The 288,358-nt window shown below is 38.6% G+C and overlaps 10 protein-coding genes across 14 annotated transcripts; 8 read left to right on the plus strand and 2 right to left on the minus strand.

Annotated features, from left to right (window-relative positions):
• Nucleotides 1–8,035: 8,035 nt before the first annotated feature.
• Nucleotides 8,036–17,924, plus strand: MS4A3 (membrane spanning 4-domains A3). Its single transcript, XM_074337168.1, is given in 7 exon segments — nt 8,036–8,194; nt 9,961–10,056; nt 10,058–10,102; nt 12,707–12,768; nt 15,100–15,250; nt 16,552–16,618; nt 16,621–17,924. Coding segments are annotated over 7 exon segments (630 nt in total). The 3' UTR covers nt 16,671–17,924.
• Nucleotides 17,925–26,556: 8,632 nt separating this feature from the next.
• Nucleotides 26,557–36,286, plus strand: MS4A2 (membrane spanning 4-domains A2). The gene is made up of 7 exons (XM_019753993.2): nt 26,557–27,071; nt 28,141–28,264; nt 28,730–28,864; nt 30,447–30,503; nt 31,029–31,184; nt 31,532–31,627; nt 32,498–36,286. The coding sequence occupies exons 1-7, from the start codon at nt 27,010–27,012 to the stop codon at nt 32,594–32,596; spliced, it is 729 nt and encodes a 242-aa protein (XP_019609552.2). The 5' UTR covers nt 26,557–27,009; the 3' UTR covers nt 32,597–36,286.
• Nucleotides 36,287–40,567: 4,281 nt separating this feature from the next.
• LOC109459497 (membrane-spanning 4-domains subfamily A member 6A) lies at nt 40,568–58,639 on the minus strand. Of its 2 annotated transcripts, XM_074336437.1 has the most exons (7): nt 58,481–58,639; nt 56,962–57,112; nt 55,419–55,553; nt 53,353–53,409; nt 43,913–44,128; nt 41,620–41,721; nt 40,568–40,809 (listed from the first exon to the last, which is right to left on the minus strand). In XM_074336437.1, exons 2-7 carry the CDS (start codon nt 57,103–57,105, stop codon nt 40,714–40,716), a joined length of 750 nt encoding a protein of 249 aa, XP_074192538.1. In that variant the 5' UTR covers nt 57,106–57,112; nt 58,481–58,639; the 3' UTR covers nt 40,568–40,713. The 2 variants fall into 2 exon arrangements, with proteins under 2 accessions (XP_074192538.1, XP_074192539.1); XM_074336438.1 differs by lacking the exon at nt 41,620–41,721 and having other exon boundaries at nt 58,481–58,621.
• Nucleotides 58,640–66,765: 8,126 nt separating this feature from the next.
• LOC109459486 (membrane-spanning 4-domains subfamily A member 4A) lies at nt 66,766–103,037 on the minus strand. Of its 2 annotated transcripts, none has more exons than XM_074336439.1 (7): nt 102,927–103,037; nt 79,050–79,206; nt 77,832–77,969; nt 76,859–76,915; nt 75,485–75,643; nt 69,587–69,688; nt 66,766–67,691 (listed from the first exon to the last, which is right to left on the minus strand). In XM_074336439.1, the coding sequence occupies exons 2-7, from the start codon at nt 79,188–79,190 to the stop codon at nt 67,572–67,574; spliced, it is 717 nt and encodes a 238-aa protein (XP_074192540.1). In that variant the 5' UTR covers nt 79,191–79,206; nt 102,927–103,037; the 3' UTR covers nt 66,766–67,571. The 2 variants fall into 2 exon arrangements, with proteins under 2 accessions (XP_074192540.1, XP_019609541.2); XM_019753982.2 differs by lacking the exon at nt 102,927–103,037 and adding an exon at nt 91,733–91,920.
• A 6,515-nt stretch (nt 103,038–109,552) lies between these two features.
• MS4A7 (membrane spanning 4-domains A7) lies at nt 109,553–122,595 on the plus strand. Its single transcript, XM_019754086.2, is given in 8 exon segments — nt 109,553–109,735; nt 113,818–113,965; nt 114,640–114,774; nt 116,244–116,300; nt 118,131–118,337; nt 120,995–121,093; nt 122,034–122,082; nt 122,085–122,595. Coding segments are annotated over 7 exon segments (705 nt in total). The 5' UTR covers nt 109,553–109,735; nt 113,818–113,830; the 3' UTR covers nt 122,108–122,595.
• Nucleotides 122,596–122,727: 132 nt separating this feature from the next.
• On the plus strand, nt 122,728–147,221 carry MS4A14 (membrane spanning 4-domains A14). Of its 2 annotated transcripts, XM_074336440.1 has the most exons (6): nt 122,728–127,779; nt 129,192–129,320; nt 132,131–132,181; nt 134,947–135,096; nt 137,838–137,936; nt 144,799–147,221. In XM_074336440.1, exons 1-6 carry the CDS (start codon nt 127,642–127,644, stop codon nt 146,998–147,000), a joined length of 2,769 nt encoding a protein of 922 aa, XP_074192541.1. In that variant the 5' UTR covers nt 122,728–127,641; the 3' UTR covers nt 147,001–147,221. The 2 variants fall into 2 exon arrangements, with proteins under 2 accessions (XP_074192541.1, XP_019609568.2); XM_019754009.2 differs by lacking the exon at nt 137,838–137,936.
• Nucleotides 147,222–152,487: 5,266 nt separating this feature from the next.
• MS4A5 (membrane spanning 4-domains A5) lies at nt 152,488–173,549 on the plus strand. Its single transcript, XM_019753999.2, has 5 exons — nt 152,488–152,640; nt 158,519–158,647; nt 161,078–161,134; nt 162,099–162,251; nt 173,439–173,549. Exons 1-5 carry the CDS (start codon nt 152,488–152,490, stop codon nt 173,547–173,549), a joined length of 603 nt encoding a protein of 200 aa, XP_019609558.1.
• A 5,928-nt stretch (nt 173,550–179,477) lies between these two features.
• Nucleotides 179,478–191,450, plus strand: MS4A1 (membrane spanning 4-domains A1). Its single transcript, XM_019753984.2, has 7 exons — nt 179,478–179,616; nt 185,462–185,639; nt 186,079–186,198; nt 187,399–187,455; nt 189,009–189,245; nt 189,998–190,099; nt 190,982–191,450. The coding sequence occupies exons 2-7, from the start codon at nt 185,478–185,480 to the stop codon at nt 191,198–191,200; spliced, it is 897 nt and encodes a 298-aa protein (XP_019609543.2). The 5' UTR covers nt 179,478–179,616; nt 185,462–185,477; the 3' UTR covers nt 191,201–191,450.
• A 14,942-nt stretch (nt 191,451–206,392) lies between these two features.
• Nucleotides 206,393–219,886, plus strand: MS4A12 (membrane spanning 4-domains A12). Of its 2 annotated transcripts, XM_019754000.2 has the most exons (7): nt 206,393–206,469; nt 209,058–209,330; nt 212,912–213,049; nt 213,645–213,701; nt 215,354–215,470; nt 219,170–219,280; nt 219,483–219,886. In XM_019754000.2, the coding sequence occupies exons 2-7, from the start codon at nt 209,064–209,066 to the stop codon at nt 219,591–219,593; spliced, it is 801 nt and encodes a 266-aa protein (XP_019609559.2). In that variant the 5' UTR covers nt 206,393–206,469; nt 209,058–209,063; the 3' UTR covers nt 219,594–219,886. The 2 variants fall into 2 exon arrangements, with proteins under 2 accessions (XP_019609559.2, XP_074192542.1); XM_074336441.1 differs by lacking the exon at nt 212,912–213,049.
• A 13,845-nt stretch (nt 219,887–233,731) lies between these two features.
• MS4A13 (membrane spanning 4-domains A13) lies at nt 233,732–245,115 on the plus strand. The gene is made up of 6 exons (XM_074337094.1): nt 233,732–233,746; nt 234,461–234,601; nt 238,049–238,105; nt 239,073–239,192; nt 243,007–243,106; nt 244,715–245,115. The coding sequence occupies exons 1-6, from the start codon at nt 233,732–233,734 to the stop codon at nt 244,810–244,812; spliced, it is 531 nt and encodes a 176-aa protein (XP_074193195.1). The 3' UTR covers nt 244,813–245,115.
• The last annotated feature ends 43,243 nt before the right edge of the window (nt 245,116–288,358 follow it).

A 288,358-nucleotide genomic window follows, 5' to 3' on the forward strand; every position in this document is an offset into this window, starting at 1 on the left:
TTTCTTTTTGGGGTTCTTTCAACAGTCTCCATAGGATGTACTTCTTCTATGTTCTGGGCTGTGGTCGAATTGACTCTACTTGGCCATGCTCACTTTTTGCATTCTGATGGAGTGTCTCTGGGACTTGGCTGTCCTGCAACCAAAATAACTGAGAAGGGATATGAGTTTAAGTATCTCGTCACCGAGTGTGGGATTCAGAAGGAGGTAAGAACTGTGACCATTTCAGATAATAAACTAATCTCCTGATCTTAATGCAGTGGCACTGTGCTTAGGGCCAGTGCGAGATAGGTGCAGCCAAGGCCATAGATGGAGAACCTGCTCATTTCTATGATACCTGAGTTTGGTACTTTTAGGATAAAAAGACCAATGGAACCCAGGAATTGACCTTGAAGAGCCCATGACCCATTAGGGGAGACTATATGATGTATATATTATTATGACTTTACAAGCACTTGTAAATCTTCTGTACTCCTATATCTTCTAAAATCTAGAAACACTAGAAAGAAGGTATTGTTTCCAATTTTCATATTAAGTAACTGAGGCAAAAAAGGCTAACAATTTACCACAGGTCATGCAGCTGTCCAACAGAAGAAGCACTGAAACTTAGATATTGGTAGAGATTGACATTCTTCCTTTGAAGAAGAGGCAATGGGATTTCAGATTGTTTATGTTTCTGCTATTGAATTGTATGAGTTCTTAATATATTTTGGATATTAACCCATTATCAGACATATGATTTGCAAATATTTGCTTCCAGTCAGTTGGTTGCCTTTTCATTGTGTCAATAACTTCCTTTGCTGTGCAGAAGCTTTTTTGTTTGAGGTCATCCCACTTCTTTATTTTAGCTTTTGTTGCCTTTGCTTTTGGCGTCAAATCCAAAAAATCATCGCTAAGAACAACGTCAAGAAGCTTACTGCCTATATTTTCTTATAGGAGATTTGGTCTTATATTCAAGTCTTTGATCCATTTTGAGTTAATTTTGTGTATGGTGTAAGATAGTGGTCCAGTTTCATTCTCTTGCATGTGGTTGTCAACTTTCCCAGCACCATTCATTTCTCCATTATATATTCTTGGCTCCTTTGTTGTAAATTAATTGACCATATACTATGGGTTTATTTTGGGCTGTCTCTATTCTGTTCCATTGATCTGTATGTCACTTTGCAAGTATTTTATTAAAGAATTTTGTGTCTGCATTCATAAGGTGTATTGGTCTGTGTAGTTCTTTTTGTTATGTCTTTGGTTTTGGTATCAAGGTAATACTGCCTTCATAGAATGAGTAATGTTCCATCTTCTAGTTCTTGGAAGAGTTTGTGAAGCATTGGTATTAATTTTTTAAATGTTTGGTAGAATTCAGCAGTGAAGACTTCTGGACCTGGGTTTTTCTTTGTGGGTAGTGTTTAATTATTAATTCAATTTCTTTACTTGTTATAGGTCAGTTCAGATTGAGCACACTCTGAGTCAAGTCAAATAAAGACCAGTATTTCAGAAAACCTGCCAGACAGCTCAAATAATAACAAATCTCTGGAGATGGGGCTTTTGGAGAGTTCCAAACTATTCTATTCCCTTTGGGTTTGCAAGACTGTTGGTTTTTGTGGCTACTGTGGAGCTGGGGAGATGGGAATTGGTACAGAGCAAGTTAAAATGTCACAAAGCTCATTGTTCTCACTGAAATTTCATGATTTTTCTTGAATACATGCTCCTTGGATTGTTGCAAGCCTGTGGGGATAGAGTCCCAGAGAGCAGTTTCCAGGCTCTCGGCCTCACATGGAAAGGTGCTGGCTCGGGTAGTAGATGACCGTCAGCTGTGGCTAGTTGGCCGTCAGCTGTAAGCAGTTAGCCAGTTAGCCACTGATATAACTGCCACAGCTGCATTGGTTGGTCAGTCGGTCAGTAGGTTGGTTGGCAGGCAGAGAAGAGGACAGCAGGTTGCAGGTCATGTGGATCCTGCCTCTAGTGAGACTATAGTGCCTACAGTGAGACTATAGTGGCATGTCATGCGGGAGACCCTGCTCGCTGCGCCATTTGTCATGCGGGGCGGCCTGCGGGGTCTCTGCTCCCGCTCCCCATACAAGAACGCAGGATATGGTGAGGCCAAAAAGGAACACCCACGGAGCCAAAGGTAGGGGAGTCATACCATTATATTCTCTCTGGCGGCACTATACTCTCACTGGAGACTGGATCCACACTGTCCGCAAACCGCCATCCACGCTTGCCAGCCCAGCCGCCATCTTCTTGGAAAAATGGAAACTTGGAATTACTATCAAGAATTTTGTTGGAAAAATAATTTTTTTGTACCAAAAAATAATTGATATAGATCTTTTTTTAGGTATCTGATCCCTAAAAAAACCCTAATTCAGTGAAGGTCCTGTTTCAGTGAAGATGTGATTTTAGATATTATTCATTCAGGATATGGCTTATTAATTTAATGTTAACTGTTAGATGCTTTATATTACCCACTTAAATTTTATTTTCTGTCCTATATAATAAATTCAGCAGCAATATGTTCTCAATGACGTTAGTTTGAGCTATTTGACGTGAACCTCCAAAATAAATATTTTTTAGTAAGAATTAAAAAAGAGAGGTATATAAATGTGCCAGAAACTAAAATTTGTGCAGAAATTAAAATTTGATATATTAACTCCCAGGAAAGACAAAGTCCTTTTATGTGAAGCACTCTAACTTGTGTGTGCTCTCCTAATTAAACAGTAAAGTTGGGTCCTAAAAATAACTTAATGTATATCATATTTGAATAATTATTGCAGAAGAAATTAAATTTACATTCTAGAATTTAAGAACCACTCTCTTAACTGAAATTTGATGTCAGGCTTTCCTTTGTCCCTGATGTGATTCTTCTGTACTTGAAATAATTGACTAATGGGGGTCAAGCATAGCCTCATCCTGCCACTTACAAGTAATTCATTAGATGATCATTTTATCACCTACTTGTGCCACCTTCTTTTCACTCAAGAGGGAGTCTGTCCATGTAATACACCAGAAAATCACTTCTGGCTTGGAGGAGATTTCTTATATAAGTTATGATAATTAAATGATGGTATTAATTATTCAGTACATTTCGGATGAATGTACATTTCAGATGCTATGTGCCTCTGGAAATGGATTTTGCCAAGATATTTGTCATTACATTTTTAAAAATGCTGTCTTATCATTTTCAATAAAATGCTGCTTATGGCTGTTTACTAGTCAAACAAAGAACTTAAACGTTGTCATAACGGGCATCTGCCTTTGCAGTTAATACACTAAGAGGTGACACTTCTGTATGGCTTAATGTGCGAGTATGTCAAGCAATACTACCAGCATGTTGTGACAACTTATTTAATCCTAATAACCCACAGAGTTATGTATTACTATTTGTGTAAAGGTCTTAGTTGCTAAGACCATTACAGGCATTCTGTCATTTAATCTTTGCACTATTCTCGAAGGTGGGTACGATGAGTTTAAATTGACAAATGCGATAACTGAAGTCTTAGGGTTTAAGTTATTTCCTTGCAGAGCTCTTTCTGCAAGTCTAAATTAAAAACTAGTATGTTGAATGGATAGCTCTTATTTTTCACTTCCTCATATTTCTTCCCCTCTTTCTTTTAAGGTACTTTCTGTCCTTTTCTTCTTCAGTATTCCATTTGCAATGGCTCTGGCTAAAATGAGGCAAGAGAATCATCTCTTACCACATCCTCCAGCTATTTCTTCATGGCTTCTGTTTAGGTTTTTTCTGTCCTCGGCCCCTTCTTCAGAGCCTCTGCTCCAGGCTCAGGTCCCAGCCCTGGCTGCAGAGAGCCAGTGCAGTGAGTTTTCCTGGCTGCTGGGCCCCTGCTCACTTTGTACTCAGTGCCCCAGAGTTCACAGTCTCCCCTCCCCAAGTTGTGCTTCGGTCATGGTATCTGGCCCTCTCTTTTCCTGTGGCCAAGTCCCCACGTATGCTCCAGTTTCCAAAACTGGGCCCTCACCCAGTGTGTTGTGAACATTTCTTCTTTCTCAGGCCCTGCCCCGTGCCCTTCTAAAGGACTGTCATTTGAATCTTCAGGTGTTCTATATTTCCTTACTCTCTCTGTCTCTCGGCTCTGATCTGCCCACCAACTATTTCAGGACACATATTTATTTAGAATGATTATATAATTTATCATCTAAACTGGTACACTTTTAAAAGTGAGAGGAGGCGTTATTAAAATCACACTGGGGCAGCAGGCACACCTCTGATTCACTCGACCCAGAACCTAAGTTTTGCACACAGCTTGCCCAGTCACTGTGTGATGTTGGGAAAGCTGGTTAAGATTTCAATGCCACAGTTTTTTCTTCTGTGGAATCAGGTTAATAGTTGTCCCTATGTCTTGGGTTATTGTGAGGATGAAATGAGTTAATACGTGGAAAGCATTTAAAATGGTGACTGGGACATAGTAAGCAGTCAATGAATTTAAGCTACTATTTGCATCATTTTCATATCTATGATATTGGCAGATTAATTAACCTCTCCACGCTGGTGAGAATTGAGTGTGATAACAGGTGACCTCCTCTGTCCTCCAGACATTATGCTTGCTATCTGACTTTGTCTTCTCTCTATGCCAATAACTGTTCTTCCTCCATTCCAGCGCCCTTTCCTACCCCGCTACCCATATTTTCTGCTTCTATTTCTTGTTCCAACAATATGCTAAGGCAATGTCTCAAAGCCAGAAGACAGTTTCTCCTGGCACCAGTTTTCTAATCAACACTGCACCTTCAGGAAAGCACAGTGAAAGCCGAGAAGCCTCAGACACACATGTAGTTAGCACACTCGTCAGTCCCCCCACAAAACATTTTCACTGACCCCTCTAAAGTGTTGCATAAGGCAATGATACGTTAAGCCTGAGTTAGAGGCTGCCCTTTTCTGGAAAAGACACTGTAGCAATCATTACCGTCTCCTGCTCACAACAAGAGGGCTTGAGAGGAAAGACGTCTGTCAAGTTCTGAAGCCCCCAAGGTAAACCCTACAGAGTCCCTCGCCCCTTTCTTTATTGTCTCTTAAAGGTGTCACCCAAGTGGGCAACTGAGGATGTCTGCAAAGTTTTCTGCTCGGTTGCTTGTAGGGATATGGAACATCGAGCTAGAAGGATAGTTTCCTTTAAAATTTGATTATTACTCTGGTGCCGTGGTAAAAAATGTTAGGTATAATTATGTAGTTATGCATTTGGAGAAATGTAGGTGTGGGCTCACATACACGCAGATGTATACCCCTTAGGTATATTAAATCCTGCACTCATATTAAATGGCGGCCAGCTCTGGTCATGAGGGATGGTCTGGACATTCCTGAGGTAGGGGATTTGGTGAGTGAGTTTCTGTATAAACTCAGGGGGACAGTATAGGGTAATGATACTCCAGAGGCAGCCAGTTTCTGATCCCTAGCTCCTCAAATTGCTGGCTACGTGGCCTTGGGCAAGTTCCTTAACTCCTCTGATGCTCAGCTTCCTCATCTGTAAAATGGAGATCATAGCAGTCTTACCTTTTCTTACGGGTGTGGTGAGAACTAGATTAGTTAACGTGAGTAAAACACTTAGAACAATGCCTGACATGCACTAAAAACTAGATAAGTGAACCTAACTGGTGGGTTCTTAGGAAATCTACATTTTATCCATTAAAAAAAAAGCTAAGCTATAGAACATCGTTTATTTTACCTGAAGGCTAACAATTCTCCCTGATATTTAGTTTTTTTTAAACTCAAGTTAAATAATGTGGTTAGAATAGATTTCCTCCGTCCGGGACTGCTCTGGAATTTTTCAGCGTGAGAGGTTCCAATCCTTGCCAATGTATTTTTCATTATCATCCATCTGGAAGTCACGGCGACATCAGGCCAGACCAAAAATTCACTGATACATTAAACGTGGTAGCCGAATGTCCACCATATGACAGATACCGAGCCAGGCACTGGAGTTCCTACGGTGACAAGACAGGGAGGTACAAATAAGTACCAGTCAATTGAGACTGGTAAGCAGAATGAGAAGGGAGGCAGAGGGGATTCTGAGAGTCACTGAACGGGGTGCGTCATCCATTAAAGTATCATGTGTGGCTGAGGGTCAGTCTGGAAAAAGAGCGGAAATAATCCAAGTGGAGTCTGAGAAGTATGTTTCAGGAGGAGGGGCGTAGCACTGAGAAAAGTTCAAGACGTTTGAGCTCTTGACACATGGGAAGTCTGAAAGAAATACAGAAGGCTGGACTGAGCTGTGAGATAGCGAGGGGTGAGGAAGGAAGCTGGAGAAGCAGTCAAGTAACCTCTGACTATGAAGGAGCCGTGCTCCCCACCTTACATACATTTTAGTGTATTTGATACTTCAGCTAAAATATATACATAGTTCCCAGCAGATATAGTTTAAGGCTGGGCTTTGCAAGATGATGTTTAACATAGATGGGCGAAGGATTTAAAGACGATTTTCTGCTGCTGGCCATTCTTATTATTATACATCTAATACAGAATACATCGGGCATTCAGTAAAATAGGGCTTGTTGTGAACTGTTTTGATCTTCCCTTATTCCTAGACTCTGTGCCCAGAATTGAGTATGGGAGGTACGAGCTCCTGTCGTTTTACATTCACCGGTGCTTAAACAGAGCCTTTACCTTAATGCAGGCATGAAAATCAGTGTTGGTAGGAAACTTTTGGGAGGCGTAAAATAGCAATTACCAATATGATAAAGTTAGAATGGGTTCTGACCTTCACCTCTTTAGTGCCTCGATGATTGAATAAGCGTGACATATACCCCCTACAATAAAGAACCAGAAAGGTAAACATTTTCCTGAAAGGAAGTGACATGGGTTTATTTTGACAGAAATGAGTAACGCTATTAGGAAATTGGATCTGCCATGTAATTTCCAGAGAAAAGTGGAAATTAAGATACTATTCTAAACTCAAAGTCAATAGTTTTGACAGAATTCATCAGTGCTTCATGGGTTTGTGGTTAATCTCACAAAATCCACTTCATCAGTGGTAAAAGCATTTTGTAATTATTTTGTCTTGAAGGACACTGCATACCAGGAAGTTACATTGTTCAAGATTAAACATACTGTGTATATTTTAGGGATATGTATTTTTTTGCTATAATGAGTGAGTAGTTTGGTGGCTCTATATACAATACTTTAAGTCCTTTTTGACACAAGGCAGAGTATAAGTTAAAAGTCACAGTTACCAGCTCTTTACTAGATTAGGGACTTCATACATTACCAAAGTTTCCCCTTGCAGTGTTAATATGAAATTAAGAGTGTTTTCATTTTACAGATGTGAAAACTGCGGTTTCCACTACTAGATCATACGACTAATAAGTGGACATACTTGGGTTTGAACTTGGCTCTCTCATAGTGCTTAAACTCTTTCCACTGCTATACTGCTAAGCAGAAAGGTATCTTCCATATAGTACTCTATAGGATAATGATTTTTCAAAATGTCAAACCTTAAAGTAGAAGGTCTCTGTTAGAATATGAGCTGTGTAAATTTGGGTAAATTGGTCAACCTGTCTATGCCTCAATTTTCTCATTTTTAGAATGGGAATAATATTGCAACACAGAGTTGTTGGGAGGATTAACTATATTAACACATGCACAGCAATTAGACAGTGCCTGGCACATAGCAGTAAGTACTCAATAAATGATACCTATTACTGTTACTGGAATGTGACTAAAGCCATCTTTCTCACATAAGAGATCACTGCTCAATGAAACCATATGTCTGGTTGTCCAGGATTGATTTGAAGACAGGCAGGGACTATATAATATATAAGTGCATGTAAAAATGAGAAAGGAATTGCTCCTTACTGTTCCAAAGTGAAGTACCCATGTCTACTACAATGATTTAATGATGTCTACTGCTCCAAGACAAAATGGCACTAGACAATGTAAAAAACTCTGTTATTCTGCCCTCCTGCCCCATTCATGGAAATTCATTTTGATGTATGACCAGAATCGAACTTTTCTATTACACACAAAAATATTATTAGCTAGTGGTAAAAGGGAAAACATAAAGCTTTAGGGGCTCTTTCCTATTACAGCAATTACCAATCCTATATGGCTTCCCAAGAAGTAGTTAATACAGAGCTGGGCACAGCCTCAGCAGGTGGTACCCCAGGAAGCCGGGTGGAACCAGAGGTGGCGAATAATTCTGTTTACCAACTCACTGATAGATCACAAAATTACCAGAAAGAGGAACTACAAGCTCTTGGGTAAGTCAGCCTTATTTTAGAAATTGCCTTAAGATGAAAGAAAATATTAATAACTATCACATGGAAAACCTTATTCATGCTCATATGGAGGAATTTCTGAGTTATTCAACATGCCATCAATAGCATTGCTCCTTTAATAAAAGACTGCTGCATATTTTAGACCTGGGAATAGAATGGCAGAGGCAGGCCGGCCCGGTGGCTCAGGTGGTTGGAGCGCAGTGCTCCTAACACGGAGGTCATGGGTTCGATTCCCACCTAGTGAGCTGCACCCTCTCCAGCTAAGATTGTGGACAATGGGTCTCCCTGGAGCTATGCTGCCGTGAGCAGCAGGAGGTTAGTGTGAGCTGCCGGGGGCAGCAGCCACGGGCTCGCGAGAGCCGCCATGAGCTGCTGTGAGCCGCCAACCGACAATTGGAGACGAACTGCCTCAACCAGGGAAAAGAAAAAAAGAAATGTAGAGGCATAATCTCATGATAGAAACATCCTATCAACATTGAACAGTGGACTCCAGTCTGACCATCTATATCAAGAGGCTGAATTCTATGAACTCATGTTCTGTATTTTAAATTTAAAAATTGGATTGAGGGAAAGATTGAGTAAAATGTTGCTTAATGCCTATCTGCCCTCATCATATTATGACCCCAAAACATGCAGAGAAGATAGTTCGACTCAATTTATGTTATCAGTTATCTCTTTTACTCTTCTGCTACTTCCTTTGTTTTTTATTATACATATGTATGTCTTTTTTTGACCTTTTAAATATTTATTAAATCTATAGGGATGACATTGGTTAGTAAAATTATATAGGTTTCAAGTGTACATTTCTATAATACACCATTTACATATTGTATTGTGTGTTCACCACTCAGAGTCAGTTCTCCTTCCATCACCATAGATTTGACCAACTTTTCACTCTTCTATCACTCTCCCTCCCCCTTACCCTCTGGTAACCGCTAAACCGGTGTCTGTGTCTATGAGTTTTTGTTTCTTTGTTTGCTTGTCTTGTTTCTTTGTTGCTTTCAGTTTTATATCCCACATATGAGTGAAGTCTAAGATTTTTTAGGTCTGACTTATTTCACTTAGCATGATAATCTCAACATCCATCCACATTGTCGCAAATGGCAGTATTTCATCTTTCCTTATGGCCGAGTAATATTCCATTGTGTATATGTACCACATCTTCTTTATCCAATCTATTGAAGGACATTTCCATGTCTTTGCCACCGTGAATAATGCTGCGGTGAACACAGTGGTACACATATGTTTACAAGTAAATCTTTTCAGATTTTCTGGGTAGATACCCAGAAGAGGGATTGCTGGGTCATCTGGTAATCCTATCCTTAATTTTTTGAGGAATCGCAATACTGTTTTCTCTAGTGTCTGTACCAATTTATATTCCCACTAGCAGTGTATGAAGGCTCTTTTTCTCCACAACATCTCCAACATTTTTTATTACTTGTCTTGTTGATGATAGCCATTCTAACAGCTTATTGTGGTTTTGATTTGTATTCCCTAATAGCTAGTGAAGTTGAGCATTTTCCCGTATATCTGTTGTTCTGCCACTTTCAAAAAGTGTTTGCGAGATTGAACAGAAGTAGGGAAGAAGGTAAAGATGTAGGGTTGCCAATGGAAGTGGTGGGAGTCAGTTCTCCTTCCATCACCATATATTTGACCTCCTGATATCTCCTTTCTGAGGAAAATTTAAACGGTCTCTTCTCAGTATACACCAGTATATGACCATTCTGCTTTTTTTTCTTTTCCTTCTTACAGGCCATCCAGATCCTGAATGGAGCAATAATTCTGGCTCTGGGAGTTTTTCTGGGTTCCTTACAAACCTTATCCCATCTCTTCAGGCACTTCTTTTTTTCTTTTTACCTTCTACACAGGCTATCTGATATGGGGTGCTGTATTTGTGAGTATTCAAATACGCTGACCATAGATCATTTCTTAGATACCATGGCTAGCAATGTGTTTGATTATTGAAGTATTGTTCTTAGGTAATTTGAAGGTTGCATGCTGTAGGTTTGATTTGTAATTCTTGACACAAACAAGTTTTAAAAACAAAAACATCTTTCTTTCTGATTAAAAGAAATTACATTTGCTGAGAACAATTTAAGTCCCAAACATTAGTTTACTACCCATGTATTCAATTTGTGGATACTAATAAAATTGAATGAAAAATGAGTATTGATGAATTGGCTTGTGTAGTACATCCAGAGAGTCCTGGTTTGGGAGATAAGAAATTTACCTGCTGATTACTGTCTGAAAATCAGAAGAGTGATATCCCCTGTTTGGGTCAAAATATAACCAGTGAAAATAAGCTAGGTGATTTTTTAAAATCTGGGTGATTTAAAAATTTATTTATTCAGCTTTGTCATTTGATTATCACTTACCAGATGGTTTTTTTGGTTTTGCTTGTTTGTTTTGCTTGTTTGTTCCGGTGCTAGAACCTTGAGAATTTATACATGTTCAGTCTTTGAGTAAACATGAAAACAAAAATGCTACCATAAAATCTAAGATGGGAAAGTTTAGTTGAAAATAGTGAATAGAACCTGTAATTGGCAAATGAAAAAGAAAGAAATGTATAACAAGTCTTGGGCTCTTAATTTATTCATGTTTTTATTTTTTGAAAATCACTGACCTTCTGATCTCCTTTAAAAAGAAATTGCTTATAATTTGGCTAAAATTTATTGGCCCAAATCGGATCTCATATTCTGACAAAAGATTATCTGCTATTTCTGGATACAGTTCAAAATGTGTAATTTGGATTTTATATTTCTGAAAATTTTAGATAGTTAATATCATTTTGATGGAATAGTTAGAATCTGAATTTTTCGAGAAAAGCCAGGGTACACATTTGTTTTGCATAATGAATTCTGGTTACCTGAATGGAAATTTTCCGTATTGTAGAAAAAAGAATAATAAAATGTTTAAATTACTCAACCAGAAAAGAATTTTCTTTTCCCAAAAAATGAGGTCAGTTTATCAAAAGAGAGAAGAAGAAGAAGAAGAAGAAGAAGAAGAAGAAGAAGAAGAAGAAGAAGAAGAAGAAGAAGAAGAAGAAGAAGAAGAAAGAAGAAAGAAAGAGCCAGAGTTGCACTCTTTTAGCATCAACACTAAGATACAAATCTGACCATTGGATTCCCATTGCTAGAAGCTTCTTTCTGGCGCTGTCTCACCTACAGAGCAGAGTCTAAGGTCCACAACATGGCACAAAACCCTTCAGATCTGGCCTTACCTTCAACTAAGCCCTCGTCTCGCTCCCCTTCCCTCTGTATACATGCCCTGCTGTATATATCGACTGTGTGATTCCTTCCCTTCTCCAGTCTTTTTCTTGTTCATCCTTATCAACTATGTGACTTTGGAAACTCTCACCCTTCAGTTTCTTCACTAGGAAGGTAGAAATAATATGAGGACCTTCTCTTTGGGTCACTGTGAAATTAAATGGAAAAATGTGTATAAAAACCTTAGCGATTGTTAATAATTTGAGTGCTTTCTGCGTGCTTGGCACATATATAACCCTGACTATGTGTTGTTATATTTCATTTTATCCCCACGTAGCTATAAGGTAAGTAATATTAACATGGGGACATGCACCTCTCTATTTTACAGAAAAATAAACTGAATCAAAGAAGGGTTTGATAATTATTCTAAGGTTACAGAATGAACATGAGCTGAAGATGGGATCAGAACACTGAGCATACGCTCTTAAGCACAAAGCTGCAGTGACTCAGGAGGTTCCTGTGATAACCGCTGCGTTATTTGAAATAGAATTCAAAGCCTGTTCCTTCATGTTTGGCCAGAATTCAATAATTGAACTGTAGGTAGCAAGCCTTTGCTCTGCATGATTTTGGCAACTTTCCCCTCAGACCATAGGAGTGGTAAACCATTGGTAAATGGTTGTGAGATTTGAGGTAAAAAATACAATGAGGTTTTGAGAAAACCATGAACATGTGGAGAATTCAATTTATCAAAAGTAGAGTCATGGAAACAATAGCATAGCAAAATAATAATTTAAAAAGTAGTGGATACATCAATATAGACACTCAAATATTTGTAAAAGATTTTTTAGAACATCTAGTCCAATAAATCAAACCCTTATCTGAAGCTTGGGTAAGAATGTGAGAATGATATTACATATATATACACATGTGTATGTAAATAAATATTATTTACATTTAAAATAAATATAAGCATAAAGGTAATTACATTGCAGTAAATATCTATATCTATATATTTATTTTATGTTTTTAAAGTATGCACACCCACATAAACCTGTAAAAAGCCAGACTTAAAACAAAATGAAAATATTATAAATTTACTCAAAATTTAAACTAATTTAAAATTTTATTCATATAACATGATGAGCAACATCAAGTATAATTTTGTGTTCTGGACGTGAATTTTAAAAAGTTTTTTTGTCACTTGCTAGATATTTGCTAATCATGGGAGGAACTAGAAAAACTAGTTGAGGCTTAATATTTTTTTATCTGATTCATTTCCTCTTTTCAAACAGTTTATTAGTTCAGGATCCATATCTGTTGCAGCTGGGAGAAAAACCCACAAGAACATCGGTAAGTAGCAGTTCTTCTTCCTCTTTCCCTATGGCCACAGGAGTAGAAATGTTCTCCATTAATAGTAGGAGAGTAGAGGTTGGTAAATCCAGCAGAGACACTGGGTCTCTTTAATGCACAAGAAAATTAATTTTCTTAAGGCATTCACATAGTAGATCATCAGAAAATCATACAGATTGTGAATATGATTAGTGGGATGGTTAATGAGTATTTGATGAATCTGAAGCTTAGAAAAACCTTCTTGATTTTTGTGTATTGTTAAATTTGAGCAATTCTAATTATTTTGAGTATAAACTCTCCCACCACAACTGAAAGCCAAAAATTTTATTCCTTTGATGAGCTATTAAACAATTACTAGGTCTTTATTATATGTTCTAACTAAATCATCTACCTATTTATATTACTTTCTTAGTCCATTCACTCTCCCTCCTTCCTAGATGGCTATTTGTCCTTTATATTTTCTCCTCAAACACCAACCCTTTTTCTCTCATCTTTACTTTCTGGTGATGACCTTGCTTCCTATATTCTGAGAAACTAAAGCCATCAGCATTTCCAGACCCACACTATAATATCTACCTCATTGACCAGATCCATACCAGTATATTTTTTTCATTCTTTCCTCTTACCATCAGTGACCTCTGTGATTTTCTTCAAAGCCAGTACCCCTACTTGAATCCTTGATTTTGTTCCTTTTTTCCCCACACTCCAATTCTCTTTCTACTAGATCTTTTTAATTGGCCTATAAGCATCCACTTACCGCTCTTGAAAGAAAAATATCTCAACCTTGTTTTCTCCTGCTAGCCACAAGCACAATTTGTCCCTTTCTAGCTAAACTCCTTAAAGGAATTCTCTGTACTTTGGCTCCAATTCCTATCTAACCCGTTTAAATTAAACCCACTCCAATAAGGCTTTATTTTCTTTCCCGTCACACCTCTGTAACTGCTCTCCATAAGCTCACTGGAGACTTCTACAACGGTAGGACAAAGGTCAATTCTCAATCGCCATTGAACTCGACCCATGAGCAACATTTAGCACACAGTTCATCACTCACTCCTTCCAATGATTTCTTCACTTGCTTCCAAGGGCACCTTGATTGATTGGCTGGTTTTCCTCCTATGTTTTTAGTTTCTCCTTTTCAATCTCCTTTCCTAGTTCCTTTTCTTCTCTTCTACCTTTTAATGTTGGGGTATCCCGAAGCTGAATTCTTTGTCACCTGCTCTACTCACTCCTTTGGCAATCTCATTCATCCTCATGGCTTTGAATGACATCTGTATGCCCACAACTCTGAAATTAATACTTCTAGCCTAGATCTCTCTTCTGAGCACAAGACTGCTCCATATCTGATCGCATCTACTTAGAGTTCCAAAGGTCCAAAACTCAACTCCTAATCTTCCTCCAAAAACCTTCTCCATCCACTGTCCCCCTCATGTCAGTGGATGGGAACTGGATCCGTCCTTCCCGATTTCCAGGTCCCAATCCTTAGAATTATCCCTTATTCTTCTTTCTTGAACAATCTTGAATCTAATTTGTCAGCAAATCCTGTTGACCCTACGTTCAAGCTATATCTAATTTTGACCATTTCTCATCTTTCTACTGATAACACCTCATCTAATCTACCATCGCTCTCTTAATCAGCTCCTTCCTTCCAAACTTGGCCCTATCTAAACTAGTCTCACTTGAGTGTTCCCTTTAAAAAAAAAAAAAAAAAAAGAAATCTAATTGTCTTTCCCCTTTGCACATAGTGTTCTAAAGTACCTGTTTTTCTCAGAGTAAGAACCAAAATCTTTTCCATGACCTGAAGGTCCCTCCCTACCTGATCTGCTATCTGGTCACTCCCTTTCTTCTTTTCCAGACATTGTTTACATTTGGTCACTCCCCCTCCAACCACCTTGCCAGCCTTGCTTCCCTAGAATGTACCTGGGACTCTCTAGCCTCAGGGCTTAGAACTGAGTGTTTCCTTGACTAGAGGACATCCCTTCAGATATCCTCAAAGCTACCTCCCTCAGCTCTTCAATGCCTCTCCCTATTTAATATCATAAACCTCCACTCCTCTCTCTGGATTTCCACATCTTCTTTACTCCACTCTGTTATCCCATAGCACTTAATTTCTTTTAAAAATACTATATAATTTACCTATTAGTATACTTGGTTGTTTTCTTTATCATTGCTTGTAGAATGTAAGCTCCACAAGGGTGGGGACCTTTGTATCTTTGTTCATTTAGTTTACCCAGCATCTAGGATATTGCTGGTTGTGTAAACAACATTCAATTGATGTTTATTTAAATGAATTGTGCTGCCTATATTAATTGAAAATCATTGCTTTTTAGATGCAAAGCAGCTTCGGGATGAACATTGCCAGTGCTACAATTGCACTAGTGGGGTTTATTTTTCTATCAATAAATTTAGCAGTTAACAGCCTGTCATTCAAGAGCTGTCAGTCTTCATCGTTACCGGACTTATGCATTTACACGGGTGCCGCATCAAACGTATGTTTTAAAACATTATGATTCATTATAAAATATTTCAAACAACCTAAAGTATACAGAAAAATAATATACCAGTTACCATTCTGCCTTGATTTGAATCTCAGCTCAGCCATTTATTGGCACTGCAATGAAGGGCAAATTAGGTAACCTCTGCATTTCAATTTTCTCATCTTTAAAGTGAGAATAGTAACAGTATCAATCTCACATGGTTGGTACAAGGACTAAATAAGTTAATATTTGATAAGCCATTAAAACAGTGTATAGAACACTGTTGCATTATTATCCATATTACTACCACCACTGTTATTAAAATCCTCAGAGAGATTAAATTAAGAACTTTTTTTTCATTCCCCATCTTGCTTCCTAAAACTTAATTGGGAGCCTAATAATTTTCTTTGTGGTCTGGGATTTTCAAATAATGACTTATTGAAAATTTGGATGATTTCAATTTTGAATTTATTTGAGTATGATATTTTCAAAGGAAAAGATCTTTAATAACCTTTCCAAATAAGTATTTTTTCGTTTGTGTTTAGGCATTCTCCCTTTTCTGAGGTCAACTTAGAAATTAATATTTTCCTTCAAATCCATCCATTTCCCCTTGATGATATGAACTATTATTTCCTAACTTACTCCTAATTCTCCTCTTTACTGATGCTACTCATGGACGTTAGAGACCTCGTTTTTCTTCATTATATTTCTTCATTATATTTTATTGATCTCAGTTTATATGTATATATTATATTTTTCTGTGGATTTTGTGTTATTTTCCCTCCAGAGCAATTTTGTATTTGCTTCTTCTAGGTGCCTCAGTAATAAAAAAAGTAATTTTTTATTTAATATTTTAGCTCAGTGTTTTAGTTTTTAGAAATAGTGTAAAATGCCTGAACCTATAGGAAGTACAACTAATGAAATGGTTGAGGGGTCATTTTTGGTGCATTTTTAAAAAACTGCCTACTCACCTTCTTAGTTTGCTCCTCTTCCAGCTGGTAGATGGTAGTGATGGTGTCAGAATTTTGCCTCTGCAACTTCTTTCCCCCATGACTACTTCCCATCCCTTGATACAGAAATACAATGTATCTCTCTTTCCAGGAAAAATATTTCCATGCTTTTAGATTGATATTGGGTCTCTTAGAGAGTGTTGGTGTGTGACTGTGTATTAAACCTAATTTATGGTTTACGCATTTCCATTTTATGGGAGGGAAATGTTGTAGTTTGGTTTCCTGCTAACATTTTTTTTCCTCTGAATGTTTCTACTGAGTTTGATGTGAGCTATCAAACTCAGTAGGTATCATATCCCCTAGGACCTTGTGTCTCTAATGCTAATCCTTACCTTGCTGGAATTGTGCCTAACCATCTCCATCTCAGCCATGGGTGCAAAGCAAACTGCTGTCATTCAGGAGAGGTAGGTTTGTTTCCATGACTACTGATTCACATGGTTTGCAACCTCCCTCTAGGGTTTGAGGTTGTCTCTGACTCTTGAAATTGGAAAGAGACTTCTGTGTGATAATAATCTGTGGGGTTCTTGGAGTTACAGATGGTTGAATGTTAGAGATGGAATAAAGCCTGGAAAAGAATTCTGGTGTAAATGCAAGAGGAAACAGTGTTATTTCATACCTAAGAGCACACATTTTTTATACAGATAGAATTAAGGTATTATTTTCTTGTAACTTGTCCCTTTTTAGTTGTATACGCAGGGGGAAAAAATCACAAATTGCTTCTAGATTTTTGGTATCTTAACTGTGATATGAAAACGTTTTTGTTTATTTCTGATGTTTGTTGTAAGGACTATGTACATAACACCTTAGCACAGCGATAATCAGTGAGGGACTATTATTGGTGATGATCATGATGAGAACAGGAAGGGATAGGAGAGGGAAGGGATGAGGCTATTCTTGGAGATTGATGTTTTATTTTGCAGGTAATTTCCTCACCTCCCTATTCTGTGGAGTCAGGAGCACATCCTCCTTAAAGTAGGTCTGAGAGCAAAGAAATTCAACCCCGAATCTCCATGAGTTAGAGCTCCATTCCAGAACTCAAGAGAACACGAGGCTGTGAAACATATTCCTGCTATCATGGCACCAGTCATGAGAAGCTTGGACATTCGCTCAATCCTTGCTGTGCTAACTATAAATCCCATTTGTGTGTCCTGGTACTGAAGGACAAACATCCTTCTTGAGGTGTTCTTGGCCTCGTACCTTCTATGACCACCACGCCAAAGTTGTTCCCAGAAATCGGTTCTTTTTCTTCTTACCCATCTACTCCATTGCTTTACAAGGTAGTATAAAGGAGGCAGGGAGAATAATCTTTACCTCATGCATTCTCTCTAAAATCCAACAGTCATCCAGCCAATGAGAAGAAAAATGAGTCAGATTTTTGTTCTTTGCAGAAAAACGTTTCTTGATTTTAGCTGACCTCAGCATTGCAAAAACTGTCAAATAAAAAAAAAGATCATTATCGTTATCATTAAGACAAATTTTAACTATATTTGAGGTGGGAGGGTCAAGCCTCAAGATTTTATTTCAATCAGCTGCTGAGGTTCATTTACACCTGGTACAGAAATAATGGTTTAGGTCAGGGACATTGAGAGCAAGATCAACACTTATTCTTCAAGCAAGGTGATGAAGTGTAAAACAAACAAAACAAAGAATAGGGCTTTAAAATCCCACAGATATGGGGGCAGACAATTAGCTCAGTTGGTTAGAGCGCGGAACTCTTAACAACAAGGTTGCCGGTTCAGTCCCCACATGGACCACTGTGAGCTGCACCCTCCACAACTAGATTGAAACAGCTATGTGACTTGGAGCTGATGGGTCCTGGAAAAAACATGCTTAAAATAAATAAAAGTTTAAAATCCCACAGATATGGGTTCAAATTCTGATACTGTCACTGATTGCCTGTGTGAATTTGAGCAAGTTACTTAACCTCCCTGACCTATTTTTCCTTATTGGTAGTATCAATTATCTCAACAGTTGTTATGAGGGTTAAACAAAAGTAAAGCAAACTTGGAACAGCATCACAACTACTTGACAACGAACTTGCTGTCATTGTTGGTTTGTTGGGATTGTTGAGGCTGAGGTTGGATTGTGGTCAGATGTGCACAAACCCTCACACTTCCACTCTGGCTCCTCCTATACCCTCCAACGACTTCAGTGGCTCCCTTTTAAGGTGGCAGTTGGACGCTGGAGCTGTGCCTGGTTCCTGATTTATAAATCTACTGCTGAAGTACTTGTATATCTGATTTATAAACTAATTTTCCTCTCTTGATACTGAACTGAGTCGTCTACACTGTCTTTAGTTTACACACACACGTTACTCTTAGCTCCTTGTTTACCATATTTGCAAAGATTCTCCCACACTTTTTACTAATTCTTGCCTCTCTTCTTCAGAATACGTATATGTATATACAAATTATTTCTGTTTTAATACATTCAATGGTCATTTAGAGAGTACCTACTATGTGCCACGTGCTTTGTTAGGAGTTTGGCCTACAGTAGAGACTGACCCACAGTCCCTGCTCTGCAGTTGCTCATAGTGGAACATACTGAGCCACAGAAACATATAACTACAACCTGGAGCAACAAGGGCCATAATAGGGAGAGATTACGAATCTTGGGAAGCACGTAGGAAGAATTTCTAACCCAGGTTAGGGGCCACGTCAGTGGCAATCTTTCAGAAGATTTTTCTTCTAGACTGAAGTCTTAAAGAAGACAGGGAGTTAGCATGATGAAGGGGAAGAGACAGAAGGAGATCCATGCAAAAGACTCTAACGAGGGAGAACTTAGGGTATTCAGGGGACAGACAAGAGAGTGTAGTGTATCTAACTTTGATGTGTGAGGGGCAGATGGCGAGGTATAATTTGGAGAGAGAACTGTAGACATTAGAGGAGATGGTAAGAGAAGCAACTCTGAGTCTTAAGAGGCAATTGAAAATTTATGCAGTGGTGTTGAATGGGCTTTTATTGGCTTGTGAGAGTTGATTTTAAATTTTCAGGGAGCACAAGTCAATTTTGGGAATTTGAAATTGGCTGTAGTGGGAGGGTTTATACCACAGAGATTGGCAAAAGCCAAAGTTCACATTCCCACCCCACCCCCAACCCACCTACTCCACCCCATTCCACCCCACCCCCACCCTCCAACCTAGGAACGTGCTGGTAAGTACTAAACTGACTTTCCAACATGTTTTGTAACATTTTCAGATTTACAGGAGAGTTGTAAAGATAGTATAGTGTTCTCATATAGACTATTCATCTTCCCCTAATACTAACGTCTTACAAACATAGTCCATTTATCAAAACTGTGGAATTATCATTCGTGCAACATTAACTAAACCACAGATTTTATTAGAGTCTCACTAGTTTTTCCATTAATGCCCAGTTTTGTTCCAGGATTCAATCCAGGATACCACGTTGTACTTAGTTGTCATGTTTCCTTAGTCTCTTATCACTTACGATGGTTTCTTAGACTACCCTTATTTTTCATGACTTTGACATTTTTGAAAAGCATTGTTTGGTTCTTTGGTAGATTGTCCCCTTAGTTTGGGTTTGTTTGATATTATCCCATGATTAGACCAGCTTTGTGGGTTTTCAGGAAGAATTCCATACAGATAAAGTGATCTTATCACATCCTATCAGGACACCTGGTGCACTCATGATATCAGCATGACATCATTGGTGAGATTAACCATGATTTCTTGATTAAGGGTGTGTCTGCCAGGGGTGTCCTCTGTAAAGTTACTATTTTCTCTTTTCAATTCTCTATTCATTAGAAGTGAGTTCATAACTTCAGTCCGCATTCAAGGGGAGGAGATACGAGCTCCACTTCCTGGAGAAAAGAAGATAAAAACAAATGTGGACCTGTGTTAAAGCCACCACAGTAATAAATATTTTGAGGCTAAGCAAGTACCCTATTTCTCCTTAAAGTTTCACCCCTTAATTTTAACATTCATGTGTAGAATTGGCCTGCAGTAATTACTACTGTGATGTTCGAAAGATGATTTTCCATTTTCCTCATTTCTTCTTCATTGAGTTTTTGAAGTCTTCTTTTAAAAAAGATTTGTCCCTTCTCTCTCATTATTTAGTTACTAAATCATCCATTCATATCAGTATGGACTCATAAACATTTACATTACTCTTGGGATATGACAAATATTTATTTTGTTGCTCAAATTTTTTCCATCTTTGGCCATTGAGAGCTGAGTTGGCTCCTCTGTAGTTTTCACATGCCCTAACCCTCCCTTGCCGTTTTTAGCACTTTCTTATTTCCCAGAACAGTAAGGTACTCCAGGCTCATTCACTGTTGCAGACCTAGAATTTTAATTTCTACAGAGAGCCCTGATTTCTTCTTTTTCTTTCTTTCTTTTGAACTATATTTAGAAAGCCCCACAGGATTCATTCTACCACTCACCTCTCCCATCATGCTTATTTATAACCCATTTCCTGAATGTAAGAAACCTGGTAACAATTGTCCAAATTTTATTTACTTGTCTGTTTAATTTTAGTGTACATGAAAGTTGTTCCAGAATTGCTAACCAGTATTCTTGTAAGAAATAAATTTACCTACTAGTGTGTGGCATTTATTATACGTACAGTTCTTTTTTATCTTTAGCCTTAAGGCACACTGTCAAAGGGTGGCTTTTCAGTTACTTAGGTCAGCTGCTTTTAACCCCTGCCTCTTTCAGGAACATTTCCACGCATTTTGTAATATGGTTTAATTCACTTTTCACAGTTCATATTTCATCCTGGTTGATTTTTTTCTTCTTTCTTTCTTCTCCTCTTCTTCCTCCTCCTCCTCCTCCTTCTTCAGGAAAAAAAGGATACAGGGGAATTGTTTTCTTACAGGGAGCCACATTCTGCCCTTCACTATTTTTTGTGATATAAAGTACATGATCCTTAGTTTAGAATCCCTCTGACAAAGCATTCCCTTCTGTCACTCTTTATAGAAACAGTGTGGCACAGTGAGAGTCACACAGCTTTACAGTAATAAAACCTAAGCTCACAAAGGAAGGAGATTAACATTTATTGAATATGTACTATGCCTCAGGCTCTTTGTTAGGTGTGTTGCATTTAATATCCAGTTTAATTTGACCCTCAGAATACCATTAAGATTTGATAAAAAGTCAGGAGAGGTTGGAGGAAGGAGTTAAGATTGACTTTGAAGCCATGAGTTTTCACTCTGTGCTAGTTACATGTTTATCTTATTTAATCATAACAACCCTTACAAGTAGGCATTATGACTCCCATTTTAAAGGGAAGATCAGAGACAGAGAAAGAAAGAAATTTACTCATAATCATATAATCATACAGTTAATAATGTATAGGTTCATATTCAATTTGGATCTGAATACAATAAAACTCAAAATTTTTAAATGATTATTTTATAGGTTGCAAAGTGATTCTACTTATCTTTTCTCCACTGAGGTTTGCAAAAATCCTTCAGTCAAGCCCAGGTTTTATTTGAGGTAGGCTGGGGCCAGGGCAGTAGTGCACAGTGTGTCTCAGAGTGGTTGGAGAAAAAACTGATGGTTAGGGCCGGCCCGGTGGCTCAGGCGGTTAGAGCTCCGTGCTCCTAACTCCGAAGGCTGTCGGTTGGATTCCCACATGGGCCAGTGGGCTCTCAACCACAAGGTTGCCGGTTCAACAACTCGAGTCACGCAAGGGATGGTGGGCTCCGCCCCCTGCAACTAACAACAGCAACTGGACCTGGAGCTGAGCTGCGCCCTCCACAACTAAGATTAAAAGGACAACTTGACTTGGAGAAAAGTTCTGGAAGTACACACTGTTCCCCAGTAAAATCCTGTTCCCCTTCCCCAATAATAAATAAATAAATAAATAAAATAAACTGTTAAAGCTTAAAAAAAAAACAACCAAAACCATTGTATAAAAAAACAACACTGATGGTTGCTAGATGGGAGGGGGTTAGGGGATCGGGGAGAAGGTGAAGGGATTAGAAAGTACAAATTGGTAGTCACAAAATAGTCATGAGAATGTGAAATACAGTATGGGGAATATAATCAATAATGTTGTAAAGACTATGGGTATATAGGGTATCAGGTAGGTACTGGACTTACGGGGCGGGGGTCACTTCATAAATTGTATAGATGCCTGACCACTGTGCTGTACTCCTGAAGCTGATGTAGAGTAATATTGAATGTCAACAATAATTATATATCTATAGATCTATATAGATTATATATAATATATAGATAGATAGGTAGATAGAGATAAGATATAGATATATTCACAGGATGTAAAGTACAACATAGGGAATATAGTCAATGGTATTGTAATAGCTATATATGATGTCAGAGGGGTAGTAGACTTGGGGGGTGTTATCACTTTGTGAGGGGTTAAATGTTTTGTGCACTTGAAACTAATATAAAAAATTAAATTAAAAAAATACATGGAAAAAATTTTAGAACAAAGTACACAGGACTGTTCTAGTTTGAATATGGCTACTGACAGTCCAGTAAAATGAATGTATGGGATTTACATTAAATCTTAGCGTCATGTATTTCTTACCTCTAGGGATTAAAATAAATTATAAAAGTTTCCAGAGATAAAAATACATGACACATACAAATATTTGGAATTAAAAGTTACATTGGATTCTGAAAACAAACTCTAGATGCTAGAAGAAAATAGAGTGAATGAGTATTTTCCAGTTCAAACTCCACACCCCTCTAGAATTCAATTAATACAACGATATAAAAAAGTAGATGTTCAGAAGAGAAAAGTCTCAAAAACTAGAATCTCCCAGATACCCTTTTTCAGCACGTTTTTGGAGAATTTGTTCTGCCAACATGTAGTAATACACTAAGAAAGAGAAAAATGGGGGATCAAGGATATAGGGAATTCAACATAAAACAGGGCAATGGGAAGTCCCAGGGTGATAGCTGTGTGGCATGCTCAGAAGCAACTGGTTTAGACTGAAACATGAGGTGACACAGGTGACTCCAGAAAAACTATGTGATGCATCATTCTTTGCAATGTGAGGAAAGATTGACAGGCAATTTATACAACGCTTGTAAGGTATTGGAGGAAAAAATTATGTTTTCAAAAATAAGCCAGTAAAGAATAGGAAATTATTAAAAGTTTGGTATAATGCTGAAAATAGTAAAAACGGATTTAAGCAAACATTCAAATGTAGTTGTATTAGGAGGATGGTTGAAAGGAAGATTGGGTTAAAGAAAATTAACATGCTCATCATCCATAATAGGGACAGAACAGCTGATGTCTGCACCTTGTGTATGATTCTGAGTGTCTCAGAATTCTCCACATTAAGCACATGTTCTTGGTTGCAAGAGAACAAATATATTCCACACTTCTAATTTGCCCTGGGAACAGTGTCATTTTGGGAGCTAGAAGGGGTGTGAGCAGATAAAGAATTAACACATACAGGACCTCAGTGCTTGGTGGTTAAGTGGCCCAGAGGATGCAACCGATAAACTCCAATTTCAGAAAGGGTTCACAGAAATGTTAAGTACCTGGGTAGTCTATGTAAATTTTTCTCTTTGCATTTCTGAAGTCAAGTAAATGAAGAGACAAAAGTTTCCAAGTTTGAACTCAGTGCTAGGCATTTTACAACCAGCCATTTTGTTCTGTGAACGCTATTTTTTCATTTCCTTCATTTTTATTGCTAAATTTCTAAAGGAACATTGAGAGCTTGGTATCAGTCTGAGTCTCCCTTGGTCTTGGGCTCTTAATCATATTTATGTAACCCATACTTGACTCTGGGCTGACAGAAAGTTAGAGCGAGAATTTCCTTTGGGAGTATCAGAAAATACCCCTTAATAGATAGCACACTTCCAATGTGTAACATGCAAATTAATGCATACTTATTTTAAGGAATTTGAGCATTCAGTTTGAGAAAACAATTGTTCAGGTGAGATCTGAAAGCAAATTTCTTTTGAGTTTGGGAAAATAGATATAACAGAGAAGAACCTTTGCTTGTCAAAGAGGAAGCCAGGTTGCGCGAGGGCTGGTGGTGGTTGATGAAAACTTGTGCGTGTTGCCAGAAGGCGGAAATATATGTGGTAGGGGAGAAATGTTAGCTCAATTATCTCTTACTTCCAGGCAGACACATGATTAAAACTCATCTTGATAATTTTGCCCCCACCAAAAAAAAATTAATAATAATTTTGTCATATGTTTCAACTATTGTGAAAGATGAAAGAGCATGGCTGTAAGCACCCACATCGTGGACACGGAAGATGATACATATCTCGGAAGGGAGTAGGAAGAAGATGCTGGTGAAAACTGAGATCTGAAACAATTTGGAGGCTTATGGTTTGCATTTTTCAAGATGCTGTTGAAAATTCTCACAAAAGAGCTTCATGTCCAAACACCGAAGACCATCCTCCATCTGTTTCCTGTCTAAATCTCAAGACTAATTTCTAATCATTTGCTGCACATGTAATGAACTATTATATACTCCCAGTTAACAGGGTAAACAGGCATTTCTTCAACTCTTTCCCCAGCAGAGGTTGCTGTAATTTCATTGAGGGAGAGCAAGGAATGAAATCACCTGAGGCTATGATTTTAAGTCCTGGCTCAAACATTCTTTTTCCTGGGAATCTCTTCCTTGAATTCTACATACCCCTTATCAGGTAGAATTGATAGGTCCTCTGGTATGTTCCAGCAGCCTCTGACATCTTGGTATTTTTATATCATTTATCTTTGGTCTATGCTGCTGGATTTTGAGCTGGACAAGGGCTGGGATCACGGTTGAGGGAACAGAGTCCCAGAGAACAGTTTCCAGGCTCTCGGCCTCAAATGGAAAGGTGTTGGCTCGGGTGGTGGTTGGACATCAGCTGTAGCCAGTTAGCCAATTAGCCACTAGTATAGCTGTTGTGGCTATGTTGGTTGGTTGGTTGGGTGGTAGGCAGAAAAACGGATGGCAGATTGCAGATCGTATGTATCCTACTTCCCGTGTTTGTCTCGCCCAGCCGCTAGCCAGACTGGGGTATAGGAAGACCCCTTGTTGGGGTACTGACAGATATTTGCTCCCTGTGTCTCCAACCCAGCCGCCAGCGAGAATATAGTAATATGACTCCCCTATCTAAGGCTCCGTGGGTGTTCCTTTTTGGCCTCACCATATCCTGCGTTCTTGTGTGGGGAGCGGGAGCTGAGACCCCCCCATGCCACCCTGCATGACAATGGCACGTGGGTTAATAAATTTTGTTATGAAAGGGATGTTAATGCATCTTTTAGTGTCTGTTCATACAATTATCTTTGTTTCCTGGAGAACAAGGAGAGACTTTATCACGTCCCAGAGAGACAGTCCAGAGGATTAAAGGTATAATTTGTCATATCTTCCAGTTTAATGAAGAGCCATTCAAGGTCATTATATAATTAAGTTGAAATAAAAGTGTCCCAAATCTGTGAATCTCACCTGTATCTTCCCTTGCTATGGTCCAGCTAGTTGTGCATTTAGAATGAACACATTAGGTTAGCTCTAACCCTAATTGAAGCTTACTGCTCGGCCCAATACTTCTGAGAGCTACTCACAGGAATTGCCATCAAGTTCATGCCCCTCACTGTTTCCACTGTCCCATCATCACCATCAAAGTCAAAGGGTTAGAAAATGTAGGAGAAGGAGGAGTGGGAGGGGGCCCATAGTACCTACAGGGAAGGCTCTGAATAGCTTTGATTAACTGCCTCCAGCCAGGTATCTGGTTTTACAACAACAGGTGACAAGAGGTGGTTTGGAGCAAGATAAGTGTCTGAGTCAATGGACCTCCACCCAGCTTAGGAGGTCACGCACTCCCGTGGAAGAGCATGCACCACCTTTTTCTGCCCAATCAATGTGTAATTCTCTCACTCCAGACAGCAAACTATAAGCTCTTGGGAATAAGACCCCCCCCCTCCTTTCCCCTCCTCTCTCCCACCTTGGCTAGACCAATTCTCTTTCCTGAGAATGTATCACTAATAAACGCTGCTTGCATATTAATCAGCTCTGACCTTCGACTCTTCTGTGCGTAGGCAAGAAGAACCGAGACTCCCAGAACAAAAGCAGCAGACAATCTAAAGTCTTCGCAGACAATGGAGTGTCTAGTGTGAAAACTTCTCAGCTTTCACAGTCTATCAGGAAAGGTTCACAGCAGTTAGAACTCGGCCTATCCAGTTTCTGAGACCATGTGCTGCAAAGAGCCATACAAATAAAGAGTGTCCAAAAGAGAAGAGAGAGAAAGACAGTAATATTGAAGTCAGAGCGAACGCAGAGATGCAGACGATAAGACACACTCCTACTTGCAAACAGTGCTTCAGCCTTAGCTTACATGTGAAGCCCAGTATGCCTGCAACTGGGAAGACAGGCTTTTCAAAGGTACATACAGTTGGAGAACTTCTGGCACAGAAATGGCTGAATTGCAACACAAGTAGAGAAGGCTCCAGAAGAGAAGGACATCTCTTTCTGTTTTGCAGTTTTTTCCTTACCTTCTCAATCTCCATTAAATGGTTTCATTTTTAGCTTCTGTCAATTCTGCTGGTCTCCAGCAGAATTAGTCTCCTGGAGTCTCAAATTCCCTCATTTCACACTAGTCCCTATTCAGTAGGGACTCGATTTTGGTCTTCATTGTAACAACCCCAGCTGATCTTAATCAGCCGGTAAACTTATCTGTCTGACAAATGTCTTAAGTATGGAGATAGTCATCAATGTCCTGAGCCGGGCCTCTTAACTGCCCACCCAGAGCACCCCTGGGAGGAAACCCACTAAGGCTGGTCAACAATATTCTTCATCACTGGATAGCTCGCTTAATGAAAAATGGACACAGAAAGTAGAGGCAGAGCAGGTCTTGCTCTCCCATCCCCTCAAGAACCATCCAAGTAAGTACCAGCTATTTTTTTTTCCTATTCGCAGTCACTTAGTGGGCCATAGATGGTCACAGTGCTGGGGAGACGTCAATTCATGGACCCAGGCATGGACTCATCTGGTTTCATTAAAATACCCACTATAAGGGAGCTATTTGCTCTACTTCCCCAGTAGGTCTCTGGTTTATGGGGAGGAAGGGTTTTATTCAGCTTGTGAACTGGAAATAACTTAATTTTTCTAATGAAAGAGGCTCAGATTCTGAGTATGAGGTAGGGAGTTCATACTATCCACAGAGATCTTTTGCCTTTCTGTCTGATGTGTGTTAAAGGACAGAAGCTATTAAAAATGACCTTGGGATTCTTCCAATTTAGTCTTTGTGAACCTTAAGCTGCGGGATCTGGCTCCACTGTTTAGAGGAGAAATGTTCTTGGAGTAAAGTCCGTGATAGAGGTGGATAATTTAGTTTTCATTTGAATACCCAAAATGACCACATGTTAAGATTTTCCTTTTAAAAGTTTTAGGAGAGGCTTAAGACAGAGTTTTGGGAATCAATATCAGATTGAATATCATTGCAAAATGTTAAGTATATTCCAAATGTTTAGAAAGGACAGCATTTCCAGTTAACCACCTCTGAAGATGAAAATAGGAATAGAGATTCAAGTAACCTGTCAAAGCCATTCCTTTGTGCATACGAAATTGGGTGTGTCATTAAAATACATTTTAGATACATTTTTATGTTAAAAGGACTGAGAGATGCATAGGTAAATGTGTTTGATTGTTTTTATTTTCACTCATGCGCTTAAATCAATGGGAAGGAACTTGGATTAATTCATATATCAATCCTGAATTAAGAATAAGACTTGACACAGTTTTTGTCCCATTTTGTCTCCTCTAATCACTGATTAGATAGTGATCTTAGCCAGTTACTTGGACCCTCTGAGTCTCAATTTTTCATTCATTGCAATGAAAATTTTAATTATAGGATTGTTTTGAAAAAATAAACTCCCCTTTCTGTGAGTTCAGGACATTGCACAGGAAGTTAGAGAATTTTCTCACGACTGAATTTCTGTTTAAACTTCACAGTGTATCTGAAATTGAACTTTCAGAAGCACCTTTCCATGATAGCGCCCTGTTGGAGAAGCCTGCCCCACCCCCACCGCCCCAAACATGGCGGACATTTTTGAAGAGAGAGCTGGAATTCCTGGGGGTAAGTGGGCCTCCTCCAACCTCAATTAAAGCAAGGACTGGCTCTAGGAAAGAATACTTGGTTGCATTACCACTGGGTAAAGAGAAGCATTTTCTCATGAAGACTAGGATAAGAGTGACAAGATATGCCAACCCTTGTCAGTTGCTGGTGGGTTAATGTAGTATCTTGTTGTGAAGGATTTATAATTTTTATCTTCACTTGGATGGAAAGGACAATTATTGATGTCCACCATGATTATCTAAGTAAACACACGTGAGAAATGTATTGGTTACTCCTACATTAAGTCAGTCTGTATCAATTCTTAGAGTGGCCAGAGAATACTGGAAAATAATGCAATTTAATCCTGTCTCAGGACTGCCTAAGACACCAAGGCAGTTTCTCATGTTTGGCCTCAATTATAAGGAAATTGATGCAATTTTAGGAAAATATCTTTTCATTTCACAAAAGTTATGCATTTTTCTACAGGTAACACAAATTCTAATTGGGTTGATATGTCTTTGTTTTGGAACATTTGTCTTCTCCATGCTCAAGATTTCAGAATTTGAGAGAGATTTATTTTCATCATTTAAAGCAGGCTTCCCATTCTGGGGAGCACTACTTGTGAGTATATATCTATAATTGTCTGTGAAATAATACTGTACATATTAGCTTTTCTCTAATTTAGATTAGATCTAACCAACTGTTTATGTTCAGTATTCAGAATGTATATATATATATATATATATATAATTATATTTATATTATATGTATTTGTACATACTTATTTGTATAAAAATATATTTGCAGTTTATAAAATACTTTGAGTTAAACACATTAACACATTTTTATCAGATGAGAAACCTGACATTATAAAAGCTAAATGAATTGCTCAAGGGACATTTAGCCAATATAACTAGAACCTAAACTTTCAGAATCCAATTCCAGAAAAAAAATGTCCCTAACACTGTTCATCAATAACATTATTTGAGTGAAGGGAGGAAAAAGAGATTACTGAGGTGAGGAGAAGAAGGTCAAAGGCATTTAATGAACTTCTACTATGCCCTAGAAACCTTTTCCAGAGGCTTTCTCATTGTATCTCTTTTAATTATTATACTGTTTAGAGACTAGATGACTGAATGAGATTACAAAGATATATAGCTTTATTGAGGTATAATTGACATACACTAAATTGCACATATTTAAGGTATGCAATTTGATAAATTTTGACATGTGAAAACATTACCACATCAATATAATAAACATATCAATCACCTCCAAAAGTTTCCTTATGCACCTTGGTAGTTCTGTCTTCCCAGCCTCAAGCAATCGCCGTTCTGCTTTCTGTCACTATAGATTAGTTCACCTTTTCTAGAGTTTTATGTAAATGGAGTTACACAACCTGTTCTCTCTACTGTCCGGCTTCCTTCACTCAGCATATTTATTTTCAATTAATCCATGTTATTTTTTTGTATCTACACGTCATTCACAGGATGTATTTTAACTCTAACAAATATCACATTGGTTTGGCACTCTGCTAAATACTTAGGACCAGAGCACTTGTTCAGAATTCTCCTTGAATCTTGTCAATTTTTAATTTGAAAATTTTCTATCTTTTCATTCCCCACTTAGCTTATTAGTGTCTCTCAACGCATCATACAATCTGAATCTTTGAAATTGTTTTGAATTTATGCTATTGATTTCTGTTTTCACCATGTACATTTTCATAATTACTACATGTCTATACTGATACATGTCAGACTCTGGAGATATACATGCCACAAACACATGCTTCTTGCTCAAAGGAACTGACAGTCTAACACACAGGGTGCACATACAAATAATTACAGTGAGAGTAGTGTTAGAACAGAATCATGCCCCAGCTATTGTTGGACCTTGCTACCCAGGGCCTGTCAGGGTCAGCATCACCTGGGGAGCCTGGGAGAAATGAGGAATCTCAAGCCCCATCCAGGACCTAGTGAGTAAGAATCTGCATTTTAGCAAGACCCTCACATAGTTCATATGTACATTTAATTTTGAGAAACATGCTGTAGGCAGTAAGAATAAGAAAACAGTGAGCTCAAGGGGGACATGAAAGGATGGCTTTACAGAGTACCCACAACTTTACCTTATATTTGGAAGAGGAGGTGAAAGGGACATAGAGAAAAGCAGAGACTCACTGTGCTTCCCTCCCCCTTTTGGACAGTTTACGATTTCCGGAGTTTTGTCAATTATGACTGAAAAGAAAGATGCAACATATCTGGTGAGTTGCAAGTCTTTGTTCATCCTTGAGAAGGTAAGAAAGGTCAAATTTAGGAGTCTTTAAGGAGCCATGTCATTATCTCTTATATTATAAAATAAGGTGATATGTGATTTTTTTCCCAATCTATTTTGTGTTAAATATAACCATTAACATATAATCATTGAAATATCAATTGTGTGTTTTAAAAACAAGAAAGTGTAATTACCTTGACACTTGTTTAAAAAATATTCTCACACCAGCCTTGTCCTTGTAAGTATAGACATATGATCAAATAAATGATTTGTTTCCAATTAAGGAGACTATGGAGGAGAGAGGTTGTGTGTCCATATGGGTCTTCATGAATGCAGTCCTAGCAAGACGCTTGTAAATCCTTATTAAACGAGTACATTTTCAAGATTTCCCCTTTTTAATCTCTATTTTGAGTAAGTGCAGAGTGTGCTGGGTACATCCAGGCCTGACACGCCAGGGGGTTAATTGAGTGCACGGGCAGTCACAGGACGGGGTCTAAGTGTTTTTTATCATCAGATGCGAGGAAGCCTGGGAGCCAGCTTGGTCAGCAGCATCGCTGCGGGAACAGGAATCGTTATTCTGGTCATCAACCTAAAGAGCTGCTTGGCGTATACCCACTTTTGCCAGAAAGATTATGAGGATGAATTCTGCGTAGCGGCTTGTTTTTCCATTGTATGTATTTCTTGTGGGAAAGCTAAGATTCTGGGTCCTAATCTAAGTAAGAAGCCCTCATCTCCTTTTCCATGAACACAGTCCTTTTTTGCAACCTCTGTCACATGATGTGGTCTTCTGTGGGTTCATGCACAGAGTTGCTGGCTGCCTCTCCCCACACCCCAGCCGAATTCTGCAAGGTTGGAGTCATCTGCCTTGAGTAACCATCTCCTGGTTTTCCCGTGCATGTGTCACTTTATAGAGACTGAGCCCGGGGGTGGGGGTGGGTGATGAAAACAGGAGCTGCTGTAAGGGGACTTACCTTGGGACTCTACTTGTCTTTTTGGTTGTTCTCGGTTGTTCAACAGGAAATTGTGGCGATGATTCTGTTTCTCACTATTCTGGGGTTTGGCGTCGCTGTGTTACTCACGCTCTACAGAGTTGGAGAATTATTCAAAGGAAAGGTAGGCAGAGGCCTGATACTAAATCCTGAATGACAGGCTAGAGAGGTTGAGCTTAATTGCTGAAACACATGGCCTAGATTTTCTGGAACATTTTATCCAGAAAATGATTTCACCAAGTTTCAGTTTTTTGGTTTTCAATTCGCATGTTTTAAACCACATTCCACTCATAAGTAGCACACATATCATAGGATGTCCCTGGGACAGAGGGTTAGGAAAACAGGACCTTCATCATTTCATGAAATGCAGATACTTTGAAATGTGTCGAGCATGACAGATGAATGTGCAGGTAGCATGTAATGGAACCACTCAGATATCTGGCCTTATTTTCTCTCCCAGAACAGCTCCCTTATATTTGTTCCTGTTCTCTCTTTTCTTGGCTTTCACCTTCCCACTTGCTCTGAAGCCTCAATTTTCTTTCCTCCCTAATTCACAAGTAGCACCTGCATTTCTACTTGCTTTACCCATCCATTACACCTTTGACATCCGAAAAAGAATTGCCAATAGCTGATGCACATATGCTTACTCACATCTTCCAGATGAAACTCATTCTCCCTCTGTTCACTTGCCTGAAGCATTCAAGTCTGGCTGCCTGTTTGGATCAGTTTCCTCCAAAGACCAATGAGACAGCAGATATACCAAAGTTCAGAAACATCTACCAACTTGTTATTGACTGGCATGATTTCTTTTGGTCCCACTTGGCCAGCCAATCTGGCTGGGTTTGTTGGAGGTGGAGGGAATAATTAGAGCATGATGGGAGACAGTGTGAGATTCGGAGAGACGAAAGGAAATGATGACCTGTGTCTCTTTAACAAGTCTTCTAATGGTAGAAAATTCTGGGTGATTGATATTCAATACTTTTTCCCTTACCAGATTCCAGAAGATGTTCTTTATGAAGAATTAAACATATATTCACCGATTTACAGTGAGTTGGAAGAAAGAGGGGAGACAGCTTCTCCCACTGATTCATAAGCATTGAGTGTTCAGAACATTCTCATTCATAGCAAATGGTCCAGTAAGCCAAGATATTTGTTGAAGGCCCTACTGGTAAAATCTCAGTTCTCTCTATGATCTGCCCATTGTACACTGTGATGCATTCATTCTCCAGACGGCAGCACTCTGTTCCTGTTGTTTCTGTAGACCTAAATGCTCCCCCCACCCCCATTTATACATACGATAGACTCCCGTTTCCCTTGTTTTCTTATTGCTATTTCACACCCATCTCTTCTGGGCAGTCAACATGTAGTAAGCATTTACTGTGTGCCTATAACTGTGCAAATAGGAAAAACAAGAGGGAGGCTGGTTGAGAGTTGAGTTAAACTTTAGCAGTTTGGTTTTCAACCGTTTTTAGAGTTCACAAGAACTACAGATGTGCATGATATATGTCCCCCTATTAGACTGTAAGCATCGTGAGGGCAAAATCCACTTAGCAAACATATCCTGAGAAACATTTAAGAGTTTGAAGTTTCCCACACTCGTCTCTTTCACATTATGTATCCCAGTATTTCACACATGGTGGGTGTTCAGAGTGTATTTGTGGAGTGGATGGGTATAGATTTAGGGAGGAGATCCCACCAGGTCAGGCCAGCAGTAGAATGGAAAAGGAGAAAGAAATGATTCTGAAGTGAATTTGGAAGCGATAAGGAGACCAAATTTGTAGCCGTAGAGTTAGGAGGATAGTCAGATGGAGATGTGAATAGACATTCTGCAAGCATGTATTAAATACTTTGTGGATCCATATCTGATTAGTAATGATGTTTCCTGCTTATGTTTGATTTTATTATATGGAGAAAACAACATGGTGTGTTAGAAGGGTCATTGGTCTTATAAACGCAGGGAGTCTGTATTGGAATCCCAGGCCTATTGCTTATTATTTGAGTGAGTTGTGGCTAATCACTTAACCATTTATTTAACCTGGGTTACCTCATCTGTAAAATTAAAATATTAGGAATAACTTACCTGCCAGCACTAAAGGTGTGTTGTGCAAACACACACACACACACACACACACACACACACACACACACACTGCTCTAAAAGAGAAAAATGTTATTATATAAATGATTTAATTCATATATATATGTAGATATATATGTATATGCAATCTCCAAATCTTATTAATTTCCAATGATATAAAATCTAGGTTCATTTTATACTTAAACTCTAAAGCCCCACTCTCTAATCCACTTGAACTTTCTCTTTGTTATGCTTTGTGCTTGACTACTTCACATCAGCACCCTGGCTTGAAATGTTCGGTCCCCTCTTCTGTGCTTGCTTGTTTCTTCTTTCTTTAATGCCTATTTTAAATCTCACCTCATTCTTTGAGATTTTCTAGTCAAGATTGCTCCTCTCTTGAGACGATGAATTTTTCAAACACACACACACACACACACACTCTTACACTATATATAACTTTCTAAATGCAAAATTTTACCTTCCCTCAGTGATCACACATTTTTTTGTGAATCTCATATGCAGAATCTCATAAAAATCTGTATATTGCCTAAATCATCAGCACATTCACTGACACAATATTGTTCAATAATGTTTGCAGACGGATGAATGGGCAATGGGGAGTTTAAGCTACTCGGTATCTGGTAAAAAGGAAACCATAAGTGGAAAGTTTATTTAAGGTGAAATTTGAAATGAAAAAAAGAATAAATTAATGAAGACCTGAGCTAAAATGAAATCAGTGGGAATGGATAGAAATAGTCATATCTAACACACAGAGAGAAAGACTAATTGGTCTTCTTGTTAATAAGCTGAATTAAAGGATAAACTTAGACAAGCAGTTGGTTGATTAACACATTAAATATTTGAGTCTAAGACCCGTGGAGAGCACCTGGAAATGTTGAAAGAAACGATGGGGAGTCAGAAATATGAATTGATAAGGGAAGAGACCAGAAAGACCTAAATCAGCTTTATATTATCAATTTTAGGAGACCAAAGAGAAATGCAACTGGAGAGGGTCTGATGGCATCCTCTGTAGAGTTCTGGTACAGCTGAAATGAGGTCACAGATTTAGTGTCATTATAAGAGAGCTCATTATTAAGTGAAGTATTAATTAACAGTCCAAGAGAATTATATTGAGATAAAAACGAAGCCAAGTTAACCTTCGCATGTCTATAATCAGAGGGAAAATAGAAGGGAAAAAAATCCAGGGTAAAAGATACAAGACTTATTCAGAAAAGTCCATTGTGAAAGAGTAGACAGAAGTAGAGAGCAATTAGACAAAGAGGAAAAATAACCCTCAGAGACAGGCTCTGCAGGCTTGAGAAGAGAAAATCTGTCGTGATAAATCAACTCCAGGTAAGGCGCGGAGACAGGCCATAGCAAATAGCAATGGTGAATGACTGGAAAAGGTGCAGAGAAATTAAAAGTGGTTATGGTGATGTGTAAATGAATAAAACATTTGCAGAGGCATTTAGAGAGAGAGAGAATGGGGGTATATGTGATGTGAGAAATGAGAGTAGACTGTGAATAGACAGCAGTGAAGAAAAATAAGCGAAATAATTTTGTTGCTGTTGATGTTCTTATTATTAAGAGAAGGAAAAAGGAGTTCAAATCTTTAGGTTTCAGTCCTGTGGAGGGACAGGAAAATCAGTTTTGGATATTATTCACAATTCATTAATAAAATAATTAATTGCATTTTATGTATTTAGGATGCCAAAATTAAAAAGTGATAAGTAGATGGTAATTTCCCCAGACTATAACCATGATCACGTAACTATACAGCAAATGAGTAAGTGACTTGGTGTGCCTATCTAATCTCAGGATCTCAGGCAGTCTATTTTCATTTTTCTGAAATAAAGTTTTGTTTCTCAAAATTTGACAGCAGAATGAAAATATGCCCTTTCACTGTGTAGCTTGCTAAGCTGTATCTCCATTGTTGAGCATCCATAGGTTTTAATCACATCACTTTCATGGCAGATGTACTCCCCTCCAAACACTAAAGCCTGGTCTACCAGGACCTCTAGAAATGGACCCAGTCTATCGTTACAATTGTATAATAGTGTACAACACTCTTTCATTCATTCAATTCATTTTTTCCCTAAAGAGCCCACTTTAATCAGGCCCCAGTTTAATTCTCTGATTTTCTGCCTTGGAGGAAAAACAAGCTTGACATCTAGTCCAAATGAGAAAGATTCCTACTGGCCGTAGCAGCAAAGTAGCAGTTTGGATAAGTGAAATTCACAGTCATACTAAAAACCCTCTTAATTCAGCTGTTCTCAAAAAGTTGGGTGGGTACACTGCAATTAAAGCAAAATTTTAAAAGTAAGTTTCTCTCCATTTATATTGTAACCACATTGTTGACTGTATATTTTCTATGTACACAACCCAATTTTTGTATCAAGACCATTCTGATAGTTGTTCTGCCCCTGCCTGTCTTTTATCACATGCCTATTTCAGGCATACACTGAGCACACAACTGGCATGCTCTTCACACATTCCTTGTTCCAAATTATCTTTCTAAGACTTTCAACTTAAAGCTCATCTTCTCCAAGAAGACTGCCTAATGCACACCTTTCATCCAGCCTTCATTCTTGCTTTATAGCCACTTTACCTCACGATGTAGTATATTAGCATTTATTGTTAGTCTACTTGTGATCTCCTTGATGTATCCTCAATCACTGCATTTGTGCAATAAATTGGAATCATTAAGGTTGGTTTCTTGTGTGTGTGTATGTGTGTGTGTGTGTGTGTGTGTGTGTGTGAGAGAGAGAGAGAGAGAGAGAGAGAGAGACTGATCAAGAATAATAGAATGAAAGCATTAATTCAATGATACAAAGGACCAAGAACCATTTCTGGAGTCCTCCATTTTATTAATGCTTTATCAAATGGCACATCTATAAATAACCCCACAGAGAGAAAAACAGGTGTAAGGACAATCGTCAGCCATCTCTTGTCGATAAATGATGGGATGAAGCTAAAATGACACTGGACTATGAGTCACATTTTACAAGTTGGTCCTGACTGTAATTTATTCGCTATGTGAACTTGGCACAGTCTTTTCCCTTTGTGATCTCAGGTTTTCCATCTGAAAATGAGCAGTTCAGAACAAAAGATTCCCACCTGATCTTTCTGTTTACACATCTTCCAAGTGATTGTTTATTTGCTCCTGATATAGAAACACGGAGTGTTAAGAGTGACAACAGCAACATGGTAGCATAAGACATTCCTCCTTTTTGTCTCCCATTTTAAACAATTAATTCTTCATCCATCCATGAACCAAAGTACCTCTATGTGGGCTGTGGGATTCAGAACCATACATCAAGGGACCCAGGAGGTGTCTTGCCTACCTGTGCAGTGGATAATAGGTAGACAGACCTCCACAGAGACTGTGGAATAAGCAGGAGCTTGTTAACTGGCCACAGCCCAATCCACCCCAGTAAGGGAAAACCAAGAGAGTGCTGACGTGGGCAGACACCCACAGATAAAAGAGACCTTGTAGAAATGCAGCCCTCTCAAAGAGATTCTAGCACTCAGTTTGAGAAAAACAAAACAAAACACAAGTTTAGGACACATTGGAGAGGGTACAAGGAACTTTGTCAGTGACATCCCATCTTTGAGGTGACACAACAGGGGGCTGAAATAGCCAGTGGCCACCTGTCCTTTGGGAAAGGGAGAGGAGAGTGACTCTGGGCCACCACAGCTGTGAGGGACACTACTGTAGAAGCCTGTTTTCTCCTGTAGCACCCTGAGTATGAAGGCAAGAGCTGAGGGTGGGAAGAGATCTCTCCATGACTTGGGGGTGGGAAGATTTTAAGAAAGAGATAGATAAAAATATTAAAGGCCTAAAGGAACATGGTTCCTGCTGATGGGTTTTAGGACTCTGGCAGGAAGCCCACCCACGAGCTGCTGGGAGAACTTCACCTGACATCTCCCACGTGGCATGTGGGCACCCCAACGCAGGTGCCAAACTCACACCTTCCCCACTCTGCGGCTGGGTCCTTCGGCATGCTCCTGAGTGTAACAGGGAGGGACCAGCCTCAGTAAACAGCGGAGAAACCACAAACTTGAGCCACCTTCTGAGAAAACAAAAGAGGTTTCCAGCAGCCAGCCTGGTGAGATGTGAGAACCAGAAAAGATATACAAGCTTAAGAATCTTGCCACAGGAAAGAGTAAGCAATGTGGAGCAGGTGTATCCATCTAATGTTGGAGAAAATATCAGACATAAGCAGCACCAACAAAAAATACCTCCCACTAGATATGGCAAAGAGATGTTAGGAGGTGTCTGTTGATTCAAATGTGAAAATAGTAAAACAAAATCAAAGGAACATGAAGAATCAAGACAACATATTGCCACCGTAAGATAAGAATAACCCTCCAGCTGAATTCAGAGACACAGAATTTTGAGATTTGGCTGATAAAGAATTCAAACCAGCTGTGTTGAGGAAACTCAATGAGCTACAAGAAAACGCAGAAATATAATTAATGAAATCCAGGAAAACAACTTATGAACCAAATGAGATATTTAATAAAGAGATAGAAATCCTAAAAAAGATCTGAATGGAAATTCTGGACCTGGAGAATTTAATGAACAAATAAAAAATGCAATAGAGAGCATTTATTACAGCACAATAGATCAAACAGAAGATGGGATCTGTGATCTAGAAGACAGGAAATTTGAAATAACTCAGTCCCAGGAAAACGAAGAAAAAATAGTAAAAGGAGCAAAGAAAGCCTACATGATTTATGGGACACCATGAAACATACAAATGTTAGAATAACTGGAGTTCCAGAAAGAGAAAGGGGGGAAGGAATGCAAAAAGTCTGTTTAAGAAAGTAATAGCAAAGAACTTCCCAAACCTGGGGAGAGACCTTTACATCGAAGTTCACAAAGATAATGAATCACCCTATAATCTCCCTGCAAAACAACCTTCTCCAAGACACATGATAATGAAACTGTCCAAAATCAAAGGCAAAGAGAGAATTTAATTATAGGATAATGATTTGTAACTCTTTTCCTACCAAATGTGATTCTAGTACATAGCACTGGCAGGGTATAAACTGCATCCAGAACCCTGGCACCAAAGGCATCTGGGAAGTATTGACTCCAGTCTTATAACCCCTTTTACTCAAAGTAGAATATGAAATGAGAAGGGCTCATCTGGTTTTCATAAAAAAACAAACAAACCCAACTTATATATTCAAGATAACTTCATTAAATGCTTGGTGCTAACCTATATACCCATTCCCTTCCCTCTAAAGGAATTTATATTCTCTTTTACCAGGAAGAAGAAAGTTTAAGTTGGAACAAGGTGCTAGGGTGAAAGCAGATGTCTGTCACCAGAGATGACGCTCCAGAACTAACACTGAAGGGTTAAGTATATGTGCAAGTAAACACTATAAGCTATAGGTACAAGATTGTCTTTCTTCCATGTCATTATGAAAATGTTCAACTATATTTATGGATCTATAGTGCTTTACGTAATGTCTGGCCCAAATTTTGCACCTGGGAGAGTAGACTTGCTCACTAAATATAAAATCTTTACTCTTTGTTATTTTTAAATGTTGTTTCTTTATGTTCTTCTCAATGATGGTGTTGGAGATAATTCCATTTCCTGTGTGGGAAAAGGTGACCTTGTAGATTATTTCAGAAAGAGGAACCTCTTTGCAAAACATTATCTTTTTTGGCTTTCTTCCTTTCCCAGTCATAGTGTGATAAGATATGACGTCTGACAATCACATTCACAAACTCATTCTAGAAAAAGTGCTACATATCTCATTGCTGGATATCACTGTGGTCACCTTCCATGTACTCCCCTTGGGAAGCTATGCACCGATGCCAGTGCCTAGCCCACCCTTCAAAGCAATTTTGGAACTCTTTCTGGAATGGCCATCAGAGCTGTCGTTGTATTACCCTTGATGTCCTGAATGTCATCAAAATGTCTTCTTTTCAACGTTTCCTTTATTTTTGGGTAAAGAAAGAAGTAATTGGGGGCCAGATCAGGTGAGTATGGAGGGTGTTCCAATACAGTTATTTTTTTACTGGCTAAAACTCCCTCACAGACAGTGCTGTGTGAGCTGGTGCATTGTCGTGATGCAAGAGCCATGAATTGTTGGTGAAAAGTTCAGGTCGTTTTTGTCTAACCTTTTCATGCAGGCTTTTCAGCACTTCCAAATAGTAAACTTGGATAACTGTTTGTCCAGTTGGTACAAATTCATAATGAATAATCCCTCATATCAAAAAAGCTTAGCAACATCATTGCAACAAGTTCGCAAACTTAATTGTCCGACCTCGTATAATGAGTATGTACTCTTTTTTTATTTGGCTTCTTTTACTCAGCAAACTTATTTTGATGGTCATCCATATTGTTGTGTGTACAGAGTAATATTCCATTGTGTGCGTGTGCCACAACTTCATCAAGTTGCCTATTAATGGGCATTTGTACTGGGGGGTTGGAGGATTGGAAGGGATGGGGGGGAGTTTGTAGGACTGAGCCCTTAACCTGTGGGATTTGGTGCTACCTCCAGGTAGATAGTGTCAGAATCCAGTTAATTTCTGGGTGGTGGGGAAAAAAACAAAAGCAAAAACAAAACCACACACACATCATAGTAATTAAATAGAGATTTCAGTTGGAAGCTAATTACTTACATAGGTTCTGAGACTTAATTATAGAGGGCTTGTTTGCATGCACTAATGAGTAAAATACATATGATGAAACACTAGTGTCTACTGTAAAAGAGTCTGAACACCACAATAAATCAGTTAACTGCTATTGGCAATAAAGGGGTACAAGAAAAAGTTGTCTGCTTTACTTCCCCATTATTTACTGAATCACCATTCTGCCTAGTTTTCTAGGAAATGTCTATTTGACCGATTTAATCAATGGTAACTTACAGTTCTGGGCTTTTGCTAAAGTCAATGTCTGGCAAATGGAGAGACGTCTCAGCCCCCACCCCATTGAACATATATATTCAATGGCAAGGAAACAAATATTGGTGTTTTTCATTTTTTTATTTTTTATGTTTATTACATAAAACTACATTTCAGGGAACTCCAACTTTGCTTTCTTCGGTTGGATTTCTTTGGTTGATTTTCATACATTATCATGAAGACCAAATTTCTGATGAATATTTTCCCCCTAAGAAGTCAATAGTTCTTCATATCCAGAGTCGAAAGTTGCCTTTGTGATCATGCCAGGTTTATTCTTATGACTCAGAGTCAGAAAACGCACACTCTAGAAGAAACAAAATATGTTAGTTTTTCAGGTTTCACTAGGATTCAGCTTAGTGCATATATTTATCTTGATGCCGTCTCCTTCAAACTTTATACATAGAACTCTCAGGTATTCCAGGATTGGTAAACCATGTTATTAAGTTCTTTAAATAACTGCTATTCATCAGCTTACTATTCATTCTACTTTCTATAATAAACTTTTGGATAGATCAAAAGTTTTTAATTCAGTTAAATAAAGCCATGGATCCTTGATGGTGGTAGGGTGGTATCCCATGGATTTGAGCCAATAATTTTTTAAAATATCTTTTAGGGAGGAAAAAATTAAAATGACAGAAAAGGAAAATCAGAGCAGTAAATAGGACATTTACTGAATCCAGCCATAGGTGCAAATGCCCTTTACCAAGTCAAGACTGTTAAAGACACTAGTGGCTGTGGCAAAAAGTGTTCCTGCCCGGAAGAGAGGCAAATGACATGTTCTAGTGACATGAGCACAGGCACAAACTCATAGCACAACGCTTGACAAATCATTTAACATCCCAGGTTTCTGCATTTACAAAACAGGAAGATCAAACCGGTTGATTTCTCAGATTCAACTATCTTCCCATGCAGTGAATCCTTAGCTGGTCAGCGACTGAATTGCAATCTGCTTTTGTTATCTAACTGTCATCCCTCACCATCAAACCACCTCCCATGTGTATCTCATGACCAGCAACTGATTGAGCCTTCTGCCACTCTTGCTGACATAGCTCAACACAACCCAGAAACAGAAATACAGCAGGCATGACTCAGGGAGGCCGGCAATCACACTCACATCAGGGAAGTCAGAGTGAGCCTGTTTCCACCAAATCCCAGCCACAAGCACAGCTAAGCACAGCTCCAGCACTGTACAAATCATCGTCATGGACAGCATTCCCTAAAATACAGGAAATACGAGATTGGTGATGCTTAAGTCACAGAAGCTTTCTTGCCTTGTTGGGAGGTGACTGTAGCCACAAAGATTGCCTCAATCACCAAAGAATGATTGAGGACACCATCAGGAAGAGAACACTGCTCCTTCCAAGCCTAATAATTGGCTCAATTTAATCCCTTTGCTCATTTATTTCCTTGAGAGGAACAGGAAAGCTGGGCAGTAACTCAGTCAACTCATGCGCTTTATAAACTTGTTTCTTACCTCTCTGAGACACAGCTAAATCTGACCATGCTGTTCACTCAGTGAAAAAGAAGACTGGTGAAATAACACCCAAGACTGAGAAGGCAAGCTCCCAATCTAGCTGCATCTCTACCGCTTAATACCATGTTTCCCAAAAATAAGACCTACCAGGACCATTAACTCTAATGCGTCTTTTGGAACAAAAATTAATATAAGACCCATTCTTATTTTACTATAAGACTGGGTCTTATATAATAATATAATATAATATAATATAATATAATATAATATAATATATATATATATATATATATATATATATATATATATATATATATAATATCACTGGGTCTTATATTGATTTTTGCTCCAAAAGACGTATTAGAACTGATTGTCTGGCTAGGTCTTATTTTCAGGGAAACACAGCAGCTGTGTCAGTGAGCCTGAACAAGTCTCTACTTCTCTAGCTTCCATTTCCTCATTTATCAAATGTGCATAATGATAATTCCTTCTCAGAGATTTGTGAAAATCAGTGAGGTTTTGACTATACAAGCCCTTTGTAAAATTCAATATTAACACCCTCTTTTATCTATTTGAACCCTTTGGGATGGGTTTCCTTAGCCTTTCTTGAATGAAGTAAAAGTTAGAATAATCAAGATAGTAAACTGCCATATTTGCTAACAACTCAAAACAACTCAACAAAGGTACTGTACCAAGAAGGTAAGTGCTACCATTTTTGTCCTGAGGCATCATTCATGCAGAACTGACCACTTGATAGAACAGAAGAGAAAACATGATTGCAGAAAACTCTAGTTTATTTATACACAATTAAAGAGGAAATATAACGTGTCTATATTACCTAGAAATTTTCCTAACAAGCAAGCTCAATATAATCTCTTTTATTTACAATGTAAAATTATACCATAATTAATTCATGCTTTACAACACAAATCCCTCCCAAACTTCTCTGCAAATTTTCCAAGGTGGAGTTGGCTTTGCCAGATGTTGGTTTCTATCAATTACTATCAACCTCATTTGCATGTACTTTTTAAATTATATCATTAACGTGGGGCCAACTTAACCAGCTCTGTTTTTATCTGGTCATCCTCCACTGTGTCCTTGTCTTAACTCACTTTTATGATTGCAGGACAATAAATATTCTGCATCCTCTTTATTTTTATGTCACCTGTTTTTTTCTTTAATGTGTTGCTGACCTATATATATGTCCCTTAATGTTCCAACTTAAGACACTTTGTTTCTGTTAGCCACATTTCATTGCTTTTCTTCCTCCAATAATGACAATCATTATTAGTTAACATCCTCCATCTTCCTATATTTTTAATTTAATAAATCCCGCCTCTGTATGTGGTAAGAAAAACAATAATGATGTCGCCTTTAGACCTGATCAATACCACTCATCAGTGTAACCAGTGGGAGGAGGAGAAGCCCTCACCTTCAAGTCCCGTATTTCCTATTCTCCATTTCTCAGCGCTGGGCCTGATGTCTGCTCAGAGCAAGTTAATACTCTACCCACCACACAAACATACCATATTTCCTTGTTGGCATTTCCTGATCACTTGGGTCTTTCTGTTATTTTGCCTTTTTAAATTCACTACTCCATGAACCAAGATTTTCAGTTTGACGAACTCATATTTTATGCCTCTAACAATAGAATCAGTTTGAGTAGTAAGAAACTCTAGCAACAATAAGTTTTAGTTTTTCATCATCAGTCTTATTTAACATTTACTCTTTAATTCTACTCTATTAGTGGGTAATCCCATAGCCTACCCCTTTTGTCTCAGTTATGTAGTTCCCTCTACTTTACACAGACTTGGCCTTCCCCCAGATACCCAAATCAGAAAGAATTAGAGAAATTTTCGAAAGAAGGGGTAACAAGAAGTCAAGTCTTTAAGAAACCTCATAAGATTGGAACATCCCATCTAAAAATACTTACAGCCAGAAGACTGATGATAATGGGGCAGGACCTGTAAGAGTCATCTGTGATAGAATCATAGTAGTAAAAACTATGGTGTTCCGATGATACATTCTCGTGGTTCAAGTAACACATCTGTAAGGCAGGACTCAAAGTGGCCATGTTGACAGAGAGAAGAAGGAAACCCACTAGAGCAGCTAGAATGCTCAGAATGTTTGCAGCCAGGCTGCTCTGAACCTGAAAGAGAAATGCTGAGTAAGTCTCACTCCTAACAAGCAACAAATGTCTCTTAACCCTCTTTGTCAATGCATTGCAAAAATGTGTACTCTCTGTGTCCCTTAAGAAGGTCTAAAATTGATAGACCTAAACCTGTATGTCTCCCCAGTGCCTAGCAACATTTCTGAATCTAGAAGGGAAAGCTTGGCTAAGTGAATGAATCAACAAAATGTTCTCCCTAGGCATGACTTCAGTAGGGTGGCAGAGACTATTGCTCTCCTAAATTCTTCTTCTTTTTTTTTTTTTTAAGATTTTTTTGGAGAAGGGGAACAGGACTTCATTGGGGAACAGTGTGTACTTTCAGGCCTTTTTTCCAAGTCAAGTTGTTGTCCTTTCAGTCTTAGTTGTGGAGGGCGCAGCTCAGCTCCAGGTCCAGTTGCTGTTTTTTCTAGCTACAGGGGGCACTGCCCACCATCCCCTGCAGGAGTCGAGGAATTGAACTGGCAACCCCGCGGTTCAGAGCCCGTGCTCCAACCAACCGAGCCATCTGCGAGGCAGCTCAGCTCAAGGTGCCGTGTTCAACCCCAGCCGCAGGGAGCCGAGCCCACCATCCCTTGTGGGACTCGAGGAGCCCAACCGGCAACCTTGTGGTTGAGAGCCCACTGGCCCATGTGGGAATCGAACCGGCAGCCTTCAAAGTCAGAAGCATGGAGCTCCAACCACCCGAGCCACCTGGCCGGCCCTCCTACATTCTTCACTCTGGAGGACAGCAAGGCTCTATAAGGCTATGCCTGCAAAATCCCCAAGAGAGTGTGGTCAAAGGCAGATGTGGTTTCTTGCTCCTCCAGCTCACTCAGAAACCCCTTATGGAAGCATCAGTCACACAGAGAAGGTAGGTGAAGCAACTCACTCTTCCTTGCACACAACCTCTCTTAAATACACACACACACACACACACACATACACACACACACACAAAGATGAGTACGGGGACATAGTTCTCAGTCTCAGGTGGGCCCTGTGTCTTGACAGCTCTGGTTGGCCATGTCCAGGGCCACATATAGATGGCTGTAGACAGAGTTATAGACTCAGAGGATGGTATATGTGAGTGACAACGTGAGGTAGAAGGAAGAGGTCTGGCCTGGATGTCAGAAAACCACGGTCACAGTACTAGCTTTGCCTTTGATGATCTCAGGTTTCTTGGGTACTCAGTTCCTCCATTTCCCACTCTGGGTCTCATTTCTTCACTTATGAAGTGAGGAGAATGAATAAACTAATCTCATAAATGGCTTTCCTTCTACCCCAACTCACAGAAGGGGGAATTAAGACCTTCTGTAGTTATAGACATGTGTGGTCCAGGGCACACCCAATAGCTATAAATTAGAACACTACCTAACCCTATTTAGACCCCTTTTCTTTTAGGGTCTCAGCAGTTGGAACTTTGGGGCACAGTAGAAGATAGACAGGGCATTTTACTCTTTCAAACCTTAACTCCCCAAGATAATGACTAAAGTACATGCTTCTGGGCCTCCTGATAGCCAGCAACAGTCATGATGCCTGGAGTATATATTTCCTAGAATAATGTAGATTTGTTCTGGGAAAACACATTTCTTCAACCTCAAAAACGGACTGCTATGATGTCTGACCACAGTAGAGTTCACTACAGCATAGATGATGCTGCTGAGTCAGAGCCTATGTAAGACCTCATCTTTGAGCTTCCTGCCATGTTCACTGTGCTTTGTTCTTCTCTAGAGTAAGAACCCCATATGATCCCCTGAAAACCTATAAACATTATTCTTGTATTGTACTACTTAATATGGTGGTCACTGGTCACATGGGCTTTTTAGATTTAAAGTAAACTAAACTAAAATTTAAAATTCACTTCCTCGATAGGACTAGCTACATTTCAATTTATCCATAGCCACACATGACTACTATATTGGAAAGCATGGATATTGCATTTTTATCATCATAGAAAGTTCTATTGGACTGCACTAATATAGTAGTGTGAGTCTAGGTGAAGTTTCCAAATAATCATCTCTAAATTTTGATAAAAGAAAGAGAGATATTCTCTAATTTCTCTAATTTCTTGATGCCTAAAGGAGATTTTTGTAGCCAAAACTTCCAAATTGAGTTTCTGTTCTACTGCATTATACGGCAATCTCACAGTGACCCTCCCAACACCAAATAACTTGAGGGATTTAGGACTGAGTAAAGATGTAGTGAACTTTTACTGATTAGAAATCTCCTGAGATGATGTCATAAAAACGGCGGCATGAGGTGAGCCTCATGAAATTGTCTCTGTAATTTACAACAAATTGAATAACTGTAACTCCACAAAGGACTCCCTGCACAGCAGACATGCAAGACTAAGAAGCGCACTATTGAAATCATCTAAAGGTGGGCAAATTGTGCGAGTGGGGGAGGAGGGAAGGGAGAATGGCAGAGACAGAGCCGCGCAGGCGAAGGACTCAGCTATAGCTTGGTGCTCTGAGCTTGCTACATTCCAGAACTACCACAGCTGTGGGAGAGGGAAGAACTCGGGCTTCTAGGGCTCTGCTTATGGCTCACAGGGCTGAGGGGACAGCATATAACACGGCTGAATCCAACGCTCATGGCAGAGACCTCGGAGCAAAGACTGAGGGAAGAAGGCTGAAAATGGTGCTTTAAGCCCTCACTACCGCAGAGAACGGAAGCCTTAGGCACTGAGATAGCCACCCACTCCCTACCTTCCTAGAGCTTGCCCCACCTCCACCTACCCAGTGCTAGAAGTGGAACAGTAGCTGTGTCAGATCAAAAGAACAGAATATTTGCAGTTCTGAGAACTGTGGTCCCCAGATACAGACTCGCAGCCCAACTAGTTCTGGCAAAGGAGAGGGAGATGTGGAAGCAGGACTGGCTGTGGTGGTGGTTGCTGCCATTGCTCTGGGCCACCTCTCACAACCCACCCCACCCCTGTCCTCGCCTATCTGGGCGGATCCCTGCAGGAATAAACAGAGCTGCTGAAACACACAGGCTCTGAATATGGTGCAGGAAGAGCTTTGGAACTTCAGAAGCTCTCCACATACCCCTATGGAGGAGACGCCCTTTGATCCAGGCGAATTGCTCACAGAGGAGAAGCCCACCTTCCAGGGAACTCCACCCCCATTATGTGAGAAACTGAAACAGTGCAGAGAAAATATAACACTACAGTGTGAGAGAGAATAAAAGGCTGTAGTCAGAGAGAAAATAAAACATTCTACCAACACCTACTGGAAAACAAAAGAAAGACCTCTTTCTATCAACCTGTTGCAGAACCCACCCCTGTAGATGTCTAGGAACAGAAATAATAAATCATTAATTGCCATGAATAACCAAGGTAACAAGACAGCTCAGGAAGAAAATGAAAACTCTTCAGAAAATGAACTTAACAACATGGAAATGTGTGAGTTAAACGACAGAGAATTGAATATTGCAGTTCTTAAAAATCTCAACGAGATGCAAGAAAACAGACAGGCAGTTTAATGAACTCAGAAACACAATCAAAGAACAAAATGAACATTTACCAAAGAGATTGAAATTTTTAAAAAGAAATAGAATTTCTGGAGATTAAGAACTCAATAAAAGAAATAAATAATGAAATAGCCAGCTTAGGTAGTAGAGTTGATCAGATGGAGGAAAAAATCAGTGACATCAAAGATAGAAATCTGGAAATGACACGATAGAAGAAGAAAGAGACTCGAGACTTAAAAGAAATGAAAGAACTCTACAAGAACTTTCTGACTCCATCAGAAAGAGCAATATAAGATATATAATGGGCATATGAGAAGGAGAAGAAAGAGAGAAGGGAACAGAGAGTATATTCAAACAAATAGTTAATGAGAATTTCCCAAACTTTGGAAAGAACTGGATCCTCGATCCAAGAAGCAAATACAACACCTAATGACCTCAACCCCAACAGGCCTTTTCCAAGGCACATTGTATTGAAGTTGTAAAAAATTAACGATGAAGAAAGAATCCTCAAGGCAGCCAGGGAAAAGAAGATGGTAACCTACAAAGGAAAGCCCATTAGATTATTATCAGATTTTTCAGCAGAAACTCTACAAGCCCAAAGGCAGTGGAATCAAATATTCAAACTATTGAGAGAAATTGTGAGCCAAGAATAATATACCCAGCAAAGATATCCTTTAGATATGAAGGAGGAATAAAGACCTTTCCAGACATACAGAAGCTGAGGGACTTTTCCAACACATGACCTGCACTAAAAGAAATACTGAAGGAGGCTATTTGACCAGCATAAATAGTGATAATTTGTGACAACCAAAACATAAAGGGGGTGGGGGAAGTAAAGGCCTGAACCGGAATATGGGAATGGAGAAAGTAAGCATGCTGAAGAAAATGGAATATGCTTAATATGAAACTTTCTTTTACATAAACTTAATGGTAACTGCTCAAAAAAAATCCAGAACTGAAATACATAACGTAAAAAAAGAAACAGAGGGAAAAATCATAGAATACCACCACTCAGAAATAATAGACAACAACAAAAAGGCAAAGAAACAATGGAGAGAGTCTTACCAGAAAGCCAAAGATAGAATGATAGGAAATCCTCACATATCAATAATCACCCTAAATGTAAATGGGCTGAACTCACCAATAAAAAGGCATAGAGTAGCAGATTGGATCAAAAAACTAAACCCAACCACACGCTGCCTCCAAGAGACACATCTCAGCTACAAGGACAAACATAGATTCAAAGCAAAAGGGTGGACAATGCAAGCAATTGGTATCCAGAGAAAATCGGGTGTAGCGATACTGATATCAGATGAAACAGACTTCAGGATAAAAAAGGTAACAAGAGACAAAGATGGACATTTCATGATGAAAAAAGAGACTATACAACAAGAAGACATAACAGTCATCAATATTTATGCCCCCAATAAGGGAGCACTGAAATATACCAAGAAATAACTAACAGAACTAAAGGGAGAAATTGACCAAAACACAATTATATAGGGTACCTAAATACATCATTGACAGCTATGGATAGATCATCCAAACAGAACATAAATAAAGAAATAGCAGTCCTAAATGACACATTAGATGAAATGGACATAATTGACATATATAGAGCACTTCATCCTAGAACACCAGACTATACATTTTTTTCTAGTGTACATGGAACATTCTCATGGATAGACAATATATTGGGACATAAAACTAGCCTCAGCAAATTTAAGAAGATTGAAATCATACCAAGCATATTCTCTGATCACAAGGCTTTGAAATTGGATATCAACTGCAAAAAGAAAGCAGGAAAAAACACAAATATGTGGAGATTAAACAACATACTTTTAAAGAACGAGCAGGTCACAGAAGAAATAAGAGGAGAGATCAAAAGATACATAGAAACAAACGTAAATAAAAATACATTCTGCCAAAATTTTTGGGATGCAGAGAAAGCAGTTTTAAGCGGGAAATTTATATCATTACAGGCCTATCTCAAGAAACAATAAAAATCCCAGATAAATAACTTCACGTTACAACTTAAAGAACTAGAAAAAGAAGAACAAATGAAACCCAAGATCAGCAGAAGGAAATAATAAAAATCAGAGCAGAACTCAATGAAACAGAGAATAAAAAGACAATAGAAAAATTAATGTGACAAAGAGCTGGTTCATTGAAAAGATTAATAAAATTGACAAACCCTTGGCCAGACTCATTAAGATAAAAAGAGAAAAGACACTAATAAACAAAATCAGAAATGAAAGAGGAGACGTTATCACCGAAATACATAGGATCATCCAAGAATACTATGAAGGAGTATATGCCACCAAATTCAATAACCTAGAAGAAATGGACAAGTTCTTAGAAACATATAGCCTTCCTAAGCTGAAACACGAAGAATTGGAAAACCTAAATAGACTGATCACCAGTAAGAAAATTGAATCAGTCATCCAAAACTTTCCCAAAAGCAAAAGTCTGGGACCAGATGACTGCACTCGTGAATTCTACCAAACCTTCAAAGAATATCTAATAACTGTGCTACTCAAACTCTTCCAAAAAGTTGAAAAAGAGACAGTACTCTCTAACTCATTTTATGAGGCCAACATTACTCTGATACCAAAACCTGGTAAGGATAACACACAAAAAAGAGAACTACAGACCAATATCTCTGATGAATACAGATGCAAAAATCCTAAACAAAATTCTAGCAAATCGAATGCAACAATGCATTAAAAAGAGTATTCATCATCACCAAGAGGGGTTCATCCCAGGGGCGTAAGAATGGTTCAACATATGCAAATCCATCAATGTGATACATCACATAAACAAAATACAGGACAAAAATTATATTATATCAATTGATGCAGAAAAAAGCTTTTGACAATACAACATCCATTTATGATTAAAACACTTAATAAAATAGGTATAGAAGGAAAATACTTTAACATAATAAGGCCATATATGACAAACCTTCAGCTAATATCATAATTAATGGTGAAAAACTGAAGCCCTTTGCTCTACATTCAGGATCATGTAGGGCTGTGCCCTATCACCTCTGCTTTTCAACTTAGTGTTGGAAGTCCTCGCCAGAGCAATCAGGCAAGAGAAAGAAATAAAAGGCATCCAAATTGGGAATGAAGAAGTTAAATTGTCACTTTTTGCAGATGACATGCTGCTATATATAGAAAACCCTAAAGACTCCACCAAAAAAACTATTAGAAACAATAAACGAATACCGTAAAGTTGCCAGCTACAAAATCAACATACAAAAGTCCATTGCATTCCTACATACTAACAATGAAATCTCAGAAAAAGAAATAAAAAACACTTCCTTTTGTAATTGTAATTGCAACAAAAAGAATATGATACCTAGGAATAAACTTAACCAAGGATGTAGAAGAACTATATGCTGAAAACTATAAGACATTTTTGAAAGAAATTGAAGACACAAAGAAATGGAAAGGCATGCCATGCTCATGGATTTTAAGAATCAACATAGTTAAAATGGCCGTATTACCCAAAGCTATTTACAGATTTAATGCAATCCCCATCAAAATCCCAATAGCATTTTTTAAAGAAATACAACAAAAAAATCATCAGATTTATGTGGAACCACAAAAGACCCCGAATAGTCAAAGCAATCCTAAGAAAAAAGAACAATGCTGGAGGTATCACACTCCCTGACTTTAGCATGTACTACAGGGCAAAAATAATCAAAACAGCATGGTATTGGCAGAAAAACAGATACACAGACCAATGGACTAGAACTGAGAATCCAGAAATAAACCCACATAAATATGGACAGATCATTTTTGACAAAGAAGCAAAAAACATACAATGGAGAAAAGACAGCCTCTTTAATAAATAGTGCTGGGGGAATTGGAAAGCCACATGCAAAAGAATGAAACTGGACTGCTATCTGGCACCGTGTACCAAAATTAATTCAAAATGGATCAAACCTAAACATAAGACTTGAAACAATAAACTGCATAGAAGAAAACATAGGTACTAAACTTATGGACCTTGGGTTCAAAGAGCATTTTATGAATTTAACTCTCAAGGCAAGGGAAGTAAAAGCTAAAATAAATGAATGGGACTATATCAAACTTAAAAGCTTCTGCGTAGCAAAAGAAACAATCAACAAAATAAAGAGGCAACCAACTGAATGGGAGAAGATTTTTGCAAAGAGTGCCTCCGATAAGGGGCCAATATCCAAAATATACAAGGAACTCATACAACTCAACAACACAAAAACAAACAACCCAATTGAAAAATGGGCAGAGGACCTGAAGAGACGTTTCTCCAAAGAGGACATACAAATGGCCAATTGACATATGAAAAAATGCTCAACATCACTAATCATCAGAGAAATGCAAACAAAAACCACAATGTGGTATCACCTCACCCCAGTTAGAATGTCTATCAACAAGACAAATAGTAACAAGTGTTGGAGAGGCTGTGGAGAAAAAGGAACCCTCATACACTGTTGGTGGGAATGCAGATTGGTGCAGCCGTTATGGAAGGCAGTGTGGAGGGTCCTCAAAAAATTAAGAATAGAATTACCTTATGACCCAGGAATTCCTCTCCTGTGTATCTACCCCCAAAATCTGAAAACATTTATCCATAAAGACATGTGTGCTCCAATGTTCATTGCAGCTTTATTTATGGTGGCCAAGACATGAAAACAACCAAAATGTCCTTCAATAGATGAATGCATAAAGAAGTTGTGGTATATATACACAATGGAATACTATTCAGCAGTAGGAAAAGATGAAATAGGAGCATTTGTGACAACATGGATGGATCTTGAAAGTATAATGCTAAGTGAAATAAGTCAGACAGAAAACGTAGAGAACCATGTGATTTCACTGATATGTAGTACATAAAACTGAAAACAACAAAAGAACAAGACAAACAAATGAAGAAACAAAAACTCATACACATAGACAATAGTGTAGGGGTTACCAGAGAGTAAGGGGGAGGGGGCTCTAGAAGAGAGTAAACGCAGTATAATATATGGTGATGGAAAGAGAACTGACTCTGGGGGGTGAACACACAATGTGAGATATAAATAATGTATTACAGAATTATACACCTGGAATGTATGTAACTTTATTAGCAATTGTCACCCCAATAAACTTTAATTAAAAAAAAAGAAATCTCCTATAATCCAGTTTTCCTCTCCCTGTCACTTCCATTTCTGGTTTTCCCTAGAAAGAGTTAAAAGCAGATAAAGTTATTTTCTTAGCCTATGCAAATGACTAATGATAACTTTCAGGACTCAAGAGTTCATATTTAAATCCAATAAAGTTATCACCTTTCAGATCAGATAGATAAAAAAATGAGAAATAATTCCTCACATGAACATTTTGACTAGGTTTTCTCAAGGGTTCTGACAGATATCTGGGCTTAAGTAGTGAATCCACAACAAATAGCTGTCTTTAAAACACTGTCAGCTTCTTTGTTATTGAAGATTTAAATCTGAAGGCCAGTTACCACCAAAGGGCATTATCAGGAGGCAGACTTTCTGTAAGAAACTCCCAGGCACTGATCTATGGTATAGTACGATACCCTGAATGAGGATTGTGATCTAGGGTACAGTGGTTTCAGGAATGTGTGCTGGACAGGGCCTATAGATGATCCAAGCTCCACTCCCAACTCAATCAAACATCCGTCCTGACTCTGCAAAGTAGAGAGATTGACCATGAAGAGTTCATTTTGATCCATTAAGTTGTGGGTTACATAGTTCTCATACTCACCAAAGACTTAGTTGACTTTTTCTCCGTGATGATTGACAGAGATCCAGAAATGACAAACTACCCAGAAAGGAGAGAAAATGATCAAGTAAGTGTCTATGTACAGATATAACAACAACATTATTATCGTGGTGTTTATGGAAAACTCCCATGGGAAAAGCCCTGGGGAACGAATAACTGAAGATACAAAGATCCCCTTAAATACACACATATTCAGAAAAGCATGAGAAAAAGCAGATATGAGTAGGAATCTATCCTGATAAACAAAATGAGGGCCTTAAAAGCCAGGAAATAAGGTTTTTCTTTAAATGAGAGAAGAAAGTTTTGAAGTTAGACATTATCTAGAGAAAAACAGAAAGCAATGGTATGGAAAAAGAAAAAAAATGGGGGAAGCTAACAGATATGGGAAGACAGGCATGTACATTTGAAGTTGGTGGTTCCCCAGGCTAAGGTAGAATGAAGACTGAGAACAGAGGAAGGATGAGATTGGCAGAAAACTTTACAGACTGTGTTCAGAAAATCAAAGATATTAATTTCTCTCTCTGGAGCATTACTAATCTAATAGATTTAGGATAGCTAAGGAACAAAAATCCCTTGACAATGCAGAAATGGGACCAAACAGTAAGACAAAAAAAGTTGTAGTTCCAGTAGTCCCAGAATTAAGTAACTTAGGTCTGCCTAAATAAATCCCAGGTCTTAAAAATTGGACAAGGTGCCTCTCCAAATGGGGACTGTGCTTAGTGGCTTGCTTACAAAGAGTAGAGAATAGAAAGAGGAGGGAGGAAATTAACTTTCTGGGGGGAAAAACCTGGAAGACACTATCTCAGCCACATGATCAAGATTAACTTCATTAGTGACAAATCATGTTGATAGCATCTCCTCTTCATAGGAACCGAAACATGAGAAAAATATCAAATGAACAAAAGTTTAGGAACATTCTACAAAAATCCTGGTCAGTGATGCTCAAATCCATCAACATCATCAGGGATGAGGAAAGCCTGAGAAAGTCTAGAGGAACTCTAAGGAGGCAGAATGACTGAATGTAATGTAATATATTTGATGGACTCTTGGAACACAAAAAAGACCTTTGGGGAAAACATGTGCAATCCGAACTTTAATTATTAAAAAGAGCAAAGTGAATTAGGTCAAGAAAAGGTAGACCTGTGGATGCATCACACAAAAAAACAAGTGTAGGGAAGGCAAATGATAGCTACTGAGTGGTGGGAGGCTGATAGAAAAATGATGAAAGAGAACCTTAATTGTGAGAAAGGTTTTGCCCACATCAATCTAGAAGAAAGTTGTTTTCTGAGAAAACAACCACTAACATCCCCTTGATACTATAGACTTGAAGCTGTTTCAGAGGAATTTCCAGGTTATCACTGAAGTATAGACATCTGCCCAGGATGCCCTGGGTGCCACTTAATGCAGCAAAAAGCATTTCAAAGTGCTTCTTTCTCCATGAGTCCCACGAATATGTGGTTTGCCCTGTAAGTGTGTGGTGTCTTTCACCAGTGTTCATTTTACTGTGTAGAAACCTCCTTCCCAACTTTATCCTACTTCACTGTGTCTTGTCTAAACCTGGAGAGAAGCCATTAGCTTCATTATAGCTCCAGATGATGAAGAGAAAAATAAGGTGATCGTCAAAAGAAATGGTTACTTGAGCCAGCTAAGAAGTAGATTTAAAATCAGGTGACTTCTGCCCTCCCACACCACTCAGTTCTTCCTTGGGCTACACATGGAAGAGAAGAAGTTCTTCCATTGACCCCTCACTCCTGGCAGACAGAAATGTAGCAAGGCAAAAAGCCTAGGCCAGGGGTGTCCCAACTGCGGCCCGCAATCCATTGTTAATTGGCCTGCAGCAAATTCCAAAAATATATTTAGTTTACTTAAGTAAACCAGGTGAGGCAATATGTACTTCACCTCGAGTGAGTGGCCCGGCTGTTTGTGTATTTTACCGCATATGGCCCTTGGTGAAAAACGTTGAAAAAGTTTGGACACCCCTGGCCTAGGCTATTGGCATCTTCCTCCCACCTTCCCCCCATCTTGCCCTCCTATAGATCTCAACTCACACACAAGGCTCCTAGGAATGGGTAAGCAGCTTGCAACAGGGTGGAAAACACTTGGGTGAATGGTGGACGGAATGAAGCAGATTTCAAAATGATTCCCAAACTCAACACCATCACCCCACACAGGATCTGGATGGTCTGTTGGGAGAAGAAGGGAGATGGAGGATTAAAATCAGCATTTATGAAGACAGGTCCTCTTCATCTCTCCTACCGTGCTCGTGCATTGTCCCCTTCTGTGGGATCCCAGCAAGGATACAGACACTGTAAAAGCTCTGGAGTGAAAACTCGGAAAAGGTGTTTGGGAGGAGACACTGTTGTGCCATAGAAAACCATTGTCTCGGGGCATCGGGTGGGTGTTCAGCAAGTCTTCCACTGTTTCTCCTCTCTCACCGTGTCTGGTCATGGTCCGTGTCCCAGCTTATGCCAAGTGCTCGACTCTCTTTTCCCCGGCTCTCTGATTTCATTGCTATTAACTCTCCTTTCTACGTCGTATGGGAACAGGGGACATCTGGAAGTCCTCACACCCTCTTGAGCACGGGCAGTGTGGAAGCCCCTCCTTACCTCCTCCAGACCCCACCAGACACAACAACATAGAACCTGACCACCTGGCCGGCTCTGTAACCTCCTCAGCCTGTGGCCCTATAGTCAAGGATCCTGAAGCTCTATCTTAAGAGGTCAAGGTGTCCTCCTTGACACCCACCCCGCATATCTACAGGTCTATTAACATTTACCAAGCAGTTTTCGAAACCTTCTGCTTTATGTGGCTCATGGTAACCTTCATTATTGTATATTTGGCACAAAACCATCTATCCCATCAGGTTCTGAAACCTGATCAAACAGGGTGCCTCACCTCAGATCATATAAGTGTAGAGATAATTTAGGGAGCAAAGCTCTGTATTTCCCTCCCAATCCTAGATATATCATTTCCTCTGCTCTTCCCTCTACTCCATAGAGTTTTGTTTTGTTTTTTAATAAATCATGCCTGAGAGGGGAGAAACAATCAGAAAGTAAATATCATCTCTGTTCTCAAATGAGAAGGAGAAAAGAGATGAAGGAAGTTTATTTTTCCTGTAATTTGCAGCAAGGGAAAAATTTCCTTCACAACATCAGTCAGATTTTCAAGTGTTCAATTGAACACATAGAAACAAATATATACAAAATATATAATTATTTACTACCATAGTTTTGTAAAAAATGTGTAGATGTATAGCTTTTTATATGCCAATTATACCTCAGTAAAGTGTTTTGTTGTTGTTTTTAAAGAAAATGTAGAGAACTACTCTATTGCAAAAATACAGAAACAACAAAAACTCAATTGCTTATATTTGGATTAGAGGAAAAAACATTTTTATTACCATCTTATGTGGAAAAGTTCTGTGGAAATTTCAAATGGCTTCCATTAGTCTTAGATCAATCTGGACCCCTCTGGCAAAACTTAAAAGTCTCCACACTCACTCAAAATGGACCTCCAGTCCCGAGACATAGATAGTTTCTTCCCTTTGTCCCTCACCCCTTCCCACTCCAATATATTCTGAATTGGGCTTACCCCCAAAACTTTAACTTCTGCCTTTAATTTCTTCAGGATATCCTGCCCCTGGTTGGTGGACTTGGGTTTCTCTGTCTGGGGCAAGTTGATTCTATTTGACGTGAGAACTACAACGGTTTCATTGGTCATTGGTTGTGATAACATGATGGTTCTGGAAGAGAAAATAAATTTAGAGCTCCTAGATCTGGATTCCCACAACTTTATATCAGTATTTGCTCATTAGTCCAGAGTTGACCTGTCCTTTAGGGAAGGAAACTGGTAGTATGGAGCTATAAAAACCAAGAAACATTGTTTTCATGAATACTTTTTCATAATACAAAAGGTGCCAAAAAAAAGTATACACATTTTAAGAAAGGCAAAAACTGGATTTGTAATACTCAATATGTACTGATAACAAAAGATGAATACAAGTCATGTGTATACATTTTTTTGGTGCTGCATTTTTTGGCACAGTGCATCCATCATAGATAATCCACATATCACAGGGAGGCAGCAGCATGAATCTTGACAGATCTCAATGTTCAGAGGCAAATGGTCACGCAAAACTTGCAATATGTAGAAATCTCTGTTTCCCTTAGATCCACCAACGGCTGAATTGCCATATATTCGGTGAATTTCCCCTCAAACTTTCCTACCAGTCATGAGCCAACATGAAAAGTATTCTATTCATCAACCTTTTCCTCTTCAGGTTCTGTACAGCTTATACTATCTATGGTCACATACTATTCTTTGGTCTAATAATAATAGCTCTATTATTAGCATTAATCCAATATTTTTATCATATTTTACTAGACATTATCCTGTAGTGCCTTCAATCTTTACAAAACCCTGTAAGTTAGTTAGTTAGTTAGCTAGTTAGTTAGTTAGTAGAACCATGCAATATTTAGGGAAACTCAGAATCAAAAGTTTATTATGAATGGACATAATACACACTTTGCATAAATGTGCGGCATAGAGTGAATGCTGAAGGAATATTTGCAGTTGTTACTCAGGGACGTTTGCACAACTGGGAAGCTGTAGAGCCAGAGGTAGACCCCAGCCACCTGGAACCTTTGCACAATCCACTAGATCATGCTCCCTCTTCCTCCTGTGTCAGAGTTTATTTTGCCTAGAGAAGCAGCACATGCGGTGGTAAGAGAACAAGACTTGGACCGTCACTTGCCAGCCTTAAGGACCAAGTTGCCTGTGGTATTAGTGGCCGGGCTCAGCTCGGGGCTCTTTTCACTGCACTGTTCTCGGCCCATGGACTGCTCCATCTCCATATGGATTTGAATATCTGAAGGGGCAAGATCTGGGCTGCCATTAATCACATGGCTGAGGTAAGGGACTCACCGAGATCACGCAGTTAGAAAACATCAGAAACAGTTACAACCAGATACTCTGTCCCTGTGCTCATTCTATTTTGAAGACACTCTAGTGTGTCTTAACTTGTCTTGAGCAACTTCAAATCAAATGTTCCCTCTGACTGAGTGACAGCAGGGGAGTGGGGAGTTGCAAAGTGTCTGTCAGCATTGCCTACCTGTGCCTGCGGACCTGCTCGTCTGTTCCAGCTGAGCTCTCAGAAATTCCCAGGAGGTTTTAACGCTGGGTTCTCATACGGGTCCTTTCAGAATGTCCTACTTGTTTTCATCTTCTGAAAGTCATCAGCTCTTTCTTAGTCTAGTATTTACAGCCACACAGGATGTGATACTTACAGAATGTAGATTTTTGAAATGTGCCCGCACTTCCCCTTTTTCTAAATCCCTGGCGTCTTCAGAAAAACCACAACTTGAACACACTAGTGATGGGGAGAACATGGAAGTCACGGAGCTCTGGGTGTGAATCGCTACCCCAACACTTCCTACCTCCATGTTGTTAGACAAGACTGTCCTCTTCCCCAAATCTCAATTTTCTAATCTGTTAAATAGGGGAACAATGTCAACACTGGAGATTGGTTACAAAGATTAGAAAAAATGTTTAAAGGCTTATACGCCAAGGACCTTTCAGCAATAGGTAACTAATAATAGTAGTACTGATAAATAATGTTCAATAATATAGTGCTAACCACAGTAATAATAATCGTAATAATGACTATACTGCTTCCAAGGAGCATTCAGTGGTATATAACTAACAATAGTAACAACAGAATGCAGAAAAAGGTATTTGTTACTTATACATACTTTTTTCTTTTTTCCAATTCCTCAGGCTCTGGGCAGGCTAAACACAGCCTTTCAGCCGCCTTTGCCTACTTGTTGCCCGCTACGGCCTTCCTTCTCTGGCCTCTCTCTTTCTCTAAGAAAAGATCTCTGTTCCCTGGAAAATTGGGCAGCTCTAGGGCAGTGGTGAAACTAGACGGGGGACATAGAAGGGGGAGAGTCAGCAGGACCTACACAAATGAACAAAGTCACATTTGGGATAGTTTTGTGAAACAGAGGGTTCCTGTGCCTCTTCGAGCCCTGAGATGGGCATTCTTTGGAAGCTGATTTTGATGTATGGGGCAAGGATGCCAGGGCCAGAGCCAGTCACAGCAGCTGAACAGCCCCATTCCACAAGCTTCCTCCTTTCCTTGGAGGGAATGACAGAAGGAACCCAGGAACACAGTCTGAATCCTCACTGTCACTTCAGGGGCGTGTGAGTTCTGCACATAACACCATAATTTAACTCTTCTGGTGAAGAAAGGCATTAAGAAATACCATTTAAAACGTTGGCTTAGTTCTCAGGACCAGAATGATACAGCTTTCTAAATGCAATCAATGCCCTTGTCTTAAATTCTAGAGATGTGTCTGAGGGAGGGAACAGACTCGCCCTGAAAGCTGTGGAAGAGCAACAAAAGAACCTCCACCTTTCTCTCTCTGGGTTCCTGGCACCCCTTCTCCTTTCCCAAAGTGCCTGCTGCTATTTTCCCATTGTGCCCTTATCACTATCCCAGCATCCAGTGAAACAGCGGGGTACAGCTTTCCTTCTGGACTTTGACAACGAAGGAGCCCAGCCTCTTAAGGGACAACCACAACCACGTTCTCTGTTGTCACACAGCAGCTTAGCCGATTGTCCCCCGTGTCTTTCCTTAAGGAAAGAAGAGTCTGTGAGACTGTGCATCTCTGGGACTGTATATTTCTCTCTATTTAGTCTCCAAAAGAGGGTTTGCAGCCAATGCCAAGATTGCACGTCATAAGATTCCCCACAGTGGGGGACAACTCAAGCCAGGCGGAACCACGTGGAGACCCCCGATGAGCTGCCTTAGAAAGATCTGGGAAGGGGCCTTGCCTCCCCTTCCCCCTGCCTGGGAAAAGCCACTGCTGACTCTGGCTTTCCCCTCTCACCTAATTGTGAGAAAAGCCTTTAGAGAGATAAGATTAAGCTCTCTCTGCTCAGCTCTGTAAAACAATTTCGACATGTGATATATGTCCCTTAAGGGAGTCGCATACCTCACCTCAATGACTTTCTGCTTCGGCTGTTTGGAGACCAACATAATTGGTTTGGGTTGTTTCTATAATGTGATAAATGAGTCTCACAGACCATGTCAGAAACACTGCTACTCCCTTGTATACTTACCAATAAAAACCTCCAGTCAGCTTGATTCTGGGCTCCAGTCTTTCATGATGGTGAGGCCCCTGGCCCTCTGAGATTTAACTGCATTAAGTCTTTGTTTCTTTCTTTCTTAAACACTTAACCCAAGTCACCCCTTCTCTCACCCTCACAGCCCATGTTGCCCTGGACGTGACATTTCTCTTCAGTGTCATTTGCCAATAAACCAAGTAAATCTATCAACTCAAGCAAGGGTTCCTTTTCCAGTCTGTTTTTCTCTGAGTACTATTATAATTTTACCTGAACTCAGAGAGGTTGCAAGGATTGTGCGAGACCAGATTTATTTTGCTTTGGTTGGGCTACATTTTCTATTTCTCTGTGTGCCTTGTGACCCTTTTGGTGAGATTTGGATGTTTGGAAAAAAGCCACCTCCTTCAGTCTCTACAGACTGGCTTTGTAAAGAGGAAGACCTGACCAATCAGCATCGTAGGAGATTCTCCTCAAACCTTTCCTGAGGGTACATCTTCTCTGGAGCCCATATGTTCTTCCCCTGGTGTCTGAGGTACTAGTCTCTCTGGTGTGGTAATAAGCTATGGTGCTTGCCTTTGTTCTCAGCAACCCCAAACTCACATCCAAACTATGCTGGTCCCATCAGCACATGGAGACAGGCAAGAAAGAAACAAATCCCTCCAGTAGCTCCTTGAAAAGCCAGAATGCTAACCATGCTCTCCATTCCTCCTTTCCTCCTGAGAAAGAAGCTGAAAGTTGGGCATTCTTTCCCCATCGCACCACGGGGCCAGGGTCGCCGAGCGGCTACAGTGGCTAAAACACCACACATTGTCCTACCTATTTTAATGCGTCTTGGCTTTGTGCTCACCTGAGGAGCTGCAACCTCTTAACTGGTTTCTGGAGGTCTCACAAAGGCAATTTCATCCACATATTGTTTGTTTGGTGTCTCCATGGGGGAACGGGGTCCTGGGGCTTCTTATTCAGCCATCTTGCTGATGCCCCTCAAGTTGATTTCCTGTAATAAGATCTTATTCTGCTAAGAGGTGGAAAGGCATCCCTTCTACTTGTGGCAGAGCCCTCAAAGCAGCTATTTCGGAATAATTTTGGTGTTCATCTAATAAAACAGGTCCTTGTTCCAAGGACCTCTACTTGGAAAGTGAGAAGGCCCAAATTATTTGGACCCCAAACGACTATCTGGGCCTTTGATTTTTAAGATAGATCTTATTTCTTGAGTACCATCTACACCTCAGCTTTCATCACCTACCTTCCTCTACCTCTCTCCTTCAGCATCAAAGTAATCTTCTTTAAGTCCCTGAGGACATGTTAGTCTCTTAATTATCATGATTACTCCTTCCATTTCATGTCCCCTCTTGTACCCTACACACTAGGAACTCTTGTCTTCTGATATTTCTTATTGAAGCACTTATCATAATCTCTTTAGTGGTACCTTGTTCTTTAGAGTTTTGGAAAACAAAAACTATCAACCAAAAGGCAAAGTCTTTTCTTTCCTCAATTTACATTTTCCTCTACTTCTCGTCTGTTTCCCTACCCTTAATTAATACATTATTTTAAGGAAAAACCTAAGGAAGTCCTCAATGCTTGGAATGAGAAAAATGTTTTATCTTGCAAGAATTTTAGCCTTACTCATACTCTGTGGACAAATCACTATTAGGCAACAGGAAGTATGTGTTAAAAATTCAGCCTGGCAACCTGCTCAGCCTTCAAGGGATTCGGAGAAGGAAGGGGTAGGGTTCAGCACAAGCTACGTATTGCATGACAGTGACGGAGCCTTCTCTTACGTAAATGAGAAGTTTCTTCCCATAATGGAGAAGAAAAGGGAAGTGTGACAGGAAGAAAGGGGAAAACATTGTTTTCAAACTGAGAATTGAGAAAATTGAAGTGTGCAGGATCTTTGTGAGCGAAAGAAATTAACAGCTAGAAACAGGCTTCTGGCTCTGATCTCTGAAGACATTTGGGTGTTTATAATATAATAAAACCTTGCTTGTTATATCTAAGTAATAGCCTCAGATCAATTGCTTTCTATTTCTGTCTCATATATATTGCTTGGTATTTTTGTTGAATGGTTGTATCTGAAAATATCTTGAAATATCTCTGTTCAAATCTGTGCCAACTGATAAAGAGGTAGCAGTTTTATGCTTTTGACAAGGTTGATTGCTCTCTGAATAAATCAACTTCTGCACTTAGCATCCCAGCTATTTGGGGAAATATTGACTTACCAGGAATATATAGGTGGTTTAAACTTTGCTATGTCAAACTAACACAAGATCTAGACTAATTCCCTCATAAATAAGAAATATTGATGCATTATTAGGATCAATTTATCTAAGAGCTCTTACTACAATTATGTCTTTTCAAGAAATGTACATTTGCTCCAGTCACGATGGCGGAGCAGGTAATTGCTCTGCTTACCTTCTATCATGACCATATCAAAATTACAACTAAACTGCAGAACAACCATCATTGAGAATCACCTGATGTCTAGATGAACTGAGCCCTACAATTAAGGATATACAGAAAAAGCCACCTCAAGACTGGTAGGAGGGGCAGAGTTGTGGAACCAGCTGGTTCAACACTCATGTGTGACCCATTAAAAATTGAGAGGGATATCTCAGCTGCAGAGGTCCCTCCCAGACAAGAGAGGCATCCCAGCCTATACCAGGCTTCCCAGCCCAGGGCTGGGGAGAGAAGTCTCCAAACCTCTGGTTGTGAAAATCAGTGGAGATTGTGGCTAAGTGAGATGAGGGTGGCTAGCAACCCAGGGGCTCCTCTTAAAGGGCCCACAAAAAAATCTACTCACCAATGGACTCACTCACTGTGAGCTCCATTGCTGGGACAGCGGCTTAAAAGGCACCAGGGGAAGAACTGAATTGTCTGGCTGCAGAGTGAGGGCTGGAGGGGCAGCAGTCTCCCAAATGGAGGAGCTGGCAGAAGACATTGTGTATTTGTTAAGTCTTCCCCACTCCCAGTGTACAGACCCTGGTGGCCACCATATCTGAGTCTGTAATTGAAAAATTAAAAAGGTGGGGGAAGGTAAAGGGGAATAAGGGGTTCAAATTTCCAGGTGTAAAACATAAGTCATGGGGATGTAATGTACAGCATAGAGAATATAATCAATAATATTGTGATAGCATAGTATGATGTCAGATGGTTGCTGGATTTATCCTGGTGATCGCTTCTTTAGGTATAAAAATGTTGGGGCCGGCCCGGTGGCTCAGGCGGTTAGAGCTCCATGCTCCTAACTCCGAAGGCTGCCAGTTCGATTCCCACATGGGCCAGTGGGCTCTCAACCACAAGGTTGCCGGTTCAACTCCTCGAGTCCCGCAGGGATGGTGGGCTCTGCCCCTGCAACTAAGATTGAACAGGGCACCTTGAGCTGAGCTACCTCCCGGATGGCTCAGATGGTTGGAGCGCGGGCTCACAACCACAAGGTTTCCGGTTCGACTCCCTCAAGGGATGGTGGGCTGTGCCCCCTGCAACTAGAAAACAGCAACTGGACCTGGAGCTGAGCTGCGCCCTCCACAACCAAGACTGAAAGGACAACAACTTGAAGCTGAATGGCACCCTCCACAACTAAGATTGAAGGGACAACAACTTGACTTGGAAAAAAGGCCTGGAAGTACACACTGTTCCCCAGTAAAGTCCTGTTCCCCTTCCCCCCCACAAAAAAAAAATGTTGAATAACTATGGTGTACACATGGAACTAATATAATATTGTATGTTATCTATATGTTAATAAAAATCTAAAAGTAAGAGATATACAACATTTAAGGCTTGATCTCAGAGTTTCTGAGAAACTATATACTGTATTATTATTAATAAATTTGGAGATATAATAATAGTATTGAGGTTATACAGGAGAATGTTATTCTTAGGAGATAAATCCTGAGTATTTAGGGACCAAGTATAATGAAGTCAAGCACTTACTTTCAAATGATTCAGCAATATATGCACATGTGTGTCTGTAAAATGGTTCCGACCACCAATTCCAGCCTGTGTGTGTTGCGGGGGCAGCATTCCCACACCACCTAGAAATTCTTGGATACCCGCATGCTGTCCTACAATTCAATTCAATTTTAATACCATCTACTTAGAGATAGCATCAGATTCCACAGGTTAAGGGCTCAGTCCAATAAGACTGCCCCCCACTTCAGATGCCAGTTGCAATTCCAGGTTGTCTCCTGTGCTTCTGAACAACTAGCTACAGATCAGAGCTTCCAAAAACTCTCTCCATGGGGTTCAATTAATTTGCTAAAGGACTCAGAGAAACATTTTATTTACGAGATTACCAGTTTATTATAAAAGGATATAACTCAGGAACAGTCAGATGGGAGATGCATAGGGCGAGGTAGGGGTAAAGGGCTCAGAGATCCACCATATGATCCAGCAATCCCACTCTGGGTATATATTCAAAGGAAATGAGATCACTATCTTTAAGATAGAGCTGCATTTTCCGTTTTCATTGCAGCATTATTCACAATAGCCAAGACATGGGAGCAACCTAAGTGTCCATCAATGGATAATGGATAAAGAAAGTGTGAATATACACATTCAGCCTTAAACAAAAGAAAATCCTGCCATTCACAACAGCATGGTTGAACCTAGAGGACCTTATCCTAAGTAAAATAAACCAGACAGAGAAAGACAAATGCTGTGTAGTCTCACTTATGTAGGGAACCTAAAAACATCAAACTGATAAAAGCAGAGAGTAGAATGGTTGTTGCCAGGGGCTGGGTGTGGGTGGGGCAAATATGGAGATGTTGGTCAAAGGCTATGAAGTTTCAGTTAAGCAGAATGAGTAAATTCTGGGGGCCAGCCCAGTGGCTCAGGCAGTTAGAGCTCCATGCTCCTAACTCCAAAGGTTGAGGGTTCGATTCCCACATGGGCCAGTGGGCTCTCAACCACAAGGTTGCCCGTACAACTCCTCGAGTCCTGCAAGGGATGGTGGGCTTTGCACCCTGCAACTAAGATTGAACATGGCCCCTTGAGCTGAGCTGCCGCTGAGCTCCCGGATGGCTCAGTTGGTTGGAGAGAGTCCTCTCAACCACAAGGTTGCCGGTTTGACTCCCGCAAGGGATGGTGGTCTGTGCCCCCTGCAACTAGAAAAATACCAACTGGACCTGGAGCTGAGCTGCGCCCTCCACAACTAAGACTGAAAGGACAACTTGACTTGGAAAAAGGGCCTGGAAGTACACACTGTTCCCCAATAAAATCTTAAAAAAAAAAAAAAGAAAAGATTGAGTAAATTCTGGAGATGCAATGTACAGCATGTTGACTATATTTAATACTATAGTATATACTTGAAATTTCCTAAGAGAGTTGATCTTAAGTTTCCTCACCAAAAAAATAAAAATAAAAATAAAAGATAATTATGTGCGGTGATGGATACGAGTATGTGGCAATCATTTTGAAGTATATACATATATCAAAACATTATATTGTACACCTTAAATACATATAATTTTTATTTGACTACTATACCTTAATAAAATTTAAAAATGTATAACAATTAAAACTTAAAAGAAAAATTCATAAAAATGCAATGATCTTTTTCTCCTATCATGATGAAAATATCAAAAGAACTTTCCTCAGAATGAACTTCCCTGGTGACTTTTTCTGATGTCACACATCCCACCCCTTACCGCCATCACCAGCCATCCTCTAGCCCATTAACTTGCTTTATCTTCCACATAGCTTCTGACAACATATGAAAATATTTTGATTGATTATTTATATGTTCAAGTATGTCTGCCCTAAAAGTTTAACCTACATGAGGGGAAGGACATCATCTCTTATTCACCACTATAATCTCGAATATGCTTAAAACAATACCTACCCAGCATAAGCACTTTATAAATATGTGTTGAATAAAGTGATAATAAATAGATATACATACAAACAGATATACAGGTATATATACATGCGTACATATTCATTTATGTGTATAAATTAGAACTTTTAAGGCTAAGTATGTGCCAATTAGAATAGCGGTTGCTCTACCTCTATCAGACCAAGTAATTACCACAGGTCTATGAGCCAGGTGATATTATCACTATTTTACTGAAGAGAAATACGAAGTACAGAAAAATTTTGTGGCACATTAATTGCCACACAGGTAGCAATTGAGAGAGAGACGGAATTTTTGAGATGAAATCCCAGGGTTGTCTGATTAAAAAGCCCAAATGCCTTACCACCATACTATATTTCCTGATATCAACACTTAGTCTCTTTCTACCACATCACATCTGCATGAGAAATAGGCAGTACATAAACTTAGTTTTTCTAATTTAATTTATTTTTGCTCTGTAACAAATCAAATGTATTTAATTAACATTTAGGAAATACCATGTATTGCACAATTACATGTATGGCACTGGATACACATTTGATTAGGAAGTAATCCTGCCCTGTAGGAAATGGAGGGAGGGAGAGAGAGAGAGAGAGAGAGAGAGAGAGAGAGAGAGAGAGAGAGAAAGGAAGAGGAGGAAGAGGAGGAAGGGGAAAAGAGGAGGGAAGGGATGAAGAGGAAGAAGAAAGTGAAGGGAGATAAATAGAAAATATAAGTTGAATCTAATCCATGATATTTTTACTTTATGTGTTCTTACGTTCAGATGATGATTTATGCACATAGAAGGACTGACTGTGCTATTCAAAGGTATTTTCTATGGGAGAAGGAAAGCAGGGAAAGGAAAGCAAGGGAAAAGCCATATATCTCAACTTTCTGAAGGTAAAAACACCCGCTCTCAGAAACTTAGGAAAAGAGTCAAACAAGTGGGAAGAGTATTGGCTAGGGAAGCAGCATTATATAGTCTGCCCGGAGGCCTCATTTCAGCAATGTCTTTTTGCCTTTATTCTGGAAAACCTTATTTTCTACCTTAATGTCCTTATATAAAGTCCTGAAGATGGACGAAAAACTTTCAAGTCTTATTGACTCAATAAATTTATTTATTTAATTTCTGCTACAGTTGATAAAGAGCCAGTAGAATGAGTGTTGGGGAAAATGAAAACATGATTCTGAAATGTGTGTGTATATATATATGGATTCTGGTGCCTTATCAAGTGGGGTTCTTGCATTACTCTCAGGATAGATTTTCAGAAACATTTTTCTCTTGATATGTTGGTGGCGTCAAATCTTTTGGAAATGGTGCAGGAGATGCTGCTTCTGCCATGGCAGGATTTGATGGCAGAATAAACACAACCTGTGAAATCAGAATGTCATAGGTTAGTCAACTAAATAACCTCAGGTTTTCTCTTTCCTGTCTACACAATGTCATGACTGTCAGAGCCGCTCCTTTCTTCTCTGAATTCAGTCTCAAGATCAATGTGCTGGCATTCTCAGGCATTCTTTAGATCAGGCTAGATCTAGGAAAAACATGCAGTGATCACTCTTGGTATGAGATGGCGAGAACTGTCGTTGTGGTCTTGCAAGTGGATTGATCTTACATGGGAATGATGGTGCCCAAGGTGTTATGGAAAAAAAAGAGCTCATCTTCCAACCCAGTTTGTTCATGCTGATGGCAACAGCATACCCAAATCACTGATTTGCTTGCCAGGACTAAAGCATTGCAAAAACCACACTGACCCAGACTGGCAGGGATCATCAGAAAATGAAGGAAAATGCTGGCCCTTCGTCTAAAAATCCAGTGTGATACGGAGTGTTGGTGGTGGTGGTGGAGGGTCAGGGCTGGATGGGAAAGCCAGGAAGAGGTAAAGACTTAGACACTAAATGCCTGAAAGCCATTGCTCTTTGGGATTTACACTCTCCAGCTCGGTAACTAGTGGGAGTAATGGGAGCAACATTTCCCAGCTCTGAAACTACTTTAGGAGCAGAAGGGAACAAAGGTCTTGATACTATGACATGAATGGTACTAAGGAGTTTGCTTCCTTGTCCAAATGCTTCACTTATTGAAAATAAAATGCTTCACTTAATTACAAAATGATTGGGAATTGCTGAGAAACTCTAGCTTCTAGGGTCTTATAATGCAAAAGTCCTCTAATAGAGTTACCATGGTTTGATCAACTTGTCTCCCGTGGAGGACTGTGGGAGTGGGGGAATGTGATGTCGCATGGGAGCCCTCAAAGAAAGTAAAGAGGCACAAAATGTTGGAGAAGAGCACCATAAAAATAATCTCATCAAACTATCATTATTTTATGATTTGGCTTTGGGTCAAGTGACTAATGAGCATGTCTTGGGGTTTTAATGTCCATTTTCTCACCCTGGAACCCTCAATTTTTGAAGACAGCTCTGTCTTTTTCTTCCTAGTTCCTCTTGGTCTTTTCTCTCTCCCCATTTCCCAATCCCATCTATGTGACATTCTTTCTGCTTAGCAGCCTGGAGGCTCTGCTGCAGTTCTCAGGGTAAGAGAGTGGGCAGGTGTGCACACACTGAGAGAGAAGTTTGAAACCCTGGCTTTCTTCAGTAGCCCCTGGAAGGTGGCTAATGGATAGTGGAGTAAAATATGGCACTCTCTGGGACTCTGTCCATTGTGAAGTGTTCTCCGATCTGGACTAAGTGCAGGGGGACGTTTGAGGGAGTAAGGATGGCGAAAAATAGCTTTTCTTTATCTGCTGTGGTAGGCAGAATTCTAAGATGACACCTGGTGACCCATGCCCCTACATGATTCCTTCCCCTTGAGTATGAGTGGGATCTATATATATATATATGATGGAATATCATTCCTGTGAGTAGGTTACTAAACAGTTGACTTTCAGTTTATAAAAAAAAGATATTATTCTGGATGAACTTGACCTAATCATGTGAACCCATTAAAGAGCTTTACAGCACCAGAGACTTTCACTCTCCTTCTGGTGTCAGAGTAGATGTCAGTTGTCATGAGTTCCACAGCTAAGAGGAAATGAATTCTGCCACATGAGCATACAAGAGGGCCAGAGGCCTCAGCTGACACCGTAACCCCAGCCAACTCTTGGAATAAGACCCTGAGTAGAGGAACCAGCTAAGCTGTCCCCAAACTCTTGATGCACGGAAATTAGGAGATAATAAATATGTGCTGTTTTAAGCCTCTAAGTTTGCGTAATTTATTACACAGCAACAGAAAACTAACATAGACATCTTCAAAGGAAGCCCGATACTCACCCCACCAGGATTACAGCACATAACTTTGCATCCAAAGGCAGAGAGGGACACAGCAATGCAGAACTCCAGCATACTTAAAATGAGCACAATAGTATCCATACCCTAGGAACAAATTCATATTAAGGAAATGTAAGGAATAGAGATGAGAAGTTCAAAACATTGACCACTGGGCCGGACCGGTGGCTCAAGCAGTTGGAGTTCTGTGCTACTAAGTCCGAAGGCTGCTGGTTCGATTCCCACATGGGCCAATGGGCTCTCAACCACAAGGTTGCCAGTTCAATTCCTGGAGTCCCGCAAGGGATGGTGGGCTCTGCCCCCTGCAACTATGATTGAACACGGCACCTTGAGCTGAGCTGCCTCCCCAATGGCTCAGTTGGTTGGAGCGCATCCTCTCAACCACAAGGTTACCGGTTCAACTCCCACAAGGGATGATGGGCTGTGCCCCCTGCAACTAGAAAACAGCAACTGGACCTGGAGCTGAGCTGCGCCCTCCACAACATTGCAAGGACAACAGCTTGACTTGCAAAAAAGTCCTGGAAGTACACTGTTCCCCAATAAAGTCCTGTTCCCCTTCCCCAATAAAAATCTTTTTTAAAAAAAATTGACCACTGATTACAGTGCCAAAACAGAATGAACATTGCCTAGAGGTCAGGAAAACTGGCTCCTAATTGCAGCCATACCTTTGTCCAATCCATGGCCGGCTGAATGATACTTATTCTTTCATTTTTTTCACTAATAAAATAATCATTTTCCCCACCCTCTACTTTACAGTGCTATTTTAGATAAATAATGTGAAAATGCTTTGAAAGGGGAAAGGACTCATAGGGTAATTATCAATTTAGTTCTTTCAAACACTAGAGATTTCATGTAGTTGACACAATAATAGGATCTTATATCTTAGTCATTGTAGGCAGAGTAATAATTGTAGGCAGAATAATAATAGACCAAAGAGGTCCACATCCTAATCTCCAGAGCCTGCGAATAAGTCAAGTTACGTGGCAAAGAAGAATTAACTTTGCAGATGGAATTAAGTTTGCTTATTAGCTGACCTTGAGATAGAGGGATTATCCTGGATTATTGGTGGGCTCCACATAATTACAGAATCCTTATACATGAAAGCAGGAAGCAGAAGAGTCAAAGTCCAAGAAATATTTGATGATGTTGTACTCTTTTCTTTGAATAAAGAAGATGGATGACAAGCCAAAGAAAGTAGGCCTCCTTTAGAAGCCAGTAAAGACAAGAAAATTGATTCTCCTTTATAACCTCCAAAAGGAAATATAGCTCTGCCAACACTTAGATTTTAATCCAGTGAGAACCATTCCAAACTTTTAACATCCAGAACTCTAAGATAATAGATTTATGTTGTCTTAAGTCACTAAGTTTGTAGCAACCCGTTACAGCAATAATAAGAAACTAATGAAACAATAGATACAAAGTTAGTTTGAATCCATCTCCCCAGAATCGGCTTTAGGTCTAACTTTTAGTCAAAACATGGTCAGATTTGAGAAACATTGGATAGTACTCTCATTCCTAAAAAATTGAATTAGATGACTAGGATTCTTTGATCTAAATATTCTCTTTTTCTCTCGATGGATAGTGACAGTACCTCGGCTGTGGAAAAGCCAATAGGTTAAGAGCTCAGAAATGAGTGACACAGACTCAAGTGGACCGTGAGAATATTTGCATTCACGGTTTATCTATTTATTTGTCTAGCCAACATATTCAGTAGCCACTATGTTTCAGGAATTGTTATAAGCACAGAAGATGGAGCAGCAAACAAAACAATTTCCCTAAGCTCAAGAATCTTACCATCTAGCAAGGCAGAACAGAGTTGACAAACTTTCTGTAAGGGGCCAGATAGCATGTTTTAGGTTTTGCAGGCCATAAGGTCTTTCTCACAAATACTCAACTCTGCTGTTGTAACACAAAAGCAGTCACAGACAATATATACACAAATGGGCATGACTGTGTTAAAAAAAACACAACAACTTTAGTGACAAAAAACAGATACACACACACACACACACACAGACACACACACACACACAATATAAGTTTGAACCATATGAAATCGTTGTCTTTCTAGATTAAGTAGAGTGGATCATTGGCAATTTCATATAGCTTTGCCTAATGATTCCAGGTAGTATGTGCTCTATCTTTCCTACAAAGGACTTACTTTTTTAAAAACTCTTTTTATAATTATATTCAAAAAACAAGTCCTTGGGTCTTTGTCCAGCTCTGCTTTCCACTATTTCCATCTTTTCCTCCTAAAAGGATTGGAGCTTCCTGAATATAGGGGCCAACCCTAGGACTGAACACAAAGTATGGGCTCACAGACCCACGGACTGACTGTGCAAGTGCCCAGGTAAGAATAGATGGGAAGCTTCAGATCCCAGGGAGGCCTTATGGACATCCTCTGCTATAAGGAAGGCAGAAAAAATGTTCACACAGTAGGAATTTGTGGCAGGCTCTGGAGAGAAGGTGAGGAAGACGAAGGCAGGGCTGTCTACATTATTTATAGGGCCTCTTATTTAAAAACGATTAAGTACCTCAAGATAGCAACAGCAGAGTAATAAACCAAGTCCAGGGCTCTTCTAACTAAAAAGCCCCGTGTGACTGCACAAGTGCCGTGCTCATGAAGCCAGCCCCCAGGAAGCTGGTAAATCCCACATTTTGTCCTTGTCGTGGTGCCATTAAAGTCTATCAGTGGAGAGAATTTCATAAACTGGAAGTAAGATTCTTCTTCAGGATAACCACACACAACAATATCAAATAATAGAAGAATTAAGGCAGGAAGTTACTGAATCTTATCTTGCGTTTGCCAATTTTGAGTGATTGGCAGGAAAAAAATTTCTTACTATAAGATCTGTTGGAAATCTCAATCTGGTCAAGATGGAAGAGTAGGTAAATGCTGTGCTTGCATCTTCTTACAACCACATCAAAATTACAGCTAAACTACAGAACAACTATTATTGAGTATCACCTGCAGTCTAGCTGAACAGAAGTCCTATAACTAAGGATATGCAGAAAAAGTTATACGGAGACTGGTAGGAGGGGCAGAGTTGCAGAACAGGCTGGTCCCACACCCATGTGTGGCAGTTGAAAATCAGGATGGATATCTCAGCTGTGAAGGTCCTCTCTGAGGAGTGAGGGGTCCCAGCCCCACACCAGGCTCCCCAGCCCAGGGTTCCAGTGCTGGGAAGAGAAGTCCCCAGAACTTCTTCTGGCTGTGAAAACCAACAGAGACTGTGGCTGAGTGAGACAGATGGCTGCTAGAGTCCCAGGCATTCCTCTTAATGTGCCCACATAAAAACTTACCCACTGACAGACTCATTTGCTCTGAGATCCATGCTGGGCAGCAGCTTGAAAGACACCAGGGACATAAGGGGAGTCACTGAATCGTTTGGTTCCAGGGTGAGGGCAGGAGGGGTAGCTTTCACTCAGACAGACAGAAGTGGTGGTAGAAGCCATTGTTCCTTACTTGAGCTCTACCCCCTCCAAGTGTGCAGATGCAGAGGGCCACCAGATCTGAGTCTCCATCAACCAGGCTAACAATGTTTGCTTTGCTCTGGTGATTCCCTGAGACTCTGTCCCACCAAACTTGAGGGCTCACCCAAGCTATTTTCAGTGGCTTTTCCACATAAAAGGCCTGTTTTGCCTCTTGCTATAGACTTTCCTAAAATCTCTCAAAGTTTCACAAAACACAAACAAGCACCATCTGGCGTCAGCATGTCCTATACCTCTTGCTGAGCAGCCCTGAGCTTGGCACTAGTGGCTAGTGGCAGCCAGCCTCAGTTCATCAATTAGACTATCAAGGAACCTCCAAATCCAGTGCAGGTGGCTGCCATCTGCAGATTGCTTTGTGGTTCATGCCAGGTGGCTTTGAGCAGGGGACAGGCTGTGGTTGAACTTGGCCTGTGGCGGGACACCTCCCAGGATGCACTGGGGCTGGCATGCCCAGTGGCTTCTGACTATGCTGGAGCATCACCCAGCCACCTGCAAGGATGACACACCCAAAGGGCAGACTGGGCAGGTACCAGAGACCTCCTAATGTAAATCCTGCTCTGTAAGGTCAGCCCCTGCACAACAGCTCTTCCATTGTAGTCAGGGCCAGTCCTCATAACCAGTCAGCCTGAGGGCCAATCCCTCCTATGATGTGCCAACAGCAATCAAGGCTCAACTACAATAGGAAGGCACACACAACCCACACGAGACATACCTTAGCACCTGGCTCTGGTGACCAGGGAGACTACATCACTGGGTCCCACAGGACACCTACTACATAAGGCCACTCTACTAAGACTGGGAGACATAGCAGTCCTGCCTAACACATAGAAATAAGCACAGGGAGGCAGCCAAAATGAGGAGATGAAGAAACATCTTCCAAATGAAAGAACAGAACAAACTCCAGAAAAGAACTAAACAAAATGGAGACAAACAATCTTCCAGATGCAGAATTTAAAACACTGGTTATAAGGATGCTCAATGATCTCAGGGAGAACGTCAACAAAGGGATAGGAAACATAAAAATGGAGATTAGAAAAACATAAGAAAGAATCAGTCAGAAATGAAGACTACAATAACTGAAATAAAGAATATATTAGAGGGAATTAACAGTAGTTTAGATAAAGCTGAGGATCAAACCAGTGATTTAGAAGATAAGGTAGCAGAAAACATCCAATCAGAAGAGCAAAAAGAAAAAATAATCCAAAAAAATGAGGAGAGTTTAAGGGACCTCTGGGACAACATCAAGCATACCAACATTTGCATTATTGGGGTACCAGAAGGAGAAGAGAGAGTGCAAGAAATTGAAAACCTATTTGAAGAAATAATGATGGAAAAACTTCCCTAACCTGGCAAAGGAAATAGACATATAAGCCCCAGAAGCACAGAGAGTCCCAAACAAGATGAACCCAAAGAGATCTACACTAAGACACATCATAATTAAAATGCCAAAGGTTAAAGACAAAGAGAGAATCTTAAAAGCAGCAAGAGAAAAGCAGTTAGTTACCTACAAGGGAGCTCCCATAAAACTGTCAGCTGATTTCTCAACAGAAACATCAGGCCAGAAGGAATTGGCAGAAAATATTCAAAGTGATGAAAAGCTGTGGCCTACAACCAAGATTACCCACCAAAATTATCGTTTAGAATACAGGGAGAGACAAACAGCTTCCCAGACAAGAAAAAGCTAAAGGAGTTCATCACCACCAAACCAGCATTACAAGAAATGTTAAAGTGACTTCTTGAAGAAGAAGGAGAAAAAGTTTTCTTACCTACAAAATCTTATATAAGTAGTAATTTGGAGAATAAAGCAATTGGAGAACATCTAAATGAGGGTAAGTGATGGGTGTAATAAAATACAGAATAGAAATTGAGAATTTGCCAGGAACTGGATGTTGAGGCCAAAAGTGCTTAATCTTGCAAGGACATCCAGAGATATTGGGAGGAATTGTGGATTATTCATCACTTGTTGGATAATGTTCAAGACAATTTATTACTAGAGAACCAGGTAACTCCATCAGGCTCCATTAGGAAGTCCTGGGGACATCTAGTGATTGGCTTCTGGACTCCATTTTTAGAGTGGAGAGCAGTACCTACCTATCAGCTTTCTGAAATTAAACAGGAAAAATTATGCAAAATGTCTAGCCCACTAATTATTAGAGGATGGGTGTTCTATAACTATGAGCTTTTTTCCCACTTCCCTCATTACATGTAGAGGAGGAACAAAGACAGACATGAGATGTAGGTGTGGTTCCTAAATAAAAGGTTGCCCTATTTCTCAATTACTTCTGCCTTCCCAAGGTGATTTATCATTTAGGGAATACTGGTTGTTACATTGCAGAGCTAGGGCTCCTGTGACTTGCTCCACAGTATCCCATGAAAAGAAGATGCACTCACCATAAAAACAGACTTGATCATGAAACAATCACCCAAGGTGTCACGATAGCCACAGTAAAAGTAATCCAATGAATAAATACTCAAGCTGATGGAAGTGAGTATGAGCCCCACTACAGCAAAGACAGAGCTGGTGATGTTCAATCCTAGGCTACCTCGGACCTAGAAAAGAATGAAAATCAATTAAACAATCCAACAATATCCTCAAATATGTCTCCATTAATCACTTTACATCCACCATTTCTTGCCCTACCCAACCCAGTCCATCTTCTCTATCTTGATTATTGCAATAGTCCCCTAACTTGTGACTTTCCCTACAGTAGTTTCAAATCTAAGCTCCTACAAAACATGAATATGGTCCTATTGTTTCCAAAGCTTAAATCCTTCATATGACTCCCATAGGCATATGTGATCAACTCCAACCTCCTTAGCAGGGCTTTCAATACCCTTTACACTTGGGCTGGGCAGTCCCGTCTGTGTCAATCAGGACTTTCTAAATGCTGCTTGCCTCTCATGCCTCCATGCCTTTTGCATATTATCTCCTTTTGCTGGGTACACCTTTTCCTACGGTCTCTTCTCACGAAGAAGTTATGGAGGCTTTTTATAAGAACTAAAGTACCTCCAGAAAGTATGAGAGGTTTCGTGTGGCTGTTGCACGAGACTGATCTGAATGGTTATCTCTGGAAGAGATGCCAGGGAGACAGAATTGAGGTCAGAGATTTGGAAAAACCATATTGGTCGTGCTCCAGTTTGATATTTATCCTTTGAGCAAAGAAAACTCAAATATGGTCTTTAGCCAGGAAAAACATCTGTTGAAACCTCAGCTTTCACATTTTATTGACTTTGTAAAAGGTATACTGGCATGAAAGTTATGTTTCAAATTAGCTTCTTCTTATTTAATAGCTTAGTGTGAATGTCTTTCATTGCAAACTGAATCAAAATCCTTTCTGTATACAGTTGGAATAGATATTTTAATCAATAAGTCATAAATATTATGCCACACCAACCCTTGCTGCCATTGTCATGAGTTGAATTTCAAGCTACCGGGTTTGTTTGACTGACCCCATTTGACATTTCTTTGCAGGAATTCTGTATATTCATTAAGATTCTCTCAGCAGCTACCATCCCAAACTATCCATTCTTATGTGAGTAATTCCATTATTAGCCAGTTTTTAAAATTATAATTTTGGAAGACCAACCCAACCAAGTAAAACTTACAGTCTCTCTTGATTTTTAAAAAACAAACAAAATCTGTTTTCTACTCTGGCAAAATATGTACTTGGTTAATCCTTCTTTTGGAACAACAACAAAAAAGAGCAAGGGGGAGAGAGAGAAAGAGAGTGAGAGGGAGAGGGAGAGAGAAAGAATACTACTCACCAGGCCTTTTGTAGTTCTAGTTCCTGCTGCAATTGACAAGGACCCTGAAATAATAAACTAGTAACACGAGGGAAAATGCAGGTCAAAAACTTTAAATAAATATTTGAAGTCATAACTTATTAAAACTTATCTTTAAATGTGATAGATACATTAAACAGACCAGCTATATTGGAGGAAGAACACCATAATTTATAACTGTCCTCTTTTCCCAAAAATAGCAGAGAAATGTTATCAGATGAATTCACAGAATTTATCAAGCCTTTTAAAAAATGTCAAACTGCTATGGTATTTAAACTGTTCAGGGGCACTGAAATATAAAGCATAAAAATTCATAATATAAAGTAACTCTAATGTGATACCAAAATTTAATATTACAAAAGAAAAGAAACTATAAAGATTATTTTCATTTAAAACAACTATTATAAGTTGTAAATAAAATAGTAGCAAAGAAAAAAATTGAATTCCATATTAGATGATGATTCAAATATATTATTTCATTTAACTCTATCAATTGGGTAATTATTTTCCATTTAGCTAACATGGCTGGAGTCAAGTCAACCAGACTCCCTGTTTTTTTGACTGTTTGAGTTTCTGGGTTTGCCTCCCAAATTTGATTTCAGAAGGCTGATCCTTGTACTCCTGAATTAACCAACCGTGGAAATGACTAGCCACGGGGCTGCTTCTTGTGAAATAATCAATGCTTTCGATGGCTAATCCATTCTGGTTTGGATCTTTTGCTATGTGGTGCTGTAATATATCCTAACTGATACCCATTAAATATTTAATCTGTCTAGCTTCCTATCAGTTTGATATTATTCCCACTTGACTATGAGAAAATTGAGTCACAAGGAGTTTAGATATCTTTCTCAAAGTTAGAGAACCACAGGATAAGGACAGAATATGCTTCCAACGCTCAGGGTATTAACAACTACATTATGTTGTCTTCAAGTATATCAGAAGGTATTCTACTCACCATCACTGACCCCCAAACTGTGTACCCCGAATACATTAAAAAGGTGTCTCTAAATGGATAGTGAACATGTGGCACCGATACACATATCGTTATTATTCCCAAGCTGAGGTTCATTAGGGCAATCAGGACCTGCACAACCTAGAAATGGTGAAGAAAGGAAAAGCTGATTATCTGCCACAAAAATGACGCCCAAGTGGCTCCCTTTCCAACCACTAAGTTACCCTCATTCTCCATCTTTGGGAACAGCCAGGAAGCCTTCTTGATTTTTCTTGTCACTTTTCTTTCATATAGAGAACTGTGGCTATATTAACTTACTAAAATGATCTCTCAGGATACCTATCTCAATGGCCCCAGTAATTTCAAGGTCAAACAGTGTAGCAGGACCCACCTGGAGGCGCCTTACTGATACCTGTGATGCTACTTCTACCATAACTCGTATTCACCTTTGCTCATACTCAGAGAGCAGTGATCCAGAAATTAGGAAGCAATTATTCTAGCAAGGATAAGTCATCTGAATAAAGAAGAATGTGTCCAGGGGAAGAAAAAGAGAATGACAGTATGACATTTTCTTGGGGTCTGGGGTCTGAGGACATAAATGAGTGCAGGGGTCTAAAATCAGAGGAATTAGAGTACAATTACCTTGTAGCATTAAAAAGGTATGAAATTGTTATGACTTTGTCCCGTTGGTTTAAAGATTGGGCTAGAGGAAAACCTCTGTATCCAGTTGTTCTATCTGCACTAAACTGTCTTCTTTGAAACAGTTCGTTGCTTTTAGGTACACCCACCTGAGACTCCAAAGAGAAATGTACTGACGTAGAAAAGTTTCATCCTTGGAGGAAAGAGCTAAGAAAATTCCCCAGAGAGAGACGGTAGCAATATGGGGCCAACAGTTTTCAGGAGGGGACACCAGCTAGTGGTCATCTGGCCTTGTCTTTTGCTGCTATTTTATGCTGGAGTTAAATATAGTTATCATGGATGACTCACCACCCTAGAAATAGCTCTGAAGTCACTATATTTTTAATACAACTAAATTACAAGCACGATGTGATAGAATATTGTATCCTTTTTCAAGTGATAGAGACTACACATCAAATACTGATGTCCTTAAAGCTGGCTGATGTATTCTGAGGCTAACAGGACAGAGTATTTGGCGTTAGGGCTGATCAGTTGTGAGCTTACAACACGATTGGTCTTCTTCTAGGTCTGCAACTGACTTACCCCAAGGACTTTGGGTTCTCCCTTCAAGAACTTCTCTATCATCCCTTTCCACATATATGACTGTACAGCAGCAGGCTGCCCCAGCTGGTACACAGGAGGGCCAGCCTCTTGTGTGGTCTGTGAATCTTGCATAGTTGTCATGGCAGCAGGAAAGGTGCTACAATAAGAAATGTAATTTAGGATGAGATCCTGGAAATGACAGGATAACCTCTGATCAACATTCACTTCCTCTATTATAAGAGCTACTAGAACATCTTCACAAAACACAATTATTGCATAGACCAGCCACGAAACACACACACGCACGCGCACACACACACACACACACACACACACACACGCACAGAGAGGGGCGGGGGAGACAGAGACAGAGAGACAGAGAGATGGAAAGAGGGAGAGACATATGACATCAAGACACTAGAAAGTATTGAAGAGAGGGAAATATGGATAGAATTGAGGTGAATATACTGGGCCCCTCCAATTAGGAAAATGGCTTCAAGTTCATATATCAAGTCTGCACTCAGATTTTATCTCTATCCTTATTATGGCATAGTCCCTTGATTACATCCATTTCCCCTTTGAAGGATAACTTTTATAATGGTAATAAACAGAATCATCTGCATTCCAATTTAATATAAAGTATTTTGTAGTCCCCCTTTTCTAATCAGAGCACAATTACATTCTCAGAGCTGGAAACTTCCCTCAAATTCATCTTCACTAAATACAATTTATATAATCTTAGATTTTACCCTGTAAACTCTGGATTTGGGGGATGGAATTTATGATTCTGAGTCATATCCCTGACATTAATAATTTAAGTCTCTTGACCCATTAAAATGCTTTAAATCTTGACTTGCCAATGCATCACAAGGATAGATGACATTATATTTCTGAGACTCAAAGCGCATACATAATACTCCTATGGCCATTTTATCTCTTGGATATATAATAGTAACCCCAATCAGGTCATGTGGAGATAGGTTTAAGCCACATGAATATTTATCTATTCATTTGAATCCATATTCACATGTTGCATGGCTCACATACATAAATTTTGAGGGAAGTGAAACTTGTTAAGAGCCTACTACCACAATATGATACCATTTATGCTTCACTAAGGCTCCATAAAAGCTTCAAGTTTGGAGATGTGTGCCCTTTTATTGGTAGCACAAGGTAAAAGAATGTTTTAGTCACACAAATTTCCTATATGCTGAAAAAGAATTTAGATTTCTCTGGAAAGGATTATTAACCCATATTATCAGTTACCTAGCAATAAAACTGATGGAAATCAGAAAAACAAATGAGTAAATTTCAGAGATAGAGGGGGAAAAGTACAAATGAAAATAAAAGTTCAAGCATTTAAAACATTATTTTAATTTTAGTAACATACATTCAAAGTTCTGGAAAGTAGCAAAACAAAAAGCGCAAAATAGCAAATTATAAAGTAAGGAAAGTAAACATTTTTTTAAATATGAAGGCAGAAAATGTAATCAATAATTCATATGGAATACATAATGTGAAGTGGATTAAAATAGTTAAGATCAGGAAGTAAATAAGAGGCTGAAACCAAAAGTTAATGTTTTTTCTTCTGTTCTAGAAAATTTCCAAAAGCAATATGAAGAAAGAAAATTGGAATTCCATTTTGAAATTGGAAAAGAACGAAAATTCCCATAACTCAGGTGAAATGATTATCAAAACAACAAAGAATGCATGAAGATGAATTTGGGGAAAATGTAGAGGAAGTATCAAAGAAATAGGACACCATAGCCACAGATTTCAGGGTACAGTTATCAAAGATAGGAGGCTTGATGAGGTATAAAACATATATTACTGTTTATAGTCATGAGAATGAATGCACCAGTTGATAGCTGTAGCTTCCTTGGACAAGTATAATTCTGAGAAATAACAGAAAAATCACTTGGGGTGGCTGGTTAGCTCAGTTAGTTAGAGCATGGTGCTAATAAAACCAGAGTTGCCGATTCAATCCCCATATGGGGCACTGTGAGTTGTGTCCTCTTAAAAAGAGAGAGAGAGAGAGAGAGAGAAATCACAACAAAAAGCCACTTTTGTAGAAAGTGGCCTGTCTCTGAGTAAGTCTAACATTGGGTTCCACAAAGAAAAAAGCAAGCATTCTTGAGTCGTCAAGAAATCCCATAGATTAGAATCATCTGAATATATCATCACAATCAAAGACCTTGAAATTCACAAAAACCAAGATTTAGTTATGAGAAACACCAAGTGCTTCAGATTTTAGAATCATCAAATGCAGGGTGTATAATAAATATGAATGAACTATTCAAATAAAAATTAAATTACAAAAATGAGCACAGATAAAGTGCAAAAAGTGTCATGACAAATTTCAAATGTGATAAAAGGTAATGTTGACATTTTTAAAAACTTGGCCAATGTGTTAAATAGCAAGGAACAATTGAAAAGAGAATTAGTTAACTGGAATATAAATCTAAAGAAATCACCCAGAAGACATATAAGGAGACAAAGAAGTAGTCATAATAGAAGAGAGGTTAAAATATTAGAGGTAAAGAATTAAAAGTTCAAGAATATGTATAATTAGAGTACTAGAAAAAGCGAGGACAACAAATGGAGAATAGGGAAAAATTAACATTTGGAATGGCAATAACTGTTTATTTTCCTTAACTAATGAAATACGCAAACCCACAGACACAGGTCGCAAACCATACACCAAACAGTATACTTTAAAAATCTATATGCAAACACATTATAGTGAATTTACAAGATGGCGAAGACCAAAGATGACCTTAAAAGGAGAAAAAAAAAAAGTCAAATCACATGCAATGTAATGGCAATTAGACTGATACAAATGTAAGCCAGATAATCACAGAAACATATTTTTCAAAGGCCTGAGGAAAAATAACTATAAGATCTAGAATTTGTTATGTCTAAAACTATGGTTCAAGATCAAGGGTAAAACAAAAACTTTTTCAGATAACTAAACACCTGACAGAGTTTACCAGCACAGACATTCACTAAATAGAACTTCTAAATCATGTGCTTTAAAACTAAGGAATATGAAATCCAGCAGGTTGTTTCATGATACTAGAAGGACTGGTGAGAAAATAGATGGCAAACATGCATGTACACATGTTGTTTGTACATAATAAAAATAATAACATCTAATTTATTAGGTTAAACATAAGGACAAAATATAAAACACTGAACGACAAAAAAGGAACGTCTGGGATTGGGGTGATGAGAATTGGTCTTCTAGTATCCTTGTGCTATTTGGGATATGGGTGAAGATAGTAACTCTAAATTTCAAATAAGAATGAAAAAAAATCAAGGGTTACCAATTAAGATAAGAAGTGGTTTATGGAATTTTTCAGTGAAGAGAGAAAAATGTTATGAGAAAACAAATGAATGACAATAAAAAATAAATGTAATCTATCAACTGAAAAGGCAAGAAAAGAGACAAAATAAACAGAAAAACAAATGAGGTAAACAGACAGTAGAAACATGGTAAACGGAAAAGCACATCCAGAATTGCTGAATGAGTACATCCGAGAATCCACTTCTCTTTAAATGCAATGAGAACACTGGAAAAATTGTCAAAGTCAACATTTTCAGAACTCTAGACATTAACCAAGGAGGAGCATTTACTCAAATGGCTAAATCTCAAACATAAGCATATTGAGTTTCGTTATCTTTTTTTGTGTGTGGTAAAATATCCACAACAAACAATTTGACATTTTAACCATTTTTAGGTGTATAGTTCTGTAGCTTTAAGTACAATTGTGCAACAATTACCACCATCCATCTTCAAAACTTTTTCAACTTCCTCAGCTGAAACTCTGTGCCCAGGAAACCCTAGCTTCCCATTTCCACTTCTCCCTAGATCCTGGCAAACACCATTCTACTTTCTATCTCGATCTAACTACTCCAGGAACCTAATATAAGTGGAATGATACAGTATTTGTTCTTTTGTGACTGGCTTATTTCACTTAACAAAATGTCTTCAAATTTCACTCATGTTGTAGTCATGTGTCAAAATTTCTTTTCTTTTTAAGGCTGAATAATATTCTATTGTATATATAGACCACATTTTGTTTATGCAGTCATTTGTCAGTGAATACTTAGGTTGCATCCACATTTTGGCTATTGTGAATAACGTTGCTGTGTATGTGGCTACACAACTATCTGTTCAAGTTCTTACTTTCACTTTTTTAGGGTTTATATACAGAAGTGGAATTGCTGGATCATATTCCCATATGGTAATTCTAAGATTAATTTTTTGAGAAGTCACTATACTGTTTTTCACAGTGGCTGCACATTTTACATTCCCACCAGCAATGCAACAAGGGTTCTAATTTCTCCACATCCCTGCCAAACTTCTTATTGTATGTTTTTGTTGCTGATGATAATCATCCTAATAGGTATGAAGTAGTATCTCACTGTGGGTTTGATTTGCAGTTCCCTAATGACTAGTGATGTTGAGCATCTTTTCATGTGATTATTAGCCATTTGCATATGTCTTCTTTGGAGAAATGTTTAGTTGAAGTACTTTTCCCATTTTTAAATCAGGTTTTTTGTTTTTGTTTTTAGTTCTTTATATAGTGTGGGTATCAATCCCTTATCAGATATATGATTTGCAAATATTTTCTCCATTGCCTTTTTGTTCTGTAGAGAGTATCTTTTCACGCACAAAAGTTTTTAATTTTGACGAAGTCCAACTTATCTATCTTTTTTGGGTGTGACATTGACTACGTGTGTTTTTTAAATATGTGGTCTCTATTATATTAATCTATTCCTTCTATTCCTAGCTTTCTGCATGTTTTTATCATGAAAAGATGTTGAATTTGGGCAAATACTTTTCCGGCATCAACTGATATGATCATGAGCTATTGTTTATGTCATTCTGTTAATGTGGTATTTTACGTTGATCCATTTTAATGTGTTGGGCTATCCTTGCAGTCTAGGTATAAGTGTCACTTGGTCATGGTACATAATCCTTTTAATATGCTGTTGAATTTAGTTTGTTAGAGTTTTGTTGAGGATATTTGCATCGATTATCATAGGAGACAGTGGTCTGTAGTTTTCTCTCCTTGTAATGTCTTTATCCAGCTATGGTATCAGGATAATGCTGACCTCAGAGAATAACATAGGAGGTATTCCCTCTTTTTTAATTTTTTGGAAGAGTTTGATAAAGATTGGTGCTAATTCTTCTTTCAATGCTTAGTAGATTTCACTGTGAGCTATCTGGTCCTTGGCTTTTCTTGATTGGGAGGTTTTTAATTATTCATTCAATCTATACTAGTTATCCATCTCTTCAGATTTTCCATTTCTTTATGATTCAGTCTAGATAGTTTGTGTGTTTCTAGAAATTTGTCCTTTTCATTTAGGTTACCCAAGTTTTTTAGAGTACAATTGTCCACAGTACTCTCACATAATCCCTCTAGTATTTCTGTAAAATTGGCCAATTCATTGTACAAGGCTAGCATTACCTTGATACCAAAATCAGGAAGAGACATCATAAAAAAGAAAACTACAGATAAATATACCTTATGAATAGACACAAATACACTCAACAAAATACCAGCAAATAGAATCCAGCAATGTGTAAAAAGGATTATACACCAAATCAAGTTAGTCTCAAGAATACAAGGTTTTTCACGATTCAAAAATCAAACAATTTAATATAGCACATTAATATAACAAAAGATGAAAATCACATGAACACCTCAATAAATGCAGAAAAAGAATTTGACAAAATCCAACAACTTTTCATAATTAAAACACTCAAACTAGGAATAGAAGGAAACTTCCTCAAACTGATCAAAAGCAGCCGTGAAAAACCCACAGTTAACATCATAATTAATGATAAAACACTGAATCTTTCCCCTTCAGGTCAGGACAAGAGAGGATGTTCACTGTAATCATTTCCATTCAACTTGGTATTGTAGGTTCTAGCCAGAGCAAGTAGGAAACAAAAAAAGATAAAAGACATCTAGGTTGGAAAAAACAAAGTAAACTCTCTTAATTCACGGATGGTGTGATGTTGTATACAGAAAATTCTAAGGAATCTCCTCTCCGCCCAAAACACTATTAGAACTAATATGCAAGTTCAACAAGTTTGCAGAATACAAATAATATATGATAAAAATCAATTGTATTTCTATACACTAGAAATAATCTGCATATGAAATTAAGAAAATAATTCCATAACAGTATCAAGAAGAATAGAGTTCTTGTGATTAGATTTAACAAAACTGCAAGACTTGTAAAAACATTGTTGAAATAAATTAAAGAAAAACTAGATAAGTGGAAAGACAACCCATGTTCAGGGATTGGAAGATTTAATATTGTTAAGATGGCAGTATTCACCAAGTTGATCTATAGACCCAACACAATCCCTATCAAAATTCCAACTACCATCTCCCAGAAATTTACAAGCTTGTTCTAAAAGTTATGTGGAAATATAAGGAATCCGGAATGTTCAAAACAATCTTAGAAAAAAAAAAAACAATTCAGAGCACACACACTTCCCAATTTCAAAACTTATTCCACAGCTTCTTTTTCAGGACAGTGTGGTACTGGCATAAGAACAGACATATGGAAAAATGAGAGTCCAGAAATAAACCTTTACATTCATGATTAATTGGTTTTTGACAAAGATGCCAACACTACTAATGGGAAAAGAATAGTCTTTCAGTAAATGGTATTGAAAAAACTGCATATGCACATGCAAAGAATGAAGTTAGACCCTTCTTCATACCAAACAAACAAACAAGAAACTCAAAATGGATCAAAGATCTAAATATAAGAGCTAAAAATATAAAACTATTAGAAGACAACAGTGGAGTTAGTCTTCATGATCTTGAGTTACGCAATGGTTTCTTGGCTGTAAAAACGAAAGCTCAAACAACTACAGAGAAACAGATAAATCAGATTTCATCAAATTCAGAAACTTTCCTACTTCAAAGGACACCATGAAGAAAGTGAAAAGACATCATCCAAAATGGGAGAAGATATTTGTAGATGCTATATCTGAGATGAGACTTGTATCCAGAATATAATAAAGATCTCTTATAAAAAGAAAAATAACCAAATTTAAGAAGGGGCAAAGAATTTGAATAGGCATTTCTCCAAAGAAAATATGCAAATGGCACATGAAAAAAATGCTCAACATTTTTTCATTAAAGAAATGTAAATCATCCTGTATGTTCACCACCCAGAGTCAGTTCTCCTTCCATCACCATATAGTGGATCCCTTTTACCCTCATCAATGCACAACATAATATATAGATGATGTATTACAGAATTGTACACGTGAAACCTATGTAACTTTACTAACAATTGTCACTCCAATAAATTTTAATTGAAAAAAAAAAAAAAGAAATGTAAATCAAAACCTGTGGAGACAGAATTCCAGGGAGCAGTTTCCAGGCTCTCGGCCTCACATGGAAAGGTGCTGGCTCGGGTAGTAGATGGCCATCAGTTGTGACTAGTTGGCCATCACCTGTAACCAGTTAGCCATTAGCCATTAATATAATTGCCGTGGCTATGCTGGCAAGGGGGTTTTTGTTGGTTGGTTGGCAGAGAAGCGGGTGGTGGAGTGCAGTTAGCAAGTAGATTATGTTGCAGATCATGTGGACCCTACTTCCTGTGTCTCACACGGCCACCAGATAGACTGGGGTGCAGGAAGACCCCTCGTTGGGGTACTGGAGGCTGTTTGCTTTTGTGTCACGACCAGCCACCATTGAGAATATAGTGGTATGACTCCCCTATCTATGGCTCCTTTGGTGTTCCTTTTTGGCCTCACCATGTCCTGCATTCTGGTGTGGGGAGCGGGAGCTGAGACCCTGCATTACAAAACCACAATGAGAAACCCCTTCATACCTACTAGGATGGAAAAAATACAGGCAGACAGTGACAAATGGTGGTGGGGATGTGGAGAAATGAACCCTCAGACACTGATGTTAAGATAGTAAACTGGTGCAGCCACTTTGGGAAACAGTTTTACAGTCCTCAATATGCTAAAGATAGACTTACCATATGACCCAATAATTCCACTCTCAAGAGAATTGAAAAATATGTCTACACCCAAACTTGTACATTTTCTTAGCAGCATTTCCCGTAATAGCCAAAGATGGAAACAAACCAAATGTCCATCAACTGATGAATGGATAAACATGCAAACGGAATCTTTCTTCCATTCACCAGATGAGTATAACGGATCCTCTTGAGCAGAGGGGTCTGGAATTATGATACCTGGATTCAAATTCCAGCTGTGCACCCTTTACTCATGTTATTTAATTACGTGTTTCTCTAACTTTGTAATGCCTACCTCTTGTGGAAATTTAATGATGAGGTAATACATTTAAACCAGGGCATTTCAATACCAAGTACATATTATTATTGTTGTTACCACTGCTACTTACCCATTTTTGGGCTTTAATATAAAATACAAACTTTCTCTAATGCTCCCTGCCATTCACAGACATGCTAGAGAGAGTCCTTATTCCTGGCATCTCATGCTCCAACTTGTTCCTGTCTTGAGGGAGTTGGAGAGACAGGGAAGAGGGGCTAATACGATTCCTTAGAAGGGGTTATTCATTGTGCCATGTGGTCAGTGGGTGTGTCTTCCTTTCTTTTGCAGTTTGTCTCAAAGGTTGATCGGAAAGGTCAGGGTTGTCCACTGTTTTCTATTTTCATGGAATAAGCTGCATGTAAGACTACGAAGAGGCAGGCCAGGATGCTCTCCTCTTTATCTTTCAGTCTGTTCTGATGATAACTGGGCTTGTGAGGTAGGCTCCATCTTATTGTTGTTGAGTGTGTGTATTCAGGCTTTACTGTATATTTGAGTACCCCCTGAGCAGAACCAAAGATCTCAACTTAGAGCAAAGAGATAGAATAAAATAGGTAGCTTTCTTTTTGGCCTTCAATCTAACTCACACTCTAATTCCTGGGAGACCTGCCCCTCTGAGCTTAATTTAAAGTTATTATAATAAAGCCCTTAATTTGATCTTCCCTTAGCAAGCAACTTGGACCAGAGGGAAAGGGAGAATTCTCACTTTGAGTATTAGAAGACCTAAAGGGAAGATACCCAGTCTTCCTCAACATTTCTTTTTCAAACATTAATGGGGTGCAATGAAAAGTACGGAGAGGAGGTTATTTGAGAGCCTACAATTTAGTTAGTCCCTGAGATAGAGTGGCAGAAGCTAAAGGTAACAAGAACCATCAGACGGCTGTGGAACTCTGAGTGTTTTTCTTAGTGGAAGGCCTAACAATTAGCTCAGTTGCCCATGTTACAAAAATCCTGGTAGTTTGTTATTGACGCCTTCCCATATCTTCCTTGTATGTCCAATCAATCATGTTCTTCTGATCCTACACAACCACTTTTCAACTCTGGATACTTTTCCTACCTCCAAGTTATCATGTTATTTTTAGTAGGAATATTGTCATAGCTTCTGAATGTTCTCCTGTGTCCACTTGTGACCCGTATGTCCTGTTCATTCCCTACTTTGTAGCCAGAGTGGTCATATTAAAATGCAAAAACAGTTCTGTCACTTTCCTCTTTAAAATCCTTCCTTGGAATTCCAGAACCCTTACAATAAAGTTAGAATAATGCTTGTCGTTGATAGGAGGAACTCTGCTAATTCAGCCCACATCTATTTTCCAGAACTTACCTTGAATCTCTACGTTTTTTATTTTTGAAGCCACAAATACGTTTGACTTATTTCCACATTTCCAAAGCAACCATTTCGTTCCTATGCAGGGGCATTTGCACATGTTGAATTCAGTACCAAGAAAGTGCCGCCCCTCCCACAGCCACCCTGTAAACAACACCCAACCACCTCAGGATTTGATTTTGTCCCACACTGACAGTATTGCACGATGTCTGTTTCCTCTCAGACACAACTCCCCTACTCCCCCATCCATCACACATGGTTACTCAACCTGTGATGGTAAGGAAGGGTTTAAGAAATTTCACGTATTTCTCTCCTCCATCATAGAGACCAGAAGTGTTGCAAAAGTAACTACCGAAGATTCTTCTTGGTCCAACTGCATGAGTGCTTTGGTTTACTTCTCTTTAATGCACAGAAACCTTTACATTGATCTCTCAGACATACCTTCAGACTGAGGATTTAGGAAATACAGGTCCTGTCTTACCAGACATCCCTGGTGGTTCTTTCTCTATATTTAGTAAGACAGTGAGCTTCCCCAGAGCAGACACTGTATTAAAATAACGCTTTCAAATGACTCTTATGGTCTTTCCATAGTTCTCTGGTCACATATGTCAGGTCCTGGTCACTAAGGGCTGATGCTCTGTCTTTCTAAAGAACTCTGGCTATAAAGTCATATAACTGCCTCCTACCTTCATACCTCAGAAATCCATGTGTTGTTAATTACCTAGGGAAGGTACATTCCCCCAGGACAAAAATTTGTGTTTACTCTCTAGTGCTCAACTTTTCTATATTCAAAGATCCAGGAAACCAAAACAACAGAAAATATTGGATAGATATGAGGAAGAGGTCACATGTGACTTACATTGGGCTATCAACAACTACACTGTCTTTGTTGTTGCCGTTCCTGCTATCGATGTGGAAGAACCTAGAAAACTGCCCCCTCTCCCTCTACAGGCTCCAGAGTCCTTGTGGATCAGCAGCACCACCAATCTTTTGTGTCCTTATTTTTACATCACTATCCACCTCATGGGTCACAATTGCCAAGGAGGGAGCATGAGGAGGGAGCATGAGTAGGATGGTCTGAAGGGACGTCTTCTATTTTTTTATCAAACTTTTAAAACGAAATAGTGGCCCAAAAGGAGGCCTGATCCTGGATGGTTTGTTGGAGGATGATGATGGTAACTTAGAAATGGTGACCTGGACAGGATTCGAGAAACCTGGGTTCTACTCCTACCTCTTATACTAACTATTGTGACTCTGGGTAAGTTATCCCCCTTTTCTGGGTTTCATTTACCTCATCTGAGGAAAGAATGAATTGGGCACAACTGTCTTCAAGCTTCTTTCTGATCTCAGGAATGTTAAGAATCTACAGCGTCTCTCTCATCAGTAGACTTCCTCAAGAGCAGCTTCAGTTTATGTCTTGGGTGTCACAAGAATGGTGTCAAAGAGAGCTGGAGAACTAGGTCAGGCCACAGTCTATCTCGGGCCTGCATAAGACTGGGGGTCCTGCTTCTGCCTTACAACATCTCCACCAAATTCTACCTGTGGCAGATCTTTCCTTAAATGTTGAATTGTAAAAATAACATGTCAGAGACAGAGAATAAAGACCATGAAAGAAGGGGCATCAAGAGTACATGCAATAACTTATAACCCAGAAATTCTACTCTTAGGTATCTATCCAGAGAAATCCAAAATTCTAATTCAAAAAAAGTATGCACCCCTATGTTGATTGCAGCACTATTCACAATAGCCAAGACATGGAAACCACCAAAATGCCCATCGGTAGACGACTGGATTAAGAAACTGTGGTACATTTATACAATTACTTGGCCATAAAAAAGAATGAAATCTTACCATTTGCAATGATATGGATGGACCTAGAGAACATTATGCTAAGTGAAATAAGTCAGATGGAGAAAGATAAATACCATATGATTTCACTTATATGTGGAATCTAAAGAAAAGAATAAATGAGCAAACTAATCAGAAACAGTCTCAGAGATACAGAGAAAAAACTGAGGGTTGCTAGATGGGAGGGGGGTGGGGATGAGGGAGAAGGTGATGGGATTAGAAAGCACAAATTGGTAACCATGATATTGCAATGGGGATGTGAAAGACAGTTTGGGAAATATAATCAATATTGTTGTAAAGATTTTGTAGGGTGTCAGATGGGCACTTGTCTTATTAGGGAGCCCACTTCAGGGACATTGTAGATGCCCAATCACTGCACTGTACACCCGAAGCTGGGCTGCATAATATTGTATGTTAACTATAATTTAATATATATATGTATATATAGTCATGGGATATGGAGTACAGCATAGGGAATAGAGTCAATGGAATTGTAATAGATACATATGATGTCAGAGGGGAAACAGATTGGGGGAGGAAGGTTATCACTTTGTGAGGGGTGAAATGTCTAACTATTACATTGTTTTGTACACCTGAAACTAATAAAAAAGAAAAAAGAATCCATGCAATAATTAGTCAAACTGAAATATTGCTCTCGGTTTTCTCACAGCCTGGGGATTTCAAGAGCAAGAGTAACTACACAGTCTCATCCAGCATCCAACACGAGTCTTTAGGAACCTGTCCACACCCCCATCCTCTGCAGCAAAGATCGTGCCCCCAAACCCCAAAACCAACATTTAAAGGTGCACTCAAGGGGGGGGGTGCTAGAAGAGGGTAAAGGTGATCTAATATATGGTGATGGAAAGAGAACTGACTCTGGGTGGTGAACATACAATGTGAGATATAGATAAAGTATTACAGAATTGTACACCTGAAATCTATGTAACTTGACTAACAATTGTCACCCCAATAAACTTTAATTAAAAAAATAAATAAATAAAATAAAGTGCACTTAACCCACCCCAGCCCAGAATACCAGCTTGTGCCATGGGGGTGGGGGGGAGGGTGACCTCATCCTTTCTCATTCCACTCCCAGGGATCCTAAAACCAGTGGATGAGAAAACCAAAACCATGAGCCCAAAGCCTAGAAAGTCATGACCCTGGACCTACCTTTCTTCAAGCCTGCAGTGTCTCCTGTGTGTCAGAGTGCCAGAGACTCTGGGCAAGCGCCTTCAGTCCAGACACAACCACTTGCCCCCACTCCACACCTAACTCAGTTTAAATCTGCATTCTTCTAGCAGTTTTTCTAAACCACAAAGGCTTTCTGAGTATTTGTGAGACATACAACTAGTTCCTTTTTTTTATGTCGGAAGCAACGATTTTGTGTCCCTGATGTGGGTGTGGATGTCTATTGTGAAATGCAGTGAACAAGCCGTGACTGCCACATAGTCTTTTTTTTTTTTTTTAACATTTTTTTTTATCAGTTTCAGGTGCACAAAACAATGTAATAGTTAGACGTTTATCATTTATATCCCTCACACAGTGACAACCCCCTCCCCCTATCCACTATCCCTCTGACATCGCACACAGTCTTGATAGGAAAATTCTAGTGGTTACCACTGTGTACATCAGTGGGCATCAGTGATTGAGGATTTGCTATGGGTCTGACTCCGCTCAAAGGTTTTTATCTACGCAAATTGAACGGCATTTAAAAATCATTTGAAACTCTCCTTTACATATTTTCACACGTTGCCCCTGTCTTCCTAGAAAACTGTGTGTTACCATTCTATGCAATTTAAATGTACAATTTACATGAAATTTCACCAGTGGAGATGAATTTCTGTAAAACAGCAACAAGTTGGTAGCATAGCAATAACTAATGTGACACCTTTCTAAATCAAAGAGGTAGCTGGTATCATAGAGAAAGCCTGGCCTTGACTAAGACAAAGCCAATTCCAATCATTTATTGCATGACCTTATTATTTCTCTGAACCTAAGATTCCCCATTAGAATATGAAACCAATAGTTTCTTTATATGGAAAGCACAGGGGTGTTCAGCTCTCATTCATTCAGCGTTTTCTTAGAGGAAAATTACTATGAGCCAAGCACTGTGCTGTGTGCTGCAGAGAAAATGGTGAAAAATGACAGACACGAGCCCTGTGTCCCAGGAGCTTATAGACTACTGGGCATACAGACAGGTAAACAAACCATCAGAATCCAGTTCTTTGCAAGGTAAAGTGGAGTATTCTAAGAGAGCTCATAGGAAGAGCCATTAATCCGGCATTGGCGATGCAGAGGAGACTTCCTGGAGAAGAGGGCCTCTAACAAGGCACCTGATGAATGAGCAGGAGACAGACAAACGGAGGAAGAGTTAGGAGACAAATGGAGACAGAGTCAATAGAATGAAGAAAAACCAAAGGGCTAGAGAGACCATGGTGCATTCGAGAAACTAACAGAGCTTCACAGTCGCTGAAGCTTAGAACAGGACTCGTCAGGTAATTCAGAGCCTTACATCACTTGAAGGACTTTGGAGTTTATTCTGAGTAACTGGAATTTATAAAAAGTCTTCAAGTTAATGAATGTGATTGAACATTGACTATACGTCAGTCCATATGCTTTAGACTGATGCCTACTTTGCTTTTCATAGAAAATGAGACTGAAGCTGAGCTAGTGTGGGTGAGATTGAAGCCCAGATTTGCCTAATTCAACAGACTATGTTGTCTGGAATCCTCTGGAATATCCTTCTCAAAAAAAAAAGGTATCTCAGAAATATTGTCCTGGCTACCACGTGGAGGAGAAACAATAGGAAGAAACAATACTGAAGTCAGGGAGTTACACTCAAAGAAGCAGCCGTCAACCCGGGGAGAGATAATGGTTACTTATGGTTAGTGAAGGCAGAGAGACGTGAATAGGTTTGAAAGGTGTTTGGAAAAAAAAAAAAAAGAAAGGTGTTTGGGGGGTAGACACAGCAGTGCTGGGTGGGAGAATGGATGGGGTAAGGAGAAAGAACAGGAAAGGGTGATCCTCAGAATCTGGTTTAGGGAACTGAATGAGTGACAGGGCCATTCACAAAAGCAATAGACGTGCACAGGGACAAAAAGTAAAATTTTGAGCATGTTTAGTTTGAATTATGTCAGGACCTTCCAAAAGGCTTGACAGTTAGGAGCTGGCAACTGGCAGGAGCTAGGGAGTCAGAACACAGCTATAGAAATAAATCTAGGCAATTATTATATATGGACGATGAGATCACCCAGCGCTGCAAGTGAAGGCAGAGAAGATGAAAGCCTTGTGAGACAATAAAACCAGTATTAGCAGAAGTAGGCATTCCCAGAGGAATATGAAAACAGAGCTAAGGAAGGCAGCAGGAACACGAGGAAAACGGGGCATCACAGAAGCCAAGGCTACAGAGAGTTTGGTGATTTCACAAGAGACATTGAGATGCTGAACTAAGGACAAGTGCCACTCTCCCTTCTCACTCTATATTGCATGAAATGACAAAAAGTTTAGGGATATCAGTAGCTGACAAGTGATTCTGAAGAATTAAGGAAACATCGAACTAGTAGAAACTTGAAACTTGACAGAGCAGCATGAAGAGAATCACCCTACCCCAAAGTAAGCATAAAAGAAAACTACTATAGTAAGATCAAATGCAGGAAGAGTCCAAGTTCAGTGTCAAAAACTATAAATAGCAGGGGGGTGGTGCAGAGCCTTGGACAGCTGTTTAGGTAATTGATTTTTTAAAAATTATGTTGGAAACAGCTGAGTCAGCTGTCCCTTTCTCCCTCATTCAGGCATCACACAACAATGTGGTTTACCCCCAAGGTCTGAGAACTGTTATCCGAGAAAAATTACAATTATGGTGCAGGCAATAATATGCGAGTGCTATATCTAAATAAGAAGCAGAACAGAGACAGGGATAACTTCAAACCTTCAAAGTAACAGGAGAAAAAGAAGAAGTAGGGAGATGGGTATTATGGAATTGGCCTCCAAATGAGAGTCCTGAGTTCACTTTGTAGAGCTAGGATTCTGATGGAGACACGGAGGGCACCTTGGTCTGGAGAAGAAGGGTGCTCTCCCCCACCTAGGTCCCAACCAACCTTCACCTTTGACCTGTCTTAGTGCCTCCACCTCCCTCACAACCACCAGATGTAAGCTACAGTAAAGCACTGAGAATCAAAAAACAATTACTAAATAAAAGTGTGAATAGACACTAAACATTAAAGGAAATAAATACTGTAAAACAGAGAAACAGAATTAAACAAACAACTGAAGAAACAAAATATGTTTTCCATTTTTTTTGGAACTGCTCTATATTCTCTTATGTCCCCTTTCTTGCATCATTTTCAAATGATCGGGTATTTATTATTATTATTATTATTATTTTTATATGTCTTCCTTCAATTAGTCTGGTAATTACACAGTTTTTATTATGTGTTTACTTATAACCCTAAAAATTACAGCGTGTATATTTGATTTTTCAAATTCTAATAATTAGAATTTTATTTCTTCCAGGAAGACTAATAATAACATGGTAGATTCAATACCAAATATATGAGTAAATACCGGGGGTGCCAAAAAAATGCATACACATTTTAAGAGATGTTATCTATGCTCAAGCAGTAGTTCGCCATAATCAGAAGTGTCTGGACCCTGATGGGAACCACTTTGAGCACCTCTTGTCTTTGCAGAAGTCAAGCATGACTTGTATCCATCTTTTGTTATCGGTATATATTAATACATGGTTATCCTTTGTTAAAATATGTATACATTTTTTTGGCACCCTCTGTATAGTATATGTAATCGATGACAAAGATTTCAGACCAGATTTTTTAAAAGTCAAAACTTAACTACTTACTATTTGTAAAAAGGCAAATCTTAATGGATACCAAAAAGCTTAAAGTAAAACAAAGAGAAAAGATATATCAGGCAAACCCTAAACCAAAAGAGTATTAATATTAAACAAAGTTGACCTTAGAGCAGAAAGCATTACTGATACAATAGAGGAATTTGAGGGCACAAAAAGTGCTCTTTAAAATGAAAACATTATCACTATATCTTTCATTGTCATTAATACCTATTATCTTGAGAATCAACTTTGTGCAAAGCTTTTTATATGTAATCTCAACTATCCCTACAAACACCTTTCTATCTAAGTAATAGTATCTCCACTTAGCAGATGAGAAAACCGAGACTCAGAGGGATGAATTATTTTATCCACTAAATTCCATGTAAGGTGAGATCCAACCCAGACCTGTTACAAAAACCAGAGTTTTAGGTCTGCCTTTCAGGAGAGTCTCCCACAAACAGTGGGGTGAGGGGTGGGGATTCAGGGCACATTTTCTTGTTCACTGACTCCCTCTTGTGGGTCAATTAAATATATCACTTCAGTGTTAAGGAAATGAAGCAGATGAGGAAAGAGAGTCAGGGAAACTGGGTTATAAATCCATTACTTTCAGAACCCATACGAATCACTTTCTTTCTCTGGGCCACAGTTTTCTCATGTTTCAGTGTAGTTGTGTAGGAAGAGCTCCAAGTCCCTTCTAGCTCTTATGTTCTGTATTTATAACAGGTATATGGGGTCACTCAGGGGAGGCCCAATCCTAGCACCTTTACATTATGTGTGTGTGTGTGTGTGTGTGTGTGTGTGTGTGTGTGTCTGTGAGTGTGTGTGAGTGTGTGTATGTGTGTGTGTGTGTGTGACTTGAGCACCTCCTCAGTGAGTGTCTCCATGACTTTAGCACTGCTATAGCACACACACACACACAAAATTGGTGTGTACAGGGCGCTGAATTCATCCGTGTATCACTTGCTTACAAGAGGGCAACCCAGGGCCTAATTCAGGGTACTGCCTAACCTCAGGAAACATGGCCAAAAAGGCTGGTCAGTGCAGGATCCAGGATCTGAACCTAGGTTTGCTGGCTCTAAGCTCCTTTATTCCTGCCACACTTATCTATACCAGACTGAATAAACTTGGCAATGAAGATGCCAAAAACAGGCAAAGGGCACAAAAGGAGCTATGATCGTTTGGTGCAACACCCAGCCAGCAGTAGGAATGTGGGTTCATTATAACTGAAAACATTAGCATTTACCTGAATCCTCTTTAGGTTTGTAGGGACAGAGCCAGGAGTGGTTTCCAGGCTCTCGGCCTCACATGGAAAGTGCTGGCTCAGGCAGTAAATGGCCATCAACTGTGATTGGATGGCCATCAGCTGTGGCTAGTTGGCCGTCAGCTGTAACCAGTGAGCCATTGGCCACTAATATAACTGCCGTGGCTACGCTAGCAGAAAAATGGGGCTAGCAGGAAGATGGTGGCTGCGCTAGCAAGAGCAGATTGCAGTTAGCAAGTGGGAGTCGAGAGGGAGTCGACGGGAGTCGAGGAGATTTGGTCGGTTGGCAGAAAAGCGGACAGCAGGTCGCACGTCATGTGAATCGGGCCTCCAGTGAAACTATAATGGTATGACTCCCCTACCTATGGTTCCGTGGGTGTTCCTTTTTGGCCTCACCACATCCTGTGTTCTTATGTGGGGAGTGGGAGCTGAGACCCTGCAGACCACCCTGCATGACAGGTCAGACAGTGGTTTAACACGAATGGCTGTGAATGATATACACTCTTGTGTCTCATACGCAAAACTGACTTAACTAAATTGCAGAACTGTCATAAGGATTAATGAATGTCATAAGGAGGTGCTTGGGAAATGGCAACAAAGATGATTGCTATTTCTGAGCTTACAGAAAAGCAACCCAAGAGAAACTGACTAGGAAATTCCATGAATACAAAAAAAAAAGACAGAATTCAGAATGCCTCTTGAAGGAGAAAACTGGTTGTAGTGGCCCTGAAAGTACAGTGGTACCTTGGTTTTTGAACATAATCCACGAGTTCTGAAACATTCAAAAACAGCCGACAGCTAGGCCTCAGGATCTTGCCCTCAGTGGAAGCCGTGTGACTTCTGAGTCGTGTTCAAAAACCAAAGTTGAAAGGTGTTGATTTGGGGAAAGGAAAATAATGAGGGCATGGTAGAGAGCTATTCTCTGATTCTCCAGTTTTCTATGTTGTGGGGGCAGAGCCCCAGAAAGCAGTTTCCAGGCTCTTGGCCTCACATAGACAGGTGCTGGCTCAGGTAGTAAATGGCCATCAATGTGATGGGATGGCCATCAGGTGTGGCTAGTTGGCCGTCAGCTGTAACCAGTGAGCCATTGGCCACTAATATAACTGCTGTGGCTACACTAGCAGAGAGAAGAAGAATGGGGGCTAGCAAGAAGATGGCGGCTGGGCTGGCAAGCGTGGATGGCGGTTTGCAGACAGTGTGGATGCAGCCTCCAGTGGGAGTGAGAGTATAGTGCCGCCAGAGAGAATATAGTGGTATGACTCCCTTACCTATGGCTCCGTGGGTGTTCCTTTTTGGCCTCACCATATCCTGCGTTCTTATGTGGGGAGTGGGAGCAGAGACCCCGCCAGGTCCCCTGCACGACATATGTGTAGGTTCAGTCCTGGGACAATGGCTGAGACCAGCTTCGCCTGGATCTTTATTGGTCACCTTTGTGTCCACTGGTCACAGGTCAGTCCCAAGCCTGAGCACTGAGGCCTCTCCAGTACTTTCTCTGAACCAGTTAACCAAGATCCTGGATGCCAGGTACAGAAGAACCCTGGAGTTGGAATTTTTTGGGCCTGGGCTTTCAGGACAAGAATGAGGACAAAAGATGTTGGGATATGAAATTCAGATGTTCGAGCCTCTCATTCGGCCTTCCTCATCAGGCCCTTTCTCCAACCCTGAAGGATGTATACCAGTGTCGTGCTGTCAGCTTGCTCATGGATGTAGCTGTTCTGCATTCTAACCGGGCACAGACAGTAGACAGCAGGACCTGGGTTTCACCATCAACCCCTAACTGACTGCATGACAGATACCACATACGCTTACTGAAAGAATCCCCCTGGGAATGTGGACTCCAACCCTCTCCGTGCTGATTCTGCAAAAGGCCCAATGTTGCATGTCGGGTCCCCGATTCCTCTTTCCCAGGAACTATCACATCTTGCGTGTTCCCCCTTGGGGTACCCCAGAGCCTTTCTTCCCACCCCCCTCATTTGCATTTTAGGACACATCACTTTTCATTTATTTGATCACACAAGTCACTTGCTTTCAAATCCAATGTTTTTCATGTATAAACACCTGGCTATTTCTATTTCTTTGAGTTGAATTACATGATCAGGTCCTTCCTCCATTTATAGCTTTCTTGCTTGTTTTCTTTCTCTCGCTTGTTACAGATGTTACAAATATTTATTCCTTGTTATAATTTGGCTTTGCCTTTTGAATTGCTTATCGGGTTTTTATGTTAATTAAAAAGTGCTTACATTTCTGGGTAATCAAGCACATATTTATATGGTTAGAGATGCTTCCAAACTCTAAACCAAGAAGAAAACAAAACAAATATCTTTTCTCATCTTAATTTTTTAACATTTGATTATTCATTCAATCTGTTATCTGTTATTTATTTGGGGATATAGTATAAGTAGTATGAGGCAGGGCCTAATCTGTTATCCTTTATGGAGTTAGCTGTATTTTGTTTCCCATGGTATGAAAATAATTTATTTAGAATACATTCAATAGACACTTATTAACATTTTTCATATACTGTTTTCACACATAGAAAGGGTTGCTGTCTGGGATTTCTATTCTCACTGGTTTATCATTCACTCTAGTTAGGCAGCAGTAACACAATTTGTATTATTTAATGTGTATTTTATTTTAATGTCTACTAGTACAATCCTCACTTTAGCATTTCTCTTTTTAAACATGCTTTTGGCTAGATGTACTCATTCCATATGAACTTTAAATCAATGTCAAGTTCCCCAAGGCACTTTTTTGGGAAGTATTTTACATTTGAAATACATTGTAGAATAATTCACATCCAGAAATATGTAAATTTAGTCAAGTCTCTTTTTATGTTCCTGAATAAAAAATGTGTATCTTTCCTCATACAAGTTTTTCACTCTTCAGGTTAAGTGAATTACAGTATTTTTCATTTTTGTTGCAATATGAAAAAATTTACTCACTTCAGATTATTGGTTATTGACAGTTTAAATATGTACACATTTTCACTGGGCTTCATTTTTTTATTGTGGGAACCAATATTTGTTTCCCACCTTTTTTTTTTGTTTGTTTCCCACTATCTATTTCCATATTTATTGCAGTATGATTAGTAAATGTGACCTGGATTTGTTTTTTTCATTTAATGCGGTTTTCTTTGTGATGAATATATGGTCAATAATTGTCAATACATCAAATGAGCTTAAAAAACATGTTTCCTTTATATTGGTTCATTCAATCATTTTATTATTCAACTCATCTGGTTTTTTTGCTTACATTTCTCAAAAATTTTCAAGCTATCTGTCAAAAATGCTCATGACTATTGTTTTTGTCAGGTTTTCATATTCCTAGGCAACGTTTTTATTATTGGTACATTATGTTATTTGGTCATAAAGATTTTTGACAATATATTGTCATTAGAAATGAGCACCTTTGTCATATTTAAGAATTTTCCTTAGACTTTTGCTGTCTGATATTAATATTGCATCCTTTGTCCTTTTATTTTGCATTTTCTTACCTGTCTGCTCTCCTTACCCTTGCACATCCTACTATACCAGGGACCTTTGTAAATACAAATGGGACCTTGTCACCACTCTGCTTAGCTCCTCTGTGGCTGCTCAATGCCTCCAGGACGCCTTCAAAGCCCTGGGCAGCCAGGGTCTTGTCTCTCTCCCAGTTGGTTCTCTCACTTTTCAGTGTGTGACAGAATCATAACCAACTGCTTCCAGGTCGCCCCACAGGCCAAACAATTTCAGGCCCTGGCCTTGCCCACACTGATCCCCCTCCCTAGAATGCACAGGGCCACCAGCACCTGTTCTTCTTCGAAAGCACCTTTTAATTGTCACCTGTTCAATGAAGCCTGTTCTTCCCCTTGTTCAACAGACCCCTCACACCTTTGTGCTCGCACGATGCTCTCTACATACCATGTTCAAGGACAAGGACAATGTCTTACTCATCAGGTGTCGCTCGTCTCTGGCATAGTACCGGCACGTGGCAGGCACTTCACACATATCGGCTGAGTGAGAGAATCAACTGTGAGTGGCAGTTTATGTGGAATAGTGACCCAAGAGAGTGCTAGCATGCATGGTAGGGCAAAAATGCACAATCAAGTGCAAAATAATAATAACATTAATGTTACAGCCTATGATATGAGTCTTCAGCTTAGTATCAGTTTTCCACAGCCTAGAAGAACCTGCCAGCCTAAGAACCCATAAGGGGAAGCCAGGATTCCTGCTACGAGGGGAGCCTCATTTTTTCACTTGGTTGTACTGGATCAGATGCCTGCGCACTTTCCTTCCAGATGCCTCTCCGTTTTTAACCTGAAACACAAAAACTTTGATTTTGGGCAAGTTCTTTCACTTCTCAGTGTCTTCCTCTGTTTGTCTGCAAAGTAGGGAGAGTTAAAAATATAATAGCACTCCAAGCTAATCGGATGGGAAAATATATATCAAACAATGCTCACTCAACACAGCGTCACTTCATCAGTACTCATGAGGTTCCTTTTCTTCCTGTATCTTTCCCTGCCTTGTTTTCCTAGACAATATAGCTAGTTAACCCTTCTGTAGCTTGACTTCTTTATTTTTTCCAAGGGCCCTGACCCCCTTTTTCTCCCCCATCTCCCCAGGCCCACCTAAGTGACTTTCTGGGGCCACTCCTGCTACACCAAACAAAAAGAAAAGCAATATATGTAGAAAATTTACATCTTAATTCTCTGCATTTTAGATAATACTAAATGTTCCATCTACTTTCTCACAGTTGTATGTACACACACACACACACACACACACGCACACAAAGTACCAGCACATATGAGTGTGCAGGTGGAACACTACACAAATCTAAGAAGCTCCATTTGTGCCACCATAGATTTGTGTACTTTTTACAACTGCCCAGCAGATGGCAACAAGGTTTCCTGAGGAAGGGCAGAAGCTACTGTAAACACTAGAGGCTAAGCTGTCGATCTGGACATAATAGTATTTAAGTAGGCCAGAGACCACTCAGTTTCATCTGAGGCCCAAAGAGGATGGATAACATAGTGTCCTGCCAAGCACGGGGCAGTTGGAAGTACCTTGTCATGCAGGGAGTCACACAGGGTCTCTGGTCCTGCTCCCCACATAAGAACACAGGATATGGTGAGACCAAAAAGGAACACCCACGGAGCCATAAGTAGGGGAGTCATATCACTATAGTCTCACTGGCGGCTGGGTTGGAGACACAGGAGGCAGGAGCCACAGAATCCGCAACCTGCCGTCCACTTCTCTCTGCCAACCAACCTCACTTGCTAACTGCAATCCACTCTTGCTAGCTCAGCACCATCTTCTTGCTAGCCCCCATTTTGCTGCTAGCATAGCCACGGCAGTTATATTAGTGGCCAATGGCTCACTGGTTACAGCGGATGGCCAACTAGCCACAGCTGATGGCCATCCAATCACAGTTGATGGCCATTTACTACCCAGGTGAGCACTTTTCCATATGAGGCCGAGAGCCTGGAAACTGCACTCCTGGCTCTGTCCCCACATACCTCCCCCAGAAATAGGCCATTTTTAGATTATAATTTAGACCAATAAAAGATCCTCCCCTCCCTGATGAGTATTTTATTATCAATATTGTTTAGAATTTCTGTACACATGGAAGGTAGATGGCAGTTTTGTTTTAAAAGTTTCTACAGACAATGCTTCCCCTTATTGCCTGCACCTGGAGGAACCATTCCCATCACCCTTCTTCATCTGCCAAGTAGATGACAGTTACTCCCAGTTTACAAAATGAAATGCCGTTTACCCAAGAAGAAGTTACAAAAGAGCCAAAAAATTACAAAAGAGCCAAGAAGAAATTACAAAAGAGCCAAAAAGTGGTTTTCTCAACCAGCCTATGAGAGAAATTTAGACTGAGATCCAACTAAGAGAATTTCATTAGAAATAATTTCACTTGAAAACTTTACTGGAGAATTTGCTGGAAGAAAACAAAGTGTGGTTTTGCCCCTCGTCCCCCTGCAGGAGAAGCAAGGAGGCATTTACCCTCATCTCTAAGCTCAGAGAGACAGAACACAATGGGACCATGTCAAGATTTTAATGTATAATCCCACAGTTTGGGGAAGACGGTAGACTTGAGTCTAACACACTCTGAGGAACCAAAAAAGGCTACGGCTGGGGCTTTGGATTCTGATGGCCAGTGTATGTGTATTTATCTATTGCTACCTAACAAATTACCACAACTTTAGAGGTTTAACACAACACACCCGTATTATTTTGTGTCTATGGGGTGGGACTCTGGGCATGGCTTACCTGCTGTCTTTGCTTCAGGATCTCACATGGCTACAGTCAAGGAGTTGGCAGAGTCTTGACTAAGGAAGGGCAGAAGCTACTGTAAACACTTTCAAGCTTCCACTGTTGTTAGAATCCAGTGCCTAGCAGTTGTAGGACAAAGGGCCCCATCGCTGGGTGTTGTCTGGAGGTCTTTGCAGGCTGTCAGCTAGAGGCCACTCTCAATTCCTAAAAGCTGTCCACAATTCCTTGCCACATGGAGGCCCCTAATATAGCCACTTGCTTCTCATAGTCAGCAAGGAAGAGAAAGAGACAGATGGTACTGTGTTTCCCCAAAAATAAGACCTAGCCGGACCATCAGCTCTAATGCATCTTTTGGAGCAAAAATTAATATAAGATCCGGTATTATATTATATTATATTATATTATATTATATTATATTCAGTCTTATTTTACTATAATATGTAAGACTGGATCTTATATAATATATAATATGATATGATATAATTATAATATAATACCGGGTCTTATATTACTTTTTGCTCAAAAAGACACAGTAGACCTGATGGTCCAGCTAGGTCTTATTTTTGGGGAAACAGGATATGACCTCCTGCAATGTAATCATGCAACCACATACATCCTGTCACCTTTGCCATAGTCTACTGAGTCAAAGCAAGCCACAGGTCTTGCCTATACTCACAAGAAGCAATCACAAAGAACATGAATGGCAGGAGGCAGGAATCATTAGAACCACGCTAGAGTCTGTCTGCTCCAGCGATGCAGGAAGACTAGGTTGTATCAGGATGGCCTGTCCCTCTCAGTGTAAGCCATGTGAAAGAGACTCCACCTGGGTGGTCTTACTGCTTGCTCCAAAAGGACACCAGCAGGAAGCAAGGAGATCTTGAAGAGAATGAGGCTAGAGATGTTCACAGGACACTCAGGGGTGAGACAAAGGAGGAACCATGAGCAACCATCTGAGTGAGCGCATTAGAATTTTGAGGGAACCAGAGCCAATGAATCCATGCCGCTGATGGAATCACAGTGCATTCAACCCCAACCAGCCTGACAGCACGTTGGGAAAGGAATCAAGGAATTCATCTTCTGCCCCTCAGCTTTTCTCATTCCTACCTTCGGTTCAGCAAGAATCAGAAATCCCTCCTAGCTTGTTCCTTCCCACAATAGGCATCCTGTCCAGAGCAGACCCAAACTGAGGAAAGGAAGAAGTTTTCACTGCAAATGACAGTTGAGTTTTGATTCTTGGGTAAGACGGTACATTTTAATTACTGAAGTGACTGGAGAACTTGTCATTCACTGATCTTAGATTTTAAATAAGAAGCTGAAGGGAACTAGACCCGCCCTCCCTCCAGGGAACAGTTGTAGGGAAAGAGTAAGGTTGTTTTCTTTGAATTCTGTGAGTCCCACTTATTCAAGTACAAGAAACAAAGACTTTAAAAACCCGAAAAGGAGGAACAGGGCAATATAATTTTTGTGTTCTCCATACTGCATATACTTCTGCTTTACGAATTGAGCTACTAAATTCCTTAACAATAAGTGATGCCCTTACAGGAGAACTGGGATTGTTTTTAGTGCTCTATCTTACAAAAAGGGCTCTATCCCCAAATTCTATAATTAAAAACCACAACTGTAAACCAATTGTAATATTATTTATTTATTTTAACTAACCCACTGTTTCTACTTAAATACATTCATTTAAAAATAAAATAAATTTCATCACTGTACATTTTTGTGCAGTATTATCTGTTATAATAAAAAGTAATGACAAATAAATGTGATTTAAATGAAAAATCATCGCATTTCAGATAAAGAATATCTGTAAGTTTAGACTTAGTTGACTATTTAATGATAAGAATTAATGTGATTATAATTGCTTAAGTCATGAAGGAATTTTGTCTGAATACCACTTACTTAAAATGAAGATGACCTTTCATATCAATAAGATAACTTTTAAAAAATTTGACAAATACTAAGAATCTCAAGTCACACGTGTATCGAATCAGAATGTTCAAAAGATTTTAATCCCATTATATAAGATTTGACACGTCAGGGTAAAATAAATATCACTAGAGCTTTCCAAAAATGAATAAATAAATAAAGCTGAGTTTATGTGTTTATATATGTGTCTAGTAAGGAACTATCTCAGAGAGGAAATTCAGTAAATATTCACTGAGGGGGAAAGTTAGGGGTTTTCCAGCAGTTAAAAAGGATGTTTCAACTGGTTATGCAAGCTGAAGACTGAAAACTAGAACTCTGGGTGAAACAATGAGTTGTTTATATCAAGTCCCATTGTTCAAAGTTTATAATCATTTATCAGCTTCAGTGGGTTGAATTAGTTGTAATGAGACACAACACTCAGTTTTGATTTATTTCCTAGAAACATTTACCTTTTACACTCAAACTTAATTGCTAGCCAAAATTATAGGGGGAAAAATTGGTGAAAGAACAAATTTTGGTTTTTCAAAATGCCATTAGAATTTGATATAATATAGGGGAAGGGCTGTGTGTGTGGGGGGTTAAAATGATGTCGTGCGGGGCAGCCTGCGGGGTCTCAGCTCCCTCTCCCCACATAAGAACACAGGACATGGTGAGGCCAAAAAAGGAACACCCACAGAGCCATAGATAGGGGAGTCATACCACTATATTCTTGCTGGCGGTTGGGTTAGAGACACAGGAAGCAGGAGCCACACTGTCTGCAACCCTCACTGCTCCACTTGCAGGCTCAGCCACCATCTTCTTGCTAGCCTCCATTTTCTGCTAGCGTAGCCACGGCAGTTATATTAGTGGCCAATGGGTCACTGGTTACAGCGGACGGCCAACTAGCCACAGCTGATGGCCATCCAATCACAGTTGATGGCCATTTACTACCCGAGTGAGCACCTTTCCACGTGAGGCCGAGAGCCTGGAAACTGCACTCCTGGCTCTGTCCCCACAGATGAAATATGAAATCCTCCCAAATTTATTAAGATTTGCCAAGTGATGGTACATTTTTTTGGCAACCTCTGTATATGAGGTCTGACTATTAAGTTTGCGAACTTGTTGCAATGATGTTCCTAACCTTTTTTGATATCAGAAGGTTTATTCGCTATGAATTTGTACCAACTGGACAGTTAACCAAGGTTACTACTAGGAAGAGCTGAAAAGGCTGCATGAAAAAGACGACCTGAACTTTTCGCCAACAACTCACGGCTCGTGCATCACTACAATGCATCAGCTCACACAGCACTGTCCGTGAGGGAGTTTTTAGCCAATAAACAAATAACTGTATTAGAACACCCTCTCTACTCACCTGATCTGGCCCCCAATGACTTCTTTCTTTATCCGTAGATAAAGGAAACATTGAAACATTGAAAGGAAGGCATTTTGATGACATTCAGGACATCAAGGGTAATATGACGACAGCTCTGATGGCCATTCCAGAAAAAGAGTTCCAAACTTGCTTTGAAGAGTGGACTAGGCACTGGCGTTGGTGCATAGCTTCCCAAGGGGAGTTTTTCAAAGGTGACCATAGTGTATTCAGCAGTGAGGTAGGTAGCACCTTTTCTAGGATGAGTTTGCAAACTTAATTGTCTGACCTCATATGTAATATGTTAAAATTAATATTTTTTCAAGAAGATTATTGAGAATATAAAGAGGATAGAACTGGTAACCTAGATAACAAAGTTTTTGCCTCACTTGATGCAAGTTGTATTCATGTTTTTAGGGGAAAAAAATCTTTATTTTTATAACTGAATAAATGAGATACAAATGTGTCAACTACTAATTTTTCAAAAGGAGGTGTATTATAAAACAAGCAAATCATATCTGCTCAATACATGCATAGATTCTCTAGAATCTTCTTTGTTCTTATTTTCAGACCATAAACAGTAAAACAGTTTTATATAAAGGGCAGCATGAAATTAAGCAGTTTAGCTTTAGTATATATACTTTTTCCTTCCATCTGATAATGCAGAAAGATTTGCAGCATAACCCAGTGAGCTATGCTGTGTCCTCATTTTAAATAACATTAGTATTATAATGTCACCATCTCTGTGATCAGACTCATAGTTTCAGCTTTAAGTAAGCTGTCAATCTTCGAATACCTACCCCAATATTCCTGTCTCCATCTACCTCTTCACCTCTGGGTTATCCCTCTTCTGCTTCCTTCAGCCATTTTATAAGTAATTCCACTTTGATGGTTATTTGTCTGGCATTTCTCTTGTGACCTACTTCTTAGAAGCCTTTCCCAACCAGCTGATGATAACCTCTTCTTCCAAAAGCACTGTGACTTATTTCTCCTTCAAAATACATAGAATGCTTGAAGAATTGCTGCTATGCATTACAAAACTTTTTGTTGTTACTATGCCAGAATTGTAGAAAATTGCACCTGTATTTCTTAATTTGTTCATCACCACCAAACTAGTATTACAAGAAATGTTAAAGGGACTTCATTAAGAAGAAGAAGAAAAAAACAAAAATATGAATACAAAAATATCATAAAGAAAAATAAAATCTTTTTGACAAAGGCAAAGACAGAATAAAAGCAGTGGATCAACCAACACTAAAACTTGTACAAAGGTTAAAAGGCAAAAGTAGGAAGATTATGTGTAATTACAACAGTAAATTAAGGGATACACACAAGCACACACATACACAAAAGAAGTAAAGTATAATGACAAAAGGAAATGTGGAGGGAATACATAAAAATAGTACTGATTTTAGAATGTGTTCAAAATTATTGACCATCAACTTAAAATAGACTGCTATAAACATAGCTTGTTGTATATGAAACACATGGTAACCACAAACCAAAACTCTACAAGACATGTACAAGAAATAAAGAGAAAGGAATCCAGCACAACAGTACAGAAAGTCATCAACATATAAAAGAAGAGAGCAGGAGAATAAGAAAGGAACAGAGAACTACAAAAACAATCAGAAAGCAATTAATAAAATGGCAACAACTACATACCTATCAATAATTACTTTAAATGTAAATGGATTAAGTCCTCCAAAGATGAATGGATAAGGAAGATGTGATATATATAATGAAATATTACTCAGCCATAAAAAAGAATGAAATCTTACCATTTGCAACAACATGCATGGACCTAGAGGATATTATTCTAAGTGAAATAAATTAGACAGAGAATGACAAATACCATATGATTTTACTTACATGTGGGTTCCAAAAAATAAAATAAATGAACAAACAAAACAGAAACAAACCCATAGATACAGCGAAAAAACTGATGGCTGCCAGATGGAAGGGGGTTTGGGAGACTGGGTGAAAAAGTTGAAGGGATTAAGAAGTACAAATTAGCAGTTACAGTCATGGGGATATAAAGTACCCCATAAGGAATATAGTCAATAATATTGTAATAACTATGCATGGTGTCAGAGGGTGTAAGACTTTTCAGGGAGAACATTTTATTATCATTTTATCTGTGAAAAACTGACTGGAAATTTAACTGATTTCCCCACAGATTACTTCTCCCACAGATTCAGAAGAGGCGTGAGACAAACACAAATGACCAAGGTTCTTCTTTGGTACTTTGTTCAAAGCAGGTCACAGATCCAGAGGAAGGTCTGGGTTGTGAGGGTTTTCTTAAATGAAGATGATGTTGGTCATGGGGCTGAAGATGAAAAAATGATAGAAACTGTTGCTGTGGCGTCAGCCTACCTGCCAAGAGACTTGGATTCTAGTCCTATCTCTTCCACTGACTTGATGTGTGATCTGTGGTAGTTTCATTCAGCAATATCACCTCATTTGGAGATGAAAAAGATGGGACTAAAATTCTCTCCAAGCATTTTATGAGTTTCTTAAACCGCCTGGCTTAGATTTGCTCCTCTCTCAAGGGGATAGCCCTGCCAGCCTTCAGGAAATTGAGAAAGTATGGAGCAGGTCATGCTGCCAGCTTTTGCTACAGGTTGCTCTTCCCAGAGACATTTCAACCCCCCAGCCCTTCTGAACAAAGGCTGCTCTCACAGCAGCTTTAAAAAGAAGGTGAAAGTAGCAACAATGTCCCTTCAACAACCCACCCTTCCCAGAATATGAGCTTGTTTACAGCCCCGATGGCTCTGCCTTTGACTCTAATCCACTGACATCCTTCCCAAAATGTACCTGAACTTCCCCTGACCACGAAGTTAGGAAGATATAAAGCCAGAGATAGAGAATGAAGAGGCACCCAAAGGAAATACCTATTGGGCTGAGAGTTCTCACAGGTTGCTCTCCGTTTGCCAAGAGCCTGGGAAATGGGAAAACAAATAAATTCTCCCAAATTCAAAATTAACATCATTATTACCGCTAGTTACCGAGTGCATACTTTTTAGTATATGTGCTGCTGAAGCGAGCATGAGTGCCTACATTTTATAAGCCCTTTGCATCCTTTCTCTTTAATTCTCACAAAAGCCATATAGTGGAATTATTATTACCCATCCTATTTAGTAGATAAGAAAATTCCGGCTAAAAGGAACTGGTAGAATTACTTACCAGAATACAGGAATTACTAAATGGGACCCTACAACTCACTAGTCTTCACAAGCTCTTTTTCTTATGTGCTACTTCTAATTCGTGTCATTTTCCAGACCTTGAAATTTAGAAAGAGGAAGCAGAGGTACTGTTTATATATCAATGGTGTACAAGTACAGCTCGACTCATATCTTGTGTAATCATAAATACTACTTTGAGAAGGAGACAGGAAGTCTCAGAGTTTGGAGAGCAAAACAGCAAGACCGTTCTGACAGGAACCACCAGTAAGAAGTTCTGGCTGAGAGCTTCCCAGTGGTGAGCTGGCCCACCAGCCACAACACACAGGACGGGGCTGCAGGAACAGGTAGGCCCTTTGCTTTGGATCATGAATTTGGGGGCGGTGATTACTGTTTTCTGAACAGACAGCCAGGAATCAGATTTTCACCCTGTCTCTGCTGCTGACTACCTGTTTGGATTGGTGAGTCAATTCCCCTCTTCGGACCTCCGTTCACTCGCTTTGCAAATAAGAGAATTGCTAGAATGATCCTTAGGTTTCTTTCAAGACTTGAGGTGGTGATTCTCTACAGTTCTCTGCATTTCCTGGTGGTCACTTGGTCTTACACAGAATATGCTCTCAGCAAATACTGTTGCAATTAGATTGAATCCTGCATTAGGACCCCACTGCTCAGTTCTAATTCCGTAATAGAGACAATTGCTGTGTCAGATCCATTGTCCTCCAAGCTATGATTTGCCTTCAAAGTGGGGATTTTAGAACTGTCATGAAAAGTTGGGGCCACCCCAAGTTTGTCTCCACTTGGTGAAGGTGGAAAGACAAAGAATCCTTCTTAGACTGTGGAGTCTGGAGATGATGGCATGAGTCTCAGGACTTCATGTGAAGTTATAAAGAAGCTTGGTTATATAGAATTTCTCCTAAAAAGTAGCACTATGTGTCAAAATTCAAGTATCATAGCGTTCAACTCAGTAAATCCACTACTAAACGTTACTCTGAGGACATAATTCACTTGGTGAGGCACCACAAAGTTGCAAAAATGTTCATGATAACATTTCATAATGGTAAAAAAAAAAAAGAATATGTGACTGGGTAAGTGAATCTTGAAACATCTGTTCATATGGATATACTGTTTGGCTTTTTTATTGTGGTAAAATACATATAACATGAAATTTAGCATTTTAACCATCTGTAAGTGCCCAGTTCAGTGGCATTTAGTACATTTACATTCGTGTGCAACCATCACTATGACTGAACTCCAAAACATTTTCATCCTCCCAAACTAAAACTCTACGCCCACTAAACAATAACTCCACGTTCCCCTCTCCTCCCAACCCCCTAGTGACCATCATTCTACTTTTTGTCTCTATGATTTTGAGTACTCTGTGTGCCTCACAGAAGTACAGTCATACAGTATTTATCCTTCTGTGACTGGCTTATTTTCCTTAGCATGTTGTCTTCAAGGTTCATCCATGTTGTAGCATGTGTCGGAATTTACCCTTTGGCTTTTAAATTTAGGATTTTTATCATCTGTATTCATCAGTGTCAAAGATGACCACAGAATAATGTTGAGTGCAAAAAAGATTTGTAAATGGCATGGAAGGAGTGATCCTGCTTATGTAGAATTATGAACGTTTGCAAATATGTATTAAGAAAGAGGAGAGAGACAAAATGAGAGAGGAAAGAAAAGAGAAAGTAACAGATATGTAAGAAACAGTAGTTATTGTGTGGTAGTTGGGATTTAAAGAACTTTTTTGTCTTCTTCTTCAAACTTTATTTCCTTTTTTATTGTATTTGCTATGCTATGCACTCTTTTAAACAAAACAGACAAAAAAATAAATAAAATAAAATAAATGTACATGGTATCTGAGAGTGCACTAAACTAGAGGGTACCAGCTAGGCTTTCAGGTTGTAGATTAAGACTTAGAATCAAGCAATCAAGCACATCCTTTAGTCCTTGGGTATGAGAACTAAAAAATACAGAAAGGAATCCAGAGTTACAGAGAATTTTGTTGTTGTTTTTTTTTTCCTTAAGTTAGGGGTCAATTATTTTTCCTTTCTTGCCAATTTTATTTTTTAACTATTTTATTTGGTAAGAACACTTAACATGAAATCTACCCTCTCAACAACTTTTAAATGTACAATGCAATATTGTTATCTATAGGCACAATGTTGTACAGCAGATCTCTAGAATTTATCTTGCATAATTGAAATTTTATATGTGTATAGCAACTCTCCATTTCTTCCTCCCACAGATGCTGGAACCACCATTCTAGTCTTTGCTTCTATGAGTTTGACTAGGAGGTATGATCACAAAATATGGTGAATGCTTATGATAAAAAAAATTATTACAGTAAAACATACATTACCATTAAACCCCCTCAAAATACTCCCCGTCGCTTCGAACACACTTATCCCATCATTCTTGCCACTTTCTGAAGCAGTTCTGGAAGTCCTCTTTTGTGAGTGTCTTTAGTTGCGCTGTCATGGCTGCCTCAATGTCTTGAATCAATTCAAAACAGTTTCATTTCATGGTCATATTGACTTTGGGGAAGAGCCAGAATTTGTACAGTGTCAGATCCAGTGAATAAGGTAGATGAGAACACACCATAATGTTTTTATTTGACAGAAATTGCCATGCCAGAAGCAATGTGTGACACGGAATGTCATCATGATGGAGAATGAAGTAGACACTCACGAAAGAGAACTCCCAGAATTTCTTCAGAAAGTGGCAAGAACGATGGGATAAGTGTGTTTGGAGTAAAGAGAAGTATTTTGAGGGGGATTAATGGCAATGTGTCTTTTACTGTAATAATTCTTTGTATTTAAACATTCACTGTATTTTGTGATCACACCTTGTACTTTAGATACTTTACATAAGTCAAATCATGCAGTATCTGTCCTTCTGTGACTGGCTTATTTCACTTAGCACAATGTCCTCAAGGTCAACCTTAAAAAAAAATAAGGAAATCTTGCAATATGTGACAATACAGATGAACCTTGAAAGACTGGTTATTAAGACTAGAAAGACAAAGGGGTCTACATGGCATATTTGGGCTTTTAAACCACAGGAGCAAGGCAGAAGCCAGGATACCAGAATATGGGAACAATTCTGGAGATAGAGACCATCAACCCATATTCCCTAAGGTCAGAAATGTTCCTGTGGGTGAACATGGAGCTGATGAGCGGCAGCTTGTGAGCTTCAGCTATCAGCAAAGAAGGATACAGGAGCTGAGGCTCATGTGTAGCTCGCTGGGCATGCCCAAACCTGCAGGGTATAGCAGAGTTCTGGCCTTAGACTGGCTGAGTTCAAATCTTGCCTTCAGTACATGCTAGATATACAATCTCGTGCAAACCATTTAACCTCTCTGAGCCTCACGTTTATCTGCAGAATTCAAATCACAATAGCACCTATCTCTGAGAGTCATTATGTATATTAAATGAAACTCCACACAAAGCTCTTAACAGAGTGTCAGACTCACAGTGGGTGCTCAGTAATATTAGCAATTACCATTTTATCAAAAACTACTATTTGCTCTTGAAACCTGGAAAATCTCCAAACCTGATCCTTTTTCTACTTCTCTGTGTTTAAGGATGTGCTAGAATGCTCAGCAGAGGGCACCTAGAACCATCCATGGCATCCGTGCCCCAACTCTACTGCAAGGATTTGGTGTCAACACTAGTCTGCTAACCTCATGTAACGTCATCCATACTTCTGCCTAGATTCCGAAATCCCCAAAAATGATAATTAACTCCTTAGACAAGGAGAACTTTATTTTTAGTAACTCTGGTACTAAAGATGATGCCCAGAGACATAAGAAACTTGACCAAGGCATAGGTGTAATTGTAGAAATAAGAGAGTGGTCACTAATGTCTTACTGAGTATTATGGGGCACCTGATCAAGACCTTAGAGGCACGACAAAGGGCACTCATGGGCGTCCCTTCATTCAACTCCTCAAAACAGTCCTGCATGGCCTCTTAATGGAAAGAAAACAAGACTGTGATGGAAGGCTGAGCAGGGTAGATACAACATAAAAGTGCAACCCGTACTGGGAGATGTGTTGTGGGAATGTACCACAGGTAAAGCAGAGGAATAGAGGAAAGGAAAAGAAGATGGAAATAGGGGTTGTTGGAGAGAGAGTGAGGTGGATACACTCAAGGTTGCAAAGAATGTTCTATGTGAATTGTTCACCTCTCAGTTGTGTGACTTCCAAATGTTTACAGTTTTCTCCCAGTAACACGCTTCCTGTTTACAGTGGAAGCTTTCCAATATCCAATACCTCCATGGATCCCCATACTCACTTCTGTTCCTGAAGGACAGGTCATTCCTTGGACAATGGAGAAAAATCTTAAGTTCCTGCAAAGTCTGTTTCCTGGGAGTTTCATATCATCAAGCCAAACCTTGGGTCCTAACTGAGTTCACTGCCTCTTCCAGTATCATCAGCATCATGTTATCACAGCCCAAGACCAAGAAAGCCTTTCAGTCCTCTACTCCAAAAGGCATCATTATCCCCCAAAAAGAGAAACCTGGACACATCTACCAAAAAGAAGATGAACTGCAGAATGAAGCCACCATTCTTGGTGTAAGTCCACCTCATTACAAAGAAGACATCGGGGAAATACTGCAAATGTATCTCAACTAAGATCCACAGTGGATTTAGGAGATTCTTCCTTTTCTTTTCTTTCTTTCTTTCTTTTTTTTTTTTTTTTTTCTGGTCTGATTCCAGGCTAATTGGGACATGAAATGGGGTTTTATGGGAAGCCTGTATGCTCCTCGGGCATTTATGTAAGCTAACTAAAACCACTATCTTTTCTACCTGAAATCTAGACAATAAAGTCTCTTATAATTAGAGATTTTGGATTTAACCATATGATTTTACTCAATATGATTAAATTAGATCATCTTCTTTTGAGTTCATTTCTTAAACATTTGAGAAGAGACATTCTGGACTAATCTCACTATACATTCTCTCCCCATTCATCTGAGTAACTGTGAGACGCCCCAGTGTCCTAGGTCATTGTTCTTCAGATCCAGGTTCTGAGTATCCCCCTTTGAGACCCAACTCCTACTCATTTCCAGGTTAATTACACATGAATTTCTCGTAGAGAATGCCTATTGGCTCCTTATAACACTTTTTCTTTTCCTTTTTAATATGACAAATTTTAGCATTTTAATACTCTACATAATTCAAATATCACTTTTACCTGTGATAAAATATTAAATGTATTCTAGAATTTCCCCTCTTGTCTCTTGTAGACTGTCCAGATCCTGTGTTGCCTGATGATTTCAAGTTTGGGGATCATTTTGGTTTTTGCTCCTTACTCTTCTCACTTCAACCCATCAGTTTCCACCATTTTGACGTCCGGGTACCCGTTTGTAGGAGCTCTGTGTGTGAGTAGACTGGGGTCTCTAAGAGGGGATATGCTTCCTAAATGCTAACAGGGTGCTAAGTCATGGAGTAACTAAATCCCAAGAGGTGGGGAGACAAGAGAAGAAGGGTAAGGCCTCCAACTTTCCCTCTGTTATCATCCCACATCTTGTCTCTACAATTTAGGAAGCTCAGAGAAGGGTTTAATCTGCCTTCCTGTGTGAGCATCCCAGGGAGTGAATGGTTGGGGCAGGAAGCAAGAGGGTAATGCAAAGGGCATACAGTACACCATTTTTTACCTGGTTTTACAGCACGCCTCTGGAAAAGTGGAAGATTTGTCACATCTTTCTTTGGGCCATTGGATTCCCTCCATTTTAAGAATAATCCACCTGTCTGGTAGAAAGTGGAAGCAGTCATTTTAAAAATAAAATGAACACCACTGGTAGATGCCACAGGTTTGCAGAGAACTAAACTAGCAATAGTAGAATTCACGGGAATCAGGGGCACTCTTGCTATGTGTTCAGAGGCAATCCTGAGCATTTGGAAAGCTTCTTTGCTGCCTTCTATTTTGCTCCTTTATGAGGCAATTTTATTTTTTTTATTTTTTTTTGGACAGTAGCCAGGGCCTAGTCATGCCTCCCACAAAGAGCCACTTTTTTTCTATTATATGTAGTATCCTGTACAAAGGAAATAAAGACACACATTCTGGGCAGATGACTTTTACCAAGGCATCACCTCTGTATGAATACAGTCATTATGTGGACACAAACTACGTAGTGATGCAAGAAGGCCCTGCTCCTGCCCCCAAAACATAATTTGTCCTTGATTTCTCTATCTATTCAGTAGTTGTGGCTCCCACATTCTCTTAGAGCTAGAATTAGCTGGACCCTCTCTGTCTGTGACTACCCAACCCCAAGCCACAGCTTAACAAGGATTCAGCTCAGAACACCCTCCTTCTACCAGCGGGAGCCTTAACACCACTAAGATTAAATACTGACTTCTGGGCTTTATGATACAAGACTCTTCACATCTGACCCTGTACTTTTTACTTTCCTCACCTTCCAGTCTAACTCAGGCCACCTACACCGATGGCTTGAAATCCAGATGTTTCTGCAACTGGCGCCCTCAGTTCCCCTTTCCTCAGTGTTTCTGTTGGCTGCTCTCATCTTTCTAACCCTTCAAGTCACTGGTCTTTCTCAACCTCCTTTCTTTCAACCTTGTAAATCGTAATGCTCTCCTCCCTCCGTGTACACCTCCTCTCCAGGCCTCCTCAGCTCATAGTGATTTTCACTGACATAGATCCAGGCCCTGTGCATCTGCCTATTGTTCTAGGTCAATGTCAGCATCTTGAAGGCAGAAATCAGGATTCTCTATCAGTATGGCCCCCTGCCATTCCTACAGTGTTATCTCCCTAAAAGTTTTACCTTACTGATTGAGTGATTGACACATTTTCATAAAAACTGAACTGATTGTTTCTCTCTTTCCTGAGCAGTTTGCCATTACGGGATCCCTCTCAATTATCTCTGGGAAAAAATCAACTAAGCCCTTTGTAAGTATAAGAACCATCAAACCTCAGCTGGTTGGATAAGAGGAACTTCAGAGTTAATTCTTCCAGTTCAAAAATCTCCATTTGACAGTTTATGGAAATAAGACTCAGAGCAAGTGAGAGAGCCCAAGTTCTGCCTGCTAGTCCATGGCAGAACTAGGAGTAAAGCCCAAGTTCCCTGCCTTTTACACCAGTGCTCTTTCCCCTAAAAAATGGTGCTCCTGGATCATATTCCATGCTTGGAGAATGTTTTCCTCAGTTGCTTAAACAGTGGAAACTTTTAAATATACCATGGACTCTTCACAACTTGTTATGTGGGCTCTGAATAGGGTAGACAACCATCCCAGCTAGAGCTGCCAAGATCTTTTTTCTAGAAAACCTGCCTCATGATGAGTTAATTTCCCTAAATGTCAGGGTCAGAGGCAGAGGTGTACAGGCTTAGATCCTGTGGCCATCTCCTCTACTCCTTCAAGAACAAGGAATTATCAGACTGTAGCCACTTTCCTGACAAAGATCAAGAGTTGAGGGGTGGTGGGGGGAGGGCTGAAGCAGCTGAGGTCTTTGATTCTGTGCATAGCAACCTTTCCCTGTCCCCTGCCACACACCCACAGAGATGACTTAGGGAAAAACCACATCCTGACTCAGGAAGATCCGGGGTCTGGTTTGCCGTGGATGACGGCACGTAAGATGTGGTATGAGGCTGGTATGTGCTTCTGATTCTCGAAGCCAGAGTCGAAACCCCACAGTCAGTAGACAGGGCTTTGAAGAGTTCACAGCATTGAATGAAGTCCAAATTCTGGATTTGGAACCAGGAAACTTACACTCCTGCTTCAGGTCTGTCACCGACTCATCTGTGAGCCTGAAAAAATTCCTTCCTTCTCTGGGCTTCAGTTTTCTTATTTACAAAATGTAGAAAATGAACATGTGCATCTCAGAGCTGGTTCTCCACGTGCCTTGAATACACAGAAAGGGACAAATATCCTTGAGATGACCTGGCACAATGTGGGCTCCATATGTGGGACATAGGACAAAATGTGGGCTCATCGTCCACATGACAGCTCTGGGCAAAGATGTGCCCATTCACTCTGTTCTTCCTTTAGAGACAGTTCTTGAAGCCATAGAGCTTCCAGGCCAAGGGAGAAGAGGGTGGGACAACCATCCTTCCCAACACACAGTCTTCTACAGTGATGCTCAAACAGAAAAGACCGTGTGCTGAGAACCTGGCACAGAGGGGGCGCACCAGTGTCATTGCAGAGGAATCATATCCTGCATGAGCCCTTTTCCCGAAAAGGTAGACTATGACCCAGGGGAGAGTGTGGTGAAGTGGTTCTCATAGGCCTGATCTACTGGTAGTAGGTATTCCAACTTCTCCAGTTTGCTTCTGCCATTTCTCTGAAGCTGCTTCTTTATGGGAGGAGAAGCCATAAACTGGTCTTCCCAGGAGGGACCAAAAGCCATATTTCAGAAACCCTTAAAACAACAGAAGGATTCTAAGGTTGCTGAGGAAGTCAAGGGAGATGCTGGCAGTGGCCTGAGCAATACCACCTCTGCCTTCGGTGTTGCAGAGAGTAAGGAGCCAGAACCCCCTTCCCTAAGCAGGAATTATCCATAGATTCTCTCATTCAACAGACAGGCACTAATTACAGCAGGTGATAAATAGATCATGAGGAGGGATACAGAGATGAAGGAAACACAGTTTGTGCCCCTTAGTAGTATGCAGATTAGAGGGGAAACAGATCCAGGGGAGCCCCCACTGCAGGGCAAGGGACGGAGGGACAACAGAATGATGTGCTACTTCTGTGATGAGATCCCAGAGCTGAATTTCTCTTCCAGGCCATGAGCAGCCTGTCCTCAAGTGCAGTGAGTTTTGTTGTTGCTGGAGCAGGTCTCTTCCTTCTCACTGCCAGCGTGGTGGCCCTGGGGACTGCCACTCAGCTGTGTGACTCAGAAAAGGAGCATCTATCTTCACTGCCTTATTCGGAGGATTATTATTCAATACATGAAGTCAAGGACTGTCTCCTGACCCGTGTCAGTCTAATAGTAAGTACTTTCAGATTGACTATCCTGTCATGTGAAATCTCTGTCTCTCCTTTGCAGAATCTTGCTTTTTCAGTAGTCCCTAGCCCTGTTGGTTGGACTACCTGCAGGCAGACAGAAGAAAAAAACACAACATTACAGTTGAAAGAGTTCTGTCAGCAGACTGCATAATACGGGGGAATGCATCGTGCAAAGTCCAAAAAAGGAAATCGAGAAGGAATGTGGGTAGGCCACCCTTTCAGGAGTCTTTCTGAAATAATACAAATTCGTTCTCAATAGGTTTAACGCTCAAACTGCCCCCTTTGTTGAACAAGCATTTTGCTCCCCTTAACACAGGCAGAAATATCCATTTTTATTTGAATTTCACTTGATTTGGGATTAGTATATCCTGCATTAAGTTAGTACTGAACTTGAACCCGAAGTCCAAGCGTAATTGTTATACTTTAGTCCAGCAGGGCTGGCAGAGCATGAGAGGAGGATGGGAGATGAGCCAATGGTTCCACTCCCAGCAGAAATGCCAGCATTTCTGGGCAGCATTTTCTTGTCCTCTTTCCCCCAAACTTTTTGGTCGACACCCATTGGTGGTGATAATCCTGGCTGAGCCAATCCTCTATCTACAGGCTAGTGGTTTTAAAACCATAATCTCTGGCTCCTTAAGGAGAAAGATTTCTTCTTTTGTGACTTCCAGTAGGAGTGGGGGAGCAAAAGCAACACCTCTCAATCTTTCAGATCTATCTGTCTCGTGAATGACAGAGAATGTGTACAAGTTTCTGGACTCCATCTCCCATGGGTCAGCCCACGTGACCCAGAGGTTGTCAAAAGCAACCCCTTTGATCCAGGAGCTTGAGGAAGTAGAAGAGCACAGAGAACCATCTGGTAGGAAACCAGCATGAGGAAGCCCAGGAGATAGGATAACCCTGGTACAGGGCAGACATCAGGCAAAGCAATGAGGGTGGGAGAGGCATTTTCCCCACTGGGATAGTGGGGGCTTAATTTAATGAAAATAAATCTCAATACGTCAAACTGCCTACCACTCTCAGATAACTGGAGCCAAAGGGAACTTCCTATAACATCAGAGGAGTTACACCATGGCAGACTAAGTGGACTCCGAAGGTTCATTTTTTCTTATTAACACAAAGATGAGCTGGGCAAAAGTAACAAATTAAAAAATATTAAAAATATATATCCAAAGTTGGAAAAAAGAAGGAAGGGAGAGTGGAAGGAAGAAATAAATCAAGGAAGAAAAACATCTTACATTCCAGAAGCTAAGAAAAATCCTAAAGCCAGGTAACCAAAAAAATTGCTGAGACCAGAAAACCAAGGAGGCCTGGATAGGAACACAGGTATGAGAGGCTGGAATCATGGAGTTTTAAAGCCTATGGTGGAATTGAAGTCTCCACAGGAAGTAGGGAGCTCACACTGAGTACTCTTCAAAAATGTTAGAACCTGAAAATGAATATTTATATTATTTGTGAAAATAAGACAAGGAAACTCTGCCCAATGTCCAAGCAGCTTCAAGAACCTCTGCCATAAAGATTTCTAGGATCACCTCACCAAACCTTCTGCAGGTAGGGTAACCAAATCCAAAATTACATATAAAATAGAAGATCCTCAAATAAAAGAATTAATTTAAAGCCTGTTCTAGATCTGTGAAACTCCTAAGATTCTATCAAAATCAAACCTAAAATTACCATTGAGGGAGACATCCATAAACCCAACTTGTGAGTCTCCCACATATCAAAGAACCCCCTCATAACCATCCACATACTACAATTACCTAAGAATAAAAATATTTTGTAAGACATAAAATATGGGGAACAGCAGCAAATGGAAGAAATATGAAAGTCAGTTGCCCAAGAATTAGAGATTATATAATAATTTGAAAAAGGCTATAGTGAAAATATATTTTAAATGATTAAAGACATAAAAAAGAAATAGACACCAAAATGAAAGAACATGACAGTAAGAAAAAAGAACAAGTGTGTTTGAAAAAGAACTAAAAATATGATTAGAAATGAAAATTATAATCCTCGGCATTAAAAACTTAGCATACCAGTTAAATAGCAGATTCAACATATCCAAAGAAATAGTGAAATGAAATGTAGGTCTGATGAAATCACACAGAACACAACACACTAAGATGAAAATCTGGAACATATGAATGAGAAGTTAAAAGACATGAAGATACAGTGAAGTGAAGAGGTTCAACACAAATCTAATCTGAGTTCTTGTGGGACAACATGGGAGAGAGCGAGTGTGCAAAGAGAAAAAAACCTGAAAATTTTTCATAATTTAAAAAAGACATAAGATTTCAAACTGGAGGAATGCACTGAGACCATTGCAAGAGAAATACAAACAAATCCACACCTAGAAATATCATGACAATAAAAAGCACCAAAGGAAAAAAGAAACTAATAAAAACCACTAGAGATAAACGAAGGATTACTCTTATCTCAGAATGTGGGATATGGTTCTGAGATAAAACTCTTGCTGCTTATATCCCTTCTTCTGTAAGAGATCCAAAAGAGAAGTAGAAAAGGGAATTAAACAGTTTTTTCTGTCCCTATTCTCTCCACTGCTAGAGCCTTCATCCCCCAGTCTCCTTTCAGTCAGGCACAGCGCTAGTTTGTGGCACCAATCATCTTTGTTCTGATTTGCAGGGTGTGCTGGTGGTGATGCTTACCTTTACTGTGCTGGAGCTCTTAATAGTTGCATACGCTTCTGTCTTTTGGTGGAAACAGGTCTATTCCAACAACCCTGTGAGTACTCTGACATGTCACATGATACCTGCTGGGTCATGAGCTATGATGAGCCAGGTCTAAAAAGTGGAGTCAATTATTGGTCATGAGATACACGTGGAAGTCAGCTTTAAAATATTTTTTTTAATTTAAGTACAGCTGGTATATAACAATATATGTTATATTAGTTTTCAGGTGTACAATATAATGATTCAACATTTTTGTACCTTGCAATGTCATCGTCACCCCACTAATTCTAGTAATCATCTGGCATCGTGCAAACTTATCACAGTGTTATTGACTATTGAGAAAAGAGTGCAATTAATGGGCTCCCTCATGATGACACTATGGTCATCTGAGATCAGGTGGTGCCTACTGGGCAGCAAACCAATTAGACGATTGCTTAATATGAAGCTAGATGGCTTTAGAAATCACCTGGCCCAGGCCCTTATAAAAGAACCAAGACTTAGGTAAAATCACATAGAGAATGAATGATACAGACTAACGGGCTGAGAATGAGAACTTGCATCACCTCACTCTTGTCATGAACGGCCACCTGCCTCCCTAAGGAGTCTCCATAGCCCAGTTCCCTTGCTAATGTGATGAGATTTTACCAGGGCATCTCTGTTCTGTTTATCCTTTCCCATGTTCTTCCTTACTTCCTCTTGGGTCTTGACATTACAATTTTAAAATACTTTCCTTTGCTCTAACAGCTATGGTAGTAAAAAAGGAAAATTGTTAAGGCACTGAACAATTATGATTCAATTATGATCTTGGTAACGTAATTAGCAGCTTAGAGAATGGCATGTGTTTGAACTAATATTGATGCAATTATATGTGATAGTAAAGTTGGAAGAGCTTCTACTGCACAACATTTTGGGGGAAATGCATTATAAATATGCATCAAAAAGGCTTCCAAAATCAGAGTTAAAAAACTATTAACTAATTTCATCTTTTCTAGAGTACATTTTCCTTGCTTCAGTCACAAGATCGTATTCAACATGTCAAAAAGATTCTTCAAGGTCATGGATATGAACGACACTTGGCGGTAGAAGAAAAAGGAGGAGAAAGCCCAGTGCTCATGGCTAAGTGTTATTAGGCTTTCTTGACATTTCAGCTACTTTAAACACTGAAAGACACTTTTGAAAAGTAGCTTTTGTTTTGTACTGGGCCAGTCTGAGGAATTTTATTGCTCATGAGAATAATTTCCCAAAAGCCCAGTTAGAATTTTATGAGCTAGTCTCCCAGAATGGCCATTAAACTTTATAAATTTCTTTGGGTAAACTGAACAGAAAGTGATTCATCTACCCATAAATAAGAAGAGAAAACGTGCCCTCTCGTGCTGGTATGAATTGGCTAAGTCCTGTCACCCTGCAGACCTCGTTTCTGTATTATTTTCATACACATATTGCTTAACTCTAAGATATTAGGATTGCAAGAGCATTTTAATAAAAAATGCTTTAAAAATATAGGGTTCCATTCCTGTCAACTGAATGAATTAAATTTCTGTCAATTTAATACGACTCAATGTCCTGTCTCATTTAATGACTTTATTCTTAAATATCTGGATTCAAAGATTGTAATTAATCACAATGCTTTCTCCTATCTAAGGTCTAGATCAGATAAGAAATCAGAGATATAGAAATAATATCAACTTTATTACTGTATTGGAGTACATGACATGATCTACCCAGTAAAGAGATTCCTAATATTTCCCAGAAGGGAATGTGCAACAGAAATGCACACGTCTGTTTTCCAAATGACACATAAACATGGTCATAGAAGCTATACACAGAGTGGCCCCTAAAAGAAAACTATCCAAATAAACAGAAGAGACAAATAAAAATTGTGGTGCATTCAGACAATGGAAAACTATACAGCATTGTGTGTAGACAAACTACAATGTGCAGCCACGTAGATAAATCCCATAAACAAAACGTTCAGGGGGGAAATCCATGTATAAAAGAGTACATACTATATGACTCCATGTATATAAAGTTTAAAGACAAGCAAAATATACACTGTTAGACTCAGGACCATGGTCACCTCTGGGGGGAGTAATGGGTTGGGGACCCAGAGGGTCTACGGGTTCCTGGAGACGTTCTTTTCCTTGATCTGGATGCTGCTGCTGTGCATAGATGACATGCTCTCTTTTTTCTATGTGATCAGGAAAACAAACATTTTCAAACAGTTACTTTTGATCTTTAGTGCCTGTCTGGTTATTGAGCCATCCCTCACTTCTTCTCCATAGTCAAATTCCTTCAAAACGTCATCTCCCCAAAACCTTGCAGTCGTCCTTGACTCTTCTATTTCTCTCACACACCACATCTAATCTAGCATTAAAACCTGCTAGTTCTAACTTCAAAATATATAGAGTCTGATTACTTCTCATCCTCTCATGAGTTCATTGCCCATTGGCATTATTCCAACTGGGCACCCACACCTCTCATTCTTTTCTCCTCATAGCGGACAGTGCGATTGTTTTTCAAAATCCAAAATCAGATCATGTCATTTCTCTGGTCAACCCCATTAGGTTTCCTTCCAAATAAAAGTCAGCATCCTTAAATGTCCTTATAAGATCGAAACTCTCATTTCCTCTCTGCTCTTCTAACTTCTCTCCCCCTTGCTCCTGCTCTTCCAATCGCATTGGCCTTTTGCGGTCACTTGACATCTTTCTTCCAGAAACTTACACTTGCAGGCCCTTCTATCTGGATTGCTTTTCTTGCCATGATTTCCATTGCATGCTGTCTCTCTTCTTTCACATTTTCCTTCAAATCTCAGCCTTAATGAAACTTTCTCCCACCAACCTACATAAAATTATAACCCTCTTTCCCCTTCATGTGCCTATTTTTTCTCCATAGTAGTTGCTACCATCTGACATACTATATATTTATTTGTTCGCTAATTGTATGTCTAACCCCCACTAGTCTGTAAGGTACAATAGGGCTCTCACTACTTTCTGCTGAGGTTTTCAGCTCCTATTTGAGTGTTTTCAATTGTGTGTGTGTGTGTGTGTGTGTGTGTGTGAATATTTTAAATTGGGGGTGGGGGACCTTTGAGATTCCACTTTATACCATAAGTCAAGCAATGCAATAAAATTATATTTTATCCAGGATCTATTTCTTATTTGTGTGGGGTTTTCTGTTTGTTTGTTTTTTGCTGTTAATAGCAAGGTTTTTCAGAATACCTAAAGAATTATATTTAGAATTGTCTGCAGTAATATTCCAAACTGTTGCTGTAAGAATATTGCATCTTTCATTTGTAACTCTCCTCTGTTCCCCCACTTCACCCCAACACTGCCCTCAGCCTTGTTGTCTTTCACAAATGGCACAACCATCCACTCGGTTTTTTAAAGTCAGAAATTTAGGAGTCATTCTTGACTACTTCATTTGCCTCACTACTACGTTCATGTTGGGAAAACAATTAGGCAAGAACCACTAACAGGAATGTCAAATAAATTCACGGCAAGAAAGGAAGGGAACGGTTTCAAACCAAGTCCAGGCTGACATTGCAGATCTTTAGCATACGTATTAGAACACTAAGTTCTCATGCTTGATTTAAAAAAAAAAAAAAGTACAGCTTCCCCAAAAGGTAACCCAAAACTAGTGGCTGAACCACACATACTCAGATCCTCATCACAAAGTCTGCAATCCTTCCTCTGATCTTAGGCAACTCAGTGAAAGATTTTCCTTGCTGGCCTGCTAAAGTAAGCAGCCAAGTTGAGGAAGCAAGGAACTGAAGGCATCTTCTAGGACCTGATGGCAGTCTCTGACCTCTAGCCAGCAAAACTTAGAGCCCTTAGTCATACAACCACCAGGAAATAAATTCTGTCCAGTACCTGAATGTGCCAGGAAGTGGGTTTTCCCCAGTCGAGCCTCCAGATGAAAATACAGCCTGGCTGACACCTTGATTGCAGCCATGTGAGACCCTGAACAGAGGCACCCAGCCAAGCCATGTCTCAACTCCTGATCCATGAAAGCTGTAAGATAATAAATGTGTATTGTTTTAAGCCACTAAATTTGTGGTAGTTACATGGCAATAGAAAACTAATACATACTGGATTGCTGCATGGAAAATGAGAGAAGAAAAGCCAAGTTCAAATTTCAGCTCCACCACTTACCAGTAGTAACTGAGGTTCTCAGTTATCCTCACCTTTCAAATGGGTGTGATAATAGAACCTACTTCCCAAGGTTGTTGGGAGGGTGACACGGTAACACATGCAGAAGGATGAATTTAATAAAGGAATAAATATCTCATTTTATTTAGAACAGCAGTGTCACATACCAAGCGCTAAATGTTACTTGTCAAATTCAAGGAAGAGTGAGTGATCTTCTGCAGGTTGCGAGCAAGAGGAAATGCTATTTCCACTCAAAGAACGTCACTATGCTTATAGGTGTCCCACAGGATCCTCATTTCACTTCGCCATGGATTAGCCTACTTTCTGTTCCCTGGTCTGAATCCATATTATAGATTGAAATATTACACAGCCCATCTTTAAGCCAGAAAGTCAAAAGCAGGGTGAAAGGCAGAAGCTAACGCCTATAACCTAGCTGAAATGATAAAATGAGCTGCAGTTTGAAATAACAAAAGCAGATGGAATTAGAAGCTTCATCTGCTTAATATCAGTAATTCATTCCTAAAAATAAAGTATTCTGCATGAAGACAGTTCTTTTCCATCACTTCAAAGGAAAAGAATTACAGGCTATTATTAGTCAACCCAAACTCCCATCCAATTTTCTAAAATGTAAGTAAAAGGAAGTAAAATATCTACATATGAGTAAAATAAATTAACATGTTAGGTTATAAATTGTTCAAAATATTGTAATTCCTTGATCCCCAAATGATCACAAGGGTCGATAATAAACAGATGCTTTGTGTGTGGTTTGTGGCTACGGTCGGAGTCAGCACCGTTCTGGGCACACTTCCCTTTTTATTGCACTGCACACTTTTCAAAACGTTGCCATATGATTCTGATGGTCTATCAGTTCTGCTTAGGATTTAAATACAGACTGAACCTACCCTTTGTTTCATTTAAAATGTTGCAAAATGTTGCATTGCACTTTAGGTACATAAATTAAAATTTAATTGAATGAACATTGGCACAAAAAGGTTGTATTGAAAAAATACCTTCTCTGAAGTTTGGATGTAAAAAACAAAGACATTCTATCAAAACAAAAATTAGCAAAGGATACAATTATATCTATACATCAGAGATTCTCACTCTGGAATGATTTTGCTCCCCCAAGGAATAAATTTGGCAATGTCTGGAGAAATGGGGATGTGCTCCTAGTATCTACTGAGTAGAGGCCAGATATGCTGTCAAATATCCTACAACGCAAAGAACTCCCTGCAGCAAAGAATTATCAGTCCCCAAATGCCAGAAGTGCCGAGGTTGGGAAACCCTGCTATCCATGGTTGCCACAAACTAGGAAAAACTCAAGATAATCTTTGTATATATTGTTTTTGGTTTTGTGAAATCATTTGCCTTTATAATTTAATAGTTAAGATCATAACAAATATAGGAATACAAAGGATTAATGTGGAAAGCAATATTCCAAAAGGCACTTTATGTTGTTTTAATTGTGTTTGTATAGTTTAAACCAGGAAGGCCTTGAGCAGAGTTAGTTTTACATGTCTTTCTGAAAGCTAAAATATGCTGTATTAAAGGGACAGCTACATCTGGTCCTCTACCTTCTTTTTTTTTCCCCCTTCTTCTGCCTCCTCCACCCTCATTCTGGTTCAAGCCGTTGTTTCTCAGTCTAGTTGTGTAGGACACAGCTCCCTGGCCCATGCTGGTGGGATGAGCCTTGCACTCCCCACGGCTGAGGCAGTCGGTCGCTAGTTGTTGTTCACAATCTTAGTTATAGAGGGTACAGCTCACTGGCCCATGTGGGAATTGAACCGGCAACCTTGGCATTAGGAGCTCGGTGCTCCAACCGCCTGAGTTACCAGGCTGCCTACCTTCTTAATGACTGATTTTCAGACTACCAAAGAATATGGTTAAACAATATGTGAGAAAATTTGTCTCCTTTCAAAGAGGATGGAAGCATCATTGAGCAGAGAAATAGCACAGATTTTGGAGACAGACAAGCAGCGTTTGACGCCTTCCCCTACCTCTTACTATGTGACCTTGGGCCACTTAACCTTTCTGTAACCAACTGAACCTCAGTTTCAGCACTGTAGAATCGTTAAAAGAATAAATGTTAATACATGTTAAAACAGAACACCTTCTACAGTGCCTGGAACATAGGGGATATTTCATACATTTTAGTTCCTTTATATCTCATGAACATAGGTACTGGAATTTGTTTTATGTATGCCATCTATTTATTTGTGTTTACTTTCTGTTTATAAACAAACTGAGAAGTCTGGATAACTGGATGCTTTTCCAGGCAGATAGGGGGCTGGATATGCTCTAGAATTCTAAGACTCTATGACTCAATGACTGATTCTGCGGTTCTAGTACTGAGTGATTGCTAAGGACTCCATGTCAGACTAATGGAAGATCATGATTTGGGCTGCGATGTTCACTCACTCAATTCTTTTTAATAGACTTTTGCCACTAAATTATGGAGTCATCATCCGAGGTCGGAAGACCTACACACGTCATCACTGTGCAACCAAATGAAACTGTACTGACTGCATTTCCCTATGGACCTCACAGCTCTCTGCTGAATTTCCTGAAAGGAGACCCAAAAGTCTTGGGGGTAAGTCGTCTCCCATCCATGGGTCTTCCTGGAATGGAGAAAATAAGTTATTTCTCCATGTATGTCTGCAAAGATGATTTTCAGGAAGGGAACTGATTCCGTTTTTTACCCCGGGACATTTCATCTACAATGTATTCTTCCTGATTAATCATAAACAGTTTTAAATCATTTGGTTGTACAAATAACTGTATCATCAGTGGAAGAGCCAATGTATAGTCAATAACACCATTTCCCGAGATTTGGGTAAAGAAGAGAAATAAAAATTCTGTTTAGAAATATGCACAGTTTGCTTCATGTAGTAGAAATGCTTCTGAGGGCTTGTTTGCCTCTGAGAAATAGAACATTTAACTGTAATTACTAACTCCCTGAGGCCTAGGGGAAATGCTAGGGCTGTTTCATGAGAAGTCAGTAGTGGCCTTTGAATTCTAGCAGAGGGGATGTGGGAAGCCAGGGTCATTTTTCCAAATATTTTATTGAGGAGGTGACCTCAGGGTGTGGTGACACCTCCCTTGTAGCTAAAAGCCATTAGAGGAGACGTCCAGCTTCCCCTTTGTGCTGTTACTGGCATTGGGAGTTGTTCAAAGACCATATTCAAAGCTCCATAGGGAGCCACCAAGTAGACATAAAAATAATTTCACTCATAAATGTGCCTAGAAGGGAGCGGTGTGCATAGACGCCATCCTTAGTACAAGAGTAAAATCACTACTTGTGGCAGGATGACACAGAGGCATGACCTGGGGGAAAGCCCCGATAATGGAGGAGAAGCTCTGGCCTGAGAAGAGCCCTGAGCCTGCGACCATCATGTTCCTCTCCCTGCAGACGGCAAAGCCCACTAGGTTACTCCCAGCTCTAGCCAGGCCCTCGCATGAAAAGGAGATGGGACATAACCTCACCCCAGCTTCTCTGCTGTACGTCAGCGAACTTCATAAGATTTTAGAGAAACAGGATGAGCTATAATCCCAAAAGCGTACATTGAATGTGGAAAATGTGTGTGTGTGTGTGTATGCGTGTGTGCGGCGGGGGGGGGGAGTGAGGGGGAGTGGAGATAATAACAGAATGCTACCAAAGGGAAATCATGTAAAGTTGACTAGATTTTAGTCTCTGTCTTCAGGGCAGAGTCAGACATACCTTCAAATTTGTCTGATACAAGATAAATTGGTAACAGCAGGGGGTGTAGTAAGTAGTGAAAGACGAGAGGAAAGGATTCGAACCTGAAGGACCCAGGCAAAGTGTGACAAGGAAAGAGACACTGGGTCTCCTGGAAAATCTGAGAGTGGTTGGTCGATGGAAAGAGAAAGGCATTCAGATGGAGGGGAAGCGTGACATAGCTTAGCAGGGTGCCCAAACCGGGGAGACTCGGTCCAAAGAGACTGGGCACTTGTGACCTCATGTACCCATTTTTCTCCTCACAGGCTGTACAGGTCCTGCTTGCCCTGGTCACTGTGGGCATTGGAGCTATATTTGCATTTAATTACTTCACTTTCTCCCAAAGATTTCCGCTCGTTTTCCTCATAGGATATCCATTCTGGGGAGCATTTATTGTGAGTACTGTCTGTTAGGAGCTTTAGAGAAATGACTGTAAAGACTGGTTTGAACTGCCTCAAGTCCTGGGGTAATGAACCCCAGGAAAATGATCCTCAAGGAGACCAGTCCCTCCCATGGGAAGAGATGTGACTCCTTTTGGTCACTGCACTACCATCATCACAGTATTAACTACCCTTAGGTGTACAGTGTTTAAGCATTTCAAAGCCCTGTGTGTAGAGTAAGGTATTGGCTCCTTTCTACCAAGCGGGGAGATTACCGTATTTTGCCATGTATAATGAGCACTTTTAAAAACCAAATTTGTGAGGGAAAAATAAGGGTGCACATTATACATGGGAAGTACTAATTCTTGTATTTATATAAATGTTTTTTAATTCTTTTATTTATGCTTATGAGTTAAAAGTGTAGCTCTAGAAATCAATAGCGATATCTGCATGCAAAATAATACCCTGGAATACAATAATCGGTTTTGTTGAATTTACAACGAAGAGTTCTTGGCTTTCTATGATGTGTAAATATCATAAATTTGTTATTGGTACATAAAATTTCTTGTACCGTGTATCTGTTCTTGTGTTTTGTAATTATTTGTTACATAAAATTTCTTGTACCATAATATGTTAAAAATAAAGGCTAAAATTCTTTTATAATACAGAAAACAAGTACCTAAAGTAAACAAATAAACATTTGAATTAAAAAATTAAAATGAAAGATTTTTTCCCTGAAAGTTTGGGCCAAAAATGTGGGTGCACATTATACACGGCAAAATATAGTAGATGGGCAAATATCCTGTTCTCCCCTTTGCAAATAAGGAAACCGAGTTTGATAGTAGGTAATAATTTAAACACATCTAGCTAGCCTCATAGAATCACAAAGTCTCATAGCTGAAGAATTTTGAGATGATTATTATAGTTTATCCCAGAGACAATTTTATGAGTGTCACTCACCATTGGATTTCCATCCAATCCCCACAGGCTTGGTTCCAATTCTTGTGCCACAATATTTAAGGGTAGACTCATTAAAGCTTCCCCCACCAGGACATACACTCCCAAGAGGGCAAGAATGTGGTCTGTTTCAGTTGCTGTCACATTCTCAGAACCTAGAATCATGCTTAACTCACAGTAGGCATGAATGAATGAATCATTCAATGAACAGATGGGTGAAATGATACATAAACGAGACTACTGTCTCTATTAAAAACCTTGCTCTCTTTTAATAAACATAAATATTCCATGTCTTTTCTGTAAGTCTGCATTGCAAACACAATTAGTAGTGTTTTCATTTTCCAACTATAGATAATACAATATTGAATATGATTTTCAAAGTACACATGCTAAAATGCAGAAAAGTCAAGCAGACCAACTATTCACTTGCCCATTTCACAACAGAGTTTCCCCAGTGTGACTTTGTGTGACCTGTCTGCATGAATCCTAGTGGGATTCTGGCATTCTGCTTGTTAAAACTCTACTCTTTGTTGAGAAGATATTTACTGAGCACATAGTAAATCTTCGATAGTGTCCTAGATGCTGAGAGTTCTGTTAAACTGACCCTCTCTGAGAGAAGAGGTGAATTGCTTAGAATCAGATGTCATCTAATAGGGAGGCTAGAAATGAAAAAGAAAAATAACTCCGCAGTTACATCACTACGCTTGTGCTAAGCACACTAAGAGAGTCCCAGCGTCCCACGTGAGGGTTTCATGGAGGACGCACCTGGCCTGGGAGGTCAGGGAAGTGCTTGGCCCCTAGGTGCTCACTAGGTGATGTGGAAGGAAAGCCTCTCCTGGCAAAAACGACGGGTGAGCCAAGGGCTCGATGCGGGAAAGAGCAACAGAAAGGAGACCAAGGAGTCCATGCTAGTGGCCCAAAACGTGGGCTGAAGAACATGAAACTTTAACCTCAGAGCCAGGGGAATCCACTGATAATCTTTAAGGAGGGTAGTGACGTTTGAGAACTTGTTGTCTTTAAAATGTCATTGTGTTTTCTGAGTGGGAAATGAATTCAAGGATGATAACAGCAAACCTGGGAGAATCAGCTGGTGGGTGGGGGTGGGGCTGCAAGTATCCAGGGGAAGAAAGATGTGGCCCTGAACCAGCTGGGCAGCAGTGGAGATGAGCGACATGGACAGATGTGACAGAGACTTGGAGGTAGAACTCAGCTGATGGCGAGCCGATGTGGGCGGGAAAGAGGTGGGAGGTACCAAAGGCAACTTGCCAATCTCTGCCTGTCACCTTGTGGTCCTTGGACACCAAGACCCAGAGGTGTTCAAGGCCCAACACCAAGCCCTTCAGGAGAGGTTCCCAGCCCCAGAACTCTGTCACACCCAAAGTGTGACAGAGTGCTCATTTTTCCTGGGTAGTACTAGGCTCTTCATATTCCAGATAAAGAAGTGGCTGAGATAACGACACCTGATTCCAGCCCCCATATCAGCTTGTAGACAGTTTTTCCCTGAGAAAGTCTCCCTCTACTTGCCCAGAGCAGACACAGCTCACCCTTCACTTTTCCAGGCCCAGAGGCCAGGATTATCTTTTTTTTTTTTGGAGCCCAGCTGGGCCAAACATCTGAGTGGTACCTTTTGGACCTTAAAGAGGAGCCCGCCCCTCCCTGCTTACCCTGAGAACGCTGAGCACATCCAGCGCAGTCTTTCTGCTTACGTCAGTGCCGACCCTTCTTCTTCCCTGAGGCTCAGGTGGAAAGACTGGGTGGTTTGGGAGATTCAAAGACATGTAGAGTACAACATAATCTGCAAAGGAAGTTATAGCGTAAGGTGGTCAAACACATCACCTGTTAACTTTGATCTCTTCTCTTCTTAAAAGTTTATTATTACAGGATACCTCACAGGACTCAACAGGAAGAAAAAATGTCTGGTAAGTCACTTTTGTGACTTCTATGTCATTTAAAATCTTCTACTTGCTTTATATCATTTTGTACATAAAGCCTTTAGTAACAATGGATCTCCCAGGAAAATTTTTACACATCAAATTTGCACTTCAAGTCATTCCTGTTTTCCAGTGTCACCATTAGCCTTACATCTGTCCACTGGTTCCCATTTCCCTGGCCAAATAAATGGAAGGAATTGCTTATTGGAGGAGAGTTCCTACATTGCTCTAACTCAACGGTTTTTAATTGGGAGCAATTTAGTGCCTGCGCGCACACACACACCCACACACACACCCAGAATATTTGACAATGTCTGAAGACGTTTTTTGGTTGTCACAACTGAGTAGCGGGGTACTATTGCCATCTAGTGAGTAGAGGCCAGAGACATTTCTAAACGTTCTAAAACGTACAGGACAGTCTCTCCCAACAACAGCAACATTATCTGGCCCAAAATGTCCATAGTGCCAAGGTGGAGAAACCCTGCTCTAACCAATACCAATCCCAGAATCCCAGGAATCCTTCCTCCCCCAACACCACCGTCGGCAACATAGGCTCTTCTTTGGGGCTTGCCCAGGTTTTGAGAAGAGTCTGGTATTGATGTCAGATGATTCTAGAACTGAATCGAGTTTATCGCTCATTTCTGTGTCAACTTGAAGGGAAAGCACCTAGTCCAAAGCGTTATTTTGAGGATTTAATAAGATATTACATATAAGAGGCATGATCTTACTTAAATGTTTGTACTCCTTTCTAACTACTCTCCTGTCTCTCAATCTCTCTCTCTCTCTCTCTCTCTCTCTATCTCTCTCTCTCTCTCTCTCTCTCTCTCGCTATATATATATATATATATATATACACACACACACATAGGTTCACTTGTTAACTTGAACCCTGCAATGTGGGGGTAACAAGTGATCTGCCTACATCTATTATATATATAGATCTATCTATCTATCTATATGATTGATAGATAGATGATAGATAGATAGATAGATAGATAGATAGATAGATGATAGATCCATCCATCCCTGGAGATGTGGTCCTTCTCTCAAAGCCATTTTAACTCTGTTTTGATGGCCCTCTGCCATTTCCTCTAGGGATAGCTACATGCCATAGGGAAGTCCTCGGGGGATGAATGTCCCCATCTCTCTCTACCTGTGGAAGTAAATGCAGACAATGCAGATAAAGCCCCAAATGCTCTCTTCTCTCTATACTGACTTCCTTTCAGATCTAAAGAATATACTAAGGATAAGGTAGACCTACCCCCACTCGCTGACAGCTATGCAGGTGAAGGCAGACAGAATGCCACAGGGCAGGGACACTAAGCTGGGCCTCAGAAGATCTGGCTTTCCTCCGCAGCTCTCCCACCAGCTGCAGGATTGCTCACAATCATTTAATCCTTGAACCCTGCAATGTGGGGGTAACTAGTGAGCTGCCTACCTCACAAGCCTGTAATGAGGATCACATGACACTAAGGCTGGGCATATCCTTTGTAAACTGTAAAGCACAGTACACATGAGGGCTGCTGATTTAGAGACTCTAGCCCATTAAATGTCCTAGGAGCCAAAATACCATAGAGCCTTGAAGAAGTAAAGGACTGACAATTGAGAAAGATGGCGTATCTGTATGCCCCTGTGAATTTTCTACCAAAACACCTATTTATAGTATACACCTGTGCATGGAGTAACCATGAAGTCATAGGTATACTTCCAATCCTGCCACACTCTGCCACAAGCTGTTCCTGGCAGGCTGTGTAAACGTATCACTGCATTTCCCACTACCGCAGACGTAACACAATCAGGGTATAGTAAATACCTACTGAACTGAGATGAGAGGTTTTTCTTTGTTTTTCCTTTAAAAGAGCATTAGCAATGCTGGGAGTAGGTACAAAGAAGAAATTCCCCTTCCTTCAAAGGAATTCAGATATTTCTTCCCCCCCGCCCCCCAAAAAAAGGGAATGAGAAAAAGGGATTGGATGGGGCAATCAGAACTTATATTAATACCTTCCATGCTGGAACAGTGAGCTCAAGAAAGGACACCTTTAAGCCCAGTCCAAATTTGTTACTATGTAAGTGCACAGTGGAAATTCGTTCATGGACTTAATTGTCGTAACTCAGAAATTAGCTATTTGGTCGGTTATTGTTTGAATCACCTGGGAAATGGATATAACCCACATGAAGGCAGGACCGCTTCTATCCCATTTATCTTTGTGTCCCAAGGGCCTAATGCAGTGCCTGACACAGCTGGTGCATACAAAATATTTATTAAAATAAGTGAATAAATGGATACGGCCCTAAAATTAGGTGACATCACTCTCATTTTAAAAGGTAGAAACTGAGATTGCAAGGGATTAGTTACTTTGTACAAAGCCCTAGTTCACTAGGACTAAAAATCAGGTCTGATTCTAACACACTATTTTGCTTATAGATTGAGCAAGGTGGTGCATTCGGATAAAACGAACATTTTCTTAAGCACTAACCATACAGCACCCCTTCTCTACCGGTTCTCTTTCTTGGCTTCCTGGCTCATCCTAAAACTTGGTTTGTCTTCTGACTTTGATGAATCAGGATTTAATTTATCAAAGCCTTTCAAGCAAACTGACCTGATGGAACACTTTATCCTGGGGTGGGGGGGAGGGGGGAGGCAGTGGGCAGTATCTAGAAAGATAAAAGCACTAAGAATTTCTTACACGGTACTTTGGGTTCGGTTTAGTTTTTATGTATTTCATTACTTATTTATTTTAACTGTTTCCCAGGGTCAAAGTGTCATGGCCATGAACGTGATCAGTTCCTTGGTTGCAGTAGCTGGGATTACTTTCACCATTATCAGCTTCCGGTATCAGCACCAGTACTGCCAGATGCCTTCCCTAGAGGGAATATGTGTTATAGGTAGAATCCTTTTCAATGTAAGTGGTCTTATTCTTCTTTGTGTTATATATATATATATATACTGTATGTATAATATATATATATATATATATATATACTGTATGTATATTATATATAGTATGTATATATATGTGCATATATATATATAATTTTCAATTACAGAATTACAGTTGACATTCAATACAATTTTATACTAGTTTCAGGTGTACAGCACAGTTGTTAGACCTTTATATAATTTACAAAGTGATTCCCCGATAAGTCTAGTACAGATGAAACCTGAATAATCTTATCTGAACTATATTCACGATGCATCAATTCATTAATTTTGATTCCAATAACTGAAGCTCTGTCAGCATTTGAACTGACTATTGAGAAGCATAATGTGATTTAGTGTCTGCATGTGAATCCTGGTTTTGTCACTTAGAAGCTTGTGACCTTGGCCTAACATTTTCTCTTCTCTGAAACTCAGTTTTCCTTGTGGAAAACGAAGATAAGAATACCTACCCATTGGGTTGTTGTGAGGCTTCCTTAAATGAGAACACTACCTGGCACAGTGTAAAGAAACAGTCAATAGGCTTTGGCTATTCTTATTAGTATTGACATGGATTGGATTACGTTTTATCTTTTCAGCATTAATGAGGAACAGATCCAAAAAGTTTACTCAATTAATACTAAAAACAAAGTATAGTGGGGGAAGGGGTTTAAGCCACTTAATAAAACAATTTTAATAATTTTAGAAGATAAGTAATTTTATATAAATGTAGCAATTTTATTCATTAAAGCGGATGAGATGTATCTTTATCAGAAAATATAATTGTAAGTGTAATTTTAAGTATTTATGTAAAAAGTATTCATTGAGATTATTTTTTATGCATGTCAATAATTTCAGAAGGCCGTTCTCTCTACTTCCCCAAGCAAATCCTGGAGTTTCATTCTATTTCTACTAGCCACATCTTTAAGGCTTTGGTCCTAGAATTTTAATGAGATTTGGCCTTTTTGGGCAGAAGTGAAGTGGAATCATGGGAAATTGTCTCCCTCAATGAAGAAGAAAAGGGGAAAGAGCTATTAGTTGCTGAATATGAGATCTTATTTAATCTTCACAGTCATCCATTACAGTGAGTCTAAGGACATTCCCACATGTTCTGAGATAAATTCCAGACTTCGGCTCATAAAAGGAAAGCCAGGAACCAATATAAGGGACAAAATCCTGTCCTAATTAGACCAAGAATATAACATTATAATCCTTACCCTTTTTCTAGTGGACAGTAGGCCACTACTGTACATTACTTTAGTATAAACTGGAAAGAAGTTGTATCCTGAAAGGGTTAAATCTCCATAGAGGTGAAACTGCTGTCTCCTTCCTGCCCCAGATGGTCAGCTATTGCAGGATCAGTCCTGCATACAGAATCGTGGAGAATGTGTGCTGAGACCTCCCTCCACGATTCCCTGCTATAACCCACACATCCTAAATAAGCTGAAAAAGCCAGAACATCAGCTTTAGATATCTCTTGGACTGACCTCTGCTCCAAAGACCATCCATTGTCTATACTGTAGCCAGAGTCATCACTTAAAAAGGCAAATCTGAGCACATTACTCAATGGTTTTCTGTTAAACACAGAATTAAGACTCCAATCTTACAGGACCCGATAGAACCAATCCTGACTCCCTTTCCGACATCATTCCAAGCCTTTATCCTCCTCACTCCACTTGTCTGTCACTTCCTGGAATTCCTTAATTCCAAGCAAGCTTTTTCTTGCTTTCCCAGACCAGTGCCTACCCTTTTCTATCTACTCAATTAACTCCTCCCATTCTTACTGTCAGTTTAAACATCACTTCTTTGAAGAAGTCTTTCCTGATTGCACCTCCACCCTTCCCAGTGCAGACCTGTCAGATCTCCCATTAGAGCAGTGCATAGCTCCCAATACTTTTTCAGAATACTTATCACAATTTAGTTAAATAAATAACGAATTTGTTGTTACTGTCTGCCCCCCTCACTATGATGGAAGTTTCACAAAGATCAAGGTCAAGTCTGGCTTGTTCAACAGCTGAAGCCAGTAAATTTACAGTGGGTACTTCATACATATGGGTTTACCAACAAATGGGGAATATCCAAGCTCTTGGATGTGTTGGAGAAAAACCAAGATACACTCAGTCACTTGTCCAAGGTTAAGTGTAACCTTAGACCCAATTGTACCCAGATCTTTCTGTCTCCAAAATCTAAGCTTTGTGGACACCGTGCTATTCCATGCTGCTTCTCAATTTCTAAACATTGCCTTAATGCAGAATATGCAAAATGACAATCTGTGGACTACATCCAACCTGAAGATATGTTCTGTTTGATTCACACAAGTGAACAAATAACTGGGAAATGTCACATTAAAAATATGTGTACCTGGCTTCCATAGGAAAGAAAAAAGACCAAGCATCACGAGGCCCATATTCCCTATTCCCACATGGCAACTATTGCCTGGAACTGAGTAATAGATGCATCCTAGGAATACCTTTACTCTCAACCATCTCCCTTCCTAACTCTTTCATTCATTTGGGATGGTTGCCTGGCCACTATAGGCATTGGAGTTGCCCCTGCTTGTCAGGAAGACAAAAGATGGAAATTGTTCAATCACTGGTGTTTACAGAAGCATCCAAAACCCTGGGTTTCCTTTGCTCGGTCATACAGTATATGTGGTCGTTGCCTTAGGTCTGTAAAATGGTACAGCTTTCATCCCAAATGTCATTTATTTCTCCTCACTGTTTGCAGGGAATTTTGTCACTGTTACTGGTCATCAGCATAGTAGAGCTCAGCATCTCTGTGACCATCATCTCCTTCAGAAGCCAGTGCTGGACAAAGTCAAATGAGGTGCGTTCAATGTTGTGACTGAACAGATCACCATTGGGACCTCTGGCCTATCAGTGGGTGGAGTGATATTCTCAGATGCTGGACTAAAACAGATTCTAAGTTTAGGAACCTCAAGGAAAGACAAGTTTAAAATCGAAGGTCCACTCCACCCTCTGAGACAACGATGCTTCTTTTTCTTGCCCTACCTGCTTTCCATAGTCATCCTCATTCAGACATAGCGCCTTATTTCCCTGCCAAAATATATGAAAGACCAGTCTTAATGGGAATCCATATTACTATAACATGGGGAGCTTACATCTAGGGGAAAGGGTGTATGAGACAGAGAAGAAACAGAGAAGAAAAATAGTTAAAGTGGTATAGTATGATTTATAATAATCAGTAGAGCTTACATTTACTGAATGTTATATCAGTCATTGTTGTAACCACATAGCGCCAACTCACTCAATCTTAACAAGACTATTAAAACACCCTTATTTTACATATAAAAGAACTAAAGCACAAGGAGCTGCTCTCCAGTGTCATACAACATCAGGATTCTCACTCAAGTAATGTGATTCCAGAGTCTTCTCTCTAAGTCCCAGAGAACAGTTCCAGGCCCTGTGTTAGGTGGGGTTTTTTTTCCTCATTTTTTACATCAATTTTATAGAAGTATAATTTACAAACAATAAAATGCACCTGTTTGAAGGAGTTTTGACAAATTTCATACATCTGTTTCGCTACTATCACAATCGAGATATAGTGAATTCCTATCACCACAAAAAGTTTCCTGGAACCTCTCTGCAGTCAATATCTTCACCACCTCAATTAGTTATTCCTTTCTCAAATTTTGTATACGTGGAATCATAAGTAAGTGCTCTTTGTGTCTGACTTCTTTCACTCAGCAACGTGTTTATGAGCTTCATTCAGGCTGTCGCATGCATCAATAGTCCATTTCTTTTATGTAAGGACACAACACAATTGGTTCATCCATTTACTTTGTGATGGGCATTTGGTTGTCATGAACACCTGAGTTCACATCTTTCTATGGACATATGTTTTTATTTCCCTTGGAGTGTTGTATCTAGGACTTGATGGTTAGGTCACATGGCAAGTAGATGTTTAACTTGATAAGAAATTGACAAACACGTCTCCAAAATGACTGCACCATTTTGCATTCTCATCAGCAATATGTGAAAGGTACAGTTGCTTCATATAATCACCAACACTTGAAATTGTCAGTTGTATTAATAATTTAGCCATTCTAGTGGGTATGCATTAATAGTTCATTGTAGTTTTAATTTGCATTTTCCTGGTGACAAATGATGATGAGATTCTTTCTGTGTGTTTGCTGTCCATTTGTATATCTTTTTTTTTTTTTTGAGATGTGTCTGTTCAAATCTTTAGCCAACTTTTATTTCATTGTTTATCTTACTGAGTTATAACAACGTAATTGATTCGTAATACAAGTCTTTTTGTGAGACACACGTATTGCTAATATTTTTCCCAGCCATGGCTTCCTTTTCATTTCCTTAATAGTTTCTTCAAGCAACAAATTTGATGAAGTCCAATTTATGATTTATTTTCATTTATGGTTAGTCCTTTCTGTGTTCTAACAAAATTTTGCTTATGCCAAGATTGTAAAGATTTTCTTCTCTATTTTCTTGTAGAAATTTTATAGTTTTAGCCTTTATGTTTAGAACTACAATAGATTTTGAGTTACATTTTATATGTAGTTGTGAAGTAAGGTTAGAAGTTCATGCACACACACCACCACCACCACCACCAAGAATTTCAATACTATTTGTTGAAAGTATTGAATGCTTTCCCCCATTACTTTGGCACCTTTGTGAAAATCAATTGACTTCTTATTTATAAATCTCTTTTGGACACTTTATTTTGTCCCATTGATCCTTCCACATATTTTACACTGTCTTAATTTCTGCAGCTTCAGAGTAACTTTTTTTTATTGTGGTAAAATAGACATATTATTTATCGTTTTAACCTTTTGTAATTGTAAAATTCAGTGGCATTAAATACATTCATAATGATATGTAACCATCACCACTATCTATGCCCAAAACTTTTCCATCATCCCAATACAAACTCTGTGCCATAAATCAGTACCTCTCCTTGCCTCATCCTTCCAGCCCCTAGTAACCTCTGTTCTACTTTACGTCTCTATATTTACTTTCTATTCTCTAGTGCCTATTCTAGGTAATCCATCAGAGTTGAATCATACATTTGACTCTGTTTGTTTTATTTTACTAAACACAATATTTTCCAGGTTCATTCATTTTGTAGCATATATCAAAAGTTCATTCCTTTTAATGGATAAATAGTAGTCCACTGTGTGTATATATACCACATTTTGTTTAGCCATCCATCTATTGGTGGACACAGGTTTTTTGCACCTTTTGGCTACCGTGAATAATGCTGCTATGAACATTGTTGTACAGATAAATATCTCTCTGAGTCCCTGCTTTCAATTCTTTGGATATACACCTAAGAGTGTGATTCCAAGGTCAAATGGTAGTTCTGTGTTTAACATCTTGAGAAACTGCCTAACTGTTTTTGACAGTGGTTGCATCATTTTACATTCCCACTAACAGTGCATAAGGGTCTCAATTTTTCCACATCCTTGTAAACACTTGGTATTTCCTGTCTTTTTAAATAACAGCCATCCTAATAGGTATGAGGGGGTTATCTCACCGTAGTTTTCATTTGCATTTCTTAATGATTAGTGATGTTGAACATCTTTTCATGTACCTATTGCCATTTGCATATCTTCTTTGGAGAAATGTCTATCATAGCCCTTTGCCTATTTTTAATTGGGTTGTTTTTTGTTATTGTTGAATTATAGGACACACACACACACACACAGGTCAGACAATCAAGTTTGTGAACTTTCCAGTGTGCACTTACACACTGGAAAGTTCGCGAACTTAATGTCCAATGTTGGTGTGTGTGTGTGTGTGTGTGTGTGTGTACTGGGGGTGCCAAAAAAAATGTATACACATGACTTGTATTCATCTTCTATTATCAGTATATATTGAGTATTACAATTTTAATACAGTTTTTTTTCCTTTCTTAAAATACATTTTTTTCGGCACCCTCTGTATTTTCGTGTTTCCCTGAAAATAAGACCAGGTCTTATATTAATTTTTGCTCCAAAAGACACATTAGGGCTTATGTTCAAGGGATGTCATCCTGAAAAATCGTGCTAGGGCTTATTTTCCAGTTAGGTCTTATTTTTGGGGAAACGTGGTATATATATTCCCCTTCTTGGCAGTATCCTTGGATGCACAGCACTTCTTAATTTTAATGAGGTCCAATTAATCTATTTTTCTTTTGATGTCTGTGCTTTTAGTGTCATATCCATGAAATCATTGCCAAATCCAATGTCATGAAGATTTCCCTCAATATTTTCTTCTATGAGTTTCACAGTTTTAGCCTTTGGGTTTAGATCTTTGATAGATTTTGGTTGGATTTTATATATGGTGTAAGGTAAAGCTCCAGCTTCCTTCTTTTGCATGTAGATATCCAGTTTTCCAGCACCACTTGTTGAAACTGTCCTTTCCCCCCACTGAATGGTCGTGGCATCCTTGAGATGAGAAAGCACAGGACATAGAATTCAGCTGCAATGTGTGAATCCTAACCTGACAAGTCAATAGCTCTGTGACACAGTCAGGTTAATTAACATCTCTGAACTTCAGTTCTCCTCTCAGTTGTAAAACAAGGATAATTATCTCATAGGACTGTTTTAAGAACTACTTGAGCTGACTTTGGAATCTTGCCCAGCACCTGATAACCACTCTGTTATCATTAGGAATGAGTAAATTTAAAATCACAGCACGTAAGAGCTTGAATAAAGTTAGAGAAATTATCAATCATGTCTCTAAACCTCTCTCTTAACAAATGAATAAATTACATTTCAAGTGAAACAATAATTTTGGATGAGCAAAAATGCAAGAATCTCCCCTAAAGCATTTCACACAAATAGCCCTCCAGTGGGGATAACATATAGGTGTGGAAACAAATGAGAAGGGTGGGAAATGACAATGTGTAGTGTAAGGTAATGTGGAGATTCTCATTTTAGGCCTGCCATCAATCAACTGGCTAACCATAATTAGATCATTTAATCACTCGGAGTTCCAATCACTTCAGCAAATGGAACAAGTAATCCATACTGACCCTATGAAGACCTGAAAAAGGCTGACAAAAATCAGGAAATTGGTCTGTAATGACAACCCCTCTCAAAACAATATTGTAAAACAAGGGAAGCATTGCCTAAAGTTTGTATCAGATACTGTCACTTAGCTGTTTAAAACCTCCAATAGATCTCACGTGTCTGTAAAGCAAAGCCCACATTTCCTAGCCTACTCTCTTAGTCCATTCAGGCTGCTAGAACAAAAATACCGTGGAGGCTGGGAAGTGCAAGATCACTGTGCCAATAGACTCGGAGTCTGGTGAAAGCCTGCTTATTGGTTCACAGACACCCATGTAGCTTCTCACTGTGTCCTTATGTGGTGGAAGGGGTAAGGGCGCTCTCTGGAGTCTCTTTTGTAAGAGCAATAATCCCATCCACGAGGAATTCATCCCTGTGATCTCATTACCTTCCAAAGGCCCCACCACTTCCTAATACCATCCCATTGGGGATTACGTTTCAACATATGAATTCAGGGGAACACATCCAGTCTACAAAATTCTATTGTAGCAACTCCCCAAATTCATGTCCTTCTCACATAAAAAAATAGATGTTTTCCATTCCAATTGCCCCCAAAGTCTTACCTTGTTTCAGCATCAACTTTAAAATCTAAGTCCAAAGTCTTCTCTGACATCATCTAAATCAGATATGGGTGAGACTCACGATATAATTCATCGTGAAGCAAATTCCCCTACAGCTGTGAACCTGTGAAATCAAACATGTTATGAAACCAAACTTACAAAACACAATGGTGAGATAGGCATAGGCTAGACAGCCCTATTTCAAAAAAAATAATAATAATAAAGAGAGAGAGAGAAATAGGAAAGAAGAAAGGCTAGGTCCCAAGTAAGTGAAAAACCTAACAAGGCAAACAACTGAAACCTTAAGGCTCAGGGATAATCCTCTTTGGCTCACTTGCTCTGACTTCCAAGCACAGCGGGGTTGGACATCACCCCCATGGCTCAGCAGGAAGGCCCCCCACAGTGAACCTCTGCCTGGGCTCTACCCCTGTAGCAGATCTCTGCCTGGGTCCTGATCCTTTTAGTTTAATCCCATCTTTCAGTCATTTCTCTCCCCTCACTTTTTACTATAAACTGTCAGGAGTAGCCAATCCTTACCTTCAACACTTAGTTAGAAATAGCTTCGGCTAAATTTCATTGCTTACAAGTTCGACCTACCACAAAAAGAAACTATGCAAATGGAACACAAACACAATTCAGCCAAGTTCTTTGCCACTTTATAGCTAAAACCCCCTTTCCTCCAGTTTCCAATAACACATTCCTCATTTCTATCTGAGACCGCCTCAGAATGACCTTTATCATCCATATTTCTACCAACGTTCTGTTCAGGATGATTTGGGTCTTCTCTAAGAAGATGGAACCTTTCTCTATGGCTTTACTCCTTTCTTTCTATGTTCTCACCAGAATCTCCCTTAATGGTCCATTCAAAGCAATATAAGCTTTTTCTGGTTTATACCTCAAGACTTCCAGCCCAGTTCTAAATTACCCAGTTTTAAATCTTCTTCTACCTTTTTAGGTATTTGCTACAGTAACACTCCCACTTCTAGGTACTAATTTCTTAGTCCATTTGAGCTGCTATAACAAAGACTGGGTGGCTTACACAACAAAAATTTATTTTTCACAATTCTGGAAGCTGGGAAGTCCAAGATCAAGGTGCTGACAGATTCAGAGTCTGGTGAGGACCTGCTTCCTCGTTCATAGATGGTAGTCTTCTCACGGTGTTCTCACATGGAGTAAAGGGCAAGGGAGCTTTTTGGAGTCTCTTTCATGAGGGCACTAATGCCGTTTATGAGGGCTCCACCCTCATGATCTAATCACCTCCCAAAGACTCTACTTTTACATGCCATTACATTGGAGGTTAACTTTCAACATACGAAATTAGAGGAACACAAATATTTAGTTTATAGCACCTAGCATATCATCTAACAATTTCTAACTGCTTACTGTCTGCCATCACACTACGCTATATCCCAGCCTTGTGTTTTTGTACCCTTTGTTTCCTCTCCTTGGACTTTGACTCCAATCTTAATTCATATTACCTTTTTGCCTGAGGAACTCCCACTCATCTATCAAGACATAAATCAAATACCTCTTCTGTGAAGTATTTCCTAGCTCTCTCAGAATTAGGTTATCTGCTATATTCCCATGAAGATTTAGTAGCTATTTCCATAATAGCATTTGTGAAACTATTCTATTTATATTTTGGTCTACCTATAATTGTGAGCACCTTATGAGCAAAACCCACATCTAATTATCTTTGATCTCTAGTATCTAGTTCATCTATTCGGTGATCAATAAATCATTATAAACCTGAATATATGAATATTGAGTGGATAATTTAGAGTATCTTAGAAGCTTTATAATGTTAAGTACAGAAAGACTATTTCAGACAATCTTAATCAAATTCCCCTCTTCAATATTTGAGATAATACAGGGTAATGACTTGTCCAAAATAAAACCAATGAGTTGATGGTAAAGGCAGTACAGGAATTTGTTTTCTGATTCCTCATGTAGATGTCATTTCCTGTCTACTGTCTTAGGCAGAGATTAAAATAATTTGGGAATTATTTTCCCAAATTAGAAAAGAATATCCCAAAGAAGAAAACAATATCAAAGATGATTATTATAATAATGTTTCCCCTACCCCTTGGTTTTATAGATTGTATTTTTCTTTCCTTCGGATGTTACTCAAGACAGTGAACTACCTGTCCCAGAAGAAACTGCTGTAATCAAATTTGAGCTTCAAGAAGAGTCTCCCAATGATGGCTCCTCAACAAACATACAACCTGTTTTCTTAGGAGGCTATACTTTCTTCAAGTTGAGAGTGTCAAAAAATCCTTTAACTTTCCAATGTTCAGGGAAGAAAGGCAGTAATAATTACTACAAATCTTTATCTGTGACAGATGAACAACAGAAATGTATTCTTCCCCCTTTAAAACTTTATGAGGAAGAAAACAAGCCAAAATCTTTGCCTGCCATACAAGAGGAAAGGACCTCAGAAAATATCACTTATAACGAACAAATTAATGATGAAGACCTACAATTTGCTGTGGAACAACCTCCAGAAATGCAAACCCAATTTCTTCAGGCTGAAGCCTTGCCACTCCAAATTTTTCCATCCCATTCTATAAAAACACTTGAAGCATTACCAGCCCAAGACTTTCCATCCCAAGTTCTGCCAACCCAAACTCTGCCAATACAAGCGCTGCTATCTGAAACCCAATCATCCCATGTCACACAGTCTCATAGTCTGATATCCAAACATGTGCCATCCCAAGACACACCACCCCAACACACACAATCCCAAGACATACCATCCTCAGGTCCATCATCCAAGGACACACCATCTCAAAACCTGCCATCCCAAGACATTCCTTCACAAGATACGCTTTCCCGCGTACAAGTTCTGCTAAAAGAACCCATGCTATTTGAAGCCCAAACATCCAATGCTGTGCAGTCCCTTAATGTACAATACCTAGAACAGCAATCCCTGAATCTTCAACTACAAAACATCCAACAGCAAGACCAGCAATTTATGCCTATGTTATATCAAGACATTCAATCAGAAGTCGATTTACTGACACAAGAATGGAAATCTGAGGAGAAACTCCAAAGCAAGCAATCCTTAAAGCAGCATTCCCTAGGTGAGCACAGCAAAGGTTGGCAATCTCCCAGAAGGAAATCCCTAGACCAGCCAATCCAAGGCCAGCAATCTCCAAAAAGGAAATCCTTAGACCTGTCAACCCAACACCAGCACTCTCCAAAAAGGAAATCCCTGGACCTGCCAACCCAACGCCAGCACTCTCCAAAAAGGAAATCCCTAGACCTGCCAACCCAACGCCAGCCATCTCCAAAAAGGAAATCCCTAGACCTACCAATCCAAGGCCAGGAATCCCCAAGGAGGAAATCCCTAGGCCAGTGTATCAAAGCCTGGCTATGCCTAAAGAGGGACTCCATAGACAAGGAAGGTCAAGTTAAGCAAACCACACAGCAACCACCAGATCAACAAGCTGAAGACCAGCTGGACCAGGAAGAAGAATCTCTAAAGCAGCAATCCCAAAATGGGCAAGGTGAAGACCAGCAGGGTAAAGAGGAGCAATCCCCCAAGGAACAATCCAAGGAAGATCAACAGGCCAATCAGGAAGAATCTCCCAAGGAGCAGACCCAACACCAGCAAGCAGAGAACCTGCTGGTCCAAGAGAAGAAATCCCCAATGCAGCTAGGCCAACACCAGCAATCTCAAATCCAGGGATGCCAAGACAGGCAATCCCCAAGAGAGCAATCTCTAGACTTGAAAACCCAAAACTGGCCATCTTTAGGCCAACAATCTCAAGGCTGGAGAAACAAAGATTATAAAGCACGAGAATGCCAATTTGAAGTGCTGCATTCCCTAAATTGGGGATCCCAAGACTGGCAAACCCAAGATCTATTGGAGAAAGAATACCTAAAGCAGAAAGCTCTATACCAAGAAGCCCAAACTGTGCATGACCTATGTCGATATCACCGTGGTTGGCAAAGACCAGATATTTTATTTCAAGATCCTCAGTATCAAGAGAAGGACCAAAAAGACCTTCGATCCACAGGTTACCAAAAAGAAGATTTACAAACCAAAGACATCAAACTAGGGGAAATGAAAAGCCTGTGCCAAAACCCAAGGGACCTGCAATCAGAAAACATGAAGCCAGATTTTCATCATTCCTCCTGCCAAAGCTCAGCACAAGATTTGTATTTCACCTGTGTGGCCAAAGCAGATTCAGATGCACGACAGAAAGTTTCTGTTTGCTCACCTTCACACAAAAAAGATCTAACTTTAACTTCGTGTTATGCAAAAGATCAACAGCAATCTGAAGACTCTGACTGACATGCGGCATCTGCCCAAATACCACACTACTCCCAATTATGGAACAAAATGAGGGGAAAACAATATAGTCTCCTCCACCCTATGTTCTTAAGTGTTATGGCTACCTTACTCACTCACCAGAAAACAAAGAGCATGCAGAACACTCAAAGGATTTGTCCTTAATTAAAATAAAATGACAACAAACATTAATGCTGTATCAGAACTTTCTGAGGGTAAAGGAATAATTCACATTTAAACGCTGTGCTCAATGTTAGTGTTTTCAATTTATGATCAGCAATTCATTTTACAGCTTAATATTTAATGGACCTACTTTTCCATGGGGCTGATATTTCTTGCCTCCTCCTCTGTGTATTATAGGGGCTGAGTAAGCCAGCCAAGAAGAAGACTGTGCAGACTCTCTAAGGGCTCAAGGACCAAAAGAGTCAGCAAGGAATAAAAATCAATCCCACCATCCCCCTGTTTTGCTGTTTCCAATCACCCAATGTACTCCCCCATCCCGTTCAATTATTCATGAGATAGAATGTGGCAATGACTACAGAATGTGGTACAGGGAGAGAATAAAACACACCTAGAGATAGGGGAGTAGGAGACAGGGGAAAGCAGAGGTACAGATGTCATAATAGAAAGGATGACAGACTGTAATGTACTGAATGAAACTCTAGCTTCCTTCCATGTGCTTCTCACTGCTTCTAACTTCTCAACCAACTGCAGTGGTTAGAGGAAATTGTGTGATCAAAAGCCATCAGTTACCCTCCATCCTCCAAGCTTAATTACATTTTTCCAACCCTCTTTATCCTTGATCACTTTGATACATTTGGAATTGTTAACCATCCCTTCTCTCTGCCATCTTCATCACTCTTGTTAGTTTCTGTGTTTTTCTCTTCCTGTTTCAAAAACTCTAAAGTATTTCCAGGGGGATCGCTCTCCAATTTCCTTCTTTTTTTGAAATCATATACACTTTTGTAGTTCTCTCATATTCTTGCAAATAACCCCAGACTGTGTCATATCTGTGTATCTTCTACAGAATTCCACCCAAAGTCTTTCTTCTAGCAGACATTCAATAAATCATTCTTAAAAGCATAGAAGGGAACCTGGACTCTCCACTTAGAGATGAGTGAAGTTATGTGTAATAGAATAATGAGGCATAGAGCTGGAGAGACTGGCTATATGTCCCTTGCTTTCTTTGCCTCTGTAGTAACGATTAGCCTCCTGAGCTTCCCAAGGTGGTCCGACCTTGGTAGACTCCATACCTGAGTTCACCTCCAGTTTCTAAATGGTTGCCACTTTGTATTCAACTTGTTTTAAATAATACTAGTAATTCTCCCTTTTGTTTTGGTGAAATTAATACGTTTGTATGGTGCTTGTATAATGGGTTTAACTTTCAGTCCACAAACACAGGTGTTTAGGAAATATATATTTGCAATTCTTAGTCAAATTCTTTGAGAATCCAACCCATGAAACCATTCCTAACCCCGTATCTATCCCCCCCCCCCCACACACACACACACTCACACACGCACACACACTGATGCACAAGGGTTCTGGGGTCTAAATAGTGCCGAGGCATTGGAGAGGCGATTCCTGTCATCACTGACTAGTCCACACCACTGATCACTGAGAAACTCGTCTTAGTTCACATTAGACCCGCTCTGTCCTGTGAACTTGAAGCCAGGGTTTTTTCCATAATTGGAAAAATACAGTGCCTCCTAGGGTCTAAACTTACAATGTGAAAATGTAAGAATATTAAAAAAAAAATCCTCTCTGAGCTTTTTCCATCCCACTGGAAATGATATTAGGGAGCAAGTCAGAAGCTCCTATTACCCCACAGACCCATAGTGACCTTTCCACTCTCCAAGAATATATATATATATATATATATATATATATATATATATATATGCAGAAAAGTTATCTTTAAAATTCTGTTCCCCTAGGTACCACTTTCCATAAAATCTGTATTATGGTTCTCCAGAGAAACAGAACACACACACACACACACATTTTGTTCTCTGGAGAACCCTAATACAGGTTTTATGGAAAGTGGTACCTAGGGGAACAGAATTTTAAGATGACTTTTCTGAATTCGTGCTAAGGTTTCTGGAATTGGCTCTGAAATCTGACTAGATTTAAAGATGCTAAGAACTGTATTTCCAATAGTAAAGAGAGCACTGGTAGTCCATGGCATGATCTGGCAATAGAGGACACAAAATATTGTATACTCCTATCAACAACTGATAAGAAGCAAGGAGCTGGGTACCTGCATGTGATGCTTTTGAACATTTTTGGAAAACTAATGAATAAAATGAGATTGGCTGCTTGCTCCTATTGTCACTGGACAAAGTGGTGAGAGAAAATGATAAGCTCAGGGATTCGATTTCCTAGCCCAACTACTATATAAATCATTTGACAGCTTAGCTGTGAGCCCTGAAGGAAATGCACACATAGAAGCCCAGACATACAGTGAAAACTAAGAATTCAGCAGAAGCAGGAAATACAGAGATGAAGACCACTAAGCAAAAGAGAAGACCAGGTTGCTCCACTTACCCCTTCCAAGATATATCTGGGACGGAAACTAGGTTTTATCACCATTCATGGGACAAGATCTAGAGCCATTATTATTTATAACTTAAAGAGCAAGAGAAAATAAGAGGCTTCTGGGAACCCCTAAGCAGGTGACATCTGGTCACACCAGTTGACGGCTCCTGTTATATTCTCTAGGATATGGATGTGGATCTTTAAAAAGGGGTAGATTTTGCAACAGAGAGAAAAATGAAAAACTAAAAAATAAAGTTGGGCTTCAGCTGCAGGAAGAGAAGAATAAGAGAAAGAGCACAGAGAGCCTTCCTTGGAACAATCTAGCCAGGCAATCAGAGCTATGAGAAGGAGAGGGCTAATCGCACTGTGAATCACGGAACTTTGTCCACTTGGATCATAACTTCCCCGTAATACTAGCAATAAGAAGCTTGAAATAAAAGCTTCACTTAGGAACATTGAGGAATTCAGGGATCTCAAACATAAGCCCCCTTAAGGCCGGAGTAATTCCTACGAAAAGAGTAGGTTTGGGCAGATTAGAAAATATAATACGAAGAAATCTGAGGACATGGAAGACGAAAAGTGGTGCACAAATAAGTGTTATCTATGTATCAAAGGGCCTCACAGACTTATTAGCAGAACATTGTGAAGTTCCACAGTCACCCTGAAATGGAGAAATGAGGTAGAATAACTTCTGGACTAACTCAGTGTGACATGTCCAATATTCTTATCACCAAGCTCATAAAAATAAACAGGACAATTAGCTGATAAAGAGCCAACCAAAATAAACTTTGGAAATAACATGGAACTAAAGCAAAACAAAACACCTAGCCATCCTGATTAAAAATGGTAATAATAATATAAATATATTCAATGCTATTATTTTATTATAACAATTTAGCTAGCATCCACTACATGCCAAATACTTTAGAATTCACTCACAATAACCCTACAAGGTAACAATTATTATTTCCATTTTTGGATAAGAAATGTAATATTTTAATACATATGTAAGTTAATTTGAATATGTAAGTTAATATATCATTTAGCCAAGACCCCATAACTAATAAATAAAGAGGGGACTTAGAATTAATTCTAGGAGGGAGAGAGAGAGAGAGAGAGAGAGAGAGAAACTGGACAAGGTCCAGAGGAGAGCTAAAAATATGAGTAAGGATGAAATGGGATATATAAAATGTTTGAAATAGAGATTTCTTAACTCAGAGAACACTAATCCAACATCAGAGGATTTTCATAAAGGATGGTCACCATTAGGATTCTATGTTCATGGTAAATTGAATAAGAGAAGGTAAATTCAGAGAAAATAAATCATAAGGGGGATGGTCTTTTAAAACGTTCTAACTGGCAAGTGGCTAGAGGCTGTGACATCAGGATTTTCAATTTAGGAAAACCTGATCTTATTAGGAAACAATAGAGGATGATAAAATAGAGTGTATAAATGGACACAATTCTTCCCTTCCCTTCATCGATGAAGGTCTGACAATCAAGTTCATGAACTCATCCTAGAAAAATTGCTACATACCTCATTGCTGAATATCACTATGGTCACCTTCAAAGTATTCCCTTTGGGAAGCTATGCACTGATGCCAGTGCCTAGTTCATCCTTCAAAGCAATTTTGGAACTCTTTTTCTGGAATGGCCATCAGAGCTGTGGTCGGATTACCCTTGATGTCCTGAATGTCATCAAAATGTCTTCCTTTCAATATTTCCTTTATCTTCCTGTAAAGAAAGAAATCATTTGGGGTCAAATCGGGTGAGTAGAGAGGGTGTTTGTTTACTGGCTGAAAACTTTCTCACAGACAATGACTTGTGAGCTGGTGCATCGTCATGATGCAGGAGCCATGAATTGTTGGCAAAAAGTTCAGGTCGTTTTTGTCAAACTTTTTCACGCAGCCTTTTCAGCAGTTCCAAATAGTAAGCCTGGTTAACTCTTTGTCTGATTGGTACAAATTCATAATGAATAATCCCTCTGATATCAAAAAAGTTAGCAACATCGTTAGGACAAATTCGCGAACTTAATTGTCATACCTCATATGTCCTTGTAATATGACAGTACACATCCTCCCATGAAGATATGGAGTCTATTTCCTTACCCTTTGAATCTGGATTGTCCATACAATTTGCTTAGGTCAATGGGACATTAGCACACATGATTCAACAGTTTTGAGAAACATTTGTGAATCAGAGGAGAACAAATTGTCTGCCAACTGCCAGATACGTGATTGAGGCTATACTAAATCATCTAGTGCTGATCACTTCCCCAGTTGACCACAGATGCATGAGAAAACCTGGAAGAGAAGAGCTGAGCTGGACCAGAACAATGGAACCACCCATATGATCTACAGAATTGTGAGCAAAATCAAATGGTGGTTGTTTGAAGCCACTAAGTTTCAGGGTGGTTTGTTCATAGCTAAAGCTATGAAAGCTAACAAAATCAGATGGCAAAAAACAAACGTGACAGGCTAAATAGACACTCTGTCTACTTCAAGCAGTAGTGAATTAATTTTGTGGCCTGTGGGGTTTGTCCTCTACCTGCCTGAAGATAGAGAACTAGAATAAATGTTCACAATACTCATTTATTTGGGACTTGAAATGTCTTTATAGATCTTCTAGTGCAACCTGATCAATGTACATATATGGAAGCTGAAACCAAGAGGGAGGGATTGACTTTCCCAAGGTCACAGTGAGTTTTTGACTGAACAAGGACTACCAGTCAGGTCCTCTGACCGGTAGACTTGGTCCTTTTACTCACTCACCTTCTTGAGATCTTGACCAGTCCAGAGGTTCCATGACTCTGTGACTCTATGATTCTATAATTCTAAGACAAAGCACAACACTGCCAGGGCTCCACACAGCCTTGGGACAGGAGAAGAACATGGTCTAGACTGAAGTACCAACTAAATCAGTTTTTCACTTCAAAAGATCAACGACGCTATCATGGATTCAAACACTGCACACAAACCTGTGTTTCTGGTATTTCCTCCAGAGGTCACTGTTCCCGAATTTCAGTCAATGGACTATGCAACCACAACCTATGAGTCTAGCATTCCCTTTCCAAAATTACTTGCTACAAAAGTGAAACTCTTTGGGGTAAGTAAGATTTGCCCCAGTGCAAACTCTAGTGAAGGTGTGTTATAGACTTAATATTTGTGTTCCCCAAAATTCATATTTGAAACCATAATCCCAATGTGGTAGCATCTGAAGGTGGGGTTTTGGGGGAGTAATGAGCTCATGATGGTGGAGACCTTACGAATGGGATTAGTGCCCTTGTAAGAAGGGGTCAGAGAGTTACCTAGTTCTCTTTTCATCATGTGAGGTTACAACAGAGAAGTCAGCAGTCTGCAATCCAGACGAGGGTCTTCACCAGAAACTGATCTCAGTCTTCTGATCTCCTTGATCTCAGTCTTTTAGCCTCTAGAACTGTGAGAAATAAATTTCTGTTGTTTATAAGCCACCCAGTCTATGTAATTTTGTTATAGCAGCTGAAATTGACTAAGACAGAAACTGGTACCAAGAAGTGGGTTGCTGCTATAACAAATACTTAAAATGTGGAAGCAGCTTTGGAACTGGGTAATGGTAGAGACTAGCAGAGTTTTTAGGAGCATGTTAGAAGAAGCTGAGATTTTCATAAAGGGACTTATAAAGGCAATTTTAGTGAGAGCTCAAAAAGAAAAGAGTAGAGCCATAGAGAAAGGCACCATCTTAAGGAATACCCAAGTCACCCTGGACAGAATAATGGTAGAAATATAGATAGGGAAGGCCATGCTGATGAGGTGTCAGATGAAAATGGGGAACATATTATTGGACAATGGAGTAAAGGATATCTTTTTTGTAAAGTGGCAAAGAACTTGGCTGAACTGTGTTTGTGTTCTACTGTTTTGTGGGAGAACTTGCAAGCCATGAAGATTGTATATTTAGTTGAGGAAACTTCTAAACAAAGCATTGAAGAAGTGGTTTGGTTCCTCCTGGCTGCTTACAGTAAAATGCTAGAAGAGAGAAATGACTTGAATACAGAATTATTAAGCAAAAGTAATTAGAACTTAAAGATTTGGAAAATTCTCAGCTTAGCCATATTGCAAAAACTGAGAGAGTGTTAAGAAGAGAACATGAGGGGTATGGCCAAAGGGCCTTTTAATTAAGAGATTAGTGTGGGTGTGAACCAAGGCCTTAAATCAGCCACCTCAGCAGGCAAACTGTCAGGGGAAGATGACAAGAAGTAACGAAGGAAGGCTGTCAGATTTCTTGGGTTTTATAGGATGAGGCAGTAGAGGTATTGGGCCATGAATGCACACTGTTCTTCAAGACATGGGAAGAACCATCCCTAAAGTAGTTCAGACAACATCAAGGCTACCACCTGGGCTTCAAGAGGCCAGATGACCTCTGCTAAAACCCATGGGGGAAGAGCCACCAGAACCCTGGGGACTGGGCCAGTCAGAGCCTATGGGCACAACTTCTGTCCAGTGGAGCTGCAGGAACAAGATCACTACCCCAGTGGGTCCTGAAGACAAGACCACCATCCCATTGGATGCAGAGGCAGAGCATCAAGCCGTAAAGGATTATTCTGAAGCCTTAAGACCTAATGGAATTTGCATTGCTAGGGACCCATCACCCCTTCCTTCTTTCCTATTTCTCTCTTTTGGAATAGGAATATCTATTCTATACCTATGCCACCATTGTACTTTGGAAGCCATAACTGGACTGGCTGCAGAGGTTCATAGCTGGAGAGGAATTTGCCTCAGGATGAATCGTATCTCAAGTCTGACTCAATATCTGATTTAGATGATATTTAGATGAGCCGTTGGACTTAAACTTTAAAGTTGGTGCTGAAACAAGATAAGACTTTGGGGCTATTATGATAGAATGAATGTATTTTTTGTGTGAGAAGGACATTGATTTGGGGGGACCAGGGGCAGAATGTTATGGACTGAATGTGGTCCACCCAATTCATATGTTGAAACCCTAATCCCAAGATGAGGGTATTTGGAGATGGTCTTTTGGGAAATAATTAGGTCACGAGGGTGGAGTTCTCAGGAATAGGATTAGTGCCCTTACAAGAAGAGGCCACAGAATTAGCGAGCTCTCTTTCTACCTCGTGAGGATATAGTAGAGTTCAGTCTGCAACTGGAAGCAGTCTCCCACCAGAACCCAACCTCACTGGCAACTGGCTCTCAGACTTCCAGCCTCCAGAAACATGAGAAATAAATTTCTGTTGCTTATAACCTACCCAGTCTATGGTATTTTGTTATAGAAGCTTAAACTAAGACGGGACAAGGGGAGGAAGAAAGGGAAAAATATCTGACGGCACAATGTTCTAAGGTAGAAGCCAATTCCAACATTCATTTCTATTAAATTCAGGAAGTATATATCATGTTTCTATACCAATTTCTGTACAACGTTCCATGGACAGAAAAATGTAAAAGAAATAAGCCAAAGTCCCTGGGCTCTTAAAGTTCACAAAGTAAAAATATCGAAACTGAGCACCTCAGAGATATTTTTCCAGCCAAGTTCAGGGAAAATAAAGGAAAGAGAAAACCAAGTAGAAATCAATAGACCAGATTCTGTATCCTGGTTATTGAGTTCTACAGTTTTACATTTCTCCAATCAATCAAAATTCAGGGGTGGCCAGATGGCTCAGTTGGTTAGAGTTCGAGCTCTCAACAACAAGGTTGCTGGTTCAATTCCCACATGGGATGGTGGGCTGTGCCCCCTCGCAGCTAATGATCAAAAATGACAACTGGACTTGGAGCTGAGCTGCGTCCCACACAACTAGATTGAAGGACAATGACTTAGAGCTGATGGGCCCTGGGGTCCTGTTCCCCAATATTCCCTAACAAAAAAATTTTTTAAAAGGATATAATAAAAAAATTATTTCTCTTTAAAAAAATAAAAATTAAAAAATTAAAAATTCAGTTTGACAACATGACATGATATTTTTATACATGTGGCTTTTGCAGAAAATCCCATTAATATTGTAAGTGCTCATCTCTCCATCCACCCATCTAACCATTTCATGAATATTAATTACCTTTTTATTTACCAATCCTCATTTCAGACAATGTGGGGATTCAGGTATGTTTGAGGCTGTAATATTGCCCTGTCTTAGAAAATATTTGTCCTTTCAATCCCCAGCCTCCAAGAAATTAACTTTTCTTTTTTTCAGAAAAAAAAAAGAAGAAAAAAGAAACAAAGAAGTAGAGAAAGATAGTACCACTGACATGCAAAAGAGGTCCAGCTGTTTAAACTGTTTTAGTGTCTTTCGACTATAATGGTGTCCAAACGTTTGCTACAGAGTTCAAATTATTTTAACAATATGTATTGAACTATGTGGAAGAAGCTATGTTAGACGCTATAAGGGTTACAGAAATAAACACAACCTAGTTTTCCTCATTGAGGGAAGAAATATATAATTTAGAAGAAATAAAATAAAAATATTAAAAACACTTCGGGGCGGCCAGATGGCTCAGTTGGTTAGAGCACGAGCTCTCAACAAGGGTGCCGGTTCAATTCCTGCATGGGATGGTGGGCTGCGCCCCCTGTTAAAAATGGCAACTGGACTTGGAGCTGAGCTGTGCCCTCCACAACTAGATTAAAGGACAGCGACTTAGAGCTAATGGGCCCTGGAGAAACACACTGTTCCCCAATATTCCCCAATAAAAAACACAAAACAAAAAACAAACAAACAAAAACCACTTCAATGTAGCATCTAACGAGAGCCGCAAATGGTGTTGGTGGTGGGGCAAAGTAACCCCACCAGGTAGAACAGTTAGTACACACAGAGAGAACAGTTAGTACAATCTAAAAGGGATGAGGCAACAGCATGGCAAACTTGGCATTTAATTTGAACTCTGAAGAAGTGATGGAATTTTAATAAGTGGAACTGAACGAAGAAGAGAGAGGGAGAATATTCTAGAAGGAGAAAGCATCATGAACAAAAGCACGTGATAGCATAGTTTGGATATGGCAAAGGAAAGCTGGGAGAGAACAAACTAGAATTAAAAGATATAAGAGGATTAAAAAATACAAATTAAGAAATAAGAAAAATCAGAATGGAAAGATAAGCTGTGGTACATCCATACCAAAAAATATTATTCAGTGCTCATAGTAAATGAGTCCTCAAGCCAGGAAGAGACATGGAGGAACCTAAAATGCACAGTGAAGGAAGTCAGCCTGTAAAGCCAACAAACTATATGATTCCAACTACAGGACATTCTGGAAACATCAAAATATGGAAACAATAAAAAGATCAGTGGTTGCCAGGGGATGGAGGAGGAAGGGAGCAATGAATAGATGGAAGACAGAGGATTTTTAGAGTAGGAAAACTATTCTGTACTGCACTATAATAGTGGATACTTGTTGTTACACATTTACCAAAACCCATAGAATGTACAACACACAGAAAGAAGAAAAGATTTAAAGGGACAAAAGTGAACTCACTTTTGGACATATTGAATATAAGGTAACTGTGGGACATTCAAGTGGAGATGTTTGACAGGAGCTAAAAATGTTGGTCTGGAGTTGAGGAAAATAATATCGTCTACAGCTCACCTACTTAAAGGAAAAGTTGCTATGAGAGTATATGAGATTGTACTCAGACCGAGAAGGTGGACTGGGAATAAAAGAGACCAGAGGATATAGATTCATACATCCTACACCTTCCATTCTTCACGTCATTCTCATGAATCTTCCCTAGCATTTGTCAAACCACTGCTTGGTACTGTAGTGTGTCACAGGTATAGAAAGTGCTTTTGTAGTAACATAGGAAGAAAAAACAGAAAAGGTGAGGGAGTGCTCTGAACCCAGGGATGTGAAAATTCCTCCACAGGTTCAGAGGACTTGTTGTCAACAGAAGGGTGTTCTGATAATCCACTCTGCTTGAGGCCAGGCTGGTCCAGTGATTTAGAATCCACTGCTTCTCAAACTTTAGAATTTGTATGCTAAAGACTTGCAGGTTTTCCCCCAGCTTTATTGAGATGTAATTGACATCTAACATTGTGTAAGCTTAAGATGTTCAATGTGATGATTTGATATACCCATATATTGCAAAATGTTTACCACAAAAATGTTAGTTATCACATCTTTCACCTCATGTAATTGCCATTCTGTTTTTATGCTAGTGAGAGCATTAAAGCTCAACTCGCATAGTCCATTCAAGTATAAGATACAGTATTGTTAACTGTAGTCATCATGCTGTGCTTTAGATCCCAAAACTTATAACTGGAAGTTTATATCCTTTGATCAACATCTCTCCATTCTCCCCACTCTTCCACCCCTGGCAACCACCATGCTACTCTGTTTCTATGAGTTCGATGTTTTAAGATTCCACATATAAAGAAAATTATACAAAATTTGTCTTTCTCTGACTTATTTCACCTAACATAATGCCCTTTAGGTTCATCTATGTTGTTGCAAATGGCAGAGTTTCTTTCTCTTTTTATGCTGGATAGTATTTCACTGTATATATACACCACACTTTCTTTATCCTTTCATCCATCAATGGACACTTAGGTTGTTTCCATGTCTTGTTTATTGTAAATAATATTGCACTGAATAAGTGCAGTTATCTCTTCAAGGTAGTGATTTCATTTCCTTTGGATATACAGCCAGAAGCGGGACTGGTGGATCACATGGTAGTTCTATTTTCAGTTTTAACCTAGGGATTCTATTCAGTTCATATAGGATTTGGCCTAATAATTTGCATTTCTAATTCCCAGGTGATCCTATGGTTGCTGATCTATGGACTGTATTTTCAGGAGCATTGATTTAGATCATTTTACCTTTTACCAAATACCAGATAGACAGGGATCAAGAAAATACCTGGGTGCATCATTAAGGGACTTTTGCTGTCCTTCTCTTATTTATAAAAGAGGGTAATTGTCAAATCCTTTTATGAAAAGGAGATCTTCTAAGTTTTCGAAAGAACCCACCATTTTGCTATTTCCTCACCGTGTCTTTTTTCCTCTATTTACAGGCTATCCAGATCTTGTTTGGACTGATGAACTTTTCCTTTGGAGTTATTTTTCTCTTCACCTTTGAAAAACCATACCCAAGGTTCCCCTTTATATTTGTTACAGGATATCCATTCTGGAGCTCCATTTTGGTGAGTATAGTCAATCGAGCTAAATTTGAAGCCAAATTTCACTAACAGGCATATTAGTGCCTTAGTTATGAAATGAGCTACATTCAGTTGTATGATAGGCTTTGAAAAATTAAAATAAAAATCAACCTTGTTGAAATTATTTCCCCATTAATTCATCAGAGTTACTAACATCTCATATTGGGTCTTAAAGTTCCTTTGGGAATATTTCCTTGTGTCTTGAGGTTATTTATCCATGCATTCATTCAAAATTAGTTACTATTTATTATAAGCCAGACACATAGAGGAAGGCAATGAGGATCCAAAGGTAATAATATGTGGGCCCTCACTATGGAAACCAGTATGCAGGCTCCTCAAAAAATTAAAACTAGAACTACCACATGATCCAGCAATTTCACAGCTGGGAATATATCCAAAGGAAACAAAAGCACTATGTCAAAGAGATGTATGTACCCCCATATTCACAGCAGCATTATTTACAATAGCCAACACATGGAGAAAACTTAAGTGTCCATCTACGGACAAATGGATAAAGAAGTTATTATACCTAGAGCTAGATCTAGATATAATTAGATAGATATAGCTATATTAGACAGATAGATGGATAGATAGATAGATAGTAGATAGGATGGAATGTTATTCAGCCATAAAAAAGAGGATATCCTGCCACTGTGACAACCTGGATGAAACTTGAGAGCATTATATTAAGTAAAATGAGTCAGACAGAGAAAGACAAATATTGTATGTTGTCACTTATATGTGGAATCTAAAAAAGAAAAAGAAAAGAAGAAAAAAGAGAAAGAGATCAGATTTGTGGTTACCAGAGACAGAGAGTGAGCGAAGGGTGAAGGTGGATGAAGGTAATCAAAAGGTATAAATTTCCAGTTATAAGAGAAAAAAGTACTAAGGATGAAATCTACAATCCTATACATGGTGACTACAGTTAATACTGCTGTGATAAATATGAAAATTTTTAAGAGATTAGATCCAAAGAGTTCTTCTCATCACAAGGAAAAACACATTTCTTTCTTTATTTTTCCTTTTTCCTATCTATATAAGATTATGGATATTAACTAAACTTATTGTAGCAATCATTTCATGATATATATATAAGTCAAATCATGCTGCATACCCTAAACTTATTCAATGGTGTATGTCAATTGTATTTCAATAAAACTGGGGGGAAAACAAACACCAAACAAACAAAAATAATAATACATGGGCTCTTCCTTCAAATGCCCCTCAGTCTAGCAAGAAAGAAAACATGTAAACAGGTCATTTCCAGGCAATGTGACAAATGATACCACAGAGATGTAGAAAGTGCTTATGTAAGCCAAGATGAAGGCTCAATTTAGTCTTCAGAGAAGAGAGAAGGCTTCTTAGATGTACCTTTGAGCTGCACAAACGCATTTATTAGACCACATTTAATCACATTCAATAAACATTATTTTATATTAATTTAGTGCTAGATAACGGGTAGTGTATAGGGATTCAGAGAAAAGGCAGTCCTGGTCTCAAGGTTGCAGCTGAGTGGAGAATCAATTACCATGTGGTGCAATGACTGGTGACAGAAGACACACAAACTGCCTCACTAGGAAAAGCACCTACAAAACAGAGGGGAAGTTGCCCAGAGACATTTCCAGCTTGACTGGGTTTTAAAGGAAGTTAATCAGATGAGGACATATACAGAGAAGGGACGTGGAGATGGTTGGATGCCAGGGTGTGTAGGGATATCTTGCTGTATGACAAAGGAGAAACATGAGAAAAAAGTTTGAGGCACAGGAGAACACTTTCTATTCTGAAAACTGTTAAGAGTTCAGTGCAGAGATTAAGAGTGAAGGGATGAAGCTGTAGAAACACCAGGCAAGGCAACTAGAAATGTAAAAATGGGTGTGTTGTAATCGGATTTGAAGTTTCTGCTACACAATGGTGATGCCACAGATGACTCACCACCATGAAAATTCTTGGGATGCTCTCAAAATTCCCAGAATATTGGCTCCAACTCCACCTATGTTCCCATCCAAGAGAGCACATTGGATATTGGATTGCAAATGGGTGTGAAGGATGTTCTTAGAAGAATAATGGAATCTGATCATATTGATTGCAAACTGATTTGACTACAGTATGTCAGGATATCCAAGCTGAGTCTGCAGTCGCTACTCAGGGAGATGGATGAGAAAACTAAAGCCTAGTGAGGTTAAAACAAGTTATCATGTTCAAATAAACAGTTAAGGCTAAAGCAAATTTCTAGTCTAGTATTTTGTCTACTATTCATTTATGGACAACCATACAAAGCATCTCACCCTTCTCATATCCCTGAGGATTGTGTGAAGTACGAAGGAGTGTCTGTAAAAGAAACATGTAAAAGTCTGTGAGAACTCTTTAATATCAGCTAAACATGTCCATAGCTAAGATATTTATTCTTTGTAACAGTTCATTAATTCCGGAGCCTTCCTAGTTGCATTGGAAAGAAAAACCACAGAAACTCTGGTGAGTTATATTTTCCTTTCATTAAAAATTTATAACTTTGTAATAAATAATTTATTCTAGCCTTGGAAATGAATTTGGAAAATCATTAAGCCACTAAAATTGCACAAACTGTCAATTATTGATACCAATCAATATTATTTACTTCTTTTTTTCATAGAGACTTTTCTAGGTCAACTAGTGTAATTCTGATTTTTATATATAGAGACACTGAGGCATAGAATAAATGACTTGTTCAAATTCTTCAGCTAAACGGCAGAATGGGTGTCATTATTTCAGTAACTCATCATTCTTTCTCCAGGTATTTTTGGTGTCTGTTGCATGACAGACACTTCGATAAGCTGTAGTTTGACTCATATGATAGGGACACTGTAAACAACATAAATAAACCTGATAAGCAGAATCTAAAAATAAATAATACAGAGTCGATGAATGTGAAATTCTAACACAGATAAATTATAAGTAGGATATTTTTATTCTGCTCAAAGAATCAAAGATATGAGCTGTTAATTAATAAGCCAATAAATTATTTTCAGCAAAGGATATCTCCTGTAGATTTGTAGTTTTAGGAAGAAATAAAAATTGCCAATAAATATAATGTTTAGTTAAACAGTCATAAAACCAGCATGTAAATGGGTCACGACTTTTACCAGCGCATCAAAATGCAATGCAATGCTACCCCTAAAAGCTTCATTTGTCCAGTGAATACCCCACCCCAATTAAATGGGATTTAATTTAGGCACAGTTTATGGGGGATGGGAGGATTATTAAAAGTTCACTGGATCCCCTCATTCTGTAAATGAGGGCCTGAAGCCCAAAGAGCTAAAGTGACTCACACGAGATGACACAGCTGTTTCGTGGCATTGCCATGCTGTGACTAAAATCCTGCTCTCCAGTCTCCCCACCCATTGTTCCGTCAACTCAGACTGGGCCTGAGCCACTGTGTTATGTTCTTATTCTCTTTCAGGTGAAGATGAGCCGATCAATGAATTTTTTTAGTGCCCTGGCAGCAATAGCTGGAATCATTCTTCTTGCATTTGGTTTCATTGTAGATCAAAATTACCTTTGTGGCTATGCTGGAGAAGTTAGTGAGTGCAAGGCTGTTACTGCCCTATTCATTGTAAGTATGCTGCCATTTTCAGGTGAGGAGTAATGGGTTTGGTCATAAAGACTTATGAGCACCCAATCAGCACCGTCCAAATAACGTTGCAGACACATTTTCTTTAATTCACAAACATTTCCAGAGATCATAGTACCTGATAGACATTAAGCCAGAAACTGTAGAATAGAAAAATAAACACATTATAACCTCCAACTTTAGGAATTCATAGATGAGTAGAGGAGATAACACATGTACGTCAATGAGTATAATATAAACGATAAGTGATATGCTAAAAGAAAAATACAGGTATAGCAGTGTGGTAGTAGTTCACAGTCCTGGATGTACATTGGAATCACGAGTGGAGTATTCTTACAGTCTGGGTTTTAATACTTAGACTGGACTTCTGATAAAACAGGGTAGACTGAAAACAGGCATTTATTTCTGCGTTTTCTAAAATCACACTAAAATTAGTGCAAAGGAATATAAAAGATATGAATCTACATGAAGAGAAAAAGATAGCCAGTAAGACCCATTAAAAATTGCTGAGAAAGTTGAAAACTAATTGCCTAACTTTTTGAAAAGGGAGTCCTAATAGAAGTGAAATATTTCACATGGAAGCTTCTAAGAAATACTTAGAATACTAGGCATTTGGATGTACCAGGACCACCAGAAACAGGAGAAGAGAAGAAAATAGAGAGACTGGTTCTGGTAATAGTGAAATGGGTTGTGTGGATCAACCCTTCTCTGAAAACAAACTAAAAAGCTACATTGGAAAAAAAAATTTAAAACACCTTACAAGCACTGAAGAGGTGAAAAGTGATCTGTAACTCCTAGATCAAATTTTAGATGAAAGCTTAACTTGAAGTCTGTCAATGGAAAGTAAAAAAGCAATAAAGCTGTTTATACCTCAAGGCCACTTGCCAAGTCTGCTCAGTTGGAATCTGATTCCCAGCCTAAGTGCGGTGAAGGAAAAAGAAATCAAGGCCCAGAGTCCAGTGAAGATAGGAAGACATAGAAAAGACATTCCTTGATAGAGTATTAACACTCTTCAGGTAAAGGCAAAAAGACATACAAAGTACTCTGCCATATAGTAGCAGAGAAAATTTACTGAACAGAGTGAGAAAGAAAAAGTCCTTGACAAACTGTGGGCACAGACCAGAGCCCCTGACAACATCCCCTCATCCCCCATCCCCACTGGGATTTTAACCTTGGGTAGACATCAACTGGGTGAGTGAAGAATGCACAAGCCTGAATTTGGACTTGGTATTTGGTGCATCTAGCATCTGACAAAACCAAAACCAAAGGCTATCTGGGGGAAACATCCAATAGACTCACAAAACTCCGACAAAATTTGGTACAATATTTGATAGTACACACTAGATAAATCAGAATGAATCACATTTCATGGAGCAAAAAATACAGAAGAAAGAGTAGGGATATGAAACAGAGTAAACAAGTCTAACATGAACTTGATTAGAATTATAAAGAGAATGAGAAAGAGAAAATGACAGATTTTTAAACCAATGAATAGCATTAGCCCAAATAAGCAAGAGGTCCAGTGAACTCCAAACACGGAGAAACATTACAATGAAAATATAGAAAACAAAAGACAAAGAAAAATTTTAAGTAACCAGTGAAAAATGGCAGATTGTCTTTAAAAAAAAAAAAGCAATTAGAATAATGGCTACCTTGGGAGAGATAGTAACTGGAAGGAAGTATGACAGGGCCCTCCAGGGTGGAGGTCTAGCCTTCCATTCAAAATAACCTATTTTGACATTTTATAATTCACACTCATGTAATTCTTCACAGACGTATGTATTTCAAAAATAAGATTGCTGTTTTAGTTTACAAAATCTGACCAGTCCTCACCTGGATGACCCTTTGAGTAAATTTATCCTTTCAGGCAATATATATATATATATATATATATATATATATATATATATATATATATATATATATTCATATATATACTCTATACTCATATTTTTGAGACCCTACTGAGACTTAGACCTCAGAACATTTGATAAATTCAGTTTGTATGGTCAATAGGTTTTCCTGGAATCATTTGCAGGCTTCCACATAAAAAGACAGATGTAATGTTGAAGTGTTCAACATATTTTTTAAACTTTTATAAATTTAAGAGTAAGTGTACAGCTTGATGCATCTTCATAAACTGAATACATCTCAGTATCAAGTTACTGCTTCCCCCCTTTCTATACTGTAGTCTTTGGAATGAAGTCACTGTGGGCAACAAACATAGGGAGGTAGGTGCCAACTCCTTGAAGACAGAGTATATGCCTAAATTATTTTAAATTCTTCTAAACTGGGAATTTATCTATTCTTCCTCTATTTACTTATTTATTTAATCATGTATTTATGTCAGTATGGATGTATGGGTATTTATTTTATACTCTGGGTTACGATCGAAAACTATTCATTTCGTTGTGCAAATTGTTCAATTTTAGCCATTGGGAGCTCTTTCAGTTGGCTCCTGTGATCCTTTGACATATCCCTATATTGTGATGAGTGGGGGGTGGGGGTTTGTTTTAGTGTTTCCATACTTTCTGGCATGACAAGATTCTCCAGGCTCCTCTTATGTATCTCCTGCCGTAGGCCTACAATAGGCCAATTCTCCAAGGAGCTCTGGTTCCTTTTGTTGGAGAATGGTATTAGAAACCAAGGTATGAGCACTAGGTGTACTTTCCACTACTGGTGTACCATTGCTTCTGAGGCCCTCCCAGCTGACAGAGCAGGAAATATGTGTGTGTACTAACCCATGTACATACACACATCTATAAATATTTCTTTATGTATCCATCAACATCTACATTAGTCTGGGCTTGAGTTTCATAATATGTTTACAGCACTAATCCATCACTACATGGATCATTTTAACACACCCCCCCCATCGATTATCTGTAACCTCCCCCTCCAACAGTGAGAAACCTCACTCCCACCATCCTCTATCCATTTCCTTCATTTTTCAATTAGTTTATACATGCAGAGTAGTGTCAGATTGTTAAATGATACCGCCATGGGAAACAATTTATAAATGGTAAATAATAACTTATCAAATTGATAAACATAACTTATAAATATAAGTGACAAGTTATATTTAACTGATAAATCCATTGGAAACAGTGATTATAGTTAGTTACTTTTGCATTTAGTTTTAAAGACTCCATTGACTTCCAAAGCAACTTCATTAAGCACCTACCTCCACCCCTAACCCTCGTCAGTGAGCTTATTTTACATATGTGTGAGGCAATTGGATTACTTTGTCACAGTCTAATTTACATTCTGGCATTCTTTAATTACATAAAAGATTTTTAACAATTTGCATACATTAAGTTCATTCTTTGCAAAGTAAAAGTTCTTAATTTTGATGAAGTCCAATTTATTGTTTTTATTTTGTTGCTTGTGCTTTTGGTGTTGTATCTAAGAAACCATTGCCTGCCCCAAGGTCATGAAGATGTATTCCTGTATTTTCTTCTAAAACTTTTATTGTTTTAGTGCTTATATTTAGCTATATGAGCCATCTTAATTTTTGTGTATGGTGTCAGGAAACAGTTCAACTTTATTATTTTGCATGTTGTCCAAGCACCATTTGTTGAAAAGATTTTTTAAAAATCTATTTTATTTCCATGGCACACTTGATAAAAATGAATTGAGCATAAAATGTAAGGGAAAATATTCTTCAAAAGTAAAGTTGAAGTAAAAATATCTAACAAAAACTGAAAAAATTTGGCATTGGCAAACCTGCACTAAAAGGGTATACTAAAGGCTTTCTTTAAGCAGAGGGAATCTCATGAGATAAACACCAAAGGAAAACACAGTACTGCTAGAAAGAATAAAGGGCATTGAAAATGGCAAATTTGAGGATAAAACTAAAAACATGTGGAATGTTTAAAAAATAGTAATTTTTTGTGGTGTTTAAATGACAAAATGGTATAAGAGCAGGAAGGGTATAAATAGAATTAAAGAATTCTCTTACATCCTAGCATTGTCTGAGATGTGATATCTATTGTAAGTTAAAGAGGCAGTTGGTAATTTCTATAGTCTTCACTTTGAAAAATCTTTTCTTTTTTTTAAATTAAACTTTATTGGGTGACAATTGGTAGTAAAATTACATGGATTTCAGATGTACTATTCTGTAATACATCATCTATATATCACATTGTTTGCTCACCACCCAGAGTCAGTTCTCTTTCCATCACCGTATGTTTGATCCTCTTTACCCTCATCTACCAGCCCTCTCTTACCACCCTGAATGCGCCCGATCTCATCTGAAAAATAATTTTTTAATGTAGAATAAGTAAACTTAGACAAATGATAAATTAGAATAATCAAAACATAATTTTTAAATAGTTTATTAATTCAAGTTTGAAAATAAAGAGAAAAATAACAAATGGAGCATTTTAAAAATAAATAATGAGATATTTAAATATAAATATATCAGTAACCATATTAAATGTGAACTACTCCAATTAAAAAACAGAGGTTGTCACAGTGAGTTTAAAAAAGAACAGAACTGCATAATGTTTGCCAGAGGCATCTATCTATAGTAATAACAAAAAAAATAAACTTAAGGCAAAAAGCCTTCCAGGATACGGGGACTTTCATAATGATAAAAGGATCAAACCAAGAGAAAAATATCACAATTCTAGGTTTGATTTCTCCTTATAACACAGCTCAAAATATTAAGAGGAAAGCTAACAAAACTTAAAAACATAAGTAGAAAAAGGTAAAATCATCAAAAGAAATTTTAGCACACAGCTCTTAGTAACTGAAATGATATGCAGAAAGATAATAAAATTATAGGATTTTGAAAAAGACAATTAAGAAAATAGATCTAAATGCTGTGTATAATACACTGCACCAAAGAACTGCAGAATACTGTTAACTACTTTTGAACAAAATTGATGGAGGCCAGAAGATAATGGAAAAACATTTTTAAAGTGCTCAAATGAAATACTATTAACCTGGAATTCTATGCCTGGTTAAAATGTTCATCAAAAGTGAAGGTGAAATAAAGATGTTAACTGACAAATAATAATTGAAAGATTTCACATAGAACACTCAATAAAACTACACACTGAGCCATAGGATAATTCTTAATGAAACTGAAAGGAGTATATGTTCTCTGAATACAATGGAACTATTAGATGTCAGGAAAAAAAACAACTAACAATTCCAAAACACCTTGGAAATTCTAAATTTTGCAAGGCTCTAAGAAGAATTAAAAATATATTAAAATAAAATGATAATGAAATATTCATACCAAATTTTATCGGATGCGACTAAAGTATGTTTAGAGGAAACTCTATACCCTTAAATTGAAACATTGAAAAAGAAGAAGTATTGAAAAATAAATTATCCAAATATCCATATCAAGAAAGTAAGACATCAAGAGTTAGGGCTTTCTATTAGTCTGCTCAGCCTGCTATAATAAAATATCATAGGCAGTCTTTAAAGATAGTGACATAGGAGGCTCCTAAACTCCCTTCCTCTCATGAACATACCAAATTTACAGCTATATATGGAACAATTCCCTGTGAAAGAAATCCATAAACCAGCTGATTGACTCCTACACACTGGGCAAACAAAACAAAAAAATACTCACTTTAAAATACAGGAAATATAAAATCTGAACAGACTAATTATTAATATTAATAAGGATATTGAATCAGTAGTCAAAACCTCCCAACAGAGAAAAGTCTAGAAACAGATGGCTTCACTCGTGAATTCTACCAAACATTTACTATCAAGAGGAATTAATACCAATCATTCACAAACTCTTCCAAAAAATAGAAGTGGAGGTTTAAATTTCATTTTACAAAGTCAGCATTATCCTGATACCAAAACAGACCAGAACACTGCAAGAAAAGAAAACTACAGGCCCATATCCCTGATGAATGTAAATGCAAAAAATCCTCAACACAATATTAACAAACTGAATTCAACAATATATTAAAAAGATAATATACTGTGATCAAGTGGGATTTATTCCAGGATGCAAGGATGGCTCAATACCTCATTAACGTAATAAAGTATAGAAATCATATAATCATCTTAAACATGCCGAATAAGAATTTGACAAAATTCAGCATCCTCCTATGAAAAAAAAATCAAATTCTAAACACGTTGCGATAGAGGGATGTGCCTGAACATAATAAAAGGTATATCACAAGCCCACAGCTAACATCATAGTCAACAATAAAAAGCAATAGCTTTTCCTCTAAGATCAGGAACAAGAAAATGATGCCACTCTCACCATTTCTATTAAACATTGTACTGGAAGTCCTAGCCAGAGCAATTAGGAAATAAATAAATAAATAATAAAAGGCATTTAAATCAGAAAAGAAGTAAATCAGTCTGTTTGCAGATGACATGATATTATATATAGAAAATCCTAAAGATTCCACCAAAAAAAAATTGTTAGAATAAATGAATTCAGTAAAATTGCAGGACACAAAATCAATATACAAAAATCACTTGCATTTCTAACACTAATAACAAACTACCAAGAAGAAAAATTAAGAAAACAATCACATTTACAATCACATCAAAAAAAAGAAAATGTTTAGGAATAAATGTAACCAAAGAACTGAAAGATCTCTACACTAAAAACTATAAAATATTGAAGAAAGAAATTGAAGAAGACATGAATAAATGGAAAGATATCCCCTGCTCATGGTTTGGAAGAATTAATATTGTTAAAGTGTCCATACCACCTAAGCAATTGACAAATTCAATGCAATCACTACCAAAATTCCAATGGCATTTTTCACAGAAATGGGGAGGGGGGGAGCGGGATAGATCCTAAAGTTTGTATGGAAGCACAAAAGACCCCAAATAGCCAAAGCAATCTTAAGGAGAATAAAGCTAAACGTATCATACTTCCTGATTTCAAACTATATTACAAAGCTATAGTCATCATAACAGTATAGTATTGACAAAAGACATATAGATCAGTGGAACAGAACAGAGAGCCTAGAAATAAACCCACACATATATGATCAAGTAATGTACAACAAAAGAGCCAAGAATATACAGTGGGGAAAGGACAGTCTTCCCACTAGTGTTGGGAAAACTGGACAGCCACATCAAAAGAATGAAACTGGACCATTGTTATTACACCTTAAACAAAAATGAACTCTAAATGGATTAAAGACTTGAATGTAAGATGTGAAATGATAAAACTTCTAGTAGGAAATAAAAGAAAAAACATAGATGGTAACTTCTTTAACATATGTCTTGGCAATGACTTTTTTTTTTTTTTTTACACCCAAAGCAAAGGCAACAAAAGCCAAAATAAACATGTGGGATTACACAAACTAAAAAGCCTCTGCACAGCAAAAGAAACCATCAACAAAATGAAAAGGCAGCCTATGGAATGGGAGAACATATTTATAAATCGTATATCTTATAAGGAGCTAATATATAAAATATATAAAGAACTCATACACCTCAGTAGTAAAAAAACACAACAACACAATTCTATTAAAATATGTGCAGAGGATCTGAATAGATATTTTTCTAAGGAAGACATACAGATGGCCAACAAATACATGAAAAGCCGTTCAGCACAAGGAATCATCAGGAAAACGCTAATTAAAACCACGATGAGAGATCACCTCTCATTTTATACAATGGCTATTATAAAAAAGGATAAGAAATAACAAGTATTGGAGAGGATATGGAGAAAAGGGAAAGCTGTGCACTGCAGGTTGGAATATAAATGGTGCAACCACTATGGGAAAATAGTACAGAGGTCCCTCAAAAAATTAACTACTATATGATCCAGCAATTCCACTTCTGGGTATTTATCTGAAGAAAACAAAAACACTAATTCGAAAAGATATATGCACCCTATGTTCACTGCAGCATTATTTGTAATAGCCAAGATATGGAAACAACCTAAGTGTCCATTGATGGATGAATGGATAAACAATGTGAGATATATATAATATATATAAAGAATATTATTCCAATATGTATATGTGGAATATTATTCAGCCATGAGAATGAAGGAAATCCTACCGTTTGCAATAAACTTGAGGAGATAAGCCAGATAAGTGAGATAAGTCAGGTGGAGAAAAACAAATACTGCATGATATCACTCACATGTAGAATCCAAAAAGAGCCAAATTTGTAGAAACAGAGAGTAGAATGGTGGTTCCCAGGGCCTGGGGGGGTGGGGGATTTGGGGAGCTAGTGGTCAAAGGGTATAAACTTCCAGTTAGAAGATGAACAAATTCTGGAGATCTAATAATAACTTTGTGATTATAGTTAACAATACTGTGTTATATACTTCAGTGTTGCTAGGAAATTAGATCACAAATGTTCTCACCACAAAAAAGAAATAATAATTATGTGATGTGATGGAGATTTTAACTAACAAACATTATGGTGGGAATCATATTCCAATTATAAATATATCGAACCAATATATTGTACACCTTAAACTTACACAATGTTGTATGTCAATTATATCTCAATTTTTTAAAAAGTAAGTGCAAAGGCAAGCACAGAATGGGAGATAATCTCCTCAATACGTATATCTGACAGAGAACCCATATCCAGAGTATATTAAGCATCCCTGAAAATCCATAATACAAAGACAAAAAAATAAAATGAGTAAGACTTCACAAAGGAAGATACACTAATGGCTGGTGACTATGTGCTCAACATTATTAGTTACCAGAAAAACGCAAATTAAAATTCAATAAGATACCACTGCACATACACCAAAATGACTTCAATTGAAAGAACTGGCAAAACCAAGTGTTGGCAGGAATGTGAAGCAACCAGAATTCTTCTTATACGTTTTTGGAGGGAGTGTAAAATGGTTCAACCACCTTGGGAAACTAGTTGGTAGTTTTTTACAAAATTAAGCACATACCTATTTTATGTCTCAGCAATAAATGCAAGAATGTTCATAGCAAATCTATGCATCGTCGTTAAAAACTAGAAACAATTCAAATGTCTATCAACAGCAGAGTGGCTAATAAACTGTGATTAGTCAAACAATAGAATACTACTTAGCAGCAAAATAAAAGGAACAACCTACTGATACAGGCAACAACATGGATGAATGTCAATCCATTATACTGAGCAAATAAATCCAGATACAAAAATGAGCAGGCAAATTTAATAAATGGTGCTAGAAATCGGAATAGTGGTTCCCTCTGAATGAAGTAGGGGGATTGACTGGAAAGGGACACAAAAGAACTTACTGAGGTGATGGAAATGTATACTATATCTTGATTTGGAAAGCAAAAACGAGTAACATATATATATTTACGTATAAACTCTGGTATGGTAAAAGAATTAGAAAAATATTTTTAAAGCAGATAACAGCAAAGTTTTAATGTTTTTACTTATATATACAAAGATTGAATATAACACACAAAAGTCAAGAACACAATAAAAAATAGACTAAGATTATGAAGAAGGAATTTACAAAAATGCAACTGTAGTGGTCAAACCAGCTCATAGAGTGATGCTCAAAATCACTAATAGTCAGGGAAATGCCAATTAAGTTAACTATGGACTAAGATTTACATTCACTACATTGGCAAAAATTAGAGAGTTTTAAAAATGATCACAGGTAGGAAAATGGTGAAAAGTATGCTCTTGTATATCAGTGGTTGAAATGTGAAAATGTCACTATCATTTTGGAAAGCAAGGAGATATTTACTTCTGTGAAAGATACACATACCTGTTAATGCAGGTATCTATCTCCACAGCAATTAAACCACCTGTAAGGGTTTGTGTGCAAGAATACTTATTGCAGCATTGTTCAGTGTGGTAAAAACAAACAAACAAAAACAGAAAAGAGGGGCTGCCGGGTGGCTCAGTTGGTTAGAGTAGAGTGTTCATAACACCACGGCCGCCAGTTCGATTCCCACATGGGCCAGTGAGCTGTGCCCTCCACAGCTAGATTGAAAACAACAACTTGACTTGGAGCTGAGCTGCGCCCTCCACAACTAGATTGAAGGACAATGACTTGGAGCTGATGGGTCCTGGAAAAAAAACCACACTGTTCCCCAACATTCCCCAATAATAATTAAAAAAAAATAATAATAACAGAACAGCAGAGGAGGAAGTGGAAATTAATTATTTCCTGTCACCAAAGAATAAATGAATGATGGCAACTATGTACATCATGGCATATTATATATTATGTGTGCACTAAAAACCCTGTGACTCTAAACAGTTTTTCATCCTATAGTCAAAACACATTGGCGAATATGGTTGTAGAACAGGATGTCAGCCATAGTCATCTTTACAAACCATCACAGGCTAAACACCAGTGTGTCGAGCCTCTGAACGCCTAACAAGGTGTGCATCCTATCTGTGCTGTTAGCGGTCAGGATACAGCATTTTAAAGGTCCTTAGCAATGATGAAAAGGACACAAAATGGTACTGAGCCTGTGCTTCTTTTTATGCATCTTTTTCTGCATGTTCCTCTTTTTCTGGGCCTGTAGTTTTCTCTTTTCCCTCTTTTTCTTTTCTTTTCTATTTTTGCTTCTATCTTTTTCCTGTTTCTTAACTTTTGGTTCTCCTTCAACAGATCATTTTTTGATATTATTTCTTTGTATTTTATTTATGAAATGGAGTATTTCCTACACATACTTTAGAAAGTAGACTATTTTATATGCTTAAAAAAATAATATTCTGTGTTGTGTTGTGCTGTGTGCTGTGTGTTGTGCTGTGTTGTGCGGTGCTGTGCTGTGCGGTGCTGTGCTATGTTGTGTTGTGCTGTGTGTTGTGCCATGTGTTGTGTGTTGTGCTGTGTGTTGTGTGTTGTGCTTTGTTGTGCTGTGTTGTGTGGTGCTGTGTTGTGTGGTGCTGTGTTGTATTGTATGATGCTATGTGTTGTGTATTGTGTGATGCTGTGTTGTGTGATGCTGTGTTGTGTTGTGTGGTGCTATGTGTTGTGCGGTGCTGTGTTGTATGGTGCTGTGTGTTACCTGTTGTGTGGTGCTGTGTTGTGTGGTGCTGTGTGGTATGGTACTGTGTTATACTAAAACAGCTGTACACTGTCATGAGCCCCCACTGATTTGCTTCCTAAGCATCAGATACACTTGAGACAGGTTAGGGATCCTTCTCCCAGCTATTGCCACCTCATTGCCATCAGAAAACCCATTATTGTGCTAAGACCATGACTCTTCATTTCTGTTTCTCTTATTACAGGGAGTTTTGACTATGTTGATGGCCTTCAGCATTATTGAATTGCTCATTTCTATGTCCTTCGCAATTTTGACTAGACCCTTTGACTGCTGTGACTGCGAGGAATGGTGTTGAATAGCACTGTGAAAATAAAGATGTGTTATAATATTATGGAGAGATGAATTATGCTTGTGGGAAAAGCCAAAAGGAACACAGACTCTTAAGGCTGGCAACTCTGTGAAGCAAAGGGGAGTGACTCAAGGGTGTAGGGTCGGGGAACATTTTCGCTGATAAAACACACACTGCCTCTTTGCAACGCCATCTCCTCCTCTCCCCAAATCATATGGTCACGTTGGTGTCACCTCCTCTGTCAGTCATGCATTCACTGAACTAGAGAACAGCAATATAGTGTTGCCACTGTAACAAACAGAGAAACGGACCAATACCCAGGGTGTGGATTTCTCCAAGAGACTCTACCTAGTGGCTCGTACTCCACTGTTGTGTGGAAGGATGATTTGGTTGGAAGAACGGCTTGGCCCACTAATGTTACACTGAGTGTGCGAGATCACCCATGTTACCCACTTATGACAATGACAGTAGTAACAGCAATGGGGGCAAACATTGGTGAAAGCCTCGACAGTGTTCCGGGCACTGTGGGAAGGGTTTTACGTGTCGGACTAACTTAATCTCACAAAAATTCTAAGAGGCAACTTTTATTATAATACTCATTTTACAGACAAGAACTGGAAGTACAGGGAGGGTAAGTAATGTACCCAAGGTCACAAAGCTTGCAAAGCCCAAGGTCTTAATCTCTATACCAATGTGCCAATGTTTCTTGAAACTTTTGATCTGGGAACACCTTTCCACACTTCAAAATTATTGAAGACTCATTACACATGACTACACATAATAGTTTTATGAAAATACCTATATTTTCCAAAATAGAAAAAAATTAGTGTAGAGAGTAGCACTGATGTATAGCTTTTCAAATTTTTTTAAGTTACTTAACATGTTTATTTTTTTAGCCTTATTCAGTTATAGCTGATATACAAAAAAACTGCACATGTTTAATGTATGCAGACACCTGATACCATCCCCGTAACCAAGGTACCAAGCATATCCATCCCTGTCAAAAATATTGCTTGTTCTTTTATGAGGTTTTGTTTTTAGTTTTTGGTAAGAACACTTAATATGAGACCTATCTTCTTAACATATTTTACAGTGCACAATACCATATTATTAACTGTAAGTACTGTGTTACATAGCATATCTCTAGAATTTACTCATCTCGCATAACAAAATCTTTATATCCGTTGTAAAACAAATCTCTGGTTAACTTTACTGCCCATTCACATTACCTAAGAAACTTTTATAACCCTCCATGCACCACAGACTACCTCATACCAATTAAATCAGAATGTGGTGAGAGCCGGGCATCAATATTTTTTAAAGATCTCTAGGTAATTGCAACACAGAATAAAGTTTAGGAACCACCGCTTCTCTCTAGCTTAGTGGAAGACAACTGGGCTCCCTTAACTGCTTTTGCATTCAGTCCGTTTTGACAGCTCATCCTCTGTATCCTGTGGAGAATACCACTGTAATCTCATAGAAAGGGGTAAATAAGGTCTTAATATTTTTATGAAAATTATTTTGAGGTCACAGATCCCCTAAAAGGGTCTCAAGGACTCCAGAATCTTCCCAGACTGCGCTTGGAGAATGGCTGCCTTATATAATACTGTTTCCACTGATGAAACACCTGCATAGTATTAGAGGTCTTACCTCTGTCACCTCAATTGTCACAGTGACCCCCTGAGAGGTATACCTGGCCTATGTCACACACATGATAATTGAAGCTCAATGTGGTTAATTTTTCTGACACCACAAAGGGAGTACGATTTAGAACTAGGATTTGACTCAAGCTCCCTAATTCTAAATCCCATTATCTTCTGCTGCTTTGGGCCTAGAAGAAACTTTCATACTCAAAGCAACAAATGATCAGGCTTTCATTTCTGCTATCAGCTGGAAAGAGAAAGGCCTATAGGTGCATACGTGAGGGCAGGAGATGGGAAGTGAGGTTCTGATGAAATTTTTTTTATTTATTTTTAAATATTTATTTTTAAATATTTATTTCTATTGAAGTGAGGTTCTGATGAAAAGCATTTGGTGGCTGAGTGAAGTTTCAATGTGTGGGGTTTGAGATATATTTAAGGGTGAGAGCCATCACCTCACGGTGAGAGCTTTTCAATCAGACCTAGTTTTAAATGTCAGTTCTGCAATTTAAAACTGATTGACTTGAACAAATTATTTTACCATTGTGAGCTTTAAATTTCTAGACTGAAATGCGTAATAATACCTACCTAGTGAGCTTACATGAGCCTTAAGTGGAACCTGCGAACTGATTTTACCAATGCCTGGGACTTAAAAATCACTTAGCAAATGGTAGGTTTTCTATTAAATTTATAATTGAAGTTTCCTTGCTTTCTAAACATCACATTTTATCACTTACTATGTGACTTTAGGCCAGTTTTCCCCATTTCCTGAACTTTAGTTTCCACTATAATAGAACAGAATCAATACTATAGGTGTTGTGTACACAGTACTTGGCGTAGAAGCAGGAGTTCAACTAATGTTACTTTTATAACTGTCTAAAATGTAAAATAGTCCCTCAGAACAGAAAGAAACCCTCATAAACTACAGAGCTCTTAAGTACTCAAATTTACATTTTCTTTCATTTTAATTATTTATAAGTACAACATCGGGACTTTCCAACTTGTAACCAAGTTCTATTTGCAATAAGATCTTTAGTTTCACCTCTGAAGGACCCTGCATCTCCCTTATGGATTCTCTGAAACCCAAACCCTCCACCACCAGATAATTCTGGGCACCAACACCTTGCTCGGCGTCCAGGAGCATAGCATGATGTTAGTTCCTGATGCGGGGAGTTGTGATAATCATGTTGGTGGGCAAAAGAACCAGGGCGGAAGCATCAACTCTCACGACACTGCACACAACACAGCAATCAGAAAAAGGGCACCTGCTTCCAAGGAACATTCCAGACCAAAGGACACAAATCGTTGTGATAGTCCATCACAATAAATTACGAAATGTAGTTTTCATAAGAGACAAAAGGTTTCAGGGATTTGAAAAAAAGAATGTTAGAAGGTAAGGGGAATAATATCCAGGAGAAAAATTCTATCAGGCAAATATTCACTAAATAAAAGTTGAGTGAATAAACTGTTATGTAGACTTTAAGAAAGAGATCATCATTTGGAAGCAAGAGGGCCACTAGCTAAGGACAAGGCTTAATTCAGAGAGACAAATTTTAAAGGTATAATTGACCTGATAAAATATCATCAAACATTATAGACTTAAAAAAATATATATGGTAGAACAAAAAATGGTAGAACACTGACAAATCCAAATTGTAGTGGAGGTTTCAATACACTGTATGCTGAAATGTATATTGATCCAAACCAGCAAAGACACGGTGAAAGTTTGTATATAAAATTCAATTTCAAGTTTACTTAGGAGGAATCACACACAGAGCCACCACAGTGATTCCACTGGCCACAAAAGCCAGAGTAGCAAACACCTGAAGACAGACTTGGAGTAAAATAAGGGGTCTACACAGAGACAAAAGGACATCGAAAATCAGATGTGTGACCCCAACCCAAGCTTCATTGAAACCAGACATTGGCAAAGTTCTGACCCCACTCCTATGCTCACTAAAATGAAGGCACAACCATATAACCACCCATCATCCTGGGCCCAAACTTCAGCCCCACAGTCATCCACAACTCAGACCCTATTTAATTACCATCCCCATCACCAACCATTCAAGGCCTCGAGCAGATACTCAGAGACCCACAACCAGAATATTAAGTGGATGGCAGATTTTAGGTTTCCACTCCTATTCTCTCTACAGCTTTTATGACAAGTGAATGCATGGCTTACTTGTGCTTACTTGATGACAATAAGTTCTCTATTCAAATGATAGCTTGTTCCATTGATGAAATGCTCTGATGGTGGGGAGGTGGCATTTTTTTATGTTGCATCAAAATCGGCCTCTCCAGAGCCACTGCTACCCATTGGTTCTAACCCTCTGATTCCAAACCATCCTAAAGAAAAGGGAAGCACAGGGAGAAATAGAGAAGAAGAGAGAGAGAGAGAGAGAGAGAGAGAGAGAGAGAGAGAGAATATATAAATGAACCTTAGATTCAGCAATAGAGCTGCAATATTTCAGCCCTTTAGATTAGGCAAACAAATAATTACTGAACTACAGCCCTGGGTCTCTAATGAAATAAAGCAATGGACAAGAAAATTGAAAAATAATGAAAAATCTAACTCATGAACATACAGTAATCCCCCCTTATCCATGGGGGATACATCCTAAGGTGCCCCCAGCGGATGCCTGAAAACATGGGTAATACTGAACACTATATATACTATGTTTTTTCCTAAACATACATAACACATTATAGCCTCTGTCATGCAGGGTGTCACGGGGGGTCTCTGGTCCCGCTCCCCACATAAGAACGCAGGACATGGTGAGGCCAAAAAGGAACACCCACGGAGCCACAGATAGGGGAGTCATATCGCTATATTCTCGCTGGCGACTGGGTTGGAGACACAAGAAGCAGGAGCCACACTATCCGCAACCTGCTGTCCACTTCTCTTTGCCAACCAACCTCACTTGCTAGCTACAATCCACCGTGCTAACTGCAATCCGCGCTTGCTAGCTCAGCCACCATCTTCTTGCTAGCCCCCATTTGCTGCTAGCGTAGCCACGGCAGTTATATTAGTGGCCAATTGACTAACCTGCTACAGCTGACGGCCATCCAATCACAGTTGATGGCCATCTACTACCCGAGCCAGCACCTTTCCACGTGAGGCCGAGAGCCTGGAAACTGCACTCCTGGCTCTGTCTCTTTGGCATATCCAAGTTGCCAACATCACTACTCTTGTGATTTGGGGCCATTATTAAGTAAAATAAGAGTTACTTGAACACAAGCACTGTGATACCAGGACAGTCGATCCAATAACCTAGAGGCAACTAAGTGACTAATGGGTGAGGAGCATCTACAGCGTGGAAATGCCAGACAAAGGGATACTAGTAATTCACATCCCAGATGGACCAGCGCAGGACAGCATGAGATTTCATCATGCTACACAGAATGACACATGATTTAAAGCTTACGAATTGTTTATTTCTGGAATTTTCCATTTAATATTTTCGGACTGTGGTTGACTGTGGGTAACCAAAACCTCAGAAAGTAAAACTGTGGATAAGGGGGCACTACTGAAAAAGACGTATATAGTGGGGTCAGGGGGTATAATAGCTTTGGGCAAAACTTTCTGATTCATCTACCAAATGTTTGCAACCCCCTGGCTACCAGCTTCCTCCCTTCCCTCACCTGATCTAGCACTGGGCTTGACAGCCACACAGCTCCAGCCCACAATGAAAAGAGGGGACACGAGGGAACTAAGCAGATGGAGGAAAAAGTTCGGTTTGTAGGTAAAAGTGCTATTTCAATTTATGTCCCAAAATATGAAACTCTTGCCTCAAGCTTCTGGGGACATGTTCTACAGCACTGCATACATTTTTAGGCCATTTCTACTAAATCCAACACAAGACATACATGGTCCCACTAGAACCCTACGTGTGGGCAAGTGAGGACAATATTTGGAGACAGATACATAGAACTCTCCCACTGTACAGGCTTAATGCTTCTTAAATCTCTCCACATGGATGCCTCCTTCCCACCCACTCACTCTTAAAAGTGAAGTAAAAAGGTAAAAGTCCTACCAGCCCATCTTGGCAGAATTTCTAGAGCCCTTCTTGCCCTTGGGGACCCACAATCCACACCTGCTTACAGGGTGGGGGCTGCTAAGTTCTTCTAATTAAGGTAGCGTAAAGTACGCCACGCAGTCCCCTGGGGTCTTTTTCAAGAAGTGAAACCTCCTGGTGAGGCAGAAACTTTTTTGTATATCCTTCAGCTCTGGTGAGTGGATTAAATCAAAGTAATTGGGGCGAAGCTCAAGGTAGCAGAAGCTACCAATTTCCTGTCACCTGGTTTCTATCAGACATCCGAGGCCTGGCCTATCTCACTTACCCCTGTGTATTGGAGAAACTAGCCGTTGAAGTGAACTCAGCAACAAGCATCTGAATCAGCCCTTGCGCCCTAAGGTCTTGGAGACTCAGGTAAGGAAACGATTTGCTTGGTTTTAATGACTAAAAGGGAGTGATGGATAAGGCACAGGACGGTTTTGGAGACTGGAGATTCTCAGCTTTAATTCTAGGGCTTCCCTGGTCAGGTTTTCTGAGAGTCATGATTTGTGGAAGGGTGATATCAAAGCTTACTGCCCACCTACTTTCTCAACCACACTCTCAAGAATGACCCTGGCCAATCAACTATGAGTCATTCTGCAAAAGTAGCAGGTTGCAGCATGGAGATTAAAGCAAGGTTTCTAACCTACGGGGCTCAGACCTGCACTCTGCCACTTACAAGGCATGTAACCTCAGGCCAATTTACTAAACCTCTGTGTTCCTCAAGGTTCCCCTTCTATAGAATGAGGGGAATAGTGACACCCACTGCAATATGAAGATGAAATGAGCTACACTCCTGAAGCTCTTAGAACTGGTTGCCTGGTACCAAGTAGGAAAGTAATCAACTGTGGCTATAATGACAAGAACTCCATGGCTCTTGCTTTAAATGCTTTTGTCTCCAAAGACATCCGCTAAATGTAAATACTCTTACATGTCGTTAAGCCTCATGAGCTAACATTCCTGGAGGGGGTTGATAGTCACCAAAACGAGCATGAAATCCTGCCTCCAACCCATCACAGAAGCCTAGAGTACGAGTGGGCCCTGGAGATGAGAGGAAGCGCTAATGAAAGGGAACACAGAGGCATTTTAACCATGTTATCACTGTCTCCTGAAACCACTATGTAACGTGATTCCTTTCCCCGGCTTCCCATAAAATGGCTCCATCTCACTGATCATATCACCATTTAGTCCGACATCCTGAGTGAGGACTTTGTATAAACCTACTCCCAGGAAGCAGTTCCGTTTGAATGTTCAGTTTAACATTTACTGAGCTCGTGTATGGAGGAAACAGGTTCTCCATGTCATCCTAGTAGGACATTCCCTTGCAGGATTTAAACCCCACTAGAGAAGGTACAATGTGACATAGAAAGAAAACAGTTGGTGACAAGTAAGAAATGCGAACGTCTTTGAAGAAGTCCTTGCCTTGGGTGAGAAGAGCGGGAACAGCTTCAGGTGATGAATGTCTCCTGGGTAGTATGAGTGAAAATGAAGGGGCAGAAGGAGCGTTTCACAGTGGAGCGGATTCAGAGAAGACAGCGGGAGGCGTGTCCGGAGCAGCGGCTCCCGTGGAAAACACTGGGATACGAGCTTAAGAAGTGAAAAGCAGAGAACCATATTTCACTGATATGTGGTATATGAACCAAAAAGAACAAGACAAACAAATGAGAAACAAAAACTCATAGACACAGACAATAGTTTAGTGGTTACCAGAGGGTACGGGGGGAGGAGGGTAGTAGATGAGGGTAAGGGGGATCAAATATATGGTGATGGAAGGAGAACTGACTGAGTGGTGAACACACAATGTGATTTATAGATGATGTAATACAGAATTGTACACCTGAAATCTATGTAACTTTACTAACAATTGTCACCCCAATAAACTTTAATTAAAAAAAAAGAAGTTAGGTAGAGCTGAACTGTGATGGAGTAGAGATAGCGTTCAAGCTCAGGAAGAGCATGGCGTAAGCAGTGATTCAGGGAGTCTGATCTAGCAGCCTGTGGAGGGTGGATTAGAAAAGACAGAGATTGAAGGCAGAAAAGCAAGATTTTTAATGCTTAAACCAGGAGAGGAAATGAGAATTGAACTCATGGGGTGACACTAGAAGTAGAAAAAAGGTCCACTTGCCAGATAAGATACATTACAGAGGCAGAAATGGCATGACTTGGCCATTGATGGAACTTGGGAGATAAAGGTGCTGGAGTGAAATGTGCCTCCATCGTTTTAAGCCTGGGTGAGAGAGGAAACAGAAATAAAGCAGTCTAAGGAATGATGCCTGAGGAAAAGCCATTGGCCTTGCAGCAGTCCTTGAAGAGAGCAGTTTCAACAGAGTGGCCCTGGCAGAAACTAGCTGTGACGTATTGAGGAGTGAGTGGGCGGTGAGGCAGTGGAGGAAGAGAGTGGAACCATAAGCTTTTAAGAAGCTGCGGTTAGAGGACAGGGCAGATTGGGCCATGGCTGGGGACACGGCGGGATTAAAGGAAGGAGATTTGGGATTAGCGGACACCGCAACACACTTTAATCATTAAAAACACTCCAGGAATAACAATTATTCTTTGAGTGTTAAGTACTTTATAAATTGCAAATTATCTCATGTTCTCAAAAGAAGACTTTGAATAGAGAAATCACAAAAGTAGCAAGCAACAAAAGTGGGACTACCTCTGTGCTCCATAGCACCACAAAGAGCGAGAGACTGATGATGCAAGAACTCATTTCTTAGAACTGATGTCTGGCTAGAAGGAAAGGGACTGAGGAGTACCGGGCAAGGGAAAGGAAGTTAAGAACATTCTTCCTCAGAGATAAGTACACAGGAGGCCGGAAAGGATAAAAATGCAAAACTATTTTGAGTGGCAAAGGAGGAAGTTGAGGTAACAAAACCTAGGTAGCTTTGAACTCAGTAAATGATGGAACTAGTGGACCTAAAAGTCATTACTTAAACCCAAACCCATAAGGGCTGTGAGCTCTTCTTCAGTGGATGGACGCAGAATCAGTGGTGCCTTTTACAAATTGAAAGAGATTTGCAGAAGTTGCAGTAATAAATTGTGGCAGTCAGTGTCTGATGAAGTGAGCCCTGTTTTTAATAGTGTTTAGTGAAAATAAAATCCTTTTGTTACCATATTTTGACCAATGTGGCCAGTAACCCCGATTAATGTAACAACTGGCCTCTGGGCATAACTGTGTAGGGCACTGTTCAGTAACTGTGAACAATTTTTTTTTTTTTTGATAGGGCAAAGCTGTGGGAATCTACAATACCCTTAGGGGTATGTGGTCTGGTTTTATATATTCCAATAAAATGAAATTTTTTTATTACCCAGTCAGTCTACAGTGTCCTGGCATAAAAATATCTATCTGTCTGTCTGTCTGTCTGTCTGTCTGTCTGTCTATCTATCTATACATATACATTATAGAGAGATTATTTACATTAAAAAAATGAAGCAGCAGATAGAAACAGGTATGCTTGTGTTTATAAACTACCATTTTACAGTAATATTTGTTGAAGCCTTGGTAGAAATATAATTTCCATAGCGAGACATCATTTTAACAGAGAAAATACTTTCCCCCAATGGACATTACTGCTATTAGCCAGAGCAAACAGAGTAGAACTTGCTTACATAAATGGTTTATCTCACCAATAAAACATACATAACCTCAGGAAGTTGAAAAATAAGGATAAATTAAAACAACAGTACTCCAATCATCTTCTGTCCAGATGATTGATGACCTTTGCTCTTTAAAAATCACCCTCACTAAAACGAGCCCTCTGGAGAGGAGTGTGGTGTTTCCCAGCTCATTCCACACTTGTCATGGAAAAATTAATTAACCTCTCTGAACCTCCATCTCCACCTCTGCAAAAAGAAAAAATGTCTATTTAGTAAGGAAGGTGTTGGGAGAGTCGGAGCTAGATACATACACACTATCCCTGGCACATAGTAGGTGCTCAGTAAACAACTCTATGTGGTCTAGCCTATGATACAGCAGAAAGAGCACCAGCCTCAGAGCCACGGTGACTGCCTTCTTGTTTGGCTCTGTCTCTAAGTGCAAGGTCTTTAATAATGCATGGCCCATCCCTGGGCCACAGTTTCCTCATTTGTCAAATGAACAGAATGGTTCTGAAGTTCTGACTAGTTCTAAAAATTCTGCCTGTTGACCAGAATCCATTTGTAAACTCCCTAGTGGGCTACATTAATATATTCCTTTTTGTTTGTGGTTTTGTGGGGTGGTTGGTGGTACAAAGCAGATCTCCAAGACCACATGACATGTGATAATCTAGAGCTGGGGCAAAACCAAGTGCAAAGCACCACTCAAAACCTCCTCTCTTCCCTTCAGCCCATGGCCCAGACAGATATTCTGTTTTCCGTTGATTTATAGTCTCCGCAAAAAAAAACACATCTAGTTGAAGAAGGGAAAAGTTCATAAGTGAAATAGGCTGAATTCCCATTCCTCACAAGGGACAAAGCAGCTTGGTACCAAAGATACTTCAGTGGATAGGTCCAAGTCCTTATTTTAGATCTCTACTAGTCGTGTAACTTTGAACAAGTTACCCAACTTTTCTGTGTCCTTGTTGCCTTCTCTACAAACAAAGGCCAATGATTTATCCCTTGTCTACTCTGTGAGGCTCAGGTGAGATGCCAGATTGAAATCTCTTTGTAACCATAAAGCGGGTCCAAATGTGAGGCCCAGGAAACTCCCAATCGCCTGTCTCAGAGCACACCTGCAATTGTCCAGCTCTGTGTGACTTTGGTAAGATAAGCAAGGTAGACAGACAGTCGGTTTCCAAGGCCCCTTACATGACTTGTACTCAATAAAGGCAAGACTAAAGATGTGTCCCTAAAGAGAGATTTCCAGGGCCCAGGAAAGACCCAATAGAATTCATGTATAAGTAACTGACATAAACAAATACCAAAAGGAAGCCCAAGGTGAAGAAGGTTGAGCAGTCTTAAAATGTTAGAGCTGGAAAGGACCTTTGTCCTTTAATACGATCCAACTTCAGAAATGAGTACATTATGGATTCTAAGAACAAATAGCATTTGCTACTTTCTCTCTATGTACTAAGCACTTTCATAGGTTAACTTACTTATTTCTCATGACGTGTGTAAAAGCGGGACTATTCTCATTTTTCAGATGGAAACTAATGTTCATAATGATAATAACACGAAGACCAAGAATAGCAACAAAAACAAAGGATTATTCAGACATGGGTGCTTTACATACTTTTATTTCTTTGATCAGATTTACTAACAAGCTACTAAATCCAGGCATAATTTTAGATTATGAGAGAGAACAATGTCTCTGCTTTGATGGAATTTATATTCTAGTGGGGAGAGACAGACAATAAGCAAGCAAGCAAATAATCAAGGTAATTCCGGACAGTGACAAGTGCCATGAAGCAAAAACAATGGGGTGCTGTGTGAGAAAATAAGTAGGAGGGTGCATTGTGGATTAAGGCTTCTCTGAGGATCTGACATTTGAGCTACATTTGAACAAAAAGGCATGCACTGACCATCAGTCCATTTAAGTCTTACAGCAACCCTATGAGACAAGAATTATTCTTATTCCCAAATTACAGCTAAAGAACTTGAGGCCCAGAAAATTTAAAAACCTTGCCCGAAGTTTCACAGCAAATAGAACACTCCTGATTTAAACCTAGGCAATCTGACTCAGGAGACCACAGTCTTACATACAACCTTAGAGAGCCTCCTTGAAATGATTTACTCAAGGTCACAGAGTTAGCGGTAGAGGGCAGACTAGACTCAGCCCTTCCTGATTTCAAGGACCGTCCTCATCATACTCTGTCATGATGACTCTGGTCCATTACAATGCACAAAAGCAGAGAAGCAAAGGGACAAGAATAAGTCAACACAAAACATGTTTTCCAATATTAAAGCATTAAGAAAAGCATCCAGAGGTGAGAGACAAACAGGACGTGCAGATATACAAGCAAGGTGTTCTCTACAAAGTACACCCCAAAATGGCTGTCAAGAATACTGGCAGCAATCGCGGGGCCCATATGTCCTCACCTGAGATGTCCCCTCTGGATCTGGTCTTAGAAGATGGCAGTAGGCCTTGCCTCAGCCCCAAAGTCATGAGGAAGCGGCCACGTCTACCCTCAGTGACACTCATAGAGAGAATACAGAGAAAAGCACTCAGGGGCACGACACAAGATAAAAGACTACTGACATCCTGTTCTCTCTCTTCTCATTTGATTATTTGTTTTATTTTTAGGAGTTTTGAAGGTGAAATGACAACACCCAGAAATTCAATGAGTGGAGGTTTCCCAGCAGATTCTCCTATGAAACGACCTCTTGCCATGCAACCTGTTCAAAAAATAATTCCCAGGACAATGCCCTCCATGGTGGGCCCCACACAAGGTTTCTTCATAAGAGAATCCAAGGCTTTTGGGGTGAGTCAGTTGCCCTCCGTTCCATATCCTGGGGATGCTCTGGCCTGCAGAAGCAGGTGCTGTAGGCCAAGTACAGAACTCAATGCAACTTGAAGGTATTTGACCCAACCTGAGGTGTTCTTTGTATCTGACACAGTGGGTCAAATCAGGGGTGGATTTGAGACATTATCACAGTGATCTTATGCCTCTGTTGATTTTGAGGCTTGCATATTTAGGGGTCTCCCATTCCAGTTCGTTGCCAGCATCCTAGGCATATCTGCCTTGGAAATGTCCCAGGTGGTGGGGAAAATGGATCTGAACAAGACAAACATCTTAGCGCCTTCACCACTTCCTTTGAACATTTTATACAGGCCCCAGCCTGTTGGCTTCCAGCCTCACCTTTGTTTTCTGACTTGATGATGCTTTCCATTCACCCATCAGTGCCCCATTTTCTCCCCAGGCTGTCCAGATTATGAATGGGTTATTCCACATCGCCCTAGGTGGCATCCTGATGATCCATGCGAAGGTCTACACGCCTGTCTGTGTAGCTGTGTTGTACCCTCTCTGGGGAGGAATTATGGTGAGTAAAAACTCACAATCATTCGGGGAGTGACACAGACAAAAATGTTCAAAAGCTCCACAGGAACATACCAGGTTATTTCAGTGTTGAGGAAATTATATGGGTTGGAAATAGGTTATCAGGTTCAAGTAATTTAGTAGAAAGAGAGTTGACTAACTCGAGCATGAATGCAATGGTTGAGAGCTGGTGGTCATGCTTCATGTGAAGTCAGAGAAAGATGCTCTACATGGATCTACACAGGGAAGGAAGCAGGTCCTCTCCAAAGTTAATTGGGGGGTGGGAGGGGAGAAACACTAGATATTTGGATTGTATAGCATGGTGTTTCAGAAGGCAAAACAGGCAGGAGCAGCCCACTTCCTCCCAACTGGTCCTTCTTCCCTATAACTCTGTTTAATTACTAATTGCACATGGTGAAATTAGTCCCATCCCATCCCAAACAGATCTCCTTTTGCTTATCAGGAGAGCAGCATTCCCTATGTCTGTTTCGGTGTACGTGTTTTCCAAGCTTGTAATCCTGTCTGGGTGTGGTATGGGGCAGTGGTGTTTATATCACCATTATGCTTTCATAGTTGCTATTATAACAAGGGGAGATGGATTAGAACAAGAGTTTTCTCCATTTTACTGCTTGAAGAGAAGAATAGGAAAATGAGAAACAATCATCATTACTTCCTATAGCAGCCAACATTTTAATGGCATGCCTATGACTCTCAGGTCAAGTATTTCCTACATTTTTCATTGGCATCAAAGTCATTTAAATAATTATGAACTCCAAAGAGCAATTCCACAAACTGAAAAGAAGGAAGAAAGGAAAGAAAGAAAGAAGGAAGGAAGGAAGGAAGGAAGGAAGGAAGGAAGGAAGGAAGGAAGGAAGGAAAAAAACGACTTCTAAGTTCACAGTGTGACTGTTAATTGACATAGAAATGTGAATTCTGCCTTTTTGGTCTTATATTCCTAGTCACAGCTCCCCAGTTGGTTAAATAAAAGGCATGGATTGAATGTAGTTGAACCCGAATAAAGGAGAAATATAACTGCTGAAAAATAAATGAATCCAATAAAAATGGCTGGACAGTTTAGTGAAAGTGGTTGACAGTGTGGATAGCTCTTTTTACAGCCAGTTCTCAATGTTAAAAAGTAATCCCCCTCTGCCCCTTCTCCCTTCTCTCCCACACCCTGCCCCACCTACCACCTCTCTTTTCACAGTATATCATTTCTGGATCACTCCTGGCAGCAGTGAAGACAAACTCCAGGAAGAGTTTGGCAAGTAACCATATGTTCTCCTTTCCCACACACATGAGAGAAGTATCTAATTTCTCAGTTGAAAAGTAGGACCTTAAAGACTTCTGGAATCATAGTAGCATTGAGTTCTCTCAACCCTAAAAGGCAAAAGATCCTCTCCAATGCTGTTGTGATTTCATGGGTGAAAAACTTAGAAATGAGATCTCCTTAAAATGTGTCCATGGAAACAGAATTAAAGGCTGATTGATGAACAACATTCTTATGAACTTACAACTGATCGATGCTGTGTTAGACTCAGAATTCTTGGAAAGCTGTGTCATTTCTCTCAGGCCACCATTTAGGACAACTGTCTCATTGGTGCTGTGATCGAGTCAAGTCCTAGCTAACCATGAGCTGTAACTTTGAGCAAGTCAGCTCATCTCCATGTCCTCTGAGTTTTCACCTATAAAATTGAAATAATAGTCCCTGTTACCATATGAAATTGTCATCAGGATGAAATGGAGTAATAGAGAGGAAAGTGCTTCAGAAGCTATAAAGATACACAGTGGTCTTGTTCCTATAACCCCTGGGGACATATTTATACCCAGGAAGAGCTGCTATCCTGTATGGGTCAAGAGCTTGCCAGCAAGTTTCCTCCCACAACTTTTTAACACTGACTAAGCTGTTCCTTATTGGAGTCTGACTTCCAACTCAGTGAGGGACTGAGGGGATGAGGATAGCTCCTCTCTAGGGGAAAAGAAAAAACAAAACACTCTATGCAGGTCAAGTTGTTTTATTCTCCAGATATAGCCAGTGCTACGGTAGGTAACATCGTCAGGGATGAAATATGTGATCATCAATAATGATTAAAATGATCATCAGTAATCTCATATCATTATGGTACTTGTCACATATGTTTTCCTATTTTGACCTTTTATCGCCCTTGCAAGGTAGAGCACTCCCACTCACTGACGTCCTTGGGCCTGTGCTATCAGAGATATTAGCCCTAATTGTATTTTGAAAGATGGCTGACTGGGGCTCATTGCCACCCACGTCAATAGGGAGCAGGTGTTGTTATTCTTGCTGTTGTTTGTCTCCACTTGATGGTCCACCCCTAATGGGTTCTGTCTGCTCTTTCTTCCACCTATACCCACAATACCATCCCATTTCATTGAGATGGAAGGACCTCCTTCTCTCTCTTCCCTCTACCTCTTATGCAGACAGATGTGATCTGAATATTATTTATCTTCCTTTATCCAACAAGTATTTATTGAGTGCCTACTAGGATGGCGGCAGTGGCAGTGCAAGGAAGTGCAAGATTACAATTGATAAGAATTAAGGATTACGCCTCCATTTTTTTCTTGATGAACTGATTGGATGGTGATGGCATAAAATGAGATGGGGAAGACGGAGAGATGAAGCCTTTTGTTGTATAGTGACAAAGAGACTAAAAACAACTGAGAGGAGTATGAAACAGGATGATTTAAGTGCAGTGCCTTTGTGAGTCAGAGGAATGAGATCTAGAATTCCTTCCTAGCTCATATTCTCCAAATGAAATCAAACCCAAGTAGTAACTCTTTATGTCTCCATTGCAGGTCAAAGGGAAAATGATAATGAACTCACTGAGCCTCTTTGTTGCCATTTCTGGAATAATTATTTTGTTCTTGGACATATTTAATATTACAATTTCCCACTTTTTTAAAGTGGAGAGGCTGGACGTTATTAAAACTCCCATGACAGATATTGACATATACGACTGTGAACCAGCTAACCCCGCTGAGAAAAGCTCTCCCTATATGCCATTTTGTCACAGCGTTCGATCTGTGTTCTTGGTAAGTGTGAAATTTGATTTCATAGAGGAAGTATGGCATTTTTATTATGAGCATCGAGTCTAGATCCAGACTGTCTGCATCTGCTGCTTATTGCCTATATGGCTTTGGGCAAGAATTTTCACCACACTTTGTCTCACTTTCAATTGTAGAATGGGGAAGGTAATAGTACTTACCTTGTTAGTCTGTTTTGAGGGATGAGTTAATATATGCAAAGCATTTAGAACAGTGTCTGGTACATTAAAAGTGCAATATAAATGTTTGCTTTAACATTAATATTAGTAATGGTATTAATATTTATTATTAGTATTGATGAAGATAAACATTGAAGAACTACCTAAATTGTTACGAATATCTTTTGCCTCAAGGAGTTTTTAGTACAGAGTTTGAAGGTGGAAAAACTGCATCTCCCAAGTATAAAGAGGTTTCCTCGGTGTGATGCCACCCAAATAAAGCTGGCTATAGTTTAATTTGAGACTCAGTAATTATTCTTTCCTACATAAAACTGATTCTTCAACGAATTATTACTGCCTAACTTTCTATCAGCAACATGCGTTAACTATCTATTGTATGTCAGGAGTTCTGCTAAAGGTTAAGGTTAGAAAGATACTAGTAGTTCTTACAGTTAGTCATTACTCACCTAAAGATTTTATCTTTTAATCATTTAATTTTAGTCAACAGTCATTTACTGAGCACCCACCATATTCTTATATGTTCCATGACTACATGTTCACCATTTTTCTGTTGTTTTGCAGAGCATTTTTGCAGTGATGCTGATCTTTGCCTTTCTCCAGAAGCTTGTGACAGCTGGCACTATTGAGAATGAATGGAAGAAACTATGCTCCAGATCCAAAGCTGTAAGTGGTAGCCACTGTGTCCCCAGCCTCCCTCTAGAAAAACCATGTGTTACAAAAGATCATTTATAGAGAATGGGATCTGATGTGACTTTGGGAGCTTCATGAAATATGGCCTTGGCATATTTCTGGAAAGCAGAAAATACCAGTAATGAGGGAAAACATCTTGAAATTAGTTGGTTATACAGGTGATATAGTTCTATAATATGGGCACCCTCTTACTAACCTTGAGTTCTGCTTGATTCAGGCTTCCAACTTGATTCCACACTTAACGTGTAAAAGTAGGAAGGCTGAAGGGTGAAGCCTGGTTAAACCCACTAGTTCTTCCAGTTTATTTCTCAGTATTCCTCTCTTCTACCCTCTACCACCAGCTTTTCATCCAATCCCTCTTCCTAAACAATAGGTTCAAAGAGGCTCCACAATGGGAGATAGGAATATCCTCATAATAGATCTATTATCAATGGCTTCAGAACCATAGAATGTCAGATTTAGAACAGAATTTAGAAATCATCAGTAATTCTTTCATTTTGCAGATGAGGAAAAATAGGATTAGAGAGAGAAAATTATTTTCTCAAGGTTCTCTCCAATAAAGACAAAGCAAAACTAAAATCTCAAGTCCTCCGCTATTGCAGTGTTCTTTGCCAAATGCTGCATGATCATTCCAGGCAAAATGGCAAGTCACTCTTGACCTGGAGGATGAATCTTGATAAGTGATTGGAGAAGGATTTGAGCACCTGGGAAATCAGTGCTGGCACTTGAAGGCACATAGGAAACAACCTAAATAGCATAAAAATCAAGAAGGTAGTTGATAAATAACCATAGAGACTGTTGAGAAATGTGCCAATGATAAAGGTCTAGAAAAGTGTGTTTAACTTTGTGTTCTAGAATGTTGTTCTCCTATCGGCTGAAGAGAAAAAAGAACAGGCAATTGAAGTGAAAGAGGAAGTGGTGGAGGTGACTGAAATATCTTCCCAACCAAAGAATGAAGAAAACTTTGAAATTATTCCAGTCCAAGAAGATGAAGAAGAAGAACCAGACATAAACTTTCCAGAACCTCCACCAAATCAGGAATCCTCACCAATAGAAAATGATAGCGCCCCTTAAACTACCCTGTTTTTGTTTTCCGTTTCCCTTTTCTAAGCATTAGTGTTCATAGCTTCCAAGAGACATAGTTACCCCCATTTCTTGAAGCACTCTGTATGTATCCTCCACACCTCTCTTTGGTCTTTGCATGGAGGGACCACACCTCCCCCCTCGCTCTCATCCAGAGAATATAGCCATTGTAGCAGATTGTGTCAGAACATTTCTTGTTTGGAGCAGCTTTCTTACATTAAAATAAAAAGGCAAAATGTGATTTCCTTTGCCTTGGATAAGCTGTAGTAATAGCAGCAGCAGTTTCTTTTCATTTCTTCCCTTCTCAACAGGGAAACTCTGCACCTGATGCAAAAGATAAATGACTGCCCAATGCCATCCCTCGATGATTTCTAATTCCTTCCACATCTATGTTTTTGATGGAGTCACTTTGCACCATGGTTTTAAGGAAAGTAAAATATAATTATAATGAGGTGCAATAAGGAACCTATTTTATCTGTCTATCTATAGCGGTGACACTGGGGCACATTCTTAGAGCCTCCACAGCCCGTCAGGGAAGCTCTAAGTGGACAAACCCAATCCTTTCTTTAGACAAACAGCACAGCTTATGCATGGACATGTCTCTGTCTTGTTTCCCTAACTCCTGCTCTAGGTTCTTGGTTACATTGTTGACCAACCGTTAGGAAAGAGAAGAAAGAATGAAAGGAAAATGCCATGAGTATCCAAATCTCAAATGATAATCAACACTTATATGTGTAGAATATTTTCCAGTTCACAAAGTATTTTATTAAATAATTGCATTTGATCTTCCATGATCAAGAAAAAATGACTCAAAAAGGCTAAGTAACTTGTAAATAAGTAAAGGTAATTTGTCAATGGTCACAGCTAGTAATTTTGAGAGTCTTGTTTCATATCCAGATCTTATTACTCAAATCCTATAATGTTTGAAATAACCAAATGGCCCATCCAATGCCTGCTAGAGCTAAGTCAATGGGTTTTATCAAGCACCTACTCTCTGACCAGCATGAAACAGGTGTTGAGCGAGACACAAAAGAATCAGAAATCAGGTTTTTCCCTTGGGAATAAGAAGACTTAGACATTCACCACCTTTGAAAACTACTTACATGTAATTAGCTGTCAGGTTATATGATGCAGACACTGAGTACTATAGACAATCTAAGAAGGAAGATCATGCTTGAAAACAACCTGATCAGCCACAGTGCCAAATCTCAGGCAATAGCTATCCTACTTCTTGATTCTTGTTCATATTCAGAGATACTAGTACCCTACAGAGAAAGAATATTAACCTAGGAAGATGTCACGGTAGTTTATCAATTACCTTGGAGCATTTGCTACATGTTGAGTGCTTCCAGATTATGGCAGATAAACAGTCAATGTAGCTTGCACTCCCTGTATATTTCTACTTTGGAGGGGGCCACCGCTGGAAGATATTTCCTGACTAGAAAAAAGGAGCTAGGACATTTCTCTGTCTACGGAAAGTCCTCAAAATTAGCTTTGAATAAGACAAACAGTATTTGTGTCCGTGTCTGCAATGGGTGATTCCCACATTGTATTTCCCCGGGCGTCTTTCTCCTGTAGCATCACACCACGCAAGGCTCCTAGAGCTTTAAGTTCACATTTCACACAAGCCCAATCTGGGTGTGAACCAGGAGGTGTGAGGACATTGACTTTTCATGTCAGTATATTTTTACACACACACATTCCCAAGGAAAATTTTGCTGGATGAGGTCATTAATAATGTATTTCTCACGCTCCGCACTCTGGAGCATGACTGAAATATATGGCAGGCACTCCTTCCCTGAATAGAGGAAGGGGGAGAGAGCGTGGCAATGGTAGACTCAAGGGAAAAAAACTAATGAGAAAACCTTCAAAAAAGACAAGCTCTTATTTCTAGCCTATTTTCTCCACTTTTGTAATATATATGAGGATCCAAACCCATGGTTTCCTTAAGAATTTTGTTTTATTTTATTCATTTTTATGACCTCAAATGATTTGTTTTTACTGACCTAAAGTAATTCCTTAACATCTGAGACACAGTTAATGTCCACTGTTAAGAATGAAAATCCTATCTATGACCTTCTCCCCAATTAACCCTCTGACAGTTTGTCCACAGTTTTCATAAATATTTTACCTTATTAATATATAATTTTCATAAGTATTATTTTTAGTTGCAACTTAGCACTTCATTGAATCAATATAGAATTCACCACTCTTCTATAATTGGGTACTTAGGGTATTTCCAAATTTGGGGTTTTTATTTTTTATTTTTTGCAAATCACTTTTGAAGCTGCAGAGACCATGATCAAGGTAAGTATTTCCTCTTCTCATTATTCAAAATGTGGCTTCAAAGTCTGTCAGAAGCCCAAATGTAAGAGCCAAAACTATAAAACTCTTAGAAGAAAATATAGGTGTAAACTTAGAGACTTCAGATTAGACAATGGGGTTTTAGGTATGACACCTAAAGCATCAGCAAAGAAAATAATAAATTGGATATTGTCAAAATTAGAAACTTTTGTGCTTCAAAGGACACTGTAAAGAAAGTGAAACTATAAACCACAGAAGGGGAGAAAATATTTGCAAATTATATATCTGATAAGGGTCTAGTGTTCAGAATGTATAAAGAAAGTTTACAACCCAACAATAGAAAGACAAATAAGCCAATTATGAAACTGGCAGAAAAAATCTGAATATGCATTTCTCCAAGGAAAGTATACCAATGGTTATCACTAAGCACATGAAAAGATGCTCAACATCATTAGTCACTAGGGAAATGCAAATCCAAACCACAGTGAGACACAACTTCACCCTCATGGGGATGGCTACAATCAAAAAGAAAGTACAGAATGTTGGTGAGAATTTGGAGAAAGCAGAACCTTCATACGTTGCTAGTGGTAATGAAAGATGGGGTGGCTGCTTTGAAAAATTGTTTGGCGATTCCTCAAAAAGCTACACAAAGTTACTATAAGACCCAGTGGTCTGCTACGAGGTATATGCCCAAGAGAACTGAAAAACATATAATCACACAGAAACTTTAATACAAATGTTCATAGAAGCATCAACATAATAGCCCAAAAGTGGAAACAACTCAAAAGTCTATAACAAATGAATAGAGAAAGGGTGGTATATCCGTGTAATGAAAGATTATTCTGCCATCAAAAGGAATGAGGAACTGGTTGATGCCACAATGTGGATAAACCTTGAAAACATCATGTTAAGTACAAGAAACAATATAGTATATGATTCCATTTATATAAAATGCCCATAGTAGGCAAATGATAGCAACAGAAAATAGATTAATGGTTGCCAGTGGCTGGTGGGGGTGGGAAGGAGAATGGAGAGTGACTATTAATTAATTCAGGTTTCCTTTGGGGGTGATGAAAATATTCTGGAATTATATGGTGGTGATGGTTGCAAAACTATGTAAATATATTTAAAAACTCTGTGAAAGGGCAGGTTTTATGGTGTGTGAATTACATTCCAATAATTTTAAAAGAGATAACCAATGACATGAGACAACCAGGAAGAACTAAATAACAGTAAAATGCCGTAATGCCTAGCACAAAATAACTGTTCAATAATATTACAGAATAGGAGTGAGCTCAATGAAGGCTAGAGCATCACAAGAAAATCTCACAGCATGGGAGGGATTTGACTTGAATCTCAGAGAATAGGTAGAAATTATATAGCAAGAGAAAAAGGAGAGAATATTTCAGGTAATGTATCATTGTTAAATCAGAGTGTAATCAGAGTTAAGACAGTAGAGAAAGGTTTGGACCACACTATGCAGGGTCTTAGTCACGGCATTTGGACATTAATCCATAAGCATTAGGGGATCACTGGAGGTGTTTGAGTAGGGAAGTAACTATAATAAATAGTTCAGAAAATAAGTGAGACAGCAAGAGTAAGTAAGAAACTAGACCTAAATTAAAGACTAGGAAAAAAGGAGCATATTTTAGAGATATTTTGGGATAGACAGGACTTAATGGATGTGGAGAACTTTATTATATATAAAGAGTGAAAATGAGGAAGAAATCAAAGACATCTCTCAGCTTTGAGTTTGGATAATGGGGGTGGGGTAGGAAGGGTGTCAGTTGGTGGGGGTGCTAATGGAGAGAGATCAGAAGCTGAGAAAGGAGAAGCCTGGGAATTGGATCATAAACTCAGATTGGGCTAGTTCTATCATTTTACACTGTAGATTGAAGATTCATTATTGCAAGTATCTGGAAATGCTAGTTTGAAAATCAGATGAGAGAACATGATTGAAAATGGAACTGCACAAACTATTCACCTGAAATGGATAGTCGTGGGAATGAATGAAAGTTCCCAGAAGAGGGTGACACTTTGTAAGGAATGACCACATTAGCTGTCAAAGAAAGTGGAGTTAGTGAAGATGAAATTGAGGACATCTAAGAAAGCAGGAGAGGGACTTAAGAGAGTAGCCTGTCTTGGAAGCTAAGGAAGGACAAGTGTCTCAAAGGGCAAGGAGGCAGCAGAGGAGGTTAAGAAATTCCAAAGAATGAGGATTGACTAGAGGTCATTGGATTCAGCAATTAGGAGTCACTGGCAACATTAGAGGAAACAATTTTAGAAAAGTACTAAGAAGAGAAGACAGACTGCAATTCAATGAAAATTGAATATGACATGAAAACATTTGAGCCGTGAGAACAGACTCTGCTTTGGGGATGTTTAGTTATAAAAGGAAGGAGAGAGATGATTCAGTGGGTTGAGTAAGAAGCAGGGCAAGGAATTATCCAGCGTGGTTGGTGGTCTAAAACCTGCAGGCACACAAAGGTACAAGGCTGTGTTCATTTAGGAAATTCAAATATTTATCAAGCACCTACCATGTGCTTGGTATTGTTCTAAGTAATGAGGATATAAGCAGTGAACAACACAGACAAAAATCCCTGCCTCTGTAGAGTTTATATCATTCAAATGCATTAATCTGCTGTCACTAGTGAGTAGTCAAGAGGATGCTGCAAAGTTTGCACTTCTGTTCACTTAAAAGCTAGGGTTCATTGTATCACTTCCAACTTATCGACATTCTAACAACTTTCTGATCATTGTGTGTGCAATGTCCTTAATCTTCAAACCAGTGTTTTCCCAGCTTTGATAGGAACAACCACTACAGCCAATACAGTAGAAACAAATTTGTGGGCTGCAGTATCAATGACAAGAGCAACATTGCTCCATGGACCAGATGAGATCAAGGAAGAGAGAAGGGGCTGGTCCTAAAGTGACAGAAAGCTCTCAAGTGTCAATAACTCTGACACCATTTTTCCATCAGCTTCCGCAGTAAAAGAGCTGCCCAGAGATCTATTCACTATTCTCTGTGCTTTTATCTTTACAGGAAATGAAACTTGTAAAAGTTATGCTTTTGCATTTTGCAGGAAACAGCTGCAGCGAATGTAAGTTTATGACAGGAACAATCCAAGTCACAAGATGGTAGGAAACGTTATTAAAACTTATATGAAATGTACATATTTTTTTATGTAAACTTGAATTAGGTGATTGTCAAAATAACAAGTTGAGCTGCATCCGAGATGTATTATTTATGGACCTTTTGTTTGCCAATGTGGAATGGCCACACCTTGTAAACACATTCTCTTTCCTAAGTCCTCTGGAAAATTTTATTAATATAATTAGGAAATCTCTGATAGGCAAATTTGGAAAAGGTTATCACTGACTGGGGGAACTAAAGGAGTAGTAGATATCAGCTGAACTGAGTTTTTATGCAGGCATTTTAGCATTGACAGAGCTAGGAAGAATGACATTTTTTAAACTGCTAGTTTTCAGCTAAAGCTGCACATTGGAATCACTTGGGGAGTTAAGACTCCTGATACCTGAGTGCCAGCTCAGAGATTCTACCCATTCTTCTGTGCTCAGTTGGGGCATGAGGATTTTTTTTTAAAAACTTGCACGTTATTCTAAGGTGCATCACTTTGAGGACCACTATTCTAAATTCCTTTTATGAAATCCAAATAATTAAGATAAAGTAATTTAGTAACTAGTGATCACTTTAAATACCTTTGGAAATATACTTTTGTATTGTAAAGATAATATTTCAAGAATTTTGAGGAAGTGACAAGAAAAAAAACAACACAAAACTTCTTCAAACAGGCCTTTTCTGCCCACCCAATTTCACCTGTTCTCTAGACACCCCCTCCCACTTCATCTTAATTCTCTGCCTGGCACCTGCACCTGCACATCACAATCTGATGTTTCTATCCTCTCTCTCTCTCTTTCCTAGAATACAAGTTCCTGAGAGCTGGGACTTGTCTATCATGTTTACCACTAAAAATCCAGCACCTAAAACAATATGTGTCACATGGTAGGTCCTCAACCAATATTTATTGAATGATGATGGTTGAAAAATCAGTTCTGTTTATGGTTATTTGTTTTTATATTAATCCATAGACATATTGTTTTCTCTACATAACACTTCTTGGGTTTCATGTATGTATTTTTTATCTTTCTAGATTCCCATTTTAGTGGTTGCATAATAGTCTATCACTAGAAATGCCAAAATTATTTTACCCATTTACCCTGCTGAACAATAAAATTGAGTCTGACTATATATCTACCTAGCTATCTACAGATCTGTCTTTTCATTTATCTATTAAAATATGAGCATTCACTTGGTTTTATTTTTCTTTTACCCTTTTATTGGACAAGTTTACATTAGAAGTCAGTGAAATATTGAATCAAAGGGATTTCAATATTTTGTTTTCATGTGTGACAATTGTTTCTATGTAGTTTGTAGTTAAGATATACAGTCCCCTCCAAACATCAGGCACATGGTGCGCACTAAATTTAGAATAATTTAAATAGATTATCACTCAGTCTTACACACCCTCCTTGTTAAATTAAGCAGAAAATTATATGTAATCTCAATAATTTCTTGTTAGTGAAACGAAATAGCACTCTAATATATTAATTGAATTTCTTTTATTTTCTGCCCACTAAAATGTGATTTTACTTTTGTTTATGCTTTTACTAAATTAATAATATCAAGTAGTCAAAACATAATGGAAATGTAACACATACCAAACCACAAAACCCAAACAGTGTGGAAAAAAGTTGCCTTCCTTCCTTTCTATATTTGCTTTTTCTTTTTCTTTTTCTTTTTTTTTTTTTAGAGGGGCACCTTTAAAGAAGGTAGGTAACGTAATTTCTGAAGAAATAAAATAAAGTGAATCCCTTTGAAGAGATCATTTAATAAAGAGAGTAGAGTCAGTGACAGAGAAGAGATAATGAGTTAAGAGGACATGATTAGAATATTATCAGAGGGAACAAAAGAGAAAATGAAGAGGCAATATTTAACAACATTCTATAACATTATCTACGAGGAAGACACTGGATGCGAGGAAGAAACTTGCTCAGCCAGGCTACTTTCCGTAATAGGAGAAATGAGAGTTGCTCTTTTGGGCTCTGCAGTGGGCAAAGCGGTGGCCCACAAGAGACTTTACAGGCCATCAGGGGTTAAGATGGAAGCAAAAAGGTCGTCTTCTTAACAAAAGGAAGTAAAACCAAGGATGGGTGAGACATCCAGAGGCAGATGACCCCGCCCTGCTTATGTCAGGGTGCAAAGCAATCCAGGAGATGAATCCCTGAAGACGCCATTTCAACCAGCAGGACAGGGACAGGAGCAAAGAGCGAGGAAACAGCGAGGGCAAGAAAGAGCAGTGCTCTGTTGTGGCTGAGACTCCCTCCATAAGGCACCTCGGGGGTAGAACCACGCCCACACATGAGAGCACGGGAAGAGGAAACTGATTTAAATAAAGACAAGAAATACACTGATATAAATAAGGGGAAGAGAAACTGCCTTTTGTTAAATACATATCATGGGACAGGCGTTAGGGGGAAGCATTTTATCCAGCAAGTTAGTTATTCCTCACCTCAACACAGTTGAGATGGGTGCAACTGCGTTTTACAGATAAAGAAACGGAGCTTAAAGAACATTGCTTCCCAAGGTCACACAGCTAGTAAGAAGGGAGCTGGCATTCAAACTTCAGCCTAACCACAAACTCCTCATCCTTTCTCCTAGTGTGTCTCTTGAGACTAAAAAGGAAAATCTTGCTCTTCATTAAACGATATGCCGTTTAACATCAATTGCATAATTCACAGATTTTTCACATGACAACATTTTTGCAATCTCATGGTGCCATAAGTTCAGTGGCAATATTTTTCTTTCTTGGTGTTCTATAAATAATGGTGCATCTTAAAAATAATGATATGACAGATTCAATGAAATATTTAGATATATGACCGGCTCTTGATAGAAGTTTGGGCAGAGAATTTTTAAAAATAATAAAGTCATTTAGGTTTAGATATTCACTCTTAGACGGATAGATGGCAGGGGTCTGCAATAGAAAAATTCTAAGAGGTGGCTTCTTTGTTTAGCTCTCTGTATTTTTACACTTAAATGATGGCCCTTCTCTCTGAAATATTCTACCTTCCAACACTTGGCAAAATCATTGTCTACAGAAGCTCTTTTGCTTTGCTTTTCTGAAAAACATGAACACTTTATGACAGGCTGCACCCAGCAAAAGAACTTTTCATTAATAATGCAAAAACTAAGGTGTGTTTGGGGGTATTCTGTAAAACGAGAGAGGGATCAGGAAGGAGAAAATTCAGGGCCCCCAGGAGATTAGGCCCACACCCTACTCCTTCCCCTCTTGCCCCAGAAAGCAATCACTTGTCAGGGGAGGAGAAAGTGAATAAGATATGCACTGATAGCGGTGGAGACAGGAACTGGGAAAGTCCTGTTTCCCACTCCCCCGCCCGTTTCCTAACATGCAAGTGGGGGAGTCCATTTCTCCCATTCACAACCTCAGGGAGACTAACAAAGGAAACCCCTAAACATGACCAGGGTGCTCATCCTTTAGAATAGGTGGGGCCCAGGCCTGGGGGAAAGTCAATGAACATGTATGGCGAGGCCACTAACGGCTCACAGTATTGGCCAAAATTAAATTCTCACGCTCTTACTTTTAAATCAAAGGCTGCTTCTGCCCCAGAGATCTCACAAACCTTCTCATCTCAGAAGTCCTACTCAAAGGCTAGTTTAAGGATGGATCTTCTGTGAGGCCTTTCCCTACCAAGCACTTCAAATTCTTATCAAGGACTGCCTGGATTTTTAATAAATGTATTTCCTTGGGTCTGACTCTCTCATTAGGAGATGAGCTTCTTGAAGGTAAAAACCATTTTTTACTCACCTCAGCATCTCCAGTTCCTGTTCAATCAATACTTTTTGAATAATTATGTTAGACTTTATTTTTTAAGAACCTAGTAAAATCATCTCCAGCACAATTTCTATCAGCAGCTGACTTCTCAAGGCACCCAGGTTAGAACAAAGGAAACACGTCTTCATCTCCTACACAACTTCACGTGCCTTTAAATATTTCAGAAATCTGTCCCAAACACTTCACGTTTTTATTCTCTTGGCTCAAATTTTCTGTGAGGGGAGAGGTAGTTCAAATTCACTATCTGTAGTTAATCTTCTTATCTATATCTTCCAAATGTCCTGTCCCCGCAAGCCAACAGGCGAGCCCCATTTGTGTGTTCTGTACACCAGATGACCCTCCCGCCCTAACCAGCACCCCTTACCTAGTCTTTCCATGACGGTTCTGTCACTCTGCCATCCTGCACGTGCCCTTATTCCCACAGCCACTTTCACTCAAGTCTCACCGTTCTTCCCACACATCTCTAAGCAAATAAGGAAAGTGTTTTGAATCTTTCCTATGTATCAAACATTAATGCTTTTTAGTTGTTTTACATACATATTTTATTTCACTCTCACAATAACCCTTTGGCATAGATACTGCAATTTCCCAATTTCAAAGATGAGTTGACTAAAGCACAGAGATGTTAACTAATTTGCCCAAGGTCACAACTAGCAAGAGGGAGAGCAGGAATCTGAACCCAGGTGTTAATCTAATCAGCATTAGATTCCACTGTGTTATTATTCTCTGTGGATTCTGCCGCTTCCCTTTCTCTTTTCAAACAGCATCTTTAATCCCTATATTTACAACCTCACATCTACCTAAGTTTGTTTTTGTTATTTTTGTTTTGTTTTGTTTTTACTTTTTATTTTGAAATAATTTTAGATTCACATAGACGTTACTAAAATATTAGTACAAAATAATAATAGTAAAGAAGCATGTGGGTGCCCTTCTCCCAGCTTCCCCCATGTTCGTATCTTATGTAATCATAGTACAATTACCAAAGCCAGGAAATTGAAAATTATATAATACTATTAACTAAGCCTTAGAATGTATTTGCATTTCACCAGTTTTCACATACACTATTTTTTGAGTGTATAGTTTGTCACATGTATAGATTCATGTAATGGTCACCACAGTCAGAATTCAGAACAGTTCCACCATCCCCAAAACACTCCCTTGAGAATATTGAACTCTTCCATAATCACAGAGAATCACCTTCATGTTATCTCTGTGTAGTCACTCCCCCATCCCTAACCCTTGGCAACTAACTGCTGATCTGTTCACCATCATTTATGTTGTCATTTTAAGAATATTCTATAGATAGAATCATATAGTATGTAACCTTCTGAGATTGGCTTTTTTCACTCAACATAGTACCCTTGAAATCCACGAGTTGTTACATGTGTCACTGGTTTCTTACTATTTATTGTTGAGTAGCATTCCACTGAATGGGTATACAGTTTGTCTACCTACCACTATAGTGTTTTCTAGCCTCCTGTGTTTCTTCTACCAGAATAATCTGTGGTCACACAACAGCCTAGCCGTTCGTCCCCCCATACCTTTCCCTAAGGAAAGGAGGATTTGTGGGTCTGTGCTTCTCTGGGACTGAGTTTGTTACACCTTGTGTCTCTCTGCCTGGTCTTCAAAAGAAGGGTCTGCAGCGAGTAAAATTCCTCATGGGAGGGACAACTCAAGCCAGACAGGACTCCGTTGAGAGCCCTGATGAGCTGCCATACAACTTATGGGAAGGAGCCCTGCCTCCATTTCCCCCTGCTTGAGAAAAGCTGCTGCTGAGTCTTCCTGCTCCCTCTCACCTAATTGTGAGAGAGGACCATTCGAGCAGTAAGATCAAGCTCTTTCCTGCTCAGCTCATGGCATTGTTTCACCACGAGAGACTCTCTCCCCCAGGGAGGTGCATACCGCACCTTAGTCATCTTGGGACGTTATGCTTTGGCTGTCTTGTGATAAATTACTGGGTTTTGAAATTATTTTTCTCAGGTGGTGTACGAGTTTCACAGACCCTGCCTTAAATCATGTGATGTTCTTTGTTTGTAATCAATAAATATCGCCAGTCGACCCGATTCGGGGCTCCAGTCTCTTGAGGCTGCGAGTCCCTTGGTCCTCTGTGATTTAACTGTATTGAGTCTTTGTCTCTTTATTATAGTTTAACCCTGTGCCTCCTCCCTCGCCTTCCCACGGCTTGTGTTGGGCAGGTCGCTCCAATAATACAGTGACTTCTGAAAATATAGCAGGAGGCCTACCTTCAACTAGGTATGATTGTTAAAAATGTAGAATTCTGGACCCCATTCAATGTGCATATCTGTGGGTAAGGCCTAGCATTATAATATCTGTAGTTCAAATACATATTCAATGTAGACAGTGTAATATTGGTTACTTTTTGGTTGCATTAAGCTAGAAACCAATGCAGCTACCACTTACACCAGGAATGGTGAGGGTTAGCTGGCATTCTAATTATAAAACCTATTCTCCAGGGGCAATTAGTGGTACTGATCTACATCAGACCCTTTGCTTATTAGAATAAATGTCAGAACTTTTTTCAAATGAGTGGCTTTTTACATAGCATAAGCATATTAGAATAGGTTCCCATTGGTGAAATTAAAGGTATTAATATTTTGGAAACATCCCCCACCCTGCCATGAACAGAATTTAAATATCTAACAATGTCTCTAACCTTTACCCTTACTCCCTAAACTAATGCCAGATCTTTTGTGCATCTATGAACTTGAAGGGCTCTGATGACAGGATCTTATCTTAGGAAACTTGGCTTGCCTGATCAGTTGAAGCTTTCCCAAAGAATAGTAGGGAAAAGAGCACTGCAGGACACAGAAGCGAGGGATGTGAGAAGCACTTTCTATCGTGTTCACTCATCAGAGCCTAGGGTGGTGGCTGGCACAGAGCTGGCCCTCAGTAAATAGTGAGTGAATCTTAAAATGTGTTCTGTTCTTTTGTACTTTTCTAGTGCTAACTTGAGTCACAAAACCAATTAATCCTTAATTAACAGAATTCAAGGTCTTCAGTAGACAAATACTTTCTTGAGGTTCAAGATACTTGACCCCAATATATACTGTACAAGCACTGCTATAAGATTCCCAACCATTTGTCACTTCCTAGGGTTGCAGTGTCAGGGGAGAAGCAGAAAGATAACATTTTCTTGCCTCTCCAAGATTCCAAGGTAACTTCCTGATATTTCAGAGAAAGAGTGAAAATGTAACTGCCCAAAACATTCACACACACACACACACACACACACAAATTAAAGGCAAAGATTAACCGTGAAGGACGCCTGCTGGTGAAATCTGTTACCATCCTGTCACAGGTGCGTCTCTGCACCACACTTGCCACCAGAGGCCGCTACTCAAGCTCAGACACCACACAGTTTCCAAGCCTTGTAAAAAGCCACCCGGTGGAAGCCCCACGTATCCACCCACGAGTGCGCTCTGCCTCTGTCTGACTCCACTGCCTAGCTGGCTCGTCTTGACCTACAGACTCAGTCAGAGCCACTTTCCTGCAGGTACCCCACTTCAGTACGGGTTTCAATTCAGACGCTCTGCCACTTCCTAACTGTATGATCTCAATCAGACTTACTCAGTAACTGAGTACTCCCTGTGTACGGTGGCAATTAAATCTATTGCAGGACTGTTTTAAGACTTAAATAAAGGAGATTACTATAAAGCTATATAATGTCCAACAAATGGCACATGATATTATTTCTAAACCAATTCTAACCTGATAGCGAAAATACTACCATCCTTTGATCACCAGTGATTGAGGTTTAGAATTTGTTTTATTTCCATAGACTTTCTAAGAGACTTAGGAGGCACTCTGGCTCTCCTCCTCCTGTCTTTATTCTGACTCAATTTACATGACAGGGCCTTGGTTTCTGTACTGAGCCCTTCCCTCCTGGGTCACCTATCTCTCACCGCGTCCCATCCCAGAGACTTGTATCTGGCTCTCTGTACCTCTAGCGTCAGAATGGAGCCTGCTTTATAAACAAGGAGCTGTAATGCTGGACATAAAGCTAGTTGATAAGATCACTAAAGATAGGGAACACATTTTTTAGAGCCCTTATAGATCCTGGTAATTCTTGTTTCGGAACTCAGAACTCTGAATTATAATCTCCTTGTTTATTTAAGAGAGAAGTTTTCTATTTCCTTATAAAACTGAAGTTAAGCATTTAATTTCAAAAATTAATATTTAACTAGTAACATTAGTCACATTTATTTAATGGTTAATTCAGTTTTACAAGCATGTTCCTAAATTACTGATACAAAAGAGGTTATGAAATGATGAAGGGGTGGCAGGAGGTAGGAGAGGATAAAGGGGGTCAAATATATGGTGACGGAAGAAAGCTTGACTTTGGGTGATGAACACACAATGTGATATACAGATGATGTATTATAGAACTGTACACTGAAACTTACATAATCTTATTAACCAATGTCACCCCACTAAATTTAATAAAATTAAAAAAAAGAAGTGATGCTGTATCTCTTGCCTTCTTGGAAATTAGAGGGTGGCTGAAGAAATAAAGCTCAAAATAATACATGGAAGAATCACATCACCAATGGCATACACCACACAGTTATGAGACTAGGAAGGAGAGAGAACAGTGCAGGTGTCTTATTAAGTAAGATTTACTGCATGGAGGGGATCTGGGAGGCCCCCGGGAGAAGGGAGGGCATTCTACCCTGTTTCCCCAAAAATAAGACCTAGCAGAACCATCAGCTCTAATGTGTCTCTGGAGCAAAACTTAATACAAGACCTGGTCTTATGTTATATTATATTATATAAGACCCGGTCTTATAATAAAATAAGACCGGGTCTTATATGAATTTTTGCTCCAAAAGATGCATTAGAGCTGATGGTCCCGCTAGGTCTTATTTTCAGGGAAACACGGTAAGCGTTCAAAACACCATTCCTTTTCGCCTTTCTCTTTGTCCTGTCTGGATAGCATGTGATACCTTGCCAGTTAATCACCATGATTTCTTGTTCCTTTAATTACCTTCAGCCTTTGAGTAATGTCATGGCCTGAAATTGTAACTTTCTTAAGTTCATAGCATTAATTAATTTTCAGTATCTTTTTTTTTTCCATTTTAGATGAGTACATGAAAATAGAAAACCACAAGAGAAAGTCTACAATAATACATAAGAAAAAAAGAAACCACAGACATGGAAGAGGAATCTGTATTCACTCCACTAACTCATTCAACATACAAATAATGAGTCTTACAACATAGCGGACACTGTGTACTCTCTACACAGGGCTGGGGGTGAGGGCAGATATTGCCTTAAGGATCTCTGCTCTCAAAGCACTCATTTTGTATCTATGAGACAGGACCAAAAATAAATAATTAGAATGTAATAGGAGCCAACCAAAAAATGGAATAGTATGCCACTATTAAGATATACAATAAATATGTTTATTGACATGAAAAGATGTTTATAAGTTATAAAAGCAGGTTGCAAAATATGTAACAATATGATCCTAATTTGATGATTTTACAAAATCATATGTCTCTATGTAAAATACATATTTATATACAAAAGTTTAAAAATATAAATGAAAATATTATCATTGACTGTGTGTGTGGTGGGATTATGAATGCTTTTTTCCCTTTCACTTCTTTCTTTTTTTTATTGTCTACATTTTCCAATTTTGTTTATCTAATTTAAAAGGTATTAAAGTGCCAAGTGATATTGCACTAACAAGTATCAGAAAGAGTAAAGGGGCAGGAGAAAATGAGCACTTCAGTGTTTAGGGATGTCAGAAGGGTTAGTACAAAGGAAAAGAAGGTGTGAAAACACAGTATATTCCAAAATTTACAGATGGGCCTGTGTAACCACTTGGGGTATTAGAGAGTCAATGGCAAATGGACTTTGGAATTAAATAAACAAAGGAGACAGGTTCATTTGAAGCAAGGAAGTAAAAAGTACTTACAATGTCCAGATAACTACCTCAGACCAGCACAGAACTTGGAGAAGAGGAAGAGGGAAAGCAGAGAGGAGCCAAAGGAAAGAGTAAGTCCATTAAAACATTTTTACCTAACTTTTCATCCAAATTAATGGGCATAAACAATGGGTTGGTCTATCTCCATGGGTTCTTCGCAGCATTCCATTCTCTAAGCTGCAGAGATGAAGCCAACTCTTGGCTCTATGTTAGACAGGTAGACAAGTGAGGGGAAAGAAAACCATGAGAGGGATGAAACATGAAAGAGAATGTCAGTTATTATAAAACAGGTAAAAGATAGTTCAAGAAAAAATATCAAAAGCTAATGCTAAGAAAGGTGACATAGGAGGTTCAAATGCCATTCAATGAATATTAATCAAGGAGGAAGCAATGTCCCATTGTGAGCTTTTGATGATAATGCGGCTACTACATAGCTCAGTAGAAATACTGTTTGTCCTTGGTTTCGAAATACATTTTAATTAAGGTGATTTTATGGCAAAAACAGAAAAATAAGTGGGAAAGATCACTCATTTTCACTAGATCAGTATTTTTATGTGTGGATGTACTGGGAAATACTGTGGAAATGATTTAAGACTATGTTTCACTACTATATGTCTTCTCAAAGACAGTAGTCATCTTTGCCTTGTAATGTTAAAAGTGAAATTAATGTAAAAGTGAGGCAGAAAGAAACTAGAAAAAAAGTAATATTTTTCCAATTTTTATTTGAAATGACCTAATCAAAGCAAATTGGGAGATTTCCTCTTATTCTATAGTCCTGCAGTCCTGTACTTTTGATTTCATCAGACCCTATATTTTCTGATGTGTTTCTTGTGCTTAAAAATAACTGTAGTTGCTCTAATATTTAGAACAAAAGACAACTGATAATAAACATTTTACCAACAATCAAGAAAAATTGCTCTAAGCCAATAGGTAGAATCTATGAAGAGTCTAGTCATTGGTTTCCCTTTTCTTCTATCATTTACAGGATTATTTTCATTTCAACTGGATAATCGCTTAGTTGTTCCCCCAAGCATTTTTCCCTTCCTTTGTACCAAACTACAGTAGTCCCCCTTTATCCACAGGGAAATTCCTTGGTGGATGCCTGAAACCACAGTACCAAAACTTATATAGACTGTTGTTGTTTTTCATTTACATACATACCTATGGTAAAGTTTAACTTATAAATCACAGTAAGAGATGAACAACAATAAGTAATAATAAAATAGAACAATTGTAATAATATGCTGTAATAAAAGTTATGTGAATGCGATCTGACAACCAAGATGGCTGGTTACTGAGTGAGTAAGAGGAAGGTAGCATATAGAGTGTGGATATGCTGAACAAACGGATGAGTCACGTCCTGGGAAGGATGCAGTGGGACGGTGTGCGATTTCATCACACTACGCAGAATGGCATGAAATTTAAAACTTAAGAATTGTTTATTTCTGGAGTTTTCCATTTAATATGTTCCGACCACAGCTGACCACAGAAAACTGAAACCATGGAAAGTGAAACGAGGGATAATGGGGGACAACTAGATGTAACCAGTAAAGCTGCTTACACATTAAGTGTAAAAGGACTGAGACTAGCTTAGCAATTTAGTCCTTTTTTATGAAATCAGAACCTGACCCAGTAAAAATGCATCTGGGATTAGCATAATCACTAGAAAGCTATTAATAATATGGGTTCTATATGGAACTCATAGGTCTTAGTCCAGATATTAAATAGCAAATATGAAAATTAAAAATGTTGATAATAAAAAGCCTTGCGCTTTCTTTTTTTATCAAATTTCTGAATGAGACAAAAAAATTACAATGATCGATAGCAAAGAAAGGAGGTAATGAGATTACATACATGCAGAAATAATTTGTTTTAATACTTTTTTAAAAAAACATAAGACAATTATTGTACCCTGAGCACCCATCTCCTCTCTCCTTGACCTTGGCACTGATTTTTTGAAGTTCAATTTCTATTATAAACTTTATATATATGGCCACATCCACTGCTTAAACCAGAATGGAAGACTTTGGGCTCTAGTAATACAATGACAGCTACCGTGTTTCCCTGAAAATAAGACCTAGTCAGACAATCAGCTCTAATGCCTCTTTTGGAGCAAAAATTAATATAAGACCCGGTATTATACATATTATATTATATTATATTATATTATATTATATTATATTATATTATATTATATAAGACCGGGTCTTATAGTAAAATAAGACCAGGAGCACAAGGCTCATAATACCAGCATGGACCAGGGAGCTGTGTCCTACACAAATGGACTGAGAAACAATGGCTTGAACTGGAGTGGGGTGGGGGGAGGTAGAAGAGGAGGAGGTGGAAGAAGGGGAAAAAAAGAAAAAAAGAAAGTCGCTCCAGGCCCCAGAGTTAGTGAAGTAGCAGACTGGAAAATCTTTAGCACTAAATGGCCACAGAAACCAGATACACAGGATATAAAACCTCCTGATTTCAAATGTTATTTGAGAACTATAGGGAATCACTCCAAGAATTACAGCTATGCAATCCTTCATTTTTCCTTGTTTAAAATAACCTTCTGTGGATTAAAATTTGTTTCCACTTTTAAAAAGTATCCTTTGTAATCAGATGTTTCTTTTCTGGATAAATGTATCATTTTGTTATATTATATAATACTTAGGACATAATGATGCCAGCCAAGCCGACAACCCACCCTAGACCGCACGAAGCCACACATAATCCTTACCTACCAAGCAACTCTCTGGCCTCTGGGCCTCAACCATTTCCAAGTTTCATCAGCCTAGGAAACCAAGCTCAGAGTGGCCAGCCTCACATCATCACTTCTCCAGGAATCTTCGCGAACAGTCAGCAGGGTCAAGGAAATGTACAAATTATAACTCCAACTATAGGAACAGCAACCACAACCTTTACAGAAGAAGCAAAAATACTAGGGGTAAGTCTACTTACTACTAGAATTTTAATTTTGCATTTGCAAGGTTGTACAGTTATAGTTGGGGAGAAGTTTATGATCTCATGACATATATCCAATCACTATAAAATTCTGAACTTTACCCTGGAAACTATATGCCTTTTAGGTAGAAATAATTCATCTGCATATAGACTTTATCCTGACTTCATTTTATTTTAGATTCAAACAAGAATCTAACAGGTGACAAAGAATTTTTCCTAGCAAGACAATTCAGTAACATCGACATACTCGTAACGGGAACACCACTAACTTCTACCTCGATTTCACATCTACAAAGGACATTTGGGGCACCTTCAGTTCTGTCTCTGGATTAGTTTCAAGCCTGGTGTTTGTGTGTAAGTGAATGCACATGAACATGAACATTGATGGCTGCCTTAAAAACAAAAGGAACTACAAATGGGCAGTCTGGGAAAAACTGGGTGTGAAAGATTAGGGATCATTCCATCTGCTGGGCCTCTCATCTAGTGACCATGGAAGTGTCATGACATAATTGCCACATTACTTCTACAAAGGGCACTTTGAACATTCATAATCTTGTTTCTGGAGGTGTTGTAAAGCACGCCCTGCTTGTAAATAAAGATTCCACTCGCCTGGGCAAAGTCGTTAGCCCCTTGGCTGTGCTTTCCAGGTACTTCCTTCATGCCACTAACACAATTTCACCCCACTGTGTTGTCTCTCCCTCTGTGCAGTTCTAACTTCTCTGCTAGAGCATTCAGTAAATTATAATGAGTGTCCATTGTGTGCCAGAAACTCTTCTGGCCATCTTACTACTATTTCAAGTTTTAACATTTTAGGGAAGTAAAAATGAGCATTGGTCTTCCTCCAGCAGGCAGATCTATGGAGGTGGCCCCTCACATCCTCTCCCGCCGGATATGGAAAATCCCCATAGAGCACAGACCGTGTTTCCCCCAAAATAAGACCTAACCGGAAAATAAGTCCTGATTTTTCAGGATGACATCCCCTACCTATAAGCCCTAATGCATCTTTTGGAGCAAAAATTAATATAAGACCTGGTCTTATTTTCAGAGAAACGCAGTAGGACCCATGTGCACCCCACACAGGTGTTGGGAATATTGCAGAGAATAAAACAGGCCCAATCTCTGCCCACATGGAGCTTAGAGCCTAGTGAGAGAAATCAGACTACACACATTAAAGTACAAAATGTGTTAAAAGGTGGTAAATGATATATAGAGGATAAAAGGATAAGAGGTACCAGGCAGTAGGGGGCTAGAAATTTCAAGTTGGTCAGAGCAGGCTTTTCTTAGAAGAGGACATTTGAGCAGAGCCATGAAGTGAAGGGCTAACCATGAAGATATCAAAGCAAGAGCTTCCAGGTAAAGTTGGAAAGGTCTTTAGAGATAATGGCGTGTGTTGTGTCTGGAGCACAGGGAGGAAGCCAATACAGTAGAATGGAATGAGGAAGGGAGGGAGTGGGCAGGTAGAGGGCAGAGCAGTGGTGGGGGCCAGACCCTGGGAGGCCTGGAGGAAAGAAGGCTTGGACTTTCCCTCCGAGCGGAATGGAGTGCCATTGGAACAGTCTGCCCGGCACTAAAGGGGTGCACAATAAAAGAACTTTAAAGAGATAGGTGCCATTTTGTTTTTTAATAGTTCCAGTTGGCAGCAGGGACTTCCTCTCCCTGAAGACTGTACCTCTGTGCAATTTCAGCCTCCAGTCACCACAACAGTGCAAGGGCTTCAGGGGGGAGGATGTGGAGTATCTTCCTCAACTGGCTCAGAACTTCAAGTTAGGTCTGTGGCCCAAAACCCAAAGGGAATGAAATGACCAAATTACTCAGTCTGGCCTATAGGCAATTTTGGTCAGTAAGTGGTATAGCCAGGGCCATACCAGGAGAAAAGGAGGCCAACATTAGGCTAAGATCTTACTGCTCTTCCTCAAATGACCCCAAGGATGAGGATGGGAAATTTGCAGCCAGGTGATTGAATTGCTGCTCTAGAGAAGACACTGTGGAAACCAAATATAATACCTAATGCTGAGATCCACGATTGGCTAAAAGAGGACCATGACACCTCTGCAGCTTCATGCAAAAGTGTGGCACGTGTATGTATGGATGTGTATGAATAGTTTTTCAGGAGAGAAGCCTCGTAGCTTTTAGTAGCCTCTTGAAGAACTTTGTCAGTAAAACAAAACAACAAAAAAAAAGTTCCTCGCATTATTTAGGAAGGTCCCATCTAGCGACAGTTATTTCTCACAATCTGTTTATCCAGGATGAAGGAAGGTGCACGAGGGGATTCCTTTAGAGATGACTCCCCAGTCTTTGAGAACATATGTCTTGGCCAATAAGAAAAGGTTTGCATACCTGCAAGCGAAAAGAAAACATAGATGAGCGCAAAGCCAAGTAATAAGGTGTGTGATTTATACCATAAGACAGGACAGAAATTTAGAAAGGAAAAAGCTTACACTGTGTGGTACAAGCAGCGAGATGCGGCGGAAGAGGCGGAGCTGAGCCTGAGGGGCGGGGCCACGCTGAATAGTTAAGACGTGGGCTCTGCAGTCAATTTGCTGCATTAAACGCCGGTTCTGCCACTCAGTAACGGTATGACCTTGGACTTCGTTATTGTCTGAATGTTCTGAATGTTTGTGTCTCTTCCCCCCCCCCCCCCCAAAGCCTATATGGTGAAATCCTTGTTCCCAAAAATGATATTTGGAGGTGGGTCGTGAGGGAGGTACTTAGGTCATGAGGATGGAACCCTCGTAAATGGGATTATTGCTGTCATAAAAGAGGCTCCCGAGAGGCCTCCAGACTTTCCGCCTTGTGAGGACACAGTGAGGCAGTGCCGGCCATGAACCCGTAAGATAGCCCTCACCAGACTGTGACCGTGCTGGCACCTTGAACTTGGACTTTCCAGTCTCCCGAACTGCAGGCAATAAATTTCTATTGCTGATAAGCCACCCAGTCTGCAGTATTTTGTTACAGCAGTTTGAACAAACAAAGACAGATACCTAATTTCTTTATGTCTCTCTGTCTCCATCCAGTTGGTGGGAGGATTACCTGAAACAGTAAATGTAAAGTGTTTAGAATATTAATTATCAAGCATATAGTTAATGCCCCAAAAATTATTGTGGGTTTTTGTTTGTTTGTTTGTTTGTTTGCTTTCTGTTCTGCTTTTCCCCACGCCTGGGATTACTCAAGCAGAGACTTGGTCCATTTGAAAAAGACAGCCATCACAGTTATAGCATTTTCTTCCAAGACTCTTTTAGAGGCTCTCAACAGATGCTCATTCAGGCCTAAGCAGAGCACTTTCTGAAGAACTCTCTGTGGGCTACCCCTGCAAGCCACCCCGGATACCGCAAACAAGGGCTTTACCAAGCTGAGGCCTTGGCTCTTGTGTGTGTGTGTGTGTGTGTGTGTGTGTGTGTGTGTGTCCAAATCCTATTGGCCCGCATGCTGTGGGGGAGGCATGCCTGAATGACAGCCGTGAGTCTTGGCAGCGTTGACAATAAGTAGGCAGCCGTGATGACAGCCATGTTTCAGGGGTGCCTACACATGAGAAGCAAATCTAAAACACCCCCTTTCTTTTTGCAGGCGATCCAGATCGTGGTTGGACTGACACACATTGGTTTCGGAATTATTTTGGGTTTAATGAACGTCATTTATGCATCTGTTTTGGGTTTTGCTTCTGTAACTTTCATTAGCGGATATCCATTCTGGGGCGGCCTCTCTGTGAGTAGACTGCTAGAACCACTCTCCTCAGTTTATAAATCTATTTATTCCCAGTCAATGTGCACTTATTTTTATGGTAAGTCCTGCATCTGCTCAGTGGGAGAACTGAGACATAACAGCTCTCATTGGGTTTAAATAAGAGAGAAATTTTGTTCTCCATTTTTTCACTTGCTGCTTAAACTCATACCCTAAAGTTTACTCTGATCGAGTTCTGAGCAATCCAGTGCTTTAGCTCCCGCCTACGTTTTAGATGGAAATGTATGTGTTGGGTAGAGAGTAGTCAAAGGAGGTGACTATGGGAATATGATTACAAAATATGCAATTGATCGCAAGAAGAGATTGACCAGTGAGTTCAGAAGTCATCAGAATAAGGAACGCTTATAACAGAATGAGTTCTTTATAAGCAAGAAACTAAAGAGGAAAAGAAAACGGAAAAGTACATAATCTCTGAGAGTTACTCCGGAAAACTGAGTAGGAGCGGAATTATTTTAAGAGGGAAACTTGATGACTATAAACAGACCAACCTTTCCCATAAAGAGAAGTTCCCAGAAACAAAGAACCCATCATCTCACAGATAAATTTGTTATTTCTACAGTTCATTATTACTGGTGCTCTCTCTATTTCGGCATCCATGAAGTTTTCCCTTTGTATGGTAAGTTGGAATGTTTCTACTTTTTAAACTCCTGTAAAAATTAACTGGATTCATTTGAGGAGAAAAATTAAGAAGATGGATTTAGAAAATGTGAAGGGGAGCACTTATTCCCAAAAATATCTGTTGGTTGATCCCAAGATATGTGGGTCCCTGAATGGTCCACACAATTGGCCACTCAGAAATGGCAGAACTCCATACCCTGCCTCTTTAACTCACAAGAATAGGAATTAGTAAAGGTGGGTTTGTTTAGCTTGTCCTAGAGGCTCCCTGGTTCAGTTGGGTCACGTGACATTAGAGGAACCCCAAAGCAGAATCCAGGAGCCAGGAAACACCCACTTGTCACTTCAGCATCAACGATTCTACTGTTCATTTGCCATTTCTCAGTTCTGCCTTGCCTTGTATTTTTATTTTTTACTTGCACATATCTCTTCTTGTTTGGATTCGACTTCTGTTTTACAGTTCTTTAAATCATCTCTAAAAATACCTAGCTCAGTACATAAGAAGAGTTTATAAACATAATCACTGAGACAGGTCTTTCAATTCACTCGGTCACAGCACTCCACCTTTTGCAATTGCTGGTCTGCTTTTGAAACAAGAGAAAGAAAATTTTCCAAGAACTAAAGACAACTAGAGCAGAGGTGGTTTCAAGATTATATTTAATCCAGCACAAGAGGAAATTGGGAAAATGAGAACATAGAATCATGTTACTCATGCTAGTCTAGACTAGAATAAAATAAAATAAAAATCAGTCTACTCGTGATGAACTGCTCCTATTATAATCCAAAAACAAAATAAAGCACCGTTTTCCTGCATGAGCTATGGATCCTTCCCTCTCACTGAGATTGACCAAGCATAGAGTTTGTCCATTTGTAGAAGACAGCTCTAAAACTAGAAGCTAAAGCAATTTTTCTAAGGGCCTTTTAGAGGCCTTCAGGAGACTCTGAGACACGCTCAAACACTAGCACTTCCTAAATAGCTCTAGCTCTGCCAACCCTAGCAAGTCAGCTGAGAACCTGGTTCACAATTATTCTGCTGAATGTCAAAATCTTGTAGAAACTGGAGAAAGTTTTGTACTCTGCCCATATGCCTCTATCCACAAAAGCCTAAGGAGCTCCTCCTTCTAAATCTGGGGTTCTTTATCTAGTCTTTAGAAACACTTCAGGGTTTTCATTAATTTCTAAATTTATCAGCCAAGATTTTTTGTGTATTTACTTTGCCATCTATAAACTTGGATGCTATATACTACTACCTCATACAGTGGTTGTAAAAGTTCTATGAGATAATGTATTTAAATAATTTAACACACTGTCTGTCATAGAAAGTGCTCATTAAAAGTTTATTAGTTGTTTTGTTTTAAAAAGGGCGTATTACTGTTATTGCACATGAGGTTTTTAGACAAACATAATAGATGAGCATCTGCTTTGTATTATTCACATTTTTTCTACAGATTTTAGAAATACCCTACATTTAGTATGCATACAGAATAGTTTTCATGGTAACTATCCAGAAGGGCAGAGGGGGAAAAAATCATTTCAACTTAATTTTTTTTTTCAAGATTTCGAAGACTAACAACCATTAAATTTAATTGTTCCTTATTTTATTTGATTTCATTTCTCCCATATATGATGTCTTTTTCCTGTCATCTCCATTAGATAAAAGGCAGCCTAGGGATGAATATTGTTAGTGCTATTTTCTCCTTCCTTGGAATGATTCTGTTTCTGGTGGACGTGAGCATCAATGGGCAACCCAACCAAGACTATTGGGCAATTGTAAGTATCCCATAATCTACCACGTGCCTCCTCTCTTTCTACTCTCATAAAGTGGGTCAATTTTTCATCCCTTATTACTGTACAGCAGCTCTAGTGGAAAATTCCTTTTTCTAGTCCAGCCCTACTCCTAGTCATGTGATCTCTAGGACTACAGAATAAAGTGGGAGAGTTACCTTGACAAATGGTAAGAAAGGGTGGACCTCATTGGCCCATCTCACTGTTAATCACATGAACAATGCAAAAGACTCCTAAAGACACCGATATTATTTTCGAAAGATTTGAAATTCTATGTACATAAGATAGTCAAGTTATTGGGTAGTTTTATTTTAGAGTTTTTATTTTAGAGTAAGAATGGGATGAAAGGAAAATGTCAGTGACAAGCACTTCCAATTTTTATTAGAGAAACCCAAAGAATTAAGCAACTGCAAAATGAAACACAAGCCTCTGAACGTTCTCAAAACAGAATCGTCCATTCATTATCATTACATAGGCCAAGGATGGACTCTATTATCTCAGGCATAGACAAAAGAGTAGAGAAGGGCTTATAAGGAGGAAAGAATATGAGAGGACCTCTTGGTAAATAAGGTGGAGTGAAGCAAGAACAGGATAAGAATTTATCCACTACAATATCAAATAAAAAGAACAGAAATTAGTGGAAAACTAGCTAAAAATGGCCATCCAAGTAAAGAAAAAAATGATTCAGCTGTGTCTCAAGGTGGCAAAAAAAGTACAGCTCCTAGCCCTGGCTCTTACTCTCCAAAAACACAAATGAGGAAAGAAGGTGCCAAAATACTGAGAATTCTTCCTAATGCTCTCCAATATAAAGCTAAAAAGACTCAGGTGGACAGCAGACAATTCTGGGAAAGCATAAAGCAAATCCTGTATGGTAAAAGTCCTTGTGTAGCACTCTGGGGCCTCAAGGGAGAAGGAAAGTTCACCAGGGGTAACACCTTTCAGTGCACTTTGCTAAAGGAATGAGCAAAAATCCACAGGAATAGAACATACCTCTGACCTTGGAGCAGGCCTTGGTACAGGGCATTTCTCAGAAGAGGGAGAAAGCACAGTCCACGTTCACTAACAAGAATTGTGCTCGGTGCCAAGTAAGTTATTCCACTCCCTGCAACAGCTGTGTGATTAGTGTTTAATAAAATGGACAGACAACAGTATCTAGTTCTCAAATTATAGCTGGAAACAAGGAAGACACATTGGACCCAGTTACGTGGAAACATGAATCAAGGAAAATTCACCTACACTACAGCTAAACAAACATAAGGCCTGTATAGTCATTCACTTTAAGAATTGAGGAAGTTGAAAATAAATGGCAGGGAAACTGTCCACATACATTAGAGTGATTAAAAGAAGGAAGAGAGGGGGGAGGAAGGAAGGAAGGAAGGAAGGAAGGAAGGAAGGAAGGAAGGAAGGAAGGAAGGAAGGAAGGAAAGAAGACTTTCCTGTGGGTTAGTTGGTCAGCAGAAACACTCAGAAGCTTATTATTCATTTTAAGTGAAAGACAAAATTCAACTGATTCGGACAAAAGAGATATCAGATGATAAAATGAATGCAAACACATGTGCCTTCCTTCTTCCTCACAAAATGAGCCCTGATTTCATAGGGATGTGAGCCACATAAATCAGGAAAACATTGACTTTCCTCATTCTCATAGTTTGATCTCTTACTAACCTAAGAAGCCATATCTACAAATTCTAGTTCAAATTCCTGTCCTATGAAACAATGAGTCTGGCCTGTGATTACCACACGACCCAGACCTAACATCCTGCTTTGCAGGTATTGGTATTAGGTGTTTCCATTTAACACATAGAGACTTAAAAACAACAAAGGGGAATTTCCAAGCCATGTTCAATCACTACATGTCAGTGGCACAGATGAAAAAAACCCAATATGGAGGAAAACATTGCCCAATTATCAATAGAAGATTCCTCATGAGCATTTTATACTATTGAAAATCTTAATAGATAATAAAATGGCAGAATGAAATAATAAGAACATTGCAGCACAATAGAAAACAACTGAATACCAAAAACCACTATTAAAGATCTAATAAACAAATGATACACAGCAAGAAATAGAATGGACTCAGTTAAAAATAGTAGAGACAAACTGTAACCACAGTGTTGCAGAGGAAAAAGACAAATCTATAAAGTAATTAGAAAGAAGATAAGAAACATAGAAGACAGGCAAGTTTGATCCAACATAACAATAATTGGTCTCCCCGAGTTAGAGAATCTAACAAATGGTACTGAATTTGTACACTGAAAGGGAATTACCTAAACTAGGAGAAGAAAATGCAAAGAAAGAAGCATTTCTTATACAGAATGCTTATTTCTAGGCAGTTGTTTTCTATATATACATATATGTATACATATATGTATATATACACACACACACACACACATTGTTATAGGTATAGGGTATGAGAAAAGGATTCTTTAAGATTTTAGGCAGAAAAATCAAATTACTTACAAGCTGGAAAAAAATCAACTTGACTCAGCCTACCACAACAACATCCAATGAGGAACGATAAAGAAGCCATGTCTATCAAGTTTGATGAAAAGAAACTATGACTCAAGAATAACACATCCAATCAATAAAATTTTCGTGCAAGTATAAAAGCAACAAGAAGATACTGTCAGTAAAATAACAATAACACATGGGCACTGCTACTGAAAAAAAAGTAATATTCTAGAATACATGAGGTAAATGAAATCAAGAATTCAGAAAGCTAGGGGAAACTTTGTAAAGAGATTAGTGAAGAGCACTGAACCTTTTAAATATTCATCTAAGCTTGCAGGGCTGAACAACTGGGGCAATTATAACCACAGACCTGAATATAAATGTTTTACTTAAAAAAAAAGTGAAAAATGATATAATCAGCAAAAACTGGAAAGTGAAGAGAGGAGAGGTAAGATGACAGGGACCAAAAATAAAAGTGCTAGTCACCTCATTTTTTATTATAAGCAATCACTTCATGTTGTCTAAAATTGAAACCTGGAGGTTTAAAATGACTAACTTCTTCATGGGTTTCATAAACATTTTAATTTTCGCAGACTTAATTTGACTTAACTTCTTTCCATTCTTTTAAAATCAAGTAATACTTTTATTTCAATAGTAAGTACAAAATGATTCCCTCCCTACAGAATGCTGTTTCTCTCTTGTTGTCTCCCCATGCATCCACTTTTCTATTTGCTTTTTGCCGGTACAGAGAGTTCTAGACTAATAGGCATCAAAAGTTAATTTTGCTTATCTCTAGGCAGCTGAATTTGGAATGATTGGTTGTTTTCTATAGAGCTTGCTTTATTTATTTATTTATTTATTTTTTTAGTGAGCAGGTAACATTTTTACAAGAACAAGAAAACCATTGCAAAGAAAAACCAAAATCTACCTCCTTTCTAATGGCCCTAAATAAGACAGTAAGACAGCCTCCTGGAGAAAAGGAAAGTCTTCTGGCATTTTAAAGAAAATTGAAAATTAATTCATATTCTCCTGAAATAAGCATTTGGTGATAATAGAGAAATAATTGTGGAGCGAGCTGAGTATGAGCAATAGCACATTTAATGAATCAGTAACTTTTTTTTAAAATTAAAGTTTAGTAACTTTTTGAAGCCTGTTTGAGGCCTTCCTGATTAGTAAAACTTTCAGTGACTTTATCCCTGATGTCAGCGTCTTTATGCCTGATTTCAGATTTCTGGAAAAGGAATTTCAGCCATGCTGATTATCTTCTCTCTCGCGGAGTTTTGCATAACTTGTACCACAGCCCATTTTGCCAGTCAGCTAGTCTCCAACACCACTGGGGTGAGTTGGGTCTCTCTCTTCTCTGTCAAATCATCTGAATATGTATTGGAGAAATACAGACTTACAGAAATACCGACTGTGGGCTTACCAGAGAGAGTGCTCTTTGCCCTTGACTCTGATGGGAACAGGTGGTGGGAGGTGGGGGTAGGGTACTAGATAGGATTGTAATAACAATATTGCTTGTTTTATTCATTCTTTTCAGTCTGTTCTGGTGCATGCAAACAGCCCCTTAACACAAGAAACACCGTTTAGCTCCTCTTCCTTAGCTCCTCCCAGAAATGATGGCCACCCACCTTACACCGTTAAGTATTGAAAGAAAAAGGAGCATCATGCCATCTCATGAGGTAAAACGACTCGACAGAACGTTCCTAAGAAGCTGGCCTCTACTATCCACAATGATTGCTAATCTTTAAAGACTGTGATTGAGATTCCTTCTTAGATTGTCACTAATGATACATGTATGTATCTCCCTGCCACTGTGTCTCCCTACATACCACCACTACACGCTGGTACATGTGAAGGACCAGAGGACCGACAATAACTCTGCAACAATCTTAAAGTTAGAAAATGTCCTGTTAATGTTCACCTTGCCTCAATAAAATATTACTAGGAACATAAGCCATTTTTGTTATATTTTTAAAATTCATTTTCGTTCAATATTGGTTGTACAGCAGCAGATTTGACAATCACTGCAAAGCAGACTGGTAAAATTTCTTTGATGGTGATTTAAAGGGTGCCCAAGTCACGACAGTTCCCTTACTCATCCCTTCCTCCCCTTTCTGTTCAGAAAGCAACTGCCCTCGTTGAGGCCGTGTTATTTTGTACATTAATATCATCAAACATCTTGCCTTTTGGATGTCTACAAAGCTTTACTATTTATAGAGTATTTCCGTGTACATTAAACTCATTTGCAGTTGAGGTAATAGCAGGGCAAGGATGGTACATCGAGGAGGTTTTATTTGGGGTTTGGCTCTTTTGTTTTTGAAATGGGAGAAACGTGGGCATGTTTAAAAGCCAATGGGAACAATCCAGATGGGAGGGAGGGAAGGAGAGAGAGAGAGAGAGAGAGAGAGAGAGAGAGAGAGAGAGGATAGGAGAAAGATTGAATATGTTAGAGATAAGGGATAGATGGTAGTGTAAGTTTTAAGAAATCAAAAATATATATGGAAGGCACAACCCAAGTCATGAGGAAGGGTGGTTTATCTACGTAACAGAAAGAAAGACAGATGTCATTGCTGCAGATGCCAACAGGTTTGCAGCGATGGTCATGAGTACGTAGGAGGCTCCGATTTGGTGGCTGGTGTCAGCCCTGTCAAAGTAGAAGTAAGGTCGTTCCCAAGGCGGGGGCCATGGGCAGAGTCAGAATACTGAACAGAAAGGGTAATGTTGGAAAAGTCATAGCAAATAGAGAATACACTGATCAGAAACACAGAGGAGGACTGCCAGGCTCTACTGAGGGCACATCTGAGGGGGTGATCACAAATTTATATCCGAATAAAGTGCTTCAGCAAGGCTTGGCTGCTCAGATGTGGATCCAGACAAAGTGCCTAGTTGATTCCCACCAGGGGGAAGGTTTTGCTAGAAGGGATAATAAAATATGAAAAAAGGCAAAAAAGCTCAAGATACTGTCAAAGTATTATTCAAATGATGGGCTGTGGAATCTAAACTGGATAAGGAGGGAATTAAAGAAAAGGACAGATGGGTTGATCAAAAATTGAGGTATCTGCCTTTCTCCAGTAGAGTTGTTGTGAAGATCAGATGAGATAATGTTGTGTGAAAATGGTTTGGAAATAGCCAAGTATACCCATTTTTGAAGCTTTAAAAATATTTTGAAAGCCAGAGGGTGCAAAATATACAGGGAAAGAGAAGACAGAGATCAAAATCAAGGAAGAAGTAGATGAGAACAGAATTTGTGCATCTGTAAAGCAGACGTATTATGTCAGGCGAGTGTCACGTAGTTTCAAATTTCTTGCCCTGCCTGGGTTCAAACTATTTAGCAATTTGGGTAATCAGTGATGCCCTGTCCTTTGCCTTGAAGCTCAATAGCTAAGTGAAAGAAAAGACACATCCTCCATGGCCTGAGGGTCTGGGAACTAAATAGGGCTCCTAAATGTCTGGAGGGTGGTATATTGTATGTTCATATCATCAACAGTAAAAGTAACACTTGCTTTAGGGAAAAGAAGCATTTCCCACAAATTTGATTTTTTTAATAAATTTCCATCAAACATACTGTATTTTTTATTTGACTTCCATAATAGCAATAATGAAAATAGGAAATATTTAGTTCACTGTATATGACAGTCACATCCTAAACACATAAATGCATGCATTTAAGGCTCACAACAAGCCTGTGAGGTATGTACTATAATTAGCATCGTAGCTAGCAAACAGTGAAGCATGGATTTGAACCCAGAAGGTCTGGCTCCCAATTCCAGGCAGTATTCCTAACCATTATTCCTACTCTTCTTATCTTGGATAGAATCAGAGCTTTGTAGCTCCAAAACAAACAAACAAACACAAGTTCCCCATAGTAAACTTGTAGTACATTTGGAAGGAGCTACCTGACTCTCTAATAGAAGAGAAGGGGTTGGGAATATAATAATACTACTTTTAACACTTGCTTCCTGAAAGTTACTCTGTTGCCTTATAATCACACCTGAGAGTTCCCTAACTCAACATCTAGAGTGTCAACTGATTTGCCCCTAACTCCTCTTTTTTTCCTGCATAGTCAAAAGATGATCATAGATTTGGGTTTCAGCCACCTAAAATTTTATTGAAGTTGAGGCTTTTTACAGTGTGAAAAATAAGACTGTCTACTTTAGCAATTTTAACAATGCTGCAAGCATAAAATTATTATGAGGTCAATTCATTTTAAACAATGTAATCATGTTTTTATGCAACTGGGGAAAATATTCATTCATTTAGTTGCACATCAATACTTACTGAGTGCCTACTCTGTACAGGGCACTTTTCTGTGTGCTTGAGAAAAACAGACAAAGCTTCTGTTCCTTGGAAGCCTATATTATCTAAGTGTTAGACTTCCTGTGAAAAATAAAATCAAGTTAAGTTTAATTTTAAGGTTTAAATCTTCTAAGCTTTCTAAAAATGTGCCTGTGATCTGAGACCTGAGACAGTGACAGGAATAGAAATAGTATATCCCATGCAGCAAAAGCAGTCCTAAGAGGGAAATCCGTAGCAATGCAGGCCTACCTAAAGAAACAAGAAAAATCACAAATCAACAGTTTATCCTTACACTTAAGGGATCTGGAAAAAGAACACCAAAATAAGCCCAAAGGGAGTAAAAGGAAGGAGGTAATAAAGATCAGGGTGGAAATAAATGGAATAGAGACCCCCCAAAAATACAAAAGATCAATGAATCCAAGAGTTGATTTTTCAAGAAGATAAACAAAATAGACAAACCTTTAGCCAGACTCATCAAAAAAAAAAGAAAGAGAAGACCCAAATTAATAAAATCAGAAATGAAAGAGGAGAAGGGACACCAGACACCACAGAAATACAAAAAATTTTAAGAAATTACTATGAGAAACTATACGCCAACAAATTAGACAATCTGGAAGAAATGGACAATTGTCTAGAAGCATACAACCTTCCAAGAATAACTCAAGAAGAAACGGAAAACCTGAATAGACTGATTACTACCAGGGAAACTGAATCAGTAATCAACAAGTTCCCAACAAAAAAAAGCCCTGGACTAGATGGCTTTACAGGTGAATTTTACAAAACATTCAAAAATGAATTGTCACCTATTCTCCTCAAACTACTCCAAAAAATCCAGAAGGAGGGAAGGCTCCCAAACACTTTTTATGTGGCCACTATCACCTTGATCCTAAAATGAGACAAAGACACTACAAAAAAAGAAAACTACAGGCCGATATCCCTAATGAACATAGATGCAAAAAAATCCTCAACAAAATATTAGCGAACAGAATTCAGCAATACATTAAAAAGACCATACACCATGATCATCAAGTGGGATTCATTCCTGGAATGCAAGGTTGGTTCAACATCCACAAATCAATTAATGTGATATACCACATTAACAAAGTGAAAAATAAAAATCACATTATCATATCAATAGATGCACAAAAAGCATTTGACAAAATCCAGCAGCCATTTATGATAAAAACTCTTAAGAAAGTGGGACTAGAGGGACCATATCTCAACATAATAAAGGCCATATATGATAAACCCACAGCTAACATCATACTCAATGGGGAAAAGCTAAAACCATTCCCTTTAAGATCAGGAACAAGGCACGGTTGCCCACTTTCTCCACTTCTATTCAACATAGTTCTGGAAGTTCTAGCCACAGCAATCAGACAAGGAAAAGAAATAAAAGGCATCCAAATTGGTAAGGAGGAAGTAAAATTGTCATTACATGCAGATGACATGATACTATATATAGAGAACCCCAAAGACTCCACCAAAAAACTATTAGAACTGATAAATGAATTTAGTAAAATAGCTGGATACAAAATTAATATTCAGAAATCAGTTGCATTTGTATATACCAATAATAAAATATCAGAAGGAGAAATTAAGAAAACAGCCCCATTTACAATTGTTTCAAAGACTATAAAATACCTAGGAATAAATTTAACCAAAGAAGTAAAACACCTGTACTCAGAAAATTATAAGACACTGAAGAGAGAAATTAAAGAAGATACAAATAGATGGAAACACATACCATGCTCATGGACAGGAAGAATTACTATCATTAAAATGTCCATACTGCCTAAGGCAATATACAGATTCAATGCAATTCCTATCAAACTACCAAGGACATTTTTCACAGAAATAGAACATATAATCCTAAAAATACTGAAAATGGAACTATCTTATGACCTAGCAATTCCACTCCTAGGTAAATCCAAAACTCTAATTCGAAAAAATTTATGTACCCCTATGTTTATTGCAGCACTATACACAATAGCCAAGACATGGAAACAACCAAAATGCCCATCGATAGACGACTGGATTAAGAAACTGTGATACATTTATACAATGGAGTATTATGCAGCCATAAAGAAGAATGAAATCTTACCATTTGCAAAGACATGGATGGACCTAGAAAACATTATGCTAAGTGAAATAAGTCAGACAGAGAAAGACAAATACCATATGATCTCACTTGTATGTGGAATCTAAAGAAAAGAATAAATGAATGAACTAATCAGAAACAGTCTCAGAGACATAGAGGAAAAACAGGGTTGCCAGATGGGTGGGGGGGTGGGGATGAGGGAGAAGGTGAGGGGATTAGAAAGCACGATGGTAACCACAAGATTGCCGTGGGGATACAAAAGTCAGTTTGGGGAATGTAATAAATAATGTTGTAAAGATTTTGTAGGGTATCTGATGGACCCTTGTCTTATTAGGGAGACCACTTCATGGATAGTGTAGATGCCTGATCACTGCACTGTACACCTGAAGCTGAAGCTGAACAATAATGAATGCCAACTATAATTTTATATATATATATATATATATAATGCTGTACTCCACTTCCTGTGACTCTATATAGAGTCACAGGAAGTGGAGTACAGCATTAGGAATAGAGACAGGGGAAATGTAATGGTTGTATGTGATGTCAGAGGGGTAGGAGATTGGGGGAGGGGGGTTATCACTGTGAGGGGTATAAATGATAAATGTCTATTACTTTGTTTTGTACACCTGAAACTAATAATATTAATTAATTAATTAATTAATTTTTAAAAAGGAAAGAAATAGGATATCCCAGCATAGAGGTCATTTTCCTATCACTAATGTGTCACTATTTAAAGGCCTTGCGATATTTTCATTCTGGAATATGTAAAAACCCATATATTTATTCATTCCTTTGCTCAAAAGAAGGTATTACCTACTACTTTGTGACCAAACACTGTGCTAGGCTATTACACAAAATTTAGGGTTTACATATATTTTATTGGGGGTGGAGTGAGCTTTATTCAAATGCCAATGTACACATGCTTTTTTCATCCACAAGTAATAAATGCTGGGTTTGAGTACAAAGACTTCGCCCAAGAAACAGAACTTAAGCTATACAAGAAAAACCCAAGTCCATCCTGCATTTAGTCTCTTCCCTCCTCAGAGGCACACAGGTGATTAATAGATCTCTCGGACTCCACGGTGTCTTCCAATTTAAATTCTAAGGCTTAAAAGAAGGGCTATATTTCATGATGCAATACATGGGGTTGAGAGTCATTTTCCCAGTATATATCAATATATCTTTGATACATACGTATCTTTGACCCATGCCAGTCCTACACACAAGATTTCTGAAAGCCCTTTTCCCCAGATCATGTTTTGCATTTGTCACATCCCTCTGAAAAGCAGTCACTGTCCCATTTCACATGGAGCAGATGCTAAACCTATACTAAATGTGGGTGACTGAGGGGGAAACGGGTACAGAGTCCCTAAGCATCTGTCTGCAGGAGTGATTTGAGGCAGGGAAAAACTCCTGCAGGAAGTTTTGAGTTCAGGTTGCTAAGGCTCAAGCTCCAGTTCCCAGCCCGGCCTCTGTGACTGGGTTTGATCCCTGTGGAGAAAGGGGTGTTCTTCTCATTTGTGCCTGGACTGGGACCAGGCTCCTGCTCTGTACGGAGGACCGAAGAAAATGTAAGGCTGTTTGAACCCCGCCCCCCCTTTCCCTCCTCCACCACCACCACACACACACACACACACACACACACACCCCGTAGGGCACTGGAGCTTGGGGAGCATTGGCAGACAACACCTGAGGCAAAGCAGCCTTCTCCCAAAGCAGCAGCTGCAAAGCCGCAGGGGGCGAAGACACAGAAGCAATGCTTTTGCCCACTTGCGGAGCAGAGGCTCCACAGAGGCCTGCTGTGCCACACAACAAATGCAAAACTTGGGAGGACTGCCAGAAATACTTTGGAGGCGGGGACTGGCAGAGAACTGAGGTGTGCTCCAGCAGACAGACGTGCAAGGCCAGCCACTGTGGCCATGTGCCAGTGTGTCCTGTTATTGTAATTCCCACGGGGTAGAGAGACCTCGCACATCAGCACTTCCCTGAAACTGACTGATGCCTGCCTTTTAAAATTATTATTATTATTAGTTTCAGGTGTACAAAGCAATGTAACAGACATTTATCAATTCTTAGTTTTGCAATGAAAACACAGCCTCCTCGCTACAGACTGTGCTCTACAAGACAAATTATAATTTTGAAAGGTTTACTCTTCTCCCCAAACTCACCTCTTCTGCATTCAGTTTCTTAACTCCACTCTAAAAATGGGTAGCTGTTTACATGATTCTACCAGCTCAGCTGGCTTTCTTTGACCTCTTTTTCCGCATGTGGTCTCTACACAGTTCAAGCCTCACTCACAATTTCATTTTATTTTTCACAACTCTTTCCACTCCCCCAGGTATTTAGCAACACTTTAAAATATGGTATGGTTTCTGATTAGTTGTCAACTACAATTTTATATATAGTTACAAGAAGTGGGGTACAGCATTAGGAATAGAGGCAGTGGAAATGTAATGGCTGCGTGCAATGTCAGAGGCGTAGTAGATGGGGGAAGGGGGTTATCACTGTGTGAGGGATATAAATGATAAATGTTAACTATTACATTGTTTTGTACACCTGAAACCAATTTAAATTTAAAAAAATAAATAAATAAATAAAATAAAATACGGTAGGGGCTTGTAGGCCAAAGGTCACTTCCTGCTTCATACAATGCTAGCTACAATGTCTAGACCCGTTTGTTGGTCTCTGCCTATGAATAGTGATGCTTTCCATTAAAAACGCCTTAGGCACTCACCTGGGCCCATACTACTTGTAACAGCCCCCCATCGCCATTTCCCCACCCAAGCTTATTAGCTGGATCAGCCATTGTGGTTCATATTACAATTGCAGGAAGTATGTCTGCAAAAACCATGAGGGAACTTTGAAAAACAGGATTTATTATTCCCAGGTTCAGCGGGTACACTGCACACCCAACATCCAAACAGAGTGAGGTCAAGGGGAGAGAGAAAGCGCAGAAACCTGGGGCTCTGCCTTTTTTAGGGTGGGGTACCTACAGTTTCTCGGGGTCACTATTGGTAAATTTGAAACACAAGACTGGGAATTAGGCCAGGGGAAGGGAAAAGTGGGGTCACTCCAGCAGTCAGTTATCTAGGTTACCCAGAGCTTTCTATAAGGGGATCTTCATAGGTGGGGTGGCCTGGCTTCTTGTTCAGTTGTTTTAGAATAGCTGTCATACAGCTGGCAATGTTTATTCAAGATGGATGCCTTTGAAATGGATTCATCAGTGGTGAAAAGCTGACCATCAGGCACTTACACTACAAGCCCCAAATTTAAAGATGAGAAAACCGTCAAAGAACAGTATAGTGATGATGTAGGTGATGTTGGATCTACCGGCAGTTTCTAAGCGCGGGCCGGGATAGTGTCTCGTGAAGCCCAAAATGGAAACACAGACCAGGGAAAGGCAAAAAAGTTTTAAAAAGAGGATAGTTTATTAGAGGCAGGAGAAGAGGTTGCAGCTCCCGAGTGGGAGGGGGTCCTGAATGGGGGGTGCCCCATAACTGAGGCAAAAGCTCCTACAGTTATACCTTCCCTTTGCCTGTTTGGGGAAGGGGAGCTGTTTGAAGAAGGAAACTTGTTTGAAGAAGGGAACTGGTGCCTTCTAATGAAATTCGTCTACCAGGTTTGTTCTGCTGCCCATCCTAAAGGAATTAGCAAAGTAACCCACTCTTATCTATCAGATCTGCTCCATTTGTCAGGCCAAAATGAATTTTATGATTAACCTCAAGGCCTTGTTACATTATGTCCTGGAGCAAAGAAGTGATTTCAAAACCTGAAGTTTTAGGATATGGCTGTCTTTTCTATTTTACCAGGGACCTACCTATCTACCTAGCAATCATACTAACTAACCTGTCTCAGTGTCATTTTTGAGGACCAAAGACTAAAAAAAATTTTTTTTTTAAAGATTTTATTGGGGAAGGGAAACAGGACTTTATGGAGGAACAGTGTGTACTTCCAGGACTTTTTTTTTTTTCCAAGTCAAGTTGTTGTCCTTTCAATCGTAGTTGCGGAGGGTGCCGTTACCGGCAACCTTGTGGTTGGAGAGCTCAGCTCAAGGTGCCGTGTTCAATCTTAGTTGCAGGGGGCGCTGCCCACCATCCCTGCGGGACTCAAAGAATTGAACTGGCAACCTTGTGGTTGAGAGCCCGCTGGCTCATGTGGGAATCCAACCGGCAGCCTTCGGAGTTAGGAGCATGGAGCTCTAACTGCCTGAGCCACCGGGCCAGCCTTAAAAAAATTTTTAAAAACGAATTTTGAATTTCCAAATCTAGGTGATGAGGACAGAGAAAATCTGTTAGTTTGCTGATCTGTGATTTATTACTCATGTATTCTCGCCTGTGTTCATACTGAATACCTATGCATAAACATATATTCATATGTATTCAATGAATATGAATACATGTGGGACTCCTGTCCAAAAAAATTATCAAATCCAAGATAATTTCCAGAGTCTGTTTGCTAAACCTTAAATGAAAGAAAAGGTATATCACTTCTCTCACAATCGATCAGTCAATCATGGCAGCAAGTTACAATAGGGGGACCATCTCATCAAAATTGACTCTTAATTCTACTAAATGCATAATCTTAAAATTGAAGATGTAACGGTGACCCTATATCTTCTATTTTTAAACCTCTGATGTAGTTCTAGTTGACTGAGGTTTGGCTTGGGACTTTTTGAATTTTTTTTTCTTTGCTTCTCTCTCCTCCCACCAAACCTTGATAACTCTGCATGCTATACGCTTACTATGCACACCATTTCACTGGTTCTGTGTACTTCGGGCCAGGGTGCATGCCTGGCCCAGTCACCTGGGAGGGGATTTTTGCATTTGTACGGGATTCACTCCTGACCCTGGGGCAGACCAGCACCTTTTCCTGAAGTTGCCTGGCCAACTTCTCCTTCCTTTTTTCTGCCACTCCTTGCGTGTCTATAAAACCCTTTGGTGATACAAAGAGAAGGAAGGTAGTCTTTGTGACAGGGAGTCTTCCCTTAAGACTGGCATTGTGCAATAAACCTGCTTTTCTTTACACCACCCTTGCCTCTCTGAGCAGCCAGCAGCCAGACTTTTTGCACAGTAACAAAGGCACATGTAAATGAGTTCCTCTTTCTATAGCACATAGAATGTTTAATATTGTCAGAACCCTCTCTGCTCATAGACAGATAAAGCACAAAAGAGTAATACTAATGTTAGAAACTAAAAAGATTTATTTCTTAAGAATAAAACTAATACCATGAATGATAGATATACTGATCAACACAAAATGTAAAGACTTTAAAGAGCTTGGTCATATTTTTTTTTCTTTTAATTGAGGGGACTTTAGAGTCACAATATAAGGAAGATAGCTGTGAGGTAAGAATAAAGTTTTTGAGTTAATAATTGATGTATAGGCTATAAAATGATCATGAAAGATCTTGGCAGCTTTAGGACATACTTATCATTTAGCGTTGGTAAGACGGGTGTTAGTGGCATTTAGCCAATTGAGACAGGTTAGTTAGCATGTCACTAGGTAAACAGGGAGGTCCCTGGTGGTGTAAACAAAGACAGTTATATCCTAAAACTCCAGGTTTTGAAATCACTCCTTCGTTCCAGGACATAATGTAACAAGCCCTTGAGGTTAATCATAAAATTCATTTCGGCCTAACAAACGGAACAGCTCTGATAGATAAGAGTGGGTTATTTTACTAATTCCTTCAGGATGGACAAGCAGACCAAACCTGGTAGACGAATTTCATTAAAAGGCACCAGTTGCCCTTCCGCAACAGGCAAGGGAAGGTATAAAAGTAAAAGCTCTTGCCTCAGTCACTGGGCACCCCCATTCGGGACCCCCTCCCACTCGGGAGCTCTGACCCTTTGCTTTCAATAAACTATCTTCTTTTTAAAACTCTTTGCCTCTCCTGGGTCCATGTGTCCATTCTTCGGTCTCACTAGACACGATCCTGGCCCACACCCAGAAACTGCCGGAGATCCAACATTTACATCACAATTTCTTAAAGAAAAATCAGTTTCTCCTGAATGTTTTGCTCACTAGCCATCATTCACTAAATATTTAAATCACAAACATTAATTTTAACTTTTCCAAAATACCAATATAAATATTCTTCAAATAAATGAGAGTTCATAACGTTCGGTAGCTACAAGAATACCTGGTCTCTGGGTACTTTAATGCCTCATAAATCACGATAGCTGCAAAATAGATTGTCTGTGCTTGCCAGTTAATTGAGGATTATGATTGTGTGCTTGAATTTGTTTCTGTTTTTTCCTCTTCCTCATCCACCTCAGATCCATTCTCATACATCTTCTAGCTATTACCGCTACCTCTTTACACGTCTCCTCATAAACATTGTTTTAACCTCTATCTACATCAAATAGAAAACTGATACCAGGTATAATCTGGAAGGTAAACTCACCTTAGCAGGTGAATGAAAAAGTCATTCCCCAGTGTTTAGCTAAATAGTTCCTTCATTAATTTCCTTCTTTGGCTACTTAGGTTTTTTTTCAAGTGAGTCATTGACTCAGCTTGCTTTTTTATTACTAATGTGAGGACAGAGGTGAAGGGCTGACTTTTCATCAGTGACCCTGGTCGCTTTGCAGCAGAGTGTATATACAAGAACCCCCTCAGAAAGGCCAATATCAGAAATAGGTTTGGAGAAGCCACTTCTAGAGACACCAAGAGTAGTAGTTGGCGCGGGTCGGACCACGTGGCCCACAGGGCCCTAGTGAGTCTCCGTTCTCACTCCCCCGCCCCAGTAGGAGTGGGCGCGCAGGCGCAGGAGGACCAGGTCACTGCTGCTGCTGCTCCCGTTGCCGTTGGAGGCCCCAGTGACCCGAGGAGCCTGAGGGCCAGCTGGGTCCTGGGCTCCTTGCTACCTAAGTGATGACCGCTGGGCATGGTGTGGGGGCCTGGCCCTGACGGTGCGGCCCACTGAGCTCTGCCTCGTCAGCCAGGCCTGGGCACTGGGTGCTAGAGCAGCACTCCTGAGCAGGGTGACCAGTCCGCACCCTGGGCCTGAACCTGAGAGAGTTACACTCGATCCTTGGGATCTTGAACACGTAAAATGAGGGGTAATGATGTCGCTTTGCTTAGGGGATTTCTTAAGTGTTAAAAGCCGTAAGGAGGAATGAAGATGCAGGATTCGGTGCCCCGCACCCCCCTTCTCCTGTCTCCTCTTTCCCTCTCCGCACCCCCCCCCCCCAGCAGGCTGGGCCTCACCCACCCACCCACCTGCTGGCCCAGTCTTTATTTCATCAGGTTTGAGGCTCTAGGTCGCAATCCAGGACTGGCCCTGAACAGACAGACATGAATTCCTTGACTTCTGGGCGCTCACGCTGACTTGGGAGCCAGTCCTGAAAATCACAGTGATAGGCATGCAACGTTCAGAACGTCAGGGATCCAGGGGAGGAGGCATCCCAGAGAAGGTTGCTGTTGGAGCTGTTAGGGCTGAAAGCGACGGAGTGGCCAGGATGAGGCTGAGAAGGTGGGAAGGGAGCAGTTCATGAAGGGCTTTATATGCTCTGCTAAAGAATATGAAGACAGGAGTTGTAGGGCTACTACCTAAAGACGCTAAAGATGGAGAAATGGTTTCTAGACGTGAGCTCTCTGTGACTGTTCCAGAATTGCTGTGTAAGGCAAGTTTAGGGGGTGAGGATAAGGTTGGCAATAAGGGCTAGGGGCTTTGTCCTGCACCCGCTTTTTTAATTAGTGATAGGATCATGAGAAAATATCAAAGAATAAATGATTAATTTTTCATTTTATTTTACAAAAGTGGGATACTTAACTGGGTTGTTAGAGTAACCATACGAAGAACATTTTTTTTAATTCTATGATTTATTCTAGGAATATATTGTAGCATTTCTTAGTTTTTTCCTTCCATCAGTTAAACTGAGGATTTTAAATACATACACACACACAAATACACACACACACTTTTTTTTCCTTAGTATTTTAATGAATACCTCATTTGAGGTGGTTTTGGTGGGGACCTAATAAGATTATAGAGATGCTAAATATTCTACTCTCCAATCACTCATGCTGCTTTCACTGTCAACTATGAATGTGAAAAGAGTGTTTCTATATACACAAAAGGGCTTATTATTTTTATTTTACTTTTATATGAAAAGTGAAATAGCAATCTAGACATGACTTTTCCCCCTTACTCTCTATATATGAATTCTGTAATTCTATATCTTTTATTTAAGCATGACAAAGTGATTAATCTTGACTGCCCAGATCTATACCTTTTCTTTGGTATTTCTCAAAGGTAGTGTTTAAATATATAAAGCTTACTATTTATACTTCAGTTATTAACATATTGTTTTCTCTGTTTGCTATCAGGAGCTCTTGTGTTCTTACTTAGCTTTTTCTGTCTCTATACTTTATAGAATTAAGAGACATTCAGAAAATCAATTTTAGGAACCAAAAACATTAAATAATCAAGTCATGAGATTTTAAGGGTGCAGGGAATGAAATGTCATTTACTCAAACTCTCTTCTTTCCGAAAGGATCAAGGCTCAAGTTTTAAGATCATCCATCAGATGATTACCTGACATCACTTGTGTTATTGCCTTAAAATGATATTAGAAGTTATAGAACAATGTAATTTCCGTTCCACTAGAGGATAAATTTGCATTATTAGCCTGGCTTTTATCTTACTATAAATAAGATGATCTAAACACCAGGGAGAAATGCAGAAATAATGGGGGAAAAACAGTAGAAGCCTTTACGATTGTGGAAGCAACTTAGATAACTTGTCTGATGAAAGAAAACGTTCTTTCATGTAGAAAGAGGAACGAGGTAGCAGGTGTGTGTCAAAAAGAAAAATCACAAGCCCATGATGAACTTACGTATAAGAACTTGATTTTGAAAATGCTAACATAGCACTATGAATTGCACTGAATTGATTATGAACTGCAAATGAATTGTTAAAACCTTTATTAAAAATTTCCTAACACTGTTCCCTAGGTGTTCTTTCTACTTTATCATCCAGAGACACTGTTCACTACTCACAGAAAATGTCTGCAATATACCAATATTTTTTAGTCATAGAGATGCATTTCAGTTATGTAGACTGTTATTTAGGACACATGGATGCAAGTTAATGCTTCTAAAACTGAAGGCATGGAAAGAAGAAAGTGATTGCTTCAGAGTTTGGGAAGGTGGTTGCAAAATAATGAAAGAATCAAACTTAAGTATTTTCTTTTGAGCAAAGCATGTATGTGTGTTTTGTATTGTTTTGTAGAAATTTGCTACTAAAAATATCACTAAAGATGAGAGACATCATCATCTAGAGGAAATGCTGATAATATGGCTCCATGTGTGTGTTCAAAAATCTCTACAGCAGATGCACTTGTGTTAGGGGTAAGTAAGACTTCACTTTGACTAAATTCAGGATCATGCACTACTTCAATGTAATAAGGAATATTCTTGGATCTGGAAAGGGGCAGATTTCATTAAGTCAAAAGGGTAAAATTTGTGTGCTTTTTTATATTGATTGCGTACTATACATTTTAACTGATCTCATGCCCATCCCCTAGCCAATAGGAATACCTTGTGCAAGCAAGTCTACTTGGGTATTCTTCGTATCTCTGTGTTGGACTGTACCTCACCACAGCATGCTTGTGACAAAGATCCACACCAAGTATGCCTTGAAGAAAAAGTAAATCCAGCCTTTATAAGATTCAAAAAGTGATTCATCCTTAATAAATTACTAACATACAAGAAAATACTGGATATGTGGCTACCTATATCCAAATATGAGCAGATTAGTAACCACATTTTCTCTCAAGTACCCTCAGTATTCTCCTCTCATGCCATTACTTGATAGGTTGGGAGAATAGCCAGTAGTAGCATCAGATTTTCAACTTTCTTATGGAGAATTGGCCAGAATTATTACTGAGCAGTCTGATGCTCCAAGTATAGTTGACTCCTATTTGGTAAACCTCAGTATTTCCTGGTTAGGGCTTTCTTTTGGGGTAACCCAATCCAGGAAATACATGAGTAAATGTGTTGCTGTTTTACTTTTAGCTTTTATAAAAGTATTAAATGTTTCTTATAGTTAACACTTATTGGAATTATGTTATAAATTACATCGTTTCAGTACTAATAGCATTCTCTTCTTACAGGCTATCCAGATTTTGATTGGCATCTTTCATGTTCTCATGTGGTATTTACTATTGATTTTGTACATCGGACAGAGTAAAGGAAAATTTGGGACATATGAACCCCTAACTTACAAAACAGGATGTGTTTTATGGGGAATTATTGTGAGTAGAATGCATTTGTATGATTTAATTATTCAGTAAATAATATGCATGCCCCTAATGGAAGATAGGGAGTAGTTTCTAAACAAAGTTTTCAGGAGAATTATGTAATGAAACCCATGTTGGTAATTCATTCAAAATCAAATTCCTTTTTCAACAAATTATTTTTAGCACTTTTAATTTACTAGTGCTATTACAAGAGATGTGGATACGGGAGTGAATACACAATGACAACCATAGGTTGGATTGCCCTTAGACATGTGAAAAATTAAGAATCTTAACCATAATGTCTATTAGCATGATTAATTTTCATATCTTAGCTTCCTCACACAATGAGTCTACACTCACACATTTTCTAAATTTGTCATTACCTGCACTTTTCTGTGGTTTCTACATAGCCATAAGATAGTAGGAAAATCTGAAGAGTATAACATCCCAAGTGAACAATAGGGAAAGATGCACTATGTTAAATTATGTTATTTCGTCAAATAAGACAAGGGCTGATTATTGGGTTTAGCAATATGGAGGCCAGTAGTAAACCTGACAAGTAGTTTCAATGGAATGGTGGGGCAAAAGCCTGCCTGGCATTGGTTTAAAAAATAATGGGAGAAGAGGAATTACTGACAGCAAATACAGACAGCTCCTTTAAGGACTTTGGTGTAAGGTGGTATAGAGAAATGAGGTGGCAGCTGGAGGGAATTAGGGTCAAGAGAGAGTTTGTTTGTTTCAGTAAGTTGGAAGTATCACGTCTTTTGTTGAGGGGACTGAATCAGAAGAGAGAATTGATATGAGATAAATGGTGGGAGGGAGGGATTATTAGAATCGTGTACTTGTGTAGACAAGAGATGATAAATTTTAATACACAGTTCATCTTTACCAATGGGTCTTAACTAGAGGTGATTTTGCAACTCAGAGGACATTTGGTAATGTCTGGAGACAATTTTGGTTTTCACAGCTGGGGGTGGGCATCTAGTGGACAGAGACCACAGATGCTCCTAAACATCCTACAATGCTTAGGGCAACCTCCATAACAAAGAGTTACCCACCTTTAATGTAAATCGTGCCAAGGTAGATAACAGGAGGGAAAGGTAGAGGACCAGAGAAGGAGGACAAAGTTTGACCGGTGGGTAGATGGGATGTTGGGAGCTTGTGGAACTTTTCTTCCAATGGCTTCAGATATTTCAGTGAATTAGAAAGCAATGCATAAGCTGAGAGTGTGAATGGGAGAATGAATTGATTGTTTGAGGAGGAGAGAATGTGAAATAATCATCTAGGAAAAGTGGGACAGTGCATGTATTGTGGAAAATCAGTTTGACTTTCATGCAGCATTAAGTGCTCACTTAAGCTTATAGTGAGATGGGTCAAGATCGTTGTGTATCTTCCTCAGGCCATGATTGGCTGCATGGGCTCAGACATGCAGTAAGAAGAACTGCATTTAATCAGGATTTCGGTTTAACCATGCAACTTTCATCAAACAAGAAAGGTGCAAAGGAGTTGAGAGTGTATGTAAATGAGTGTTTGTAGTGGTTAACCATGGAATTTAAGCTAGTGAAGGAGAGAATATAACAGAGGTGAGGGGCTCAGATTATAGATCCAGATGGGGTCAAAGGATTGTTAGAGTTGTAATACTATAGGGCATGAGCCAGAAAGATAGAATGTGGTGGTCAGATGGTATACTTGAAATTGAGATTTGAAAGGTGTTACACTTATTGGCAGAAACAAGGACAAGAGAATGCTTATGAGAGTGAGTGACTGAAATAGGATGGAGTCACAGGGTTGGAGGAGATAAATTCAAAGAACTACAAGCCCAGGGTATTAGGAGGATTATATATAGACATATTGACATTAGGAAGGATTAAGAGATGAGGTGAGGTGAGGTGAGGTGAGGAGAGGAGAGGAGAGGAGAGGAGAGGAGAGGAGAGGAGAGGAGAGGAGAGGAGAGGAGAGGAGAGGAGAGGAGAGGAGAGGAGGAGATGAGATGAGATGAGACAGAGATAGATGATTGATAGATAGATAGATAGATAGATAGATAGATAGATAGATAGATAGATAGATAGATAGATAGATAGAATTGAAACCACCTAGGAGGAAAAAAACACACCTAGAACAAGAACAGCAACCAAGGGGTCCACAGATGACTTCAACCAAGAGGGATAGTGGGTGATAGAATCTGACGACACTTGATTCAAAGCTGGAGGAGAGAGAAAGGTTGGAAATAACAATAAGAGAAAGGAAACCACTTACCCCAAGCTGACAACCAATGGTCTAAGGGCTAGAGGAGATAAGCTGCTCACCACTGGAGAGGGCTATAGTGAGCGCAGGAGCCCCCAGGAGATACCTGCCTTTATACATTCTCACAAGTGTCAAAGCATTGTGTTGGAAAACTATAGGAGAAAAATAGTGAATTTGTGGACAAAATCCAGATATGTGATTTACATCCTTCAGTGTTTAATTGTTCATATTATAAAAATAGCACATTTAGCTCCAGGAATAAATTATCTAAATTTTCTATTAAGTTTGATCCAATGCAAACCTTCTCATTTAGGTCATAAACTTTGAAAGGTATTTTTTAAAGCCCATGGTTTGGTGAGTTGGTTAGAGAGCATTCTAGTTTAAAATTCACAAGGTATTTTCACTTTATATTCTGAACTAGCTCTTACCTTCACTATGTACCTCTTTGGAAATCTCAGCTTGTTACAGAGTGAAGTGCTAGTATGTAAATTTGAGTTATCCTTGAGGAGTTAGTAAGCTTCAGGTTTGGCTTTTCTATATATGGTGTATAGCATGAATACCATTTTCCCACAAATTAGCCTTTTACTTGCATCTTCCTCAAAGTCACTAAAACAGATAAGACAAAAGGAATATCGCAAGAGACTTGTGCAGCCCACCTTCAAAAAATACGGCATCCCTTTATACTTCTGGGAAATAGACAGAGTAGCCTGGTATTAAATAATGGAACCTCTTTTTAAAAACAAACACATGAACAGCAGCTGGTACCTTAACAGTGCTACAGTCCCAGTTAAGAGGTATATTTTATGCAAACACAACTTGGAATAGATTCATGGACTACTTGTTTTCACATCTGGATACGTATACAGTAGTAATTATAATTAGTGGCATCATTTCATCGGGAAGGACAGCATTAGAAGTAATAATTGAATGAGTTCAGAAAGCATGCTCAGATAGAAGCCAACTTGGCCTCTGATTCAGGACAGCTTAAGTCATATACCACAACCTGGGTCCTGCCCACTGTCCCCCATACATTTCTGTTATCAGTGACCCAACTATTACCTTCAATTCATTACTGTGTGATGGAAACTTGTCCTGACTCCTTCGACTAAACCTTTTTTATTTTTTGTTACTCTTAGTATTATAAAAATAATTGACTTAGAAGAGGGAGTTAAAAATACATTCTAATGAATATTTATAAATATATATTTTTATATCCAGTTTATCATTTCAGGAGTCGTCTTAATAAGAGTAACAAAGTTTCCAACTCAACGCCTGGTAAGTTGAAATGTTTAGGGTACCCTAGAAATCACTTGTCACTAAGCTAAATAGTTTTTAATGAAAAAACAGCGAGTATCTAAACAATGAAGAAATCTACCCTACTTGTAAAATAAATGAAGGAATTAAGTGAAAGTCCAGAAGCACATAATTTAATGTAGGCAAACATGCTATATTAGATTCATGATTATGTAAAGGTTTCTAAATTTAAATACAGGTTTTTGTTTTGTTTAGTTTTTTGGTTTAGTGGTCTACCTTCTTTTAACAGCGTATAAACTTTACTATTAGAAAAAAATGTAATAAAACCTAATGCCTTTATATATAGACATAATACTGCTGTAAAACTTCATTTTCCTAACTATCCACTTTGAGAACAAGATTGTGTCTTGTAACAAAATAGAGGATGTGTCCAGAATAAAGATCCATCTATGGTATAAGAGGAAAGATATTGGGAAGAAAAAAAATCTTAGAATCTTAGAGCTAAATGATATCTCAGAAATTAATTCATCTCATAATTATACAAATAACAAATTGATATCCAAAGGTATTGATGGATTTTTCCTAGAGAATGAAAACCCAGGATTAAAAACCATTGATTCTTATTTGGCTTGTTTCTATGAGAAGTCATTTTCCATCTTTCTTTTCTTTTTGCAGTGGAAATCCTTTTGTTCAAATGATATCTTACACGTATAAGGCTTCCTTCCAACTGACTCAGAAGATTGTAAAATACAATATTTTTGAGCCAAATGGAAGATTTATGCTTAGTGGTGTAATGATGTTTTAGTGTTTTCTCCTGATTGACTGGATTGCACGTAAACCAGAACAATAATGGCAAGCATACCAACACTTCTAAAGCTTCAGAAACTAGATCCAGGTTTTAACTAGATGATTTTTTTCAGCAAGACAAACTGTCTAACTAAAGCGTTCATTCTGAATATAGTAAATGTCCCCTGTATCTTCTTTTCAGGTTATATGTGCTTTGGTCATCAACATTATCTGCATAATTACTACAATTATTGCAACAGTTTTCATAGCAATTGAGTTGTCTAGTTTTCATTCTGTGTCATATAGGAATTATGGACAAGCGGTAAGTGACCAATTCTATAGAGGCATGTTAACTTCAAAAAGATTCTTTTCAGAGGTTTCAAGGCCTTGGGAGGTAAAATGGCTTGCATTGGTCCTCACAAAATTCTTTGATTTAAGAGTAAGCTCTTGATTGACAGTTCTAATTCAACAATAATTCTAACATGATTTTTTGTAAATATTAATAGAATGTTTGAATTCTTGACATGCCCAGTTAAAATAAACAAGTAAATAATTTGAAGGCTTCAGTGGTAAGTTTATCTACATTAGGCATGGGATCACTAATGGTTCTCTTAATGAAAGTATAATCTTAGACCTTAAAACCATTCCCAAAATCAACAAAAGAATTCAGCTATTGATGCATATGGTTGAAATTATAAACACCTAGTAATTTCTGATTTAACATAGAGTTTTTTATGCACAGCCTATTTTTGTGCCTCACAGGAATTTTTCTTTAAGTCCTTGCATAGTAAATTAATGTGAATATCTTTACTGATATCCCAAGAGATTTATTTCAATTGTGTTGGCCTTAAATTTAGAGTCACACATTATTAGTGCTGCAAAAGACTCTATCATTACTTACAAAAATCTTCCACTTAAAATGAGAACAGCTTGGAGTGGAACTCCTCTTTGTTACTGAACAACAGAACAAAACAGATAACAATTTGAAAGTTTTAATTCAAAAATAATTCTAATGAGTAGAAGAGTCCCTGTAGATGAGGGATAAACTTCCTGCTCCCCCCATATACCCCCGCTCCACACCTGCAAGTATATTGTATATTATAAAGGGGACCATCAGCGGGCTGAATCCAAGCATGTAACACAAAAGCCTAGGGGACAATGAGCTGAGGAAAGAAGATGCACCAACACCCCAAATCCATTGTGCGTAATGAAGTATGTATTGCTTTAAATAAGCATGCATCAGATTTTCCCTATAGATCATAAGAAAATTCTCCACTTGCCCTGAAAATTCCATCTAGAAATCTTCAATTCTAATTTTGGGAGCCAAAGATAGGGAGGGAGGAATTAAGTTATTAAGTTTAGAGTTACTTCAAGTTATTTTAGCTTAACAGTCTTATTCATAAGCTTATAATCATCCGTTTAAGATAATATGGCATAACTGCCAAGACCTACATTTTACAAACACTATTACAGACCATTCTAGACTGTATTTATCTGACCTGAACTCAGTATTAACAATCAGTTTCACAATCTCCCAAACACACAGTTTCAGCTTTGTTTGCTGTGATTAATTACACAAAATGAACTTGTATATTTCACCTACATCCCGGACCTACTGTCTTTCCTAGAGGCATTATAGAATTATACACCTACATTTACTAAGGCAGCCAGCGTTTTACAGGATTCTCCACATGCCAACCTTTCTATCATAAGCAAGTGGCTTGGCTAAATCCACAAACTCATCAAGTTATCGGTGTTCACAGGTAGATTCAGTTAGCATCCAAAGTGCATGCCTTTGAAATACACTCCTCATACAGCAAAATGGTAAGCAGTATAAATCCAGAACCAGACGCCTTTATTCCAACACTGTCTTCCGCACTCACTGTATGTGAGCCCTGGGAGGAGTTTCTTAATTTCCTTGTTCCTTAGTTTCTTTATGTGTCCATGGAGAAAACGCTAACACAACCTGTTAGTAGTTAACTGCTTTGCCTGTCTCCCAAACTCCAGGCCTGTTTTTTTAATGGCCAGCTTGACTTTTCTACTTGGATAAGCTTCGGTTGCCATCATCTCAAACTCAACAGATATAAAATGGAAAATATCTACTTACTCAAAAATACTCGACTGCAAAACTCCCTTATTTCAATCTCATAGGCTCAAAACCGTGATGTACGTAACCCTTCCCCCTTCTCTTTTCACTTCTTCCCAATTACCAAATATTGTTTATTATTTACTTAAATTTGTATTAAATAGGACTCGCTTGGTTGTAAGTGACAGGAAATACAACCCTAATTGCCTTAAGCAAAAAAGGGACATTTGCTGATTTGAGCTGGATACAGAGGCTTAACTTATGTGTGGAGAACTCAGTCATACTCTGTTGCTTTCCTATTTGAACTTCTCTGGCAGATGTCTTGCCACTTTCAGAGGGAGAGATTGTCTGAGAATAACACTAACTTATAAATTAAGGAATATGGGCAAAATGATTTTTTACAATCTTGCCAGCTAAGAGGTCACAAGTACTTCCCAGCTAAAATGTAAGGGGGGTGGGGGGGGGAGGTGAGGGTAAGGGGGATCGAATATATGGTGATGGAAGAACTGACTCTGGGTGATGAACATACAATGGGATTTATAGATGATGTAATACAGAATTGTACACCTGAAATCTATGTAATTTTACTAACAATTGTCACCCCAATAAATTTAATTAAAAAAAAAAAAAATGTTCAAATTGTGTTTCTACCAACAAAATTAAATCAGAATTCTTTGCCTTGCCATTTCAAACCCTCTACAATCTTTTATTTACCTTGCTGTTATTATAATATCACACATGAATGAACACTATATCTGAGTTGAACTTGTTTTATCATTTTCTCAAACATGTTATGTTCATTCTTGTATTCAGTTTTTTGCTCACATTATCAAACCACAGATCATATGATATGTATTTTAGCTCTATTGTTGGTTCTGTATTGTCTTCATTTCTTAATTATTTTGTCACACTTCTAATTTATGCTAAATTATTTCTGGAACAAGAAAGTTTACAAAGAAACAAGTAAATTAAAGCTGCCTAAAATGTTGCTTTCCCACTTCACTTTTCTCAGTCCTACTCTTATTTCAAAGGTTCTACTTCTTTATGAAGCCCTCCCAGATATGAATGGCTTCGGGTAAACCTCCCGTCCCCTATAATTACTGAGCAAGTTTTTATCCATTATGACATATTTAACCTTATCATCTGTTACCTCCTACTATCTTTCTGTCTTTTCTACTTCAACATAAACCTTGTAAAAACAGGATTTATTGTTGTCATTTCATTCTTACCATCTGATTCCTACAACCTCATAGTTTATTTCATATAAAAGATATTAAATAAAGCCAACAAAAAAAAAAAAGGAAGAGAAGGAATGGAAGGAGAAAGAATTATGATGTTATTCTTTCTAGGTATGAATATCATTCTCTTCCCACACTCAGCACAAAAACTACCTTTATCTTCAGGATTAGTACCAATATCATTCACCCTGATATGCAGTTAAAAATATCTTTTAGGGAGCAACAGAAGGGGTCTGCATTATTTACCTCAGAAATCACAGTCACCTTGTACTTCCCAGTGAAATGTTGCCCTTTGAACTCTTTTTTTAATTTACTTATTCTTCCAAGTGATATTACAGCAATTTCTACGTGAGATTTTTATCACCACACATGTATATTTAAGTGAGTTCGTAATTAATCATAGCTATTTTAATACCTGAGAACTGCTTGATAAAATCTCTTGGTAGCCATTTTATCATTGGAGACAGAAAAGTCAAACCTACTGACTGAAGCATTTGGCTAGAGCTGTGCCAGGGACTCCATAGTAAAGAGAAGGATGGAAGTGAGGAAGTGTAGGAAGTGCAAAAAGAAGGATGAGTGATGAAGAGCCAGGATGGAAGCTGCAGACAATGAACTGAGGGAATCAAGACTAGGAACAGTGGAGCAGACGGCAAAGGGGTAGAGATGCTTAGGGAAATCAAATGGTGAAAGAAGACTTATTTATTCTTCCTGTTTTCCTTTTCCTTGACTCTCATACTAGGTGCTCCTTCCTTGAACATATTTGCACTTACTAAAGATAATAATGCAAGATTTCTCCCTATTTTCTGTTTCAGAAACTTGGGAGGGAGGTGTCACGTATTTTACTCTTCTCCTACCCCTTGGAATTAGGTATTGCATGTACGTACTCCATCTTCAGCTTTATTGATTTGGTAAGTGTTTCTCTCTCTCTGGCATATCATGAGATTTTGATTTCTAGTAAGCACACTCTATGAGGACATGCAATGCACTAATACCATGTGTTTAGAATAAAAATGGAATATGTCACAATATTCCCTTTACTTCTTAATTTTTTCTTTATTGTTTATAAAATTACAAAAGTAATACATGCAACTGTAAATAAAAAAGTAAAAAAATATGGAGTAAAAAGGTATTGTCTTCTTAATGTAGTCCTCATCAGACCTACACATGTAAATCTACACAAAAAGACACACACACACACACACACACAGTTTTCACTTTTACTAATGGTGTGACCATACTCATATTGTTTGGTCACTTGCATTTTTCTCAACTATCATACAAATCTCTCCATTATAAAACACATCTAAACAATGCCTTTTATGGCATCATACTTTGTCTTGGAATTTAACATTCCTCTAGCATGGCATAGTTTTCCAACTTTTTAAAATTATAGACAGCAATGCAGTGAACACCCAGTACATATATATCTTTATATATAAGACTAGTATTTCTGTAGGTAGAGGATTCTAGAAGTGTACGGTTGGCGCTTGAACAATGCAGGGCTTAGGGTACTGACCCCTCCCCACACACAGTCAAAAATCTGCATGTAGCTTTTGACTCCCTGAAAACTTTACTTCTGTTCAGCAGAGGCCTTCTTGACAACATAAACAGTCGATTGACACATATTTTGTATGTCATATGCATTATATACTGTATTCTCACAATAAAGAAAGCTAGAGAAAAGAGAATAGTATTAAGAAAACCAAAAGGGAAAGAAAATACGTTTACAGTGCTGTACTGTACCGTATCGATACCATAAGTTTGTCATCGATTTACAAGCTGAATTGCCTGTCTATGAGCACCTGCATCAATATTGTCTTATACACGTAGTAATACATAGATGTTATACATATTACTAACACTAGACATCAAAAGTGAAAAGACCATGTGGAAAAGAAAGTCATATTTATTTACAGGTACGAAGACTCATGCACTGATAACAGAGAAGCAGCAATGTGATTGCATTTTGGTGTAATTGATACAATTGCTTCACAGTAGTCTAGCCTATATACTAAGGAATGAATCCTTATAAAATTTTATGGCATACAGCATTATAGTCATATTCATATTACAGTATTGGAAACACTGTTACATTTTTTAAAAAACCATTTCCCTGTGGTGATAGGCTGATATGCAGTTTCTCCAATTATGAGAAAGACAGGCATACTGTACAGTAATGTCATTCTTTGAAAGCAAAGTTGTAAAACAGTAAGAAAACTAACACAGTATTAATGTTATATTAAATATCACTCACCTATGCCTGTGTTAGGATAGGCTATCCACTTCCATCTAAGTCTTGTACACAATGTTCTATGTGACAATATTTAGGTGACAATGACGACGACACAAAAACGTCACATACAGGTCTTGTCGTATAGTTCACAACACACACACTCACACACACACACACACGCTTACTCAGTGTGTGGCATGATGGGTATTTACTACTCATGAAGCGGAGGTGGGTCGTCAGAAGGGTCTGTTCTTGTCATCTTCACAGTGAGTGGGTCAAGGATGAAGGGAGGGAGGCTGCTCTCACTGTCTCAGAGGAGGCAGAGGCCCGAGAGGCAGGCACAGACCATGTAAATTTGTGGAAATACACTGCAATTTCTGCCTGACTAGTTTGCTTTTTTGTTGCTCTAAAAATGTTTCTGTAAGGAGCCAATCGTTCTCCCACCATTTGCTTTAGTTGCAGCGCCCGTGCCATAGAAGGGCCACGTCACAAAGGAAGTCAAAAGCAGCCTTGATAGTCGAAGCCTGCTTCTGCCACATTGTCTCACGTCAGTTTGTTTTCTGGGCTGCTTCTTCCAGATCTTCTTCCTCATCGTCTGGTGCTGGTTTGGAAGCATTTAGCTCTGTCAAGTTATCTTCTGTTCATTCCTCTGGTGTGGTGTCTATTAGCTCCTGGATTTCTCCAAGGTCCCCATCTCGAAGCCCTTCACCCCCCACCTGCCATATCATGGTCTATTTCATGATTTCCTTCATTGGCTCTGCTCCTGTGACGTCATGCACAACATCTGCCCACAGTCTTCTCCAGCAGAAGACTTGATGTTTCCGCTTGGTGTCTTTCATGGCTTTTCTCATAACGACGATGGTACCTTCAAGGTGTAATCCTTCCAGACTTTCCTGATGTTCTCTCCATCGGGGTTCTCTTCATAACATTGACAACCCTTTCCATAGAGTACCGTGTGTAATGATCCTTAACGGTCCCTATGACCCCTGATCTAGAGGCCGAATTAGCGACGTCGTGTTTGGGGGCAAGTAGACTACTTCCACACCTTCAGGGTTGAACTCATGGGGTTCTGGGTGGCCAGGGGCGTTGTACAAAATTAAAAGAACTTTAAAAGGCCATCACTTACTGGCAAGGTACTTCCTGACTGCAGGGGAAAGCATTGATGGAATCAATCCAGAGAAAGCGTTCTTGTCCAGCGTTCTTGTTGTACAACCAGAAGACTGGCAACTGGTGTGTATTTTTCCCCTTTGAGGCTCCAGCGTTAGATAAGGGGAGGCCTGATCATAAACCTGACTGCGTTTGCACAAAACAGTCAAGTCAGTCTATCCCTTCCTACTTTAAATCCTGGTGCTTGCTTGTCTTCCCTCCTAATAAATGTCCTTTGTGGCTTTCTTGTTTGTTTGTTTGCTTTTTAATAGAATAGGGCACTTTTATCTGCATTAAAAACCTGTTCAGGCAGACATCCTTTCTCCTTAATGGCATCTGGGAATTCATCTGCCTCTTGGTCAAAGAAGCTACTTCTTCTGTTATCTTGACATTATTTAAAGCCAAACCACTTTTTAAAATTATCAAACCATCCTTTGTGGGCATTAAATTCTCCAGCTTTAGATTTCTCACCTTCCTTTTGCTTTCATTTGTCATATAATGACTTTGCTTTTTCTTGAATCATATTAGAGTATGCCTTTCTAATAGCAATCCTGCACCCACATAAAAACTACACTTTTAATACAAGATAAAAAGATATTTCACAAAATGTGCAAGTGTTTGCACCTGCCGGCATAGCTGCAGCTATGGCTTCATGAATTTCCTTTCTTTTTCTTACAATGGTCCTTACGCTGAATTCATTTATTTTGAAATGGTGGGCAACTACAGCTGCAGACCTCAATCTACAGTAAACATCAAACAATTCAACTTTTTCTTGTAATGTTGTAACTTTACTCTGCTTCTTGGGAGTACTTCCAGCATCACTGGTGGCTCATCGTATGGGTCCCATGATGTTATTCAAGATTTATGGTGTTGCATTAAACATGATGAAAAACAGTATGTACTACAGTTAATTTTATGCAGTTAGGATTTAATACTGCATCTTTATGTTTGTTCACACTTTTCTCGACTGTGAATGGTGCCACGTACAATCTATAAGTGTTGTTATGCATAAGTTTTGATACATTTTAATTTTTTATAATATATTTGTGCATATTTTAGGGTAGTAAATGATAGAATAGACTAGTATCTATGTATATTTTATGCATTGTGACATGCAGAACTTTTTCTTAATTTTTTTACTATATCTAGTCTATGCAGTTCATTTGTGATTTTTTTTCAAATTATCACAAATCTCAAAAAAACCTTTCCAATATATTTATTGAAAGCAAATACTTATACAAGTAGGCCATGCAGTACAAACTTGTGTTGGTCAAGGGTCAACTGTAATTGCGACTTTCATAACATCCTGAAATGCTGTAATAATTCAAAGTACAAGTTTATGAGAGTGATTATTTTCTCAGAAGCTTAAAATTACCATTCATTCATTCTTTCACAAATATTTATAGAGGGCCTACTATTTACTAGGCATTGCAATAGGCACTAAGGATGCAATGCTTATCAAGATAACATCCCTAGCATCAGGGAGCTTGCATTTCAGTGGAGGAGAAAGACAATAAACACACACACACACTAATTTTAGGATATGGAAAAGTATTATGGCATAAACTAAAACAGAGTAAGGAAATAGGCAAACATTATTTTACATAGGATGGTAAGGGAAAACTACTCTAAGAAGGGACTAACTGAAGTGCAAAAGTAACTATGAAACTGCGTGGAAAAGGTTTTCCAAGAATAGGCAATGTGTGGGGCTTCCAGAATGGCTGAGTGAGGGTACGGCAAATCTCTCTAAAAAGAAACGGTGAAACTGGACAAAATTGTCAATGAGAAATCTTTTAAATATTCTGGACATTTACAAAAACATACAGAAAATTGAGGAGTATTTATTTAAGAAAATTTACTGAACCTCAATAAGAACAGTGGATATCTGTGACATTTTAGCTTGGTTTTGCTCCAATTTTTCCTAGCCTCCCCACCCCACATTGCATCTTGCAGACGTTTACCTGGGTGGGTCAGACCATGAAGACCAGCAGGCTCACTACACTAGAGAAGGCTGATTTTACTTGGAGCAGAGCACAGAAAGTTCCATGATTGGGGTATTTTTTTTATAACAACAGGGATCTCAGCAGCAAACAATCTGGAAAAGCCAATATAACACCTAGCCTAACTGAGATTGCAATACTTATTGGGGCAAGAAATTGGCAAACACCCAAAAACCTGACAGGGAGATTCTGAGAACAGGAAAGCTTAAGTGGTCCTTGGTGATAACCTACTTATTCCTTGTGGTCTGGAAGATTATAAATGTGCACTAAGGAGACCGGAGAGGATCCTAGTGAGCTGCTCACATCTGGCTGAATAAGAGGCCCTGCAAACACAAAGTAAAAGCTGAGGCAGATTTACAAATGGCCTGAACTTTGATTGTATTCCTTACGCTATACCGATTCATTGGCAAAGGTGGAAATCAGAGGCCACACACTGCAAGGCACACAAACTATGCAAAATTAGTACAGGGGAGTCACAAAAGACAGCAATAACAACCATTCTTGGGGGAAGATGAGGCAATCAGAATCCAAAGTTGCTACAATACATTATCTAAAAATATCTATTTTTCAACAACAAAAATATGACATGCAAAAACAGGAAATAGTGACCCATACACTTGAAAAAAATAGTCAATAAATATAGTGCTTTGTGGGGAGTGGAAGACAAATGGTGGACTTCACAAAGAAAGGCTTCAAGGAATTAAAAGAAAGCATGTTTAAAGAATTAACAGACGATAATAATGACTCATCAAATAAGAATATCAGTGTCTATACTTTGATTGTGATGATGGTACCACATGTATGTCTAAATTCATCAAATTGTACACATTAAATATGTGCAGTTTTTTGTATACCAATTATGCCTCAATAGAGCTGTTAAATTTTTAAATGAATAAGAATATTGAAAAAACAAATTATTAAAAAAAACTAAATGGAAATACTGGTTGGACTTTAAAAATACAGTTATGAAATGAAAAATTCACTAGAGAGATTCAAGAGCAGATATGAGCTGACAGAAGACAAAATCAGCAAACATGCTAGAACATCAGGCTAAAGAACATGAAAACAAAAAAGAAGAAAAATGAACAAAGCTTCAGAAATCTTTGGGATGCCATCTAATGTGCCAACATATGCTTGAGAGTGCAAGACAATAAGAGAACAGGGAAAAAAAATGAAGAAGTAATTTCCCAAATTTAATGAAAAATATTCTATACATATAAGAAACTCAATGATCTTTAATTAGAATAAACACAAACAGATTCACTCCTAGATACTGCAGAGCCAAACAGATAAACAGAAAATCTTGAAAGCAGCAAGAGAAAAATGACTGTGTACAATGCATTCACGCTAAGATTAACAGCTGACTTTTCATCAGAAACAATGGAGGCCTGAAGGTAGTGGATGGCGTATTAAAGTGTTGGAGGAAAAAACTGTCCCGCATGAAGTCTATATACTTTAAAACTATCCTTCAAAAATGAGGGTGATATAAAGACATACATAGATGAAAAACCAGAATACATGGTTAGCAGAACTGCCTTACAAGAAACATTAAGGAAGTTGTTTAGACTGAAAGGAAGTGATATCAGATAGAACTCAAATACACATGAAGAAATAAAGAGCATCAATAAAGGTACTTACGTAGACGACTACAAAAAAAACAGTATAAATGTATCTTTTGTGTTTAAAATGACATAACTGACTTAAATGACAATTGCATAAGTTGCACTGGGCCCACGTACATAATCCAAGGTCACCTTCTGTAAGGTCATGTTATTATCACCCTTCATTCCATCTGTCACAACTACTCTGCCTTGTAGCATGAAAGCACCAGAGACAATAAATAAATGAACAGATATGGCTTTGTTCCACTAACACTTTACCAAATAAGTGGTGGTCCAGACTAGGTCCAGATGCCATAGTTTGCCAATCCCCTGCTCCATAGATGTATATTTTCTCCTTTTTTAAAAATTTAATAGAGATGAGATTTAAAAAGCAATAATTATAACACGATATTGTTGGTATGTAACATATGTAGATGTGATATATATGACAATGATAGCACAAAAGAAGGAGGAAGGAATAAAGCTACATGAGAACAAAGTTTCCATATCTTACTGGAATTAAATCAGCATTCATCTGAAGCATATTATTATAAAGATGTATATTGTAATTTTTAAACCAATAACTAAGAAAAATCAAAAAGTTTATTTGCAGCACGATTCACAATAGCCAAGAAATGCCCATCAATACACGATTAAGAAACTGTGGTACATTTATACAATGGAGTATTACTCGGCCATAAAAGAGAATGAAATCTTACCATTTGCAACAACATGGATGGACCTAGAGGGTATTATGCTAAGTGAAATAAGTCAGATGGAGAAAGACAAATACCATATGATCTCACTTATATGTGGAATCTAAAGAACAAAATAAATGAACAAAACAGAAACAGACTCAGAGATATAGAGAAAAACTGATGGTTGCTACATGGGAGGGAGTGGAGATGGGGGAGATAGTGAGGGGATTAGAAAGTACAAATTGGTAGCCACAAAACAGTCACAGGGATATGATATGCAGTATGGGGAATATAATCAATAATGCTGTAAACATTACGTAGGGTGTCAGATGGGCACTGGACTTATCAGGGGGGTCACTTCATAGGCTGTAAATGCCTGACCACTGTTATATATCTGAAACTGAAGTAAAATAATATTGAATGTCAACTATAATTAAATATATATATTTAGCTACAGGATGTAAAGTACAGCATAGGGAATATAATCAATGGTATTATAACAGCTATATCCGATGTCAGGGTGTAGTAGTTGGGAGGGTTATCACTTTGTGAGGAATGTAAATGTCTAATTATTACGTTGTTTCGTACACATGAAACTAATAAAAAAAATAATACACAAAGTACTTAATTTTAAAAAAAAAAAGGGTGATGTAAAAGACATGAGACATACAGAAAATACACAGGATCAAATATATGGTGATGGAAGGCGAACTGACTCTGGGTGGTGAACACAGTGTGACATATAGATGATGTATTACAGAATTGTACACCTGAAATCTATGTAATTTTACTAACCATTGTCACCCCCATAAATTTCAACAAAAAAACTTTTTAAAAGAAAACAAATAACAAGGTATTAGAATAAATCTAACCATTTCAATAATAACATTAAAATAAAACTACAATGAGATATTAAGTACCTAACAGAATGGCTAAATTTCAAAATATAATTCTAAGTGATGGTAATGACTGTGGATAAAAGAAATCTCTCACATGTTCCAAGTTAGAATATAAATTATTGCAACAACTTTGAAAATCCTTGACATTATTTACTGAAAGTTAAGATGTGTATAACCTATCAGTAATTTTAGTCCTTAGTATATACTCAACAGAAATGTGTGCACATACTACCAAGATATATATAAATATCTGTATTATTCATAATATATTATTCATAATAGTCCCAAAGTAGAAACAATGCAAATGGGTGAATAGTGAATATATTTAGGTATATTACTCTAATAAAATTCTACATAGTAATTCTATTCTTAATTTTTTGAGGAACCTCCACACTGCCTTCCATAGTAGCTGCACTAATCTACATTCCCACCAGCAGTGTCAGAGGGCTCCTTTTTCTCCACAGCCTCTCCAGCACTTGTTATTGTTTGTCTTGTTGATGACAGCCATTCTAACAGGTGTGAGGTGATAGCTCATTGTGGTTTTGATTTGCATTTTCCTAATAGCTAGTAAAGTTGGCATTTTTCCATATATCTGTTGCCTGTACATCATCTTAGGAGATGTTTATGTTCATGTCCTCTGAGAATTACCATATGACCCAGCAAGCCCTCTCCTGGGTATCTACCCAAAAATCTAAAAACATTTATCCATAAAGATGCATGTACTCCAATGCTTATTGGAGCATTATTTACAGTGACCAAGACATGGAAACAACCAAAGTGTCCTTCAATAGATTATTGGATAAAGAAGATGTGGTATGTACACACAGTGGAATACTACTCTGCCGTAAGAAAAGATGGAATACTGCCATTTCAAACAACATGGATGGATCTTGCTAAGTGATATAAGTCAGAAAAAGTCAAGAACAATATGACTTCACTCATATGTGGGATATAAAACTGAAGGCAACAAAGGAACAAGACAAATAAAAACTCATAGACACAGACAACAGTTTAGTGGTTACCAGAGGGTAAGGGGGGAGGAGGGTGGTAGATGAGGGTAAAGGAGGTCAAATGTATGGTGCTAGAAGGAGAACTGACTCTGGGTGGTGAACACACAATGTGATACATAGATAATGTATTACAGAATTGTACACTTGAAACCTATGTAACTTTACTAACCATTGTCACCCCAATAAAGTTTAATTTAAAATATAAATAACTTTCAAACTTGAAAAGAAAGGCTTAATTACCTAAAAGTCAAAATAACTGTTACTTTTGGAGGGAAAGAATAGGTAAGAATTGAGAAATGTCATGTCAAGGTGACTTTTAGGGTGCGGGCAACTGTTCATGTTCAAGACCATGAATATTTTTATTATATAAGTCACCAGTGGTCCAATAGGAATTAAGGGAGCGAGTTGTTGCAGAGATAGGACAGAAAGAGAACAAAGGGCACTTTTACATTTTATTCTATAAACATCTATGTTGCTTATATTGTTATAAAAAATAAGTTATTTATTACATGTGTGACTTTAGGAAACATGATTTATAAGACGTTAATTTTTTTTCAGAACCGTGGTAATGAAGAAACTTTTAGAACTGTTACAGAGGAAGCTGAGAGTGCTCTTTAAAAACCTTAGAAATATGAGATTTTTTTTCCCAGACCTGATGTGGGCCCTAATGATATCTCTGTATAACAAAGCTGCTACAAAGCCCACACATTTTGTGTAAAAGAAAGTACAAAACAGTTGAATTTTTCTTCTCAGTATTCAAGAAATTTCTCTGCATATATTTTCATAGGTTCCAAATGGAAAGCTTTTCCCTACTTAAATATGATATTATTACAAGAAAGAATTTATTCTCTGGATACTCCGAATAGCGGTCAACTCTCCCTTACAGAGCTTTTATAAGAGACCCTAACAAAGATTTGTGATTGTCTCCAGAGTGCAGGCTATAAAAACTTGGAACATGATATTGTGTAATTCTCAGGAAAACTTTGAATAGTTTATGCCTCTACAGTAAAGAGTCTGAGTTCTACCTGAACTAGCTCCTACTTGAACAAAGCATGAATCCAAAGGCCTCCAATTAATAGTCCCTCCAGTGTTCTTCTGACTTCCCCTCTCCTCATTAAAGTTCCTTTCTGCCCTGAAAGTCTCTGCTGTCTTTCTTCCCTTTCATTCCCCTTGCCTCTTATTTCTTATCATTGCGTGGACCATCTGTTCACTTGCTTTTCAAAGCAAACAGGCTGCTTTTCTACAATGAGAATTGCCCAAGAATAAGTTCTGAATTCGGATTCACGCTGTCTTCTAATACAGAACACAACTTCAGAAAGCCTGACTCAGCAGTATTGATCAGGCCAGTGAGCCCACGTAGCTCTTTTAAATAAGCTACTGGTTTTCATTTGGTTGTTTTCGACCTTGTCTCTCAAGAAGCTTCATCAATTGTTATCTTAATGTTATAAATTGAGATTTCCTGGTTCAAAAAATTTCAGTGCTTAGCTCATGTCTATCAGTTCAACCCATTAATTGAGTGTCTACTGTGTACCAATGAATATATTAAACTCTGGAGTATTAAAGATTAACGTGGTACCTTGCCGCAAAAAGTTTATTTCAGGGGAGGAAATAAGTAACAAATCAAGACTATGCAGTGTGATACATGCATTAACAGAGGTATGAAAAAGGTGAAGTAGCACAGAAGAGATAATGCTCCTTCTGTTGGGGAATAAGAGGGATTAAAAGTTTTGTGAAGGATATGGCCTCTGAGCAGAGGCTTAATCATTGCTTATCAAGAAGATTGAAAGGTGGGAGAACATTTCAGATAGAAGGATTAGCTCATGCAAAAACAGAAATATGAAAAAGATCATAGTATAATTTCATTCGCTGAAATTAATATATATCGTTAAAACATAATGACAGGGAGGAGTATGTCAAGAGTAAAAGTTAGAGAGGGACTAAGAGGCCAAATGATAAAGAAGTTAAATCATCAAAGATTGGTGACTAAAGTATTGAACTGCATCTTGCAGACAGTGACAATCCATTGAAGAGTGTTTAGGTAAAGAAATAACAGGCTTGGATTTACGTTTGAGGAAAAGGTATTAAGTAGAGGAAAATGCATTATAAAGGATAAATGTGATAGAAACAACGAGAGTTTAGAAGAGAGTAATGGATAACTATTGCAATGATTCAGACAAGCAGTGAAAAAGAGAGGGTAATTTTAGGCTTTGTTGACTGGTTAAACATAAGGCATGAAGGAAAAAGAATCTAAGAAACTCCCCAGTTTCTGATTTGGGTGACACCTGCATTAATACAAAATGTAGAAGACACAGCAGGATTTGATAAAATGATAAATTCTGTTTTAGATAAGTTGAGCTAGAGATAATTCTGAGACATCAAAGTAGAGATAACTATTAGGCAGTTGAAATACATCTGGGGGTTGGAGAAAAGTTCGTTATAGAGAAAGAGATTGATTTTGATAGTAGTTAAAGGGGGTTTCCATTTCCAGCAATTAAGGACCAGTTTCTTGCAGCCCAAGCATCCTACAAAGAACACAATAAAAGCAAGCCAAATTGTTAAAACATCATCTGTTTGAAGGTATTGGAGACCTAGGATTTAAGGAAGCTGGGATTTAAGAAGCCAGGAACCCAGAGTTGAAACCAAGAGATGACTCAGGCTTTTGGCACACCTTTTCCCCCAGATGCATTTTCTGAATCACAAACAGCAGATAAGAGGTTAAAAAGCTGAGGAGAGCTTCCAGTGTTCACATAGGGTTGTTAAGACAACAATTGGAGCTCAGATTCAACAAACAGTTGAGCTAATAAACACTCAGAACTTTCAGTTGTGATCCCTAGACAGTCTATATCCCAATAGCAAAGCTAAGCAAAAATGGACCATCCCTCTCACAGACTGATGCTCAGACCCAAATCAGCTCAATTACAGATTGCATTAAAATGAGCTCCCCCAAACCTAACATTCTCCCAAAACAAAATAAATCATTTCAAGAGAAACATAACATTATCCTTTGCATCAAGTTATCATTTTTTTATACATAATATCTGGGATTCAATAAAAGTAAAACAAGAATTAACTGAAATCCAAGGAAAACGCAGGCCCACAATAGATTCCAATAACAGAATTATAAAATCTTAAATGACAAGATTTCAGCAGAGAACTGAAAATTATAAAAATCAAATGGACATGAGAAATAACACAGTACCTGAAATTAAAATCTAAACATACAAATGTAACAGCAATTAGGCATAAACAATGAAAAATCAGCGAACTAGGAAAAAGGCAGGAGGAAAAATCAGACTAAAGCACTGAAAAAAAAATGATAAAATGTAATGCAGATGGTGGAAAAAGTAAGAAACATGGTACTGATTAAAAGCTCGAATACCATGTATTTGGAATTTTAGGAGAATAGAGATAAAAGCAAATAAGTAATATTTGAAGAGATTATATCTAGGAATTTTCCCAACTTGATTTAAAAAATGACAAATCATAGATTCAAGAAGGGTTACAATATTAACCTAAGTAAATACAAAGAAACCCACATCTAAGTACATCATAGTAAAACTGTATAAAACCAGCCACAAAGAGAAAAATCCTAAAAGTAGTCAAAGAGAAAAGACATTTTACCTTCAAAGAACAACAATAAAAAGAATGGCAGCTGACTTGTCAAGCAAAACAATAAAAGCCAAGTCATCGACCTTGAATTAAAATTTTAGTAAGTGTTCTTCAGACAAAAAAAGAAATGATCATAGACGGAAACTTGAAGAAGCAGGAAAGAAAAAAGTAAAATGAAAAAGCCTAAATTTCTGAGTAAGTATAAATGAATAGTAACCATATAAACAATAATTCCTAAGCATAATAAAATATATTTAAAAGAGAAGAGAAATAGCACAAGGCAGATGATAAATGAAGTTAAAGTGTTCTAGGGTCCTTGCCTTGTCTGGAAATCAGTAAAGAACTGATTTATAACAGGACTTAATAAATTTAGGGTGCATGTCGTAATCTCTAAATTTATCACTGAAAGTATAATAAAAGACTATGTAACAACTATTAGTTCATAAATATGAAATAGAACTATGTGAGAATTCCAAAAAATAGGTGAGAAAGGAAAGAAATGAAACAGAATAGAGATAGACAAACTAGTATTAAATATTACAGCAAGAAAAATTCTTGAGACGAAGAGAAAATTTCATCAAATAAAAGTATCAATCCCCAAGGAAGAATTAATTCTACATTTGTACATGAATAATGATATATCATTAAAATACATAAGCAAACATTGGAAGAACTAAAATGAGGATTATCCATGATTAGACTGGGAAATTTTATAGTAACTTTTCTCAATAATTGAAGGAACAAGCCAGCCAAAAAAATCAAAGGATCGAAGATCTACCCAATCTCTTTCTGAAAATAGAAGAGGAAGAAACACTTCCCTTCTCATTCTAGGAAGCCAGTCTCACCCTGATGGCAAAACAATATGAAGGCAGTACATAAAAAGAAAACTACAGACTATACCTTTGTGAATATAAATGCAAAAATTCTTAACAAAATATTAACAAATACAGTAACTTAAATGGATCTCAAGAACATTATTCTGAATGGAATAAAAACCAATCTCGTAACAGTCACATACTGTATAATTCCTTTTATATAAACATTCTCAAATGATAAACATGTAGAGATGGGAAGCAGATTACAGACTGCCAGTGTTTAAGGATGGTGGGCAGGAGGGGAACCGATGTGGCTACATAGAGGTAGCATGAGGGAGATCTTTGTGGCAATGGAATAGTTCTGTATCTTGATTGTGGTCGAGGTTACATGCATCAACATATATAGTAAAATAAGACAGAACTATGCACACATAGTACCAACATCAAATTCCTAGTTTGTGTATTGTACTATGTAAGATGTAACCACTGAGAATACTGGGTGAAGGCTACATGCGACTCTCTGTACTATTTTTGTAAGCTTTGTGAATCTATAATTAATGCAAAATAAAAAGTTAAAAATGAATAGGGATCATGATATCACAGAACAGGGGGAGTGCCTCCCAAGAGATGGTAGGGTTTTCTTAAACTTAGTGGGTGGTCACATGGATTTTCACTTGGGTTAATTCATCTAGCTGTATACTTGATATGTACAGCCTTCTGTATATTTTATTCAACCCAATTATTTTCTTAAATATGAGATTGGATGAAACCAGCTAGAATGAAACTACTGAGTGAGTAGTGAAGAGTCCTAAGGGAAGAACCCTGAAGAAACCTACTTTTAAGATTCATGACATGAAAGAAGATGCAACAGAGTCTAAAGAGTAGTCACAGAAAAAAAAGAAAATTAGGGAGTTATAGTATCATGAAAGCCAAAGGAGAAGTGAGTTTCAAGGTAGAAATTCAACTGTCAAATAATGTATGCAATGGAAATAGCAAATAATAAATTGTTAGTATTTATACCTTGGGCCAATTTGCAGAAGGTTAAAAGGATTTAACAGACTATGAAAAAATAGAGACAAGAGTATAAACTAATTTATACTATTTATACTCTCAAGAAGTTTCGGAGAAACAAGTTGCATATAGGCCAAGAGAAAGGAGAGAATACAAAGAATTGATAACTTGTAGACTGCACAAATGGTCACAAATTCTTCACATCCCCATATGCATGCTCCATTTTGAAATGTGACTTTGAAGGTCCTAAGTAAAACAATTATTAACTGATCTGGAGGCAAAAAACTGACAGCAGTGCAATATTAATAGTAATGAAGGATAGATCATCCAGACAGAAAGTCAATAAGGAAACAATGGACTTGAGCTATACCTTAGAACAAGTGAATGTAATAGACATACACAGACCGTTCCACCCAACAGCAGCAGAATACACATTCTTCTTAAGGCACACGGGACATTTTCCAGGATCATGTATTAAATCACAAAACAAATATTCACAAATTTAGGAAAACTGAAACCATACCAACTATCTTTTTCAACCACAATGGTATTAAATAACAAATCAATAACATGAGGAAAGCTAGAAAATTCACAAAAATATGAAAATTAAACAATGCACTTCTGAACAACCAATGGATCAAAGAAGAAATCAAAAAGGCAATCAAAAAATGTCTTGAGACAAATGGAAATGGAAACATAACATATTAAAACTTATGGAATGCAGTAAAAGCAGTCCTAAGAGGGAAGTTTATAGCACTAAATGCCTACATTAAGGAGCAAGAAACATTTCAAACAACCTAACCTTACACCTCAAGGAACTAGAAGAACAAACTAAACCAAAAGTTAGTAGAACATATAATGAAGACTAGAGCAGAAATAAATGAAATCGAGACTAGAAAGACAATAGAAAAGATCACTGAAACTAAGAGTTGGATCTTTGAAAAGATAAACTAAATTGACAAATCTTTAGCTAGACTAAGAAACAACAGTAGATGACTCATATTAATACCATTATAAAAGAAGAGACATTACTGATACCAAACAATAATGAAGGATCATAACAGACTACTATGAACAATTAATTATATGTGAATGAATCAGATAACTTAGAAGAAATGGATAAATTCCTAGAAACCTACAACTTACTAAGACTGAATCATGAAGTAATAGAAAATCTGAACAGACCAATAACAAGCAGGATATTGAATCAGTAATCAAAAATCTCCCAACAAATAAACGCCCAGGACCAGATGGCTTTACTGGTCAATTCTCCCAAGCATTTAAAGAAGAATTAAAACTACCCTTCTCAAAGTCTTCCAAACACATGAAGAGAAAGGGACACTTCCAAACTCATTTACAAGGCCAGCATTATTACCCGGATACCAAAACCAGACAAGCACACTAAAAGAAAAAAAATTACAGTCCAATATCCCTGGGGAACATAGATGCAAAAACTCTCAACAAAATATTAGCAAACAATTCAACAGTACATTACAAGGATCATGAGAATCCCATGATCAAGTGGGATTATCCTTGGGATGCAAGAATGGTTCAACATACACAAATAAATAAATGTTATACACCACATTAACACACTGAAGGATAAAAATCATACGATCATTCAATAGACGTAGAAAAATCATTTGACAAAATTTAACATCCTTTCATGATAAAAAACTCTCAAAAATTAGGAATAGAAAGACTATACCTCAACTAATTTTCAATAAAGGCACCAAGAACACACAATGGGAAAAGGACAGTCTCTCTAATAAATGGTGTTGGGGAAACTGTATCCACATGCAAAAAATAAAACTGGGCTACAATCTTACATCACTCACAAAAATTAACTCAAAATGGATCAAAGACTTAAATGTAAGCTCTAAAACCATAAAACTCCTAGAAGAAAACATAGGGGAAAAGATCCTTGATATTGGTCTTGGCAATGATTTCTTGACTAAGACTTCAAAAGCACAGTTAACAAAAGCTAAAACAAACAAGTGGGACTACATCAAACTGAAGCACTTCTGCACAGCAAAGGAAACCATCAACAAAATGAGAAGGTAAGCTACAGAATCGGAGAAAATATTTGCAAACCATATATCTTATAAGGGACTAATATCCAAAATATAAAAGAACTCATATAAAAAACAAAGAGAAAAAAGAAAGAACTCATATACCTCAATAGCTAAAAAGCAAATAATCTGATTTAAAATGGTCAAAGGACCTGAATAGACATTTTTCCAAAGAATATATTCAAATGTCCAATAGGTATATCAAATCATCACTTGCACACTTTAAATGTATACAGTTATATTTAACTGTTATTCCTCAATAAAGTTGAGGGAAATTTTCTTAGAAATAGGAAAAATTCTTTAACGTGATAAAGCGTATTTATGAAAAACCAGAGACAACATCATGCTCAATGGTGAAAGACTGGAAACTTTCCCCTCAAGATCAGGAAGAAGGCAAGGATGCCCTCTTCCACCTTTGCTACTCCACACTATACTGGAAGTTCTAGCTCAAGCTAATACACAAGAAAAAAAAAAAAAAAAAGACATCCAAATTGGAAAGAAAATGGTAAAACTCTCTCTGTTCTCAGATAGCATAATCCTCTAAATAGAAAATCTAAAAGAATCCACAAGAAAGCTACAAAAACTAATAAATGAATTCAGCAAATTTACAAGGTACAAGATCAACACACACACACAAAAATCAATTATATTTCTATACACCAGCAATGAAAAATCTGAAAAAGAAATTTAAAAAGCAATTCTATTTACAATAGCATCTAAAAAAATTTAATACTTAGGAATAAATTTAATGAAGGAGGTGAAATACTTGTATGCTAACAACTAAAAGCTATTGCTGAAAGAAATTAAAGAAGATCTAAGTAAAAGAAAGACACATGTGTTCATGGACAGGAAGACAACATTAAGATGTCAATACTACCTAAAACAACCTACAGAGTCAATGCAATCTCTATCAAAATTCCAACATTTTTTGCAGAAATGAAAAAGTAGATTTTCAAACTTATATGGAATATAAAATTTATCCTCAAATCCATATGGAATATGGCCCTGAATAGTCAAAAAAAATTTTGAAAAAGAAAACTAAAGTTGGAGGACTCACATTTCCTGACTGAAAATTACTGCAAAGCTACAGTAATTAAACCATGGTCTTTCTCTCATGTTCAAGCCTATAAGGCTATCTTTAGACTTGAACATGAGAGAAAGACCATAAATAAATCCTCACATATATGGTCAATTGATTTTCAACATGGTGTCAAGACTACTCAATGAGGAAAGAACAGTTTTTTCAACAAATGGTACTGGGGAAAAAATGGCTATCCACATGCACAAGAATGAATTTGGACTCTTACCTTACACCACATACGAAATTTAACTCAAGATAGACCAAACATCTAAACTTGAGAACTGAAAGTATAAAATTTGTAGAAGAAAACATTGGGAAAAATCTTCATGACATTGGATTTTGCAACAATTTCATGGGTATTATACCAAAAGAACAGGCAACAAAAGAAAAAGTAGAAAAAGTGGATTTCATCAAAATGAAGAACGTTTGTGCATCAAAGGACACTAACCAGAAATTGAAAAGACAACCTACAGAATGGGATAAAATATTTGCATATCATATATATGATGAGATTAACATCTAGAATGTATTAAAGAGCTCCTACAACTCAACAATAACAACAACAAAATTCAAAGATGGGCAAAAGACTTGAATAAACATTTCTCCAAAGAAGGTATACAAATGGCCAATACACATAGGAAAATATGCTTAACATCACCAATTATTAGAAAAGTGCAAATCAAAACCATAATGGATACCACTTCACACCCATTAGGATGGCTATACATACATATAAAATCAGGGGTGCCAAAAAAATGTATACACGCGGACACTTTGGTCAATGTTGCTCAAGAGTATTTTGCTATAATCAGAAGTGTCTGGACACTGATAGTAACCACTTTGAGCACCTCTTGTTTTTGTTTTTTATTTTTCCTTTTTTTTATGTTTAGATTTTTTTTTATTAGTTTCAGGTGAGCACCTCTTGTAATTGAAGAAGTGAAATGTGACTTGTATTCATTTCTGTTATCGGTATATATTATTACAATTTTAATACAGTTTCCTTTCTTAAAATGTGTATACATTTTTTGGTACCTTCTGTATTTTACATATATATATATATATATATATATATGTGGAAAATAACAAGTGCTGGTGAGGATGTAGAGAAATTGAAACCCTTGTGCATTGTTGGTGGAGACATAAAATGTTGCAGCCTCTGTAGCTCTTTTTAAGAGCCATTCCATAAAAAGTTAAACATAAGCATAACCATACTTCCAGCAATTCCACGTCTAAGTGTATACTCCAAGTTGAAAGCAGGGACTCAAACAGATACTCATATACCAGTGTTCATAGCAACATTATTCCCAATAGGCAAAAGATGGAAACAACCCAAATGTCCACAAACAGATGAAGGAATAAACAAAATGTGTTAAATACATACAATAAAATATTATTTGGTCTTACAAAGAATGGAATTCTGATGCAAGCTACAACATGAATGAACCTTAAGAACATTACGTGTTGTTAAATAAGCCAGACACAGAACAAATATTGTATGATTCCATTTCCTTAGGTACCTAGAAAAGTCAAATTTACAAAACAAATCATTTTGGCATTTAATTATTAAAATTTATTTTACATTTATTTAGATTTGAGAATTTCTAATAATGCATATTTAATGTTAATTTTTTATTTCAGTCTCTCTGATTGAAGACGGCAAATGTTAACCTATAGAGTTACTTGGAGCATATGGAAAACTAGGTCCGCAGACCACAGGGAGGCCTCCAGGAACACTTACACCTTACTGTTGAGCCCAAAGACACAATCCGAATCCCTTCCTCCCTGGTAAATTCTCCTGCAAGGGCCTTTCCTGACAGCACACCTAATTTAGGACCATGTCAGTCCATCAGGGAAGCTGTAATAAACCGTAACTCAAAGGGCAGGTGGCATCCTTTCAGCCTCTTGCCCTATATGCAAATTATCTCGCCTTATCCTCAACTGTCACCTCTATATTCCAACAAATACTAGGGAAGGCTTTCTTTGTCAAGTCCCCACCATGCCGCCCACCAAAAACTTATTTTACATTTTTCCCTTTGTATATTAGATGCCAATCTCCTTACATTTGTATAGTCACTAATGGGGTCAGGGAAGAATCCAGAAAGATTACGATCCAAAATGTTTTGTATCCACCTACACAAAGAAATGGCAAACAGTTCACTCTGCTGAAAAGCGTTTCAGTTCTGATACATTAACCACTTTGTGACATATTTTTTAGTTTAAATCTCACATAACGTATAGAACCTATTAATAATTAATTTTTTTTATTTTCGTAAAACCCTAGGAAATTATTTTCTGTTTATGAAATATCTCATTAAGAAGATAACATTCAGGTATGGATTTAAATGTCTAACAACTTACATATGCATGGCTTATATTTCAAAAAAGATACCAAGTTTTGTGCACTATCACATAACAATCATTTATTAAAAGCTTACTATTTACCAAGCACTATGCTAAGCACTTTATTAACATTATATCATTTAGTACTCATAAGCAATAGTAAGTATAGGTTGTGTTGTTGCGATTTTTTTTTTTACTTTTTTTAAAAGATTTTTATTAAAAGATATACCTAACATACTACATTGTATCAGTTTCAGGTGTACACCATAGTTATTCAACATTTATATACATAAAGAAATGATCACCATGATAAGTCCAGCAACCATCTGACACGTACTAAGCTATCACAATATTACTGACTATATTTCCTATGCTGTACATTACATCCCCGTGACTTATTTGTTTCATACCTGGAAATTTGGACCTCTTATTCCCCTTCACCTTTCCCCTCTTTTAAAATTAAAGTTGACATTCAATATTATTTTATATTAGTTTCAGGTGTACAGCATAGTGGTTAGACATTTATTATAATTTAAGAAGTGATCCCCCTGACTAGTCTAGTTCCCACCTGGCACTATACATAGTTATTACCATATTATTATCTATATTCCCTCTGCTTTATTTTACATGCCCATGACTATTTTGTAATTCCCAATTAGTACTTCTTAATCCCTTCACCTTTTTCACCTTGTCCTTCAACCCCCCTCCCATCCATCATCCCAATACATCTAATAACCATCTGACACCATACATAGTTATTACAATATTATTGACTATATTCCTTATGCTATACCCTACCTCCCCATGACTACTGTATAACAACCAATTTGTACTTCTTAATAATAAATTTTAACTGACCAAGGATATTGACATGAATAATTCATAAAGTAATCATACTATTATGGGTCTTTTATTCATGAAATCATCATACTATTATGGGTCTCTTCTAAACTTCCTGTAATTTTACATTATTGTATATTTAAACATATATAAATTTTCAGACTGCAAAGATATTTTATTCATGTTCAGCATCTTGGAGTGAGCACAGAATCTCACTGGACATAAAAAGTAACATTTCATCAGTAACAATGATCTATTATTGCTAGAGTCAGTATTTTATTTCTCTCTGGTGAATCAGTACATAAACCCATCATGAAGGGCTAGTATATTGTTAAAACTGAAGAATTGAAGATGTTCCCTTTAAAGAGATTTCCTGAGAAGCTGAAAAATTCTTGGGTAAATGTTTGTTTGCTTGTTTAGCTTATAATTGAGTATATTTAAAAACCTCCTATATAAACCTATGAATAAATTAGAAATTTGTTTTCTATATCTCTACCCTCCAAAGTAAATAGAGATCAAAGGTAGATAGGTATGATTTTCTGTCTCAGATCTGTTTTATTCACTATATATTCCCCTGGGGACCTAAGACATTTGGTGTGTCATCACCAGGCGCAGGACTAAGGACACAGTGAAATCTGTGCTCCCAAAAGTCCCCATATATCAATAATCACCTTCAGTGTAAATGAACTGAACTCACCAAACATAAAGTTGTACACCTGAAATGTATGCAATGTAATTAACCAATGTTACCCCAACAAATTTAATTTTTAAAAAAAATCTGTGGTTCCTATATTTTATAACTCGCTGTATATACATAAAGATGCAGGATATTCTAATTGCTTCAAAAATCAGATGTTGTAGAGCTAGCGAGTTGAAGCATCAGGTATTATCCCAAGAAAAGTTGGTACAGAAGGTATTCCATAAAGCTGTATATATTTCTACCCTCTCTACATTTACTATTCCAAGTCTGGACCACAAAATTTATGTTCGACTTGTTTTACCCCTCACTGATTCAAAGAATTCTTGTCAATGACACATCTGCCTCTTCCACTTCCACACCAACCATTCTAAAAACTCAGATCCCAGGCCCAGACTTAAGGAACAATCCAAAGGCGATACTAGGTTCCAATAGGAAGAGCGTTTGTCTGTACCCTGCTTCCAAAACAGTATGGAGAGTCAGGGATTGATGGGAACAGATGCCAGCACCTGGGAGCAGCAGAACTGAAGGAAGATTTGGGGTTGGGGAAGTGCCCCCGGTTGGGACTTTGGGAGGTGGGAGGGGCTGGGAATCAGATGGTAACATCGTCAGATACTGCATGTATGTCTGAGTAAAATCAGAGATGCCCAGATAATCCTTTTGTTCTAATCCCAGGATCTCATGGGAATAGACTAACAGCAGCTCCAACTTTGAAATTCATTCATATTAAAGTACAAATGATTGATACAAGACGGGATAAAAACAAGAAGTTCAAATTGTGCAAAGGAATTACAAGGAACTTTCAGGTATGAGTGTTAGGCTGGAAGAACAGGAAATCAACAAACTCATTTGTAAAATTAGGCTTAAGACTTTTGAGCTTTATTCATAATGAATGTGTCAGATATTAGGGAATATTCATCAGTATGGTAACTGGAATGTGAAAAAAACTTCCCAAAGGGATAATTCTATGAAAGAAATCAGTAAAGGGGGAAGAAAAATATGGAGATAATTTGACAATACTGTCTCATTCTTATCGATTAGCCAAATTTTCAAGAACCCAAACTATCTGACCTGACATTAAACCCGCACATTTAAAGAAAACAAAATGTTTTCCACCATTATAAATTAAAAGCCAGACTCTGAGATTGAATGAAAAAGGAAAATAGATTAATGCTACCTACACAGAAAAAGTTATAATGTCTGATAACGGTATCTCCTACTTACCCAACTTTATCAGATTCATTCAAAAATGGAGAGTTAATCAAAATGATTTCATATTGCAAAAGCAACTTGACCTGCTCTGACCTGGGAAAAAAGCATATGTTTGCAAAATGGCAAGTAGCTTGATGGAGATGACCCACAGTGTCTGTGGAGAGGAGGTGGGAAGTGTTGCTGTACAGGTAGACAAGGGAGAGCATGACATCAGCTGAATGACATACTCAGGCATTGGAATTTCAGCCTGTGAGTGAAGGAGTTCCGTGAATACACAATAAATAGTTTTGGTTAGTTCCTTTTAGATGGAATGTGGAGGATGGATCTGAGGCAGTTGTTATACTCAAGGCAGATTATCTAGGTTAGAAGATTCCTAAGATTTTCCAGAGGAGAGGTGATGCATGCTTCACCTAGAAGAGTGGGAGACAAAGACAGGAGGAAAACTTTGATCTGTATATGGAAGATAAAATCAAACAGATTTGGAGATTGATTAGATTTGCAAGTGACTCCAATGCTCTGGCAGTTAGCAGGACAGTGATGCTATTAATTGGAATAAAGGAAAAAAGAAAAGCTTTATAGACAAGCGATGAATTAAGATCGGACTATTTTTTATATGAGGTGCTTTTGGATAATCTATGTTAAAACGTTTAGTAAGACGTTAAAAATATGAGACTGGGAATTCAGTAGAGGGTTCTAAGATGGAAATTCAACTTTGGAAATTATTTCTAAGATTGTAGTCAACTCTAGATATGCAAATGGCTTTTCCCATCAAGAAAGCCCAGATCCAGCAATCCTAAGGTCCACAAGAAACCAGGTATAAAACTTTACAAAGCGACCAGATGGGGTCTTAGAGAACCAAAGCCCCACCTAAAGGCCCTCAAAATCAGAGTCAAAAAAATCAAATCACAGAATTAATCAAACAAAACCCCTTAACGTTTGTAAATTAAGTTTAATCCAAAGGTTTTTCTAATTGTGATTTCTGAAGAGAGTGAAAAGGAGCCTAGGGAAAAATATCATGTAAGACCGAAATATAAGGCCATAGAAAGGAATCCACAAGGAGTACACCAAGAACTAGGAGAGAGTCTAATGTTGGAAACTAAGGGAAGAGACAGACGGTGGTGAAAAACAAGTTGTTTTAACCATAATTACTTAATTAACTGTTAATAATTTATTTCTAATTTCTATAATTTACAGTAATACATAAGCATAGTTTCTAATGCTACCCAACCACATTTGTACTGTTCTCACTAAAAAACTAAATATTCTTATGTTATCATATATATAACGCTTGTGCTCATTTAGCATATATTTAGCATATATTTAGGCATCTACCCTTGTTTTAGACCCTAGGCATAAACAAGATATACTAGACCTCTACTATAATGGAGATGAAGGAAAAGATAAGTGAATGATACAAAAGTTTTTTTAAAAATGAGTTAGCAAGAGAATTTTAGGAACCATGGAATTAGGAAATGCTTTTTAGGAACTAAATAGGATGATGGAAAAGAGATGGGGTGGATGGCTGGCACTATTTTAGATAGGAAATAATTGCTTTTCTAAAAAGGTGACATATAGGGTGAAACTAGCAGGAAGAAGTGGAGCCAGGCATTTTCAAAGTCAGAAGACAAATGCTCCAAGCAGAGAAAACAGAACAAAATCCTCGGAAGGGAAAGGGATTGGCTAGTTTGAGAGGATGGTATGGTTAGAACTCACTGATCAAAAAGGCAGGTGATTAAGGATGAAGTTGGAAAGACAGGCAGAGTCAGCTCACATAGTGCCTTTTTGGCCTTGTTAAGTTGTTACAATTCTATGTAAATGTGGACAAAATGCATTGAGAAAATGATAAGAGCTAAAAGAGGGAAGCAGTTCATAAGACAGTGAAAAGATTGAGAATAACACTATCCATTAGAAAAATAATATGAGCCACATGTGTAATTTTTAATTTTCTAGTAGTCACAGTAAGAAAGTAAACAGAAACAGCTGAAATTAATTTTAATTATAGATTTCATTAACCCACTATGTCAAAAAATATTTAGATATTTTACTTTCATTTTTATCATGATCAAGTCTTCAAAATTTGTGTGCATTTTACACTTAAAACACGTCAGTTCAGACTAACTACGTCAGATGCTTAACTGCCATATGTGGCTAGTGGTTGCTGTATTGGATAGCATGGGTCTCAAAGTTTCAGCAGAATTCACAGAAAACATATCCCCCATTCTTCCTACCCAAGGACTCTTGGCTCCTAAGAATGAGCAAGCAATTGGAAAAGTATTGCCCTCCAGAGAGCTAGGATTCACGCCAAGGATATGCAGAAAGTTTCCTGTGAAGAGACTGAAGATGGACAAGGGTCTGTGCACAATAAGAGGCAGGTTCCAGGGGATGCAGTCAAAAGACTTCTCACCCCATCCTCATCTCAGCTGATGACTTTTCCCCTCTCTTCTGGGTTACTCCCACCAGCATATAAACATGTTATTATTTCTGCTGTTTAAAAACAAAACCCAAACCTCATGACTACTTTTCCCTCTACCTGTGACTCCATTTCTTTCCTTTCCTTAAAACCAAAATTCAGAAAAACTGCCAATATGGGCTATCCCCAAATTTTCTCCTCTCATTCTCTCTTGAATCCATTCCACTTAGGGGGGTCTGGCATCTACCTCTCCCTAAAACTACTCCTGTCAATGACAACAGTGACCTCCGTATTGCAAAATCTAATGACCAGTGCTCAGTCCTGATTTTAACTGACCATCCGGGAGACCTCTGCCATAATTTTGTATTTCCTTTCCTTAGATTCCAGAACTCTTCAGGTACCTTTCTGGCCACTCCTTACCTCCTATGCTGGATACTATTCATTTCCTTGATCTTCTGACACTAACAATTATCACATCCCTTCACCCCAACCTTTCCCACAAGGTAATCTCCACAAGATGCAGGAATATATATGTATTTTCTTCACTGCTTTATTCCCAATTTGCAGAACAATATCTGAAACATATTAAGACATTTTGTTCAATATATTATACAATATGTGAAAACACCGGACACCTAAAGCCTCAACAAATATTAATTCCAGTTCCTAGCATAACGTTACCTCTAGTTAGCCATCAAAGCAAATCATTTATACTCTTAATCTCAGACTCAGTATAAACTGAGGGAGTTTGAATAGTGACTTTTGATTCATTTATTTCTTTATGTGCCAGACACAGTGCCCTTACAACTGAGTGTTCAGTGGTTTAAAAAAAAAACAAAGAATAAATAAGTTATTCGTGGTAACTGGCCTCCTGAAGAAGGCCCTTAACTTAGGATTCTAATACATTAGTTGTTGGGATCTAATTAAAGCAGATTTTAAACTTGTATAACACGATTTTGGTTTTCAGAGTAAATCAGTGTGAATGTGGGAGGTACACAGAATATACATTATCTCACTGTACAGAAAAACAATGTAAGGAACAGAAAAGGTAAGTATTCTGCCCAAGTATCTAATAACAAGGAGACTTAAGGACTAGAGTCCAGGTTTGCTGACCAATATTCTTCCCTCTACACCTTGCAGAGATTAAAAGTAGAAATATTTTTGCTGATACTAACCTAGCAGAAAAGTAGATAGGAGGGCATTTGTTGGATGGAGATTCTCTGCAGAGACAGCCAGGGGATCAGGCGTGGCCCAGATCTGCGGTCTGAGTGTGATGCATCTCATTTCCTATCCTGAGAGCCTGCAGACTCAGCAGAGCTCTGAGGCCCCCACCTCGCAGGTGCCCACGTGGGGCTCCTCGTGCAGGGACGCCCCACCCCTTCCCAAGCCACGCCCTTGGCCACAACCGCAGCGTTGAAACCGCGAGAAGGGATGAGAGGCACCACCATCGAGGAAGCAGCAGCCCTCAGTGGGCAAGTGCTGCTGCCAAGACTCCTGGAGCAGAAAGGTCCGGAACTAAGGGCTCCAGCAGCTAAATGATGCTCTAACCCTGTGATCATGTGATCCTGTGAATGTAGGGATCCGTGGTGGGTGTGGACCACGCTGCAGGCAGGCGTTCCCAACGCTAGTTTTTCTTGAGTTTCAGTTTTGAACCAGTTTCTCTTATTTGTTCCCCAATACACGCATTCAGGTTTTTTGTTGCTGAGGACACGGCCTTTGACAGCATAAAGGATATCAGCAAGGTCACACAGTAACTGGTAAGGACAAGTTTGAACTCAAGTTTGACTTTTCCCCACCACATCTTTCAATACTTTCTCAGTTTCAAGCATCAATAGGCTATCGCAGGGACAACTCAAACCTTAAGAGTTCGTGGTTTATGTAAATGGAAGGAAAAGTTTACAAGTGAAGAATTTGGGGACAAGTTCTCAGACTTCAGGTATGGCTATGGATAAAAGGTTGAAGAAAAAGAAAAAGAAAAAAAAAAAGACGAAGCATCAGACATTGAAGATTCCAGAGAGTAGATTGTCAAAGCCATGTGAGACAAGTTAGAAGACAGGGTGATACTTAAAAACAAAAGCAAAAACAAACAAACAAACTGTTTTGGTTACAAGAAACAGAAACTACCTCTTACTAGTTTTAATGAAATGAAGATATATTATTGTAATATCTGAACAGATATGTTTACATAATGTAAGTGCAAGAAGTCAGCCAGGTTTCCAAAAGAAATTGGAACTGGAAAATTGAAAACCATCAGAAACTCGGGAAGTTCTGCTCCTCCTTGTCTCTGCTTTTCTCTGGGTGTCCTCTCTATTCTTCTGACTCTCAAAACTCACTTTCTCTACAACTCTGCCCATTAGATTAGAACATGGTAATGTCACTACTCCTAAGGTTTTACATCTTCTTATCGAGAGACCAGCCCAAACAACCTGAGAAAGAGTATTTTATAGGCCCAGCTTGAGTGAGATGTTCAACTTTGTCCCAATCAGCTAGGCTCAAGGAAAAATTCTCATGGATATTAAATATGGAGTCCAGGGAGGACTGATAGGAGTTCTACAGAAATCCCAAAGGTTATTCATAATTGTAATGCTAGCTATCTGTGAGTTTCAATCATCTTGTCTATTGAATACCTTCCCTACATTTTTATAGGCTCCTAACCTGTGAAGTCCACCTTTCCAAAGGAAAATCTATAAAGTAGCACTTTATTTGTCAGCTTCCTGTGCAGCGGATGTGGGCATGTGATTTGGGTTCTGCCAGTCAGTTGCCCCTGCACCAAACGTTAATTTGGAAGGAAATAACTCAGAGTAAGAGAATAAGCCATAGCAAGCAAACGTTCCATTTTCCTGACCCTGTGAACGTAGGTAGGGGTCATTTCTGGAGGGATTGATGGATGGGGGCACCCACCACATATTGTTTAATACAGTCCAATTTAAGTTTGGCAGATGAACAAAACTATTTGAGAAATAATTCTTGGGTTTTTTTTAAGATAGTAATAGTGATGGTTTGATGAAAAACATCTCTCAAGAGACTATAAAACAGTGCAAAATTAGCAGCTCTATGATTAAATTTCCCCCTCAATTTTAAGTAGCTTACCCAGGAAAATAATTAATATTAATTTGTTTCCATATTTTCCTACAGAAAAGAAACACATTTATCCTCTCACTTTTCTATCGTGTATTTGTGAAAATGCCGAGAAATCGTCTGAGGATAAGAATGGAAACAAGAGTGTTGGGGGTAAGAACTAAATGCTACTTGAATAAATAAATGACTATAGTGTTGCAATTTCTAAATAGAAAAAGACTTTAACCCCCTCTTTATGAACTCCCCAACTGGAGGAGAGTTAATGGAAGTGTCCTGAAATGGTTATACAATAGCTGCATTTTCCATGTGCAGCCTGAACATATAAGCTGTATTATCAGGCTAAAGTTAAATAAAGCAGAAATGATAAATCTATCAACTATATTTAGATAACCCCAAACCATCACAACCTAGTCATACTTCTGAATTTATAAATGGATGGAAAATCCCTCCCCCCTTTATTTGGCATCCATAAATTATTTCAAGCTAAATTGATGATGACATGGTCCCAAAGGAGATGATGAGATTGTGGAAACCATATTTAAGAGAAGGTGCTTTGTGGACAGTGGTGATAATAGTACTATGTTGATATCATCCCCCAGACAGGCCAATGTTTCCCAGTCAACTCCCATCAAATCTAGCAGGTTTGATCCTTTTGCATTATCCATCCATATTGTTTGGTGATGGAACCAGCTTAGAAATTAAATCAGCAGGATTAACGCTTGGTCCAGGAATATTCCCAGCATCTCAAGTCTATTATTGACTTCACTCATCCAGGGAAGCAACAGTCTAGCAAGGCAGAAAACTTTTAGACAACAATTGTCTTACTCTAGCCAAACACCATAGGAAAAAACTATGGCCACCCCCCTACCCCCAATAACAAAGGCCACATGGAAACTTGGACTTCCACCATCACCTACTTATAACAAGGCACCCCACCCTTTCCCAGGTGGTATCAGAGGCAGCTAAGTGGAAGGCTGAGACTTTCCTCATCTCAGCAGAAACGAGCCCACTGCCCCAGCCTTCTGTGTCAGCAGAGGCCATGTGAGGCAGCTGCAACGTGGTGACCCTGTTCCAAACAGCCATGGTGGAGTCAGAAGAGGCCCTCAGGTGTCCCTCCCCTCCCCGCACCCAATGTCAACAGAGGCTGACTGGGGAATTTAACTCCCACCTAACAGTAACAAGGCTGTGCCCCGTGCCCTTGCCAGCAAAATATCGGAGAAGATCTGCTGAAACAGAAGATTAAAGTCATATGTTTTTTAATTGTACTAAAATACACATAACAAAATTTACCATCAAAACCATTTTTAAGTATATGGTTCAGGGACAGTAAGTACATTCACACTGGTATGCTACCATCACCACCATCCATCCACAGAACTCTTTTCATCTTGCAAAACTAAAACTCTATCCCTATTAAACAATAACTCTCCCATTTCTCCCCTAGCCCCTAACAATAACCATTCTACCTTCTGTCTCTATGAATGTGACTATTCTAGTACCTCAGATAAGTGGAATTATTCAGTACTGCCCATCTATATAATTAACTTATTTTTCTGAGCATAATGTCTTCAAGATTCATTCATGTTGATATATATATATATATATATATATATATATATATATATGAATTTCCTTCCTTTTCAAGACTGAATAATACCCCACTGTCTATATAACCACGTTTTGTTTATTCAGTCATCCATCAAGGGACACTTGGGTTGCTTCCACCTTTTGGCTATTGCAAGATAATGCTTCTATGAACATAAATGTATGAATATGTATTCAAATCTCCCTGCTTTCAATTCTTTTATATGTATACCTAGGAATGGACTTGCTGGGTCATATGGTAGCTCTGTGTTTAACCTTTGGGAAACTGCTAAGCTGTTTCCATAGCAGCAGCAGCAGCTGACATTCCTGCCAACAGTGCACCCATTTCTCCACATCCTCTCCAACACTTGTCCATTTTCTGCTTTTTTGATAGTAGCCACCCTAATGGGTGTAAAGCGGTATCTCATTGCAGTTTTGATTCGCATTTCCTAACGATTAGTGATGGTGAACATTGTTTCAGGGCCATTTGTGGTATCTCTTCTTCAGAGAAATGTCACGTCCTGTGCCCAGTTCTTAGCTGGGTTGTATGTATTTTGGTTGTTGTTGAGTGGAAGGAATTCTTTATGTTTTCTGGATATTTACTCCTTGTCAGATGAATGATTCAAAAATATTTCTACCATTCTGTATGTTGCCTTTTGCACTCTGTGTGTCCTTTGATGCACAGAAGTTTTAAATTTTGATGTCGTTCATTTTATCTTTTTTTTGCTTTTGTTGCCTGTGAGTTTAGTCTCATATCAAAAAATCATTGCCAAATCCAACGTCGTGAAACTTTTCTCCTATATTTTCTCCTAACAGTTTGTTGTGTTGTCCCGGCCTGTGGATAGTGATAGTCTCAGCGAGGAATACCTGAGGCATTTGCCAGGCCCACACGCACCCATAGCAAGCCCCGCGGACATTCCCAACCCACCCTACCCCACCCCCACCAGGACCCATATGGTGGCCTGGCTGGCGCTCGTGGTTCTTATGACCACAGGGTGCACTTCAGCAAGATAATAAGCATCAGCAATTTATAAGAACAAGATTTATTACTCCTGGGTCCTGGAGGATACATCGTGTACCCAAGTGAGGTTGTGAGGAGAGAAAGAGGGAGGGAGCATGGACCTAGGGCTCTATTAGGGCCCAAGGGCAGGGTGTCTGGAGTTTCACAGGTTCACTCTACAAGGATGAATTAAAAGCAAAAGAGCTGATCAGAGTGATAGATGGGAGAGGGTTTGGGGAACAGGGTGGAAAAGGTGAAGGGATTAAGTACGAATTGGAAGTTACAAAATAGACACGGGGATATACAGCAAAGCATAGGGAACATAGTCAATGACACAGCAGTAACTATGCATAGTGCCAGGTGAGTACTAGACTAGTCAGGGGGATCACTTTTAAATTATATAAATGTCTAACCGCTATGTGTATACCTGAAATTAATGTAATATTGAATGTCAAAAGGCCTGAGCCCTAATCTAGTTGTTTTGCTAGTACCTGTGTCATACAGCTGGCAATATGTTTATTGAAAGGGATGTCTTTGAAATGGATTCCTTGGCAACCAAAGGCTTAATGTCAAGCACTTACACTGCGGAATTTTATAGTTTTATGTTGCACATTTAAGTCTTGGATCCATTTTGAGTTCATTTTTATATATGGTATAAGGTATGAGTCTAACTTCATTGTTCTGCATGTGAATATCCAGTTTTCTCAACACTATTTATTGAAAAGATTGTCTTTCCCCATTGAATGGTCTTGGCACTGTTGCCAGAAACCATTTGACCATGTACATGAGGGTTTACTTCTGATCTCTCTGTGCTATTCCTTTGGTCTATATGTCTGGTTTGTTTGTTTGTGTTTAGTTCCAGGTGCACAAAACAATGCAATAACCAGATATTTTACTCCCCACAAAGTGACAACCCCCACCCCCAATCTACTGGCCCCCTGTATACTGCCTTTATACCACACTGGGGGTTTTTTGTTTGGTTGGTTTGGTTTGTTGGTTTGCTTCTTATTAAGATTTCATTTTTTTAGAGCAGTTTTAGGTATACAGCAAAATTCAGTGGCAGGTACAGCGAGTTCCCATATGCCCCCTGCGCCCACATATGCACAGCCTCCCCCATTATCAATACCCCCACCAGAGTGGTGCACTTGTTACAACTCATAAACATATACTGACATGTAATCACTCAATGTCCACAGTTTACACTGCAATTTACTCGTGGTGGTGTACATTCTGTAGGTTTTGACAAGGTATAAGGACATTTATTCATCATTATGATATCACACAGAGTATTTTTCACAGCTCTGAAAGTTGTCTGTGCATCACCCAGTCACCTACCCCCTAAATAAAATGACTGTGCTTCATATTGTCTTTAACAAGTCTTTGATTACTTAGAAAAATCATCACTGTGTATGTGTATGTGAACGATCTTTAATCGTGGCCATTTTAAAGTCTTTTGTCATTTGCAGACAGTTTATTGTTTTACTTCCATGCTTTTGCAAAAGTGTTCTTGAAAAAAAAATGCTTCATCTTCAAAGAGATTCATGGAAAAGACTCTGACAAGTACAGGTTTCTGATAACTAAGATCAGTGTGCCTTCTTGTGGGAGGGACAATGATGATTCTTTCAGTGCTTCCCCAAAGCTAACTGCACAGCTCCATAATATGTCATGCAATGGTAACCCAAGGCTTGTCCCTGTTCTCTTTCCCCACATCAATAAAATGGGCCCATTGCATTGATGACATAATGTTAACATACGAAGACTTGCCTCTGCATCAGGACACCTACAGGTTTTGCTGGAACATCTCTGTGGGAAAAGATAGATGGTGTCCCATGTACCACCATAAGGTTTTGGGAATCATTTGGTTGGGTAAGATGCATGTTGTCCCAGAAGCTGTGTTTGAAAAGATACAAGCTTATCCATCCCTAAGAATGTGAAAGAGATGCAAGCCTTTGTGGGATTTGGGGGTTCTGCGAAAGACCCTGTTGAGAAGATGAAATGACAAGCTACAGAGGGAGAGAAAATACTTGCAAACCACATAGCTGACAAAGGTTTCAAAGGTTTTATATCTAGAATATATAAAAAATTCTCAAAACTCAACAATAAAAAAACCTAAATGATCCAATTTGACATGGGCAAAAAGACATGAAGGGACATTTCGCTGAAGAGGATATGCAGATGGCAAGTATGCATGTGTAAAAATATTCAACATTATTAACCACTAGAGAAATGCAAACTAAGACTACACACCTATTAGAACAACTAAAATAAATAGTGACAATACCAATACCAAATGCTGGTGACAATGCAAAGAAATTGGATATCTCTTATATTACTAGTAGGACTATTAAAATGGTACAGTCACTCTGGAAAATAGTTTGGCAATTTCTTTAAATACTAAACATACACTTACCATTAAACCCAGCAAGTGTACTCCTGGGATCTATGCTGGAGAACTGAAAGCTGATATCTGTCCAGCTTCTACATGAGTGTTCATGGCAGCTTTGTTTGTGATAGCCCCCAAAACTATCTGAAACTACCCAGAAACTATCAGGTAGTCTCTTAACTATGAATAAACCATGGTTATCTATACCATGGAATACTACTCAGAAACAAAAAGGAGTGAACTACACTGATACAGGCAAACTCTTGGGTGGATCTCAAGGGCATTAAACTAAATTTAAAAAAAAAAGAGATACATATTGAATTATTAAATGTATACAAAAGCCTCAAAATAACAAAAGTGTAGTGATAGGAAACATATTAGTGACTGCCACGGTTACAGGGAAGTTGAAGGCAAAGTAACTATAACGATGTAGCATGAGGAATATTTGTGGTGATGGAATGGTTCTGGATCTTGATTATGGTGGTGGGCACACAAATATATACATGTGACAAAAAGGCACAGAACTATATGCACACATTACCAAGGTCAATTTCCTCATTCTAATATTGTACTGTATTTATGTAAGATGTAACAATTTGAGAATCCAGGTTCAGGGAGCACAGGACCTCTGGTACTGTTTTTGCAAATTCCAATGTATCTATAATTATTTAAAAATAAAAAGTTTTTGCAAGTCCTGCATCCTTCACTGGACTCAGACTTCAGAGAAAGTCAGTGTTTCCCAAGACCATCAAGGAGCTGAAACTGGCAGTAATGGGAAAAGTCCTATCTACCCCAGTGTCCCCATGCCTCCTCCCTCTGCCACAGCCTGTCGGAAGTGCCACTAAACGCATAGTTCGGTGTTGCCTAGAGGTCAGAGTACTCTCCGAGTGAGCGAAGTACACCAATTACCCACTTCTTGTCTCTCCTCATAAGTCCATACCAGAACAGAAGCCTATTGCAAATTTGCACTTGAGGTAATCCTGTTTAAGAAGATCTGTGAGAAAAAGGATTGTCAGTGTCCCCAAGCATAATGGAAATACAAGTTGAGGTAAGGCAAGAGATGCTAGGTTCTGAACTCCAATATAACTCCTTCAGTTTTTTCAGGCTTAACTCTTATATTGCCAGGGAGGGTAGCTAATCAGCTGTGGCAGAAGGAGGCACGCCTGAAAAACACCTACCTGAAAACCAACTGAAGATCCTACAGTAAGATGTTAGAGGGCTCTACATAGCAAGCTCAGAATTTCCCTCCTCCTTAGGCTCAGAAACTATCAGAGCTGACCTGGCTCCTGTGGGCAGAAATCGTCTGCAATCCCCAACCAGCTAATGGTCCTAGGAAGAACTATAAAAAACCAGGTTGCCCAAGGGGTCGCCATCTTTCTTTAACTCTTATTTATAAAGAGCCCAGGACTCTGATATAAACCACAGATACGGATAGGCATGGGAGTGGGCAGAACTAAAGGAATCAGAGTCCAATTCCCAGTTTTGAGAGGATGAAAGAAGGGCAGGTACAGTCAGAAATACCAAGTCTGCTAGGCTATTGAACACAAAAGCTGTATCTACAGGTAAAAATTGTTGACCATATACTACTGAGGAAGGTCAATTATTTCAGGACTCCCGGTCTCATGCTTTATGTCCTCTTAAACCAAGTAGATAAACAGGCTCCTAGTATAATTTAATTGGACAGGTAAACAGTCATTGTTTCTGTAAACTGCTCTGAAATAATAAACCACCCTCATCTGAATTAAATGTTGAGAATACTCAAATTCTGTTAGGTTGTAACTTTCCTTCTTTACCTTGGTTTTTTCTTTTTATTTGTATTATTTTTTATTACATTTATTGGGGTGACATTGGTTAGTAAAATTATATAGGTTTCAAGTATACAATTCTATAATATATCATCTATATATTGCATTGTGTGTACAACAGCCAAAGTCAAATCTCCTTCCATCACCATATATTTGACCCCCCTTTACCTTCTTCTACCATCCCCTCTTCTCCCTTCCCCTCTGGTAACCATTAAACTGTTGCCTGTGTCTATGAGTGTTTATTTGTTTGTTTGTTTCTTGTTTGTTTGTTGTTTTCAGTTTTATATCCCACATATGAATGAAATCATATGGTTCTTGACTTTTTTTGTCTGATTTATTTCCCTTAGCATAATAGTCTCAATGGAAAAATATTCCGTGTTCATGGATTGGAAGAATCAACATAGTTAAAATGGCCACATTACCCAAAGCAACATATAGATTTAATGCAATCCCCATCAAAATCCCAATGGCATTTTTTAAAGAAATAGAACAAAAAATCATCAGATTTGTATGGAATCACAAAAGACCCTGCATAGCCACCTTGGCTTTTTCTTGATGTGTGCTCCTTTCAATGGTTAGACTGCAATAATGGTAAGTAATTAATGGTGTTCTTTTCTCCCAGGCCATACAAATAATGACTGGTCTGATTATTCACTGGCTGGGACTGATCTGGACATATTTATTAGTCACACAAGTTATTGCATTTGGAACAGCATATATTCCTTTGGCAGCAACAATAGGATACCCATTTTGGTCATCTGTGTCTGTGAGTAAATAATCTACCCCCTGGTTGTTATTCATTAATTTACTTATTATAGTTAATGACTATTGTTGAGCCAAGCAGTGCGCCAGAGATAGAACACTAAAAATGCACAATTCCTGTACTCAAGGAACTCATTCTTATAGCCAGTTGATATCTACAACTAGATTCTTATCAGTAATATTTTTTCAGAAAAATCTATTTTTGTTAAAGGTCCACTTTTTATATGTTCCTTAGATATAGTGAAAAACGGGAAGATGCACAAGGGGCATCATGGGAAACATAAAATGGTTGGTGACTATACAGCTACCCATAGGGCATTTATTTTGCCAGTGGGATAAGCGAGGTGAGACAGCATAAATGCTAAGGAATTAGTGCGACATACAGAACTTGTGGGGGTAAAAAAATGAAATATTTTTGTTCTATTAGTCCAAAAAGAATTTCTTAGAATTTAACAGAGACTTCTAATTTTATTATCCGACATTATGGTGGGTGATGTGCCATTGTCCCCACAAAATCCTCAGTGAAACTCAATAATAATATGATGACGATAATGATAATGATGATAATAATAATACATTTGAAATTTGGTCATTCAACCAATAGTTACTGAATGAATACCCCCTATGTGTCATGTGCTTTATTCTAGGTGTCTGAAATATATTAGCAAGCAAAGCAAAGACCCCAGCTCTGGTGGAACTTTATTCTATTAGAGGGCAGTGTATTAGAAGATGATAAGGCTATAGAAGTAAAACATTATAAATAGAGTAGGGTAAGGGGGAATGGAATTTCTTGGAAAGTAGCAAAGGGTATGGGTTATCATTTTAAATTCAATGGTAGAGGTAGGCCTGTACAGGTATTTATTTCTTACTCACACATCTGTAACTAGGCAGAGATTCAGCTGATCTAGGCTGGGACGAGCCAGGCTTGGCTTTAAGCTACAGATCAGGTACACACTTGCTTCTCTTTAGTCTGGTGGCTAGTCTGGTGGCTACGGAAAGCACAGTCTTCTCACACTGACAAGGGTTGTTTACTCTTTATCTCGACTAAGAAAGTAGAGGCATTTTTTTAAGTACTTTTACAAGTTTCTTCACATTTTTTTTTTTGAATTGGATTGCCTCTCTTTTTCATACTTATTTGCTATAGTTCTTTATATATTCTGGATATAAGCCTTTTGTCAGTGTATGTGTTCTAAACATCTTTTTTATTTGTTGACTTGCCTTTTCTCTCCCTTAAGGGTGTCTTTTGATTAAACAAGTTCTTCGTTTTAGTGTAGCCCAGTGTACTAATTTTCCCTTTACAGGTAGTACTTTTTATAGCCAACTTAATAAATCTTTTCCTGCTCTAAATTCAGAAACATATTTTTATAGTATATTCAGAAGCTGAATTGTTTTACCTTTGCATTCAGATTTCCAATGTACCTGGAATTTATTTTTGTTTATCATATGAATTAGGAGTCAAATTTAATGTTTTTAAGATATGGATTTTCAAAAGCATAATTTATTGGAAAGCAGGTTCTTTTGCCTCTACAAGTCAAGTGTCCAAATAGTTTCGGATCCACTTCTGAATTCTCTATTTTTCTATAATTGTGCTAGTATTACAATATCTTATCTACTGTGGCATTATATGAGTTTTCATATCAGTATAGTGAGTCCTGCCCTTGTTCTTCTTCATCGTTATCTTGACTATTCCTGCATCACTTTACCATATAAATTTTGGAATAAGTGTGGCATTTACATACACACACACACACACACACACACACACACACACACACACACACCCTGAAGGGTCATGAGATGCTATTTGTTATGGTCTCTATCACCTGGGACCTAGTTGAAGATGAACTCTGATGGAGTGTATCAGAAGACATGGAATCTATTAAAAGGGCTTTTCATGTATTTGTTTAACTTCATTTCTCACATGTATTATGTTGTTTAAATTATATTTTCATTCAGTAAAGAAATATATGGGAGAGTCACTATTTGCAAGAACTGCTCTAGGGACTGTAATAAAACAATGAACAAGACATACATTGAGTGATGACCCCTCATTCTTTATGCTCCATGCACACTGGTCCTTAAACAAATAAAGATTTTTTCCTCTGTAAATGATTGCATTTTCTCTTTCTGGAAAATTCTTGCCTCCAGTCTTCAAGACCTTAGGTCACTCTTGTCATATGAGCTCAGCTTTCATGTCACTCTCTCAATGGACCTCCTTTGATCCACCTATTTGAAATAGCCCCAAGTATTCCTTACATATCACCAGCCCTAGCCTGACAAGTATAAATGTACTAATGGAGAAAAAGGGAATATACTAAATCAGTTATATCCCATAAAAATCAAGGTTTTTCCTGTCACCAATACTGCATCCCTTTAACTCATGTCCATGTCCTAAGCCCTCCTTCAGAGTCCTACATAAACTGCGGATTAACACCTTTGAAACCGTTGATGATCTAACTATAAATCATTTGGAATTCACGGTTGCTCGTATACCCCTTTGATGTCTTTGATGGATTACCAGCCAGAAATAGAGCTGCAAGAGAGCATGAAGGAATGTGTCTCAGCCTCTGCACTTCGTGAAGAAGACTCTGCAACATGCAGTAAATAACGACAGTACTTTTGGTTATGACCATGATTTTGCCTGAGATCAAAGAGAAAACATGGTCCTGGTGGTAGTTTTCTTTTTGATGATTTTGTTTTATGTTTTGATTTTCTGGAAGAATTTTTCTAGAATAAGAACCTCAAGTGGAAGAAGTCCTGGATGCTGAGAAGGAACAGCCTTCTCTGGCTATATGTAGACTGTCTAAGATAAGTAGCTGGAAGACAAAGGAAGCACCCATTTCAAAAGTTTAGGAAGAATCCCAAGTAAGTTATGTGGAAGTAGAAAATATAGTAGAAAGTAACAAAAATAATATTTGCCGTTTGTCTACATTTTGGGCTCTCTGGTAAGTGCTTATTTCAGTACAGGGTTTTGTAAAGATAACAGGACCATTACAAGATTTATAGGAACAGAGAAACTCGTATGAGGGTTGGAGCCTTCATGAAGGTGGGAGTTCCTAGAGATGAGAAGATGTAGACAGAAAAGTTAGAGTCATAGAGAGAGACACTAACTGCTCCTGCCTAAGACTCGAGAATGAATGGACAAGTTGAAGTTGTAATTAAATCCAGGAGGCCCTGGCCTCCTGACCACCAGAGTGGTGCTGCAAAGGGAAGGTCGTGGAGAAGACTGGAGACGGCTAACTTTGGAAGACAAAATGGTAATATAACAAATGAGAGAGAGAGAAAAAAAGGAGGCCACAGTTGCCATGCCTGATCACTGTGGCTCTCTACAAGTAATAGTTTCTGCTTCCCTTCTCCCTTCCAAATATTGCTTGAGATTTTCTCTTGACTAGTTGTAACCAGGAACCATACAAGAAAAGAAATCTGGAAAACATAGTACTAAGCCTCAGGAGGAAGCTGTAGGACCAAACTGATTGTAAATAATTCACCAAATTGCTTTATATGTAACTATTACAACAACAGCACAATAACACAACATAGAAAATACTAATCCCCACTTTACCAATGAACAAAGAAAAACTTAATGAGAGGTTAAGTAATTTCTCTTGAGTTATATAAAAAGCAATGTGCAAAAAATTCAAATTCAGTCGACTTTGACCCCCAAATACTATTTAGTATTAACATGTTAGTAGCCCCATTTTTCTGGGGAAAGAACATTCCTTCTCTCTGCTGCTAACTGAATAGTTTATTTTTTAATGCTGTGGGAAATTTCTATGCATGTATAAAAGTTGCAGCCATGAAAAAATACATTTATGGTATACCATAACTGCCAGCTTTCTAGCAAGTTTTAGGAAATGATGGAAGGTCTCAGAACAAGCTACTCATGGAAGACATTATATGATCTTTATATTTAAATATGCAAAATGAAGCTTAAATGTTTTCTGAATGATGTTTTTTATTAATAAACTATTTTAACATTATATTTAATGTACTCACATGTGAAATCACCAGAATATAATATTGTCTAGCAGTAAATTCATTAACTGGATATATTTTCTTAGAATTCACCTTATGGGCTAAATAAATTATGATTGACAAAAACTAAGTAAAATTTGACACTCTTTTGCCCCCACAAAGTCACCTCAAAGTGCCCCTCGATTCCATTTCCGATACATGTGTTACATTAGTGACCAGAGATTTCATGCCTTCTCTCATCTCTCTAATAGAGAACCCTTGAATTATTTCCTGGATGATTTCCTCAATGGTCCATTAAGATGATATTAAGATGATATTCTTCATGTTACAACATTCCTGAATTCTCTTTCTCTTTAAGTATATCTACAAACATAATGGCTGGGTATTAATAAATGTCATTTTTGTTTCTAGTTTATCGTCTCAGGAATCTTTGCAGTATTATTAGAGAGGAGGCGTTCAAGGTTATTGGTAAGTCAGAATGTTTATAGCAACTCTAGAGATAACAGTATTATTTACCAAAAGAAGGAGAGTTAGTAAATTTGGATATCTTGAAATGACCCAGTATCTGTTATTACCTGCTTTCTTTTTTCCTTCTTCATATGTCTAGGAACTTTTGCTTATGTAGTCAACAATGTGTGGACAATGAGTATGAGATATTGTAGAGTCTAGATTATGCTGATTTCCTTTAGAGAGTGCTGCGTTTTATGTTGACAGGTAGCAACATGGAAGAATGAGTAATTAGAGTAATTTTGAATGTTAGTTCTTAGAGATTGACTCTGGAATGGCAGAGTAGGCAACTCCATGAGCTCATTCTTTGACGAAAACAAGGAAAATGCCCAGCAAAACAATTAGAATTCCTAATTTCAGAACACTAGAAATTAACCCAAGTCACAGTAAAGACTAAAAATTGTCTACACAAGGGATAACTAGTAAACATCAAAATCAGAGGGATCTGCAATGTTTTAACTTGGAGCTATTCCCATTACCCCTAAACCCCAGCTCATTGGCATGGTAGCCATGAAATGCCTGTAGTTTCACAGCCAGCTGAGAGTGTTGATATTCTTTGAAGTTCTCTTAAAATCACCATCCTCGGAGCACAGTCAACATTTTATTTGAACTTGCAGCAACCTGAAATATCTCTATCCCCCAGGTGTTATAGCTAGTTATGTGGGTATAGATCTCATCTCAGTGAAAACAAAACCCTACTACCAGGGAATTACTGAAACTATATCAATGAGCAGGCAACAGTCTTTCTGGATACAGCGGTGATTTCAGTTGGGGTGAACAAAGGCATGGCCAGAAATTTAAAAGAAAATCTTAGGTAACTAGAAAACCATGGGAGCCTTGAGAAGCTCCAACATGTTCTTAGAGATCAAAAATGCTGTGCGGAAGGTTGTACGCATGACCAGGAAAGACCTGGAAAAGGATGAGGACCCACTCATTCGGCCTGGCTGACTGTGAGGCCCTGCTCAAGCAAGAAATGAAAGCTAAGCCTGTTTTGTAAACTGACTGGAGTTTAAAGGCGTGTATTCTCATAAAGATTCCCCTTGGCAAATGATTATTGACTAGCATTAAATTATACTGATCCAAGGGTAACCTCTAGAAAGCCAGTGTTTAAAAAAAGGGAGGAGGGAAGGAAGGTGAAAAGAAAAAGAACTTTTAAAAAAGAGATCTAAATATTTAAAAATTATAAATCAAGCTGTTAAATTGAATTTGTCTTCTCTACATTGACAAATATGGCTTTATAATGGCAAAATTATTTTAAAATTGAAAAACTATAGTTTTTCAACTGAAGGTTGGCAAAATATCAGACAACTGAATTTAATTATTATTGTGCATGTGCTATTGATGGCCCAGAAATATTTGAATGAGTGATAAAATAAATGCATATTTTATGAATTATCATATATTTCATATAATTTATTTTTTTACATTCATGCCAGAAAAAAATATCACTAGTTATGTAATTATAATAAAAATATACACATAATTTATGTGCCACTGACAATAAGCATCTAAAGGATTAAAATTAACATGTAATTATAGTCAAAGAGCATCAAATTTGAATATATTTCCATCAAAAATATAAATGAAAATAAATGCAAAAAAAAGAAAAAAAGGGTATCAGACGGCCATGAGAGGCACAGTGGACTTTGGATTTTATTCTAAGTATGATGGGAAGCTTCATTAGAGGAGGAAAGCGATATGATCAGCTTTCTGCTTTAAAAGGATTACTTTTAAAATGATTACTCTGTGGAAAATAAAGTGAAGGGAACCAAGAGGAGAAACAGGAAGACCAGTGAAAGAGCAATTACAGAAGGCCTGGGAAGTAGCCTCATGGAAACAATTTGACCAAATGTTTTTTTTGAGGTCCTAAAAATTTTAATACCTAAAAGTTATTATGTAAGGGGAAAGAATATAGACTTTGAAATTATACAGAACTGTTTTTATATCCCTGGGATTTATGTGATGTCATACAACCTACTCCATGTTTCTGAGATTTAGATTCTTTGTAATTCATTGAGTTATAAGGATTAAATGCATAATGCATATTATATGCCAAACTGAGAGCTTGGAATATTGTATACACTCATAAGTGGTAGCTACACTTATTAACCATAAATATGTGATTAACTATTTACTTAGTTTTAAAGTAAAGGATCCAAAACAAGCAAACAAAAAAACACCAAAAATCCCATGACAGATGAAAAGATAGAGCAAATGAATTCAATATGATGAGAATGTTGAACTATAATTCTCTGACACTTCAATAAATGTTAGTACCATAAAAATGATAGCAGAAAACTCAGGGACCCCACATGGAGGAATATAATATTTACAGAATAATTCCAGGAAAGTCACTAAACAAATAAGCGGGAACAAGAAAAACAACCAAAAGTACAGCAAACATCATGAATTCTGGAGGGGAGGGAGCAATCTTATACCAAATTTGTTACAATATATTATGTAAAATGTCCATTAAAAAACAAAGCTTGCAAACACACTGAAACATATTTCACATACTCAGGGGGAAAAAGTATCCAACAGCAAATGTCCCTAATGGGGCACAGATTTTGGACTTAATAGTCAATGACATTAACTCATCTGTTATAAATATGTTCAAGGAACGAAATAAAACAGTGTTTAAAAAAATAAAACTATAAAAGTGATGGCTCACCAAATAGATAATATCAACAATGAAACAGAAATCATAAAAAAGAACCAAATAAATATTCTGAAGCTGAAAAGCACAAACACTGAATGAAGAATCTGCTAGAGGAGATAAATAGATTAGAGCTGGCAGAAGAAAGAATCAGAAAACTTGAAAATAGGTCAACAGAGATGATCTAATATGAGGGCAGAAAGAGAAAAAAAATGAAGAAACATGAACACATGCTCAGAAACCTGTAGGACACCATCAAGCATACCAATGTACACATAATAGAACTCCCCAAAGAGAAAAAAAAAGGGGACAGAAAACATATTTGAAGTTAGCAAAAAACTTTGCAACTTGATAAAAAATAATAATCTAAATATTAGGTTCTCAATAAACTCCAAGTAGAATAATCTCAAAAAAGTCCACACATAGGCTCACCATAGTTGAACTGATTAAATTCAGAAACAAGGAGAAAATCCTGAAAGCAGCCATATAAAAAGATTTATGATATACAAGAGATTCTCAATAACATTAATAGCTAACTTCTCATTAGCAATCCTAGAGGGTTAAGGCATTGGATGACATTTTCAATGTTTTGAAGAAAATATCAAAAAAGAATTTATGTAGCCAAACTATCCTTCAAAATAAAGGAGAAATTAAGACATTATCAGGTTTTTTAAAAACTAAGAGCATTTATCACCAGTTTATCTGCACTATAAAATAATATTAAAGACTGAAATGAATGGACCCTAGATAGATCTTGAATTTGCCTGCAGAAATCAGGAGTATTGGTAAAGCAACCACATAAGTAAATATAAAAGACAGTATAAATGCATTTTTGTTTAACTTTTTTCTTCTAATTTTTAAAAACAATTAAATGAAGCAATAATTATAACCTGTGTTGATGGGCTCATAATGTATAAAGATATAACCTGTAAAAGAAAATAGGGGGAGAAAGCAGAAGTATATTGGAGCAGTTTGATATACTATACAAATTAAGTTAGTATTAATCCAAAATTTATTATTTTAAGTTAATATGGTAACGGCAATCCCCAGGAAAACTACCAGAAACATATAGCAAAGGAAACAAGGGAACTAGTATGATACACTGGAAAATACATGTTTAAGAAAAATGAAGGCAGTAATGGAAGAATAGAGGAACAAAACAGATATAAGACATATAGAATACTAATAGCAAAATGACAGACACAAATCCTACCTTATTAGTAATTACATTAAATACAAATGGATTAAATACTTTAATAAAAAGCAGACTGACAGAACTAATAACAAAAAAAATCCAACTAGATCTCTGAGATATATTTTAGATTCAAAAATGCAAATAAGTTTAAAGTGAAAAGATAGAAGGGATATGCCATGTAAACTAACCAAAAGAGAGGTGGATTGTCTATAATCATATTAGACAAAATACATTATAAGACAAAAATTGTTAGTAGACAAAAGAAGGGTGTTGTATAAGGACATCGTATCAGGAGGAGATGCACCTGAAAAAAATGCCCTACAATAAATGAAGAAAATGGACTTAATTGAAGTGAGAAATGGACAATTCATCAATAATGTTTGTAGACTCAAATACCCCGCTATCAATCATGATTAGAAAAACTAGGCAGAAGATCAATGAGGATATAAAAGAATTAAACAACACTATAAGCCAATCATATTTTATGAATGTCAATATAACACTCTACCCAGCAACAGCAAAATGCAATTTTTTCAAGTGCACATGCCACTCTCTCTAGGATAAATCACATGGTTGACCATAACACAAGCCTCAAGTCTCGATAAATAAAAGCATTGGACATCAGCATGATGGCACCATATTCCTCCTTTTTGTCTCCTCCTTTAACAATTAAAATTCTGCATCCATCTATGAACAAAAGTGCCGCGTGGGAGTTGCGGGATGCAAAATCATATGCCAAGTGACCCTGGAGTGGTCTCACCCATCTGTGCATCAAGTAATAAGCAGACAGACCTCAGTATGGGCTATAGAATCAGCAGGACTCGGTGAACTCACTGGCCAAAGCCCCCCTGCTGTGCTTGGGGAACACATGTAGGCACTGTCTTGGGCAGATACCCAAGGACAAGAGAGCGTTCAGAGAAGTCCAGTTATCCTGAGGAAAGATTCCAGCATTCCACTGAAGGACACAAAAATACATATATATGAGTTTGGACACATTGGAGAGGCTAAGAGGAACTTTGCCATCACCACCCGTCCTGCAGAGCAGCACAGCATGGGGCCGAACTAGCCACTGACAACTTCTCCTTCAAGATAAAAGGAGAGCAGTTAGTGAATGCCTGGCTTCCCCAGCAGTGTGGGATGCTGCAGGAGAAACCTGTTTTTCTCTCTTAGCACCCAGAGTATTGAGGCTGGACCTCCATGACTGGGGGAGGAGATTAGGAAAGAAGTGGATAAGAATGTCAGTCAAATGGGTCAGTTGGTTAGAGCGTGAGCTCTGAACAATAGGGTTGCTGGTTCGATTCCTACATGGGCCAGCAAGCTGTGCCCTCCACAACTAGATTGAAGACAATGAGCTGCTGCTCAGCTTTCGGAGGGGCAGCTGAATGGCTCAGTTGATTAGAGCGTGAGCTCTCAATAACAAGGTTGCCAGTTCAATTCCCATGGTGGGGTGCACCCCCTGCAACTAAAGATTGAAAACAGCAACTAAACTTGGAGCTGAGCTGCGCCCTCCACACTAGATTGAAGGACAATGACTTGGAGCTGATG

Source organism: Rhinolophus sinicus, linkage group LG06, assembly GCF_036562045.2.
Source record: "Rhinolophus sinicus isolate RSC01 linkage group LG06, ASM3656204v1, whole genome shotgun sequence".
Lineage (NCBI taxonomy): Eukaryota > Metazoa > Chordata > Mammalia > Chiroptera > Rhinolophidae > Rhinolophus > Rhinolophus sinicus.

Bases quoted from the DNA above. Each gene is read 5' to 3' on its own strand.
- MS4A2 (XM_019753993.2), top strand. From the start codon at position 27,010: ATGGACACAGAAAGTAGAGGCAGAGCAGGTCTTGCTCTCCCATCCCCT. The intron at 28,265-28,729 runs GTAAGTGGGCCT...ATTTTTCTACAG, and splicing joins GAGAGCTGGAATTCCTGGGG to GTAACACAAATTCTAATTGG. The intron at 31,628-32,497 runs GTAGGCAGAGGC...TTCCCTTACCAG, and splicing joins GAGAATTATTCAAAGGAAAG to ATTCCAGAAGATGTTCTTTA.
- LOC109459486 (XM_074336439.1), bottom strand. From the start codon at position 79,190: ATGACAACTATGCAAGATTCACAGACCACACAAGAGGCTGGCCCTCCT. The intron at 76,916-77,831 runs GTGAGTAGAATA...TCGTGTTACTAG, and splicing joins CAGTTTGGGGGTCAGTGATG to TTTATTATTTCAGGGTCCTT. The intron at 67,692-69,586 runs GTGAGTATCGGG...CTGATTTCACAG, and splicing joins TGTGCTGTAATCCTGGTGGG to GTTGTGTTTATTCTGCCATC.
- LOC109459497 (XM_074336437.1), bottom strand. From the start codon at position 57,105: ATGTTATCACAACCAATGACCAATGAAACCGTTGTAGTTCTCACGTCA. The intron at 44,129-53,352 runs GTGAGTATGAGA...TTTCTCTTTCAG, and splicing joins AAAAGTCAACTAAGTCTTTG to GTTCAGAGCAGCCTGGCTGC. The intron at 41,722-43,912 runs GTAAGTATTTTT...CCTGTATTTTAG, and splicing joins TTATCATCAGTCTTCTGGCT to GGAATGCTGTCCATGACGAT.
- MS4A5 (XM_019753999.2), top strand. From the start codon at position 152,488: ATGGATTCAAACACTGCACACAAACCTGTGTTTCTGGTATTTCCTCCA. The intron at 161,135-162,098 runs GTGAGTTATATT...ATTCTCTTTCAG, and splicing joins GAAAAACCACAGAAACTCTG to GTGAAGATGAGCCGATCAAT. The intron at 162,252-173,438 runs GTAAGTATGCTG...CTCTTATTACAG, and splicing joins CTGTTACTGCCCTATTCATT to GGAGTTTTGACTATGTTGAT.
- MS4A14 (XM_074336440.1), top strand. From the start codon at position 127,642: ATGGAGTCATCATCCGAGGTCGGAAGACCTACACACGTCATCACTGTG. The intron at 127,780-129,191 runs GTAAGTCGTCTC...TTCTCCTCACAG, and splicing joins GAGACCCAAAAGTCTTGGGG to GCTGTACAGGTCCTGCTTGC. The intron at 129,321-132,130 runs GTGAGTACTGTC...TCTTCTTAAAAG, and splicing joins CATTCTGGGGAGCATTTATT to TTTATTATTACAGGATACCT.
- MS4A1 (XM_019753984.2), top strand. From the start codon at position 185,478: ATGACAACACCCAGAAATTCAATGAGTGGAGGTTTCCCAGCAGATTCT. The intron at 187,456-189,008 runs GCAAGTAACCAT...TCTCCATTGCAG, and splicing joins CAAACTCCAGGAAGAGTTTG to GTCAAAGGGAAAATGATAAT. The intron at 190,100-190,981 runs GTAAGTGGTAGC...TTTGTGTTCTAG, and splicing joins TATGCTCCAGATCCAAAGCT to AATGTTGTTCTCCTATCGGC.
- MS4A12 (XM_019754000.2), top strand. From the start codon at position 209,064: ATGATGCCAGCCAAGCCGACAACCCACCCTAGACCGCACGAAGCCACA. The intron at 215,471-219,169 runs GTAAGTATCCCA...GCCTGATTTCAG, and splicing joins ACCAAGACTATTGGGCAATT to ATTTCTGGAAAAGGAATTTC. The intron at 219,281-219,482 runs GTGAGTTGGGTC...CATTCTTTTCAG, and splicing joins TAGTCTCCAACACCACTGGG to TCTGTTCTGGTGCATGCAAA.
- MS4A13 (XM_074337094.1), top strand. The intron at 239,193-243,006 runs GTAAGTGACCAA...TTTCTGTTTCAG, and splicing joins ATAGGAATTATGGACAAGCG to AAACTTGGGAGGGAGGTGTC. The intron at 243,107-244,714 runs GTGTTTCTCTCT...TCAAGGATGAAG, and splicing joins CAGCTTTATTGATTTGGTAA to GGAGGGAGGCTGCTCTCACT.